Below are 288,358 nucleotides of genomic sequence, written 5' to 3' on the forward strand. Positions count from 1 at the left end.
AGACTCTATGTCCTCTCCTAAAATGACTGTAAATCTACATATTGCTAAAACAGGTCTGTTTTGCTTCTAAGAAGGAAAGAGTCTTTACATTGTGAGATTTGATGCATCTAAGTAAGTAAGCCATGACTTCTAATTTTGACACCTACATAACCCCTGCAGAGAAGGAGGTGCTCTCATTTGTCCCCTGCCGATGCTTATGTTCCTCTGTTAACTGAGAGATGAGAGGTGGGAGAGGGAATAATCTTCCTTTATATTTAGTTCAAAGACATGACTATTCTTCCTTCTCCCTCACCATTTATCCTGATGAACAACTTATTCAAGCAAACTAATTTCCAGTTCTGGAAAAAAATATTTGAGAAAGTATGTAGCGGTTTAAAAACAAAGGGAAAAGCTGTTGTGGAGAGCAGGCAAAATGCCATGTATGTTTGTTGGAAGGAGTAAAGCTTAAGAAGAGAACAGTATTGAACTGAATAAAACAGCCTTGAAAGCCATTCCACTACTGATGTATAAACTGAAAGACGGAGTAAGAGCCAGTTTTATTATCTCAAAAACATGAGCCTTGCATTCAAGTTCTCTGTTTTAATTGCCACCTGTACTGTCAGCCAGCTTAGTGTTCCTCCACAGAAAAGTGTTTGCATTTACCTTCTTGGTTGCATCTGGACCTGAGAGTGCTTATAGACATACAGCCCAACCTCTGCCCACTCTCTCGATAGCAAGCTCCTCGTCAATGCTTGGAATGTGCTCCCAGAGAGGTCTCCAGAAGAACTTTGCACTTGAAAAAGTGCTTAATTTTTAATTATATCCCTCAACTCCCCCCACTTAGCTGATGGAAAAAATGGCCTCTTTGCTGATCTTTGAATCAAGACGGACTTCTTAGCTGCATTTTTGCTGGTATGATGGAAAGAAAAATCTATCTGATTCTAGAAATGGAAATCCAAGCCCTGTATGATTTCTTAAAAATTTAAATATTTGAGTTATATTAAAAAAACCCCAAACTTGAATTGCTTTATTCATTGACATATGTGTGTGCTTAAGCGAAGCGCACACTCTAGTTATCTCACACCCCCCGATGTTTCTCTTGATCTTTGTGAAAGGCAAGAAAGAACTATGTCAGAAAATCATAATTGTCTTCTCTCCCTCATTCATGTTAATATGAATCAGCAATGATTTCGGTGCAACTTTCTGACATATCCAAAGCACAACCAAACCCATTATAAAGCCATATGACAATTGCAAAATAATCACCATATACTAAAATTCCACCAGACTACTGATGTCAATGAAACCCATTGTTGGATTAAAATTTCAATAAGTGTAATATTAGCTTTGGAGTATCAGAGGCGATGCTTCTCAGAAAGTGTAAGCTAGTGTCCACTGTGATGAGTGGTAGTGTTCATATTTTAAATAGCTTTTTGCTGTTTGAGAAAAATACATTCCCCTCCACCCCAAGACTGTTACACACCTTAAAATCTGTACTTATTTTTTGTGAGATCACTATTGTTCATGGCTACTACTTAAAACTCTGTAAATATAGTTGAGGAAGGAAGAGCTTAGTTTTACTAATCTCTATCTTCCTATGGAATTTTTTAGAAAGTGTGGAAATTTGGGACCATTTTAAAATCTATTTAAAATGCTATGTTTAGTAAGGTGCTACATCTACTATGTTATGAAAATGTCTCTAATTATTTTTTGCATAAAAGATAAAGGTATTACCTTGATGGTGTTTTTTCACAGTCATCTTATTAACCAGCATGACATGTTTGGGAAGCTTCTATTTTGTAACCACCAATGTGTATTTGTTGAGAACAGTCATGTCAAACCAAACTAATTTCTATCAGTGACGAGGTAACAGGCCTTTGGATAGGAAAAAATAAACAGATGTATATCTTCAGTAAAGCTTTGTTATTGATTTGCACAGTATTCCCACAAGTAAACTAGATTAATACATTTAAATGTAAATAGTGAAAAAAAATATGAAATTCAGTAGTATAGGTACAAAATAGATGAGTAAACAAAGTAGGATGTTTCAGGGATTTATCCTGGCCAACATACAATTAATTGTTTTCATCAATTACTAAGATAATAAAATTGAAGATACTCCCTTAGTTTTACACTCTTGCGTAACCACAGGAACAACTGTACAGGTAACAGCCCAGTAAAAAATCTAGGAGGCAGTGTGAATCAAAAGCTGGACAGGAGCTAACAGTGTAACACAGTTATCAGAAAGGCAGTGGCAAATGAAATAAAAAAGTTTGAAATTGTGAAATAATTCTAAACATCAGTAACATTCCTACTTGGAATTTGCTGGCAAGTTTTGATTAAGAAGAGAACCAACTCAGCCAAGAAGACCTGAAGTCATAGGAAAACAGGGAAAATTATCACAACATAGAAAAGATGACCAGTAAGGAAAAACAGGTATGAAATTGTTTTAATTAACTGAAAAGGAGATCTAGAAAGAGACATAAGTCTTGAAACGTGTTAAGGCAGCTTGTAAATGGAGAGAACAATTTATGTTCATAATGGACAAGAAGTAATGATCTTAGGCTGCAGCAGAGTGTTAAGCATCAAGAAAATCCTTCTAACTTTAAACACAGAAAAACCTGAATGAATTTTCTGGAAAGCAGTGAATTATCAGCATAGGGAGTTCTAAAGAAGAAACCCGAAAAATATCTCACAGGAAAGCATAGGATCACAGAAGAACCAGATGTCCTCTTTTTTCTGGTGGCTGTGATATGCAAATGTGTGAACATTGGTTATGCTCAGCTCAGGAAGAGTAACTGGGGAAACATTTATTCCAGTTTGTAATGCTTATAACAGAACAATGCCATGGAAAACTCTTGTCCTTACTTGACAGAAACTGTTCTGCTGTTAGAGACGTTGTACGCAAATGTCTTTAATGAAGGTATTGTTCCCAGCTATTGTTGCTTCTGACATTCTGTTTAACATGTCTTTGTCAGGCAGATTGTGGTGGTGATCACTTGCCAGAGTTAGAATATCTCAGGGGTATGCTATTCTTCAAGGCAGCAAGCTGTTAGGCTGGCTTCGCTGATTGTTAAACTGCACTTTATAGTGAGTAATAATAACATAATTTTTTTTTGCTAGTCTTAAATAGTATGAATATTTTTGAGACGTCTTTTATCACCACTCTGAATGCAAACAGACACCCTTACACCTCGTTGGAAGTGAAGTCAAAGAGAAATGTGTAATCTCTGAGTGAAAGAGAGTGTAAAAACTTTTTGTCATTGTTTGATGGTCTTTTTGGTAATTTCCTATGTGTCTGAAATGTTCTGAAGTTCAGTTGTCTGAACAAAGTGACCTGTTCTACTAGGTATGGAGGCTTTTAAACAAATAAAAGTTTCTGTATGCAGGAAGGACCGTCTGTCAGCTTGGCTTATTCTACCATTGAAACTGGGTTGCTGACTTGATATCCTGGACAGAAAATCAGATGTAAAGCAATTTCCTCATATCACTATAGGTCATGTCTGCAGATGCGGTGGGATACCAAAGTCCAAAGGTAATAAAGTGAAAAGTTCCTTCATTTGCTGGAATTACTGCTGTATAGGATGCCACTGAAAAATGGCACACAGTCTTACAGTAGGGCTTCAGTTTTAGACTTGTGAACCTTTTGTTGATCATCTGTGCCACCAAAATAGCAGGTGACCAGATGATTTTGATAGCTGCCTGAACACTAGGACCTACTGAGACTTTTCCTTGGGTTGTTTTTGGAGAACGTACAGCATTTCTTAATTTATTTGTTCAAAGCTGCTCTGGATCACTTGGTTTGTTTCAGATAATCTTCACCCTAGGCGAACTAACAAAGATTTATAAAAGCTGAAACTCCCCAACAGTGTGTGAAAAAGTCTCATAATATGCTGTATATTCATTTCATTGGATCTGTGTTGCCACTCTGTAACTCAGATCCTTGCTTAATTTTGTTTTCACCTTCAATTTTATTGCAAATATTATGCCTGAACATACCTCCCACACCTCTGCAGCAATCTGTTTGATCTATTTGAATGGTTATCTTTTTCAAATATTATCTCAACTCATCAACATGCTTAGAGTGCATGTCTTTTCATAGACAACACTGTGCCATCTGGGTTTTTGTTTGGGTAATAAGTGCCCCTTTCTTTTATTAATCGCACTTCCAAATTTGCTTTTTGATGGCTGACCACTATTCTTTCATCTTTACCTAATTTTAGATTTCTCTATGTAGTGACCCGTTCACTTTTAAAAAAAGCATAACTGAAATAATTTATAAAATATGAGGACAATTCCTTATATTGACTGTTTCCTTGACTAAGAATTTGATTTGAACTGTGTCAGATTGACTCTCTAAATTGATTTATTGATCAAAAAATAAGAAAATAACTAATTTAATCACTGCCTTGGGTGATAGATCTTTCATTTTAAAAGCAGTCTTATAAAATATCAGCATACTTCACGTACAGACTGTTGCTAGTATTAATTTGGAATTGTTTAGAGAAGCAATAGAAACACAAACCAGAGACATCCAAGGTCAGGTATAAACACCCCAAAGCTGTGAGGATATTTAAAATGGTCCATTGTACTGAAAAGTGAATGTTTCAGCATAGATAAGACAGCATTTTCATTTACAGCCATAATATAAAGAAATAATTTTAAAAAGCCCCAAAAGTATGCTGGAAAACAACAGCGTTCCTATCCCTATGACTATAAAAAGCTTTACTTATTAATGCTGACTCACCTTGACCCTCTGTGTTTATCTGTCAGGCAAGGGCCGTGATACACCAGTCCTTCTGGCTGGAGGATCCACTTTAGCCTAATTTCAAGAGCACTTTCTTCTCATATCTTAGCAGAGAGAGATACAGAAGGCAAGTATTTTTCTCTGGCTCCCTGGGTTAGGCCTCTCAGGGGTTAATTTAAGTGTCTATCATCTCAGATGAGAATGTATTTTAATAGTCGAAGAAACTTACAGTATGCTTAAACAATTATACAACCTGTAGAAGATAGTTTGGAAAAATCTTTATTTACAATCTCTCCTGTTCTTAACAGTTTTCTTTAGCTAAGTGGAAAATTGTTTGGAAACTCAATTTTTTGTGTTGTACGATGACAATAGTAATAGATTAAACACCAGCATCATTTATTAATGTTTTCTTACAACTGAATGAACACATAAAAAATCAGCTCGTTTTGTAGGAGGGGAATTGTTCTTTTCCAGGCTGAATTCAGAATAAAACAAACCTTTGCCCAGCCATAACTTTGTCTGATTGCACGTGGGTGACTGAGAGTTCTTACTTTTGGATACACACCACAAGGCTGTCGGCTGCAGAATGCCCTTGTGCACTTATTTATGTGTGTATATATGCACGCATAGTTTGTTCTTCCCTGCCAGTCCCAGTTGGCAGCCCTCATCCCACCTTGCAGAGCTGAGGTAGCAGCTTAAATTATTCTTTGCTGACTCTAGTGTTAGTGATAACATCTCATCAGCGGGTGGAGAAGAGGTTACCTGTTATGGCAAACAGCAGCGTCGGAGTGCTAAAGACCAGTAAAGTTACTGCCAGTCATAGATATGTACTTAGTGAATATAAATCAAACTCTTTTTCCCTGCTGTGGAGTGGTTTTAATGAAGCAAAAGCATTGCAAACGTCTCCCTTTGCCTTGTCATGGAATATATTTATCTTCTCCCTCATTTAAAACGAACAAAACATCTTCATTTCGAGTTAATCTCCAGCTTTCTTCCTTTGGGAATTTATTGTATGTTAAAGATGTTGATTATCTATTTTGAGGTACAACAAACAAAAACGCCTTCTTTCTCTTATGCAGAAAAGCACCGAAATAAGTAATTCTCATTTCACTAATGCTCCACAGCCTTTTTTTTTTTTTTTTTTTTTAATCAAGGATAAGTGAGTGGAGGGGTTTTTTGTTACTGTTGTCCTGTTAGAAAGGAAGTAATGAAAACATAGAAGGGAAAGCAGTTGTCATTATGATTTGTGTTACAAAATTTGATGGTTATAAAATTTATTGAAGAATTCTCTTTCTCAATTTACTGCCTTGGGCACTCTGTCAGAAAATCAGCTTCTGTAGAAGAAATTGAAGGGTGCATTTTATTTTCTGTAGCTCCTAGAAAGTGAGCTTAAAAATGTGGCTATTTAACTGGCTATTTGTGTAAATAACTTCTCAGAAGGAGAGAAGTGAACTTTGGAGAAATATTTTGATATTTTTGTTTGTCTTTGATAATGAAAGCTGGAATCCTTTTCTAAATGGACTTTTACATAGTATAGTCTTCTAATTCTCCCTGTGACTTTTATTTTTTTTAAAAAAAATATGTTACAGGGTCTGTGAATTCATATTAGACAAAAATAGCGTTAAAAACTGAGCAAACCCACAGCCTCCTGTACATCAGGAAAGAGTTTAATCCCTCAGATGAGTACAACTTTACAGTCTTTCCACTTACAAAGGCATATTTAGAGCTTAATGAACATGGCGTGCTAGTTTATATTATGGGATAAGTTTCCAAATAATAACAGAAAATTAGGTTGCTGTTCCCATATGACACTAACAAGCTGCATTGTAGAGAAGGCTCTAGATTTAAGTGGTCATCTAAAATTGAATTTAGATCTGAAAACCTGTGCTCTGGTCCTTATCATCAATTTATCCTGCGCTCTCCATTTTAATTGTTCTGTGATGATCTTTGAAAATACATCTGTAATGAGAATGTCAAATGAACAGAAGTACATGACGTACCAATCCATTGAGGGCACTGAGGACATTGACCTTCTTTATGTAATCCCATGTTCCATTTCAATCAAATATGCTGTCACACCACCCATTAGTTTACAACAGCTTCATGAAAAGTCAGTGCTGACACCCATGACAGACAGACCATCCTGCTGAGTCCACTTACAATGAAACAGGACTTGGGAGTGGGTGAAATCATGAAGTGATAATAAGCATATAATTTCATTTGTTCATAATATATTGATTAGGGAAAAGTGCATCTGTGGCAAGTCAATATGCCTGAATACTGTTGTTCCAGCTGGACAAATGCACTGGGGGTCCACTCATTACTGTAATTACTAAAGCAATGTGTTTTAAAAGAAGACCACAGCTACCACATGAATTTGTATTGGATTTAGCAAATCAGCACCAGTTTGTTACTTCGCAGCATTAGTTTTCCTACGTAAAGCAACCCAAAAAAGTACCATCAGAAAGACTGTCCTAGGTGGTTTGTTCTGTAGAAGCATTTAACTAATAACATAACCTAAAAAAGCTTTAGACATTTGGTTCCTGAAGCAGAAAGAAACACACACAGAGACACAACTACATTTGCCAGGACAGGTATATTCAAGTAGTATGGAATCCTGGTATTAAGGCAAATTAAAATAACCCTATTTTATGTTTTGAAATGTTTCAAGTTTGAATTAGAAGACTTCTCTTGCACCCAGCGTAAACAGAATTGTTGACAGTGCAAGTAACCCTCTTAGAAAAGCTACAGGTGAAGTGGTGGTGGAAACCGAGTATGTTGTGAGGCAGAAAGTTGTTCAGGCTTATGGCATCCTTCTGAACTTTGATCGAGCTACAGATACTTTTGTTGTGAAATAAAAGCCAATGGCTTCAAAATGAATGCAGCTGAGAAAACTAGTTTTGCTGTAGGCTTGCCCTTATGCATTTGGGGCAGTATCAAGAAGAATAATTTCTAACACAAAGCTTTTTTTCAGAGTAAAGTAAGCATGCCACCATACTTTTAAAAATGTCTCACCTCTGTTCATGCTTGGATTCCTATAACCTGCCAAACTCAGCGGTGACATGTTGTATAGTTTGTATTTGGGAAAAAGAGGTAATAGAATATTTCATAATGAAGAAGACAGTTTCCTGGTATAGTGAGCACAATTTTTTCTTCAACTGCAATTTTTTTTTGGTTAATGTTAATTCACAAGCATAAAGAGACATTTCAGCCAGGTTTTTTTTCCCACAGCTAAGAAGGTATTTTTATACATGTTTGAAATAATGAAGTGAATTTTCTCTTCAGGAAATGTTCAGTTATAGGTGGGAAATATAGAGGTGTGTTAAACTCAGAGAAATTTTTATGATAAAGTAGTTTCATACTTTAAACATAGAGATTACAATAAAATAAAGGCACCTATTTAAAATAGCTGCCCTTATGTAGAGACTGGACATTTTTAGTTGAGAATAAGTAGGGCAAAGGTGAAGCTAAAAAACTGTCTTATGTGTCAGTCCCCTTTCTCAAGGAAAGAACATAATTAAGATTTTCATTATTTTTCCCTCTTACTGTATAGAGGTTTATATGTGCATGTATGCCAAAAGAAGGCTGTTTGCATTCTGAAATACACACCTGACTGCTCTGGCCAGCTTCCTATCCACCTTCTCCAGCTCCATCACTTCTCCTTCAGTGTCTCCCTTTCCAGCTGTACCTCTGTGCCCCCCATATTTCTCAGTGCTGGCTAACACATGAAGTCTCCCTTTTTGCTTGTATAGGTGACTTCGGATCAGCTGAGACAAAGAAAGAACTGCTGATAGAGCAAAGAAAAGACAAAAGGCTATCTATGAGAGCAAGTCAGGGACTGGAATAAGTTAAACACAGGAATAAGAAAGGTGTCCTTGGTGTTTTCCACCTGAAATTCAATGTCCAAGCTTAGGCTTGCTTAGTAACTCCAGGGAGTGCCGTGTAAGCTCCTGCACTTAACATAGATTAAAGCTGCTTGACGATATGGGTCATGAGAGATCTCTCAGCAGCTTTGAATGCTTCTGAGAGTGGAGATGGTGAAATGCCAGGCACAGAATGCCTTTGGATTCTCATCACACCCTCCGAAGAGGAGAGCTTGAGCACTTCTATCTGCATCCTTACTCATGCTGATCTTACATAGTGTAACTACATGAATGCCCTTCAGGATGCTCTGAGCTGTCAGTCATACAGAGGAGTATGACCTGTTTCCTCAATGCACAAACGTCTGATACGCTGCACCCAACTGTCCGGGTGCCAGATACAGGTAATTTTACAATAGCAATGCCATGTGAGTTAAAAATCTTCCTTTCTTTTTAGCCAGCAGTGACCACTGGAGACATAGAGACAACTCTTCATGTTTTCACACCATCTGAAAAGACATCAGGAAGGTGACTCTGCTATTTCTTCCCGCTCTTATTCATGTTAATGCAATCTGTGCTGTTACTGCATTTACATTCTGTCAGGGCTAGAATTCCAAACTGAAAGCTGGAATTTTCGAGGAGTCAGATATATCTGCATAGAAAATCAGTTCCTTGCCCAAATGTCTTACTCTTCCTTAGCAAAGTAAGTGTAATACTGAAAGTAAATAGGTAACAGGTAAAATACTGTGGTCTGCAATAAGTAAAATTCTGGTTGTAAAAACTTTATGGTATGAAACTGAGTCATTATGGGGTTTGAGCACAACTGCATATGCTTCATTTTTTTTCTAATGTGAGAAAATATTAACACATATCCCCACACACTCCAGTTACAGCCTTTGATGAAGCGTGCTTACAGCAAACAAGCTTGCAGCATTTGGAAGCCACTTTTGTTCAGCTCTATGCTGTCTTAGTTTTAAAGGTGTCACAGTGTTAAGTGGACTGAATATATGTTTATTCTGTATTTTTTACAATGGTGTCTGCCTCTCAAGATTTATCTGTCATTTGTAATATTACGTGTTAAATTTTTCTTTGGCTCTTGGTGATGAGGAAGATTTTATGAAGAAAATTATTCTTCTGCTTGTGGTTATATAATCCAACTTTGGTTTCTTTTGTCCTGTCTTGTTCTATAGTCAGCATCCTCGCTCCTGCTGGTACAAGCTGTTGTCCCAGCCTGCTCCAGACATTTACTTGGTGCCTCTTGCTGTTTATTCAAGTCCTCCTTTGCTATAATCTCCCTGTGAGTGAGTGCCTACAACTGCTATTAACTTTCCTGCCCTGACAATCTTTCATTTTCTTTCCTTTTATTCCCAAATTTCCATCCTCTTGCTGCAGCAAAATAGAATGTGTTCCTGATGTTACTAATTTCTGTGAGGAGATTTTATAATTTTTATGTGTTTTATTTTATCAGTAAACCCCAACATAGTTGATGCTGTCAGGTGAGGTGACTGAGCTGGCCTAGCACACAGCAGCCATTTGTTTTTCTCTCCTGCATTCCTGTTTTTGCCTCCTGCCATTTTAATCATTCCTATGTTATTTTTTTTGAATCAGCTAATGCTCATTCTTTTCACCTCATGTGAAAAGTCCTTTGCACTTGACATGTTTGATTTGCTCTGCTATTTATTTGACTCTTCAAGCTTCACATCTCCATCTCCATCTCCATCTCCATCTCCATCTCCATCTCCATCTCCATCTCCATATCCATATCCACTGGTTTTATGTGGACTCCTCTTCTTCCCTAACAGCTTTTGCAAATGTGGCCAATTTTGGCCATGTCTTTGGGAGGTGAAGATATCCAGCAGAATTAGGTCTCTACCTTTTCTGTGAAAATAAGCAGCACTGAAAAAGAAGTGTAAGTGTAAAACCACTGTAAGTGGTTTTGTGTATGTTATCATTGGACACTAGAGATGCCATAGTGTAGAGAATTCTTTAGAATCGCCCTGAGGAGATACTTTCAATTGATTGTCACACACCCCCATGTTAAATAAAGGTTAGTCAGTTCACACTTGGTTTGTTTGCAATTTTTATTACTCTAACAGAACACATAATTTGAAATGATTTCACTAACGTATGCCTTTCCTGGTTGCCAGCATGTAAATATGGAACTTATATATAGGTATTGTGCATATATGATTATACATACAGTTTTAAAAACTTGATTTGTTTACTATGGTAAAGTATGTAGGATGTAATCTTTTTGCCATGGAGACTTGTTTACTTGACAGACTTGCACTGATGTCTTTTCTGCATGAACCTGAGAGCTGCCTTTGAGACCCTTTTTGCTTTCTCCTTTCTGGGCTTCAGAAGACAATTTCCCGCTTTCATATAAATAAATCATGCCCATACTTAAGTATTCTGTATTTTTTATTTTTTTTGCCTGCATTTATCATTAGCTTATTTGTTCTTTCAAAAGATTCTGGTTGAACAGAATCTCTCCTCTGTGTTTGTATCTTTCTTGCCAGATGTTATTCTACTAAGACTGTATATGGAAATGCATGAAGCCAAAAATTCTGCAGCAGAAAGGATTGCTGGAATCCTTTAATGTCACTTCAAGGGTAAAATAATGTCACTTCAAGGGTAATGTCTTTCAAGGGCAAAATAAGTTCATAGTGCAGTCTTTAATTGTAGCTATACCATGTCTCATCCCTGGGATTTCCTGGACATGGAGGATAAATGTTGGAAGAGGCAACAGCATTTACTTGGACAGCTCTGCTTCTGATTTCCAAAGCTCTTCCAAAGAGATCTGTAACTCTGAGGGTTTCTGATATGGCAATTCTTAGTTTTACTTTAACCCATCCAGATGCAATTTCCTTTATCATCCATTACTTTCAGTAATGATTTTCTACCGAGAAACCCTAACGCCTGGGATGGGACCACTTTAATTGAGTACAATTGATTGAAATAAAACATGAGTCATCAGTGTAAGGCTGTGCAATGAAAGGGCTGTACAATCCGGGTGTCTTGGAAATGAGACGATAATGGCTGGCAGAAGGTATAATACCTACAAGGGGCAAACTTTATATATGCTATTACACCTTGCTGTTTTTAAATGGTCTGCCTTGTTCATCTTCCTTCTCCTTATCTGTGTAAACACAAAATGAAGATACCTTTTCCACAAGGTTTCCCAGAGACATTTCAGGCAAGAGTGAACAGTTCAAAATAGCACCTGTGGTAACACATTTAATTGTCACTCCCTGCCTCTACCCATCCACATCTCAAACCATCGCCCAGCCACTGTGCTTGCTCTATTAAGTGCTTTGGTGAAAGATAATCCTTCTTTGCCTCAGGTAAGATTGTTTTAGGTGAGATGAAATAGTGGGCACTAGCAATTAGGTATTTCCTGAATTTCTGAATTTCATAAAGATTCTTTCCAACACATGTTAGGATGCTTTCTGAAACCAGAAAATTGATTAAATATGTTCTTCAACATTATCATGCTGGAGATAAAGATAAAAACGTCATTGAGTGTCACTTGCCTTACCCAGCTTTGCTATCATAGGTCAGTACAAATACAGGAGCTACTGTCCCCCATCCTGGACTTGAAACCTGAACATACCTATAGGTAGGTTGTCTTTCTTTGGGAAAGGAAAAAAAAAAGAGTGGAAATTAAAAAAAGGAAATTGGTAGCATCTGATAGTGTGACTTCAGAACCTCCAAGAAGTATGTTCAAAGACTCTTCATTGCATAATACTAATTTTTTGTCACTGTTGACTGCTATGTTTCTTAAAATTGCCTTTTAATAAGTCTACAGGGGTATAAAATCATGTACGTGATTGCATTTCTTATGCAATCTGACGGAGCATGGAGGAAGACATCCAGGTCTATGTTATCTAAGAAAGGAGGAGGAAGGTCTGGTCAGAAGAAAAGAACTAAGAACCCAACAAAAGAACTAACATTTTTTCCTTACAAAATTTGCCGTGAGCAACTTTTAAAGATTTATATAAAATCTAGCTGCAATTTTATAATCCTTTTTTATCCAGATGAGCTGAATCATCACTGCCATAGTACTACAGGAAGAAAAGACTTAATAGCATAGCAAGACTCACAGTTATGATGGCCTCTGAAAACAGTGTACTGTAGCCAGTCAAATTAAAATTCCAAAGCTAAGCTGCCTGTGATGCATACACCTACAATGACTTGGTGAGTAGCATTAACATGCAATACAAGTTTGCCTACTGTATTAGAAGTTCTTTTAACCTGTAAATTTCAGAAAATGTAAAATGAACACAAAGAGAAATGTAAGGTAAACACGTAACTTTACTGTTGAGGAAATCATTCTAAGAATGGTGCAAGTAAGAATAATTTAAAACTACTGTATAGTGCAAAGATTCTTTATCGATAAGAATGAAAGTTTTGGAACATTTCTATCACAGTTTCTAACAAGAGACTAGAAAGAAAATAAATGTAGTGAATCTCTGGAGCAGGAATCTTGCCTTTTAGTAACTCTACTTTTATGGTTGATCTGAAGGGACTGTGATTGTTTCAAGGATGTCCTATAACACCTAGCTTGGTCTCAAACACCTAACAAGAAACAAACCACTTTCTGTTAACAGAGGGCAAAATAGAGGGAATCTATCTGTTTCATAGTGTGCCCTCTGTAGTTAGCATGTGAAAGTTTTCCTGGGCTTCTACAAGTGAAAAATAGCATTTTCTGACAATGATCCACTCTAGTATTCTCTGGTTTTCCAGAAAGACTTAAACTTTGCTTCACGACAAGCTACTGCAATAACAAATACATTGATATTCCATTCAGTGTTCCATATTCCTCCACCAAGTATTATTGTAGAGACCTAACAGCTATGTTGACCCCAATATATCCTTTTTCCCCCAATCAACAGCTAATAGCAGTTAAGTTCTCACTGTTATGACAGACGGCTTCCAGCACTAATGCATTGTCACCCCTAGCAATCCATTTGGACATGAAGTTTCTCCACTGCAAAACTGCTAAAAAGGGCAATTACACTGGGCCAGGCCAGCAGGCTGGAAGGTCACCTGCATGAGACTGACCACAGGTATGTGGTCTATTAAGACCTAAGAATACCTGTTTAGCATTCTTGTACTACAAGAATAAACTAGTTTGTGTTGCAGATCACAGACTGAAGAGTGCTTTCAAGTGCTAAGCAATAATGATATGAGGACTAAATCATAGAATCATAGAATTTTTTGTGTTGGAAGGGACCTTAAAGATCATCTAGTTCCACTCCCCCTGCCATGGGCAGGGACACGTCCAACCTGGCATTAAACACCACCAGGGATGGGGCATCCAGGACTGCCCTGGGCAACCTGAAGGAGGTAAATTGAATGTCACAGATATCCTGAACAAATTTCTGGTTTTGATGGAATATTTTTTGTCCTATGCTGTAATACGCAAGGTCCCTGTTTAGGCATGGACAAAAGTTATACTTGGAGTGCTGTAACAGCGCTAGCCCAGCTGCAGATACAACTTGGTTTGCTCTATTGAAGAATTCCAGAGGGGTGAGGAGAACTCTAAGGTACAGAAAATTCTTCCCTGCACTCCCATTGAGTGTGCTAGGTGTGCTGTGAAGTATTCACACGATGTTGCTAGGTGTTACCTAGAACAGATATTTTGGTTTTGGTGAATTATTTTTCAACATTTCTCCCCTATCTGCCCCCAAAATAGAAAGAGCTCAATCCCAACATGTTTTGTGAAATAATCATGATCAGATCAATGTGACATTATTTCTCAGGAACTGATATGTACAAACAAACATTGGCATTAGTTTAACTGACCTGTTTGAAAGCTGGCTAACATCTGTTACTGTTTGGCAGAGGGGCACAGAATGTACGGATTTTTAAAACCTTGTAAAAAGCTTTCATATTTATGTAATGACTGATATTTCACTGCAATTACTAACCTGATAAAATTCTTCACCGGAGGTAGGAGGATGAGAGAAGTTAAGAGACAGGCACATCTGCTTGTCTTTTGGAGAGCCAACGAACTTCTAAGGGAGATTCAGACTTTGAACTCCTTTCAAGTTTATTTTTGGCCTGAAACCCAGAGAGGATAGTAATGGGCTGAAAAGAAGCACACTGTATTGCAATAAAGTGTATCCCAGAGGAGCCTTTGTGATAGGTCTCTAACCAATTTCACTAGTAACGTGTTTTCCTTGGAAATAAGAATGAGAGAGAACTGGGAGCTGGCTGTCTTCCTAGCAAGTCAATATTGCTATATCTACGACACTTCTAAGCTTCTAATATTTATTGAAGGAGATTTTAAAATATCTCTTCTGACAAATGATTCCATTTGAGTAGTAATAATTAGAATGGAGAAAGACTTTTCAAAACTCTGCTTAGGAGTACCAAGAGCAAGAAGAACATTAAGAAAAATGCAGTTTATTGAATGACAGAAAAGTGATATTTTGGAATGATTGAAGATAACAGTTGTCATGTCAAATGTTGAAGTGACTTATTCAAGAAATTTTTTATTTCTTTACACTTGAGGTATGTTAGTCTTTAAAATGGACATTAAAATTTTCACTGGCTAGATGTTATCCTCAGTAAGTTTTGCAATTTCAATATCTCTATGGGGATGTCTGTGGTTAGTCTCTTCTCCCACATAAAAATTGATACGACAAGAGGAAATGGCCTGAAGTTGCACCAGAGGAGGTTCAGAATAGATATCAGGGAAAATTTCTTCTTTGAAAGGGTTGTCAGCACTAGAGAAGGCTGCCCAGGGAAGTGGTTGAGTCACCAGACCTGGAGGTATTTAAAAGATGGGTACTTGAGGTGCTTAGGGATATGGTTTAGTAGTGGACGAGTATGGTCTTTTCCAACCAAACGATTCTGTCAGAAAGTCTTCCAGTCTGTGAAAACCATAGAAACACGTCTTCCCAACCTTGGTCTAGAAGACCATAAAGCCTCTCTCATGAGATTATCCTAAGAGAATAAATAAATTTTAACTTGAAAAAAGGCAAGGGTTTGAAAATTTTAGCATCATTGACCCAAATTTTTAATATAATAATTCTATGACTGAAAACAGGGAAGTGTTGGAGCCTCTTACAAAATACATTGAACTGAACCCGTTTGCAATGATTTTCCCACTATTTCAGTCCTTTAGTATATTTTTTGGTAGACATGCTATTTAATCTCTCATTCTCTTCCACAGCCAAACTGTTTTGCGAAATAAAAAATAAATGTTTACTGAATATAGCCTGTTGTGTATAACGAAAGAAAAAAAATTAAATGGAATATTGTGAATTCTAAAGCAAAACCAGTTGCTGCTAAAAGTAAAAATAATCTTTTTCAAACACGCCACACATCATTTTAAGTTTAATTAGCAGCAACAACATGAATGCCATCTTGGTGCTTGTCAGAATATTGAACATTTGTTGGCAGATGTCTGGCAATATAACAGTAATTATGAATCTTTCCCTGTTGTATCATTTCCATTCAATTCCCTTTTTTTCTGATATCACACATTTTATAGACTCTTCAGGTATGCTTACGTCCACGGTCCGTGGTGTGTGCAGCATACGCCTCTAAGATGAGGCATTTTCTAGGAAGAAATCTATGCAAGTCTAAAAATAACTCTATGAACATATGTGCTAAAGTACTTTGAGGTAACCTTTGTTTTCTCTCAACTTAATGTAATAAATCAAAACTGTAGAGCCAAGCACACGCTGTTGCAGTTCCTCTCGCAGTCATACATCACTTCTTAGTGCAAGAAGGAAACTGCTGATATGTATATAATATACAATCTGTAGAAAGCTTGTATGACCAGATTTGGAAAAGGAATGTGAAGAACTTACCCTTCAAACTTAGGAAAAGCCCAAAAACATACTAAAAAAGTGAATGGCTGATAGGACAGCAACTTTCTATAGAAATTTTGTACCACAACAAGGGCTTTACACTTACAGATCACCTGCTTGATGATTACTAAATCTTCTTTATCTTGTGGTTTCTGTTAAATGAGATCAAAGCCTATTCACCAGAAGTTTGTCTCAGAGCACCTTGAATAATATATGGACCTCATTCACATTCTTGTGGGTTTTCTTCACAGCCAAATAATTAGTGGTTGGAGCTGCTTTTATCATCTGAGAACTAAAAAATATTGGTACATAGATGAAGAAACATTGCTCTGTTTAGGCATGCCATGTGTGCTCTGTTCATGCTGATTAAATTTGCTTAGGCATTTAAAATATAAAACCAAATTGCTCGTGGAAAAGAAACTAAGCTTGTGACTTAAAAAAACCCCCAGCTATTGTACTTAACAGTGAATAGCTATGGATGCCAAGGAAAAGCTGTTGCTGATTGTCCTGATGGAAGGATGGCGAAAGAGACTAGGAAGCTGATACTAGTACTAATGGTACAGAAAAGTGTCACACAGGCAAAAGGAGGGACATTGCATGAAAGTTTAATACACACACAAAACTGACAAAGGCAATATCCAAGCCTTCAAAGCTCTCCAAATCCTTTATTTTCTTTATCCAAAGTACAACACCCCACCCAGTCTTGGTGCTGATTTTTAGTAAGACCTGGTCAGCAAGAAAATCACTAAGTATAATAACAAAGGGGTTTTAGGTTTATCGCTTACTTTGAAAAGAAGAGTTATTTGAAGGGAGGTGAGAGTGGAGTACCCTGGTGCAGCCTCTTTGACATTACTGGTGCTGATCACAGATGAAGAAGACAAGCCGTCTCTATTGGAAGTGCCAAGATTGGCAGATTTTTTCATGTCCTATTAGAAGGTCACAACATGGTGGGGTGATGTATTGCATACAACTGCCATATGGCGACACTTGACAGTGCTGCTGTAATTAGAAATAACACCTGAACACCATAAGATTACTGTAGGTTTCAGGAATATGTGCTTTTCAGTCTATCTCATTTGTAATTTCCCCATCACCTTTAATCTACTGACTACTTTCATCGATAGAGGACAAGCTACACTTTTTCTACAACATATATTCTGCAGTAAATCACTAGAAATACTCAAATACAAAATATAGAAGGTGAAAAACATAACACGTCTCTTTTAACACAGACAGTAATCCCCTTACTATAAATGCTGTCAAGAATAGCAATAGACAAGGTATTCTACTTGAGTATTTAATCCCTTTCAAGATAACTTTTTTAAGTTAGACTTAAATGCAGTGTGTAAAATGTTACTGCTATAATTGTGCTTTTGTTGTCTGTGAATTATTCAGATCTGAATATCTGGCATGTGTAGCCTGCAGTTCACAGAAGAATCTTATCTAACTACTCTGACAGTCATCATTGAAGCTTTAAGAAACTATAATGTGCTCAAGTACCGTAACCCAACTGATTATTAGCTCTCTGAGCTAACACAGCTCAGAGAGAAATATTGATACCGTAAAGATCATTAAGAATAAGGTGGTTATGTGTTATGAAGAAAGAGGTGCTTGCAAACTATAATTACATCCAGTGAAGTAGATTATGGCAAAAGCCATAATACTGGAGTATGCTTTCAGTGATAGTTCTCTTAGCTTAAGATGAAACATGCTTCTTTTGAACACTTAAAATGACATGCACGTATAAAAAACAACTAACTGATCAACAAACAATCCTTTAAGAATTAGATAAAAATGCCTAGAGGCTGCACAAAATAATTAAAAGAGTTTAGTGATCCAAGACTTGAGTTGGCACAAGAAAGAACAATTGAGTGGAAACAGAAGTGAGATGATGCAGGCTAGGACTGTATCACTCAGCTCGGCAGTGTGTTTCAGCTTTCCTGTCTTGTTCGCCTTTTGCTTGCTTGTCATTGTCCTCATTACAGGAATAATCTATAACTGCCTGTGTTTTGTAGTACATGATGGAAGCATGAGAACATTTTGGTTAGTCGGCAGGAGACAAAATTTCATCCTCAGAGAGGTGGAGAGACTCCAAATGTAAAATGTAGGTTGTTTGAACTGCATTCAGTAGTCCACTAAAGATATTATCTGTACACAAACCTTGTTTCCACTGCATCCTTAGCCTATTGCAAGATATTTTCCTCTTCATTATATATACTGTATATATGCATTATGTATACTTCATTATGTATACTGTATATAGGTAGTGGATTCAACTACCTGATTTCTATTTCTCAGATGTCACCACACACAAATCTCTCCATACATGTAGGCGCAGCTTTCTTACAAGGTTCTAATTTCTCAGTACCTGAGCTTTTCAGGATAATTACACAAGGCAGCAAAAGGGGAAGAGGATATGACAAAACCGTTCCAGAGTGTTTTGTCATTCAGATACTAGCTTGGACATGTTTTCTGGGTTCTCCTCATTGTGCTATGGTGCTCCATCCACTGTGCATTTATAGTTCTTGTAGTGATTTTGTGGGGTGATTCTCTTCATAACTGGACGCAGATCTTCAGGAACAGGTTAAAGGTAAGTAAAATTATCAGAGGCGTATACAGTAATTGCTTCACACTTCAGGAAGCTTAAGAGGAGTGGCAGACACTTAAATGAGAATCTTCTAATCCAGTATTGCCTATGATAGTGAGAGATGAAAGGAAAAGGAGGTTAAAATAGAAAATTCATTTTGAAAGGCACTCAAAAATGCTTCAGTAGACAGTGTTATTACAAACCACTATTACAAGACATTTGCTAGGGATGCATGAGTGAGACAGAAGCAATCTTGGAGCTGAAGTATTCCTTTTGGTGGCATCTACTACTTGAAAAAATATTGGACAATATTTGGATGTGAAAAATTTGCAAGGAAACATGGAAATATAACAATATAATAAAACTGTAGTAAGGGAGTGGCAAGAGGGAGAGTACTAAAAAGTAACAGAGAGAATACTAAAGGGGCAACAGAGAGATTACTAAAGGCAGGAAAGGTCAAAGAGAAGACACAGTGTTCTTTTGTTGAACTTTATAAGCCTTTTGAGAGACATGACAGTAATGCATAACTTAAATGTTACTTCCTTGACTTGTTATCATCTTACAAACTATGTGGTATTAAAAAGGTGCCAACGTCTAGACGTGTTGAACCTTGTTGAATACCCCTGTTTTATTTCAAAGTTTCTTGTCACTGTGTAGCTCCACATATTGATAGCAACACTCATAACAGTACTTTCTTTCTAGGAGTGTACTTTTTTCATCTGTCTGCTTTTGCCTTTATGCATTTTGCATTATCCCACTAGTACGAAAGAAACAAGGGTTTCTTGTGAAAATGAATGTTCAATTGTATGTAAGTGAAGATCACATAGGTGTGGTTTAGAATGCAAATGACTTCAATAATGCAGTGCATGATAACCTCTAAGGACTGGTGTACTGGAGGCTGAGAGCAGGAGAGAATACTAACAGGAGCCAGAAGAAGAGCAGAGGATGGAGACTTGTGTCAGGAAGTGTAGATTCTCTTCTGAACCATGAAATGTGCACAAGTTTTCTGCAGCATCAAAGAGTCCATAAAGCGTAACCTGAGAGTAACACTGTGCAATGTGTTCACGTGAGGCTGAAAAAAAGGCTCTTCAGTGGTAGCTTTATAACTTTAATGAACTCTGTCTTCATTTGCAAAAGAAAAAAACCTTTCAGTTTGACATGACACAAATGTTATGTCCACATTTTTTGCACTGCAGCTAGTACTCATATAAGTTTCTGTACATGCTTTTCCTTTCCAACTCCATCAAAATAATAAACCTCATGAAAAAGAATGCTGTCAACTTATGAATTATGTGTTATTAAGAAAAAAATCCCAATGTCTAGATATATTGTCCCTTGTTAAATACCCTGGTTTTATCTCAAGGTTTCTTATCATTGCGTAGCTCTCCAATTTTTTTTCTCTTATCCATATATTGATAATGACTCTCATGACATTATTTTCCTTTCAGGTCTGTCCAATTTTATTGTTTGTCTGCTTTTGCCTTTTTTTTTTTTTTTTTTTGCTGTGCCACTTGCTCTGCGGCAGTTTGGGTGTTGCTAGCATTCAAAACTACCCTCAGGAAATGTGCAAATTCCCTGGAGAGCAGAAGAAAGATTTTACATCCACTCCTTCCTGTAGTTCAGTAACGTAACAAGGTCACAGCTTCAACCTTGAGTGTCACCTGGATCTCAGTGCTAGGGGCTGATGCACTTTTCAGGTGGTTCACGTAATTCTTGAGCACTTGAATGGCTTGTGCAAACTGGTAGAGAACCAGGCTGTTAGCGCTAGTGGCCAGCCAGTCGCTCAATAAAACACAGGATGCACATTGGTACCAAGGTGGGATGAGAGCAAGATGGTGTATTAAGTGCTTAGAAAAGTTTGAGGGTCAGTATGGGCTGTTAGAGGGGAGCTGGCCCATGACTCAGGGCACCTCATGCCTACCTCTGGGTTCATCGCTGATCTGCTGGGTATCCATCACTGGCAAGCTGCTTTTCCTGCCAGTGCTGCTGCTTCTTTGGTAATTTATGTACCCCCTCTAGTAAAACGGCAGCTTTTGTGGGTATGGATTGTCACAGACTATGCATACACAGTTCATTTATGCCTTGCTGGCAGGTCCTGCCCTGCTGCTGGCTGTCACAAATCCAGGAGACTTTTTAAATGTCAAAACCTTTTGTAACTCCCCAGCAGAATGTTTTGCTGTAGCCATTCCTGTTTCACAGCTTCTGCCTGCTTCTTACCATTCCCTGAATTTATCAGCTCTGCGGCCTTTGTTTTCGAACACATACAAAATTCCCTCACAATTTTTTGCTTTAGTGTTTCTCACCTGCTTTTCCTTGCTCCTCTCTTCTTGGGGAAGTGATCACCTCCCCAGAGGCTTATTACTGTGCTTGCTACCTACTCCTGTGGCTCCTCTTTGGAAGGATTATCACAATTGACTAGAAGCCTTTGAGTGAGGAATAAACTTAAATTGACAGCCAAAGACCAACCAGACTATAAAGTCCTTTACATTTGTGACAGAGGCTTGTCCACACCCCAGTGACAAAACCTGCTGTGTGGGGAAAGGAGCCATCGAGTCTGAGTCAGGATAATTTGATGGAAGTTGATCCAGCTGTTAATGGGCTTCCTTGAGGAAACTTAATTTGGGGGATGTTTGCTTCCTTCACTTGTGAAATGGAGTGTGGTGTGAAATGAAGTAGACAGAAAACAGGGAGGAAAATAAGAAGAAAGTAGGAAAGGATTTCAGCTCCAGCTGGGCAGGCTGTTTTGATTTCACTTTGAATTATCTCTCTCTCTTTTTCTTTTTTTTTCATCTTCTCCTTAGGTTGTCTCCACTTTTCAGAAGCAGATTTATTCTAATCTTGAATTATTTGTAGTTTAAGTATATTTTACTTATCGTCAACTGCAGAAGTCCATAGAAGGCAAAAATAAATAAATGTGTTTTAAGTTCACTGTGTAAATGCTGGGATGGGGACTATCTAATTTTGAGCAAGAATGAACAAGTTTTGAAATTTTGCTGAACTGGAAGTCTGAAAATAATTGTCTTTTGCATAGATGTGCAGTGTTTTGCTTTTAGGCTTTAAACACTTGATTTTAAAATGAAGGGAAAGGAACTGTTGAAACAGCAAGAAACTTGTCTTAACAGCACAGCTATATGCTTGATACAGCACTGGAGTCTCAGAATTCCTGTCTTTCTTGCTGCAAACTGTAGCTCAGAGATTTTACCTGAAGTGGAGTACCTCAGGAAATTTTAGTTTTCAGTTATAATGACATTTATTAGCTATTCAAGTGACTGCTCTCTCCATTTCATGCTTAATACTTCCTTAGAGAGCTCAGGACAAAGGTGAGAGGGGTGAAGTTTTTTATTGTTGTTTTTATGGGTCTGCCCAGGGTGGAATCTGATTCTCCCCTTAACTAATCAAATACTCTGCTGTGACAGTTCAGGCTTCTTAGGGAACTGCACCTGATGACAACAGTGTTGTATAAATAGACGAGCAGAAAAGCATCTGCAGGTTAGAAATTTTTGTTCCTATCCTTACAGCACATTGCTTCAGAAGTGAAAGGCAAGGAAAGAAAAAGGGAAAATATGAAATACACCCGAAGTATTAGAAATCTGTCTGAAAATTGTTTTTGAGAATCGTGATAATGTCTATTATGGCAGCATGTTGACTATATATGTAGAGGTTGATTGCATAGTATAAGGCCTTAATTGGCAGCAATTTGAGTGAACTGTTGTATGTAGAGCTAACAGGTACAAAAATATCCCTCCACAGACAATGGTTTAATACAACTTCTTGGGTCTCCTCAAAACGTTGCTGCTTTTAGAGTGAGCTGGTTATGACTCCTGTAAAAGCAGAAAAGTGCACGCTCCTGCTTGGACCAGAAGATAATAGAAAAATGGTATCTGTGGTGCACAGGCTGGCTTTGCTCACAGGGTGAATGCATCCTTCCTTGACCTTCAAACATTCAGCTAATTGAAAGCACTTGCAGAAAGAAAACGGTCTTTTCACAATAGATCAAGCAAGGATGGTAAGTATTTTGCAGTCATTCCGTAGTAGTTACTAATGGAAATATAACAGCTCCAAAAAGTTTTTTGAACTATTTGGATAGAAAAAGCATAACAAAGAAGGATCCATGCATTTATTGAGGTAGTATCAGTAAAGTACACATTATTAATATACCTGAGCTAAAGTGGTCCAAAGCTAGAATTTCTGTTCTACGGGAAACCTGGGGTGGTGATATTTGTGCTGTATCTGAAGTTAACAGCAGATTTCTGGAAAGTCTTTTGAAGCCTTTTCTTGTTTAGTTATTTGAAATGAAAGTATTTACTAATGTACACATGACATAGTTTCTGAAACTATAAAACTGAGTTTTCAAAGTCCTTGACACTAGGAATTAAGGTTTAGGGTTCCAGATTTCCAGTGCTCATTCAGTTCGGCATCACAAAGGTGAAAACCTGTGGTATTCTGAACAGCAGGGGCTGCCCTAAAAGCAGACTTGAAAAGACGAAAGACTAATTGTCTGGAACTGTCTATATTTTGTTAAACATCAATGGCAACTTAGATATTTTAGAAGGCATTTCAGGTTCAATAACTGAAAATTTTCCAGTTAAATCTGTTTCACGTGAAAATACCCTGTGAGCTGTACTCAGAATTATTTTGTAGCTTCTGAATTCGTCAGAACTTCACATTTTATATGTGTATAAAAGGCATTTCCAAAAAACACTTTAACATAGGTTTAATACAAGGGCACGGTGCTGGTTCAAGGTTAATATATGTCTTATAGGTATATGAAAATACTAAACTCAAATAAAAAAGAAAATAAAATACAGAAAATAGGTTATAAATAGGATTTTCCTAAAATGAAATGGAAGGTGAACACCAGAAAAATGTTTTTTTTTTCTTATGATAACTACTACTAGGCAGTAGCACAATTCAAGTGAAAAAAGAGTAATTAGTATGGATGCCCATGAAACATTCTGTCTCACATTTAGGTCGTTTACAGTGTGATGGTGATATTTATATGGCAAAGCTTGAGAACTTGTTTAACAAAACAGAATGAGGACCCAAGATCAAGAAAACTGTGAACTGGGGTGGTAGAAGCCTTTTTGAGTAGTTGCACTTTGTTGTATCCTGAACCACTAGGCAACTTAAGGCAGGTCCTGGTTTTCTGGCATCATTTTCCAGTCATTAGCTGAAAACAAGATCTTTGGAGTTTTCATCTGTTTGATTTTTGTTACTGATGCTAACCAGAGACTTAGCATCAGTAAGTTTTAGGGCTAATTCAGCCCTAAATCCTAAGTCCTTAACTTCATCTTGTGTTGCAGATAACTCTTTTATCCATCCCAGCTTCAAGATGAGGCCTCCAGATTGCTGTTGAACCTTATAGTTAGTAGGCTCTTGCAATCCTCTCCCTTGCAGTTAATCTCTGGCTTTGGTTGTTGTTTTCCAGGTTTTTATTATTAAATGTTTCCCGGTTGGCAATGAATCATCATGTGCTACTTTGTTCTGCTTTCCACTGTTCTGAGGGCTTGTTTATTTATTAATAGGAACAATAACAAACAGTAATGCAGGTTTTTTTCTTAGTCATTATTTGCAAAGCACATTATTCCAGGCTACCTTGCACCTGTGTCATAAATTAAGTCTGTAACAGACATTTAACATACATACAATGACTAATAAAATTAGTACTTGCTTGGCAAGAGTTTAAAAACAACATATTTACACTATGTGTGTATCAGCAGCTTTAACATTTGTCTGAAGTTCTGAATAGGACAACGAAATTCTTTTAACTCTCACTTAAGCCATTTATTTTACTCTGATATTACTCACACAACAGAATTTACAGAAGATAAAACATAACAAGATCAGAATCAGTACAGCTATCTCTGAAGAGAGGAAAAAAGGTCATTTCTATGTCACCACATTCTCGTTTAAATCAAACAACAGCAGGACAGTAGAAAGTGAAGATGGATTCACATCAATATTAAGAATTAAGAGTTCACAGAGGTACTCAGGCCGGCTGAAAGTCATAGCCTGGCTGGAGAACTACAAGAAAACTATATTTAAGGAAAAAAAAGTTTGTTTTCTACCACTGATGTTTATGGCTGCAAAAAAATTAAATGTTCTGCAGAACTCAGCTTAGAGCTAGCAAGAGACTCTAGAAATATTGGGAACTTGTCATAAACTCTCTAGGCTAGGTTTGGATATGGCTGGAAAGTTCAATGCTGTTATTACCTGAGAACAGGGAACCATTTAATTGTGGGAAACTCACTTCCCAAATATAGTTTGAAGAACAAATGCCATTAACAGTGGTAGGCAAAAAGCATGCTGGAGAGATGGCAGCTGGCAGATTTATTCACCAAATGGTCTCTGAAGGAACAATAGGAAGGTCCTGTATCAGATCTATTTTAGACTTATAGCAGGGGCATTGCAGAAGGTAACCTTAGACCAACTGACCACATGTAGAGAGTTTAAATTAAATGGAAAGTAAAAGTCTGAAAGGACATGCATATTTTGGTCTGAAGTTAGTTGAAACTAAGTTGCCTAAGGGTAAGAATACAGAGGAGGTTTTGCTTTTCTTCAAATAAAAAAAGTAATAAAATATCCAGACTCCATATTCCTAGAAATCGGACAACTTCTTTTTTAGGGACAGGCTGCAGCATTGACATAGTTTATTCACATAAGAAATTGTGACTATGTTAACCTATTGACCATCATCTGGCAAAATGGATACACAGTGAATTATCAAATTGTATTAACTATATTGAATTTATTCAAATTGTAAGTATGAAGGTTGGCTGTCAATAACTATAAAGGACCTCATAGATGCTGCTTTGGGGGAGAGAAGGGGACCTGTTCCCATTCCCAAAGCTGCCAGCTTTTCCCTTATGCAAGTGGGTGCCTCAGTGGGTATTACCTCATATGAAGCTTATGCTCAGAGGCAGCATTGGACACTGGACATATCCTTTCCTTTCTTTCCAGTTTCCTTAATTTTGATGACAGTGTTTCCTAAGCTATAGTTTGTTTGTGGTTTCAGATAGGGCTGGAGGTCTTCCTATTCCTGTTTGAATGATGAATGGGGGAAAAGGTGTAGGAGAAGTGAAAGCACAGGATGCAAGATGTTTTTCAAGGACTTGACTGCCTTTGCTTAGAAGGCTGACTGTAGAAGCAGTGAGGCTTGGCCAGCTGTATTTGCAGAATAAGCAGATGTACAGTGTATTGCTAGGACACATTGCCTGTTGTGCTGCCTCTGAAAATACCTGACTGAGGCAAAGCTTTTCCTCAGAGGTACTAAAATGCATGGGTATTGTCCAGATATGATTTTTATGTATGATAGGAGGTTAAGGAAAAGGGCTGCTCTGCTGATCTTGCTAACTAGGTCTTGCAGGTGTGATACAAAGCTTACACAAGTCCTTCAGAGGCTACAGTATTTTCCACCTTGCACTCATGAAAAGGATAATTAATTATCAAACTGGCTGGCGTAATTCAAACACCTGCTCTCAAAAACTTAACAAGCACTCTTACAGAAACTGCTATGCTATATTACTCAGACTACACACAACCCTCCCGTAAGTCTTTTTTAGGTAACCTATTTTTGTACAAAAGCACGGTGCTGAGGATCTTTTAGTGTTAGTGCTTGGAAACAAAGTCTGCTCTCCTGGGGCTTCGTTCCCTGCCCCAGCTGCACGCTGCTCCCCTGCCGCAGGGCAGCGGGCAGGTGGGGAGGCCACTCCTGCCCAGTGCCACCAGGCTAGGCAGACTGGTCCATGCCCAGGCAGCCAGGTGCTCCTCTCCTGACTCCCAAGCTGCTGAGGAGCACTATATAAATTTTGCATGCAAATTTTTCTCCTTCTTGTGCTACTCTCTGTTTTGTTAGGCTGAAAGCTTTCTGAACTTCATATTATCCGCATATACTGTGGTGAATACAACAGACCCTGAACTCTTTTAAGCACTCCAGTTTCTACTGTGATGCGAATAATTGCTAAAGTAGGCTCCATAGGATGCCATTTATTTTCCAATACAGTTTTCTTATTGAAGTGAAGGGCGACCAGTGCTTCAAAAGACTGTGTGCTTTGGCTCTCGTGAGGATATTACAAAATGACCCTGAGAGTGTTTACAATTTTCCTGGTTTATTTTTTTTTCTTAATAAGTACTTTTACAGACACAAGCATTTGACAACAGCTAGCTGCTGAAACTCTCTGTTCTTACCAACAGTTCAAAGAATACTTATGTTTACATATTGGTTTGCTTCAGACATAGGCAGTTTCCTGCCTTGGATGGTTTATACCTGTTATATCGCCACTGTTTATTAAGATAATTTTGTCGCAAAAGAGATTATTAAAGGATATTAAAGAAACGTACAATGTTTCATGAAAGGCTAATTGCCTGTTGTTAGAGAGGTGGTGAATAAGGAAGATGTGTTTTTCTCTGATATAGTAGAAGTGATGGTAGTTTTTAGTACACTTTATATATACATTCATCAGAGATTCTATGACACAATCTGTAGTAAAAGCTGGTAACTTTCTATAGGGAAAAATAAATGGGTGATCATACTTTTATAAATCCACAATAGTGTTTGACAAGCATGACCCAGTAACATGTTAAAATTCTATTATGAGACAGAGTAGCATTCAGAGAAGCTGTGTTGCTTTTTTTTTTCCCCTGATGTATCTTAGATTTCATTGCAAACAAAGGTACAGAAAAAGGCTTTGCCCTTTGCTTTAGGAAAACAATTTCAGACTGATGTGAGTGAGAAGTATAACTCATATAATATTTCCTAGTAAGGATGTGAGCTGTAATTCTGTCTTACTCCGATGTAGGGATGAAAAAAATATATCCAGCAACACTAGATATATGTATTAAGTTATGATATTGTGAAAGGAAACTCGGGTAGAAAATGATTGACAATCTTGGCTTTTAAGACGGCTTAATTAGTCTGTAAATTTACTGCCTATTGAGGCTTGTGGTTCCAGTTTGTCTCATGGTGTTGTTGGTTTTGTCCTCTGTCTGACTGCAGAGCCAAAAAGAAACCGGTGCATGGGATTTCTCAAGAAGAAAAAATTTTCTGTGTGGATTTGAAGTGACTACACAGTTATCTTGTGTTTTATTAGGGCAAGCAAAGGCAGAAGTAGTACTTTAATTGCACAGAGAGATCAGAGGTAGAATATAATAAAGATAAGGAGTATAAGATATATGCATAAGATATATGCATAGACATATGTATATATGTATATATGTATATATGTATATATGTATATATGTATATATTCACCCTCTTTTATATATATATGTATATAAAATTGCTCACTACATAGGAAATGTGAAATTTAAATGCAGATAAGATGGACTTCTTACACATCTGAAAATTTGTGCTGACTGTCCTAGATCCTTAGGGTCTGTGGCCTGTTAAATGTGCAAGTTTGTCAGTCTTTAATTAAAAAAAAAATACTTCCTTATCTTTGCATGTTGCTCTGAGAAATCTTCTGCCACTTTTTGATTCACTAAATACATGCCCTGTTGTTTTGGTAGGTGCAAGGATTCATCTGTGCAAACTCTAGTTTTGCCTGTTTCTGAGGATTTTCTTTGTAATGCCTGAGTGTCCTTAGTGCAGCAGTTCCTACGTCTGTGATTTATGGCAGCGTTAAGTAACTCTTTTGCACTACTCTGGCCCTTATCTTTGGAGGAAAATCAAGTGTAATAAGTCAGAGGCAAGTAAAAATAAAATGAATTGAAATAGTTCCCTGAAACTTCTAGGGACCCTTTCAGAGTATTTTGAATACTTGAAGTTGATAACATCTAGGACAAAAAAACCTGGAAAACTGAGGAAACTTTCCTCATAAGTTAGTGCAAGCATATGTCCCAATAGAGATTAATTCTGTTGACATTTTATCGTATGGTTAGGTATATACTAGTCAGTTGCTAATGTAATATATCATTTTTACAATTTGGTGTCATTGAAGATCTTTATCATTCTTTCTACATGACCTCTCGGCTTAATGTTGGGCTATTTCTTGGTTGTGTATAAGAACTTTGGATTTATCAAGGCATAAATTAACAGGTTCCTGAAGAGCTTCCACAAAAGAATGCATTCAAGTGTTAACCTTTTGTACATAAATGCAGAGACTTAAAGCATACCATGAAGATATCAAGTTAATATACTAAATCTTAAACATTAAAAGACCTTGAAGGAGAATGATACTGCTTTTCCTCTTGCACAGCTTTAATGGTTCTGAGTTCTCACTGAAATGAGAACTCTTCCAACTCTTAACTTTCATTAACTTGGTTCTTTGAGAGCTTTCTGAACTCTGGAAGACTTCTGGTATCAAGATAGACATGAAATAAAATTTTCTTTTCATCAGCCCGTTTCTCCAAATAAAAGGATCAGATGTATGGTGGTCCTTTGTGTTTTTGAAGCAGGAAATTTCTGTTCCTTGTCATTGTTGCCACTCACTGTGCATGGTAGGAGAAATACAAGGGCCCTGGAAAGAGAAAATTGTGAAGTACAGAGGAGGTCAGTGTTTGGTCTGGGAATGATGAAATAATTTTTACATTCATCTCAGAAACAGTAAGGCTGATTTATCTGTGACATCATGTAACAAACTTAGAGTTGTTTTTCTTATTAGAATTTGACTGCTTAATCTATTTGCATATACTGAGGGACACGGGCTAAGGTTTCTTGTGATAGTTTGTCTGATTTTCTGAATTAAGACTGAATACCATATAGGCTTCTGGAATTGGTGACTGCTGTGCAGCTTTCTCTTGCTGAGCTGAGGGACAGAGCCAGCAAATGAAGCACCAGCTTTTCCCTTTTTCTCATTGCTCACTCCATTGCTGCCCAAATGTGCAGCTACAGGCTTATTATTTTAATGTGAAGTTTATCTGTTAGAAGCATTTTCCCAGAAAACGGGAATGTGACTGTGCACTTTCTGTGGTAGGCCCAGCAGCACTAAATATCTACAATGTGTCCCACTGAGAGAAGTATTGGTACAAGTGCTTTAAGTAAGGGAAGAAAATACAGATACGGCTGACAACAGTCTACTTCATCCCAAAACTTCCCACAGAATTTTTTTACAAGCTACCAGGTGAGGCTGTTTACAAACTGTGTCACAAAATTGTCTCATAAAGTAAAACAGTTTGAAATCTCATAGTCTCATCTGCATAGTTAGCAGCTGAACTAATTAGAAAATCAATTCTTTGTCATTGATAACCAGCAGATGTGTCAAAGTGCCATGGAAGGTGATGGAGCAGGTAGTCTTGGGTGCAATCTCACAGCGCATAGAGGGCAACCAGGTGATCAGGCCCACTCAGCATGGGTTTGTGAAAGGCAGGTCCTGCCAAACTAACCTCATCACCTTCTAAGACAAGGTGACTCACTTGATGGATGAGGGAAAGGCTATGGATGTAGTGTACCTGGACTTTAGTAAAGCCTTTGACACAGTATCTCACAGTATTCTATTTCAGAAACTGGCTGCCACCAGCCTGGACAGGCGCACCCTCTGCTGGGTGAAAAACTGACTGGATGGCCAGACCCAAAGAGTTGTGGTAAATGGAGCTAAAACTAGTCCTGTTCAATATCTTTATCAACGACCTGGATGAGGGGATCAAATGCATCCTTAGCAAGTTTGTAGATGACATTAAGCTGGGAGGAAGTGTCAATCTCCTTGAGGGTATAGAGGCATCTGAACAGGCTGGATCTATGGGCTGAGGCCAATGGAACAACGTTTAACAAGGCCAAGTGCAGAGTCCTGCACTGGGGACAAAAAAACCTGTGCAGTGCTACAGGATTGGTGAAGAGTGGCTTGAAAGCTGCCTGTGAGAGAAAGACCTGGAAATGCTGGTCAACAGCTGACTGAACAGGAGCCAGCACTGTGCCCAGGTGGCCAAGAAGGCCAACAGCATCCTGGCTTGTATTGGAAACGGTGTAGCCAGCAGGACCAGGAAAGTGATTCTGCCCCTGTACTCAGCAATGGTGAGGCTGATCCTTGAATACTGTGTTCACTTTTGGACCTCTCACTACAAAAAAGACACTGAGGTCCTGGAGTGTGTCCAGAGAAGAGCAATGAAGGTGGTGCAGGGGCTGGAGAACAAGTCTTATGAGGACTGAGAGAACTGGGGTTGTTTAGCCTGGAGAAGAGGAAGCTGAGGGGAGATATTATTGCTCTCTACAGTTACCTAAAAGGAGGTTGTAGAGACATGAGTGTTGGTATCTTCTCCCAAGTGATAGGTGATAGGACAAGAGGGAATGGTGTAAAGCTGTGTCAGGGAAATTTTAGATTGGACATTAGGAAAAAATTCTTCACAGAAAGGGTTATCAGGCATTGGCACAGGCTGTTCAGGGAGGTGGTTTAGTGACCATCCATGAAGGTGTTTAAAAAGTGGGTAGATTAGGTGCTTGGGGACATGATTTAGTAGTGGACAGGTGCGGTTGGAGTTGATATCTAGGGTCTTTTCCAACCTAATTATTCTATGATTCTAAGTAAGGTTATTCGAAGAGCTTGTTATAACAGAAAAAAGGATGAGTATTTGCAAAAAAATATTTGTGATAAACTGTTTCTTAAATTGAATCTAGTAGTTATCATGAACACAACACAAATACATGTCTTAAAAATATGTCTGAAAGTATAAGAGTAGAAAACAGGAGAAAATTAATGGGATATTCTATTTTTGAGTGTTTATTTCCATTTTCCAATGCTTTTTTTCCCATTGTCAATGAAGGCAACTGCAGCATTGTGAGAAGGTAATAGTGCATGAGGTATTTGTTAAAGACTGGTGGTTTTCCACCTGAATCTTAACACAGTCCAAATCTTCTGTCTGGCTGCATGACTGAGCTCAGTAACCAGTTAGTTCATTAGTGGCAGTCTGAAAAGACTGTTTATGGGGAAATGACCTGGAAATGAGGAAACACATGTTCGAGTTTGATGGTGTTATAAAGGACATAGAAAAGAGAATGGGTGAGAAAAAGAGAGGGGAAATAAGTAAATAGAATGAGACAACCATTACAGTATAGAAGGAAATAATAGTAATTAAAAATGCAAGAAAAGAAGAAAATTAATTAATGATTAATGGCAGCCAGCATGGCTTCACCAGCTGCAAGTCCTGCCTGACCACATTGGTGGCTTTCTATGACAGGGTAACTGCAGCAGTGGACATGGGAAACCGACGGATGTGATCTATCTAGACTTCTGTAAAGCCTTTGACACAGTCTCACACAGCATTCTTCTCTATAAATTGAAGAGATATGGATTTGATGGGTGAATGATAAGGTGGATAAGAAATGGTCATGTTGGTCATATTGGATGGTCGTATTCAAAGAGTAGTGGTCAATGGCTCAAAGTCCAGATGGAGATCTGTGACAAGTGGTGTCCCTCAGGGATCCATACTGGGACAAGTGCTGTTCAATATCTTTATCGGTGATATTGATAGTGAGATTGAGTGTACCCTCAGCAAGTTTGCAGATGACACTAAGCTAAGTGGTGTAGTTGCCACACTGGAAGGATAGGATGTCATCCAGAGGGACCTGGACAGACCGGAGAAGTGATTCTCTGAGAACCTCATGAAATTCAACAAGGCCAGGTGTAAGGTCCTGCACCTGGGTCGGGGCAATCCTGTTTTCAGTACACAATGGGGGTGATGTGCTTGAAAGCAGCCCTGCAGAGAAGGACTTGGGGGTGCTGGTCCATGGGAAGCTTGACATGAGCCAGCAATATGTGCTTGCAGCCCAGAAGGCTGAACGTATCCTAGGCTGCAGCAAAGGAAGCAGACTTCATCTGGAATACTGTGTCCAATTCTGGAATCTTCAACATACGAAGGATATGGAACAGTTGGAACAGGTCCAGAGGAGGGCTACAAAGATGATCAGAGGTCTGGAGCACCTTCCCTGTGAGGACAGGCTGAGATAGTTGGGGTTGTTCAGCCTGGAGAAGAGAAGGCTCAGAGGAGATTTTATAGCAACCTTCCAGTATCTGAAGGGTGCCTAGAGGAAAGCTGGAGAGGGGCTATTTTGAAAGGCTTGCAAGGCTTGCGGTGATAGAACCAGGGGGAATGAGTAAAAACTGGAGAGAGCAGATTTAGACTGGACATTAGGAAGAATTTCTTCACCATGAGAGTGGTGAGACACTGGAACAAGTTGCCCAGGGACGTTGTGGCTGCCCCATCCCTGGAGGTGTTCAAGGCCAGGTTGGATGGGGCATTTGGCAGCCTGATCTAGTGGGAGGTAGCCTTGCCCATGGCAGGGAGGTTGGAGCTAGATGATCTTCAAGGTCCCTTCCAACGCTAACTATTCTACGATTCTACGATTCTATGATTCTATGATTCTATGACTCTATGAAAATGCAGCAAATTTAGGAAGTAAATTGATGCAGAATTAGTCAGGAAGAACAATCCTTAGACAAAAAAAGAATTTTACTTTTTTTTATTTTTCTAAAACTTTGCATGAAGATGAATACAGTAAATTGTCTGAGTTGGACTCCTGAATGTTCAAGTGTGTGATGCTTGCACTGATGTTCATCATAAGCACCTTTTGAGGGAAACACTTGAATATTACTGTGGTTGTTGCTTTAAATCCAGAAATCCTCCATGGCTTCACTGAGTATAGAACTAATCTGCTCACAGTAATTCTGCTTGAAAATTATTGTTCCATTCCAAAATGTATTTGTCTTGCCATTTGTTCCTATGAATTATCATTTTACCTTCAAAACTGAAATTTGTTGCGTTGTTTGCAAGGTATTTCCCAGTAAAAACTTCTTGGGTGGTTCTTTCCCTGAGGCTTTCATAATATAATGATGTCAGGGAGTTTAAAATAGACCCAAGCTACAAATCCAGATTTCTGTTTTGCTGACCTTCCTCTTTGCTTATTTAGTTTTGTCCTGGAACGAACTCTCGTCCTGTCCTAAGTTCATGGAACCCTCTCCTGGAAGGCGGTATGCTCATCTGTGTGATGCCCATCTTACAGACTCTGCAATCCAGGTAATGGCCATGTGTGTTCTTCAAAACCATAGGTAATACAAATTGCATAGTGCTTGGCAACGTTGTGTAGGATGTATTGGACTCTTGCAGAAACAAGGAACTACTTAGAACGGATATCCTTGTACAATTTCTTCTCAATTACTGCACATGCACTTTCTATTTGAGAATTAAATGTAAAACAATAAAGCTATGATTATTTATTTGAAGTGGCTATTCTTTTATCCACTGAGTCTTTTTACACTTTTATGTAAAACCAACACAAAAATACCAGAACAAAAAATTCAGTTTTAATCTTAAGACACCAGCATTTGTACTGGAAAAGGAAAAACAATGCAGAAATTTTAAATTATATAAATAATCCTTTATGTGTTGCTTATGAAATGAGAGAGTAAACACTGCTCCCAATTTATATGTGGAATGGAAATTATTAAATGATATAGGGAATGGTTAGTAACCTAATGGTAAAGGAATGGTATGTTTGTGCAGACACAGTCAATGGCTGGGATGCGAAGAGCTGCGTTAGCATCTGTATTTAGCTAATGCAATAGCCCTGGGACAGATTACCTTGTGTGGCATGAAGAAGGTAACAGGGAAGCATCAGGATTTATGATTTATGTATGGCTGAGCTGCGTGTGCCTGTGTATTCCAAGGAACAAGCATCTGCACTTTGTGATGAGGAGAGATGTACGGCTATACAGCATGCTGGAGAGCTGCTGAGGTGAGGCAGTGCTGTATCATTACTGAGCGTCTGGCTGCTCTGCCAGGATGAAGTTCTGCCCCACCTTATGAAACTCCAGACTTCTTGCAAGTGGGGCACTGCCAGGGTGTGCCTGTCGAGGATGGGGACGGAGGGTGTGTGGGCAGGCTCCTCCAGCCCTGTCCTCCTGCCCTGTGAGGCAGCGCGGTGGACGATGACAGATTACTAAAGAGGAGACAGGATTGTTTGCCAAAATACCGTAGACCTATATTTGATATTCGCTTTCCAATTCCTGGGATATGTCTTATTTAATCAACTTTTCTCTATTTAACCTTAAATTAAGCAAAAAAATTGAACAGAGGGGAAATAGAAACTCTCTATATAAACACTTATGTCGAGACACTGACAAAATTCAGGCAGCTCAAAATGAGAGCTGACACTCTGCCTTTAATTTATACCAGTGGGAAAAATGATGTGGAAAGATGTAAGTCAGGCACAGACTATCAGCTGGGATTTGTGTTCCTGCACACATCCAAATGATAACAATAAACTTAGTCTTTGAAATTTTCAGAAAAAAACCCCTTATAAGGATATTAAACATAAATCTCTGCTCTAAAAAAAAATTATTTTAGTAACAATCATCATTTTGCATTAATTATTTAATGTAACAATTTACTTCTCCATTTTAAAACGTTTATTTTGGATTTTAAACTTTTGTTTAGAAAGCTTGCTAAAGAACATGCAAATGTAATGCATGCTGTGCATCTTTAAATGCATTAATAAAAATTCCACTGCAAAGTAGTAGTTCTGGTTGCACTGTAGCCATGTAAGTTCTTAACAAATTAAATGCCTCAAACTCCTTCAAGTTTTCTTTAGGCATTAAATTACACTGTGGATTAAAAAATGTGCAAACATATAGTATTTTCTTTCTGGCTAAAGGGCAAAGCTATTTTTTATGTACCTAAGTAAAAATCATCAAATAAAAATTTAAAACTTTTTCTTTTGTCTCTGATTAAACCATCACCATTTTCTCCTTTAATATTCCTCAGTTTACTCAATGGTTTCCATCCCTCTTAATATTCTTGTCCAGATATAAAATCCCAAACACAGATGTGTAGTAAAATGTTGACTTGATCTAATTAATAACACTTCAATAATAAGACACAAGCAAAGGATACTTAGTGTTATAACAATTTACGTATTAAGTAGTGATAGCTGACTTAGTGTAGGATACAATATTCCAGCTGTTTTATTTTTTTTAAATAAAAGAATACCTTAATTTATTTGTATTCCACTGGCAAGAATACATTCATTGCAAATTGCATGCACATAAAAGGGAATCCACTTGTAAACTACATAATATCTTAACAATAAATAGTATTTGATCTAATTAATACATGATGATAGTGCATTTCTTGTTAAAACTGCAAGCCTTTTACCAAAATGAAAACAAATTCTTATTCTCCTTATAAATACTTTAAATAATTTTTAAGTACATGTTTCATACCAAGTATATAAAAATAGCATTTTTAGATAAATTAAGAGGTTTCCTTTACATGACAGATAACGTGCAACAACTAACCACTCTATACCAACTCTATTTGGTTGATTGTCTAGATGACATGCAGCTACAATTGTCCCTTCGCTTTCACAGAACTGACAAACAGACCAGCAGGACCCACGATCACCTGAAGCAAACAGTGCCATAGATATTGTTTGGGAACAACAGTCAGACACTCAGGGAAAACCTTTGCTTCAAGGAACAAAAGCCACCCATGACAGTTCTTTTGTCCTAGACTTCCAGCTGCTCTGACCCTCGGGGTCTTTGGACTATCACAGAAGTCTGCCAAACAGACCAGTAGGTTATATCTGTATACAAAATGCTTTTCAACATGCTTCTAGAATCTAGAAATCTTTTTTTCTTATAGTATGAGCTGGCAATTACTTCTCCTACTTTCCATAAATCTAAATTTTCATGTTTGTAAGTCTCCACAATTGCCAGAGAAAAGGTGAAATAAAAAGTCACTCAGTATTCTCTAAATCTAAAACTGGCAGCTGCGAAACATTCTTTGAGTACCACTTCACTGTTTCTCATTATACGTCTATGGCTTGGTAATCTTTATCTTTAACATCCCTTGTGCTTGTCACAATGTCTGTTGGGAAATCTGGGGTCTGTGCAGAAACTTCTTCGGCTTTTCCTTCCAAGTCCCATGATCCTGGCAGATTCTCAAGGCTGAGTGAGCTGATTGCTCCTTGGCTAAAGCTACCTTCCTCAGATCTGCTAGGGAGCACGAGGTGCAATGATGTCTCTGATGAAGAGCATACTGAAGAAGAAAGAGTTGCTGAAATAGACTGAAGTGGAGTCAAGGTAGTGTCTGAGTGGGGAGAGGTGCACGTTAAAAACTGCAAATTGCCTTTCTGAATTACCTGATACTGGGAGGGGGAATTGTGAAGACCTGGTGTATAATAAAATTCACTGTCCATAGAATTTTGGAGATTGGGTTCAATTCTTTGGGGACTGCTGCCAACAGAGGACAGGTCTGTATTCCAGATGTCACATATTGTGTTGCCACGGCAAAGTTGTGCTTTTGTGCAAGTAAAATTCCCAGCTTGCATGTGTGTGCAAGGTTGGTGCGTAGTCCAAGCCATTCGAGACTGAAGACTATCCAGGGTAGGACTTCGAGATATGCCATGCACAGCACAGAACCCTGAAGGCTTCTGAGGTGTAAGCAGGTTCTCCAGAAGGTGCATCATGTTCTTCATATCCTTACTTAATTGTGAGACTTCTTGAGTTAAAGTTGAAACCTGTTAGGGCAGGGCAAAATACCTCAGTATTTATTTACACAAGCATGCCTGAAATACACACATGCATACCTCTTTTCCTTCTAACAATAACAGCTTTGATCTATGGCACAGTATCTTTACTTTAAAGAAATTTACTCTACTAATATGTGTGAGAAATAGTCCATCCATCTACCTCACCACAGCTACATGTTACACTTCCATAGACATACTACAATAATTAAAGCGACTCAATAAAAATGTATGATGGAAACACCATAAGCATAATCCACCTGATTTTAAATGATACTTTGTATATAAAGAATAATCTTAGGGTCTTAGCTGATTTCCTCTGGCAATATGATATCAATATCTTCTTGATTAAACATTAAATATCTTAATTCATAAACCTTTTCCTCACAGCCAATTTTATATTGATGAATGATATAAAAATGAGGTTTTCCAAAATCTTGTTCAGGAATACACTGCTGTCTTAGTAGGAAAATAAAAGAAATCCACATATGAAGTTGTCAAATGCAAATAGTGGTTATGTGAAAATCCAGTGGATGACTACTGAAAACAAACAACAAAAGAAGAGAAAAGGAACTGGAAACTCTAAAACCCAATTGCTACCTTTAAATGTTTAAACAGTGTAAAGGCCTGTGAAGCAGTTTGCTTCCATGTAGTTAATGTTTATGTATGTCATATAATGCTGAGAGTGATAGTAATTCATAGCATAGATTGGGGTGTGTGTAAAAGGAAGAATCATATTTTCTCTAAGAAAATGCTGAAACCACTGATAGCATCCAATTACATGAACTACATGAACACTTAAACCTCCCTAAAATCACTTGTTTGAGTGGGCATCAGATTGAGAGAGTCTGAATTTGTATTTTAAAGTAAATTGATATGTGACCATCAGTGGGGACATTCATTAGGACATTATAAGGCAGTTTGAGAAATGAAAACCCTAACTCAAAATACTTTTTATGTGACCAACTCACCATTTCAAATGTGTTTGTCTTTCCTTTTAAATTCCTAAGGAAAAGTTTGTAGGAAGTTAAACCCAGTCAACTATACTATTTTTAATAAAGAGAAATGAACATATCAAAAGGTAGAAATTAACTTTGTCACAATGATAGCTAATCAACTTTAGGTCAAATCATTTTCATTACTGTTAAAATAGAGTTTCTCATTCTGATACTAGGGAAAGTACTCTGTAGAAACGAGACATGATAGCCTGTTTATCTTCAGAAAGATAAACAATCTGTTAAAAAGAAAAAAAGGCCAATATAGGTGGCCTTTCTTTACCCTAAAGTAAAGACACCACCAATCAGGTGCCCTACACAAATTAATTTTCATGTAATCAAAAATGCAGTTTTCATTATTCTGATGTAATAGTTCCAAAGAAATCTATTGAAAAGCCTGAAAAAGATGTTTCAGGCTGAGTTTGACTGTGTTATGATCTTACATGGGGCATAACTACAGACAAAAGAGCAGTAAAGAAATTCCGAGTTAGAATTCCAATTACAGCTTTCTTTAAATTCCTTTCTCTAAACTAAGAGTTACAAGCCATCATATTGTTCAGTAGTTATGTAAGAATCTGATACTCCTGTAGGGAAAATGTGTAAAGGGAGGAGTTTTTTTCAGTGGGACACTACAGTATCTTTCTCTCCACCTCTCTTTGTGCCTTGTTACTTAAGTCACAGTAGAGAGAAAATAAGCATAAGATCTTTTTCTGTCATCTGTGATTAAGCTTTGAATGCCTGGTACCTCATTTGAACTACAGTTAATGCAGGGGATTAAAATATGTTAGGAAAGTAATTTGTGAACAGGCTTCCTGTGGGATCCGAGTAGCCAGAGGAGGTTCTTAGTACTGTTGGACTGTAAGCAAACACACTGTGAGATTTCTGAGCAACTGAACCATGCAAGAACTTCTGTTCTGCATTAGGAACTGAGAGATGGCAGTGCAGAATCTCCAAAAGCTTCATTGAGAAGAAATGGGGAAAGACAACCAAACTCATGGCTATGTAGATTCAGTGGTCATCCATTCTTTTAGGAGCATCACTGGCCCCTACACCTAGCAGACAAAGAAACATTGTTTCCTGTGCTTAATTTCTCAAATTGTGTCCATTTTACAGGGCTTTGTGCAGTGGCATAGATAGGAAGATCAGTACTATCTTATGAGTATATACCTTACACAAAATATGAATGTTGTGTGCAAATATAATAGAATCCTAGCGTCATAGAATCATAGAATGGGCAGGGACACCTCAATAGATCAGGGTGCCCAAGGAATGCATAAATGTCTACAACAAAAAAAAAAATCTTGTTTCCTTTGGTCCATGTTTTTCTCTTCCCCTTCTGATTATTGAAAGGTTTTCTAGAAGTTTAATTACTCTCTAACATGTTTCTTTTGCCACTTCATTGAGACAATGCAGCAAAAATCAATACTTGTAGCAGTTCCTGATTTCTGTTAATTACAACTTGCTCTAGTGCTCAGATGCTGTTTTTGATATACAATCTATCTTCTCATAAGCTCACTGTCACACAATCATAGCAACCAATCTGATAAACCAGCCTTTGATGTATGCTTTAATAGTTTCCAGTAGTACAATAGTTTTAAGATCCAAAGATTTTATGACAAACTTCATCAGAAATTGACCACAATTTAATGAGCTCTATTTGGACCAATACTGCTTGACACATAGGCAAAACAAATATATGATTTCTGGAGCATTTAAAACCTTCTCTGGATTTTACAAACTCTTAATGTTACTGCATGAAACCTCCAGTATCTGTACTATTATTAATTACCATCCATCTCTATCTTATTATACTTATATACTTATACACTATACTATTAGTTTTACTATCAATTCTATAATGTTTTTGCTATCCATTTTGCACACTGCAGAGATCCCTGAGCAGATGCAAATAAGCAGGTGTAACAGGGGACAATTTTATCAATAATGTTAAGAGTTTCATAGTGCTCCAGAAAGTGCAAAAGAACAGAGATTAAAAGCAAGAGAAAATTTAAGTCTATGAAAAAAAAAAAAGTTGAAAACAGTACAGTTTCCTCCTGAGTGAAAGGACTTACTCTTTGCATGCTGACAAGACTATTCTCTCCTCAAGAGTTCAGTGATTATTGCTAGGCAATAATGTTAGTTGTACAAATGGCTCCTGCTGTGCTAGGCAGAAAGCTTTAAAACGATCTGTGAGATCCCAAATATACTTGAAATACTGCCTTAGCAGTTTCTAGGACTTAAACTAAGGTGTTTCCTGATATAGAAACTAGATTTTATACAGATTTAGCTTGAATTAGAAAGAAGTGCACTTCAGACTGGTAAAAAGCAGTGTGCTGGTACCTTTTTAGCAGATTCTGACATAAAGAATATCTTTCAAAACAGAGAAGAAAATAAAATCCTGTGCAGCTAATTGAGTTCAGATTAAATATATAAGATTTCATGTGATGCCTCAATTTCAACAAAATCAATCCAGAAATCTGGTAGGCTGCGAAATTGACTTTATCATGCTGGAGTAGAAGAAAATTTGCTGGTTTCTTTGCTAGCCAGCTCTTGGGTAATTCCAGGGCAACCGATCCGGACATTTCAAACTATTATTTTTAGAAGCCTATTGTGATCTGTTTTTATTTAATGTTTATTTTTAATGGCTAAGTGGAATTCATGATCAATTCTAAATATCACTAATATAAAATCCAACAAAGATAAATGTTGAGTACTACATCTGAAAAGAACATGTCAGAGGCATGAATATTAGTATAATACTCTGCCTATGAAGAGTATTATAGAAAAATGTCTGTGGATTTTTGCTGTATCACACTTCTTAGGCATTAATCATGCTCCTAGTATATATCAACATCATTTTTTTTATTGGACACAAGAAAAGGGTTCTCTTCACTACTAATTATTTAGATTGGGGTAGCTTGAAATCATGTACTTTGTCAGGAACTTAAAATATCTAATCAAAGACAGTTCAAAAGAAAATGCTACCAATGAAGAGTTTTAGAAAATGTGACGGGCAAAGAAAGACAAAAGGAATTTGGTTTAATTACGGTTGCTGGAACAATATGTTTTAATCTTATTTTAGAAGGAGAATGGCAATCAACTTTTTCTTAAGTCTCCTAGGCAAGAGAGAAAAAAACAGTGAACTTCCTTACTAAGAGGGATTCACATCTAGACATTGGGAAAATATTTCTTTTCAGTACAATAAAGTTTGGAAATGCCTGTTAGAAAGTTTGCTGGCTAATCACCATCATTTGTCACAGTAGTAATATTTTTTATTTAAATCTGATCAGCATTTCATGCCCAGTTGATTTTTACACTGCATGGCTTCCTTTTGATTCGTTTCTTTGTCTCAGGTGCCTTTCTATCAAGAAAAACTGCAAGAGAAACAGCATATAGGATCTATGCCATGTATGCACTGTGTGTCCTGCTTAGAAAAATTAACCTAAGCTGTAGAGCATCAGCCATTTTTCTTTTTTTTTTAATTTATTTTCATCTGCCAATAGCTGTTAAGCTAACATTAAAAGAAAGAAACAACTAGCTGGAAAGACTACTCTACAATCATGAAGGTCACAAAAGCAGAGAGAGAGAGACAAAACAACAACTAGGTAGGAGTTCTTTGGAAATCTGAATGTCATTGCTAGGAGGAAAACACTTTTTTACAAATCTCAGTAGCCAAGAAAGTAATAAGTAGTTTTCATCATCAATGATTATCCTTAGTTCACTTTTTGCCACATTTTTCTTGAGTGAAGGATGTTTTCTAAAGCAAAATATTTGGATAGCCTTGATGCAAAGTAATTTCTCTTGTGTGAAAGTATAGTTATGAACTCGTTACAAGGAACATGTTTTGAATGCCCTGTAAATCAGGGCAGTCCTTTATACGAGTTATCAAGCTCCAAATTTAACTTCAACAGTATAACCACTGTGTAAAATTGAAGAGCCAATTAACTTTACCAAATTTTCTTGTTGGCACTGATAATAAAATGACCATTTCCATCATGTGCGTGCATTTTTTGCACTAAGGAATATGTTTTGTTTAAAAACAAAGTATGATTTTTTCCTGTCCTGAGAGGAGAATGAAACTGATTTTTGGCAGCTGCATGTAAAATAGATTTTAAAATAATCTACTTGTAATTTCTTCAGGCGATTTATAAAATAAACATATTTATTTAGTATTTCTCTTTTTGTAGATGAAAGTGAAATTTCCCCATGAATGAATTTTCTCTGTTCTGAATAAGTGCCAAATGCTTAGACTATTTTAAGCACTTGTGTCTAAAAAACCTAAAATTAAAATAGTGGAATTTCCACTAAGTGCTTCAAAATACAGCTGAATAGAAGGCAATTTTCTAGTACAAAACCTGACCTTATTCATATTTCCTCATGTTTGTTTGTTTTTCATTTGAATGTGAGAAATATGAGTACTCTTCATTATACTGTTTTAGTACTGTAGTTGTTTGGTCTACTGATGTGGTGAAGTATGAAATCAGGCCCCAAATTCAGATGTTGAAAGAGACTGCATTGGACCTAGGTCACATACAGGGAAAATAGGGGATATCACAAAGAAATCTGAGTTTTTCTGTTTGCACTGCGCAAAATATCCTGTATATTTTAGCATGAAATACCTGTGTATTTGAAGGGAGAACATGCATATGTGCATTCTCCAAATTATGGGAGAAAAGTTATGTCTAAAATTTTCTTTGGTTTTAATTGGTCTATGTTTTATATAGTTCAGATTTGCATTTTGCACAATGATTCAAAGTTGACATACTTCCATGCTCTTTCCATACAATTACATTCAAATGATAGAGAACTGAAAAACTAGTAATTTATGGATGATGGGATAGTGATAGGCAGGTGCTTTAATCTAGATTTATGGCCATCTATATATCTCCGAAAATCTTAGTGGATTTCTGTTCTCACTTCTAGTGTCCTTATTAGTTGTGTAAGGTTGCACCAGATAAATGCTGCCTCTGAAAAAAGCGCTTAGTGTTTAGATACACTCAACAGATAAGTCTTTGCTGACAAATGCTTTGGTAAGCCCAGGCTGGGTGTACAGATGTCTGCAAAGGAAGCACGCATACTTGTAAGGCAGAAAACCTACTCCTAAATTCTTGTTACGACTAGTTTGGAGCAGGTCTTTGAATCAAGCTTTCCCCAGCTCAGAAAATTTGCCACACCATTGAGTATTCAGTCACTTAGTCTTCAAACACTTGCTTAAATAATTGCATCTTTACAAGAGCAAGAACCTGAACCTTAAGTCTCTTGCCTGCCACATACTGAGCATAATGAAAATATGGTGAAACTATACTGTAATTAAATTGAACTATAATGAAAGTCACACCTTTCTTATTCAGTGATTATTTCGACTAAGTGGAATAGGCAAGTAGGGTAGAAGTTACGTAGTCCTCTTCCACTTAACCTTGCAATACTGAACCAGAGGCAAATTCCCTTTTATCAGCTTGCATCTCATTCAGGCTCAAAATGAGAAGTGAGTTTAGGCGAGGAAATGATAAGCTGGGTAACTGACTGAACTGACAAACCATGGAGCTACAGAATAGGAATTTGCATTGTGTTCTAGTTTTTCTCACACTGTTTAGTAAATCGGCAGTGCTGACTTTGGAGAAAAACCTACTTAGAGGAAGTCTCTGCATCCATTAGTCCTAAAGTTTCCTAAAGTTAATGGGTAACAAACTCTGAGAAGTTAAATCAAGGCTCTGTCATCTGTTAGTCCCATTCTTAGGCGAATGAACTTTCCTTTAGATTATGCAGTGAACGTCGTATGCCTAAAATACTCCAAGACCTCCACTGGATTTCTAAGCTGGATATACATTGCTTTGTAGATTTATCTCTGGGGTAACTTTTTTTTGCTTTACTTTCCTTTGCTAACAGTGGATTCACATATTGTATGTCTGAATGGGAGGATGCATGTCTTTGTTACCCCAATGAAGAGCTGAAATGTTTTTAAGCTAACTAGTGAACTGTTGTAATACAATTGCCTTTCATGAAAGCAGATCTTTTTTTCATTTATTAATTGACTTCTGATCTCCACTGAAAAATTTATTAATGGTAGTGTTTGCTGCTGTTGGCTACTTCTGACCTATTTTTCTCATATTTTCCTTTTCAGGAGGAGGATGTGTGTCATAACAGAGAAGTTAGTTTCTAACTCTGCTAGTATTTTAACTACTGCCAGCACTCTGCTGCAGCATCAGTCATGATCTTCCATTAATGCTCATCGTCAACTGATGGATGCACTGAGTCTGTAAGTGTTGTTCAATATTTAATGTAACAACAAAAAATCCAAGGAACAGCTAGTGCATTCCAGCAAGGCTGCTCATAGACTCATTTGAGTATCAAGTCAGTAATGTCAGTTCAGAAACTCTAGGCTGAGTATGTTTGAATACATGTAGAATATGCAATTAAGCAGCCTTACAGACACACAGTTTTTTCAATGTAAATTTTGATCCATGGGAGAACTTGGAGGACATTCATCTGTCTCTGGAATTTGAGTCCAAAAATCTAAACCTACACCAGCTTAGAACTTCTCCTTATGTGTTTTTTTTGTTTGGTTGGTTTTTTTATGTCCCAGTCCTATATTTGTCTTATTTGTCCTATTATATTTGTATTGTACGCCCATGCATTGTCACACTGAATTGAGAATTCTCATGTATATAAATGTTACTATGTTTAAGACTCTTTCTTGGTCAGAATGCAGAATTTTGTTTTCTTTGCTAGAGCATTTCTTAGGTGGGAAACAAAATATGAACTTGGAAAATAGAGAATATTCCTTCTAATTACTGAAAGACAACAGCAATCTTCACCTTAAGCATGTCTACAGTCATGAACATCTATTCTATGTAATGTACTCTGTACAGTCTGGCATAAATTAATCTTAGAGATACTGCAAATTTGAATATAAATGTTCCCTAAGGTTCCTGTACTAAATCTAGTGTGTTTTCCAGGGAGTAGGGTTTCTATAATCATTTATGTAAACTTGTGTAACTCTATAATCTTCTTGAAGTTCTATGAGGTTCTGTAATCAGAGAAAGGTATCTTCCTCTGCTACAACTAAACAGTAAGGGCAACTATATTCAGACACTTTTTCAATATTATTGAGTTAGTTGTAGCTTTAGTTGTGCTGTTATTAATGTTGCTTTATCAATAACCGGGCTAGATGTAAATAAATACAGGTGTTGCAAAAGGTGTCTAAATCTACCAAAACCTTGTTTGGCTCCCATTTTTAGTACTTAGCACTCCATGTTGGTGCAGTCCCCTGTCAGTTATGCAGTTTGCAAACAAATTCTGTCTCACACACGAAGAGCAAAACTGCAGAAACTGATGGTACTCTTTTTAAATCTCCAGAGATTACTTACAAGACTCATACTACCTGCTGAATGGACAAAAACTATAGACAAACCCACTTCTGTCACACTAGTATGGAAAGAAGAGAGGAAGCTGCTGGTGATGACTTCATTATGTCTGACAACCTAATAATTGAATTGATTAATAAAGAATCAGTGATTCAAATCCATCTCTGTGATAGGGGAGATTGCAGAAATATTGGGAGGTAAGCACCTCTTATTTTAAGTGAAATCTCATAGGTGAAAAAATGTGAAAAAATGCACTGATCTCTGCTTCCCAATTTTAAAATAAAAGAGTGAACCATATTCAGAAAAACCAAACATTTTTATCTGGATTTTGGATTCTGTTTCTTTGTATGGAAACTTCAGTGTTTTACTGAATGCAGTCTTATTTTCTTTTTTATGTTAGTGTGAGCAAGCACATTTCATAACGGTTTTTTTGCAGATAGTGTTAGCAAGGAAAACTGAAGATTGTGTATGGAGGGACATAACCTTCACCATGGATTATTTTCCTTCTTCAGTTTGACATACTCCTCTGCTCCAAGATTTATTTATTGTTTTTCACTGGAAGAGCAATGACAAGTCCAGAACTATTGCAGTTGAAATGTTTGGTTAATCCACAAGATGCCTGCCTTAGCACATCTACTACCATGATGTATTTTCCAATTACCTTTTGCAGATAACCACATAATGCATCTTCATATTTTAAAACAAAATACTTGTCCTCTTCAAAGTCAAAAAGGGTGAATCAGTGTGACTCGTCTGTTTCAAATTTATTGCACAGGAAATAAAATTTTCTGTCATGATTTTCTGTCAGTGTTGTCACTGAGTTCTTTGACCAAGCCTTATAAAAAAGTGAAGTCAATAGGGCATGAGATTTTTGTCTGAGCTCTACGGTTTGACATGTAAATGAGGTTACGCATTCTTAGTGACTAGCTAATCATGTGTGCAGTGTTAGCTTTGGACATTTAAGTTAACTGACCAAGTTAACCTGCCCCAGGATAAAAGAGGGTCGCAAAGTGTCCCAGATTCAGCTGGAATAGAATTATTTTTCTTCCTAGTGTATGGTATAGTGCTACATTTTAGATCTAGTGTGAGAATAATGTTTATTAACAATAATAATCCCTATTAAGATAATTATTTTCTCTTCCTTTGGTGTCCTATTAAACTGTGTCAGCCCATGAATTTTACCTTTTTCTTGATTCTTCCTGAGGGGATATTGAGTGAGCAGCTATATACCTTGCAGCCAATCAATTATTCATGGCTTGAGAAAAAGAGAGTTTAATAGAACAGCAATGGAAGATTAATAAAAATAACAATAACAAAAACAACCACAACAACAACAGAATATACAAAACAAGTGCTGCACAATACAATTGCTCACCACTCAGTGGCTGATGCCCAGCCTGTCCCCAAGCAGCAATCTCTCCCACCTTGCCCAACCAACTCCCCACTTCATATACTGATTATGACATTATGTGGTAGGGAATATCTCATTGACCAGCTTGGGTCAGCTGCCTGGCTGTGCTTCCTCTCAGCTGGCACAGCATGGGAAACAGAAAAGTCTTTGAATTAGTATACACACTACTTAGCTACCTCTAAAAATACCAGTGTGATAGTATCATTCTCATACTAAATCCAAAACATAGCAGTGCGTCAACTACTAGGAAGAAAACTAATTTTGTCCCATGTGAAAACAGGAAACAAGCCCAATACTTCATATATGGAAATGAAAAAAACCCCTAGATTAAGTGTACACGACATAGAAGGAAAAATAAAACAAAACTTGACATTTCTGGTAACCAAAGAGATCAGGAGAAAGGAGGTTAAACTGCTGGGTTGGACTTATTTAAATGTTTCCTCATGTGGAATCACAATAGATTGTTTCTAGTCTCTTCATGCTGAAAGATAGAGTATGCTGGGAATAGATTTTACCCTTACAGCAGAACTGTGAAGTTAAAGTCTGAGGTTTTCATCTTGTTTGCCGAAATACTGCAGTGCCTGGATGAATGAAGCAGTTCAGAAAGAGAACATCTAATCTTTAGTGTCAGATTAACAGTTAATTGACAGATTGACATGTTTGAAGTTATTAGAAAGGAAGAATAGAAAGTACCACTGAACAATATTGGCTCTGTGTGTTCCTCAAGTCATATTGCTTGAATAAGAATGGATAAACTTCTGTTTCATTCTGAATGGGCACAGGTGAAGTGATAGGAAACATTCGATGTGAATTGGAACATGACTGGATTTGCTTTTCTTTCAAGCAAATTCTCCAAAAGCATAGCATTCACCAAAACAAGAAAAGTTGGAGAAAGGGTCTTGGGGAAATGAGAAGAAAGAGAGGAATAGAAGCATGTACAAAAGAGGATGAATCCTAATAAAATCAGGTACACTAACTATGCTAACCTCACTTTCATATTTGCTCTTTAATCTGGGAAAGAGTTAAAAGCCCCAATCTGCCCTAGATGTAGGAAGCCCATCCAGTTTTTTGAACTCATCACACCTTTATCCTATTCCCAATTTTTTTGAGCTTTCTCCAACATTCCTTCAAGCAACTTTAGCATCCTCCAACCCTCACAAAAGCTCGTTACCTCGTCATTAAGCTTGCTGATCTGCTGTTTGGTCTCTTCTGCTTTGATAACAAGCACAGCAGCACCAATTTCTGCCTCTGAAAATAATTCAAACACACGTAAATGAAAGAAGTATAATAACTTGGAAACAGCAATGGTATTCTTGCACTTTTCTGATGCTTTAAATTTAAAAATAGTGTGCACTTGGATCAAATAAAAATAAAATCTTGTGTTTAATGTTCAGCATGTAAGGTGTAAGGGAAGTGTGGTAATAATTTTCATAGTGCTCTCTTCAGTCTGAACCTGAAAGGACTGAAAATTATCACCCTGGAGCGAACCATGTGACATCTCAGCTATTTTTAAAAATCGTAGATACATTTAAGCTTCTCTTATTACTTTTCTGTTTGGCTTTAAGAAGAACAAAATTTGTCCTAAAAGCCACTGTGCAAAAGATATATAACTATATGAGAACTGTTTATTTGTAAAAGAGAGAATGCTGGAAACAGTCTGCAATAGTTGTGTTACTTCAGCATTAGTCCTCTGGTCTTCCTGTCTCTCTCTCTCTTCCCCTCCCGCTTCCCATATTAATGTTCTTTATTGCCTTGTGGTGCTATTTTATCAACCTTTTCAGACTGTAGGTCATTTAAGGCTTGCTAAAACTTAAACTAAAACTATTCCATATTTCCACTCTATTACTTTCAAAAATCTAGTTACTTCCATATTCTTCCACTTTTGTAAATATCTTCAACAAAAAGTGAAAGCCAAATATGCATATGGCTCTTTATTAACTGTTTTTTTAATTTTTTTTTTTTATTTGGTATTAGACTGTTTTTATCTTGAATTTTGCACTAGTGTTTAGTACTTTCCATGCCCAAAGATTTGGAGACATGAGGTTCCTGGCTGATCATAAAATACTGCTGGTAAAATATAATGCATGATAATAAAGTACACTTCAAAAACTGTTTTATCATGACTGTCTGTTAGCAGGAAAATAACAAATGGCCTCTGGTAGTCTGTTCTACTTTTTGACAGTATCAATTGTGGTACTGAAATAATATCAACTGTACGTATATATGTTAAATCTATTTATGCCACTTCTGAGAATCGAAGAAACAGGGGAACAAAAGGAGTTATGAAAAATCTTTTCTCTAAAGCATGATTTTCCCAGGCAAAACTCACCTCCAATTGTAGGAGATAACCTGGTTTCCTGCCTGAGCTGATCAGAGCTGAAGTCAAAGGTTTGGTTTTCCTCATTATGGTTTCTATCTTCAATCCCATCAACAATTCTATTGAGAAAAATTGGAGAGATGGAACAGTTTCATAAACAGTTTCATAAACACCACACTCATAATTACATTGTCAAAATTACTCCTAAAGGGGACATTTTTAAGCAATGGTAAATTTGCACGAAATAAAGCTTAGAGAAAGGTGAACACTACTATATTGGTATAACTTCCTGTGAGTTGCTAAAGATTAAACTTACTATTAGAGGAAGGAATGTGAGGCTAAACATAATTAACTGAAGTTCTCTAATTTTCATGATTTCTGCAGTATAATCTGGGCCCCAACACAACATTTATTGTATATAGTTTGCTTTTCATAGCTAGAGTAGTCTGTTGCCATTCTACACACAAATTAATGTGCTTGATTATGCTCTTGTGAGTTTTAACCTTAGGCAGAGTCTAAGCCTGAACATAATATATTTATGAAAGCACCTCTGTAAACTAAAGTCAAAATTGTTGTTGTCATGCAAATAGCTATTCTCAAATTCAGTTAAAACTAACTAGTTCAGGCTGCGTAATCTTATTGGCTACAGGAAGATGTGTAGACCCACCTGCAACGTCCCCATTACAATAGTATCGGTGTTGGATCTAACTACTAGAAAAGGCATTTTTTCATTTGTTACTGCTCATGCATTGAAGTGGACCTCTGATTTGCAGTGTCAAGAAATGCGAAGAAAATAAAATGAAGCATTTTATGCAATACACAAGCACTGCATACAAAGTATAGAGAACTTGTATCACATTGAGTAATTAAAACATATTATTAAAATAAATAATTATGAATACTTTTTATTCTCATTTATAATGAATTGTTCTATAAAGAGAATCGTATCAGAGTCAATGAAAGTCATGAAGAAAACTACAATTAACAGATGTGGAGCATCAATTTCTTGTTTTGTCCAGGCACAAGATTAAGAATCTGTCTTACAGTATGCAGATGAGTTAAATACTAATCTGGAAGGGCTAAAGCAGATAGTTCTCCACCTCTCAGTCAATCGTGATAACTTTGTGATGATGGAAATTAGACTTTCCATCTAATAGAGTTATTCTTAAGCAAACCTCTTGACTGGAAATGTTTGTAGAAAAGAACAGACATCATGGAGATATATGGAAAACATCTTGCTTGAAAGATCCATGTAACACAGAGCTCTGTGCATATGCCATGCATTCTTGTTCTTCTTGGCTCTTCACATGGGTTTAGGGCTCTCTGTCATGTTTGACTGTTCATTATGCCAGATGGATGTTACTGGGCTTCATTCTAGTGTTAACCAGCCTCTGGGAGGACATGAGACTCAAATGTGATTCTTGAGTTCCTCTAGGCTGTACTGTTATCTGCACCTGAAAACCTGAATAATTACTTAGCTTGAAATTTGCTATAAAACCTATTTAATGTCATCCAGCCTCACTGCTTCAAAAAGCAATTTTAAACACCAGTATCCCTTTTGTAGAGATTTCTAATTACATAAAAAGCTAACATTTTAACTGCCTTTAAAGCACACAGGGGAAAACCTACTCAGATGTGCCTTGAAATTTATAGACACTATATTCTTTAAAGTGTTTAAAGATTCAGAGTAAAAAGAAAGCATATTAGCAAAAGTAGCTAGTTGTGGAGAGCCAAAAGACAGCCTTCTATGTGGGAAATATGTAACTGGCAAGGTGCTTATTCTTATACAAGGAACTGGCTATGAGGCAGCATAATTCAGTGAGTTGCATACACAAGGGGAAAAAAAGTAATTGGCAAAACTCCCCCCTCTCTGAATTTGCCCTGAATTTTGTCCTGATGACAGATACCTCCAACCCTAGAAGTCAAAAAGTCAAAAAAAATATTAATACATGACCTCTTCTACCCCGTCAATCGGGATGGAGTGCACTCATCCATGTAGGTCTGAAGAGCTTCAAATACATAAATGCCTCCTTCAAGGACTGTCTTTATTATCACTTACACTTTCTTCCTTTTCATGCTTTTCTACTTCAGCAGCAGTACCCAAAAAGTGATTGGGAAGACTGTAACTGTATCCTAGAAGTTAGGATGCTGACTTCTACTGTTTGCACCAAGAACTATTTAAATATTTTACCTAGTCTCTGTGCTTTATTGTCTTCACTGTGGTGTACAAGGAAAGAATCTGAAGCACCAGTTAAGAGTTCTGTTTGGCCTACTCTACGGAACATCCGTGCTAGAAAAGGTTTCTTAAGCAGACAATATATATTCTTTTGAAATTTGTGGTTATACATCCTACAACTACACTGACTGGACATTCCAGCCAGAGTCTTACACTGCTGTCCAACAGCAAACAAAAGTGAGGCTCTTAATTAAGGTCTTATTTTCTCTGTAGTACCTACTAAGAAAAGTTTAAGTTCTTTTTAAAGTACTTTTAACTGGACAGTTAGAATGTTCGAATAATATAAACTCATTCTTCGAAATAATATGAAAGTGTTTTGGCTGGTAAACAAAGTCTGAAAAACACATATGCCTTGGGCCAATTTTCCAGCCTATTAAAAGATTATTCTGCAGTTATAAAATTGTTAATGGAAATAGGAAATAACGATATATGTAACAATGCTTGCTTTACATTTGCTCTTACAGCCTTGGGTGCCGGTGTCTGGCTGCTTATGTTCAGAACAATAATGAGCAAGATTACATTTCAAAAGAAAATATGAAAGGTAGCTTTTCCCTGAATTACCACTTTTTATGCAAATGATAATGACCCTTACTCATAGCTGACCTGAACCAAATTCATATGAGATCAATGAAAGAAATGAGAAAATATCCACTATGCATTTCAGTTTTGCTAGTGTAGAAGCTGGTTTTCCACACATTATCTTCCCCTGTACTATGAAAACAGAAACCAGTTTGTACCCTGCTTCTATATGAAATGTAACCGTACTGATCAAATGTATGTTGAGAGGGAAAGGTTTCTGTATAGTCTTCTATGACCTTTTTTATGATTGCTTCATCAAATGACTTGATAAAACCAAACAAATATTTGTTGAACTGTGGTTATTCTATTTTTGCAATAACAAGCTGCTGAAACAACCACTCTGCCTCTAGTGAATAAAGGAATTACTTGATTATGTAAAGTTCTTCAAATTATAGAAGCCAAAACTTGAACTAGAAGATCAACTGCTGCAGCAACTTGTATGTGAAAAAGTGATAGTGATTTCCCTAAAGAACTGATCCCAAAATTCTTGGTTAACGGTTAATTTTTATGTTACAGCAATTTAGAAATAAGATACATAAACCACTTTACAAGTAATATTAAAGCAAAAAATTAAAATATTTCAAATTATACTAATGATAACAAAATAAACTATTTTATGACCCTCTTATGTCAAAAGTCAAAGCCAAACAGATTTTCTCAACTCTGTATTTACTCTCTACTTAACTTACATGATCAAGTTTCCATTCTCTAATTTAAAACAGCCTCTAAATATTTTCTAAAACTGCTATAGTTTTTCATTACAGTTCTCTACTCCAGTAATTTTTGAATTTGTACAGCTATGCTGTATTATGATCTCTTTGCTTTCTAAATTGCTTTCACTCTGATGGACTCAGGGCTTAGTTTCACAGTGCTATTGTGGGAATACGTGTTATTATAGATGGACAAAATGATACCATAGGCCAGGCTATTCAAATAGTAATTTTTGTAAATGCTCAATACTTTCCCTTTTTAACTGCTAGAAATACATTATTTCACAATAATGTCCTAAAGTCATAATATCCTAACAATCATGTGTGTAACACGTCCTACAATAAGAGGAATTATCCTTCTCTGTGGGATGAACAATGTATCAACTATTAAAGAAAAAGAAATTTTTTACAGTGTTACATTCATGATATTTTTAATAGGATTTAATGTCAGAGAAAAAAATAACCTTTCATAGATATTACCTTGGGCTCAGGTCAGGTGGACCATTGGTGGTCAGTGTTGAAAGGTGTAACTTAAGGTTTTTCTCCTTCCTTCTGGAGTAGTAATGGAGCTCTGTTTCGTGTTTGGTTCTTGTGGGGTTTGAACTGCAAGCACGAATTGGTGAATGAAAGGGAACGGTTCCTGAGGCCAACTGCTTCAAGTTTCTCCCTAGGTGGCTTTTATTGCTTCCAGCCTTCTTCTGCTGAGAGCAAGTTGTGCTTCTTGTATGGATTGGGGAAAGAGTGCTGTTCTCTTCTTCTCCCATCTCATCCTCATCTTCATCTTCCACAATGGAAGGGACTCTCTTCTTTATATTTCCATTTCCCTTAAGCTCTGTCTGAAACAGCAGATAATACATACTAGTGTAAAATTCAGAGCCTGATCTTGGAACCAAGGCAATGTAGAGGCAACATATGAGGTCCAACACAAAAAATCTGAGACCATGCCTGAAACTCTCTTTATTTAACAAATAAAGAAAATCAACTACAATCACCTTCAAAATAGTTCCCTTCCAAGTTGACACATTGCTGCATACAATGTTACCAATATTCAAAGCAAATCTGCAGACCATTTTCTGAAAGGCTGTTGAGGATCTCCATAGCTTTTACTTTCACATCTAGTAGCGAAAAAATGGGTTCCTTTGAGCACTGGTTGATCTTTGGGGAAAGGGAGCCAGGTCTGGTGAATAGGGTGGCTGCTCAAGCACAGAGATATAGTTATTAGCTAAAAACTGCTTCACAGACATAACGTAAGCTGGCACACACCAACATTTTCAAACTGAGGGAAAGAAAACATCTATATTTGGACATGCATCCACTTGTAATGAGTGAAGAGATTCAGCTGAGCCTTATCCCTCTGTGACAGGTTAGAACATGTCCTATAACCATCTCTTTGTCTCTCCTCTCCCACTCTTGGTTCCTGAGCTATAGGGTTATTCTCAGGTTATTTTTTGTGTTGGACTTCATAGACCTGGGTTCTGTACTGTATGTCATTATTAAAGCACAGTTTAAGAGAGCAATGTATTGTTTGTTATAATTTCATGGTAACAAAATACACTGATCATGAGTGTTGACATATGCCAACATGAAGCTCATGTCAGGATCAGGCCATAACTTAAAAATAGTTCCATTTATTCCTGTGGAACAGTTTACAGTATTTACTGATTGGAGGTGAATGGACTAAGGAAAAATCAGGTTCCAGGTCAAATTAACAAACTCCACATATCTCAGTGAAGATTACAGCCAACTGTAACTTCATGGTCTCAGAAAAGGTTGCTATTCTTTTTTCTTTCAGACTACTTCACTTGATTAATGCATTGTTAACTCTAGATAGAAAACCTCAGATGAGCTTGTATAGTCAAATTTCCCAGATTCAGGACAAGTACGGTTGGTTGGGTGGAAATGCAGATTTGGGGAAATCATCCAATTATTTTAAGCCCCTGGTAGTATCTGTCTGAACGTTTTGCAGCACGGGTTCAATTTCGCTCTGTGCCACAGCACATTTCCATTGAGTGAATGCTTTTCTCTTAATATACATTGACAGATTAGTGAACTAAGTCCTTTCCAACTGAGATATATGAAAAGGTAAGAATTTAAACAATGACAAAAGACCCATCTATGTAAAATACAATAGCCTTGTGGTCAACCATCATAGCCATCTGATGGCTCTCGATGACTAAACTGTACAGGACCTGGCACTGGTGCAACCTATACTCTACAGAGAACAAGCATTACTCATATTCAAAACTTTGGCTTGGGTAACCATGTGTTTAAAATGCAGGTATAATTATATATCCAAACCCAGTACATCGAAGAAAGAATCATAAGTTGTTACTCATAAAATGAACAGCAGCAGACTTATATGCAGGATGCTATTTAAAGTCTCACTCTGAAACTGTGGAAATCAACTGGAATTTTTTGTGCTTTGCTCTGGCCTTAACTGTGTGCATGTTTCAAAGTCAAACTTGCCATATTTAAGATGTGACTAACGTACCTGAGACAGGGTAGTCTTGTTTGATAATTTTGATATTACCTGAAACGAAACAAAACAAAACAAAAAAGTAGCAAAGATGTGCATCTGCAGTGTATGGGTTTCCAAGAGCATACAAACATCTAAATCAAACCTTTTATGTTGGTAGAAGAAAATAATGATAAAACAGCTGTATTAAATGAAATGGTCGCATAGCACTGAACTAAGGACACTCCTTGGAAACAGACGCTGTAAGAAAAAAAATTGTTTCATTTTTGTTAAAAATAAACATTTTACTTTAATAAAAGTTTGAATCAACACTCCAAACCTGTGAATGAATGTAGATGGATGAATGTATACCCAGTGGGTTTCAGTGCTGATTTGGTGGAATTCCATGCAGGAACAGTGCTCTGCTTTGGCTCTACCTCTCTGCAGCTTTACCTACTGTGCCAGCCTGGTCCTTATCTATAAATTATGTTAACTGTAGGACTTTTGAGTTTGCAATTTTCAAATGCAGTGAGGGGGCTGAAGCAGTTAGGACCAATAAAATCCTGAGGGAGATACATGCCTAAGAGTTTTTCAAGGCCATGTCATATTCCCTTCTTGGATACAACAGAAACCATAATAAAAGGAAGAAGAAATATCATGTAAGTTTGATGCACGACTACTACTAATAAAGTCCGCTGTAACTGCTGAATAATATCTATTGTTAACATTCCTTTTTCTGTTTGAATGTCCAAAGCTTGACCACCGGCAAGTCTCTGACAGCCTACAAGCTGTATTTATAGGAACATTGTAGTCTGCCAGGTAGAATTTTAAGAAGCGATTTTCAGCTTTCCTAAACCCACGTGTCAAGATGAAAAGTGTGTAACTCATCAGTTTTACATTTGTAGCATCTGTTTATTTCTCTCCAAACTCAGGTAGAAGAAGCCTTTCTGGAAGTCTTTGGGTATTCCCAGTTTGTTTGATAAGTGTCTTCAGAGCTCCTAAATACATGTTTTAGGCATAGTTTTGGCAAAAATAATTGTGTTTTTATCTATCTATCTATCTATCTATCTATCTATCTATCTATCTTAAGTTGTCAAGTTTTTTTCAGGTTAACCTGTAAACTGTTATGCAGTTACTCATCAAAGTGAGGGTACTAGGAATGGTATAATATACGAATGCAAAATAATTAGTTTCCTAAGCAGATATCCTACCCCAACAACAGCCAAAGCAGTCACAGGTGTATCAATAAATTTAGTAATAACACTTCAATAACTGCCAAACAGAACAACCATAGTAATTAGGCTATGCAAATAACTGCTGTGTTCTTCCTGAGTTATATAAAGTGCTAGATGATATTAATAGAGCGCGAGATTTCAGATACTACTATCTCCCAGCTTGCATTGTAATCCATATCAATTGAAGAAACACCATCTCCTTCAAGATTCAGGAGAGCAAGAAAATGGAAATGTACTAAAATAGTAAAATCAGAACTAGGAAGTACTAATGGCCCATTTTACACATATGTTTAAGAAGACTGATATACAACAGTAGCCAGAATTTGGGGCATCAGTTTGCTTGGGTTTTAGGCCCAGGTGCAGTATGAATGCTAAATAGCAGCCTTAATTAAAATTCCAAACCAATTCCAAACATTTTCAGCTTCACAAAAAAGATTTTAGCAATTATGAATTTGCCTGCTGAAGCTCTAGAAGTGATGTTTGTAATGAGGGTGAAAATTTTTCTTCACTTTTTTTTTTTTCTCCTGAGTATATGTGTTAATCTTAACTGTGCATCTTGAAAACAAAGACAAATAAATCATTATATGAGTGTCCCCTGGATGTCCTGATAGTCTTTCCCACAGCTCTGCTGTGGTCTTTCAGCTGGTCTGTGCTTTCAGCTCTGTGGCCAGTTGACAGCACTGTCCTCTGGCTGCAGGAACTCTGCTGTCCATCAGCCCAGCAGCCACCACCACCCACTGATCCTTCTCTGCCCTCAGTGCTACCCTTCCCCATCCCTGCAGCAGGGAGAAACTGCCTGCAGAGGAAAAAGAGCTAGTAGCATCACTTTGCTGCCTTATGATCTTACCAAGAGAAAAGTAAAGGTTTTTTTTTAAAGGCAAATTGCTTTTTTTTGCAGGAAGGAGGATTGTCCTCAGGAGGAAGGATAGCATAAAAGGATGAGTATGAACATGGAGTATGTGACGTGAGAAACTACTCATCAGACTTTCTTCTGTTTTCCCAAACTGGTCTCTTTAACCCACTGGGGACAATTTCAGCCTGGATAAATTGATGTTTTTTTATAAACTCTGGACCCATAAGCTCTCTTTTCCATAGCACAGAACCCATAGCAGAGAGTGTTGCAATTGCTCTGTACTAATGGACTGAAGCTATATTGCTTGTAACACTGAACACCATATCTTGTACACATAATACAGGAGCATGGGCTTCATGGCTTGGTAACTGAAAATTGGCGAAAGAAACTACAATTAATCTGTGACCAGGAAGAATTCTTAAGAGTTTAATTTTTAAGCCTCCTCCAGCAAATTCCTTCTCTCTGTCTCCCTACAAAAATACCACTCTCAAAGAGAAAAGGAAAGACGAATATAAAGATGGATAAAGCCGAATGGCAGTAAATTTAAAGACCTCACAGTGCATGTAGATTTCTCTCTGTAAAAATGTAGTATCAGAGCAAACAATTATAAGGTGCTGTACTAGTTTCTGATTTGCTAAAATCTTTTATTTAGGGCAAAACACCGTTGTAATCTTCTATAAAGTGCTTTTTTACTTCTTATGCAAAAAGAAAGAGGATGCAGAACAGATCACATGTTAGTCTTTTTAAAAGAAATACAACTCTTAAAGCATAAGGGCTGCTGAAAGAAACACACAGGTATTTTGCCCGTTATGTGTTAGGAAAAAAAGAGATTTAAGCTAGCATGAGTTATATGAAATACTGCCAAAGAGTCTAATTAAATTTTTAATTTCAGCCCTGGTGTCTTTTTGTGTGTCATGAAACCAGCTATTAAATTTAACTTTACAAGACAAAAGAATATTAGATCATGTACCAAAAGCAGACTCATACCAACTTCTTCCCTCAAATCTATAATCTTGGAATTGTTTAATAAGTTAATATATAGAGCTTAAAAATTATGTAATTTTTATCACTGCTTATTACATGAACAAAAAGAACATTTTCCCCTTCTGAAGACACTGGTGATTTACTGTCAAAAGTCAGTGATCTGAAGAATTCTCAAGAGTCAAGAGACAGTAGTCTTTAATAGAAGAATCCCTGCCAGGTATCGTGGCCAAAAGAAGTAATTAGCTATACAATAATTCAAGATGAATTCCAGTGATAAAACCCTAAAAAGAAAAAATACAGAGATGCAGCCAGACTCAGGGTTAATACATTATGTGTCCAGATAAGGAAATTTATATTTGAATCCAAAAGAACGTTATCAGCTTTTACTGGCATGATTCCTGTTGCCCTCATGAGAAATAGGAACAAAAATAGAAACATAATTTCGCTGATTTGCTTGTAAGTCTTGGGTCCTAAAACATATGAATAATTCTTTGTATCTAAGGAGTCAAAAGGTTAAAATACACTTTCAGGAAAGGATTTGAAATTAAACTAGAATATTAATGTTCTTAGTCAGCATTTGAAAACAGGAAAAATGCATTTAGGAGCACTGGCAGTGTGGGGGAAAATAACAACACATACCATATGTTTATTCTTTGCAAATTTACTGTATGGTAATGGAAAAAATACAAGTACATAACAAGGGATTACTGTAGCACTGCAAAGCTGAATGCCTCACATGTTCAGGCCTCTGTTTTTCATAATCAGGAAGTTTTTCAATGAAATGTCACAAATCCTTTAAACCATAAAGGACAACCACTCACAAAGAATTTCTCAGGTTACATATAGTTGTTTTATATCTACATTTACTGAACAATTTATTGCTGCTTCCCTTTTTTCCTTTTTTTCTTCTTTTATTTTTATTATCTTTTTCTTTTTCTTTTAAAATTTTTCTATAGTTCATTTTCTCAGGTTTATTCTTATCTCTTGTCTTTGCTTAATGAACAGATAAACAAAAGGTATTTTGGGGAAGCTGATGCTTTCAGCATTCTATGATCCTACTTATCGTACAGAGTACATTGAATTAGCTGCAAAAGTTGAGCAACAGATTTGTCACCAGTATTTTATTTTGTCCTAGGTGACCAATAACTGTGAATTGCCATGAGCTCTGCAATCTTCTGTTAAGTCATTATCCTTGATCATTGCTATCTTTTGAATAAATTATTGAAGACTGTTGAATTAGGACAAGTGTTCAATAACTGACTGATGGTGGTTAGCTTTGGATAATTTTTTTTTGCACATGAATACAAATTTCTCACATGAGCTTCTATATTTAGTATTAAATGTTCAATTTTCATATATTTCTCTAAAACCTGGATCATAGTTTCTCTGCTCTTCTTGGCAAAAAAAAATTTCAATTATACTTTGATTATTTCACTAATAATACAGGATCTATTGCATTTCATGTTAAAATACATCAGAGAAACAAAAACAAACCTCCGTGTCACTTGCCCTGAAGCAAAATTGAATACATGATAAATTTGGATATATTCTTCTTCTACACTCTTACTGCCCTCTACCCCCAAAACAGGATAAGAAAATAGTACCAGACTACTCTGAACATAGCAAACATCTTTCATAGCAGACCTGTGTCAATAAAAAATAAAAAAAAATATGTAAGGAAGAAACTGTCCATGAGGTCAAAAGGAGACAAAAGGAGGAATTGTTAAAATAGCCAATAGACCTTGCACTCGCCCTGGCAGGTTGTATTTTTGTAAAAGCTTCGAGATTACTGCAGACAAAAGATACAGGAGAGAAAACTTAAATATTCCTATGGTTTGATTACAGTTGTGTAAAGATTTATATAATATCAAGAGAAATTAAAATGAATGCTAACATCTTTCAGAACAAAAAGAATTTATATGCTTAATTCTGTGGAACTCTAAGATTTCGCACAGACTCATAAATATTTGCAGGAATGGACCTATGGACTGATATCCAATTAGACTCCTCAGCTGGAGGCTGTAGATACCGTGGAAAAGTTGGGTTTAATTTTATAGTGTTGGGTTTAATTTTATAGTGTTAGCTTTAACTTTAAATGAAACTTCATGCTACTTTTTATGTAAATATGTTTATTTAACTTCAGAGAGGCTCTTGAAAAGAAAAGAGAAGGACAATGAAGTGGATCTTGAAAGATGTTCTCTCAGTGAATTCTATTACTTGCCACTTGCCTATTTCTAAGCATCCCCAATGCTGCCCAATGGTTTTGCTAGAACTGAGAAGCCAGGTTGAGGGATGAGTGTTAATAATAAGCGAATCCCTGAGGACAGCAATGTATCTGAGGAGAATTTTTAAGAAAGTCCTGCTTTGACTTTCAGAGTAAACCAAAGGAAATCTTGGGGACAGGCATAATCTGTTTCCATACTTTAAAATCTGTGTTTCTTTGGGGTTTTTTTTTCCTCAGAAAAATTTATTCCAAATAATGAATATGTTGCTTTCTGGGTGGTAACTTGATCAGTAGATTAACCTCTAGTCAATTCTCCTGGAAGGGAAAAATGTGCAACTTGAGTACACATCTTGTCCCTAGACATATTCAGAGTTAAAACCTTGGGGAAGACAGCAGATATACAGTAACTGTGAAAGCGATTCACATGATTTCACCTCAGGGCAAGAAGTAATGTCCTGGCAGGTGAAAACATCAGCAGAATATATAACCTTGTTAAGTAAGAGAGCCATTACGATTTCCCTCCCTGGAGATGCAATTTATGTTTTCTACTTATGCATAATACAGAAAAGCTTAGCATACAGCTTTTTGGAGCTCTTGGTGGCTTTGTTGCCCAAGAAATTCTGTGTAGGTTGGAAACTATAACAACATGGATACACAATAAGTGAATAAAATTGCTTCAGTCTTTGAAGTACTGTGATATAAAATTGCACCCAGTGTAGGAGAAATCTAATATGTGTTTTGCTAAAGGAATGAACACGGTGTGATTATCAATGAAGACTGTCCCTGAACACTTACTATATATGCAGTACTATATTGTAGATACAGTATATTTGAATATTCTACATGTATATATTTGTTACCACAGTCAAAGTAATTATTTATCACAGCATTGAGCAAGTGACATTTGTGTCTTAGGTAACTGTATTTTCAGCAGAACTCTAGTTACACTTGTGTAGGCAAGTTCTGTAGCTTTGGTTTTATTGAGTTAAAGTACAGAGGGTTAAAAAGTATGCTGATATATTTGTTTCTATAACAGTAAAGCCTTTGACTACTTTTGTACATAAACAAGATTTGATTTTCATTTTTATATGATTTCCTAACTTTGAGCAGAGGGGTGAGTGTAGATTTTCAGAGATCTCTTCCAAGCTCAGGTATTCTACTATTCTACGATGTTTTAAAAGTTTGCACTAAAAATGTTACCAGTTCAATAAAATTGAGAACAAATATTTGTATCCATGTCAATTGTCCATTTGACAGCAAGTTGCACTGATTACAGACAGTTTGCTCAAAAACTACATTATATGTAATTTCTCATATTTCAGCATGCATCCTGGGGTTATAATGACTCTGCAAATGATACAAGAACTTTACCATATAAACTTGTCTGACATGCTCATTACATCTCAAGGTAGCCTGAGCCTTCAGATCTAGTGTTCTTATAGAAGAAATTATGGTGTTATCATTTTCTTCACAAATTAATCTTACATTACACACAATAATAAAAGGATAGGTTACTATAAGAATACTTCTAAATATGAAGCCATTATTTTTTTCCACTCCTATACCAGTGAAAAATAAAAACAATTATGAAAAAAAGAAATTCACCCTCTAAATTCATATTCTTTTAAAGCTGAGAAGGTTAAGATGTATTAGATTATTTTTATTTTCCATTTTTTCCAATCTAGAGACTTGGATATGATGTTAATATTGTAAAAGTTACATTATCATGTTTCCTAAGGCAGAGTGAAGCATATTGGAAAAAGTTATCATCTAGCAGTCCTGTGTAATTAAAACAGAAATATGGTTAGATTCCAAGGCAATATCCTCTGAAAGCAAGGAGGTTCTGCCGGCTAAAATTCTGTTTGACAGTGTTTTATGTGGTCTAAAAACATCAATAAGCTGCTTTGCTAGCCTGGATATTTTTTGGTTTTTTTCAACATGTAACCCTCTGGTTTAAGCTTTACAATCTGATGCAGAATGCCATAATCCCAGAGAGTGAAATGAATGAGTATGGAGAATATTCAAAAGCTAACATTAGAAGTAAAATTTTGTCACTTATTTAAACATATTAATTCTAGTTACAGTGGAGGTTGGGCTTCAGTTGCTTTAGGTGATTTACTCACTTCTCTGTTTCACGTATTGTCATAATGTTCGTACAGAAACACTAGAATTGTCACTGACTCATTTCTTGTTTGCAGAATTTATACGTACTGTGCCACAGACAATAAACACCAGTGAGTTACACCTGCAGTAATAGTACACAATCTTCTGCCAAATGAGCTGTTGACAAAGGTGGATGCTTGACTGCTTGTAAGTGTTTAAAAATGACAGATTTTCCTCAAAGTTATTCAACCACACTCTAAATGTCAAAGTAGGGCTTTTTAACTTTAACCTAAGGTAAGCCACTTCTTTTTACACAGCTTCTGGGTAATGTGGCAAAACTCTCTTCTCTGTTAAAAAGGTAATTGGAATTATTTTGGAAATATTCTATGGAAATTACTTATTATGAAAAATATTTTTCAACCTATGGTTGTCCTGCAGTGCACAGGATGATCTTTGATCTAGGCTAGGGTGTAGGAATTATGACTAAGTGTAGCCAGAGTTGGGTTGGAAATTAATTTTTTCAATGCATAGGTTTTATTATAAACACATAGATAATAATCAAGGAATAGGATGTTTTTTCATTATGAAAGATAAAACCATCAGTAAGTAACAATGTGACTGAAGTTTCTATCAGATTTTCTTATCTTAAAATACTTGGGAAAATTAAAAGCCACTTTATAAAATAATGACTATTTTTTCCTCAATATCTATAGAATTACAAATAGGATAACCTTGGTTTGTTTGTTTAAAAAAAATACTATTTATTATGCAGATAATAAAGACACATTAAAAAAATCAGAAATATCATGCTACTTCCATTGTTGATTCATAATAGATAATCAAATTTTTAACAGATAAAATTCCTTTTGAGTTACTACTTCATTGAAAAGCAGCATTCATAAATTCAACACAACTTTATTAAAATATCTAGAAAAAGCATGACTGAAGGGGCAAGAATGAATGCATGTAAAATACATAATCTCATAGCTAGACAATGGCTAGGCAGACCTTCAGCTGAATTTTGTGTTTATATGCGAAGTGTTTTTTGCTATCCTTTTTTCCGCCTACAGGAGCAATATCTCCAGTTGACATAAGAAAGGTATAAATAAACCAATTAAAATGAAAATAGGGTGAAATTGCATACACGATCTTAAAAAATTTAATTAATCCTTAGCTGGAATGAATGAGAAAACTTAGTATGTTTAGGTTAGAATTTGTAGACTTTTTTCTTCCCAAGCTGTGCCCCCAGTTTTATGCTCCAGAACTTAATACTGTTTTCACCTTTATGAACAATTGGTTTGGCAAGTTACCAGGTTTCCCAGTAGAAAATGAGCAGCATCCCATATAATTTCTTTGATATTGCTGACAGCAACTTCAGTGTTATCATATTAAAATATCCTCACAACTCGACCATTAAAACGTAATAAATTCTAAACACCAGCCTATCCAAAGAGTAAGAATTACATCCCATTTTGTCAGACAATGTCTTTCAGGGGGAAATAAATTTTTTTTATTGGTTCTTAGTTGCCTTTTAAAATTTACTTGTCAATTTATTTATTCTATTATCAAGAAGCCTGGCTAAGTTACAGTAAGACTCGGTGTTCCCAACTGGAGGAAGAATCTACCGCTTTTCTTGGGCAATCTTTATTGTTGTTTCATTTACACTGTGGATACACTGAAGGAAGCACTCATTCCTCCTGCTTCAGAGACTGAGTACTGTCATCTTAAAGAGAGCATCTTCTCCTCAACTCGGGGGTAGGGGGAAAGGGAGCTGTTGTAAGAGGCACAACACTACTTTTATGGCTACAAAAGGAAAAGTAGGTTCTTATTAATTATGAGTCCTATCTGCAAAGACATATTTTTGAATCTTCAGGAATATAATCTATTTTTGAAAATGGCACACATTCAATGTTCCACTGAATGAAAGATTGTGCCTGTGTGGGTCTTATCTTCCTCTAGGACTTAATTACAGCTTAGGGGATGCCATACATGTCGTGGAGCCTCTAGTTCTTTGTATCAGTATGGCTATACCCGGTCTTTGGGTTTCTTTTATGAATAACAATGTCTACACTGTAGACACTTCTGCATAGACACAAGAAATAAGCAGAAAAAATAGACTGTTACCAAGCCCACAAAAGTATTGTGCAAACATTTACCTATTCTGAGGTTCTCATAGTTTTATACAGAGTTATGAACATCTGCTACTGCTTTCTCAAATAGCATGTTTGGGGGAGGGGGCTGGTCGATAGCACAATAATTTCCAGTTTCTCTCATATAATTGTATTATATGTTGTAAGAATCTTCTTACGAGCGCTTATCTTTATCAAATCAGATACCTGACTCTCTCACTAGCTGCTATATAGGCAATCTGTAATATATAATGCAAAACTATATGCGTGGGATGAGCAGGGTATCAAAATCTGTTTAACTTAGCAAACTATTTCACATATGACATCATAGTCACATACCTAGAAAATCTGGTTGAAACACCTGAATGGCTGAATTGTTTTAATGTCACAACTCCAGCTACCAAACAAATCAGTTTTTTCAAATTGTCCTGGAATAATTTACAAAAACATTTACAAGTTTCTTGAGAAAAATTCAGCAAAGAAAGTGAAGGACAGAAAATATATGTAACCAACACAAAGACTTTTTCCTGATTAGCATCTTACTATGATGAGAATATATAAAAAGATAGCACAATAGCACTGCTAGTATGCTTGCATACATATTGATCGTTGTAATCATAAATTACTTAATGATTGCTGGCTTTAGCGCTATCATGAGGAGCCAGTGAAAACTCTGTCTTACTTGTTTTGTGTTTTTCTGTTTCTCTGTTACTCATTAGAGGTTGAAATAGTTACGTGATTGCCAGATCCTACAGCTAAAATCTCCTGAGCTTTTCTTTCAAGATGGCTTAAACAATGTTTTCAATCTTTATTTAACCAGACAGCTACAATTTATACTTGTTACTGGAAACCTGCTTACAACTCCTTCTTGTTTTATTGAAAAGTAACAGGGCTATGGAAGTCCTGGAGCTTCTTCCACCCTTACAACTTAATTGGACTTTTAATGCAGACAGAGCATATAATTATATACACTCTCAGACTTGCAAATGAACCAAGAAAACACATTTAAAATGTTTTCCTAGAGATTTCCTTGTGGGTAGTGTAGCTACACAATCTAGTGCTAAGTATCCAACTTTGAGACTGCAGAATCAGGAAACTCTCACAATAACTTCTGGCCCGTTTTGGTCCACTTACTTTTAATTCAGTTCAAATCTCTTATTCAGTCTTGCGTGCGAAGAACAATTCAAACAGCATAAGGAAGGGGATAATGGATCACCAGGACTGCATCATTCTGCAGCCTCAGCTTTTTAATGCTTTCTGAAAGTGTTAGGAAATCTGCAACCTATGGCACTTTGGTGGACACGGCTATTACCATCTGTAGTTCACCTGACCCCAAACCAAAAAGCACTTGGCTAGTCACAGTGGGGAAGTTCATGCTATTTAACCCTGCAGTTCACCTGAGTTAATACTGTTACTGATCTATTTTCAAAAGCATTAGATTCACATTCAGTAGCAAATTTGCAGTCATTTAAAACATCCAAGGAAAGAGAGACAAACTGACTTATTCAAAGGAATCGGTTTACTGTCTAACTGTGGAAAATCTCTTCAAGACCCAAAGTGTCAGAAAACTGCAGAAGTTGTAGACACATGAGAAAGTAAAATATCTGTTAAGGATTGAGAGTGCAAGATCCCATGTCCCAGCTGCCAAATTTTCCCATAGTACCATTCCCAAGAAAAAAAATTATGTTAAAAAAAAGTCATCATATTTCTGTATCCACAAATTATACTTCTCAGAACCTACTTATTCATTCGTGAGAATAAACAGCCCAATAAACAATTTCTGAATGCAAGTTATATTAATGATGACAAGATATTTTCTAGCTGTGAGAAACTGATTCTTTTTGGCTGCCTTAAATCACGGCTGAGACTTTAGCAGAAGCAGTGTCCTTTAACACTTTATCTCACTCTCACAAGCAGCCCAGCTGTGCTGCAGTCTTGCTGGTAGGGAGAGCAGGGGCAGAATGGTACCTTGGACTCCAGAGCTTCCTAAGACCCCCCCCTAACTCAGATCCAGAACATTCCTAGAAGAAGCACTGTGCAGCCCCAGCAAAACCCTGTGAATAATACTCTGGAAGAGAAGCCAGTGGCAGCAGTATGCCCACCATCCTAGGAGAGAGAAGAAGAGGAATGGAGCACGGGTGGTGTTCTTGGACATCTTTTCCTTTCTCTTTCTCCTTTCCCTCTTTCTTTTTTCTTAATGCAGATACAGCAAGCCAACGCCAATTTTGTCCCAAAGAATGCCTGTCCAAATAAATCCCTTTTTGTATCAATTGTTTGGTGTTGTTTTGCCTTCATTTTAGTGTGTGACTTTCTAAACTAAAAAATGATAAACTGTGATCTATGAAATGAATGTACCCTAGACTGTCCAGGATGGGCCATGACACTGGCTGCAGCAGAGAAAGCGAGTGATTGACCAGGTAGATTTTCTACTACCATAGGTATCTTCCCACATTTGGTGAGCCCTCTTTTTGTGGTGGCGCAATTTCTGACCACCTTATTCCTGCTCTTTATCCTTATTGATGAGCAAAATGTTTGGATCAGAAATGAGATGCACATGACTGAGGTTAGTTCTGCAAGAGAAATACTAGTGGGCATACTTAACCTGAGAATACAGAAGAAAGTGACAGAATGATCATCTGTCTTGAGTTCTCTGTATGTGCTTGTGGCACTGGATGCTACTCAGTGTCAAGAACTCTTTTTTTTCATTATCTCTTTAGTTTTAGTATAATGAGTTATACCATGGAAATACAGTGTGTATCCACAAATTCTGCAAATATTTTCCTTTTTAAAACAGAAAAAACCCCTTTGATATGTCCTGCGTTTGTTTAAATCCCATCTTCCACAAAGAGTGTGAGCTGTCACCTTCGAAGCCAGGGTAGGCTTGCTCTCAGCAGAGAGTCTGTATATCACCCAGCTGACTCTAATTTGGAATAGATTTTATTAAAGCTGAAACTGTATGCAAATGATATGGTGATCCCCAGATTTGTCAGCATACAGAAAACATGAAGCAATATATAGTGGGGGTTCGTCAAGGTCAATAACAATATCAAAGAGGAGAATGCAATTAACTTCAAACCATATTTTTACATGGAGTTATATTCCTTTTCAGATTAACTGTTCCTCCCCAAGGAAAATGTGTTATACAAACTAATCTTCAAGCTCTTAGAACAGTTGCGTACTCTCTCAGCTGCTGTCTTCAGCAGCAGGAAGTTTGGGGACATTTCAAGAGGCAAACAAATGAGATGCCCTGATTATTTTCCTCTCTACAAATTTGCATTTGTATGTTTACACCTTTCTACCGCAACAGTTTAAAGAGCATTTCTGTGGAAACACCTGTGCCAATGTATACCTAGTAAGAAGCTTACATAGAAAAATCTACCTATACATTGCATTCATTAGTGCTTGAGCTGAAAAAGGACTTTAGCCTACTCATCTCTCATGCATTAGAGCAATTTTGTCAACCTAGTGGTTCCTCAGGCCAGCAATGCTCTCCCTGGTTGACTACTGCAGTGTAGAACTCAACGTGACCTTCTGCACGGAAACATGTGTGAGGGGGCCTGAGCAGGGAAGACGTAGTGCTGGAGTGACATGCACACTGGGCACCAATTGACACTTTTCTTCACAAACCAGCCAAGCAACAGGCCACTCTTCATAACAGTGAGTGTCTGCGTCTGCTGCGTGGAAGATAACAGCTACACAATGTGAGGAGTTTTGTAGCTGTGTAGCAGTTTGTGCTGCCTGTCCAGACAGATAACCTTTTTTGTCCTTTACACTTCCTGAGGATTACACTCATCCCCTGTATTGATATTATCCCTGTCCACAGTCATGTGTTATCGCCCTTCTCCCTATGTGTAAGGAGAAGCGTAATACAAAGCCAAACGCCTGAACTGTTAAGGACCAAACGGAAAGTTCAGCTGTTGCTATGTTAGTATGCTCACATGGTTAAGTCAGAAAAGGAAAGCTGCCATAAAATATTTTCATTATTAAGACTGAATCTAAATATTTGCTATATAATATGAGTGAAAGTACTTCAGTAAGCATGTACTGAAGTCTTTCAGCAGTGCTTTATCTGGGATTTCTTGTTATTTCACATTAAATTGCTCATTTAAATGGAAAAACACATTTTAGTTGCAGTGCAAATAGAATCAACTGGTTCTCATTTTGAATACGTGTGGCGACATTCTAAACTAAGAAGTGATAAACTGTGATCTGTTAAATTAATGTACATTAGTCTGGCACGTGAGCTTCTAGAAAAAGTATAGTTAAATGCCTTTATTTGGACACACGCTTTACATGAATTTGAATTGTTTTTAAACATAAGTAAAAATGATAAAACATTAAGGATGTTCTTTCATAGACAATGTTTGCTATGAAAAAAACAGAAGCAGACAACATTTGCTGTTTATGATCCAATCAACTGAAAAATGATTCATGTAGGTAATAACTGAATTATCACACAAATGGAATGAGCGATCCTTTTAATGCAATATGTATATTATTTCCTTACTGTGACAACCTTGTGCAAGTATGAGAAACATCTTAAAGATAAAAATAGCTGCAGAGGACTTAGAGGATACTTACATCACTTTCATGACCTTCTCTCAGATTGTATGTGAGATCATGCTGTAAGTCTTCAACAAACTTGTGAGCATATTCTGGGTAAAGGTCGAGCACTTCAAAGAGACCTTTGAGGATAATGCATTGGAGGTCACAGTATGTTAGAGCTTTAACATCTGCATTTGTTTTGATAACTTGATCCCTAATTGATAGGTTTGCTCCAATTAAATCTCCTTTACCTAAAAGAAAATATGAAATTAATAATCTTCAAAGCATGGATTCTTCTTTTTTTTTGTATCATAAATCTGTTTAACATAATTGCTACATCTTAAATCCCATTGCTACTACCACACTGTTTAACTAATAACATTCTAAAGGACCTTTGTCTAAAAGCTGGTTCTTATTTTCATTTTGCAGGTGCAAACTTATACGCAATTAGTTGGTGGTACAAAGACTAATTTTCAGATACGTAACTACCTGATTTAAGGGAGTAATCAAGTAAATATGTATTAATTTAGGATTTCTACTGGTAATTAATAGCAGGTGTTGTTTGTGTATCAAAAAGTGAACATTAAGTTTCTAGCTTGGGTTATTTTTTATTTTTTTTAAAGAGATGTTAAGATAGCATTTTAAGAATGACTCAAAATTAAGTATAGATCATCAGGAAAGAATGTACAATCTATGATAACTACGGCTGCATAGCTATGCTTCCTAATGTATCTTGGTTGCATAGACTATTAATAGACGTGTAGCTCAATGGTACTTCTGTGAAGAAAAAAGAATGAATTCTTAAGCCATTATATTGTCATTTAGGGGCAAAACTGGCTTAGAATAATGGATGTATTAAAAACCACAACTGACCATATATTGAAGTGCATAAAAGTTAAAAAAAAAATAAATAAATTCCATAAACATCTGACCTGAAGAATAAAGTCTGAAGAATAATCATTGAACCAGGGGTCTCCCTAAAAAAATTAATGCAGATTGTCTTTGTTTAAACTTGGACAATGTGATGGAGAGCAATCTTGGCAAGTTTATGGGCAATACAAAATTGGGGGGAAAGGTTGATATGCTGAAGGCCAAAGCCACCATCCAGGGGAGCCTCAATGAATGAGAAAAGGGCTAATAGATATCTCATGAATTTCAGCAAAACCAAATACCAAGTCCTGCACCCAGGATTAAAAAACCTCTGTGCAGCAGTATGGACAGGGGACCATCCAGCTGGAAAACAGCCCTGCAGGAAAAGACCCAGGGATCCTTGTGGACTACAAGTTGAACATGAGCCAACAGGTGACCTTGCACCAAAGAAGGCCAAGAACATCCTGGGCAGTTGTAGCAAGAGTGTAGCCAGCATGTCCGTGAAAGTGACTCTTCTCTAATGTCATCTGACAGACAACATCTGGAGTACTGTGTCTGATTTTGGGCTTTCCAGTACAAGGCAGAATATTGACATAATAGAGTGAGTCCAAAAAAGGCCACCAGGGGAACTGGAGAACATAATGTACAAGAAGAGTCTGAAAAAAATGGGTATTTCTCTGCCTTAAAAAGAAAAGAGATTATTGCTGTCTTCAATAGCCTAAGGGAGAAGTGTAGAGAAGACAGAACTAAACTCCTCTTCAGGACACACAGTGTGGCAAGATGTTTTGGGCACAAGTTGTAAAAAAGAAATTGTGGTTAGGAATCAGGATATGAAAGTCATCGTGAGGCTGGTCAAACAGTTGGACAGGCTGACCAGCGAGTCTATGGAATCACCATCCTTGGAGATGTTCAAAACTTGCCTGGACATTGGCCTGTGTGAGCTGAGCTAATTTGGCCCTGCTTTAAGCAGGTTTAGAGGTAAGTGGGTGGCTGCAAGAGGTCCCTTCCAGTCTGTGAAGACTGTAAGGTCTGAAAATCTGCCATGATTCCAGCTGGATAATAAACAGGAAATGGTGCACGTGAAAAGTAAGTTGAACTAAACTGCCAGCCAGCCCTAAAGCTGCTTGAATAAGCTACTTTTGTACTTTAAAACACTACTGGTAATTTTTTCCTTTTACATGGACCTTGTAAAACTTTCTCAAAAATACTTATCATAAACCCAGCATGAGGAGGGATTTTCTTTTATGCAAAGAATATACATACATTAACGTTACTTTGAAGTCCCTAAAATTGCTTCTAGTACAAATGAAAACTAGTACTAGCTCAGGTGATGTAGAAAAGATAAATCTGATAGATGGCAATGACATTTTTCATTGCTCATCACGTGAAATAATGCTTACATAACTAAGTATAGAAGCTAAGCAATAATTCACTTTTACTTTTTACTGTAAATATCAACAATTCTTTAGATTTCTTTAATTATATTAAGCAGAGGACTGGCAATGTTTATCTGTTGCTGGCTGTGTAAATAGGGACAAGAAAAAATATTTCAGGTATAACAAAACTGATCTTTAAACATCCTAATTAGAAACTTTTTAGGCACGCAAACAGTACCAGTATCAAAAATGCATTAAAAAATATGAAAAAATATTAGAGTTGTGTTTGATTGTAGTTACAGTGTTTGATAAATAATGTCAGCCTGGAAGACGTTACAACTGATCTGGTAATCATATCAAATCCAATAATTTTATGTTTCTTTTCAAATGAAAACAATACTTGAAATTCTGTAGGTAGTAAGCTAAAGTTTTGTGTAGAATTACTGAAGCAGTGATATGACTCTGCCTTGAATATCAACATTTTTTACATAAATAGAATCACATAAGTTATTCTTAGCAGCCCTTTCTTTTTATTGGAGAACAAACTTACTTATAAATGTTTATGCGGATACATCTATTTGTTAATATATCTGGGACATGCAGTCAAAGTTATGATTTTATTCTCTTTATGGATATCTTTTAAATGACCTATGGGTAATATTTTTTAATAAATCTAAGATGTATGCTCAAACAGTTGTCATTAAAAATATTTTCCTATGAAATCATTTTAGCCATCATTATTAGATTTCAAATAATAGTCTCAAGAGGAACCAAACAGCTGTATTTAGTCAGGGCATTTCATTGTATTGTTGCTGTATTGCTTGTTAGTGAGAATGGTTCAGTAAACAAATCCTAATCCACTAGAATTAGAATGATGACAGAATTATAAAACAGTGATCTGGGAGCTGTAACACAGCATTGTTGGGAAAAAAACTGCTCTCTTGGATTTATATCAAATCAGTAATACAGTTTCTCGTAGGGACATACAGGTTTGGTGCATTCACCTTCTGCTGTTGTTAATTACATTTAAATGATGAAGCTCCTATTCACTCTAACAAAACAATATTTCATTGTATTATGTTTATGGTTTTGCATTATGATTTCATTAACTTCTCTCAAAAATCCACTAATCTCTTTCTTAATGTTTTCATTGTCAACATTACAAAATGATGCTTTCATTTACATTTTCAGAGGTGCCTGAAAATGGAATCATTAATGAAATCATAGCTCCAATGGGAGCAGCTCTTGATCTCTTGCTATATTTAAGCTCATGTTTTTTTCTAAGCCGTATTTTATAGTTTTGATTTATGTGATCCAATAAAATCAAGGCATTCTAAAACTTACTAATTACGAATAAGGGATGGAGTGATGTGGACAGTCAATCTAATGGAATTAGATTGTTATGAAACAAACAAGACATGTATCACATTTAAATTCTAAAAAAAATCTAAAAAAAGACCAGTCAAATGCATGTTTCTACAATAAAGGAGATTCAATTACAGAAGACTAGGATCTTGCATGATCAACAGTCTAGTGCAATCCCACAAAACAAGAAGGAAAGGAAAAAAGGAAATTTTCTTTTAAACTCTGCTTTATAAGAATAACGAAAGTTAGTAGAATGAAGAATACATTTAAATCTGAAGAGGTATTAAAATTGTGATAAAATAATCCTTTGCACTTTGAGTAAAATTTTCTATTTCATTTTATCAAAACAATTTGTAAACATTAAGTCAGACAAGACTGACCATCCTTAAGCTGAAGATAGAGGGAATCTCTTCAGTAGGCATTAGGTTGAGGCCAATCACTAAAATTTACAGATAGAGATTCTTAACCCTAGATAAGGCAATGCAATCATCTAACAAACAACGACTACACAAACTTTCTTAGAACAGAACTTCTGGCATTTCTCTGTTCTAATATACCCAGATGACTGCTGGCAGCATCAATTAGGTTGAAGAAGTAACTCTTCAGGGAGCAGAGCCAACAATGCTCATTTTTCATCACATGACTGTCCTGTGATAGGTGTTCATATGCATTCATCAAAAAATGAGAGTAGGATCACATTGCTTGCTTTAAAAATTGCTGCAAATTTTATCTAATGCTAGAAAATATCTCCTTAAATGCAAAGGAGAGAGAATAAGTAAAACAACAAAATCAAGATAGAAGTGAAATATTGCACAGCTAACACTCTAGCAATTGAAAGCTCCTTAGGGAAAACAATAAGTAAGTTCAAACTGTAGAAATTAGGGATGTCCATAGGTACGATTAGCAGACTAAAACAGAACTGAGTCTTTCTCATCAGACTACAAGGATGGTTTCAAGCCACCAGTTGGTAGTGAAAGACTTCCAACACCGAAGGACCATTCTTTCACTTTGAAGCTATGATTATGAGCATACCAAGAATTGCCAGCACCGTACTGTCCTTCAGAACTTCCATGGAACCTGAGCACACAAAGTAGATCGCTTGGAGGGCATCTCCCTGCCGGAGGAGGTATTCTCCAGGAGCACAGAAGGAGGTTTTGATATGCAGAGACAGAGACCTGAGGCAACCACGGCTGGCACACTCAAAAAGAGAGAGCTGCAAAATCTCCTTATTCAAGTGCATGGTGATGTCTGAACGCAGCTCATCTGGGAAGTCTTTTAAAAGCTGTCCAAAAAAGAGAAAAAGGAGAGAAAAAGTGTAAAATTGTGTTTCCTCTCCTGCAGAAGGCATTTGATGTAGTAGCACTGCACATGTCATACTGATACAAAGAACCCCCCTTGATTTTTCTTATCCCCTTGGTAAGACTTGCTTGCTATGTCTTAATAAATCTTTATGCTGATAAACACTGATTAATTCCAGGGAAAACACGAATTAAAATATGCATTCATAAAAAAACAAGAAAAGGTATTCGACAACACTATGTGTGAGAATTCCCCCTAATGCACTACTTAACCTTGTCCAAGGCTGTTCAAGTATGTACTGTTGTGTACAGTGGTGCATACAATGAAAACAGCAAAAATGAACTTAGTTTAGAATTTTTATTTTAAATGCTTGTATAAAATTCATCAATAAGGCTATATTGCTACTTCTATGGTAAAAACACTGGAAGAGGAGTAACTGAAAAACCTCTGTGCAGCAAACTTCTAAGGGTTTTTTGCTTGTTTGTTTGTTTTTAGTGATGAAATTGGACACAGAAGGGGAGCTGCAAAAGGAATGGAGACAAGGTGCATGTTCACTGGAAGAATGTAGGGAAACTAAAAGACCATGATGTCTTCTTATATTCACTTGGTCTTAATTTTAGGCAAATTCACAGTGTAGCCTGGCCAAATTTAATGATATCTATATACATTTTACAGAAGACCTGCTGCAGGATGGCAAAATTGAGAGAAACATCTTTATTCTCAGAGATATTCTTCTAAGAATAACATGTTAACTCCTCAAGTAATCAAAAGTTTCAGGTGGGGCTTTTAATTTTTAAGTCGTTACAAGGGTCTGTCCCATCGATGCAAAGTATGCTGCATGGCTACAGGCACAGCTCTGGGCCATGCCAGCTGCAAGCCCACAAGCATAGTTTTCTTTGCAGTTTGAGGGGATATGTCATCAGAGCAATACAGTCAACCAACACTTGACCAAGTGGTCTTATGCAAGGCAGTTTGTAGATGGGAGGCAGAAGGTGAAGTATTGATGGCATTTCCAGAGGCTGCTGTTGTAATAAAGCAGTCACTCGTTTTTGGTGTAACTAAAGGTTCAGAAGCCAAAGGTGATCCTTAATAAAATCTAGGAAAGCTTTGACATCTAAATGGGTTTTGTATCTTTGTAAATCTTACTAGGCTCCTTCTGTTGCTAGGATGTTTTTTGTGTTGTGCACACCACATAAAGAATTTATCAGGAAGAAAATGTTTTTAAATCCAAATCTTTGTGCTTATTTCCATAGTATCTTTAGAGGCTACTGAATTTTTTAATGGCATATATAAGAAGGACTCTAAAGGGAATAGTTCATTCAGATCATAGAATAGTTTGGGTTGGAAAGAACCAGGAAGATCATCTAGTTCCAATCCCCCTGCCATGGGCAAGGACATCTCACTAGATTAGGCTGCCCAGGGCCCCATCCAACCTGGCCTTGAACACCTCCAGGGATAGGGCATCCACAACTTCCCTGGGCAAACTGTGCCTGTGTCTCACCACTCTCATGGTGAAGAAATTCTTCCTAATGTCCAGTCTAAGTCTGCCCCTCTCCAGTTTGTACCTGTTCCCTCTGGTCCTATCCCCACAAGCCTTTATGAATAGCCCCTCTCCAGCTCTCCCATAGGCCCACTTCAGGTACTGGAAGGTCGTTATAAGACCTCCTCCGAGCCTTCTCTTTTCCAGGATGAACAGGAAAGCCTCCAAAAAAGAACAGGAAAGCCTCTTTTTTTTTTTTTTTCTGCTGAAACACTCCAGCAGAAAGAAGAAATTATTCCTCTTGGAGTACAGTAATACAGAACCGGTGTAAGTAATTTAAGACAAACAAGAAAAGATGAAACCTGAAATCTGTCCTTTGATTTCACACTTATGTTACGTTCTGGAATATTGAAAAATATTGGGAAATGAATAATAAAATTCAGGCCAAACCACTTGTTTACAGTACTGCAAAGAATAAAAGAAACTGAAGGATGAAGGAAAGGGCAGTAAAAATTTCCTCCTTTAGAAAATAGCTAAAAAAGCATAGCAGATTTTTTTTGTTTGATGAAAGGCAAAACTGCTCACTGGGGTGTTTTTACAGGTATAATCCAAAAAGTTTCTGATGAATGCCTGTTCAGCATTTCAGAATTATGGAGGACTTATAATTTTCAATATATGATAGGATGTTCTAATGCAGATTTTTTCAAAAGCATACCTTCTTTCTGAGATAACCCAGCTTATTTTTGGGCATGTTCTTTTTTATATGTAACTTCAAACAAAATACAGTATCACAAATTAAAAATTATTCCTCCTCCCTCACTCTAAGTCTATAGGCAAAATCATCAAACACACAATCTCCCTCTTTTGTTTACCTCATTGGAATCAATTCCATTATTGACAGACCACGTGGTTTGGAAATATTCAAGCATCCTTTGCTTTAGCTGCTGTGGCAGGTGATGGACCCTTATAAAGTCCTTCAGATCCTTGGTTCTTGTGTGATAAAGGGACCATCTGGAGTACATCCGCTGAATTATGGCAGTCACATTGCCAAACACCAAGGCATGCATCAGAGCTAGAGAGGACAGAAATTATGTGCATTGTGGAGTGACTTCTTGATCATTAAAATGTAACACAGAAAATAAACAGAATCTTCATAGAAAACCAGTTTCTTGTTTGACAAATACAGTAAAGTTTTTGAATACAAGACTCCATGAGTAATACATAGTAGTATTCATATGATTATTCATTTCCAATTTTTGCATCACTACCAGCCACTTTCACGGGACAGTATAGAACCACATCTGATGCTATCTAATCAAGGTACTGAGCAAAAGAATTCCTAAGTCAAGTGAAGTTTATAACTTAGCTAAAAAGGAAACATATGGACATGTGTACTCAGGTATGCTGGTTAATCAGTATTAAAACTAGACTTGAATGGTCAGTTAACAACTACATAGAATGTAATAGATTTAAGAGACCTCACATAAATAAAACCAATTACTAATTGTGACCAAGTGCAGTAGAATGAAATTGCAAACAACATCTAGAGATGTACCATAGGCTAAGGGATAAGATGTTGAAAACAAAGGCGAAAACCTGTTGCAAAGCAAAAGTACTTGTTTAAAAAAGATACATTAAAACTGACAATCTGATTTCTTATGTTGCTTGAGGAGGTCAAATATGGTGTAAAATTGTTTATCAGAAAGTTCTGACATCCTGAAGCTTGTCTGCAATTAGAGACTGGCTTGGGAATAAAAAGACCAGAAGGAAAATTGAAGAAATGCTTACAGATGCAGGTTGTCTGCATTTTTCTGTGCAGAAATGTGCTTGCTGATTATCAGTAGGAAAAATCACTGCCAGATTGTTTGTCATGTGGTATTGATCCGAGGTATATAATATACACATTTACAAATTGTTTATTGAAAAACTATTAGAAAGCTTGATTATTACTCTCAAGGGACATCTGTCTTTATAGTGCTTGAAAGAAAGCAAGACTTGTCAGAGTGGCAAAGGAATTGGTTTATAAACAAGATAAAGAAGATGTTGACCTTGTATGGCAAGTTATGGAAGTCCAGTGTGAGTGAGCAGAGACAAGGGGGAACAGGAAGAGGAAAGGATGAATTTTGGTGGCTAATAACAATTTTACATGGTAGAAACAGGTAGAAAACTCTTTAGTTTGGATTGTTGAAAATGTTTACAGGCTGAGGAAAACACAAAGGAGAATAGAAAGAAAATCTATGTCTTTATTACAAAGGAACTGCAGAAAAACAGAGAAAACATTTCAGTGTGATGTAGTTTCACAATACAGTATGCATTCTTGTAGAGGTGATCCAATGATATGATCAAGTGAATACAAGCCCATCAGTAAAAGAAAATGAATGAAAAACAGGGCAGAAAGAAAACGATCAGATATAAATATTAGGAAGAAAAGTAAGCATAACTGTAAATTTATTTCTAAGAATATTCTTTTGGTGTTGCTTCTGATGGCTAAGTTACTAATGTCAGAAGCTTGGGCAACAAAATGTGAGGGACTGGTATAATGCTGGATACAGGATATTATAATAAAAATATGGCAGCCAGGGCTGAAACAGTTCAGCCAGCTCTAGCTAATTAGGCCAGAGAAATAGTGTAGATCCTTCAATGATGTGAAAATCAGTTTAAAAAGGGAGAAAGGATAACACATTAGGTGATGTATGGATGCATATGCAAAAATAACGTGTCTCCCAACAGGCTCCAAGGTTAGGAGCTGAGCAGTGTAGAGACCTCTGTGATGTTATTGTAGGCACAAACACCATCAAGAATATTACTATTATGGGATAACCTGTCTTCGCATATGTGCATTAGAAGATCACTGCTACTGATGATGACAAGGTATTCCTAGCTGTGATAAACCTTATGTTTCTTTATCGAATTCTCACAGACTCACCCTACTTTCTGTATGAAATCTTTTAATCCATTCTCTAAACCTAAGAAGGACAAGTTAAAATCTTCTGGGATTAGTATTTCATAAAGTGGCCTTGATTTTAATGGATATTCTAAATTATATTTCTGTTGCTTAGGAAACAGAGGAACACCTCTGATCCCAGAAAGGACTGGAGCTCTTGGAATGGGTCTCTGGTCTAGAAATACAAAGCTGCACATTCTTTGCTCAAAGAACATGGAAAATACAAGACAGCATGTGACATGGTCATCTGCAGGAGGACAAATCTGATTAATATTTTACAGATGATTGGTATCCTAGGAATCCTGGTTAAATTTTAATAGTTAACTTTTCTTTCCAAATTTAAGAAGAAATACTGCATAGAGTAAGATATAGTTTATGTTCTCAATATTACTTGTCTTAAAGTGTAATTCCAAATTCATGCAAACAAAAAATTAGTACCATGAGGCACATAAAAATCAAACAAGAATATCATAAGATATTTATCTATTAGATTAACACGATATTATATTTCTTGGCTTCAACTTTCTTTAAGGTTGGAGTAAATTCATTTCATTATTTAATTTTAATTTACATCAATGTTTCTCAAGGCATCATTTTCCACTAGGGAATACTAATATTCAATATTAGCCAAAATTATACATCAAGACATGTTTTAAGAAATGAAAACATATTCTGCCCTAAAGTATACAGACGAATAATTTATTTCTAATGGTATTTTGAGGCATGCTTGCCACCCTGTGCTTCCTTGCTCTGCCAATTTTCTTCATGTTTCCTTGCTCTGCTGATTTTCTTAAATAGCATCTAAAACACAACTTCTCAAGAAAATACCTACAAAACAGCCTGCTCTGCTTTCTTACCTTATCTTGTTCAATGGACCTTCCCAGGTGCACATCATTCTTCTACCTGCTTGCCTATGAGTAACTTCATCTTTCAGTTTTCAGTTCCCTCTTACTATGTTCAGTTGACTAGTTCTCCATAATTTATTCAGTGCACAAGTATATTAGTTCTACTGCTCGATAATATAAGAAATAAAAAAGAAATTGCTGTAACTGGACTAAATAAAAGTATAAGATACTTTTATATTCCACTCTATTAAGTTTGTGAAAGCTCTGCCATATCAAAGTGAATTAAATATTCATCATTGCCTTACACAGGATATCTCTTGATTTCTTCACCAAAATGAAAACTCCTTCCTTCACTCCAATAGATTTAGGTATTGAAAAGCCTAGGGCACAGAGTATTTTGAAACTATAGTTTTACACTGCCAGCAAAAACAATTAATGAGGTACTTGTGTTTTTGTGACATTGTCAAAATCAAAATGTTATAATCCTTGGAAGATTCATCATGTTATTGTCACTCATTTTGGGGACTGGGAAAAAAGACAATAATTCATTAAGCACTTTTTTTCCCACTTGATACTGCAAATATTTATATTATTATATTGATTGTGTTCCTGGCTTTCAAGTGTCAAGTTGTCAATTTAGTTTTGGCCAGGAAATTTTATGCTGCAAAGCTGACAATCAGTGCCTTACTGACTAGGCTTGGAGAAATGCCTACTGGTATTTCTGGAACAATCAGTCAAGCTGGAAAAACAATGAGGGAAGCAGTATTCTAGCTGTTAGTTGCTTTTATCCTTCACAGCCACTGGTATATCTTTGAGCTTTATGATGTGCACATTATGAAATAGCCCAATTAACATTTTGAGCAAGAAGATGAATGTAAAGAGAGAGCTGCAGGTACTTTTTCCACTGGACTGATCTTACCAGGCTCTGCTGGTATCACCAGCTTAATGGTTTTGCCTGGGGGCATCAGCAGGAAGGTGAGTATAAATGAGCAGGTGGCTTTCATAACTTTATAACTAGGTAATTAATGTAAGTAAAAATACTACTTAGAGCTCCAAATATTACTAAAACATTGCATTTTGATTCTAATCTCAAGTAGTGTTGTGGTAAAATTTATGTAGTGGTAATTAAACTGCTTTTAATTTATGATAGAGTCACCTACATCTCATCAAACAGTCCTCCTGCCTCTGTCCTGTCTCTGTTACCTTGTCTTTGGGCTGGTCCTTCAGATGAGGATACACACCAGCTCATGGACAGATTCACTGGTGGGCGCCTCCCCTTGCTAACATTCCCAGGGCTGCTGTGCAGACTGAATCGGAGCTGAACCTGCACCTATAAACTGTCTGACTAGAAAATTGCCTGGCACGTAATCACAATGCAGGCACTCCCCTGCGACACGGCTGGGCCACGCTCGCTGACAATAATATGAACTGGAGTTTTACTGAGCAATATCTGTCTTTTGTTCCCATAAATTATCAAAAAGTTGGAAATATATCTACTTAAGAAAGTTTGTCTAGTCTAAAATGAAAAAGGTTACTTTCTTCTTTTGCTATTTTAAATTATATGTTCTGGGTTTTTTTTTTGTTGTTATGGGGTTTTTTTGGATTTTTTTGTTTGTTTTTTTTTAAGAGACTTAGCAAAATTTCAGCTTGTTCCTACCCCAAAAGCGTGCTTAGCATTTTTACATACCCCCAATCAGCATTGTGCAAATGGAGAAGATCTTTTCAGCGTCAGTATTGGCTGAAACGTTTCCAAACCCAACACTGGTGAGGCTGCTGAGGGTGAAATATAGGGCAGCTATATAGGCACTTCTGATCGATGGGCCTCCTAGTGTATTATTCTCATAGTAAGGAGACTCAATACGTTTTCCTAGCTCATGAAGCCAACCTGAAAAACAAAGCATGAAAAGAACTATTAAGGAATTCTGACACCATGAACGATACATATTGTGTAAAACAAAATAATTCTAAAAAGCCATTTATTTAGAAGACACTGCATTTTTCACGCAATTCTAAGAATAAAAATAGAACATTAAACAGTAGGAATTTATACAGCCCATAAAGGGTTTTGTCTCTGGATGATTTAATTTTATTTATGTTTAGTTATGATAAGAACTGTATTTCTGTATGGAAATCATGTATTTTTTAATTGCATAGTACTGTCTAATTAGATAATTCATAAAATCCATTAAGGCACTGAATTGAAAAAAAAAATCATCACCTAATAACACTCCAGCAAGAACGCAACATTTGTTTGATTCTTTCCATTCATCAATACCTGGAAAGCATTTTGAGATGCTAAGACTAAAGTGTTATAATAATAATTACATATTTAGAGCTTTTTACATGTTATTTTTTACAGTAGAAAAAATTCAAACAACTAAACATAACTTAGAAATGAGAATCAATTTTCAAAAGATGCTTCAATAAGCATTTTCTAGATAGTTCGTTTAATCTTTCCTTTCGTGTGGCTAAACGAGTCTATCTGTATTAGAGAAAGCAGAATTAGCTACTGCCTCACAAGTATTTAAAACCCAACAATAAACCAACAAAAGACCCCAAAGCAACAAACCAGGAAAATATATGCAATTGCTCTTATGGAAAAGGATAACAAACAACTTCAATGGATTGCATAAAAACAGTATTTCACAAAAACTGAGATAGAAAATAAAAGATTAAAATCAATTCATGCATCCTGTTTTGCTTGTTAAGATGTTCACTTGAGAGAGTGAGAAACTTTCCTGGATACTCAGGGAGAACTTCCTAAACAAAATACTCTTGGCAGGCAGTGGTTTAGTTTAGAAAAATTGTTTGGGGTTGTGTCTGATGTAAGCTAAGACCTGACAGACTGAATTTCGGATGACTCCAAATATGAACTAGGCGAAATCCCTAGTACAGAATATCTGCAGAAGTGGAGGGTGGATTTGAAATATCTGTCTCAGCATTTCCAAGTTGGGGAAAAAGTCTGTGAGAATTCACCAGCTTATTGAGCCGTGGCTACTACCATCCTCAGATCCACATTCTCTTGCATGCTATCTTACAGGGAAAACCAAGCCAGAAGAGCTGGGTAATAACAACATAAAGCCTGTTCTCTCTCTGTGTATTACTGATTCTCTGAGATTACAGTACATTTCCCCAACAGTATTATGCCCCTTTGTACAGCAAATTTAATTCCTATACTCATGTTAGGGAATGTAATCCCACATACTATATAATAAAGAATAAAAATCTAGAAGAATCCCTGGCAGAGAGTAGATAGAATTTAAAAGATTCTATCCAAACCTAATGTAAAGAAATACAATCATAATATTCAATGTCAGCTTTTGAAAGTATTCTCGTGCATATGAAGAACTGCAAAACGGAAAAAAAATTAAATAAGTTATTTTAAATAACTGCAACCGATATGTGAATACTGAAATAATGCCTTTTCAGAGAAAATATCTTCCCTGGAAGTGCTCTAAAAGACATCAATTCTAGGCCTCCATATTCCCTCCCATTTTTTGCTTTTATTATCTAATTGAATTTCACACACTGTTCCTGGTGTTTATTTGATTGCAAGTTTCTCCATGTCAGTTTCAGCTATCAAAAAAAAAAAAAAAAATGAGTTCATCTATTGCAACTTTATGCAAAACATTACAGGAATCACTTTCTGACAAAAACATTTTTCATTGTTATCCAGAAAAGGTAGATGACTCCTTTTGTTGATAGATAGATGTATGTAAACTGGTTTCTCCTTCACAGCACACTTTATGTGCAAGGTTATCAAGACAAAAACCCAACTCTACTGAGACATCATTGCTCCTAAAGGATGCAGTACTACTAGTAGAGGAAAGGTGCAAAAATAAATGCATATATTGTATCCAACAGTAGAAGTTCCTATAATATTTCTAATATAATTCTACTACTGAACAACCAAATACAGTATTAGTATTTTACAGTTGTGAACAAGCACTTCTAGCCAGGACACATGTATTTGAGATGGTTTCAGCACTCTGTGCCCAGTTCTGTTCCTTAACTGAGGGTGAGACAAATGATCTTGATCAGTAAGATGAATGGCTTATCACTGAGCTACAACAAAAGTGGTTAGCATTTATTAGCAAGTGTTAAAAAAATGTCCACTATATAAAGAAAAGCTACTAGGTAATTTTCTTTAAAGACAGCTCATGAGATTAGAAAGAGAAAATGTATATCTGGAAGTGAAAACCCAATAATATATTTCTGTGATTTGTAGATAAAGACGTGTTGACAGCTTCTTGTTTCTATTTTGGCCTTTAGAGATGGTTCTAATCAGGACTTTCTGAAGAAGTTATGTAGGATGAGATTTCAGCCAAAGTGTACAAAATACTGCAAGATGTTCCAGATCAATTGTACTTCTCATACTTTTATTGATAACACTATATTTTTTTCCATTTGGTGGTAGAGACATGATATTGTTGGCTGTAAATACTTTCATTAACCAATGGAATTAGTTGTGAGATTATGTGACTGAGTGATGCTTTTTGTTATTTCTCTTTCTGTAGGTAACAACTCCCAGCACATTCTTTAGCAAACTTGAGTAATTAGTTTTTGCCCTCAGGAAGAAGAGAAAGATAAATGTATCTTGTAGTTGGAGGGAGCTTCCCAGAGTTCAGTATTATGAATGTTGTCTGGTTCTGAATTAGCTTTATCTAGATATATCTTTGTGACTTTGAAAACATTTTTAAGCACCGGTTAGCATAATTAAGAGGAAGATTGTTTGAAGGGAAAAACAGCACTTACATCAAGTCAGTAGAATCAAGTCAGTAGAAAAGTCAGTAGGAATTGGATATCTAGCTCCATTAGGCTACTTTGAAAATTGCTGGAAGAACCTGTATTAAGTTTCATTTACCTGTGACCGGGAAGTGCTCAAGTATCGGCAGAAACACAAATAAGCATTTAAGCATCCATAGACGATATACTTTATAACTGGATGTAAAACACATTATCTCATTTACTGGACATTGAGAAACTTCCCTCATCTTGGTGCTTACGCTTCATTGAGTAGGTACATCACTCTATAATTTGCTGATTCATTCTATCCTACTAAGAATTTCCTGATATGCCACACACTTATCCTGTCCGGTGATTGATTTAAACAACATTGAAAATAGCTGCATTATCGAATGCATTAATTACCTACAGAATTTATATTACGAAACAGAGATAATCTTTTTTCCAGATAAAAAGGAGACCAAAACTGTTTGGTTGATTCTGACTATTGTGTCAAGAAATGCAAACAGGAATGGTTGAGGAGTACCTCTTAGAGAATGTCTGAATGCCTGAATGCAGGAAAGGTTTCCCAGTAGACCAGTGGTGATGAAACCAAAAGAGAGAGACTAAGGTCCACTTTCTCTCAACTGTAGTTCCAGATTAAATTCAGAGTTTTTAGATATTCCTAGGGGCAATATTAAGGTAGAAAAGTCTATCTACTCTTGCATCATCATCCTTTTGTGTTTAAACAGTATATGAACCTCATTCAGGACTAGACCATACTTGACTCATTCACCCTACCGAGGAAAGATAGTAAACAATGTTATGCTGATAGGGAAAGAAAATATGCAATAAGTAATGCTAGGGTAAAGTAAAGGACACTATCAAGTATGGGTTATTTTTAAGGGCTATCTTCCAGGCTGAGTTATGTTTTTCTGGCTCATCTGAAAAACTCTGGAGCTCTAAATGAAAACAGAAAAATGGCAGTGGCTTTATTAGATGTCATACCTTCTTTATACACTCCAAAACCTAAAGCTGTGGTTTATGAGATAGCAAACAATACAAAAACATTCAAAACAAAAAAAATAAAACCTCTAGAAGTACTGGAGAACAAAAGACAAAAAGTATAAATAAGTCAACAAACACTGAAAAATTATAATAGAAGATGTCCTGAACTGGAGTATATAAAGCCTTCTGATGTAAATAGGCTATAATTTTTAACAAAGAAACTTATGTTTTATGCCTACTAATGTGTTTTACAGTGAACAGTTTAGGGTCATTAAAGAAAAGATAAAAACTATACAAAAGAAATTAGATCCTTCATCTCTGGAACGTTTTTTTAAATGAAAATCACCATGTACCCTGAGAACTATATTTGCACTGACAGTCCCTGGTCAGTGCTGATAGCTCATCATTTCAGATCTAGAGTCAGCTAGGAGCTATAGGTTTGCATGGGAAATCGCACCACCACTTCATTACTTAGCTGCACACTCAAGTCTGCAGAAGTTCATCTAATATTTCAATTTTGAATAGGCAAAAATTTTTGCAAAGTTCCCACTGATCTCAGCAGAGCCAAGATTTTAGCCTACCTGTCTACTCTGTTTCCTTGAAATATTAAACTTCAAAAAATAAATCTCAGGGCAAGTCAGTTGCTAAGATAGAATACGCAAGCGAATTCTCTTCCTTTTAGATAAAAGCATTTGTGATTATAGTCTCTTTGGACTGGACTTCACACATCTGAGTCACTTCCATCAATTGTCCATGTCATTTCTTCAGAATGTGTTTCTTCATGTTGTAGTTAGAAATTATTTGAGGAGGGGAGACTAGAACCAATATTTTATTTGAAAAAATATTATATTGTCATTTTATATAACAGTATAACAAATATATTCTATCTTATCAAACCCTAATTAAAATTCATTAGACATTAAAACATTTGCTTTGCTTTTAAGATTGCTTCCAATTTTCCACAGATAGTCTCTAGCTGTTTCTGGCTAATACAATGCATTCAAAATTTAGGGGTATATAAGAAGATCAAATCACTTTACTTCCTTTAGCATGCATGACTCTGCATTATTGAGTAATCATTGCCTCTGTTCTCATGGTGATTGCTCGTTTAAGGTATTCAAGTTCTTCTAAAGATCCTCAAAGTCTTTTAAATCCCTGTCTAGTCAAAATGTTATCCTTCCATTATCATTTATATTTATTTATTTATTAACATTATAATCATTATTATCCTTTCATTGTCACAGAAACTAATCATTTGTTTACAGGTTTGATCTACAATGGAATTTCACCTATCACATTAGGAGATGTTCACGGGTACCAGAACAGATGGTTTAAGGATTAAAGACGCCAGACATGATTGGAGGTATCACACTTTCAACCAATGTTTCTGGAGGCCTGTATACATGGCAGGGGTTATTGCATCAGGTGACAAGGAGAACATGAAAAAGGCTTTTCTTTCACACAGATTAGAAAAATTATGTACTAAAAATACAAAAATGCACTATCTTGAAGGTGTCATACAGCTGCAGGTTCTAGAAGCATGAAAACAACCCCATCATGTGTACCCGAATGGCATAAGTGCATAATGGTAAAACAGGTCATAAGTTTATGCTCTTTTCAAAATGAAAATAATAAATAAATATTGTAGGAATAAGAGGAAATCTGAGGTGCATCTACACGGTGTTTCAACAAGTACAGGCTCTTAAGGAACAGCTCTGGCCTAGAGACTATATTTTTAGAATCAGCCATCATTCAAATAAGTAAAAGTTAAGTGGCAGTTTGTAAAATTTAGACTAGAAAGACTTCAATATCAGTACAACAGATCAATGCACAGAGGAGGTATCTACCCTCCACAGTTCATATCATCAACTTTCTATTTTCTTCATGATGAACTAATGAATATTTTAAAATAACATTTTAATATTTTTCAAAATTTTTCTTTGTCTGCGTCATAATATTTGGTACCTTTTTGGTGCATTCATTGCACCAGCTTATCCAGATAATGACGAGTTAACCATGTTAACATTGTACAGGCTGATTATACTTAACCTTTGGGCTCTGTGGGCTTTGAAGTGCCAACAGAAGTGAGGCACATGGATATTACCAAGGTAGAAACTACAGAATGTTTTCTACAGATACGTTTAAAAGTTTATATAAGTTTGCTTGATGATCAGCCACATTATAGACAATAAAACCCACCAAAAATCCCTTTAATATATAATAAAATAAGAGAAAAATGATCCCTTTTCTATCAGTACTCTACACCTTTTTCTATTAAGTAGATAAAATCTTTAGAGAGGAAAAAGATTTCATGCTTTGGATCTGAGATGTTCATCACTTTAAAGGCTAATGCATAAACCAAAATAAAGCCTACATTCATGTAAGTGCTATATAGATATCGTTTACACCTCCGTGTGAAATCGTTAAAATCATATTTTGGGGAGCTTGCAAACAAAAGCCATAACAAGAAATGTAATATTTTGAAATTAGAAGAAAAATAGTTGAGAGTTTCCAAACTAGGCCATGACAATGCCCTTCTCAGAAATAAAGCTTGACAAGATGACATCCAAAATCATACACGAATATTCGTGAGTGGCAAATTTCAGGATGTTTCCAAATTAATGTGTGAAGTAAGAAATGGACATGAGCCAAGATATAAGGCACAAACCTGCTCAGATCTAGGGCATATCTTTCCATCTAGTTAATTTCTTTATTATGGATCAAATAAAAAAGAAATCAGGATGTGAACATAAGTCAGATGAAATTGTAATCCTCTGCTAGACTTTTAGAACTTTACCACTGATTTTCGAGCATCTGTAACATCATTCAGAGAAAGTATGAACTTGGACATAGTGCAGTCGGAAAAGAAAAAAACCCTGAAGGTCCATGCTCAGTGAAGCTTGCACACTCAAGATGCACCAGCTTCTGTAATTGAAGGCATGTAAGCAAAGTTGTTACCTTCATATCAGGTTCCTTTTTAGTGCTTGCCTTAAATGATGGAGTGGTCTTTGAAGACATTTTGGTATTCCTCTTGGACTGTGGTCTAGAGGAAACTATATCTTTCTCTAGATCTTCAGGGAACGATTTAACTATCTAGAGACATCTAAATGTTTTAAGGGCTTCTAAAACCTATGGAGTTTTCCAAACTAATTGCAAACTCCCTTTTTTTGAGTGTTTTTAGAGATAAGCTTAAACTTTCCTAGGTCTACTAAAAGTTAATTTAATTTGAAAAGTGACATCCCATGTAATTCTTTTGTAAGGCTGACTAATACCTTTTGTAAATTATTTGTTTGTTGTATTTCTCATTCAATAGGATGAGACTTAGGATTTATCATAAAAATAATTACATTTTGTAGAGCTGTAACTCACGTAACTTGACAAAGTTATAACAAGATATTGACCCATTGTGCTCTCTGAAAATGAAGTTTTGACACAATAAAAATTTAATGAACCAAGTAGTTTCAGGGAGAAGTGCTCAATCAAAGGATTAAAAGAAGAAAAAAATCTAAGAACTAATTTAATGTTGCTGATAACAAGAACACAGCTGAGCTCACAGAAGGTCTGAGAACTTGACAATTAAGCTTTAATTATCTGACAAAATTCAACTTTAAATTGCAAGTATCACTGCTTAGAATAAGAAAGTAAAATTTCATTATTCTCATGGTAAAACTGATGCACCCTTGGAGACACTGAAAAAGATCCTTCCTGGGCAGCATTGAATTTCTTGTCATCAGCAAGTTATGGTCTGTTAAATAATTTATATTTTCATTTTGGAATGCCATAAATACAAGGAGAGATACTTTTTATCCTATGGGAATCTTGTAATCCCCCACAATGAAGGCACTATAAGTGCATGGATTATAATGTGATTTCTAAAGTCTCTCTGGTTGACCACTCCTGGGCTCATTCATGCCTTTTAAGTGGTAGTGCAATAGGCCTGATATGAAATATTTGTATTATTAGTATTTTACTAGAAAACAATGATACTTGGGTTAGTCACAAGTAAAAACAGGGTGGAATTCTGCAGCTCTTCCACCTAAAGAAAAACAAACACTCCACAAAACACAGTATATATGAAACACTGACAGCCTCACATATTTCAAGCCCTAGTTTCTATCCAGAACCTAACTATGTTCATGCATTATACATTAGTATTTCTAGATAAAGTACTATCTTTTGTCTGCAAAGTAAGGTTTTGCTCTTCCACTTTTTCTTCTACTGGGCTGGGCAATTCCTTGAGGACCAACCCAGACACAGTTTAGCTATCAGAGCCCCAAAGATTTCTTAGGATGCTAAATAGTTTATTAGCCACCTAAATTTCTCCTTTACCATGTGCCACAAAACTCTCTTTCCTGAGAAGATATAATATTTTATGCATACATTTACTATACATTCTGGTGAGAGTGGAAAGAAGGGAGTGGTATGGGGGAAGATGTGTCCCTTTGAGTGGAGCTCCGAGACAGTCTTCAAAAAGTTAGCTGGTGTTCTGTACCACCATAGAGGTTATTACTGGAGGATTTTTCCTCCAGGACTATTTGCCATGTGGAGTGGGAAGTGGATGGCCATATTTGTCCTGTTGGATTGCATGGCTGACTGCATGACTTGTCTCTCTTACCCCTATGCTGTGATATTACCTTACTCCCACATAAGGCTGCAGATAGCATCTCGGGAACACACAACTGGTATTCTGTAGATATCTAAGCAAATCAGGCAGTGACACAGTTCTTTTTTTTCAGATTGATGTGGAAGCCTCCACTATACCTTTGAAACTGCCATAGAATAACCAGATTCCTCTTGCTGTACACCTAGGTTTCTTTCAAGGTAGAGACAAGATTATATTGCATATAAGAGCTATGTATAGGAGTTTTAAGAGCTAACTCAGCAGATCTGCAAGGAACATATTCCTATTGATATTTTATAATTCTTTATACAGTTATACTTACTGTTGCGTAGAAGATCCACTGAATATGGTTAAGTAAACCTGCATTCCTTCAAAACTAGGTCATAAATTCTTTCACTCTCATTTATCAAGAAGTAAGTAAATTTAGAAAAGTAATGTACCAGAAACTCCTCCTCTCTGGTAAGAATGTACAGCTCTTCTCAACAGTAATTTATCAGATGGCTATATTTGGATATGTGGGAGATTTAAAGCTTTCTTGCTTTTGCAAGTCAGCAGTTTTTTCTCTTCTCCACTTCTCTGAAAGGATGAGTACTTTCAATATCATCTTTCCATGACTGTGACAGTCAGTACATAAAAATCAAGTATATACAGAAATATATTTCAATTTTCTTTTTACTAGGAGGAATCTAATAAACAGCTCCAACATCATTAATTTATTTGTAGTGAACAGAAATGCATTCTATTTTTATTTTAATTATTCCTGTAAGTCCCCCAAAAACTCCAGGATATTTTTAGGGTTCTTAAACTAAAGTAAATTAATAATATATGTGAAATAGCTGCTTTTATTGTAATATCATATAATGTTAATTTAATGTTTAGAGTAGAGGTAAAGCATACAAGTCTAAACATACAGCTAATTCAAGAAATAAAATTGCAAGCATTTGATTAGAATCATATAACTAATTTGTAGACCACCTTTTAAGGAGATGGTCATATTGTCATTTCAAAGAGTCTCAGCATTTTTACATTACTGTTCCCTAGGCAAACTGGTTGCTATGATCCATTTCCAGGCTCTCAAATGCCTTGCAGCTAAGCTTGGAATTAGAAACTGTGCTTCTAGTCCTTTCAGCACAAAGAGTGCATCTATCTATGCCCTCTTTGCTTCCCTGTGCTCCATCAGTCTGTACCCATCTGTTAGAGCTTTTCTTATCTTATATTTAGAGTGTAATAACCTTGTGGACAAGAGCAGCCTTTTTATCCTGTGTTAATTCAGCAACAGAGACAAGGAGGTCTTGATCTATAACTAGGATCCCAGGTGCTGTTGCAATAAAATTAACGGTAATGACTTTTTTTTTATGCTGTCCGCTAAAGTGTTAGAAACCTGCTTTGCAATTTTATGCATTTGGAGCCCAAATCGTGCCAAAAAGGGTGTGCATTACAACAGGTAATACATTCCTGTATTTTTTAAATTACATCAAAATAAAACATTTATTGTCAAAATATACACAAAGAATCCCAGAAAAAAAAGACTTTGAAGAATGAAAGTTGTAAGGGTGCTAGTAAAATTTTGGGTCTGTATATATGCAATGTGGCATAATCCAACTACCTAACTGCTGTCACAGTTGGTAAATTAATCTCTCCCCTGCCCTGATGTTATCACCCACTCAGGTCTCACCATCAGAGAACTCAGGCTACAGTCTTTCAGTACATTTTCCCACAGCAATTTCTTGGTCCCAGCACTGAGTATATTAATAGTCGGGTTCAGAATCTGCAAACAGATTCTCCTGGGAGCAACCACAGTGGTAATCAATACCTTAAAATCTCAGTAGAATAAAATATTACTTATCAGAAACAGCAAGGTATCAATGACTATATATTTTACAAAAGTAGTGAAATATGCTACATATATTTTCATACTGCCCATTCAACCACCAGCTATCTGCAAGAGTGGGGTTATTTATTTCTAGACTCCTCTGTAAGAGTCCTTTCTTCTTCTTAAAACTGAGTAATGCAAGAGATGTTCCCTGGTCGTTGATGCCCTCTCTGCTCCAGCGGTTTCCCCTACTCCAGCAACCAAAACAATCTTCTGCAGCTTCTACCTGTTCAAATGCAGTCTCCTAACTTGGTAAAACACAGACATATACCTCAGCACTGAAGCTATTTCCTTTAGTAGTTCTAATTACAAATGAAACACTAATTGCAGATTTGCAACACCACCATGATAGTTTTCACCTGCCTAATCTGCCTAATGACACAGGGGATGGTATGACAGTATGGAGTTTGGTTCAGGTCAGTATAGACTGCTGCAGTCTACGTGATATCCATTCCTCCTTGTCTTCTGTACTAATAACATTCATGCTATATAAATAAGAGCTAACTATGCTAACCCTCGTTATGATGCTCTCCTGGCTTGCTCCATAGATTCCTCAATATAGTCTAAATCTATTCCTTTGCGTTCTAACCACTGTGTGGTTCTCTGTACCAGAACACTGCCCCAATCAGGCATCCATACAATAAACAGTATTAACATTTTGCTTTGTCTTAATTTTCCAGACCTTGGAGCTATAACCCAAATAGTCTTTTAAAAGTATATGACATTATCATTTTTTACCTAAAGCTATCTTAGATCTGGCAATTAAATATACTTTTAAATAATTATTTATAAATATTTTTACAGAATGTAGCTTGTGTGTAAAACTTTATAGAACGCAGAATGCCATGACATACTCTCATAACTCCACACTTTTTTTCGTTGTTGTTGAAAGTGGTTACTGGTTAGCTTTGAGCACTGTCAACTGAAAGTACAAGAGAAGCCTGAATATTTTCCAAGGTATGTGAAAATGAAGAAAGTCTGGAAAGAAAAGTCTTGAATAATTTCTTCATTTTTATATGGAAATGTTTTTCTATTCTGGTAGCTAGGAAAGCGTTATTTTATCAAGCACCTGCTCTTTTAAAGGGTAGGAAAAAGGATAAATAAATAGAAAATAGGAATATACACAAAGGACATCTCTGGATCAAAAATGCAAGGCGTGCTTGTGCTATAGAAGAAAAGCAAAGCTGGTTTAGTCATTATGGGATGCCTGTGGAATACAATGTGGCATTGTAACACCCTAGGATATGTACATGCATGATGTGGCTGAAAAAGGCAGTCCAATCAAATATTGAAGCAGCAGCTGAAAAGATTTCAAAATATATAGCAAAAGCTTGGCAGGTTTCGACTGGAATGAGACATCGTAATCTGAATAGCCAGGCTGTGAACTTTGAAACCAGTAGTACCTTCTGAGAAATCCCAACAAAGCTTCCTATTACATGATACTGTAATAGACACAAATGTTTTAGCAAACTGGTACAAAGCCCTCCAAGGAGGGTAGTGTAACCCTAGAACAAGCTGCTCAGAGAGATGAAGGCACGGAATGTGGGTGGAACAAGCTGTTTCTGACCATCCAGTTTAGTGCTGGTGATAGGCCTATTTTAGCTAGCTAGCTGCCTGGAAACTCCAGAGGTTGTCTCCAGGCAGCATTTCAATAATTCAAAGTATAGCACTAAGAGTTAAAGAATCTGATGTAATATCTAATGACTGAAGAAGGATTTTATGCATAATATTTGCAGCTTTTCCTAAATTATACTCTATGTTATTTCTGTTACGGAAGCCACGTAGAAAGGTCACAAAGTTAATTTATCTCTTGGGACCATTCCCTCTTATAGGGTGTACATTGAACAGATGTTTCCTCCAATATGTGGCACTGAGAAATTCTATTATGACTGCAGAAACTGGTCCAGATACAGCTTTTCCACTGAGATAAAAACTGTCTTGTGAAATTAACGAACAGTATGTACGTAATCTGCAGTTAAACGCAGTGGGTCACTTTCAACTTTGTCATATCTCAGGACCTTCAGACCTTCATTCACGCACCAGATTTTTGCTTTTCACTTAAAAATTGTCAACTTTTTTTGTCCTAGATTCAAAACCTTGGAAATATATTAATAACTACATAAAACCCTCATACTCCGTTTATTAAAGTACTTTCATCCCTACTTTTTTTCTGGGCTGCAATCCAACAGGATTTCTCTGTTCTGGGGTATTTTGTGACTGCTAAAATGGTTTAGTCAGAAGGCACAATATGATGAGTAAAGGAAAGTATAGTTTAATCAAGGAATGGAGCCTGTAGAAAAGAACAGCAGGGAAGAATGACGGAATAAAACCTTCTAAGGCTCAAAGCAGCCGAAATAGAAATTAATATTAAACTAAACACAAGGGAAATATTTCAGTTCAGTTCAACAAACAATGCTTTGGTTTGGCACAGCTCCATCACAGAAATAGTGGTTTGGGTTTTCAAATGCAAAATTGATGGAATTCAATCAATTAATTTCTATGGATATTTTAAAATGTAAATTTTTATTTTAAATCCTGATGGAGTTTGAAATGAGGGATATTATAAAGAAAATCTTTCATAGAAAGTATGTCTTACACATAAAACAGGGAGAAAAGTATGGCCAGATTTCCAGGTAAGCCTTTGCAAGTTCTTCTTTTGTATGTGTTGATGTTTACCATGTGCAAGCAGGTCTCCACACATGCTTCTAGCACATGCCAGCATGTTCCAGCAGCTGTAGGTGACTTCAGCTGTGTACATAACCTCCCTGTTGTAGTAGTTACATTTTTCTGTGTCTATTCTAACAGACTGACAAGTGAGTGAAAAATTATGTGCCTTTTCTTGTATTGTACTAAAAGATGTGCATAACTATGATTATCTACAAACAGGATTTCCTGTTAAAAACAATAGATGCACTTTCGCTCCCTAATTAAATTAATTCAAAGGTGTAACCCCATCTGATTTAAAAAAAAAAAGTTTTCTTTTATAATTACTTCACACTACAAGCTTCTCCAAGCTTCTCCTTATACATAGTATTTTACATCAAAATTATTTTAACCATTCAGGTATGGTGTCCAGCAGACTTTAAAGAAATATTTTGTGGCTTTAAAATGAATAAGTACATTATTCACTATATTTTTTTCACGTTTTTAATGGATTTATCTATTTTCATTCTTACAAGTATAGAAAAAGTGAACCTCAAACATTAATTAATGGAAAATGTACACATTGTGTGTACGATAAAAGTGTTACCTTTACTAAGGAGTAAAAATAAAAAGGTTTCAAAAACCACTGAAAATATTTGAAAGCCTTCTAGTGCAAAATATTTTCCCGGGGTTTAAAGTTTCTGTTTCAACTCCCTTAAAATACTTCATCACTGTGAAATGCTTCAGTACTGTGGTACATCCTCAAAGGATATACAATGTAATAAGTGCTGTTTGTAATTATTTGTGAGATGAGTGCTTTGAAATGTCCCACAGATTTAAAGTAATCATCTTGCTTTGGTTGTCTAATTCATTTCTATTTATTATTTGTGTATGATAGTCCAGGGGCAAATTGTTTCATGTAAGTGCTGCAGGAAATAACCCAAACTAGTTGGCTGAGTCTCCCAGATACTAATGGTCCAAAATACTTCACAAGACTGATAACCAGCAACCATTTCCTCTATATATTTATTAGAAGTGAATTTTCAGCTCGACACAGAAAATAGGCAGTGGAGTACACAGGCATATATATTCCATATAACAAGGTACCATCATTACAGATACCCCAGGACAACAGAGTATTATAGTTTATTTCACTAAATTGAAGATGTCAGCACTCATGCATGACACAACTATATTTTTTAAATTAATTTTCTTTAGGTTGCCTTTGAAAAGCCAGAAAGGACCATAGTTCCAAAGTAATAGGCTCGTTCTTACTAATGACAAAAAATTAAGAAATCCAATAACTAAAACCGTAATAAAGAAGACTGAAAGAGAGATTAAAATCAAACAATCAGGTACAGAGATGACAGATTGAAATGAACAATTGATCACGGCTAGTGTATGGTGTCCGGTGCAATTTAGTCAGCATGAAGTACTTTCCTCCCCATCTAGGATTCATAAATCTACACATGCCATTTCCAACCTGATGAATGTGTATGTTTGAATCTGTGAAACTAGACCAATATTTTATAGCAGAACACAACTTTCTTTGCTAAGAGCCTTGGAAATTTGCATACTCTTTCTGAAGAGGATCCACTTAGTTATATCAGTGCAAGAAAACAAACTGAACTTCTGTTCCCACTCTCAACAGATGTGACCAAAACAGACCAGGGAGTGCTGGGGACCTGGGCTGAACTTTGGCACCTGCCTGGCAGTGCAGGGGGCAGGTTCCAGCTGCAGTCATTCCCAAGCATCCAGGTGTAGTTCATTATCGCTAGGTCTTAATAAGCTGAACATTTGTTGAAATTAATAGAAGTTGTTTTGTCACAGGTCTAGATTCAAACTCCAACAGGTATGTCTGGAATACAGAAGCAGGTACACATACCTGCATATGCCAAACGCTCACATCACCTGGGTCTAAAACGTGATCATTCCTTAGCACTATAGTTTTACGCAACACATTCTATTAGCTGGTTTATCTGACAGCCCCAGTACCCAGAGATGTGATCACACAAAATCTCAGTTTCCATAATTTTTGAAAAGCTCCTGATTGGGAATGTTGCAAAGGATAGGCTGAAAATAAGAATCTCGGAGCTGTCAAAAGTAAATTGACAATTACACATTTTTAAAATATCATTCTTTTTTAAACTTTTTTTTGTTCTGGTTTTTTTTTTCAGTGTTTGGGTTTGCTAAAAACTGCTTATGTCACATTCAAAACCAATTTTTTTTTTCTCTAACAGGGGGAAACATTGTATAGAGACAGAGGTGGAACGATCTGGGACCACAAATAGTTAATGATACTGATTTTTCCAATATGATTTCTACTGTTACTTACTCTGTGTTTATGCTAGGTCCAACAGCACCAGAAACTTGTATTAGTTCACTAAAATATATTATTTGAAGAACTAGAAGATAGGTGTGCCTAAAAATAATTTTTCTTCTGAAAAGAAGATAGCCTGAGTTTTAACATGAATCAATGTTTCAATGCCACAGCCCTACTGTCAGCATTTTCTGTTGGTTCCACTCAAGTGCTCTGCACCTCATTCTGCACCTAAATCTGCTACCCATTACCCTGAGAGCTAATTCAGGGTATAAATCCTTCACTGGAGTCAGGCATGAAACCCCCTTTAAAGGCTCTGACTGCAAGAGTGTGATAAAGTGTAAGGGTGAAGTTTTACATTGCAGAGTACATGAAAGTACGGTGTTTCAGTCATGACTGAGTTCTTATTTTCAGAAGTGCTGTAAATTATAAAAATAATAGAAAACAAATAAAAACTTTAGATAAGAGTGGAGGTATTTGGTTGAAATAAAGATTTAAATAGCTGAATAATACGATTCACAGACCTGATTTTTATGCTGTTCCTAAAGTAAACACATAAACCTCTCTACAGAATCTGTTTTATTTTATATTTAAATTTTGCTTTGATAATGACCCCTCCATATTCAGAATGTTGTGTTACTGTAAATGGACTAATAAAAAGTTGCAGCTGAATTTCTCGTGGAAGGAATTTTTTTTTTCAAAATATTTTCACAAATTGTACCTGACAGCTTTCACTATCTAAGCTACCTGCACCCTGACTCTCAGCCTTCTCCTAACTTCTTCACTATGCTCAGGACAGCTGAGTTTCAACAACTCATATGGCTGTCACAGAATGAATACCTTAGCAATACGAAACTTCTGCAATATTACGTTTTCTATAGAGATACATCAAAAAGTCATTTCTCGTATTTGGTGAGAACTTGAAGGGGAATAGCTCAGTGTATACTAATCCAAACCAGCAGACAACAAACAAAGACCTTATGCCTAAATCTGATACCAGTTAAATCTAAAGAAAAGAGAGCCAATGTCAATGAAGCAATAGGGTGATAGGATCAGCCAGGGACCTCAACACACAGTCTAGCCAATACTCCATGTCAGCCAACGGAAATTAATCTCATTTTTACAGGTTGCTAAAAATCATGTAATGTGTCAGGGAAATATCTGTTTCACCAATGAAAACAAGTGAGGGGAATAGTGTAGAATATAACAGAGAGAGATCTGAAAAAGCTAGAAGAGAAAAAGCAGGACAAGGAGCTAGTAACGACCAGCCCAGGAGTCATGTTTTTGTCAGATCTTAGAGTCAAGTTGCTGCACATGGATTGAACAACTATTTCCTGAGATGGGAGGAATTGTTGAGGTATAGGTTTCTAGCACCTGAAAACGGTTGCATGTCTTCCAAACACCTTATGTAGTTGGTTAAAATATCTATACTAGAGCTAAGCAAGAGATACATACTGTAACATTATACTACTCTCTCAAATAGCTCGATGCCACCTTGACATGACAGTTGATGAATAATATTCCTAGACATAACCTCATTCTCATTTTACAATTACATGGTTAAATTTGTGAATATAATCATGTTTTTAAATTATTTATAATGAGAATATTGTCTAAAGACAGACAAAAAAATGAAATAAAGTCTTACAAATAGACTGAGCAAGAACAAAGCAAATACACTTTTTGGTTATGGGTATTTTCATAGGGAGAACTTAATCACTCCCGTTGCCCCAATCCAAATGCAAATTAAGCACCTCATCTGTGTAAATTAGCCAGAGAAATAGATGCAAAGAGGCAAATGTTACTCCTGCTAAAGTCAGTGTTGTGAGATCTGGGCTATGGTGCATATCTGATAGCACAGCAAGGTCCAAAACATTAGTTTAACAGTAATACAGATTGAAAGCATTTGCTTTAAATGTTTGCAAAACATTGGCTTTTAAGTCTATGTTGGAGGTTTTTTGAGGAAGCACTAAGTGGAGTAAGGAGGTTGCTAAAGGCTTTTTTCTCCCTCTGCCTCTTCCCTCCTGAAATAGAAGCAAACATAAAAGGCAAAGAAATCTTTTCATTCTTGGCATGTTTTTTTCTTTCTTACAACAAACCCATCCCTATATTTCAGCTGTTGTCTGCTTTGCACCACACATACCCACTCTACTAGTTCCTCAGGCAAACTCCATCTGAAACACTTACTGAAGAATAAAAAGCACACTTTCCAAGCGGGAGATATATTCGTAGAGTCACAGAATCATAGAACTATAGAATAGTTTATGTTGGGAGTTACCTTAAAGATCACCTATTTTTAACCCCCCTGCCATGGGAAGAGAGACTTCCCGCTAGATCAGGCTGCCCAAAGCCCCATCCAGCCTGGCCCTGAGCACCTCCAGGGACGGAACATCCAAAACTTCCCTGGCAACATGTTCTAATGCCTCACCACCCTTACTGTGAAGAAATTCCTCCTTATGCCTAGTTTAAATTCTCTTTAATAAAAAAAAAATACACAAATTCTATTTTTGTGTTGTATTTTTCTAATACTTTCAGTTCAAAAGACTCTTAGTGCCTCTAATGAATGTTTCATATGTACTATTAATGGAAATTTGAGTCACCAGTTTTGATATTAATGTAATAAAATTAAAAGTTTAAACAAAAAAAAAAACGTAAATACAAGAATAAGGATCATACTCTACTGCTTTTCCTGCAGTAAGAAATCTTTTTTACATGCTTTCCAAAACTGCACAAAAGTTTCCAGTTAAGGCCTTTATAGAGGAGGACAAGAATATTCTCAGTGTCTTACAATAACACATTTACTTTACTCCAAAGCAAGATTTCTCCTGTGTGACTATTTGTTTGTGATTATTTTCACCAGATCTAATTCTACTTTGCCTAACCGCTCATGCCCAAAATCAACACCTATAGTTCTCCGCTCAATATGTAGCCTATATGGATGTTGTGAGGTGTATCAGACTGGCCATTTGAAGTTTTCTTGAGGTGAAAAGAAAGACTAGATAAATACAATCAGCCGTCTGTTACCAATGTGGCAAAAATTGTAGCACAGAGGGGGCCAAGACTTCATTGTGTTTCACTAGCGAGTAGTCTGCATGTGGGGAGCAATAGGATTTGCACTGACTGAAGAAACTGCATCACTTTCTTTTTCTGCTTGTACACGTGACATATAGGCTTAAACAGAAATTTTATCAGTGCTGAAGTGGGCTTCATGCTCGGTATTCAGAGTTTTCTTTTTTTTGTTGTAAAAGCAATTTCTAATGCTTCAATATTTTAAAACCGTTTTGCTAAAAAAAAAACAACAACAAACAAACAAAACCCCCCAAAGCCATGAAATATTTAACTTAGTGCTAAAGACAACTTTAGAAATAACCATACTGACAGATACTAAACTAATATCCGCATAAGCTTCACAGGAGTCATTGCAGTATTTTTATTATATGTTTATAACATCTAAATATTTTAGAGACTCTGCATGGAGGTTGTAGAACAGCTTTCTAGACAAAAATGCACAACACATTTTTAGAAAAAAAATAAAGTAAAATTGGGCCGTAAACTCAATAAAAAAGCCCTTTGGCCAAGTAAGAGGCTAAAGTACACACTACTAAGAAGTGCCTTGGTCCATTCAGTGGGGAGGTGTGCTGCCTTCTGCTGTCCAGGGAAGGTTGCCGAGTCTCACATTGAGACAAGACAGTGGTGAGAGGTTGTTAAGTAAGTTTCTGCTTAGGAACTCTGCTGGAAGATGATTAGTGCATGATAACCCAGATGCAACACTCTTCACAGACACACCAATGGGACATCTGTGAAATGACAGTTTCAGTTAAACTGGGATTCGTTCTAATGAGGTTGTTGAAATATTTGCTTATTATTGTCCTTGCCCAAGACAGGACAAAACTGAGGGGTGAAAGTTAATGTTTTTGTAACAATAAATGCCAGGAGCCACAGGCAATATGAGGAGAATGTTTTGCATGAAGCCACCACTCAGGGAAAAGGGAGAGGGATAGGTTGCATAGGAAGAACAACCAGAGCTCCTTCTGGGGAGTAAGGGTGGAGCCGATCCTCATCATTGAGACTATGATGAATGCTTTAAAATTAGCTATCCTTCATGCCCTACGTAAGATGACATTGTGTCTTCATGTGTCTTCTAGCCCACCAGAGAGTTCATTTTATTTTCCCCTTTATTATTATTATTATCAAAGTTATTATAATTGTTATTATTATTGTTGCTATCTGGATTAGTTTTTCCATTAGCAGCATTTGATCAATTTGTGCACAGTGGACTTCCTCTGTGTATTCTCCCCTACAGCTGCAGTCTTTTCTTTGAGAGGTTTGCACTCTATGAGGAGTTCAGCAGCAGGTCACAGACCTGACTTACAAAGGGAAACAGAAATAAACAACCGACTAGAAGAAAAAGAAGACTCCACAAAGCTTTCAGTAACCTATGGACAAACAAGAGAGAGGTATTCATTGGATTTTATTTCTTCTTTTCCTCTTCCTGACCCAGAATACTCACCACATATTAGGTCAGGTACCTTTAAGATACTTGTCATTTTTCTTCAGACTTATCATTATTGGATGATATTTAGATAGATGGTAATGAAGTTAAGAGAGAGAAAGAAATTAAAGGACATAAGAATAAGGCATGATGCAGTTTGGATACATGTCACTGGCCTTTGGTCACAAATGTTTGCATCATTCCCTCCACCAAATACTTTTTCTCTTGGTAAACTGTGCATGACCATTAGATACTCTTTGTTCATGAAAGAGATGTGCATTCTCTTCCTCTCACAGATCTCTAGCTTACATGTTCTGAAATATTCATGTGCTTTTTAATTGTCTCTTTAGTATCTAACATCAGAAATAAAACTAACAGGGCTTCCCTCTTACAGTTTATTCTATCACTGGCCTCTGCCTCAGTGAGCACATAATAGATTTAGGCAGAAAGTAAATATAAGTAGAATTAAAAAGATAGAACACAAGGAATTGGAAGGAAAAGGGTTAAAGAAGGATGCTTGATATTGATATGACATCTAGGAAAGACAGTAAAAGAAATGTGACTCTACAGTAAAGCCAGAATGACCTGTATGGGAAGATGTGGAGTATCAGCTGTTTCACCAGTTGTTGCACGAGCTGTTGCACACCTTCAACAGTGCACAAATACATGGTGATGCCAAGCTTCTAAACAAAGCATATTGTTTCTCCTTTGTACCATTGTACATAGATACAAAGCTTAGAAATAAAAATAAACCTTGAACAACAAACAAAAATCTTATAATCTTAAGAGGCAATCTGGAACACTCAATGAGATCAGAAGGAAGGCTAGGGTAGAAACTAATCACCGGAACAGAACTGGGCGTTCCAAAACCATCTCTCCACTGATAAACATCTTGTCTGCTGTGCAAGACAGCAAAGATTGCAAACCAGCGAAACAATATTTCCAAAGGGAGTTTTTAATTTGAAGGCATTTTGGAGCCTCTCTCTTTCAATGTATAGCAAGGAATAATCAACACACTCGTGGGAATGGCTCTGTCAAAGAATTTGCCTAATTTGCAAAACCAGGATGAATTTTCTCATCTACTGTTCTACACTGTGTATCCAGCCCTTTCCTATCCAGAACACCAATTTTCCAAACATCAAATCACTCTGAAAAAATCTAGCTATTCTCTACTTTTCCCATTTTCTTTTCATTTTAACTCTCTTTTTCTGTTTGACCTGCTATTAAGAGGACCTATCTCTTCCTTTTGTCTACAAACGGCTCTAAATAATTGTATAAGATTAAACAAAAAAGGAAATACTGAGAAATTTATACATGTTGGTTTAGATATTTATATGCATGTATATGCATGTATACAGAAGTGTGCATATATCTATATATATGGTGGTGGAAAATAGGACTCACCTATGTCCCAGGTAAGAGGGTTATTCTGTTCCATCTCCCTTTTCCCTATGACATACCAAATGCAGGCCATCCAGTGAGCAAGCAAGGCAAACATGGACATGAGAAGCGTGAGAACAATTGTGCTGTGCTGGGAGTAACGATCCAGCTTCTGAAGGAGACGCAAGAGACGTAGCAACCGCACTGTCTTTAGAAGGTGGACAAGGGAAACCTAGGAGAACAGTGAGAGAAAAGAGCTTGTTACTAGTTGACTTCTATCATACAGTTTCCTTCTTCAGTTGAACAGAAACTGTCTCCTAAATATCTATGAATTTTTGCAGAGTATTCATTCAGTTGTTTAGTTTTATACCATCTTTGAACTAAATCTTAAGACAGCAGAGAACAGCAAAAGAGGAGGTTAAAAAGAAAAGGCGTTTACTATTGCTGTGTACATTCATATTTACTATTTCTGATTGAAACCAAACAAACTTGAAATATTGGGAGACCTTGTCTTGTTTTCATGCAAACAGTAGGCCTAATGTATGAGATGAAACCAGATTAATAATTAAGACTGGAAGAAGTCACAACAGACATTTTACAGAATGGAGAAAGAGAGAAGTGAGTGAAGACTCAGATTTGTTCTTTGGATTTAAACGGGTGCTCAGGGGCCTGGGCACATTTTACTGCTCTATGCTAAGCTAGAGTCTGTTAAAACTTCTAATATTACTTCTTAAATTCATTAGCTAAAATATTATAGCCTTTAAAGTGTGAATGGCAAAAGCAGCACCTAATCTGCTCAGCACCCTTTATGACTTTATGAAATAGATAGGCTCTGGCCCAAGAGAAGGTGCAGCAATGCACAAAGCAAGGGGTCTCTGTATGATTTTATCCCCTCCAGAACATACTCTGACCTACATCCACACAAGATTATGCACAGCTCCCAGTTCTGTATGGAATATACTTGGTTCATGTTTCAGCTGTTTCATATAATTATCAAACAATATGCAGATTAGAATGTCAGAATTTTTTTATTTAATATTTTGGAGATTAAACAGGCATAATTTTCATTAACAGTAAGCTTCCCTGACCCCCTCGCCCAACCCCCTTTCATTAAAGAGACATTAGGATGGATGCCTGCTAGGTACCTGGCTGATGCAGGATACACACATCAGTTAGAAAAATAACATCACACTTACATTTCTTCTCACAGCCCCCCCAGAGCACAGCAACGAGCTCTCCAAAAAGGAAGTTTAAAAGCACAGCTCAATCAACATCCTTTTGGTTTTGCATATCCAGAATCACCTGAAGCTAAGCCTTTCTGTTTCTGTTACCAAAACTGGTAATCTGAAATTTTAATTTTATATGTATACGTTCACTAAAAGTTAGGTCCAACTTGACTGACAAATTCAGTAACGTAAGTTGTTTTAGATTTATTCTCTAAGACTTAATAATTCATTGATTGCAATGCAGAAATTAGGCTGGTGTGAAACCCATAGAAGGAAAATGATAAATCTATGAACATCCTTTTTTTTTTTTGCTACTACAGTTTTGATTGTGCTTAAGTAATTCTCCCACAAACTTCTTCATATGGCATTTATTGCTCATTATGTCATTTTTTTTTTCTCAAGAATCTTTACAGTCTTTCCTCATGTACAGAGCAAGGGTAAAAAGAAAATCAACAAAAACATAACACTTTTTAAAAATACTTTGAAGTTCATTGCTGTCAGAAACAAGGTCTGGCATCAGATCACACAAAAAATTACATGGTCTTCTTTTCTTGCATTTCTTTTATCCATCCATCTTACGTCATCTACAATAAGTCAATGAAATTAGTTATGTCTGTGGGCTTAAGCAAAAGAATAACTGTAAGCCTGGCAGAGAAAGCTGAAAAATACTCGAAGGAATTGACATGTTTATATTAATACAATCGTATAACCATTAAAATGCAAAAAAAGTCTCTCTTTCAGTGGTAATTCATTTCCCAAAGTCTCCCTTACTTTTCTCTCATCAGCTTATTTGAACCAATCATTGTTAAGTTGCACTTAACATAAAGGGATTCCTTTTCCTGACTGACTCTTCAAGGTGTTGTGGTAATAAACTGTTAAAATATGTATAATGATTTTATATGTGTTATGACCTTCACATTGGAGCCTTGATCTTTACATAGGTGCCTGTGTTATACCGCTTCACAACCAGATAATGATTTTCAAAGGATTGTTACAATAATAACTTTGTCCTGACAGTTACACTTGTAACTGAATTCTGAACATTTTTATTAAGTTACAGAACACTGATGGATATAAAACCAGTGAACCACATGACATGAGATGGAAATGTGTTTTATTTTAAGGCCTAAAGACTGCCTCAATTTAAATAATTTCTGCATAAATTTAAGCACATATGTAATTGACCATATGTAATCGCACTGAATTTACTTATTTGTCATGCCAAATGCTCTTCTTGTGTTGTGTCCAGTCTGTTACTGGAAGACCTGAAACACTGTCAAGCAGCTTTCTTTTCTATGTCACAAACTTGGAAAGATAAAATGAAGAGTCAGCACTCATACTATTGCCTGCATAGATTTTGCTTTGCCCACAAATATAAAACCATCTAAATTTTCCATTTGGTTAATCGTTTTTGACTAGCTGTATTAGATTTTTTCTGTCAAAATGACAGAGAAAGAATTTTATCTAAAACTAACACAAACTCAATCATAGCCTAGTACTGAGAAATAAAGTTGCTGCAAACTAGTGATGAAATTCTCTGCTTGGAAGACTCGTCTCCTACAGCAAAAGGAATTAATAAGTCATTTATAAGGAATTAATAAGGGATTAATAAGGAATTAATAAGGAAACATGAGACATTTTAATAAATGACTAGTGACAGGGATATTTTATCTTTTTTGTCTGTTAGTTGGCTTTCTCAAAAAATGATACTCTTGCTCTAGAACCACCAATAGTTACTGAGAGGAGCAAATCTGGTCATTATAACTAGAACTTAACGGACTATTTATAACTTCGGCAGCATTTCACACCACATTTTCACCGATTAAGGGACTATTTAAGCCAGATAAATACAAAGATGGAAGGAGCTGGGGTCTTACAAGCACGCAAAATTGGAAAGGAACGCATCTGAGGTCTCAGACCCCTAAAGAGTCACCCATTCAGTGGTAGAGCAGAAGCCCTGTAAGGTGTAAAGTCATTAGAGGTATCTCATAGTTTCACTTTTTTCCTTTTGAAATGTCTCCCATGACAGCGAGAGACTCCACAGCTTTTTCACACACTGACTCCACAAATCTCCAACTGGAAGATGACATTTATGTGCCATACATACATAGGTATGTATGGCACTATACCTATAACTTGCAGAATTTTAGAGCATCCCTAAAGGTTTGGCCTTTGTGCCGGGGCCTGAACAGCAAAGGAATTAGATGCTCCCTCATGCCCCTTCTCACCGTTCTGTTGAGGCAACATCTGAGAGTCGATGGAGTGAAAATCTGAGAACAGACATGAGGAAATGGCTTATTAAATCATAAAGTCTGAAAACAATGGAATGCGATTAACAACACCCCCCATTCTTGAAAATGTTGGTAATCATTGTTATTTCGAGGATTATATTAATAGTTTCCAAGTCTTGCCATGATAGGAAATATGATATAGTAAGGCACTGTGTTCCCATTGGGGAATCATATAGAGAGCAAATTGACTAAGTTTGCTGGGATGAACACAGGGTGCAGACTCCCATATTCTGGACTCACTTTCCATGGCCAGAGAAAACAGAGGTTTGGCCCTTCACTCTGGACCATGTAGTGGTCTTTATCTTCTAGCAGCTACCTACCAAAGCTGGGCCAATGCAAATGCAGGAAGCAGACTGGACCTTGCAAACACTTTCACTGAGCATGCTTGGAGCATGCAGGAAGCTATGCCTGTCAGTCAGTGTTAATAATGAAATCAGTGTGGCTATACATCATTTATTACTTGTGGCTTAGTGTTAGGACTTAATTGATCAATTATCTCATTAAAGATCCACTGCTAACAGAGGGACATTTCAAAGTCCCTGAATATTCTTAGTCAATGTATTAGTGAGCTTATTAAGGAAAATAAGTTTAAAAGTACAATAAACAGAAGACGTGTATTAATCATACTATGGAAGTATTTTCAATACTGTAAAATTTTAACTGTAAAAATAATTATTGGATAATACTCTCTTTTCCAGAAATCAGTATGAAAGCATATCAGTCTTCCCATTTAAAAAAAAAAAATCCCCTCCAAAAAAAACTCAAAAAAAAGAGAAAATATATATATTTTTAAAATTTCCTACTTGAAGAAGATGACACCTGGCTCATCCAATAAAAAATTGTTAATGCAAATTAAAGCAACACAGTTATGTTGGCTGTTTGGTTTTAATTTAAGGGATAAATTGAGATAGCAGTGTATTTAAATAGATCAGCCACTGGCTATAAGAAAAACAATGATTGAAGAATGTGGAGCCATTAACTGTCTGTTTTCAAAAGCTACTGCACTAACATCTGATTGACAGTTCTTAGCGTGACAAATGGAGTGAACAGAGATCATCAAAGTAAATGGAACAAAATAAAACCAAAGAGGACACCTTACACAGGATGTTTTTTGTCTTGTGTTTTCCTATGTTGTTTTTTTTTTCTGATATGTGTATGTTCTGTCATCTGTTTACTTGTCTGTATACTTACATTTAAAAAATATGAGGTTGAGTGCATCTGTTTACAAAAGGTCAAAATTCTGAGAATGAAAAAGTGGACTTCTTCAAAGCCTAAGTTTCTTATGTGAAAAATGCACAAAATTGACAAGCCTCTGTCCACATTTATTGCCAAAATTAAACTTTCTGATTTGGAGGTGGAGAGGGTGATTGGGTTTTCTTTTAGTCTGTTTGTTAAGGGTTTTTTTTGCTAAGTAAATTCTTATTCTATCAAATCTAATAGGGCTATCAGAAGAAAAACTTTTGTCTTAGCATAAGTAAACCAATACAAATATAACCCATCATGATTGTGACATCACCAAACTGTAGACCAACACATTTTTTGAAATAGTTCAAGCATTTTGGCTTTATATTCTGAAAAAGGCTAGTTGAAACCAATGCCAAAGTTAATGACAATTCTAAGTAATAGATACTGGAACACAAAAATTGGTGATCATGCTGTAATTTTTGCAATAGAATACAGAGGTAAGTAAAAAGAAGATTCCTGGCTGAGAGAAGAATGCAGACCATACTGACCATAGCAATGATTTACTATACCACATTAACAATTTATGAGTCTTGAAAAATTAATTGAACTTATTCAGTATAAGCGAGCAAAAACCATAGACACATGTATTTGAGTACAGTAAGGAAAAAATGAAGCTAACGCAGGTGCAACTATTTACCAAGCAAGGATAACCAAATTAGATAAAGATGATACATATATGTCTTTCATGATAATGTATGGCAAATTTGACACCTAATCTTGTCATATTTTTAATTAACATGTGCAATGTAATTGTATTCTTTCCTCCATCATCCAATGTGAAAATACAACACAAAGCTGAAAAAGATACCAAGAGTCAGTTTCATTCAGTTTTAGTCTTCAGATCTGGGGTGGGAAAAAAAGCCAAAAAAACCCTTCTGAAATAACCAAAAAAGATAATTTTGTACTTACCACAGTGACGTTGAAAGCATAAAGAAGATCAAAAGGAAGTGCAGCAATTAAATCAATGATAAACCAGGTAGTCACATAGTGGATACAAATAGATCTTGCTTCAAATATAACTTGGCCAGACTTGCTGACATATGTTGTTCGGAAATTTAAAATAATATCTGCTTGACAAAGAATGAACAGAGTCAGAGAGAGAGATTTCTTGATTCCTGGGAATAGCACCAGGAATCCATCATAACACTGTCCTCCTTATGCATGGCAAAAAGTAGATGAAGAATCTAATACAGAAATAAATGAAATACAGTCATAGGGGATCCACATACATAGAGTTAGACAAATCAATGCACAAACCTGAGTTTGTAAGGAGCAAAAAGAATGTTACAAACCTTTAATATTCACTGATTCAAAAGGAACTTGAATTTTAAAAAAACAACCAAAACCCAAAATAACCCCATGAGCTTTTTAAAGGGTACCAAATATCGTTATAGTATTATTTTAAATGAAAAATGAGGATATGATTGATATGCAATAAAACATACTTAAGTCTCTGTAGGATTAAAAAAAAATCATTAATTACTTCATTTAAAAGTTATAACTGAAACTTTCTTTTAGTAAATAACTGTTCAGCGCAGAGAATAAATGTCATGTTCAAGGATAGCCACTTGTTAATCAATCGAAAAGTGCTGAATCTGCTTGAAATAAAATGTCTTTTGGGCTATGATGGAGACATGAATTACTTGGTAGCTTGTGCATTTTGCTTGTTCCTAACATTCCAGGATGATCAGCTTTCAATATGAGATATACTTTTGACATGTCTTGCCAAAACACATTATCACTTAAAGAAAAGCTCAGGTCTTGACAACAGAGTCTCAATTATTTTCATGTCCTACAAGACAAAGACTATAATCTGCCCCCGAGCTATGCACCCAGTTTCTGCCAACATTAGTGAGAACTACTTGTATAACTTTTACAATGTCAGAAAGGAGTGCAGCCAGCCATCAAAGCTGGTGTTTTACAGAAAGATAATTAGCCCACTGCCTTGCAAATTCTAATGTCTCATGTTGAAGACTTTCTCATAAAAGAGAAAGAAGTGATACCAAGTGTTAGGAAGACATTTGCAGTGTGATTGACTTTTTTTCTTATTTAAAATAATATCTGAAGAGTGATGGCACTGGCAGCCTGAAAGCCAGTGGACTCGGACATTAAGCCTGAAAGTTTAATGTTCAAGTCATGAGAGACAGCTTTCTAGATGTTAGTCCAGTGTGTAATAGACTTGTCAACGGTGTTATTTGTATTCTAGGTAGCCTATTATTATGAGTTACAAAAAGGGAATTGCCTTCTTTTTGCCCTCTGTGGAAACAATTGGCAACAAAGGCAGCACTCATTCCTTCCTATCTGCTAGATGATGCATAGGAAGATTTGCCTTCAGCTGCCTCCTCTGCACACTGCTCTTGCAGCGAGGTTACAGCAGCAGCTGCAGGGGACTGGCTTTACACCATACACAGCACAGAGTGTACAGATATTTGGGAATTGTTTGCTGCCCAAACAGTTGTTTCTTATAGCCTCTGAGGAAATGGAGGCAGAAATGCTAAATTGAAGCACCTGCAAGCGAAAGACAGCCACCAGTAGGGTGAAGGTATAGGAAGATGATCTGTCTTGCAAATGCAAATAAACACAGAACAATGGTATTTCATAGTTTCAATCTATTCAAGGGATTTGTTTTCTCTTTGGATGCAGATATTTCCTTTCCACATGGCTGGCTTTTTTTTTTTTTTCTTTTTTTTCTTTGTGTGTGTGTGTGTGCTATGAAACCTGCTCCAAATCAGCACATTCCAGGAAAAAAAGAAAGGTTTGAAGTCCTAAAAATTAAGCGTATCTCAACTTCTTTGTCTTCATAATTAAAACAAAATGAACACTAGTAGTACTAGTATTGTAACTTGGTTTTGATCCTAATCAAGTTAGAACTAAAAAGAGGGCAGCAGTACGACTAGTAGATTCATCTGCTTTTGATTTTAATGGTGGTTTCTAGGTCCTGAGAACTCTTCTTCCTGCTATACACACTAGACTGAACACCTAATTTCTGATATAGTTTTTATCTGGCATTTTTCATTCAGTTTATGAGAAAAGTCTGCAAAGACCAGCATGCACGAACAAAAGGCTCCCCTCAGACAGCAAAATCAGAGGAGAGACTTCTCAGAACATGACACACAAAGCATTGCTACCACTAGAGCCATAACAACATTAGTGGGTGAGCTTTGTCCCATTTGTAAGACCCAGGCAACAAAATGCAAAAAATGAGAATGAAAAGGTTTTATTGCCCACGACTTATGTGAAAATCAAAAAATTTAAAACCAAGACCTTATGTTTATGTAGAACGTGTACACTGAAAATGGAATAAGTAAACATTTGTGCAACTTTCTTTTAATAAGCCACATATTATTGCATAGTGGTTCTTGTTTTTTTCCCCTTTCCTGTTTTTTTTCCCATTTAGCAAGAACATTGTTTATCACTTGTTTTCTCTCTTTTTTCTATTGTTATTTTTGTTTTCTCTGCCATTACTTCCAAATTAAAAAAGGCTTTGGAAATGACACCTTTCAATAATGTTGTTAACATAATGAGAACAACCAACGCACACACTTAGAGTAAAGGAGATCATTGTGAAGCAGAACAAGACAAAAACCTTCTGCCTCGATTCCCCTTAACTCAGTAAATCAACTTGATATAAACCAATCTAACATGTTACAAAAGCTCATGGAAAATGCGTACTCATTGAGAGGGCATGGACTGCTGTTGGTCTATATTAAAGCAATTTTTCATTTCCAAAATTTTATTTTTGAATCTCTACTAAAAGGATATTAAAAATGGAAAGAATTTGACTCTCACCATACCAGGACAGGATTGGAGAGTGGTACCTACAGGACTTAAATGCTTATGTCTAGCACTATCTACATTTGTACCAGCCAGATCCACTATTTTATAACTACTTTTTCATGTCCTATGAACACAGATACTCATAATAGACCAGGGACACAGTTAATACAGAAATTACTCTTGAAGTTCTACATCAGAGTCTACACTATTTTTCTTGCAAAGGAGCTTGAAAATTAACTACATCCACCTTTTAACTTAACCCAGTTGCTTACACTTAATGTTAAATGGAGTAGCTGATGCACAGAAAAATTACTAACTTTTATCCAGGTTTGAGCAGGGGGTCTCTTATGGTCACTCACTATCCATGACAACCTTTCCATCTTAAGAACAGCAATATCAAACTTTCCTTTAGCATATTTGTAGGATTTTTCTTTAACATTTGCTGTGATGTTCTGCTTAGATATTGTGATGATGGAAGCTATGAAGAATTGGAGCTAAAACTCTCTTCATTTCTGGAAACAAGGTATGAGAATGTTTGTCTAAAGCTGTGCCAAATGTTGGTACAAAGTGTTAAAAAATTTTACCACTTTATTGAATTCTACTCAGATTTGCACATTTTCCGAATTTATCTTATGTTAGATTATGCTCTAAACCACAAAAGGATCTGATGACATCCATAGATGCTATAAAACAGTTGTGTTTCATTATATATGCCTGAGTTTTTTTCATCTTAACTGAAACAAAAACAAGCAAGCTTTAAAGTTGCATCTCCCTAGAGTTTTTCTTAAAGTTTTTATAACATAATCAGAGAAGCACTTCTATGATAGATCAGCTTCTATAAAATATTAATTATATTTTCATTTAACATGTAGTCAGACAAATGAATACTTGATCATATACTTGGTTTCCATATGCATATTCTATATCCTTAAAGAAAGTATAATTCTATTGGGTACTTTTATAGTTTTATAACTGTAAAGAAACAGGTAATACCTCCGGTTCTAGAACATTTTGGTATTTTGTGTACTATTTTCAAGTTCTTCAATGTGCACTGTAGAAAATATTTTTCTGCTGTATTTCGTCTTATATTTCAATTTTATGTGTGTTAGACTTTGCCAGAGAAACACAGGCACAAACAACGGAGATGGTTTTTTTTGCAAGGACAACTTATGCTCACAAAAAGAAAGGTAGTTACTGAAAAAATATTATCTAGTCATATTACATAGGATTATAAACACAGCATCGTAAATGCCTAGAATTTCAGAAGTATAATGGTTGTTCAACATGCTGAGTTATAAAAATCCCTAACAGTTTCAAAAAAACAATTACGCCTAACATGAGATTAGATGTTCTGTGGTAATTTGGATAAATTAGTGTTTCAATCTATTTTAATGTGGGAAAAATTATTTTTTACTAAATATCAGTTACTGTTTGTATCTGGAAAACATCATCCTACCATACATACACTGACAGTGAAAATGTGACATAATCTAAGGTACGCACATGGAAGTGTAAAATAAAGTTTTTTGAAGAACCCAATTGCTTTAGCAATATATATTTTTGGAACAAACTGTAAGCGTGAGTTAACATTGAGGATGTTAATGAAAAACAACAAGACCTTCCTAATTAAAAAAAAAACAAAGCAAAAACATTACAATATTTTTACAAAATAACCCAGAAAATGTAACTGAAATGCAGAAAAGATCAGCAACTAGTAAAATTACAACTTTGAAATTGTGAACAAAACATAATTTATTTTAAAATACTAACAAAACCAAAGACAGGTACAGAATATTGAGGTTTAATTGGCTCTTATTTTCTAAAAAGAAGAAAACTAAAACTGATTTTGGAATGAAATAGGAAGATGCTGCAGATGGTACAGAGCTTATCATATAACAAAGGATGCATTAGACATTTCAAGGGGATTTTTGAAAGCAGAGTCCCACCTAATATTCTAAGTGGAACTTGCTGAGACCCACTTTCTGAATCACTAGTATTAACTCTTCATAAAATATCAGCAAACTGGAACAATGCCAAGGAAATTGGATTTGTCTCAATAATTTTAATAATTCAGGGGAAAGAAACCCACAGGAAAAATTATGGATCACAAAACAATGGATTTGCACAGGAAAAGCAGATAATTCTAGGATATACATTAAATGTGTAGTAATAACAAGACGTTTTATTAAAGTATACCTAATACCATAAGTTCATGGAGAATTTGACATCAACACACTATCTTTTGCTAAGAAAATTATGTCCGTTACAGCTATCAAACTAATTGATTTCTGCAGAACTCTTAGATGTGCTCAAGTTATTTCATCCCGTATCATCGTAATTTGAAGGTCTGCATTAACCAGAATATGAGACACACAAACCAAAAACTGAATCTGGCTTTATGCTTGGTTTCATAATGTTGTTTCTATGGGTTTGTTTATAAACAAAATCAATTGTAGAGGATTCATCTTAGCTAATTAAGTTCACAGTGATACAATGGTTTTCAAGAAAGAAGATGGATGACTCTGTTTTGGCACAGTGTTCATAATTCAATTTTTTTTAAGATTTAGTGCAAAGACTTAACTCAAAGTGACCCAGACACATGTCTGAGGCTGCCTGGATCCATGGATTGAGGTCTTGAAGGTTATAATTGGTTCATGCTTTAAGAACTACTGCTTTCATTCAACAAAATCTTCAGGCTGAACAGATGACATAAGTAAAATTGGAGACAGAAAAATCTTTGGTTAGATCACCAAGTAGTCTGAGCTGGCCCTACATTCTTAAAGCTACAAAAATATTCTGCCGTTTTCAGTAATACAATTAAGATGTGGAAGTAGCATGATTTCATATGATTAATAATGAGCAGGGGGATGAGTTCAGTTCAACAGGTGCTTAGTTAGTTACTAACTAGTTAGTTGGTTACTATTCACACTGGCAGATCAGCATGGTAGCCGGTCACATACATAACTGCTTCATTTAGTTTGGATTGATATACGTAAGATAGAAAGATAAGTTTATTTACATCACCAGTATTTTGAAACTTCTCATCCTCATATGTCTCAGAAACCTCCAGTGTGTAGTTACGAAAGTTAGAAGAAGGATTTACTTATTACACATTAGCATTTGTGAAGAAACTGAACCTTTAACAGCAGAGGAGATAAACACTTACTTTAAATTCCCCTAAGCCATCCAGTACACCAAAGCCTTATCAATGTGCATTTGGAATTGACTGTTCAAGATTGAAGAGGTTAGAGTGTTTTTTCTGCACCGGACTCCTTTCTACCTTCTTATCAAAGCAATTTAGGACAACAGCCCCAGATAACATTTATATACAAAAAAGTGAAGAGGAAATGGTAAGTTCTTCTTTCTGCATCTGACTCATTAAATAAAAATCCAGAGGGAGGCAGGTGAGTGTGATTCATCTTTTATTTCTTGACAGCTTTCTGAGCTAGACTTCAATGTAAACAGTTTCTTCATCTACACAACCTTATTTACAGCTTAACTGTTGTACTAAAGCACTTACTGAAAAAGCTGTTAAAGAAAGAAAGCCGAAACAGAACTTCTGAGGCAAAAAACTTCTAAAAGCACTACAAAATCTTTATGCAAATTTAGAAATGTCCATTTATATCCTGAGAGATTTTGTTATTTTCAGGAATTACATATCACACAATCCTTTAGGGAATGTAGTTTAAAAAGTGGAGGATTAACCTTTTTATTTTGCTTTTACAAAATAAATATTTTCTTATTATTAAGACTTCAAGCAACTGGATTGGTAAGCAAATTAAGGCAAGAAGGAGTAGTTAATCATCAATGAACTGTTCAATAATCTGTTCGGAAAGTATCTATGGAGGGTAGATGTTAGAAAGTGTTTGTGAATCTTATTGTGTACTTGCTTCAACCTACTAATGACTCAAAAGAACAATTTGAAATTCAACATAAGCAAAATGATGTAAATCTTTGGAGGTTTCAGACAACTCCATAACATCAAAACTAGTGGTTTTATTTAGAGCTGAATTTGTGCTCCCAATGCCCTGAGATGTTGACTTTAAGCATTTTCTACAGCAAGAAGGGCAATAATTCTACAGATTACATCTATAAATTAGGCAAGAGGGACATTTAATCTCTGAGTTGATTCCAAAGCATACATGAAGTGACTTTAATGCGTTTGGACAATTAGTGGGCTAAAAGTTTTCTCACAGAGGTATGTTTTTATATATTATCTTAAGTACGCTCTAATAACAACCTTCAGCCTCTGCAAGCTTCATATTTAAAGCTACACTTGTGTTCTGGTTTGAGCTAAAGCAGAACTAATTTTCTAATTCTTTCTCTAAGCTTCTTCTAAGCAATTTTATTTTCTGAAAGTTAACATGTTTTTCAGACAGTGTCCAGCTTATGCTTGTTCCTACAGAAACCAAGGCCATCCTCGAGTAGATGGAATGCTGTAAGCCAAAAGGGTGAAAAAGTCTTGCACCTGCGGGGATGAGCAGACAGGACAGGTGACCCCAAACTGACCAACAGAGTATTCCATTCCATATGCATCATACTTAGTACAAAGCTCAGGGGTCACAGTGGTCGAACTCTGTTCTTTGGTGGCTGATGTCCAGTGAGGACCTCGTCCATCTGTCTGTTCCTGCTCCTGACGTGTATTCCTGAATCTAGTTCCTGAAATAATCTCCCTCTGCATCTGAATCCAGTTCAGGACTTTCCTTGTGCCTACTCTGTGGTGGTGACATACAGTCATCATGATGTTTGGTTTTGTATATATTTTATTAAAGTCTTATTCATATTATTTTTGTTTATATTAGTATTATTTCATTAAAGCCATTTTAGTTTCTAACCCACAAGTCTCTCTCCCTTGTTTTCCTTTCCCCTCTTCCTGTGAGGACAGGGGGATCTGGGACTACAACTGTCCTGTGCTTAGCTGCTGACTGAGCCAGGGGATGTGGGGCTAAACCTTGATAATTTGATATATTTGTTTCAGATTGGAACAAGAAATACATTCTCTTTTTAGTTTCAGCAATTCTGATAACACAAACAGCAACCAACAAATCAATAATAAGCATTATCACTACAGAAAAAGATCTCAAGATAACTCACTGTGTCTATTTTCTAAGTAAGCTGGCAAAAACATTTCAAATCATCTTGCAAGCTATAATATGCAGATCATGCTATGTGGTCAGAAAGGAAGAATAGAGGATGTAAACATTGTCTCTAACATGAACAATGTCATTAAAAAGTTACCTAAGAGTACAGCAGAAGTACCAGCAGATAGCATCAAATTGATTGACTCAATATATTCTATTGAGACATCTATAACACTATCTTTACATTATAATACTTGACACAGAGAGGAACGAAAGGGTGAAGCTCCTCTATGCTTGTCTTCATAAGGAAAAAAGCTGGGTTCTTATTTTGAGTTAGATAATTCAATTTCAGTTAAAATTAGACAGTAAAAGGTCTGACTTCATGCGAGTTAAAGCTAAAGATAAAATCTAGACTATCCCATTGACTTTAAGAAAGGCTTTTATGTCGTGTGTAAACTACAAAGTGCCTTTTTTCCACGGATTTTTACCTTGTTTTAGCATAGATACACCTGTTTTGTTAACAAACACACATGTATTTTAAACAATCCTTGGACTGTGTTGCAGACTTTTGCTCCTTCCCTGCTTACTGCTGTGGAGGTGAGCCTGTGAGCTTACCAGAAAAACTGTATGTCAGTCTACAAAGCAGCAAGTAATTCTCCTGCTGTCAAACAAGGTGAACTTCACCTGGAAGCAGAGAGAACCCGAGCTCTCCAATTTCAACTGGTTTGGAACAAGCAATCATATCTTCTTACCCCATGGGCCTGATGCAGTCCCTTTCAGCCCAGCTCTTTCTTCTCTCTGGCTTGCAGAGTGACCACCTTCCCCTACCCAACCTTCACAAGGCAAATCGAAAGCTGCTAAGTGCCAAGTCCCAGAGGTGTATATAGAGAACATAAACAGTGACTGACAAATCTCATAAGACCACTTACATAATTTTGATATAATCAACTTCAGACTTATACCTTAACTCTGATTTACCTTCTAGTTGAATGCTGTGGATAACTACCTCAATCCCATGGATTTTTTCAGCCTACTACTGTTAAGATATGGGCACACATCCCTATTTAACAAAGCAAAATTCTTGTAAGAAATGTGATACCTCAAAAACTTAGATGAAATTACACTGTAAAGTTAAAGAAAATTAATTTGTACAAAAATGAATATCATATTTTTCAGCTATGAAACTGTTCATGTTAAAGTGTGTTCATCTGTATGCAGTTGCAGTTCCTAATTTATTATATATTTTTCTCCAATTAACCCTTTACACAGTAGCCACAGCAGTAAGCATCAGAAGATTGAGACTAACAATACCCTAATGTCATCCAGGTTTGCAATTATCATGGCTACATGCTTTAGTGATATTTTCATTCAAGATTTCTGAAGCCAATGCCATCATCTAACTGAAAAGTTTTAGCTTATTCCTTTCCTTATTTGCGTGTTCTAATAGGTTTTACTCACCTGTTGGTGATCATTTTGTTTTTCATAAGCTTCCAGTGTGAAAACCTGCTCTCTAGCAATGCTCAGTTCCCATGAAAAGATAACTTATTTCGTGGTTGGGCATAAATGGGCTGAGAAATCTGAGCAAGCCCATAGCATTTTGGAACTGTCAGATGACCTCTCTTGAATTAAAGTTCAGTAGTACATATTGAATTCTTTACCAAGCCATCCCTTTCCAGATTTCTGTCATGCTCACATTCCCACACAGACACATTTGGTCAGTGAATGGTATGAAAATGTCAATTTAAACTGGTGCTCAACCAAAAGAGAAAAAAGATTATACTAAAAAATGGGAGTTCTGCTAATTGCATAATGCAGGTTGCCAACCTAAATGACATAAAAAGTGATAACCATAAACTGATATTCAACAAAATATCCTATTAATCCTTAAGATGTTTTCTAGAATACTAATCCTTTTCCAATGTTGAAAGCACAATACATGTTTTGTATAATCTTAATCCCTGTTAAAAGATAATCTAGAGGTAAAAATTTATCTGATGACCAACTGAACCAGGATTATTTTACCTGAAGTAATTGATTTTCTTGTGCCAACATTTTATTTTTTCTCTTTGGTGTTGAGTTTTTTTAAATAAATTCTGCTTAGATTAGGTATATGATCAAGATATAGCAGAATAACAGTTTAGGATTAGTCAGATAATTCCATAACTGCCCATCGTGCACTTAGAAGGTGGCAGTAAATGTTAGGTAACGTAATTTGGTTTACTTTAATTTTACTGTAAAATAAATGAAGCTGAAAAATACTGAACTTTTGGGGCAAGTAGTATACATATAAGCACTAACCAGGTGTTGTGGTGTGAGGTAAATTAGAGTCAGCTTTGTGACTAACTCAGTTGCTCTAAGTAACTTCCTTCTCTGAAAGTTAACTACATGTTTTTGAGACACTGTTCTCCTCCCAGAGTGATAACACAGGGCTTTGGTATGGAAAAAGTCCAATGCTTATACCTATCCCTGTAGTAACCAAGGCTCTCCTTGAGCTGATGAAGAAGGACGCACCTGTGAGGAGGGCAAATAGCACAGGTGATCCTAAACTGATCAACAGAATATTCCATCCCATATACATCATACTTGGTATAAAACTAAGAGCTAACAAGGGTCTCACCCTCTTTAGTGATGGCTGATGTCCAGCAAGGACCTCATGTATCTGATTTCTCCTGATCCTGGATCCAGTTCCTGAGTCCAGCTCCCTCCTAGCTGTGGACCCATTGCCTTGCGTCTGCTCTACAGCATTTATGGTGACCTATAGTCATAAAGGCGTGGAGTGGGATCTCATATATTTGTATGTATTTTATTACTTTCTTCTCCTTCTCCTTCTTCTCCTTCTCCTTCTCTGTTATTATTATTACTGTTGTTGTCATTATTATTATTTCATTAAAGCTGCAGTTTTTGTTTCCACCCTGAAAGACTTTTTCTTCTCCTTTCCCTCTCTCCTTTCCCTCTCTCCTTTCCTTCTTTCCTTTCCCTCTCTCCTTTTCCTGGGGATGAGGGAGAAGTAAGTCCAACTGCATGGTTTTAGCTGCCGAAATTTAGCCGGGCCAGGGTTAAACCATGAGGGACTGAGTGATGCATCTTTTCCTATTAGACTATAATAATTCAATCCTGTGCTCGACATGTTTTAGATACACTAAATAGATGCTTTATATATATAAACTCCATTGATTTTCAGAATAGACAGTTTCCTACACCATTACCCTCTCCTAGATGTTATGACTGGCTCTTCTCTTACCCCTTTTATTTTTTTAAACTTTCTTTCAGTGATTTTGATAGTTTTTAGTTAGCTATACTTTCCTTAAGGTCCAAGCTCTTTGATCTATTGGATTATCTGAGCCAATGTTATTTAATTTTGTATGGATAATTAGAATTTGTCGAGAGAGCTTTTAGGAAAGATTCCAAGAAATGTTAGTGCTATATTGCTTGAAGAACAGTTTATCTGTGTCTATATAAACTCTTACTTTATCTGTTCTACTGCTGCTGTAAACCTAGATATTCCTAGTAAATCTGATTTTTCAACTCAGTATGTCCCCTCAAAACGTCTGCTACCACAATTAGTTTATTTTCTTTTATATGTTGACATGATAAGGTGGGGGACAATAGTGTTTTTAAGTAGGAAGGGGAAATAAGGCTTACTTTACAGCTATTACTTAGGAATCTGGGCTACTATGAAGTCAAATAAAGTTTAAAACAAAAAAAAATCCAAGGGATTAAATAATAAAACCCTTAAATGTAGGTAAGTTATATAATAAATTTGTAATATATAATAAAATATGTAATATAGAACAAAATAATAAATCTTTATAACATCCTGTTGCAGCTGCTGAAGAAAAAGCCATTATTTCTTTTTTAAGAAAGATATAAAAAATGCTGAGCAAATACTAAGTAACAATCAGTATAAAGTACAGAAAATTTGATATGAAAACCTAGACTTGTTTGGGAAAGAGAAAGGAATCACTGGTAGGAAGGATTAAGGAAGACTGCAGTTTTAGATGTATTAGGAAAGAAACACTGATCTGCAACTTCTGTTACTTTGCGCTAGTGGCATCTAGTTATGACTGAAGCTATTAATAATCTTGTAGAAAAATAGACGTACTCAATAATACAACTCATCTAATTTTGGAGTGGAGTAGCAAAGTATGGTTGTATTACATCAGGTAATAAATTACAATCTAGTGCATCCTAACTAAGGTTCAATGGGCTGTGACATTTTAAACTAGTAGTACAAAACACTTGGAAAGATATCATTTCTACGGGTGGATTAAAAAAATGCAAAAAAGCAATCTGTCATTTATGAACTATAGATGACAGGAGTTGTGGATTCTCCTTTCTCTGAGGTCTCTGAGCAAGAGTTGATGTCTTTCAGGAAAACATGCTTCAGCCAAACACAATTTGTTGGAATTTATATTAATAACTCTATTAAATACACATTTTAAATAGAAAATCTGGCCATCAAGTATACCTCCTGTTCCTATTTTTCTTTGGGTGCAACCCCAAGTAATGTTTTCACCTGGCCAATATTCTCCAGGGTATAAAGGAAACAGCTTGCTTTGCATGAGCAGTCACAGAGGTTGGAAATCTCATTTCAGTGGTTCAGATAAATAATGGAAACATAGTTTAAAGCTATAAATTCTTAAAATCCTCTGCACAGGGATCTTGCATTCATGTAATATGATCAGCCTCAGAAAGAAAAGACTCTTCTAATGTTGAATGAACTCTCCTTGGCCCTTCTTGTGTTCTTGTTATATTTGTAGAAGGATTTTTTATTGTCTTTCACAGAATGGGCCAATCTAAGATGTAATTGGTCTTTAGCCCTTCTGATTTTATCCCTACATGATCTCACTTCCTCTCTGTAGTCCTCTCGAGATGCCTGCACCTTCTTCCAAAGTTCATATATTTTCCTCTTTTTCTTGGTTTCCACCTAGAGCTCTCTGCTCAGCCAGGCTGGTTTTTGTCCCTGCTGTCTCATTTTTCTGGCACGTGGGGATGGCTTGCTCTTGTGCCACCAGGATTTCCTTCTTAAGGAGCATCCAGCCCTAGTGAATGGAACTTTATCAACTAGCCTTCTGAACAGACAAAAGTCTGACCTCCTTAAGTCCAAGGTGGCCATTCTACTGACATATTCCCCCCCCACCTTACTTCTCCTAGAACTGAGAATTCCGTCTCTCATAATTGCCATGACCCAGGTGACCTCCAACTGTCACATCTCCTGCAAGTCCTTCCCTGTTCACGAACAAAAGGTCCAGAGGGGCATCTTCCCTAGTTGGCTCACTCGTCAGTTGTGTTCGAAAGTTGTCTTCCGCACACTCCAGAAATCTCCTAGACTGTTTCCTCTCCATTGTATTATACTTCTAGCAGACATCTAGTAAGTTGAAGTCTCCGACAAGGGCAGGACTATTGATCGTGAGACTTCTCCAAGTTGCTGATAGAATAACTTGTCAACCTACTCATCCTGGCTGGGCGGTCTATAGCAGAATCCCACTATGATATCTGCCTTATTAGGCGTACATCTGATTTTCACTCACAGACTTTGAACCCTACTACCACCATGAATGAGTTTGAGGCTGCCAAAACTCTCTCTAACATACAAGGCTACCCCACTGCCTCTCCCTCCTCGCCTACCCTGCTTGAAGATTGTGCAGCCTCCAGTTGTGTGAGTCATCCCACCATGTTTCCTTCATGTCAGTTATATCATAGTCCTCTTGCCTTACAATAATTTCTAGTTCCTCTCGTTTATTGCCCATGCTGCATGCATTTGTGTAGATGCACTTCAGCTGGGCTGTTGATGCTGCTACACTCCTGAGGGGAATAGTCTTAATTCCTAAGCAACTACTCACAGGTGTAATGGATTATAGCAGAAGTGATTCCCAAAATCCATCTGTAACTGGTAGACTTATTTTGTCTTCCTTACTATTGTTCATACAGTGGAATGTAGTGGGATATTGAAGACGTACACCAATGGAAACTGTTTTACTTGGATAAATTGTCCATTAATATAAAAAATTGAAATCTGAAGGCATTAGTGCTTTGAATAGCTACTGTGATAACAAAAATCACTCCCTCTAGGAGTACAATTTGGTTAATGTTAATGCACTAGCATGGTATGCTCTACCAAACACTATAATTAGTTTGCTGTACCTATTACTGAGGGCATGCTGGGACAGAGAACACCCAGCACATCCACATTAAAACACGGGTTTTAATTGCAACTCTTTACTGTGCTGAGAGGCCATGAATTCAATTCCCCAAATCATGAAACTGAACAAAAGACCACAAACTCCAAAAGTGAAAAGTCACATTCTTTTATGTGTTTCCTAGATTTTCAGCCTTTTAAGTTCACCACTTCTTAATTAACGGGGTGTTAAACAGGGATTAGCTGATCTCATTTCTGCAGAAGCTGATACACCAGAAAAGCATCATATACTGTAAGCTTCAAAATGACATTACAAACACTGGAAAGATTTTATTTTTTTTATAACCTATGTACTACCTTTTAATAACAGACTCAATCCATGAACATATTGAGTAAATAAAATATAGTATATTGACTTTTCTACAAAGGAAGACACAGACTTTAGGGTCTTGAACGAAAAGCAAAGAACTAAAAATATTTCTGAAAAATGAACTGCAACTGAAAAAATGTTATTATCTGTTTCACATACACATTTCTCTTTACACAAATGCTGGAGACACCAACTAAAAGATCAAAAAGTAAAACATTCAGTGCCAATTACTTTGTGTACTTAATAATTTTTGACCAGTGCCAAGGGGAAATCTGAAATATTTTACTCAGAAATTACCTCCTGCAGCTTGGCAACAATTCCCATGAATTGGACATTATCCATAAAACATAAAAAAGTATGAAAAAGACCTCATGCAATAGTAAACTATTAAGCACCTAAGTATTTTCTTGGAAATTACCTAGATAGTTAATTAAAAGACTTTAATCCTATTGAAAAATAGAGTATTGTTTCATCATTGTGTTATAGGATAGTAAACAAATGTTGCCTTATTGTAGTGTGCAAATCAGTCATACTTTGTATAACAAAGTGGTTTTAACCTTGTATACCAATTGAAAGAAAATATGGAAGAGTAAAAATTACTTACAAAATTATTACTACACCGTTTCCCTATGTGTGAACTGACTTCAGTGCTTAAGTGCTCAGAAGCCTGTCACTCTGACATTAGAAGTCTCATGAGAAATAGGAAGTAGGAACAAAAAATAATGTGTCTCAGTAGATTTGCTTAGGAGAGCTGAGAAGTGGAACAATGACTATTTGCCAGAAGCACAGATGCAGAATATCTTGTCCCATCTATAAGCTACCTACAGAGCTCTCCCCAGAATAGTAAGGAAGTACATATGATAAATGCTGCGTATTTCAGCCTGTACTCATGAGGTTCTCATCATCTTACACGTGCTTTTAAAAGGACTTTATCCTGTATAATCCACTTGATTTATTTTAGGTATTCCTTCACAAAACCATATTTTAGAAAGTAGTCTGTTTGGTCCGTTAAGTACTTCTTTCTTGGATTTTAAGCTTAACTTTGATGGTACGTGGCACAATACCTAAGGATGCCTTCTTGTAACCAGTTCACTAGGAGTTTAAGTCCATGTCATTCATTCTGGCTTCAGGAAAAGCAGGAATGCTCAGATAAACAGTTTTCTTGTCTTAACTGCAAGGCATCTCCCAACTTCAGGAGTAGTAAGCAATATTTTTGGGCAGTGATTTCTTAAAACTTTCCTTAGATGTCCACGCAAACGTTTCATTTTATGAGAAATTGGATAACCATATTTAGCAAAGACATCACACCTCAGCAAAAGAAGAGAAAGAGTGAGCAGAGACAATACAAGTCAAATTTTCAGGATGACTCCATTATTATAACATTCATCTTATCTACCTGACGATACAGAAATGTTACCATGTAAATCATAGAATCACCAGGTTGGAAAGGACCCACTGGACCACTTCTAAATTCTTGTGGTTTATGCTTGTCTCCTTTTTGTCCAGGTGGATGGTTTTGTGCATGGTGAGAGCAACTTGTGTGCAGAATAGTATCTATCCTTCTTACAAGGGTATGTAAAGGAAGTTTATTTGAAAACTTTCTAACAATATAGTGGTCTTGCCAACTTTAGTTTGGCACTTAGAGTGAGACTCTTTAGAAATTTTATTACTGCTTTTCAACATAAATGTTTTGTACTTTTTATTCACATTACTGGGTAATCCATAGCCAATGAACAATTTATTATCGCATTGCCTTCCTAATATTAGGTATATTAATGACACTCCTCATGTTTGTTTCATATGTATTCACAGATGAGGCCATTTAATGCTCAAATTCCCAGAAATAAGTTCAAACCACTCCCTTGGTGCGTACCTGATTTTTAGCAAACTATGTTCTGAAAGCACACTTTCTAAAACTTATTTCAAACCACCATAACTTACTTTCTGAATGTCTAAATCCTCTTAGATATGAGGTCATCTAGAAAGTGAGATTGTTTTACATGACCCGTGTACTTGCAAAGATGTGAAATGATATTCATTATAATAAGGAAAAAGAACATGAGAGAAAAAAGTAGATAAATCTTCTAATTTAAAATAAATAAAACTAATAAAATCTATAGCATTTAATACTCTCTCATCTGATTCCAACAGATTTTGTTTAACCTCTATTATTTTCAATACAATAATATGCACACTTTAATGACAATGTAAGTAATATGAATGAGGATATGAATTTCTGTTGGGTTTGTACTATATTTTAAAGCATCTACATATTAAAGATCTGATGCTCAAGGGCTTTGTATGATTTGATAAAATTTTGGAAAGATTTTGAGTAATTTAAATGTGTGATAGACACTAATATGCCAATAAATTTTACAGTATAAAGTAACACAAATCACAGCTTTAGGGCTCTAAACATGGTGCTTTTAAAAGCTGAAATTGCTGATAAAATGTTTTGTTAAATAGTATTTAAGAAGAGAGAGAAATACACATACAAAGAGAAGCGGTCTTAGTAACCATGATTTTCTCTTTTGAAATTGCAATCTATAGATAAAGTCTTCAGACAAGCGCGTGCATAAGGAGAGTGGGGGAAAGGATAGGTATGTTGTTATTTTATTTTCACAGGTAGGCAAAAGACTGCTTTGCAGAAAATTATTTAAAATCGCTCTTGTCAGTACATTTATAAATGGTATATTTTTATAGCTATAATTAGTATCCAGGGTTCTCCACCTTCCACTAGAAACTGAACAATCCACAAATAGAAAACTAAAATTAAAAGTTAAACATCATTTGTTTTTATAGCTCTTCTCTCTATAGTTGTTTCTGGACATCTTAGGAGACAAAACACTCGGACTCATCCAGCAAATAATGTTGCCTGAAAGCCTATATGTATTCCTTCTGAACTATCATGTTGACCTCAGCTCCTGTTGAAGACATCCTATTCAGATATTCTTGTGAGTTTGAGCATTAAGCAATAAAGTATCAATAACTTTTCTGGTAATGTTACTTTCTTCAAATATGGTGTTCAATAAAGTTTTAAAAATGGGAGGGGAGGAGGAAGAAAATATCTGAAAACTAGAAGGAAATAGTTGCAAAAAGAAAAGCACAATACTGAAGAAATTTTGGAAGGGCAAAAGTTATGCAATCAGGCATTCTTTTTAATAAAATGAAATTAACTAGGACAAAGGCCCTGCAGATTTTCTCTCCAGAAGTGAAAATTTTACAAATAATATTGAAAGGTAACCAAGATTCATTATGTTCCATAGAAATATTGAAACATTAGCCATCTAGACATACCTATCTACAAATGAAGGACCCAGCTACCATATAAGCAAATTAAGGGGTGGATACTTCGAAGTAGATAATACAATAAAGCAGGTAATTTCATTCACCACTTTCTAAGATAATTTTTTATGTGTTTGTTTAAATACAGTAATGTTGAAAAGTTTTTCAATCCAACTCTTTATGATTTTGAGATATGTAAACCAGTCAAAAATGTAAAACTAAACTGATTTTAAACTATCATTGGACAAAGGAAGCAAAAGATTTGTTTACAGGGGAATGTTAGTGAAAGTTTGCACACGTTGCAGAGGAAAAGGGATCTGAAAGTGCACTCAAACATCACTCAAATTATTAAAGCACTATCATATAAAGGAAGCATCAAGCGAAAAATAATTTTAACTTGACTTGAGAAGGCCTAATTATGTTCCCTCTCCAACCTCTTCCCCAAAGACATCACAAAATGAGTTATTTTTATTGTTTATCTTCCATTTATGTTTCAGAAAACTCTAAAGGCTAAAGCAGCTAGCCCTCTGGCTAGATGTGCTTTTTTTCTCATAAATGTTTTAATCCAGATCAACACTTCTACTTATAAGCACCCCAAGTCAGGAGAACACTTCCATATGTATTTTTATCATGCTTAAGCTTTTGCTGAATCACAAACTGGATAAGCCTAAGGGATTGTTTTTAGCCCCTAGATTTATTGAAACCCCCTGCTTAAAGGAAACCCTAAACCTCTACCCTATTATTTTCCTTCAACTGATGAGCAGACAACTCTCCCTTTTCCATCATGTCTTTACTCCCTTCAATAACATAGCTAGAAAGGAAGACCTTGTTAAGTCCAAATAAGAGTTTATGAAAGTTGTGTGTTTCAAAGGAATGTTATTCTGTGTTCTGAGAAATACAAATAAAATGAAAGCAGATAGATTTTTCTCCAGTCCACGATTACAGAGTTGTAATATATCAATCTGTGATTACAGAGCTGTGATACATTTGAAGGCTCCATCTCAGAGATCTCCCCAATGACTTTCTGAGGCAGCAGTATCATAAAAAGAATTTTACGTGAGAATTCTCATTGACTTTTCTCAAAGCACATAGATCATCCATGAAATATGTGCTTGTCAAAGCCACAGTGCAAAAATGCCCTGAAACTTATGTTTAAATTTATGCATGCTGTCAATCTTATTACTTTCAATTTAGTTACACGTGTTCTGAGACATATTCATTCAATATTTTAACAGACAAGACCATTGAGAGGTGAGTATAAACCCACTATTTTCTCTAAATTCACTACAGAAAATATTCCATAAAACTTTCACCAAAGTCACAAATTTTAAAACAGATACTAACTTTAGAAATAATTATTTTGGAACAGATTGAACCATTATTGAAACTGTGTGGGAGGAATACTAGTATGCTACAATACAATGTTCGTGGTTACAGGAACATAACTAAGAAAAGAAGTTTTTTTCTAGTACTTTATACATTTTTCTTAGAAGGTATTTATTTACAATCATAGTCTATTTTTCTGGATGATAGGCTTAAAAGTTTAACTAGAAGATATGAAATAAAATTTATGGAGAATCTTTGTTCTTGTTTTACCTAGCTGCTCTATCAATCATGAGGATATCCTTGCTTTTGACTTACTGAGTAAGAAGTCTGTATTTCCAGCAAAGGATGTAAACAGAAAAGTAGCACTGAGTAGTACACCATCAGTCTTGTTTCAAATGAATACTACTGCACATAAATCAGTTAGATACATATTATGGTCTCTTGCACTCATATTATAATAAACACATTTGTAACACAAATAAATTATCAACACTGGTGTGGGATGACACAATTATCAAACTTGATAAAAATTATCAAACTTGTCTTAAACTTGAGTTTAATGATTTTACAAAGATGCCCAGGTAGATCAAGTGGAATTGCTTCATTTTATATTCCTAAAAATAGAATGTGGAGTCATTTATGACTGACTAGAGTCATAGCCTTGCTCTTTTTACACATGACCAAAGAAGATCCTCCATGGTCTGCGCTGCAGAACCTAGGTTTCTTAGCTTGCATTAACATGAAAGAGTACACCAAGATCTAACAGTGATGAAAAAAGGGGAAAATTAGACCTTGAACATAATTTCAAATCAATGTAGAAAGGAGGAAACACAAATATTTATAGATCATCACATCTGATTCTTCCATTAGCCACATCACCTACTAGACTTACTGTCTACAGTAAAGCTGTCAGGGAAATGGAATAAAATTTTAAAAATTTTGTAAGAAAAGGTTTTGTTAAACTAAAGATATTCTGAGCTGTTTCTTAGTGTTTCAAAAATTTCAGTCTTCTTTAGTTCATCTAGAGTAGATCATAAATTTGCTTTTAATGTATGGGTTAAGCTACATTTTTAAGGAGAAATTAGAGAAAAGTAAAGTAGAAAAGAATTTCAAATCTGAAGATGATTTAATTATTTCACTAAGTTTCTTTCTTTCTTAGAATCCATCCTAAGCCTTTGATGATTTATGATATACATGCTCAGCTTTGCTTGTTTCTTTAAAATCATACCTTCTCCATCTGTGTATTATTGACAGACTTGAGCTACAGCTTGTCCATGTGGCAGAACTCAGTTTTGTAATAGAAACTCGGGGAAAAATCTGTGTGACACTAGTCAGGGATTCTTTTTTATACTCACTTACTTTTGTAAGGTAATACAAAAAAAGAAATTCCTGGCCTACAAGGCCACTATTTAAAAACTAGGGAACAGACCAGATGACAAATTACCAATATAGCATCTTGATAGTGTACATTTGCATTATTGCAATATGAGTTTTAACCTTACAGCATTAGATTCTAAAATCTTGTGATTTTCAGCTTGTGGTCCATGGGTATTCTAAGTTATCTGCTGAAAGCAGTTAAAAAAAAAAGAACAGCAATATAGTAATTATGGGGCACATTCCTACATTGGGAATGTTTCAGGCTACCACAGAGTAAAAAATGGTTTTCAACATTTCTTAGTGTAAAAGGTACTTTTTGAGTAACCATAGGACTACCTGAATCAATTTAAAGTAGAAAAGAAAATAAAAAAAAATTGATCTAAAATACTGATAAAATTTCAAACTGCACAGCTAAAATTGATTTTCTCTAAAATCATGCAAACAATGATGATTTTCTCTTCTACATTGTATATTCTGCGGAAACCTTAAATGTCAATAAGAAGACCCCAAACAATCCCCAAACATGTCTTACCGATGATAAAAAGAATTTCCACTGCTATGTCACTGACAGTTGTGCTTCGAGTTGTAGACAGCTCATCATGGCCAATAAAGCAAACATTGTAAGGTACAGTCACAGCAACATAAAACGTTGCCAGTAAAATAAGCCAGTCCCAGCCAGCTTTAAAAGTGCTAAAATGCAACAGTATGAATTTGGATTTTTTTGCATCTGAGACTTTGTATTCTGGAAATGCTGGTTTATCTACAAAAACGTTCTGAAAAAGAGAGAAAAAAATTAAATTGGACAAAACGATAATTTTATGATGCAGACAGATTTCTTCCATATTATTTTTTTAAGCAATAAAATATATGACACTCTCTGAGAACTGATGCTAATTTTTTTTTTTCATTTAATCCTCAAACTTATTTAGATAGATGGTTCCATTGATGGAATGACTTCTGTGAATGTTGGGGCAGGAAGAAGATTAATAAGGAACAGATAAAATAGAATGAGAAGGTGCCTAAATCTAGCAAACTATTTCTTCCTCTCTTGTGTGAATTCTGATTGCAGAGCAACATTTTCCTGCTGGACAGATAGGCTAAATATGAGGACTTAGTACTGCAAATAGGAATAAACATATAGAAAGGAGTAGATGGTGTGGAAGAAAAAAACCATCCTTCCTGTACATATTATAACTAACTTTAGCCTGGTTATGTGGTCTGAACAGTTATAAGTACCTGGAGCACCTCTTCTGATTTAGTTTCATCTGAGGGAATTCAGTTTCTGTGCCCAAACCAGATACGAACCAAGGCATAATTAGTAGGAATAACTATTTTGATTCTCTTTAAAATTGCACTCCTGATCTAAACCAAAATACTGATGTAGAACCACCATAATACATCTCCAGAACTGAATGCCTTGTCTATTAGACTATATCTAGGTTTGGAAGGTGTCTCAAGTCTCTGTCATCTAACCAGCAAAGATCTTTTCAACGAAGACTTCAGGCTCATGAACCAGTTTTATAAATTCTTATCTTCCATCCTTCAGAGTTTTAACAAAGCACCTAACATCCTGAAAAGTAGCATGTGCTGTGTGAACTATCTTGTATTATTTGCTAACTAAATTCTTGCTCCCTTATCATTGTGTCCCTGAGTTATGCTGTTCCAGTAATGAAGGGCCTTACAAAACAACATGTGTATTCAGCAAGCTAAGATTACTTCTGATCTTGAAGTTATTCGCTATGAATACAAAAAGACAACGGTTGCGTGACTGCAAACTTAATTACATTTGCCTTGTCTGTCACAGCTTTTTTCTTTGTGTGTTTCTTTTGAAATACTGATGTCTTTGTCTTCTTCATCTTTGTTGTCTTTCATGAAACTTGTGAGCTGAATTCTCACTTTTGTTAGCATCAACTTGTTTTTAATCACAGAGAAGAAAATGTTCCTCTTATGACTTCCAAGTCAAAGATCTAAAAATCTATGCACTGATAACAAATATTTTAAACTAGCATTAGATCCTCTGTACTTGGATTTTGACAGTACAGGAAAGTCACCAAAAGCTACTTTTAAAATCATGTTCCTAAAAATTATTACTGTGCTATGAAAATACTATTGGAAGACCTGGCCATATTTTGCAGACTTTTTTTTTGCCCTTTTCCCACATTCAATACTTTAAAATATTTTTATCTGTTAAATATTTTTTTAAACATTTACCATTTTTAAACACTTAACATTTACATTCAATAGAAGTGACTGTATGTAGTTCAAGCCATACACCAGCTACGTATTTTCATGACAATAATCTATACCAACTTTTTTTTTTTGCTTCTAATTTCTAATGTAATAATGTCTAGGAGGATGCATGTGCTCTGCTGCTTTATTTTGATAACCAATAAAAGGAACATGTCGAATGGCATATCATGATTTCTACCCTTCAGCTATTTTTTCAACTGTCTGTCTTTCGTCCTCCCTCCACCCATAAAAAATATGCCCTTTTCTTCTTGTGGCTCTGCCAAAGATTCTAGCTCTGTGATGCTGATAACATACAAACAAGAAACTAAATGCTGTTTGGAAATTTTAAGAAAAAAACATTTCTTTCTGCTACCCCTCCTTCTAATAACTAGTGGCTCTCAATTTTGGAACAGGTTCTCAAATATTTATCTAGTAAATTTTACTTGTACATACTGATTTCCTATGCATTTCTAGTTTTTCTCTGCATTAACTTTTCTCCTGGAACAGAGGTCCATAGAGCTGGAGAGTTATTCCTTCTCCTGAACATACTTCTTTAGAAGTCTTTTTGCTGCTATGTTTTTGGTTTTGTATATTGCTTGATTTGGTTTTTGCAATATTCAAAGGGAGTTTTATGAATTTACTGTTGGTTATATTTAATAGGGGAATGCAGAAGTAATTTAAAGAAGTACACATTACTACTTAAATTAGGAAATTTACTCAGAACAAAGTTGGAGACATTCTCATGAAAAGTTGCCTAAATAAAATGTGACCTTCTGGGGCTCACACAGCATAGAGATTTTTATCGAGAGTAATACCTTGAGTTTCTTTTATTTTATGTTTTTTTTTTTTTTTGGCAGATAGTAATTATCAAAAAGAAATAATTGGGAGAGTAAATTTTATAATGCGGCTTTCCTGGGGCTAAATAAATGTCTGTTTACAGTATGGCTAAATGCACTGTCTTGCTATATGAAGTGCAACAAATACCATAATAGATAGAACTGCACTTTACTCCTTTTCTTACTGTAAAATTATGACTAGGACACTTCTTAGGTACCCGCTGACCTTTTAAAGTGCTTTAAAAAAAATGATGGTACAAAGAGTGCATTTTTGAGAAAGACAAAAATGACACCTACATTATTAATTTTTAATTTGTTCTTCTCTCTTCTTTGTAGATGTCCAGAGATATGATAAAAGACAGCTCGACTTCGTCTTCGCGCTGACTCAAAATGTGAGCCTGCTCTTCCTCTTCCTTTCCATTTTTCTGCAGAACAGAAGTGAGAGTCCATTAAATATCAGGAAATACCACTTTAATCTTTCACAGCTGATCTACTCATATTTTAGATTTCACTAGAAATAGGGTTAGATGTAAAGATTATACACAGCTTTTGTTAGTTTTGCTTAATATTTTGCAGTTAAGGAAACAAAATCTCTCTCCTGAAGGGCAAATAAAAATCACTATAAAGCTTTAATTGTCAAATGCTTTTATGCAATTCAGAAACAATTAATTATGACATATTTTATAGATAAGAAAAATATAGTCTTTACTTCTTCAGAAAATGAAATAGTGATTACAGACCAGAGACAATCATGGCTAGGAGTAACACCTTAAAATGTCCTTAAGGTGTTCCTACTCAATCTTTTATTTCAGGGAAAGGAAAAAAAGTTTCTTGTGACGTACTCTTTAAAAACAAAGAATCTGAACTGTACTATGCTTCCATCATGACAAAATATGCTAATTTTCAAGCCTGTTCATTAGCAACATCCAGTTCTTATATTCATGCATATAGATTTCTTTTCCCATTGCATGGTTACTAGCATAGTCACTTGACACATTCTTTGGTGACATGAAATCCATTATGAGTAAAGACTGAATAGTGTTTTGGAAAAGTTTATGGGTTTTGCCTCCATTCAGATGCCCGTATGGTCAATTATGGGATCAAATTTTGTTCTTGCTTACAGCAGTAGATTCAAAGCAACTCCAGTGACTCTGAAAGAATTACAGTGAATTGATACCAATGTAAATGAAAGCAGACATTTTGTGATGTGTCAAGATCAAGAAAAAAGGAATTATGGGAATAAAGGAAGAACCTGTCTATCAAACAGGTTTAATTAAAGTTAATTCAATGCATACAAATTAAGAGGGGGGAGAGAAACCACAGACCAATCAACAGAGACAGAAATTAACAAGCTAAATAGGCATGTCTTGAAACCTGCCTAGGAAAACAAGAAAAAATTGGATTATAGAAGACTGGTCTATTTTTGGCTCTACAACACAAAACCATACATAACTGAAAGTGTAGGAAGCTAAAGTTTCCAAACTTCTCAGTGAAGCATGCTTCATGTAATTCGTGTAAGATCCTCCTCCAGCTGAGGATTTTTTACACATCAGTAAGGAGGAGAAGGGGGAAAAAACAAAAGAGAAAAAAAAATAGGAAGGAAAAAACATGGCACTGCAAAACCAAGATACTTGAAAGCTGAAGGAGGCAGGTGAAGAAATCCCATGCTTCTCCAGCTTTCATTTTTTTTCTTGATAACTCCTAACCTCAGATTTGCCTTTTTGCTGAGCTCTGATCTGAAAGCTGTCCATAACTCCATTTCTTTCCAGAATAATTACTATAGACAGTTGATTTACAGATATTTAGTTAAAGTTGTTTCTCTTTTTGTTTGTATTTATTGACATTCATTTTTTATTTCCTGTCCACTTTTTAAATAAAACCAATTTCCTGTCCACTTTTTAAATAAAACCAAGTTCCTTATAAGTCCTCAGGCTGTAGCGTTTGGTACGGCACTTAGAATCATACTAGTTGCATATTTGCACGGCAAGCAACTTCCATCACATACTGATTCCACTATCTGCAAAAAATTACTTTTAACTCTATGCTAATACTGGAAGTCACTCAACTCCCAGAAACAAAAACACACGGAAAAAAAAGAAAAGTGTGACGTTCATTACGACGTAATGAGGGTATCTTTCTTTTTAAACAGAAGTGGTAAAGATTTTTTTATTGCAGTTATTAGCAGTGAAAAAAATAGGAGTTGACAATGTAGGTAAGATGTCATCAGACAATGCCATCAGTGGAACGTGTGTCAACAGCTTATGACATAAATCAATGAAGGCTTTTTCTGAATTTTCCTACTTTCTGCTCTTTACAGTGCCTTTAGTAAAACAGGTAATCCTGATCCTCAGTAAATTATTTTGTTCACCAGGTATGCCTTTGTATATATGTGATTGTCTGTAACCTTCATTCTTTCTGACATAGTCAGTTTACAGTTCACAATTTTGAAGAAGACAGTTTATTTTTTATAAACACCCAGCTGTTTCATTCTGGTTCTTAAAAAAAAATTAGGTACCTGGCAGACTTGCCTTTGTCTTTCCATTTGGCTGATCTTAGCAAAAGATAGTAAAAGATTGTACAGTTGTAAATCCACTAGAAGCAGATTATCACTTTAAATACAGCTGTTTTATTTTTACCCTGTGATTAAAATCAGAAGGATGTCCCCAAGAACTGTGAGAAATCATTGTTCTAAAATAAAGCTAAGTTTTTTTAGAACTAAGATAAGATTTGTGGCTCTGTCTCCTGGCACTTATGTACACCCTTTTCTGTGTTATAATCCCCTTCCCAAACACCTCTTAGAAAGGATGGTTTGTAATTTGGTCTTAACTCTCCTTTTCTTTGACCAGAAAAGTGGCAATACATCTTTTAAATGCTGTCTTTCTGTGTTGAATTTTCTTTCTGAGATTAGATATAGCAGCACAACCACTATAGATTACAATCTTGGAAGTCTTTTCTAAGAAAAGAATCTTAAAACACCGCCTCTTTGCCAATCTTAACATTAGGCTCATAACAACTTAAGACTTCTTACAATCTTGCAAGGGATGGCTGCAGTAAAAAAAAACACAATTAGACATAAATGTTTCTGAAATGGTTGATTTTCAGTTTGCATTTTTGTAAGAACATGAGTTATCAATCTTTCACTTAAAACTGATGGAAAGTGGAGGCATAACTCTTGTCTTGTCTCTGGAAGAAAAGAATAAATTAATCTATTCCTTAACTATAAATCAGAAAAATAAAACCTGACAACTTCTGGTAACCTCTTATAGGTGTATGTTGCCCTAAGAATGCAAATGAACTGTAAAATCAGTGTTACTGTCCAAATTAAACCCAAATCCATGCCTGCTCTCTTTCAGAGCACAATAGGGTAGTCAAAGTATAACATTGAGTACGATCCAGAATACTTCATAGTTTATGACGTTCTCATTACCCAGATAAAGTATGATACATTTAAATCCTCAAAATGTAAAATAAAATTATTATCCATTAAATGGGAATTAATATTCCTACTGTTCTTTCAGTCATGAAGTTAGGGTGGTGACAAAAGATATCACAAGACCTTCCTGAGGCAGAACCAGACCTGGAAGACAGATGTTCAACATATGGTCAAGGAAGCCAATTCCAGTCTGCCAGCTCCTGGAGATCTCCCTTCACAGGACAGCTGAGAGCCTGACAGGAACTAGCTCATGGCCCAGAAACTCTTCTACAGGCATCGGCAAGCTGCACCTGCATGCCACCTTACTCTTGTACTAGGTCTTCAGCTATGTGTTTGGCTGTAATTACACAGGTATAGCAGCTTCCTTGGAAAGAAAAATAAATCACATACAAGCAGAATCACCATAACCATCTTCTTGTACAGTACACTTAAGCTGTCTACATTGAGTAACACTGAAATAACCCCAAACCATTATGCTCACTCCATAGCAGAGAAACTGTGGAATAAGAGAGACCATGAAGTGCATCTCTTCCCAAATACTTAAATTAGCAAACAGGCTCTGGTCAGAAAGGTTATGCATTACTGATAAAAAGTATCTCAATCTTGGTATTTTCCTTCATTTTTTCACACTAATTTGTATGCCTTTGAAAGAACTACTTTCAGTTTTTACTCGGGTCATGTATTATCACAACAGAACATGCATTAATTAAAACCACTACCTAGATTTTCTTTTGTTGTGATTAAATGTCCAACATGCTCTTGTATGGAATCATGTCCCAGTATGATCACAGATCATTACCATAGAGAGTTTTCTATGCATGTGTTGGTGGACATGAAAGACAAAATTAACATCCAGCATTTCATTGATATTACATAGGAAAATCCAAGAGATTTACCTGTTTTTACCTAAGCAATCATAAAGTTAAAGGATTAATAAAAGCCAACAGCATCTCTCAAATTTAGCCCAGAACACAATATACTGACAATGTGTGAATGAGGTAGAGAGAGGTGAGGGTAGCCTGAAGGTTTATTCCTGGAAGCACATGCACACATGAGTAACTCTATTCACAGCAGGAACCCAATGAGGCAGAGGCTGCAGATATGGACCTCTTTGCAGTATTTCTGCATTTTTTTTTTCGTTCCTTTGAGTATAGAATTCATTCAAAAGATAAGAGGGGAATAGATAAGACTATAACTGTTCTCTGCTTTTTTACATCATCAAAACCGCATTAGTGCTATGCTAATATTATAATGTTATATTCCAGCCTCAACTACTTCATTGCCACTGCTGTGCTGTTTGCTTGCCAGGTAGGGCTGTTAGACTTCAAGTAAGATTTAATCAGACACATTGACTAACCTTTTCAGATATTTTTCTATACAGATGTGACTCTCATGTAATGACATGCACTAAAGCTCATTGACCACATGGATAAAAATAGGAAAGAAGGTATTGATATAGCTATGTTTAAACACTTTGTAAAGAAGAGTTCTGAAGAAAAGTGGTGAGTTGTAGTCAGATGGCTCAGGATATACATGAACAGTCAACCCTACTGTGACTGCCATCTGAAAAAAATATATTTTTATGTTTATTTAATAATGTAATATCTAGTTTTATAAGAAGGTTTGCATAAAATAATGAGATGATGTCTTCTTAGGTATTCTGGGGTCCAGGAGTAAGTATGAGGAATAAATTACTATCTTATTAGTCAGAGAACTGGATAAGCTGGCAGAGTAGCTAAGAACATCTCTCTCTCTCTCTCTCTCTCTCTCTCTCTCTCTCTCTATCTATCTATCTATCTCCCTACCTATTTATTGTTACAAAGCTAAAGTCAATCATGAGATGAAACAACAAGTAATTCCAGCTTCCACCTAAGAAAATTTGTCATAGAAATAATATCCTTCTGAATCTATGAACTGGATTTCCTTTTGGACAGTAAAAAAACCAAAACAAACCACCAAACAAAACAGGAATAAGAGGACAAATGGACTTTCTTCATTGCTAAGAATTATCCAGATACGAACAGACTGGAAGAGATCCATGATGATGGTCCATGTATACACTGAGCACTGTGAAAAAGGGTAGTAATTGAGCTAACACTGTGACTTCACACTACTGCCAGTTGAACTCTTCCCTCCTCAAAACACAGAAGGAGCGGCATATTGACATACCTGCATGATCTCTGCTACTGCTGTATTTTGAAATCAGGCAAATAAATCTACTCCCACTACCTTTCCTGTGCATTTGTCTAGGATGTCATAACCCGGTCACTCAGCCCAACTGCACAGTGAGGTGTTTTTACCTGGGATAGCTGAACTCTTCTTTTTTGATCCTGGGTTCAACAAATCATTTATAAAAGAATTTCTCTATCATTTATTAATCTTACAACTCTGCCTATAAAAGGCTTCCTTTTAGAAGTGCAGTCAAGAGTTTTTTGTCCTTTTAACGCAAGTCTTGAGAAACCCTAGTCACTTGCATCATAAGGTAAGGAAAATCACAGCAGAAAGTGTGATCTTTACATGGACACATGTGAGTAGACTACATACCATAAAATAAATACAATTATGTCTACAGGACACACAATGGCAATTAATCATATCCAGTATAATTAAGACAAAATACATTTCATAGGCAGTCCTCAAAAAGAACCAAAAAAAAAAAAACCAAAAAAAGCCCCAACCAATCAAAAAACCCCAAGTAAAGTCCAAAGGAGAAAATCAGGGTAAAGCACTATGAAAGGATTCTGAATGAACACCAAAAAAAATCTTCAAAAACAAATTGCATAGAAGGCTGGAATGAATTTTCATAAGCTTTTCAAAACCTTTAGCTAACTTTCAGGTATTATTCTCTAGGGGAGAGCACAGCAAGAATTGTCAATAAAAAGAAAACTGATAAAAGTCTGCTTTGGTATTAATGACAGAATGAAAGCACTACCATGGGCAATAGGCTGCAGGAGGTCTGTTTGTTGCATGACACATTCTTTCTGTCAACAAAAACCAAATATCCACAAAACTATTAGCTTTATGGTGGATTCATACTAGCCTCTAGCCACATTTTTATTCTGTTAACTGATTAAATGGTTAAATAAGATGTACTTAATACTCATACCAGCTGGAAAACTGTAAACATTATTACAAAATACTTTTGAAAGGGAACAATTTCACACAGAACCTATAGTATGATTACTATCATTTTAATATTGTGCCTTCTGCCTTTGAATTCTGCTTCAAAGAGGCACAGAAAAGAAGCAGTAGTATACATTACTGTTACAGTCTCATGGATCAGAAAGACCTTTAAACAATCGTATGCTTATGAGATAAGGAATCCTTAACCATATTTTGGGTTGCAGATTCTTCCATCATTAAGAAAAAAGGGTAGAGGGGGAAAGACACATAAAGGCCAGAAGAAAGCTTCTTTCTCTATCTCCATTTTGGTGGTTTGTTGGTAAACTCCCCTGAAAAAATAAATGAACCTTCATTTTTAGCTGCTACTATTTGGACTCATAAAATTCAATATTGAAAAAAAAAATTCCTAATAGGCACAATTTTCTTCAACTGCTTCAAACAGACCAAGATTCAGCAGAACTCTGAAGGTGAATTGTCTTTAAATATTTTCTCATTTATTAATTTTACACACTTCTCTCAGGTTTTACCTAAAAAGTTACAGACTCTCTTATAATGAAGTAAAATGGTCTAGCTAGTGTAAAAATAGTTTATATACCAGCTCGTCACTACACAATTAGAGAGTTGTCTCACACGGGAAAAATTGTCATTTCTGTGTCTATTGATTTAATTGAAGTGAGTGGTCATCTGCAGTTCTTAGAGAAAAAAATGTGTTATTCTTTCAGCTGTTTCTTGATGTGACTTTTATTTCCTGGAAGAGATTGTATTTCTCAGCGTGAATGCTAGTTGATGATTAAGAGATATGTTCTTTCATCATTATGAACAAAACAATAACTGTTACAAAAGAGACAATATTTGAATATTTTTTTGAAACCTAGAGCTTAAAAATTTCCAATTTTTTTATTTTTTTGAGAATTTTTTAATTGACTTCAATAAATGTTAATGTCTGTCCTTCTGTGCAAGGATGTAGTGTTTAAGGACACAATTCACAGAACCTAAAGGTTTTCTTTTTTCTTTTAAAATCATTAGTTTAATCACATACTTCATTTACTGATATTTTACCCTCTAGAATATTTGAGAAAGATTATTTTTTATCTGAGGTGATCATGATTTCACAATCATTGATCTTGTACAAATTAATTAAAAAAATAAGATTTGCACAGAAGTTGATGGTAAGGTATAACCCTACACATTTATCTGAAAATAGGAATATATACACCTGAATAATTTCTGCTTTGTAATGAAAACAAATCTTTTGAAAATGAAGTCTTATTTAATCAATATATTTATCTACAATTCACAACCAGATCAATCAGCTACAAGAATGTTTAGTGTTTAGTCCAACTTGTCCAGAGTTAAAACAGGGGAGAAGAATAGATTTTTAACAAAAAATAGTTTAAAGCATAAGACATATATAAGCTTAAAGACCTATAATTGCAGGTATATGTTTCCTGTAGTCTGTGAAACACTCAGAAAGTATCTCTGATTATCTTCTAATGAATGAGATTTTCAGACTATGACAGTAATTGTTCTTAAACCACAACAGTTTTACAACGTTAATTATACAAGGTAGGATGGATGGTTGGCAGTTTTAAAGCCATCTGTGCACACACACCTGCAATAAATCTTATTTGCTGAGTATTTGTAGGATCTGAGTTATTTTGAGGAGCTACAACATGAAGCACATTCAGTATGTCTGTAATTCCAGATGAATTCTGCAAATTGTCCAAGTACACTTATTTGTGTTTCTGAACACAAACTACATATGCTGTATGTGTTCTAGTCCTCACAATCTCTTATTTAATAAAATTAAGTCACCAGACTGTGTCTAGACCTGTGAAAGATGTTGACGGAGACCAGCTCACAGGGACGCCTAAATCGACAGACGGACTACCGCTCTGGTGGCAAGTAGCGACATTTTATTCTCCAAACGGAGTTTTTATGCTCTTCTGGTTGAGATAACATCGTACTTGTATGCACTGTTTACATACTTTATTATTATTCTTGTCGTGAGAAAGCAAGCTCTACAAGTTCTACAAAACAAGGGTCTACGTGTCTGTCCAGAGTTCACATAACATCCTCAACTAAATCTGCAGGTGTTCCTGGAGTGTATACATTTAGCTTGGGCCCTGGAATGGGGAGAAACCCATTATATCGCCAAGAACCTCTGTGTCCACATCCTCCCTTTCAGGAGGAGCGGCTTTTAATCTCAGCACAGTTTTCTGTTATCGACCCTTTCAGGCCCCACAGAACACTGCTCTCAAGGCCTCTGGCTTCATCATTCTGCTTTTGACCCTTTCAGGCCCTCAGAATGTATAATGGTTCTCCTCAAGATGTCATAGACGTTTCTTCCTTTTCACATTTTTTTTCTGTAGAAATAAGACATTTCTGTACAAAGATTCGTAAACTCCCTACCTCCTCATAAAAAAACTCAAAACCACCTATCACACCCACCCACCACTGAAGAACTCTTCTAATTGGCAATATGCATACTAAACACAGTCTCTCTTTCTTCCATGCTTTCTGTTGTCAGTTTTACACAGCGTAGCTGGAAAACTCTAAAAGGAAAATCTGAAAATATTTTCCACCAAGTCTGCAATCAACCTGGTAGAACAAACAGAAAAGCTCCAAAATGAAAACTGAAACAAAACAAAAAAAACCAAACAACTTTCCCACACATACAGATTATTTGATAACTTGTTTTCTAAAGAAAATCTAGAGCTGACTGCAAGAATTTATCTAGGAACTGGTGAGTCAATGAAAAACAGAAAGGATGACGCTGGGGACTACAGACCCTCCAGCCTCACCTCTGTGCCTGGGAAGATCGTGGAACAGATCCTCCTGGAAACTATGCTGAAGCACATGTAGGACAGGGGAGTGATTTGAAACAGCCAGCATGGCTTCATCAAGGGCAAGTACTTCCTGACCAACCTAGTGGCTTTTTATGATGGAGTGACCACATCAGTTGGCACATGAAAAGCAATGGATGTAATCTATCTGGACTTCTGTAAAGCGTTTGGCACAGTCCTCAACAACGTCCACTCTGTATTGGAGAGATATGGATTTGATGAGTAGACTGTTTGGTGGTTGAAGAATTGGTTGAACAGTTGCATTTACAGAGTGGTCAATGGCTCAATGTCCAGATGGAGATCCGTGACAAGTGGTGTCCCTCAGGGGTCCATACTGGGACCGGTGCTGTTTAATATTTTCGTCAATGATACAGACAACAGGATCAAGTGCACCCTCAGCAAGTTTGCAGATGACACCAAGCTGAGTGGTGCAGTTGTCACACCAGAAGGACGGGATGTCATCCAGAGGGACCTGGACAAGATAGGCCTGTGAGAACCTCATGAGGTTCAACAAGGCCAAGTGGGAGGCTACAAAGATGATCAGAGGTCTGGAGCGCCTCTGCTATGAGGGCAAGCTGAGACGGTAGGGTTTGTTCAGCCTGGAGAAGAGAAGGCTCTGGGGAGACCTTATAGCAATCTTCCCGTACCTGCAGAGGGCATGCAAGAAACCCAGGAGGGACTTTTTACAAGGACATGGAGTGATAGGGCAGGGGAGAATGGCTTTACATTGAAACGGGGAAGATTCAGATTAGACATTAAGAAGTTCTTCAGAATGAAGTTGGTGAGACATTGGAATACGTTGCCCCGGGAAGTTGTGAATGTCCCCTCCCTGGAAGTGTTCAAGGGCAGACTGGATGGGGCCTTCAGCAACCTGATCTAGTGGGAGATCTTCCTGTCATTAGCAGCAGGGTTGGAACTAGATGATCTTTAAGGTCCCTTCCAACCCAAACCATTCTGTTATTCTATGATTCTATTCCATTTGGTTGCTACTGTATATATTCTCTCAGACTCCCGGGAGATACAGTCTGCTCCTCTACGTTTGCTCAAGAATTAAGAGTTTGCTTTTATTTTTCTCATTTTCACTCCAATACACCACAAAGGACACTTTCCTCTCACCTCTAGAACATACCCTGTGCCTTTCTGAGAGCTGCTGGAATGGAACAGTCCCTTGCATTTAAAACTTGCTGAAAAGATAAAGCAGTGGGCATAAATATTGATAATGCTTCAAGACTCAAGCACAACTTATTTGCTTGCATAAGAATGTGGAAAGAGGAAAGAGAGAGCATGTATATACTCACATGTATCTGTGGGAACAGGAATTAGAAAGGCAGCTGTATTTTTGTATCTTAAGTGTTTACACTTGCATGCCCTGACCAGGAGGAAAAGAGTTTCACTTTTCTGAGGGCAGAAGTGGTGCAGATCCTTTCTACTTTGATGGGCAGTCAGGAGCAAAGTCATCCTAGGTAAGGTATAAGTGAGTCATTGCAGAATAAAGGCTTCCCCACTATGTTTTTCCTTTGTACAAGGGAAAAGTTGGGGTAAAATTGCTGATATCCCATGTCCTTCATTGACAGAACTACATGGTGCCCCATGCATCCTGAAACAGTTTTATTTGCTTTGAATACTGTGCATCTAGGTGATTGTACCTCCCCCTCTCAATATCCTGCCTCCTGACAGGTGTCAGGATCTTTAAAATGAAAATTTGTGCCCTAAATATTCACTGCAGTAGCCTGAGCAATCATGAAGTAGCTGAGACAATTAAACAGAGTATATCAAAGTGCACACTGCAGAATTTCTTAGGGGACTTCCTCCCTGCCCCTAACAGACATTTTTCACATAAAAATCTGGAATACAAAATGTTTAGTAGATAGTATTTCACTTCTGCCACACTAAAGAGAACGAGCCCTCCCTCCAACAACAAAATAAATCTGTTTTCTTAGACATTCAGGTAGACCCAAGGATTAATAAGAAGCCAGAAAAAGCTAGATAGCTAAACAGCAACACTGCAGCTTACTCTATTCCATGATGGAAAAGGCTGTAGTCCAGTTTTTAATTCACAGTATCAGTAGGGTAAAAGCATCTTTGCCAACAGGCAAGCCAGCCTGGCAAGGAAGCCTTCAAACTAGGAACAACATGTGGAGAAGACAATGACCAACACGCAAGTGAGGAAGCGAGGAAGTGGTGAGGTGTACTGACAACTGGCTGAACCGCTGGGCTCAGAAGGCTGTGATCTGCAGCAGGAAGCCACTCCACGGTATTATGACTGGGGGATTAATGCTACAAATACTGTTTAGCTTCTTCATTAATGACCTAGAAAATGGGTAAGAGTGCATTCTTAGCAAGTTTGCAGATAATACAATCTGAGAGCAAGGAGTTGTTATGTCAGATGTTTGTGCTGCCTGAAGTTTCAGAGGGGCCCTGACAGGCTGGAGAAAAAAGCCAACAGATGCCTCATTGAGTTAAACAAAGTAAGGTATAAAGTACTGCACCTGAGAGGAATAAACCCATGCACTAGGACAGGCTGGGGCTCAAACAGCTGGCAAGCAGATTGCTGGGCAAAGGCCTGTCCTGATAGATAGCAAACTTTACACGAGCCAGAAATGTGCCCTGGGGGTAAAGAAGGCATTGCAGTCTGCAGTGGGAAGAGTGCTGTCAACAGATTGAGGGAGGTGATCCTTCCTGTCTACTATACCAACAGGACACATCTGCAGTCCCGAGTCCAGATCCAGGCTCCTCCGTGCAAGAGAAACATGGACATATTAGAGCAACTCCAGTAAAGGTCTGTAAAAGTGATTAGGTATTTGAAGCATCTGATGTAGGAGGAGAAGCTGAGAGAGCTGGCACTGCTTGGCCCAGAGCAGAGCAGCTTTGGGGAGGGATCTTATCAATGTTGTTAAATGATCGATGATCTCAGAGATCTTTTCCAACCTGGTGATTCTATGATAAATGCATTATGGGAGAAGGTAAAGAAGACAAAGCCAGAATCTTCTCATTGGTGCCCAGTGGAAGGACAAAGGGCAATGGGCACAAAATATAAATATGTAAAATTTTGTTTAATATATAAGAAAAAGCTGTTTTTCTTTGTGAGCAGCAAAACACTGAAACAAGAGGCTCATAGAAGTTGTGGAGTCTCTATCCTACATGATATTCAGCACATTTCTGGATGTGATCATGGATAACCTGTTCAAGCTGACTATGCTTTGACCGGGGGCGCTGGAGTACACAACCTCCAGAAGTGCCTTCCCACCTCTGCTATCATGGGATTCTGTGATTGCTATCTATTGCACACAGTTTTATAACAATGCTGGAACAAAGTTGAGAAAATTTGTCCTAAGATAATTGTTTTCAAACAAAGAGCCAAAAATTCCCACAAAACAAAAAACAATAAATAGATTAACAATGAAGGCTAAATGGGGCGTCTTGTAATAGCTAAATTCAGCAGGGGAATTTTAGCAGTGATCACAGCAGTAATCTATACTGCTATAATATCTACATCTAGGTAGCCCAAATTATTACAAATTTGCATACAAATTAGAGATTGAAAAGTAGTTACAGACTAATTTAATTCCTTATTTTCCTACCTGTATTCTTGTAATCTCATTAACTTCCAGAATGAGTCCAATATTATTATGGAAAGTTAATATGTAGAAATAAAAAAACCCACAGCCATACAATATTGGAATCCTGATTTGGACTCTGGTATTTTCAGTTTAATCATTTTTCCCCCAAAAGGACAATGGAACTCTTAACTGGTTTACCAAAATTTAGCTTCTTTTAAACTAGGATACTAGTTTATAATCTTCCACAAAAGTGTTTAAGAAACATTTTCTGAAACAATCACTGTGTGTATAAAATAAACCTTTTCCTGTATATTGGAAAGGAAAGACCATCAACTTGATTAAGAGCCCAAGTTTAGGAAGAAAAGCTGTTGAGTTGCTTTTCATGACAAGAAATTATTGTAGGAATTATTAAGCAGATGGAAAGGGGAGTGTCTTCCTACAATAGACTTACAGGTAGAGGAAATATATTGTTGAAAGTAAATTGCCAATATTGAAAAGTTGAGGTCTTTAGAAACATTACAGTTAAAAGGGGTACAGGGATGGCGGAGGAGGATGGTAAATTAACTTAAAAAAACCCCAAAACAAAATGAACAAATGAAACCATGAGAATTGCTCACAGCCATAGCGGTTCTTAAAGACTGCCAAACTTCTAGACGTATTTTTGTGTTTTTCTTCTATGAAGGTCGTAGGACAAAGCCTGCTCTTCCCATTGTCTTATAGGGCTGAATTCACTATGTATTTTTATACAGAAGAAGTGCAGAAAATAAATCTGTTAAATTTGTATTTAGAATGAGACATGCAAAAGAAATGGCTTCTGTCATTTGGGCTGGGTAAAGAGAAATCAGGTAAAAAAGTGGACTTTTGCAAGGCACATTGCCACAAGGGAGCAATGAATTTGTGTGAACAGATGAGAGAAAACAGATAAGAAAAGTTTTGCAAAAAAATCGAATAGGGTATTGACTCCTGAGTTCTGCAAAAGTAAAAGAACGACCCACAAGAAAAGAGAGGCCATAAAAAGCAGGAGACAAAGCTCAGGAATGTATCATTGTGAAAGTACAAGAAGAATAAGATTTTACAGAAAACAGATGTAATCAAAGGTAGGAAAGACATAAAGAAGAATAAGTGTGGAGAAAAGTTTTGGAGGTACAACCAGCAAAAGTATATTACCATAGACTGCAGGTGGAATGCCACAGGGTCTAGGGTAGAACTAGGAGAAATGGAACACGAAGGAATGTTATCAAATAAGCTTTCTAAGGAGTTTAGATATTAAAAGGAGATGGAATGTAACTGTTAACATTCCATACAAATTATCAAAGTATGTTATTGGCATAAGAGCGAAAAGATAGACTGAAAAACATTAAGACAATATGGGCAGAAAAGTTTTTACACTGAGCATGTTTGTATCTAAGTTCTCCTTCATGTACACAATCTAATTGTAAGAGCTATGACAAAAGGCAGTAGGAAACTGCATGTAGTGGCAATTATCTTATAGCAAGAGCTGGCTTTCAAGTCCAAATTTATGAGTTATTTGATGTTTGAAAGGACAAATTCAGTTATCTTTGAAAAAGCAAAATGATCTTTTTAGAAATATTAACTGTGCAAATAATATCCAACAAACTGTGTCCACCCTTTTGCAAAGGATACTAATCACTAAACATTTTAAAAGTTCTTTAGAACCTTAAATGAAAGTCAAACTCAATTTTCTGTTAATATGAGGTGCATCCTACATGTCTGATAGTGGGTGTGGTGTGAGTAAAGATGATCCAATTACTTGTAGAAGTTAAACATTCTGAAATTTGAGATAATGGACAAGTTGCATAGATTGTACTAGGGAATTATTTTCTGACAGTGATGAGAAGTTAACCACTGGAGGACTACTAAATTACTCTGCATAGGAAGCATTTAAATGCTACTCAAAGAGCTAACATAACATTAAATTTGTTTTTTTATAGCTAGGTAGATTTACACAAAAATAAAATGCTGGAATTGTTTGTAAATACTTTGGATAGGTGGTTAAATCCTTTTTCTTATCCCACTCTAATATATAAAAGAGTGTATTTGACAAAGCTCCACACTAAGTGCTACTTTCTGATGCAAACAAGTATCAGCATAGCATGGCATGGTCACTGGCATGGTTTTAAAATTAGTACAGATTAAATAAGTATAAAATAAGTATAGATTGGCATGATTTCAAAATACGTATAAAGGGAAAGAAAAAACAAGCTTCAGAATTGTGTTTGAAAAGTACGTTGCACAGGAATTCCGAATGTTAATAATCATAAGCTTATAGCAATTGAATTGGCATTTGCTAATGTAATTATACTGCTCTGCATAAGTGCATTCCTCTGTCAGTACACAGTAGGAGGAGTATTAATTTTAAATGTGCAACACCAAACGTAAGTGAAAATCTCATTTACATTTTAATATGAATCAACATAAAAAGCTGAAGATCATTTTGATCCCCCCTGAAATAAGCATACAGCTATAAGATGGCTATCAGATAAACAATAGCAGTCATTTTACAAGTAATCAGTGATACACCTATTTCAAGTCAGCACTGACATACTAGATGTGATTTCTCATGGAGTGCATCCTGAAAATTTGCACTTCTCATGAAGTAAAACATTAGCCTTTAGAATACAGATGTGCTGACAATCTCTTTTCAACGTGGCCCTACATATCATATTGTAATAAACTACTTTCCTAAAATTTTTGCAAGTATAAAGTTTTTTAAGGCTTAAGGAGAAACTAGATAAAATGTGTTTTATGTTTTAACTAGTTTACTTTGAGAAGAAGAGATTGGTTGAAACTGGATGTAAGGAAAACTGCAAAATATGCTCTTGTACTACTTCAAAGACTTTCTTCAGTCTTCCAGCTCAGAAATTCTAAAATATGGTCTATGCAAAAAGTGAAGGATGCAAAATAAACCACTCCATTATTCAGGACTCAAAAAGTAAGAAAAGGTAAAATTATTTGTCCAAATGTACAGAAGTGGCAGCCATTGTTAGCCTAAATATTGATTCAGTAACACAGGGAAGCATAATATTTTCTGGTTTAAAGTACTAAAATGTTGTAAAAAAATGCTGAATTACACTTTGCTCTAGCTGAAATACAATTATTTTATTGAAAAGTTCCTGTTTAAAATCAGAAAAAGTTGAACACTAGCAGTTCCTAATTGTTCCCTCACTGCAAAAACATGTAAGGATAAAAGGAATCCTAAGCCTATATCTGTGTTGTTTCTGAGATATGCTAAGATTAAATGGCTATCGCAGAGTGAAAAAATAAAATAAAATAAAAAAATGAAAAAATAAAATATTATTAAAAAAAAAAAGTAAAATTAAACCCATTGTAGTACCAGATTGGAATATTCAACAGTAATGAAATTTTACAAAGTTAACTTACCTTCTACAGATAAACTTTTTCTAGACAGTTCCTTTGTCACTGAAAAAATGCTAATGAAAATCTTGGTTCAGTATATCTTTACAAAATATAAACCTGGAAGTTCACCGTCTTTGCTACAAAATATGGGTTAATGGTGACCACTTAACCTCCATCCATCCACCTACTCCTCCCATAGCCTTTGCTTTATCTTAGCAGAATTTAGCAAAACTTCACTACACTGTACAGTCAAAATTATTTTATTGCAGCTGCAAGCCATTATCACAACACAATCTTTTTTTCCAAATTCATGAGAGAATCCTTGCATTACTTCCTTTCAGAAGCAAATAAATGGGAAAGTGTATCTTTTATTGGCTATTTCTCAAGGTATAATGAATCTTATAATTTCATGTAATGCAATGAAAATTGGATGATGGAAGAATAGTCATGTTTCTTAGTAGGCAAAATAATTTCTGAAGATATATATTGTGCTTCTAGAGAAACTGGAAAAAATACATTCATTCATCTCTCAGCCATGTTGAAATCAGATTCACATAAGGAATGCCTGAAAACTTCTAGCTTTTCCAAAAGGTACTTCTGAAAATCCAGAAAGTAAATAAATTAAATCAAGGTACATTGAAACAAATCTAATTTTGAGGACAAAATACTCTGTCCTCTGGTTTCCATGTTTACAATATATAGGCCCTAGTACGTAAATTAAATAAATTATGAATTAGTTTTTCAACAGATTATTTATCCTTCCACATCATATATCACTTTCTTCACTGGAAAGCTAGAAGGTCAATATATTGAGAAGTGTACGTGAGAGAGAGAGTTCATTTAGGTGCAACTCAAAAATTTATGTGTTTGCTTTTACTAAAGTGGTGGGAATTCACACAAACCTTCCTTTTTGTCTTCTGCAGCAATCTTCACTTTTGTGTCTGTTATATCTTTGAAAGAGGCCAGAAAGAGTACTACATCTCCTTTTTCATTCTTTATAGGAACAATATCCAGTAGGCACCAGAATGAAGACCCTGCAAGGATAAAGAATGAATTTAATTCACACAGCTGTCTTTTAGTATAGAGAAGGGAAAAAAAAAGTGACCTACTGAATCTATGACTAACGTAATTCTAAAAAAAAAAAAAATCTTATTTAGGAGGTCAGTAGTCAGGCAATCGCAGATGTTCAGCTCATGTAAATCTCTTTGCATCATTGGTTGAAGCTCAGTAATACTGCTTTCTCTAGAAGCAAGGCATTAAATTTAAATGCAAAATTTATCTGTGGGGATCATTAATAGAGTTTAATGAAGCTGCTTACTTCTCTGAAACCATACTTTCCTTTGAAGTCTCAACTGATGTTGCTTATTTTACTGGAATATCTTTCACTTTGTTAACTTGACATCTGAAGCTTTCATATTTACTGTAGAATCATTCTACCTTAATCATCTGACTTGATACTCATTAAAATCTCTTGACAGAAGACCTGATCATTCTAGTAATTCAAAGATATTTAAACTAGTCAGACATCAGACTTAGAATAGGAATAGAATTAACTCCTTGTATCTTACAGATGGTGACATTTATAATACCACATATCACTGTAAAATTAATATTAGCTATTTTCCTTACTGTCTGTAATCCTCATCTTGTAAAGGCTTAGGTTAAACAATACTGCGTTTGATAATATTTTTAATTCATGTCAGCCTTCCTCTCCCACACCTGCTACATAATTATACTGCTTAAAATAAATTGTTATTGTTGTCATTGATTGTGTCACATGTGCTGTTTGCAAGGTATGTTTTTCGATTCCAGTGACATAATTCATAAATTTGCTGTTATTGCAGACCACTCAGAACAGAAGTTAATAAATGCCTATGTGCTGGCAATGAGCTGAATCTATAACAAAGATCTCAGCAAATACCCTAGATCCCAATCCCATCTGTTCTGGGATATTTAGCCCAGTGCCAGGCCTTTGCATTTTTTCAGTTCTTGGCTATCAATACCAACTATCTTCACCCACCATGAGCCCACTAATGTTATGTATAAAACATATAAGTATTGCTACAGCATGACTTTTTATGTTTTAAATAGACACGTTGTTTGGATACATCTTCACACTTCCATAATCATGTTCCTTCCCCAAATAGTATTTTTGGCATACACTTACAAGCACAAGTGTACTGTCATTCATAAAAGAAAAGAAGAATATTTCCCTGGACCACTGCTGCCACAACTGCCTGCTGTCAAATCATCAACTGAGCTTTGGAGGGGTCAGATTAGTCAGTTCCCACTCAATTGTCTGTCTTCTGAGCTCTGCCATCTTGAAAATGAACTGGGCACACTAAGATCACAATTCAGATTTCTAATTTAAATTTTCAACTGGAAGTTCCCTGACTTTCTGTTGAAAGCTGTAGGCAAGCATGTGAGGTGAAACAACAGACTTCCTTTTGAAGGTCCGAAAGTATTCTTCAAAGGAAATTAATTCATCCCTTCCATCCTGGTCAAACTTGCCAAGACACAGACAGGCAGCTCTGAGAGCAATATTAACAGCTCAGTCATCAGGTAATGCTTTTACTTATGGTATTTCAAAAAGGGATAGGAAGAATTTGGAACAGAGGGAAAGAAGACTGGAGAAGGAAAGAAGAATCATGAGAAGAAGCAGACCGGCTTTATATTTGATTTAAATATTCCCATTTTGAGATTGAAGACAGAGCAAGGAAAGAAACCCTTTTAAAAGAAGGTAGAGTGATGTTAGAAGCAAGAAAATTTTACTGTTACTTTTTCTATTTTAATTTTCTGACCTTAATTAATTTTGTACAGATTTGACTCTCTTATCAAAACTTCTGGGAAAAATTACCAATGCTGTTGTTGACAGAAATGTTAGAGGAATATCTTAATAACTCTTAAACTGGCCAAATTCTTTCTTGTAGGGTTACATTCTGCCTGGCTGCATTCTAGCAGCAGTGACAAGAAGTCACTCTCAATTCCTTCTTCTAAACACCAATAGCCACAATGGTCCTTTAAACAGCAGTTGTAATCTCCTCCAGAAATAGCTGCATATTTTACACTTCTCAATTTTTTTCATGTCTTTTCTACACACACATAAATAAGCAATTAAGACTGCTCCTAGAAGAAAGTTGTAGACATCAGTCATGTTCAAACAAACCTAATTCAATTACACTAAGAAGCACACCTGGTAATATTGTCAGAAATGACAGATTTGTAGGTTCCGGGAAATTATTGTAACACGATTTGCCATTAGAAAGAGAGACAAATCCATTTAATGTTTCCTGTTTTAATGCATTTCCTTTATTGTACACTCAAAGTGTATTTGAACTCTTTACAGGTGAACACTGCTCACTGAAATCAGTCCTCATGCTGTCATCATTTGTTATTTGTTGTTTCTCTTTAACCCTGTTTTCTCTCGTTATCTGTCCTCATTCTCCTTCCCCTCTTCTGTAAAAGTGCCTGAAAATATTTTATATATGGATAAAAAATGGGATGCATCTCTAACAAAAATGTGTCCAATATATGCACTGGTTACTTCTCTGCTGAAGAGTTCCAGGCTAAAGATCTGCATGGTGTAGCTGCTGGTCTTTGCATTACTCAAAACTTAATCTTCAGAAGTCCTAAGCTGAGCTTGTTGTTAGTTCTTTGTTTTTCTGCCTTTACTCTGAAATGAGCAAATGAATATGAACTATTCTTCAGGACTAAAGGAGATGGTTGAGGTTGAGTCAAGACTAGGTCAGTATGTGCTTGCACTCTATCAGGAACAGGAGTGTACTATCTTTCACTGTTGAGGAGCATTCCTGGAAAAATATACTGATCCAATGCAATCTGTTACATAGCCTTTACTGAAAGCGGGCATCATATAATTCTGTAAGTCAGAAGAACTTTCTACTCATCAAAAAAAGTGGTGCCCCCTTTTGTTATGATTCTTTTGAGTGTACTCATCTGTGAGACAGAAATTCCTTCCCTGCTTCAAATGGCACATACAAAGGTCTTCTGTATTGTCAAGAGTCCTCTATCAAAGACATTTCTTTTGGAGGTTTGTTTATATATTGCTCCAAGCCAGCACTCTTGAAGAAAGAGTCTAATCATTCTCTTGCATTATGAACTGAAGGTTCAAAATGTATTTTAATGTCCTCAAGGCTTATATAAGCACATCACAGGAAAGGAGAAAAGAGACCAAATGAAGCGTAATCTTATCACAAAGCAATTTGGCTATAGTCCACCTTTTATGTAGACACTAAAAAGTGAGTGCTTTATGGTCACTCTTTCAAATGCCCTTTCTACCTTTCCTTGCTTTGACAGCTAGAAGACTGTCCTCAGACTGAAATCAAAACAAAGGTCAACAGATGAAGGAATTTAAAAGGAAGAATTTATACAAAACCCTTCCATCAGAATGTCAACATCCTTCAGAGGCAAGCATTCCTTTTACCAGAAAATAAAGCCTGCTTAAACAGAGAAACAGATTCAATTAGCCCTATTGATGAACCATGTGCACTTAATGTACAATAATACTCAGTCTTTAGTCATACCCATCCTAGACAACACTCAATAAGATGCTCAGAATGGAAATCTGTGGTGTATATTAGGGTATTGCAGAGGTATTGTAATACAGAAGTGGAATGAGATTATTGATAACCAGTCAATTTAATTCTTTAATAAAATAATTAAACTCTGCATCCATCTTAAAACCTTAATAGAGCTTTTCTGCAGTAAACATTTTCTTAGCCACAAATATTCCTATATTACTCTGAACAAGCGATACTGACAAAAAGTTGTGTTCTCCTTTTGTTATCGGCACCCTGGGAATAGTTTTGTCCAGAAAGACAAGCTTAACTCTTCCTTTCTTTTTGACATGTGCCAACCATCAGTGGTTATACACACTCACAGACCTTTATGTCAAGAAAAGTCCTGCGGAATACCACCCTCCAGACAGAGACTGAACCAGCTTGTATAGCCCCTGCATGACTAAAGGGAAGAAAATAATAAATGAAAAAATTTCTGTGATTCATCTCCACCTCTCTGTGGTGGTAACAAGAGGGATTAAGATGCAGAGCTCCTTCACAAAGCTCTGCATCTGCACTTAACATACCAGACTAACCAAACAAAATGTTTCATAGCCTAAGAAACCAAATACCTCAAGAAAAAATAGAAAGTGTAAATGTTTTGCATATTGCATATACAAGTCTTGTGGCAAAAAATCCAATCACCCTTCAAGTAATAATTATAATGATATATGTGCATGAGAGAGCAGAATTGGGCTCCACAAGACATCATAAATCTGGCACATTGACTTAGTGAACTAATATTTCTTTTAAGCAGATACAAATGAAACCTGTAAAAAATATTATAACACACAACCCTGTTTCTGGGGATTTGTTATGCAAAAAAAAACAAAACCAAAAATATTTTAATGTAAATAACAGTAATAGCTCATCAATAAGGTTGATATTACATCTTCAGCATTACAACATAGTCTCGTTTACAGAGTTACTAGGTGTTAACAAAATAAGCCAGCTGCTGGACACATGATATTGCCAGAGAAGTTTTAGCCTGGTCATTTCCAGTTTTCCACTGCAAAAAGTGTGGACTCCAAGACTGTCAGAACAGCATGCCAAAGATAGGGAAACCAAACTGGATCTTTCATTAGCTTATTCAAAGATCGCCAGCATCACTTATAACATTTGGGTTTGAGTGTTCTGTGGTTTTGACAAGGTCTCAACATTTTGTTGAGGAGAGCAAAGTGTGATGAAGAAAACAAATGCTTCAAAAAAAAATGCTACTGGACTAAACAGAAAAAGAATGGAGCTGGAAGAAAAAGTATAGCTATAATTACAGTACTTTCTGTCTTATAAACATCACATCTATGACAATGATCAATTAACACAGATGATGCAAGGTTTTGCAGCTTTAAGCAAAAAAGCACCTCATTATTCTCCATCATCTCTGCGGAAATCATATATCTGCGTTAACAAAATCTATCTTTTTTTTCCTTGAATTCTGCTACTGTAGATGACAGCATGTGTGCTGTATCCTAGTGACAGTCTTTGGTCTTATTTCAAGGAAACTAACAAGAACACATGTGAACTGTCGAGTAACTGCCTTATACGATCACTGATGGCTGTGATAACATTTTCATAGGAGTAGTAAAGAAGGCTCAAGAAATCGTTTCACAAGTTCTGTATAGCCAAGGAATCATACTCTTCCTACGAGCTTTAACAGTCAATGTAAATCCATTCCAACATGTGTCAAACTAGAGTACAGTGGTATTGTAAGAACTTGGTAGAGGAAAGGTGACAGGCAAGATAGTTTAATAACAAAGTAAAAATGGTACTTCGATATGAATAAGTAGGTAAGTGTTATCCTATGGAACTGATTTAGAAACTTTCATTACAAATATCCCTACATCCCTCTGTATAGACTATGGAGAGCCACATGACATTATTCAAATCTATCTAGAGAATGGGTAACTGCCCCCTCCATGTAGTTCCACCCTTTTTTCTCATGCCCCTATGCTCTGCTCCTGCTGCTTCCAGGTAAGTCAGTGACTCATATACCATTGCGCAGCATGTCACATTTTTTCTGCCACCACTGCCATGCTGGAGAGAGGGAGAGAAGGAAAGGGCACTCTAAGACAAGACACTTTTCTCCTATCCTTGCCTGTCCTGCAAACTGCCAGTGTTAAGCAGAGAGAGTCATAACTCATGATCTCAAAGTCTCCGTTTATTTCTGTGTGGATGCAGACTGTTTTTGATATGGCAATTTCTAGTCCGAGTGTGTGACTTTTCCAACCTTAGTGTTGTTTGCATCTTTTGCATGCAACAGCTGGTACAGTTTGCACCGCACATCTATATGCAAAACAATTTATGCACTCCACAATCTAGATTTCAGCTTTGTTTACTGAAGTTTACTCTCTCCTCTATGTCTCTACTATCCTTTCTACTTAATGAAACTCCACTTCAAAATCCTCTACGCACATTTCAGTTTTCTTTGAGCAAAACAGAGAAGCTAAGCAATGCCTGTTAAAGCCATGTGACACTTATATCCTTATGTGTACTATTTACTTTTTGTCTCCTCTAATTTCCTTTTCTTATCTCCTTAGAGATTAGAAAAGAAAACTGGATTTAAGAAGATAAGTGCTTCCCTGATGCGATACATTTACCATGCTACATTTACAACAATTAAAAAAATACACAGAATTATCTAAAAACTCAGTGAACTCAGTGAACTACAGTCTGTTTAAATGTAAAAGGCTTCAGGACAGATTCATTCATGTTAGCGCTCCATAACTTTCCTTCCACCCCTAAAGATCATTACTCTATAATAATCATAATATTACAAGGCATTCAGTATTTGTTAGTTAACTCCTGTGAAAGTTACCAATTGAGGTAGTCTACTTATTTAATTAAATGTGCGATATCTTTAGTTAAACCGGAAAAAATCCAAGAAGAAAACCAGCAAAAATACTAAAATAATGTTTCTCCAGTATCTTTGTGTGGACTGTTTCAGAAATAGTCAGGCTCAATCTTCCCTGAACAGTTTGATCTCTATTTTCTTCAGCTGAATTCTGCTTTTCATATTACTTTGAGTTGAGCAATCCCCAAACAAGAAAAAATTTTCTTTCTCTTGATTACTCTATTTTTGAAATCTGTTAAAACTGTGTTTACAATCTGTAGTTCTTATTCCTTATGGATTTTCAGAGCTCATAATCCAACATGTCAACACAGCAGTAAATATGATTTCTCATGTATTTATGCCCTTTAGAATAAAAGTAAATTTTCTTGAGCCAGGATCATTTCTCATATACACGTATGCATGCGTGCATATATATTTACATGTATATGAGTGTGTTTATATGAAAAAACATGTACACACACATTTTTTCATTTTTATCAGTTTCTCCCTATAAGCCATCTAATCTTTTGGAAGCTGTGTTTGATATTTTGACATCAGGAGTAGGTGTAGTCCATTGCCATCTAAACTCAGCCATGTTTGTAAATGCCATTACTGTGCTCTTAAGATCACTATTTTATTCTCTTAAAAAGAAACTTCAAAGACGACACAAAATTTCCTGTAAGCAAAACACAGCAACGCCAAAACAGACCACTACAATTCCACTGTTTCAGTTTCAAATAAGAGGTGCTAACAGTATAAACAAAAATATCTTTGTGCAAAATATTTTCATAACCCGAATACTGGTGTCTCTGACAGCAGCAGTCCCTACAAACAGAAGATCTAGAGTCTGCAGAATGGGAGGTCTCCCAGCTCTGGAAGAGGTGTTGGTCACAGTCTCATGCTTATTCACACAGCTTTCTATGGACTTTACATGGAGAAAGAAGAGATTCTGCTGGTGAGTTGTACACTTACTTTGCAAAGCTCTGTTTTAGAAACTGATGTTTTATTTTCTACTGCTTTTTCCACAAGATTAGGTGGTCATAGATGTTTTTTGCTTAAGGAGAATATATTTATCTCTATAGTTCCTGTCTACTATTTTAGTTTTATCTGTTAAAATTAATCAGCAGTTTTAAGCAAGTTAGACGATTTTCTGTTGACCTCATGATTCAAGAACTTTAACTTGCATCTGACACGCTGCTGACTGGCACCTTTCTGGAAGGAAAGTGCTAAAGCTGAGACATGAGAAAGAGTCAAGTCATGAATTGATACCAGCATCTTGTCAGGTTTATGTTTTTTTGTTTTTAAATACACACTGAGGAATTACGTAATACTGTAGAGAGGACTAATCTTTCCAGTTTACCACTTGAATCCACACGAGCACATGTTGTAAATAGACTCAGCCTTCCCACTGAAAATAGTAACCTCGACAGTTAGCAAGTAGTAGATTTTAACCTTTTAATTACTTAACCACTCTATAAAATCAGACTGCTTTTGCAATTTGCTGTCAAAATCACTGAGAGGGTTCAACAGACAGGGCTAAATTTAGTGTCATGCCGCTCTTCCAAAAAACTATGCAGCTAGTGCAAGAAATCATTGCAATTGTCAGCACAGGAGGTAGCAATTAGTCTGCACCATCATCCAGTAAGTGGATTTGTGGATCGTGAGCAAAATAAGGAAGTGTCAGCAGAAAGGATGCTGGTAGTAGTCATCAGGAGAAGAGGTACTTTGATGTTTCTTTAACCAAAGAACAGCCTACCTCATGGTAAAGTACAAACACACAAGTCAGCTTTTAGATAAAGGTTGATTTAAAACATCAAAATAAAAGGTGGCCTATCGGCAGCCTCAGTATGGCTGTAGAATTTTGAATAAATTTGAAGAGAAGAGTGACGGGTGTTGTGTAATACAAACATTCCGCTGCAAAATAAATATCTACATCTCTTACTGAAACCAGATGTGTAAAAAAGTAGCAAAATGGAACACATCTTAATTCTTTTTTTTAAACGCTTATAGGATTGCTAACAGCTATTCCTATTAAGTGCAGCTGGAAGCCAAGGGTACCTATGTGGAAAGACAAATCTGTAAGCATCTGTGAGCAATGAAGGGCCCATGACTTTGTAACAACGCAGCAAGCAGCAGGAAATACTCATATGGATTTATTTACTTATCAGTGTGCTTCTAGGAGAACAAATCTTTTCTCAGTGAATTATGCTTTTAATAAATCATGTTGTTATTGAAAGAAGCTATTAGCCAATATCACCATGAGTGCCTTCAAACAGAACATCAATGCCGTTAGCTAGGAAGCAGCAGTCTTGTTGAAGCCTCATTAAATTACAGCAAAAGACCCCAGATGTTTTAGATCACGTTGCATACAGGAATCTTGCTGCCTTTTTTTGTTTGTTTTCATTTGTGGGGGATTTTTTTGTTTTCTAACTGAAGTTCATCGCCTTGCTTAGTTTGCCCACAGGCTTTTGCTGACCACTTCACCTGAGGGTCTGCAGAACCTAAACCAGGATTCTCCAGAGGAACACAAGTCTGCCCCATCTTCCCCTTACGCTGCAGAAGCTGGAACTGCCTCTAAAACATCTACACACTCCAAGGGTAAAATTACCTTTCATCAGAATCCATGGGTCAATCAAGAGAAGTGTTTGGAGAGAGAAGGACCCCCAAAAATTCCCTCTTCTGTGAAACACAGGAAAAACAAGGACACACCTTCTTTCTACATCCCAAACTATACTGCTTTTTAAGAGAAAGACTTCCCCAAAATCAGTGAAACTTCTCAATGCCTACTGAGCTGTATGGAAGGGGGAAAGAAAAAAAAAAAAAAAAGAAAAATTAAAAAAAAAAAGAAAGAAAATAGGAAAGATAAAAGAAAAAAGAAAAAAAGGCACAAAAAGAATGCTTTAAAATAGATACAAACTATTATTTATGGCTTATGTAATTGCAATGAGATATTACCATCAGTTCATTTTTCAGTGTTGCTTGCTCATTTTATTCCACTTCGCCTGTATTTTGTACTATAATTTAGATAATGTGAGCAAATCAACCACAAAAGCTTTTTAGTTTTCTTATTTTTAGGCCACATTTTTAATACAGATCAGCAGTCAAGAAGCAATGAGGTCAGGTTGCCATGAACTATCCTGCCAAACAATTTGTCAAGGGACTTCCTCGTAATTACATATTGCTAGAAAAATTGATGTCTTAGTATGGAATTTTTTTTTTAATTAGAAAATTCTAACATATGTCTCTTCTCCAACTGCTGGGCTTAATATTTCTGAAATATGGTGGATTTCAGGAGATTCTTAAAGGAAGTAGTCAGTTCACATTAAAAAGGTACTAAATAACTCCCATGTTTCAAAATGCTACAGGATATTTTCTGCAACCATAAAAAGCAGGTTTTTAAACATATAGTTGGGAAAAAAAGGGATACTATTTCTGTAAAGAGCAAAATACTTTTTGTAGAGAAGAAAACCTTTAAGAAAACCTGACCTTCTTTAATTTTAAAGGAAATTAATTTCCTTAAATTTATTTTTAATTAATTAAATTCTTTTAATTTTAAATACAATTAAACCCATCATCTGAAAAAAGCACTCTTTGTTTGTTTAATACAAGTCATGCATTAACTGGTAGTAATGTTAGGAGTACATTTTTTATCCTGTGACCATGTTATGCAAAACTGCAGCCGTGGCAGAGTTTATAGATGATGAGTCATGTTTTTAGGTTTATTTCATTTGCCTGTTCGTGTGAGCACATGTAGATTTCAAACAGCCTTCTGCCTGGTGCCATCCAGTAACTCACTAAGAGGCTCTGAATTTCACCCCTTCTCCACTCGTATTTCACTCCTCTGAAATAATGCATTGGTCCTGACCTTCCAGATGAAGATACAGAATTATTAAAATACATATCCTACACCGATGAGAAGAGCCAAGATACCTTGATTTAATCATACTGACTCTTAAAATTAAAAAAAATAAGAAAATAAATTTATCATGTCTTCCTGACCTTAGAAGTTTCTTACCAAATCTTTAGCGGTTATGACTTACAAGGCACGTGCCTAATCTATACCTTAGAAAGTTCTTAAATCAGTTTACATGTAGAAGAAGATGATGTGCCCCTTGAGGTCCTACAGTCTATCATAGATGAAGCAAACTCTTCTTGCAGCCAAGTCCCAAGGCAACTTGTAAAGTAACTCTCCCCAGTCTTCTTACAGCAGGGATTTTTAATTGCCTAGAAATGCCTGTGCAAACAGCACTGTTGCTTGGGTGCACGGCCATGATGGACACTGCCGTGAAGCCTCTCAAATGTCCAGAAGTCACAAGTGACCACTGCTGATTACACATTGCTTCACACAAATTACATGCACACAGAGAGAGGCCAATTCCTTTCAGTGATACGCTGTAGGACTACTGTAGGTCTTAAGAGGGTGTGTGTAAAAACAGACCCCCTTTTAAAGACTACACACTGATTTTTGAGACATAGGAAATAAGTTTGATGTGGTCATAAGGGAACCAAGATATGACCTTCTTGGCAACTGAAGATGCAGAGCTTAGACTGGACTAAGTCGGTGATTATAGAGCTTATTGAAGTATCCTCTTAGGCTGTAATGGAAAAAGAAAAAATTCCGCACTCTTGCTTATTTGTACTTCAGTTTGTGGGATTGTGAAGACTTTATTAACTGCATGTACTCGCTACTGATAAATTTCTGCAGTGGTTTGGCAGGGAGAAAATAATGTTTTCTCTAAATGTAGCTCCTTAGCATAGTGTCCACCTGCTTTCAGGTTACTCTAAAAACTATATCCATGGGGTGAGTTCTTCCTTCACAACTCAATTCAAAAAGGTTACTTTGCATTTCCATTGTCATAAATGACAACTCAATTTGATGCAGATGTTTTGATGAAAGTGTAGGAATAATAGCAGGAAAAAAATAATTTTAAATATCAGGTCCTAAGCCACCTCATTTAAAAGCTTTCTGAAGAAGGCAATAATCACACGATTCCTTGTGTTTTAGTAGTTACATTTTCTGTTTGTCTTAAAAAAAAAACCTATATAGCTCTGATGGGTAAAAAGTTAGAAATTGAAGAATCAAAATAAATACTGAAAGTATGATGAAAAATATATCTTTCTGAAGCTGCTCTTGCTGTTCTAATGCTTCTCTGTGCTAAAATGGCAGAAAATGGCCTGGTTGAGGAGGTACAGCCAGTTTATCCTTCTCTAAGGGTTCATTAAAATGCTGAAAATACTTTTACTTGCTGCAGTGTCAACTTGGAGCAGTCTAAATCTTTCATGAAATTCCACGTGGGCTGCTGAAGGTGGTTTAGTTACAACAATCATTTAACTAGCAATTCCTTAGCAGAAATGCTTTGTTTATTCTTAAGGTGGTGGTTACATAGCTGTAACCCATACTCAAACTTACTAAATTCAGGTAAAAAACAGTAAGACCTTTAAGTCCTAGACTTGAATCACTACCTGTTCAGAATGAACAATCTACTTTAATCGTATTAAAACAAATAATGAATTTTAAACTGAGTTTAAATCAAATTCACAATACTGAAAAATAAGGCTACTAAAAATTCAACTCATATTTGGTTTTGGTAGTGTGAATTATGAGACACAGATTGAAAAACAATCTATGATTAATAACAGATTGGCATTATCTATGTTTTAGATTAAATCTAGAAGAAGGAAATAAACAACAAATTATTGTGCTCATACATCCATTGGACTGCTAGTTATTTCCTACCATAATGTTGAACTCATGACTAAGCTTTTACGAAGTATGCTGAGGGATTTTTCAGTCTATTCCGTGAGCTATCTCTAGAGCTGAACTGTCCCTGAAGTTATCCTTGAAAGTGCTCATTTGGTCTTGTATATAGCACTAGAAAGCAAGGCTGTACCTCTGAATGGTGGATTAAAGCCAGATACCAAGTTTCAGTAAGACTCCCTGAAGTCCTAATGGAACACTGAAATGCAACCCTGTGACAACTAGACAGCTGCAGTTACTTGTCTTGCACTAACTTATGTTCCTGGCATTACAGTATACACTAGACAACTGACAATTATTTTCAATATTCAGTAAGCCTCAAGGCATTCACACAGTCATTTTAGGGCTGTTATTCCCAAAATTCTTCGAAATTTTTTTCTGCAACAATTATTTTTTTTCTGCTAATGTTGAATAAAAATAACTACCTCAGAAGTTCCATTTTTCTTCAGAAAGAATAAAACCAAACCAGACCAAACCCAAAGCACCTAACTAAAATGGATTATTTACCAAATTTCATGACTGCATCTTGCAGCACCATTGAAAAAACACGATTTGTTTTTTTAGATAATTTTTGGGTTTATTCTATAACAGTTTTATGTTATTTTAATAACTATTTATTTCTATTTTCCAAAGGTACAGTAATACATGAAAATGAAAAATATAATAGGCAGTCTGGGAAATTTATTCATACTCACAAAATGTCTTTGAATGGCTTCCAGTCAAATTATAAACAAGGAGAAGTAGGATGGATTGTGGGAATTCTTTTAGCCTGAACAATTTCTCCTTATCTGTTTATCTGTGGTTCGGCTACTTCACAGATAAGCAAATTGACCTGCAGTATTTCTGCCTGTATTAATCATAACTATTCCAGGTTTGAAGCACCCTTTTATAGTGCAAAGGAATCAGAATCTATCATTCAGGACTGAGAAAGAGAAATGAATATGTTAGTTTTACTTCTTTCATTTACATTCATTGAAATCTCTTCTCACTTTGCCCACGCTCATCCCTATACAATATTGGAGAAAAGCAGTTCTTCTCCTTCCAGATTAACATTAATTTTTTTTTCCTATAGTCAAGCATGATTTACAAATTTGAAACTACTTTATTTGAATAATCTTCCTGAAATGTGAGTTCAAAGAATGATATGTAATCCCTTCAAAGTGCTAAAAAACAAAGCCAGCAATAACCCCTCAAGTCTCTCCAAAAAGACAAGAGGAAGAAGCATTTATCAGCAACTTCAGAATAACTTCAAAATTTCATACTGTAAAAAATAGCAGTCATGAACATAAGCAAATGAAGCAACATGTCCCTTTTCTTGTATAAGTCACGAAAAATGAAGATGCATTTTCCCAACACCATACATCACTGACTGTCTTCTTGTTAATAAATAGTACCATTTGGAAAATACATTTTTTTTAAGTATTTAATGTGAGACTAATACTATTTGAGGGGAAAATGTTTATTGATGAAGACAAATGTAGGATCTACAATGAAAACTTGTGACATAAACTTATACCCAGAAATTCGTGCTATATAGTAAAACAGTAGGTGATACTCAGCAGGCACCTATGGATTCACTGAATCCAAGTGTAGTTGGGCACATACAAAGGCTCCTATAGCACTGAGATGGTTACCATCCTGACAGTATGTCACACTTAGTGTTGCCTGTGTGAAGATCACATCAATGATAGTGTAAATGCCTACAAAATATGTACACTGAAGGAACCTGATATAAATTAAACAAGATGATAAGCCTTTGTCTTGGGGTGCTTTCTTCTTTGGCTCACTCCTCATGACTAGAAAGTTGTTGTTATAAATGTCCTACCTTAGGAATGAAAGCTTTGGTGATGCAAGCTGAAATTTACTGAAGTTTATGGGGTTGCTTAATGCTTGTAAAATATTTTATATGCAATACATATTTAAACATACATTTTACTTACAGTGCTTGGCCATTTCTGGAAAATCATTATTATTGTGTTTATATATAGTGGCAGTGAAGAATAAGTCAGAATCACAGAATAACACAATGATAGGAAGGGACCTCTGCAGATCATCTACTCCACCCACTCTGCTAAAGGAGGTTCACCTACAGCAGGTTGCTAGGGAGCATGTGTACATAGGGTTTGAATATCTCAAGAGAAGGAGACTCCACAGCCTCCCTGGGCAGCCTGTTCCAGTGTTCTGTCACTCTCACAGTAAAGAAGTTTTTCCTTATGTTCAGGCAGAACTTTCCATGTTCCAGTTTGTGGCTGTTGCCCCTTGTCTTGTCTCTGGGCACCACTGAAAAAGAGCTTGGCCTCATGCTTCTGACATCCACCCTTTAGAAACTTACAAGCATTAGTAAGATCCCTTCTCAGTCTTCTGGCTCAACAGACCCAGGTCTCACAGCCTTTCCTCATAAGATAGATGCTCCGCTCCCCTAATCATCTTTGTAGCTCCCCACTGGACCCTCCTCAGTACATCCTTGTCTTTCTTGAGCTGTGAAGTCTATAACTGGACACAATACTCCAGACACAGCCTTAGTAGGACAGAGTATACGGGTATGATAGCCTTCCTTGACCTGCTGGTCACACTCTTCTTAATGTACCCCAAGATACTATTGGCCTTCTTCACCACGAAGGCACATTGCTGACTCATGGTTAACTTGTCCACCAGGATTCCAGGTCCTTCTCCACAGAGCTGCTTTCCAGCAGGTCAACCCCTAACCTGTACTGGTGCAGGACACTATTCCTCCTGAGGTGCATGATTTGTATCCTCCTGAGGTAACTTGATTTGTAAACTTTATTAGGTTCCTCTCTATTCAATTTTCCAGCCTGTCTAGGTCTTGCTGATTGGCAGCACAGCCTTCTAGTGTTATCAGCCACTCCTCCTAGTTTTGCATCAGCAGCAAACCTTCTGAGAATATGCTCTGTCCCTTCATTCAGGTCATTTTTGAGTATGTTGAACAAGATTGGACCCAGTACTACCTGCGGGGATCACCACAAGCTACAGGCTTCCAACTTGACTCTGCTCTGATTATCACAACCCTCTGAGTTCTACCATTCAGCTAGTTCTCAATCCATCTCACTGCCCACTCACCCAATCCACATTTACTAAACTTATCTATGAGGATGTTGTGGGAGACAGTGTCAAAAATCCTGCTGAAACTGAGGTAGACAGCATCCACTACTCTCCTCACATCTGTCCAGCCAGTCATGACACAATAAAAGACTATAAGAATGGTCAAGCACGATTCCCCCTTGGTGAATCCACGTTGACCACTCCTGATAACCTTCTTTTACCTACATCGAGATATCACCCAGGAGTTGTTCCATCATCTTTCCAGAGATGGAGGTGAGGCTTAGCAGTCTGTAGTCTCCTAGGTCCTCTTTCTTGCCCATTTTGAAGACTGGAGTGACATTGGTTCTCCTCCAGTCCTCAGGCACTACTCCTGTTCTTCATCGTCTTTCAAAGATAATGGAAATTCACTTGGAACATCCAAAGTTCTGACCATTTTATTGAAGGGACTGAAAATTTTACATTGTCAAGCTTATGATGAGCATTAATTTTTTAATTACAGTTTCAGCAATAAAGGGTAAAAACTTGAATATAAGAAAAAGTTGAAAATACAGTGTCATACTGAATGCAGTTGACACAGTGTCTCACAAAGCAGTTTACGTCCCTGAATTTCTTCTATACAGCTTTGTAATTTGTTGTATAAAAGCAGTAACACTAAAATAAACATAATGTCAATGTTTACCCAGCTATATTTATTTAAATACATTCTTGTAGGTCTGATTATAGACATAAAAAATCATTAAATAGAAATGTATAATATATATTTTATGTATAGATATTAAGTTTCATTCTTTTGGACTAAAAATATAGGAAAGCAAAACTTACCGTTCTTCTTGTAGAACATGATTTCTCCTTTGAATTCTACCTTTTCCTCCAAGGACTTCTCAATTTGAAGAATCATCTGCTCATTTGTCTCAGTACCAAGTAAAAATTTACAGCTGCAGCTCTTTTGCATGACTTCAGTTCGTGCAAATCCAGCAAGCTCACAGAAGCCATCTGAGCAGTAAACAATAGGGTATCCCTTAGCCACCTGAGCATTTGCAAGGATGAAGTTACTATCTGCAGAAGAACACAAAAGTAAAACACGAATTGCAGTTAGAATTCTACATCATTTGGCATAATACTTCCTTTAGCTTTATAGGAAAGCATAACTGGACATATACTTAAAAGCTAAGTCTCAACTGTCTGCAAACAAGAATGCAATAATTTACAGTAACTGACATGGATGCTAGCACATTAAAACAACCACTTGACTAAAAACTGGTGAAAAACATGGAAGCTTTGGAGACATTTCAAAGGTGCCATTTTATTTCTTTGTCTCAGTCTTTAATAGTAAGGAAGGTTTTTTCCTCTGTGTACAAACCCGGGGGTTAGAGGAGCAGAATGAGGCTCCCATGATCCAAGAGGAGGTGGTTAGAGACTTGCTTGCCCAGCTAGACACCCACAAGTCTATAGGGCCAGATGGGATCCACCCAAGAGTATTGAAGGAGCTGGCGGATGTGCTTTCCAAACACCTTTCCATCATCTTCCAGTAGTCCTGGCTGTTTGAGGAAGTTCCACTGGACTGGAGGACAGCTGATGTTGTGCCCATCTACAAGAAGGGTTGCAGGGAGAATCCAGGGAACTACAGACCTATCAATCTGACCTCAGTGCCAGGAAAAGTCATGGAACGAGTGATCTTGAGTGCTATCATGAAGCACATGCAAGAAAACTGGGTGATCAGGCCCAGTCAACACGGGTTCATGAAAGGCAGGTCTTGCCAAACTACCCTCATCACCTTCTGTGACAAAGTGACTCAACTACTGGATGAGGGAAAGGCTGTGGATGTAGTCTTCTTGGACTTCAGTAAAGCCTTTGACACAGTTTCTCACAGCATTCTGCTTCAGAAACTGTCAGCCTCTGGCCTGGACAGGCGCACACTCTCCTGGGTTGAAAACTGGTTGGATGGCCGGGCCCAGAGAGTGGTGGTAAATGGAATTAACTCCAGCTGGAGGCCAGTTACAAGTGGGGTTCCTCAGGGCTCAGTACTGGGTCCAGCTCTGTTTAATATCTTTATCAATGATCTGGATGAAGGCATTGAGTGCACCTTTAGCAAGTCTGCGGATGACACTAAGCTGGGTGGAAGCGTGGACCTGATGGAGGGTGGGGAGGCTCTGCAAAGGGATCTGAACAGGCTGGACCACTGGGCTGAGACCAATGGCATGAGGTTCAACAAGGCCAAACGCCGAGTCCTGCACTTGGGGCACAACAACCCTATACAATGCTACAGACTAGAAGTCTGGCTAGAAAGCTACCTGAAGGAGAAGGACCTGGGGGTGTTGGTTGACAGCCAACTGAACATGAGCCAGCAGTGTGCCCAGGTGGCCAAGAGTGCCAATGGCATCTTGGCTTGGGTCAGAAACGGCGTGACCAGCAGGTCCAGGGAGGTTATTCTCCCTCTGTAATCAGCACTGGTGAGACTGCACCTTGAGTACTGTGTTCAGTTCTGGGCCCCTCACCAGAAGAAGGATGTTGAGGCTCTGGAGCGTGTCCAGAGAAGAGCAACGAAGCTGGTGAGGGGGCTGGAGAACAAGTCTTATGAGGAGCGGCTGAGAGAGCTGGGGTTGTTTAGCCTGGAGAAGAGGAGGCTGAGGGGAGACCTTATTGCTCTCTACAACTACCTGAAAGGAGGTTATGGAGAGGAGGGAGCTGGCCTTTTCTCCCAAGTGACAGGGGACAGGACAAGAAAGAATGGCCTCAAGTTCCGCCAGGCTGGACATCAGGAAAAAAATTTTCACGGAAAGGGTCACTGGGCACTGGCAGAGGCTGCCCAGGGAGGTGGTTGAGTCACTTTCCCTGGAGGTGTTTAAGGGACGGGTGGATGAGGTACTGAGGGGCATGGTTTAGGGATTGATAGGAATGGTTGGACTCGATGATCCAGTGGGTCTTTTCCAACATAGTGATTCTATGGTTCTATGATTCTGTGATTCTATGATACTGCCATTCAGACTACTCTGCAGTCTGAACAGACACAGCTAGATCTTCAAAAAAGCTAATCCCTCTATGCTCTCAGTAAGATGAAGCAGACCTTTATCAACACTCAAACTAATTTTCTTCATATAATTTTGCAAAGCAATCCTTAAAAGTAGTGTTGAGGGACATTTTGAAGCTACATGGAATTTTTTGTCCTTTGATTTCTCTTTTTTTTTTTTTTTCTGAGGGAATACGTTCTCATTCAAAAAGCACTGTCAGCTGTCTTCCAGAGCCACAGCATTCTTCTTCCATCTGAAACAGGTTCATGAGAGGTTCTCCATAAGTTTTCAGTGTGTATATAATGCAACTATCATATATGATAAATTCAAGAATGGTACATTGACATGCACATTAATTAACAAAAAACAGCGGTCTAATTTGAGATCAAATCTGTGGCAACTCTTACAGCCTCATATCTCATTTCCAAACTTTGCTAAAGGGTCTTTGAAGGTTTTGTGCCTTAGACTCTCATCTTCAGCTTAAGTCTACAGCTCTAACCCTTTCTGGTCTTTTTTTAATTAGTGTGAAGACCCTTTCCAGATAACATATGAATTCTTATACAATTTTTTTTGCCTGTTTCCTTACCTTGAAGTGATAAAAAACAGTTTTGTGGGAGGAATATGTCTACATTTCACATCTAGGGAGGAAAAACTATTTTTTGCCTGTTGCTTATTAAAGAATGTTTACCTTACAGCTTGCTGGCAGGAGCTTAGGAGCAGTCTAGTCCCAAGACAGATACCTCTCATTTTTTAGAATTATGTGCATGTGGATTCATGTGTATGTATTAAGGGAAAATACTATTAACTAACCCAGAATCCCTTGATAAATATTCATAAATTTAACAAGAAAAAATGAACTATTTTAATGGAAAACTCAGGTTGATATGCCTAATCCCCATACAGGGATATATTATTCATGAATAAGGAAGAGAGGGACAGAATTCATAAACTAAAATAGAGAAAAAATAGGTTGCTTCAGCCTCACTGTCACAAGAGTTTTTCACCCATGAAATTCCAAAAATTTCAGCTACATTACACTTTACTTACACAAGGGATAAAATACTATGGCTGATAGTGCTAAGATTTCAGTATTATGAAGACGATGCTGAGGTTTATTAAATGATCAGTTTTCTCTTAGGACTTTGCTTCAGTTGCTCATCTTTTGCATAAATCTAATTAAAGTTTCTCAATAACTGATTGTAATATTAAAACACACTTTTCTCACTTACCAAATAAGTGATTTAAAAATACATTCTGGTTCAGTGCAGTGCTTGACTTAGCCTGTCATTTTTACTTGCCTAGCTAGGGAATAAGTATCATTACCATTCATGCACTGACATGATGCTCCCCCTGTCAACACAAAACTAAATCCCCACACTGCCAAAAGAATTAAAATCATATGGTTGCACTGCAATTTAATGATGGTGTTACAGAGTAAGACCTGCAGGTTGTATATCCCAAATGGATCTGTAACTATCAACTTAATTTGCTCCTGGGTTTCTTGTTGTTTAAGATACAGTTATGTGATATAAATACTTCTATTTTTTTAAGTTCTAATTGTTGTGAATTGTATGAAGCAGAATGTGGAACATCGAAAGGGCAGAAAATATAGAGAGGATGTTCTTGGAGTGCAGGAGTGTTTGCATATCGTTATGAACAGGAATACACTGGAGCTTACGAAGCATATGATTTTATAAAAAATTTAAGATGACCACACTCTGCTGTCATTTATATCACAATAAACCTGGAATACTTTCAGTTACTTTAAAATTCATAACAGAAAAAAAAATACTTCTAAAAGTCCAATGCAATGCCAGCTGGTGTAAGAGGTATTCTTTCCGTTACCATCAGCAGATGCCTGATAAGGCTTTTAAGCCTAATGTTGCTGAACATTTTGAGCACAACACTAAAGCATTAGCTTCAGGAAAATGCAGGCAGAACTATATTTTCTCTTTTTCTTGAGCTTGAAGTTCAAATCAAACGATTAAAGATGCAAACGTAATCCCAAACTAGTAGACTAAGGGAAATGTTTAAATAATTTATTGAAAAAAATTCTCGTAGTGTTTAAGGTTCAAGCAATAAAATTTTGTCCAATAATCATCTGTGTTTCATCAAATTCTTCAGTAATATTTATCAAGTGAAAAATTAATATTTACCTACTACAAAAAGCAAAATTTCTCTATAAACGGGTCTTAAAATATTTGAAGATAGTTCAAAGTTTTATTTCTGTGATTTATTTTCATTACTTGGAATATTTAATATTGCTTGCTACTTCCAGTGCTCATAAAGCATCACAAATTATTTAAAAAAAAAAACAAGAAATGAGGGTGAAATTTGTATTATTCAGGCTTCAGCGTGGCACAAATAACAAAACCAGCATTTAATTCTGTGATCTTCAGTGATAGCTAGCTAGATCTTAAAATGCAAAGAAGGTAGAATGACATTTTATTTAGAATAATTTATTAGAAACCTACAAATTGGGAGACGGCACTTTTGTTTATCTCTGAATTTACAGAAAGAGTGGTGCAATGAGTGATACAAACCAATTGGTCCGTATATTTTGGAATATGTTCACACATAGATTATTACGTTTCCATAATAATAAAGATGATGTATTCTATATTGTTCTTTCAGCAAGTCAGTATGAATATTAAGTATGTTAAATTATTTTATACAGATTTGTTGGACTTCGTGGACAGGAGACAGTACTAGATTACTGGTAGGATGTTTTTCATACATATCTTCTTCTAGACAAAGAACACATCCAAGCTAAATTCAAGATCTTTTGAGAAAGATGTAACCTTGAGTCTTTCGACTGTTTAGGAGTATAAGGCATTTGCAATGACTGAGTAGAACTTCTGCAAATTACATATAACCTGAAAGAACAGATTTTGACAAAACCATGAGTAGCGCTCTTCAGCCCAGCAAATTTTAACTGCTGTAAGTCAAATAGTTCAGTAGTATATTAGTTTTAGATAAAAATACCTTGTCGTATGTTCAAGCCTGCATGTGATGTGTAATCGATGATTTAAAATTTCTTCTTTTAAAGATGGGACAAGTAGCCTAGACATAAAAAATATCCAACGACTTTCACTAAGTTTTCCTTTAGCAGCAAGTCAACAGAGATGGATGAATATGACACAGATATTCCAAGAATATTCGGTACTATTTAAAAGTTGATTTGTTTCAACTGTGCTTGTTTTCCTTTCTGCTCATTTTATACTTTTTCATATGAAAGTTTGAAGGAAGAATATTCAGAGCTTGCATGCCTGCATTTGCTTTGGAAGCAGGACATATTGGAGTGGAGAAGACATCAATCAGCAGAAGACTTGCATAGTTTCCAAAAACTTCTGCCAGTCATGTAGCATAAACTCAAACTCAAATAAATAAGCTGAATCAGAACCACGCTAACTACACCTTCCGTCACAGGCTTACACACCTTTGCCTTTTTTCATTGATTATACTGATACATAAAAATTATAACTTAAGAAACCGAACAAATTTATATCACGTGCCACCTGAATCAGAGAGACAGGTTTGTTAAGCATCCCATGACAGATTTTAGAATTGAGCAAACTAAAAGAAAAAGCTATTATGCAATTCTTTGCTTCATAATTAATGCACACAAATTATCTGACTGTTTGTAATGAGACCATGTAACAATTAAATTCAGCATTCCCTTGATAAATCTTACTGTGATCTTACTTAGTGAAAAATGACAAAAGGTTTTTTGCTTTAATACTGTAGCAATGTTTGCTATAAATCTCATCGTTGTGCTTCCCCAGTTCTTGTAATGTTTATTTTCAATCAAAGTCTAGATGGCTTCTACAAGTCTTCATCTGTATTTATGAATAGAACATCTACCTGATTTCTTGTGCAACTGAGCACAGCCAACCACCATTCAAATTTTAAGTATTAAATTATTTATGCATTAAAAAGGAAGGGAAAAGGAAACCTACAAAAGAAAAAAACTCCCCAGCAAACAAAGAATCTGCATTAATTAAACTAATGATTCTCATAGTTACTCTATCGGACAAAGAACAGTTCATAATTCCTCCAGATGAAAGAATTTACTAGATTTAGGTTTGATTCCACAGTTACATAGGAAACTCGACAAAACTGTTCTCATTCCAGGTTCACATAAATTACTGTTACAGAAAACACGACCACATTAACAGATAAAATTGCCTAACTGAATGATTTAAACAGCACATGAAAATCTTTGTCTTCATGTCAGTGCATTTAGATGCATAGTTTAATTAGAGATTATGCTCACTTACCAATTACTATACATTGAATCTGATACAGAAAAGAATATTCTACAGTGCTTTATAACACTTCTAGATATTAAAGTTCCTCTTGAAAATCTCAGTACAATTAACTGGGTCACTAGTGCAAAGTTAAGATTTATCCAGATCTAGGTGAATCAGAAAGAAATTAAGTTGATAATACTAATACCTTTTCCCACTCTTCACTAAAAATATATATGTATATTCCAGTGAATTTACAGTAGTATAGTAAAAGCTAGAACTATTGCATAATAAGCTACAAGTATGGACTGATGAACAAAGGACCCATCACTGAGAGCTCTATAATTGATTTAATTGGCCAAGTCATTTCAAATAAAAGCTGAGATTACAAAGACATGTATTCATAAAATTAGGTAACAGTTACAAATCCAGAGTACAAAACAATATTTGAAGTACCTAGCTCAATGTACTCAGCACAAGGGTGAGCTACCATAGCTCTCACTTAACCTCCATTGCAAAATTAATTTTGATTATGTAGAAAAGTTCTGAATTCAGCAGCTAATAAATCAACCTTTCACTTTTCATTTAAAATAATAATCTGACAGTGAAAATGCTTTACTGTATACAAAATTTATAGCTACAAAAAGAGGTAAGCAGTAATATGGCTTAGCACAGACAGCTAAACTAAACTAAACTTGGGCATCTGAGTGCTAAATCATCTCCCTGTCTTATTGATAAACACAGATCATAACCCATTTAAGAAGCTCAGTGTTCTTTGATCTCAAACCCAGTTTTCAGTGCCATTAGTACATCGAGTCGATACTAGAAAAATGACTGCAGCTTTTTCATGAGCAATCAAAGTACCTACAAAGCAGGCCAAAACAGCAGACAGTATCAGAGGGAAACAAAATAAAACACAAACCCCAAAATAACCCTCATAGTGAAATGGGCTCCTGGGATCTTAAAGAGGAAAAAAAAAAGTAAAAAACCCACATTTGCCCCTCCATTAGAAATCTCTGTATATTTTCCTGTTCCTTTTCAAGACTCAATCTCATTTACATCTACCTGACCTCTAAAGTATAAAGGGCTGAGAATTACTTTGTTCAAATAGCGGTGACATGTTACTGCTAATTTATCATCACAGAACACCTTGCAAATAAACAATCAGTCCAATTGTAGTGGATGAACCACAATAAAGGAGAGGAACTTTCAGCAGAGATGACTTTGAAGTCCTTCCAAAATTAAACTCCACTAGCAGAAGCAGACATCAATATATTCTCCACAGAAGGAAATACTAACTAGTCTGAGGTAGCAATATTTACCTAGAATTCTTTATATTTACCTAGAATTACACATATTTTATGTGCAACAACAAGGAAATACTTCTTTTTGCCCACTTAACCCACAAAATCAAAGTATTGATTTTGACAAAATTTTATTTTTAAGTAAAAGAATGTTGCGTTCTATTTGATCAGCTTCATTTGTTATTGATCATGCAGTGACTGCCAGCATACAATGTTGATGTAACTAAAAAAGTTATATTGCAGTGCTCAAATATTTCCATGCTAACACGCACTTTTATGTGCATTGAAATGCTGCAAATGTAACAGCACTTGCCTATGGAAAAGATAGAAAAAATAAAGACATTAGCAGTGAAGACACACTGCAATTCATGAGTGATCAGCACTCATTGTATTGTTGTAACAATGTGCAGTGTCGTCCAGAAGTTTCTCAATGGACATTGAAGGTGCTTGTTTACCTGGCAGAACTGAACCCTCTGTCCCAGAGAAGGGAGCTCAGCTGCTGATCAGTTATTTTCTGCTGGTGCCCAATGGAGAGCAGAGTGCACGGATTCCTGCCTCCAAAGGAAGCATGTTTTGCAATTTCTGCAGTAAAATACATGAAAACTTAAAGTCCATCCACCAGGCAGAAGGACCAGTTTTGCAACCCAGGTAGACTTAAATTGCTGGTTTTTTTCCCAAACTGTTCTCTGGTTTTAAAATTCGCCTGGAATGGTAGAAATTGAATTGCTTTAAGTCAAACTAATATATTGAGTTATCATATGCTCAAATAACATAGACCAATGATTTAAGAGCCTGGGATTATGATTTGCTTTCAAGTGTTCAACTGAGAGGTTTGCAGATGAACAGTCTATTTAAAGAGAAACATTTTCAGAGGCAGGAGCCACATCCTTGTCAAACATTTACCGATGTGATGCTGTCCATACTTTCTTTAATCACTTGTCTGAAACAGAAGTGAAAGAAGGAGTTGAAAGCTGTTTTTAAGCACTATGTCACGTGATCACGATTGGTGCTCAGTTTACAGACATACCAGACTTTCAGCATTGTATAATATTTTGTGGTTTTAGCACCCTAAATATGCCTTTAATAAGTATCATGCGTGATGAACTCGTTTATAATACTACTACAGCCCTTTGGATATTTATCCTCAATGTATGTACAGCTACTGATACTGCGATGTATCTGGACAGCCAGATGTTACGGATGCTGCTAATTGGGCTAGTGGAAGAATACAGGAAGTAGATTAATGAACTATTATTCCTGCACACCTGAGGGGAAGAACATAAGCTAGACATTTTGAACACAGTGTGAGATGCCTTTAAAAGGTCATGTTCCTGCCTCTTTGAAATCTAATGCTCCTTTCTTCTTATGAGACTATGTTGATTATAGAGTGGTAGCTTACGGGCTTGGAAAATATCATGATGCCTACTGTATTGGAAACAAGGATCTGGATTTCTTCTCAATGTGAAGATTTGGGATTGAAGAACTATTTACATAGTATTAAGAAAGCTTCATCTTATAACTTGAAATTAGTAGATTCTGTGGAATTTTGTTTCCCCTTTGGAAGTGACCATGGAAAAAACCAGTAGATTCTATATACAAAAAAAATAAATACATAAAGAAAATATTTTTGACACAGAAATATAAAGTGATCTCAGTGCAAAGAAACTGGAAAACCTTCCTGGTCCTTCCCTTTGCTTCTACCATACAAACCCGGTTGAAGATATTTACTGTCCACATGCTGAACACAGGGAACTTTCAGCCACTTTTTGCAAAAAGAATGAAAGAAAACAAATTACAGTCGCAACCTTGGAACTGGCCATGGAAGAAACTGAGAACAGGCTGTGCCTTCTGGATGCTAGTGACTCTTGTGAGGCATGAGTCATAAAGAAATTCTCTCCTGGTTACAGAGGGGCATTCCACACTGCTGTTCCTCACCTCAACAAAATGATCTATCTTCAAAACAGATCCAGACCCAAGTATGGGTTTAGTGTGAAGGCAAAAGGGCAGTAGTCATCCTTCTTTAGCATCATCTGCCTGGTGCAGCACTTGCATTCTACAAAGGGCAATGCAACATCCTCAGCTTTTCACCCATCACCATCACAGATGCATCTGGTCCTATACAGAATATCAAGAGACAGCTTGTGCAGGCAATTTTCATTTCCACGTGCAAGATACCCAAACAACAATATCCATTCCTTTCTCATGTCAAAACCACTGACTGTTCAAATATCACATTGCTTTTATAGTCTCTGAATAAGAAACATTCATCATTTCATACAAGTGCTGTATGACCCTGAAGTTATTAATGAAAACTGCTGAAATCTGCCTTTTATGTATGCTACACATCATTTCTGGACTGTTCACTGTCACTTTAACAATCCTCTATGGCCCCCATGACAATTTCATGCCAGCTTGTGGTGCCTTCTACTGTATTGATTTCTTGCTGTAATTATTATATTTCAATATTAAGGTGCCAGGACTCTATGACTAAAAGCAACCACTTTGATCCTTTGCAGTTTATATGTTCTTCTCTCAGTCCCTGAAATTAAAGGGTAATCTTGAGTTAATTTTAATGGGGAGAAGCCGACTCCCATATGCCGATTCCAGTGAAAAGAGTCTTCTGTAAATGGCAAGATTTTCTGCATGCAGTTTTCTGAGAGAGGCAAACTAATCTAAAAGGATATCGTGGAAAAAGAAGGCCTGTTCAAAGAATATTCTTCTGAGAAATTGACAGAAATTATGTCAGAAATGGTTCAGAAAGTGACGAACAGTGTCAGGGAAATGTAATTTCCAGAGAAAAATAGAGCTCTATACTGCACTATTTACCATAACAAAAAATTACACTGTATATCCCAAACTCACCCCTTCCCAATCAAAGCTCAGTACAGGGTTAGCTGACATTGTATTCTCGAGCAAGATACATAAAAAAAATATTTTGGGGGTGAAAGAGTATGAGAGAGAGGTTACAGGTGAGGATGTATGTTATTGTAATCAAAGGAGAACAAACTAACTTGTGGTGGGTTTGCTAGCTGAGAATGGTCTTGTGAAAAATCCAAAGAAAAATGCTGAAAACTGTAGAAGGGCCAGTGTTGTTTGACAAACAAGCAGAATAATTTTAACAGAAAAGCAAAGCAGATGGTGAAGTAGACAAAGACTATTATTTCTTATTATGAAACTACTACACACCTCCTGAATGATTGGTATAGTGTAGAGCTGGGGGACCTGAGCTTAGATCTACTGATTTATGTAAGATATCCAACTAATCAAGGAAGAAGCTGTTTGGGGAACCTGGAAGACTTGAGATGAACATTGCTGTAAAACTGTCTTCTCTAGAAAAATCTAAATTTTAGCTGAAGAATTGAATATGGTCTGGGAAACTCTGAGCGTCTGGAAATTCCTTGCAGTAAGGACTATGGATATAAATACACAGTAAATTGTCAGGGTTTTGATTAATTTAGAAGAAGGGAAAAAACCCCCAAGTAATTATTTTCTCAGTGAAAGAAAATCACACATATAAAGAAATTGTATCCCCCCCAAATGAACTTCAAAGAACTTAAATAGTGCAGATAAGAGAAGAAACACGCCAAAACCATGAAGGGACTGAAGAGACTTAGTTACTCAAGACCTTTTTTAATCTGGTTCTTTTATTTTATTTCTAGTTCTTTAATGGAAATAGGCTAAGTAGCACAGAAAAACCTTTGGCATTTCAATAACAAATGTTAGTTTAATCCTGCTCTGGAACAAAACCAATTCCCCTTCCCACCCTCTCACCTCCACAATGCTACCTGAATAAAACACATCTTGCCGCAGAAATAGATCCATGTCAGAACAATAGGCCAGTGTTCAGCAATTGACGCATGACCCAAACCTCCAGCATCCCAGGAATATATTATTTATTAACTGTGCTGCAGTGAATCAGTGTCATTAGGGAATCAAGTAACTTTTTTGATAATTTTTTTGTTCAAAACATGCAAATCACGTTTGGGGTTTTGACTAACTGCTCTTACTTGTCCAAAATACTCTCATCTATATAAAAAGAAATATTGTCATAATACTTGGAAGACAATTTCAAGATTAGTTTTGTTCCACAAGAATGCAGCATGAAGATGCTGCAATCAAATTCCAGTGTTGTTATGGGGGAGGGTGGTTTGAAGTTTTGCCTTGTTTCGCCAAAGCTCAATCTAAAGAAAGTGATGAAGAACCTCTTACACAAATAGCAGCAAATATTTGTTTTCCAAGATTTCGTGCAAGAAAGAACACTCTTATTTATTTAGAAATTTTGAAATGAATTGTAGGAAGCCAGATATTTACACCATGGATTTGTTTTCTATCTCATCAAGAAGAAGTGGCACTGAGAAAACATAGAGAAAAAATATTAAAGTCACACCAAAAAAAGTTTTTAGCACAAGCTCAGCAAGATTCTATAAATTATACTTACTGAAAAAAACAAAAGTAGAAGAAAGCTATAAATTACAGCATGATTGTACGGCTACAATTCCTATGTGACCCGATGATATAATTTTGGAAATTCATTGCTGTTCTAGATAACTTAGAGAGACGGTAAGTCAGTTGGAAAATTTAACCAGCAGCACAGTAGACACCAGCAGAAATGCCTTTAGCCGTTTCACAATCTTTTCCAATTAAGGTGGCCATGACACCAAAGGAGTATAAACCCCTTCTTTAGCCTACTGAACCTCAACATCAGAGTCAGGAGCCTCATGTCTACAGGAATGTTGGGAAGTGACTTCTTCCAAGGGATTTCTCAAAATAAGGACCTATGAGAGAATTCAGAACCCTTCTTTATTATGTATATGCACGTAGGCTCTAAACGTTGAGTAAATGCATTTGACCTTATCAGTGTCTTTCCTTCTGCAAATAAAGGGCAAAGAACATTTGTAGGTGAGATACTGTAGAACTAATTCCTTGACTGGAAATTATTCTAAGAAAAGAGAAAAAAGCTGCATTTTTTGTTGGGTATTTTTCTTGGTTTTCTTTTTATTCTAACAAAGTAAGGTGCCTGAAGTAGGAGTCTGGCCTTGTGGAGTAGGAAAATCACTCTGTTTCAGACTGCCTATATATGTAAATTTTAGTAAATAGGGTCATTAATCTTATTGTGCACAACAGCATAAATTAACTTTCTTAAGTTACAATAGTAGTAATTATAACTCTGAAAGACTTGGGTGAAAACTTCACAAACCCTACAATTCCTATTTCAAAATAACAAACAAAATCTGTGAAACCTGGCCTGTTAAAACAAATACTTTCACACAAGCAGAGAAAACATATGGTGTTTATATGGATTTACATCAGAAACAGTAACAAATAGTAACACTGCCTCAGACTTAGTAAGTGATCCTATGGGAATGCTATTTACAGCCCGGTAATCTTTACCTGCACTGTTGAGGCAGTGTTTTCAGAGTCTCTTTCGTATTTTTTTCCCCTTTATTCCTCTCATACTCTTGTTATATTGTTGTTCTCACAGCCTTGAATCTGCAAGCAAGAATAGTAGTGGGCTTTCACAGGAAGAGCCTATCACTGGTCTAAGAACAACTCTTTGATTCCCCTTGTCTCCTTATCTCATTTCCACTTCATACTCATAACCTTTCCCTGCTTCGTAGTTCTGGACTTGAGCCTGCGTAGTGCCTCCTGGTGGTCATAGGCCGGGGCCTTAGGGATGAAGTAAGAAGTCTTCCTCAGGATGAAAAAAAGTTTTTTCCTTGAACTGTGCACAAGTACAGTCTCTTCTGGTTGTTTTCCAGCTTTCTGCATCCCAATGCCCACTTATCAGTAAACTTCTGCTAGCTGTCTCCTTCGTTATCAACTTCCAAGGTTTTCAAGGCAAACAACGCCAAGCTCTAATGAACACTCCCAACCCCACTTGTCTGCTTTCGCTCATCAATAGATTTTAGTTAATTAGAGGGAACTAAACCACTGTGCACAATCAAGTAAATAGTAGTAATTTAAGTTTTCAATAAATATTATCCCATAATAGGTGTATAAACAAGCTTGACAAGTAATGAGTAATTAGTAACAGCTAGTTTATGTACCCCAACTGGTGCTAATGCCATCATTTAATGGGAACAAACAATCAGGTCAGGGAGTGGAAGTGAGTGGGGAGAGGGAAGAGTGGAGAGTGGGAAGTGGGAGAGCTAGAGGAGGTCCTGATAAAAGTGTAAAGTCTTAGGGTAAAACATCTGCCACCTGCTGCCTCCCTGCTACCTGATGCACTGGAGAAATGCCTAGAGCTCTTCTATGGAAACTGTCATTGCTTTTCTCAGCTGGCTCCTTGGGAAAGTGTTCCTTTTCCCTTTGCACTCTTCCTCTCTCTGCTTTGTTGTTTTACCTTTCTCCTAAATCACCTTTTTAGAGTTAATGCATGCCATCATTTGGGCTCCACTACGAAACATCTGTGTATGTAAGTCTGTCTCAATTTTTTCCCATTCCTCATTCTCATTCTGTGCTCTTGCCTATGCATGCTTTTCTAGTCCTTCATACTGTTTATGTTACACAGCTGACCTCAGCAACTAACCCCGCAAAGGAGTGCTCTCTTCTTTTGATAACTACAGTCAAAGCTGTGCCGGACTAGCATGCTAAACCCTGCAGGTAGATGAGAGCAGAACTTCAGTGTAAGGGACGGGGGGAGAGCAACGCGGAGGAGGAGATGGAGAAGACATGGGATATCTTCCTTTAGAGGTCAGAAAAGTATTCAAGAAAAGGGGCTTCTTTTGACAAACATATCAGAACCTGAATGCTGCCATGCTGTTTTCTGTATTAGTACGGACTTCTATGTGGGAGTCACATCAGTGGAAAACTAAGCAGCCACAGCAGGAGCCAAAAAGAATATATGTTTCAGAGAAAAACGACGTCTCTCATCAAGGCAATCATCCAAGCACTGAATAACAAGCCAGTATCTTATGCAGTAATAAATTGAGATTCATTCAGAAGCAGGTTAAGTCTCACATACCTTTTTAGAACACTACCAGCCTTTATCTTTTTTTTTCTTTTGTAAGACTTTTAAATAATTTTTAACCTCAGTTTAGATGGAAATACCCTTCAGAGGGCTTCCTAAGAATGTCACTTGCTTCAGGAAAAGTTGGTTTGCCTTCTCTCTCTAAGTAAAGACAGATAATCCATTGCCTTAATTTCCCATTCTCTTAGCAAAGCCTCAATTTAAGAGACTATGAAGGGGTGAAGAAGGAAAAAAAAAAAAGCCAGAAAAAAGTGGAATTCAGGAAAGACAGTTGCTATAAATATAATAAGTATGCCATTTCTAGAAGATGCTGTGGGATACAACTGTCTGCACGTGTCAGATCATTAACCTCTTTGTTTTGCTTTCTCCCTCTGCTTCATTAAAGAAATTCCAAAGGGGAAATTACATAAACAGTATTTTCTAGATATTATTAAAATATGTTTAGTATCAATACCACTATAAAAGTTAATTTTTTTCAAGACTACTTGAACATTATTTCTCAATGTATAAAATATTCAGTTGATTATAATCCTTTAAAATTAACTGGAATACCGGCATAAGACTAAGTTTTGGGTTTGCAAACTTGTCCAAGAGCAGCGATTTCCCATCTTTCTAGTGTGCCAACTAAGCCACTATATGTCAAAGGATTCTTCAGAAGCAGGAAATATATTCATTATTTCTCTGGAAGTATTACTAAGTACCTTTTAATTAACATTTAAATTTGCTTTAAAATACATTGTTCATATAACTCTGCTTCAGAAGGGCATGAATTAAAAAAAATAGCGAAACAATAAAATATACATATGATGCAACAATTTAATATATCCAAATTTCAAATAGAAGGATTTTCCTTAAGTATTTTTGTGGCTTTATAAAACAAGAAAAACCAAGTGATAATGATAACCTTTTTCTTTTTACCTTTTCATATGACATAATAATGAAAATGTAAAGTACATGGAAGAAATTAATTGAACAAAAAGATAAAGAAAACCATTTCCAAAGCTTTTGTTCTTATCAAGATATAGCCTCGACAGTAGATTAACCAATGTTTTTGCAGCATGCAAGAAAATTAAATGTTTTTGGACCTCTGGAAAGTAATACACTGCTTATGTTTCAGGAATGGATTTTCAATTTGGCCTTTTCTTTCCCACACTTTTCATAAATTTGTAGATTGGTGAAGGATGAAAGGAATTTAAAGGACCAAAATGCTTTAGGCCCTACATTTTCTTTTTCGGAGGCAATCTCAGGAATTTCTTTCAGTTAGAGAGGTCATCCAGGTCCTCTCCTTTAAACAACTGAGAAACTTATTTCTCATCCCTTTACCCACATGTTGTGGCCTCCACTATAGTTCCCAGAAGTATAAGTATTTCTTTGGGCAGTCTGAATACCCAAGAAGGGAGCTTTATGTTGAATTTGATAGTAATTTTCTCTAACCAGACTTAGGAAATGGGAAATAATTAGAGTGGAATAGAAACAAACTTTGCCTCAAACTTGAATTAAACAAGAATCTGAGATTCACATATTTTTGATCTTCAGTCTACTGTAATAAAAGGTTATAGGACACAAAGGTTAGTCACATCGATCCCTGTCTTCACAGCGTTTAACAACTAATCTTCTTCCTGAACAATTTTCTCTTTCATTTAGGCTCTCCCAGAAAAGAATGGGAAGCCTTTTCCACAGTTTGGATTCCTTCAACTTATCTCATTACTATACAACAAAACTCCAATCTACTATCAGCTGTGCATCCACAGTAAAAAACTGAATAACCTACCAATGAACTGTACAAATGTCAGTTTCCACAAGAAATGAAGGAAACTATACAGCATATGTTTATATCTTCTTTTGTAAAGAGAGGCAACAGTAAGAATTTCACTTTACAAATGTATTCACAAATACATTCCTGTACCACATCACCATTTTTTCTGGTTAAAATCCAGCAATGTTCATATTTTTCAATGTATTTTATATGCAATAATCTGAATGTTTAACTACTTTTAATTAGCTTTTACTCAATTTCCTGCTAACATGCCAGACATTATCAGGCACTGCTCTTAGTTATGCTGCTTCACATCCAAAGAAGTGGGAGCTGATGCTAATTAAGACAGTCCTACTCAGCTGGTAAAACTACTGATTAAGTCTTACTTTGCTTTCTGTAATTGAAACCAAATTACAAGGGATAAATAATCCAATCTTTTTTTTTATTTCCAATTCCAGTATGTTTCTAAAAAAGTCTTTAAAAAAGTAAAAATCAATATCTGGCCAAACACTTATGTTTTTATGCGGGCATGTACGTGAGAGTTCTATTGATCATGACATGGTATTTCCATAACTGAGATCTTTCTTTTCCTAAAGGATTTTCTCCCTGCAAAATGACAAGTAAACAGAAAACTGGGTTAATATGCAATATAGAATCCATTTCAAGAATATTATAATTCACAAGAAGCCTGTTTCTCAGTTGTGAGATGGATGTGTCCTATTGATATCTCACTGTATTCAGCACCCCATATCTCAGAATGCAAAATTACTGACAGTTAACTGATGTTGTTAGAGGTGTACTTCCTGGTGCTTTCACCCCAACAACATTCAGGACAGCTTTGGTTTTAAAGCAAAAGGAGGGGCATGCACGCCTTCAGCTTTGGATTTGCATTTTGTATACTTGGTTTCAAATTTTAGGATATTTGCCAGGGAAAAAATCCTAAGGAGGCTTCTCACAAAGGAATCATAGCAAGTCCACTATAGAAGTTCCTTAACTATCAGCTGTGAGAAGACTAAAACTTGAGGTTTTGTAATGGGATTTTATCTCCAAGCCACGGACTTCTTAACTGCAGTCCACTATGACATTTTCAACAACTCCTTTTCTTATGCCACAGTACTTAAATCCTCTCCCTACTGCAGTACTCCTTACTGCCTTACATACATCCTTCAAAATTCCCGCAGTTACTCCTTTTCTCCTACCTGTTTTAGTTTGCTTTCAGTTCTCACATGAAGAGGCAGACTGCATTTTCCTGGACTGCCAAGGTATGTACGCCAATTTGTTTGCTTGGGCAGCAAAAGCAAGACACCTTCCACTCAAAAGACAAAGATAAGCAAAGTGGAAATTTGTCTCAAGTGCTGAGAGCCAAACAAATCGCTTTAAGTATTATATAAGACTTCTGATTGCTTCTTTTGCAAATATATTACACAAATTTACTATTTCTTAAATCATCCAGCAAGTTTTCCAGTTTATTTTTGGAGGAAAGATGAGAGGAACTAACAGAGTACAGTACAACTCAAATCTTGTTTTCTTGGAAGTAGAGAAAAAAGAAATGCTCGCTATGATTATACTAGTTTTAATCCTTCTCAGAACTTTAGGATAATGCAATGGTATTGCATAACGAAAACAGTGAAAGTTAAAATCTCTATAAAAAACTTAGTTTTCTTAGTACAGGTTTAGATCTGATCCAGAGCATGCATGAATTCTTTTTGCTGAAATTTTAAAAACATGATCAGTTTTTGCTAATCTAAAAGGTTTTGGTGTGGTTCATCACTGCAGAGGATTTTCATATGGTATGTGTGCAGCATCTGTACCTTTGCAATTTTACTGGCCCAGATGAGGTATGACTCTCTTCAGAGTACTGGTTTCAATCACTTGTGGTTTTAGGGTGTTTGTTGTTCTTTTTTTGTTGTTTTTTTTACGTTAAAAACATGATTTTTTAACCTAATTACTTTTTTTTTTTTGGAAGCTAATCTTCTTGAAATTAAATACTGCTCTTAATGGTTCAAAGATAGCACATCCATAACCAGAAAGTAATAGCTAAAATAGCTATTACTATTTATAGCTAAAATAGAAACTCTCATGTTTGCTATTGACTAGAGATGTAAATCCTGGTTATGTTCTTTCATAGGATTCATGCAGGAAGAGTGAAAGCACTGGTGCTGAAGTACCTCCTTTTCCCCTTATTATTCATATTTCCACCTCTTTCCCGCCTTATCTTTTTTGCTTTGATTTCAAACTGCTGCAGAAGGTGTCTGTAGACCTATCACCTTATATTGCCTGTCACAATATATATTAAAAAAGGTTATTCTTCTGAGTACCAGAGCAGCAACCCAGGATTAAACTCTACACTTTCCCTTTCCACAATTATTTCCCATGTAACAGATGCTGAGTCTGTCTGAAAATCTGTAATAGAATGGGTTCTAATAAAATCCTGTTCAAGTGCAACCTGTTTGGCTTTTCACAATGGTTCTTTGGGGCCACAAACATGCGCATGAAAATCATAATCTAAAAAGAGAATAAAGGTCAGTTATTACTACTCAAATATACTTTACTAATTAATGTGAAGGTAAGAGGCAAGTGGAATAGGGGTGGGGTAAATCAGGCCAAAAACCTTTCCTGATATGCATCATCATTTCGTCTCCTTGATTCCCTAAGGAAACAAGTTAATAATGAGAAGGAATGTAATTTCAATCAATATATGTTTTCTCCATTTTCAAAAATGGGTTTATCATCTTCACCCTTAGTTATATGCATTTAAAATATCATTTTCCATGCTCTCAGTTACTCTGGTACATCTCCAGGGCAACCTATTTGACAGTACTAAATTTATCTTACTCTAGAAGAGATGGAAATCTGGAAATTTAGATTGAACTTCAGTACTTTTGAGAAGTATTTCAGTTGAACCCAGTACTATTTTTCTTGGCAGCTGACAGATTAAATTCTGATTTCAGTATTATTCATTTGCATCTCGTAGAAAATATTTTTTTGTGCAGACTCAAGGAGAGACAATAATTTTAGGATCACAATCCACCAATTAACCAATTTCATTAAATTATAATATTGTGTATGTAAGTCTGTCTTGTGTGTCTTGTGTCCGTCTGTGTAAAATTATTAAAATAATTTTATTAAATTATAAACAATGAAACAGTAACTGATAACAATTATTTTAGGTTGATGTTAATTTTAGTGTCAGTAAACAGAATTTGCTTCTAAACTTCTAAATTCTCTCTTTTTTAAACTGTTTCATTCCATTTTAGAACAGACGTTACACCATTTATTTTCTTACTATTTTTGGATGGGTTTTGCTGCATTTTTTAAATTCCTTCTCTCTGCAAAGCAATGGTACCAAACAAAAATCAGTTACAAATCTGAAAATATATTACAAGCTTAAACCATGCATTGATAAGTTTGTCATCTGTTTTGGTTTAGAGCAGAAACAATACTATCAAATGGACAAACTGTTTGGTAAATTAATACTTTGAAAATTCATAAACTCTAAAAGAAAAGCAACATCGGTAGCATTTCTAAAAAACATTTTAATAGACTGTTCAAAGGATTTTTCATTGAAAAGACATTAAAAGCAGATAAAAATTGCAACTTCTGCAATTCCATTTATAATACGATTTTTCCAGTCACTCAGGTGCTGAGCATTACCTAAAGTTTAGATTGAAGTATTAGTATCTTCTGAGAGCTCCCCTGCAATTACATACTGAATAAATCTCTTGATTCAATTTCTTAAACATTCCATTTTTCTCTCTCCAACAACTGCAACTAAATCAACATTCTCCCTGACAGCACACCAGAAGTTAAATCAACTCATTCACTCTTACCAAGTAAAAAACCTCTGCAATATTGCATATGTCTGAAAATTACTGACAGCAGAAAAAAACAAAGACACTTTGGAAAGGAAGCCCATATCCTTCATTACTACTGATACAGTCTTTTTACAAGAAAAAAGGTAACAGAAGCTGGATGAGTTTTGTGAGTGATCCATGTCTGGATGAAACTGTTGTCTGAGCTGACTGGCTGACTGTGCTCCAGAATACAAGCTCTATTGCATGAGACTCGTAGTTTAACACTTGGCCCACGGGCCTGATTATTAAAGATTATTTTGCAATTTTTAGCAGCTGTTCTTTCACCAGAAGTTAAATAGAACAGAAATGAAGTACACAGAGCGTTTGTACTCCATCAAAACACAGAAACAATTACAGTAGATATGTGCTTGAGTACCAGTTCTTAGAATGAATTACATCAAAAAAGGCTTCAGACTTCCCCCAGAAAATCACTGGATTCCTCTGGTTTATTATATTGAGGATGGGGGTATAATTTGAATTCTTCTATATTTTTTTTTGCTTTGTAAGGTGGGTGGGAATATTTTTATTTCATACGGGATGCACTGATACTACTTCTTTCCCTCTCATGTTTATTTTACTTTTCTGATTTCTAGAATCTCGCCTTCATCCCTCACTTCCTCTCTATTTTTTCTCATTTACTTTTTTCTGATTGTTTTCTCCAGCTCCATATTGCTGACTCAAGCCATTTTCCACTCCCATATTACAAGTCAGAAGATTACTGAACAAAGATGCAGAGGCATTGCCTGCAACTGAGCTGAAAACCAGAAGACAAAGACTGAAGTCAGTGTTGGTGGACTATATTTGAGCATGGAAATTAAATGCCTGCGACATATTCCTGCAGCCAGTTATATTGTGAATTACAACAGTTTCAGAGGCCAAAGGGCAGATAGCCTTTCTGACAGCAAACCGTGTTATCCCCTAACAAAACAACTGTTTTGTACTATGTGTACAGGACCTGAGGCAGCTTTCCTTACAAATATTTACTCACTCCTCCGTCTTGCAAGTAGATTGTCATCTTGAAGAGATTCATCAAGACTGGGGAAAGCTGAATGAAGTTAATAGCTTTCTTTAAGCTACAGGAAATGAGACACTGTGCTCAACCTCAAGATTAAAAAGAGTAAGTAGAATACCCTTAACTGAAGCTGGGTCAAATGAAAATATGTTCTTACATTTCTTCAAGCACATAGACAGAGCGCTAATTAAGCAGTCATTATGTCACTTACAACTACTTACCAATTATTTCAAAAGATTTGTCAAGTCAGTTAATAATAACTTGTAGGAGTGCAACAATTATCTATATTAAAATGAGTGATATAAGCAGAGTTACCAATAAATTGGCTAAGTCTAATATTGCCCTATATGTATGAAGAAAGGTAGCAGACAGGCAGGACATTCCTGCTCTAAAAGTGACATCTGTTTGTTTCAGATTTAATTCTGTGAATGAGTGAAATTAAGAGTTTTTCAATCAAATAACTATGTATTTCTTATGTGTTCTACCTTGTCTGTTCTGATTTAAAAGCCATACTTATGGAGGGGCTGTATTTATTAAAGTATAGTTTGCAAGTTGTCTCTCTATATACTGTATAGTTCAAGTATATTAAACCATAGAAATATAAACCTGAGTGGCAAGAAGAGGCATATATAAAAGACTCGTGGCAGTGATTGTTGATTATATCTCCAACACTGAACTCAAGACAAGACTTAGACCGGAAATTCATAGACAACGTCCTGTAATCCTGTGGGATGGAACATCCTGAGAACAAAGAGCCATTTTTCTAAGAAATGCTGGTGTCTGGAAACACTGATTTTGCTCCACATAAGAACATCCCACCCCCCTCAGCTGCAAAGCAGAAAGGGAAACTTGCATATGTCTTTGCCCTGATTGTCTTCCTCCTCTTCCCTGATAATTAGAAGCTGAGAAAATGGGACATTTGTCTGGCATGCAGGATTTGATACCAAACAGGTTGAATCTCTAAGTTCCTGAATTATCTGAGTATATATTCAATTTCTCTCTCTTAGTCTTATCTGTTCCGCATGAAAGATAACATTCACTGAGTCAAAGAGAGACTGAGCCACTCACAGTCATCAATATCACAGACTGTTCTGTATTTTGGGTCTGAGTCACCTCTAACTTTTCTGATTTCTCCAGAAATCTTACTTAGAGGCTAATGGACTAACTAAATTGTCTCTGGAAGTTTTCAAAGCCCAGTATTCTTTAAGTCATTGCATACCAATGTCCATCTTTCAATTGGATTTCATTGTGAGTATTGTCCCAGTAGAAACACAGTAATTCAGGATGGTCAACTTGGGCATTTTTCTTTGCTGAAAACCTCTTCTTAGCGGCACCCACATTTTTCTCATTATTTTTGGCTAGATATTTTAATTGGAATGAAACAGTTGTCACTTATGCTTCTGTTAATATATTTTTTCAAAGACTGCACAAGAAGAAGCTCCCTTGTGCATAAAATAATATTATTTTTAATAGAAACAACATTACCATAGTTTGAAACATTCTAATAATTGGAACAAAAGAAAATTTGGGGCTGTATACTTTTTAAATGATATCCTTCTGTGGCATGGCTCCCACTGTAGGCTCATTTTTGTCCTATACAAGTCTGACTATCCAGACTTCTGAAGCACAATGGAATAATTATTAGTAGATTCCAAAAAATTAATTAGCCTGTATTTATACAGTGTTTTGAAAGAGAAAAGCATTACATGCATATTGATGTTACAAGTAATTATGAACGAACCCCATCTTTGTTAAGATCTGAAGTTAATTCCCTGATGTCTGGCATGCAGCATAATTATTTCTACAAAGCTCAAGCTTCTTGAAACATGGACAATAGAAAATGCCACCAAAACCAGATTGGTGTAGTACTGTACTGTTTACATCTTTTAGATGTATTCTTCTAGAGAGAGTCACAGATGAGCATTTCCCCAGACTTAATAAAGACAGGATTTTAGAAAAAGTGAAGGCAAGAGTTAATAATAGACCATGCTTTTTGATCAACTTAACAATGAAGCAGATCTCACAGGTTGCATCTCTATTTAAGGAAAACACAAAACAGAGAACATTCTCTGGCCCAAGGTCAATGGCACAGAATATTTCTTATTTATATAGCTACCATCTATTCATTTAGATCCTACTCCCACAAAAAAACCCCAACAAATCCACAAATATAAGAAAGAAACTCATGAAAAACCTAGGCAACAAATGTCAGGGTAGCCTCATTCTTACTGCCTATTGAAAGCAAGCTTTTCCCCTGTTTTATTCTTTGGCACCACATGTGAAAACCTGAGCTGGTTTAGGTCAAAACCACATTATGACACATAGATTGCACCTTGGCCCTGTTTCAGGAATTTTGACTAAGTCTATGCAGATAAACAAAACAGTCCAATGAAAGGTTCCAATGACAAGCACTAAGTAGTCAACAATAGTCACAAAACCATTGCCAACCCTATTGGTTGTTTGAATCAACAATCATTGATGGCAGCTAGCTAGATGCCTTTCCTTGATGTTAAGATTAGTTCTACACAAACACTGTTCTATGGAATATATTACATCAATACTTAATGTGAAAGGTGAATCTTTTACCTCATTGCCTTGACATTGTCTTATTCTATCACAAAGTTCTAGAACACCTGAAAAATGTTAGAGCTATATTATGAGATTTTAACAGGGAATTTTACAGGGCTATAAATTTATTAAGGTACAAGACTAGGAAAACTGGGGAAACTGCAGAAACAGAAAAAGAAAGAGAAGAATTTTGCTTGCAAAATAAAGACTGAGAAGACACATGGCTTTTGTTTGTGAGAAAGAATGTATAAGCCAGGTGAGTAAGGAAAGATCGGAACTACAAAAATATTTTGTCTTTATTTATGTGGTTATACATTGGAAATTTTATCCTAATTTTCACCAAAAGTCAGGCTCTGGAGGAGCCTCAGCATGTGTAAAGGGACAGAATACCACCTCCTTCACAAATGCAGTTGGAATATTGAGCTGAACAATTTTTCAAAATTACATGATATATTGATGTCTGCAATAGTAACTTACTTTGTCTTGTGACTCAGGGAATTCCTCCTATCTCTAAATTCCTATTTTGTTTTGAAACTGCTGTGAACTAACATCCTGGTCCTACTGAACTAAATGTGATACGAGAGAGAAGTGTTGGCAAGATTGGCCCTAGGATGGGAAAACAGGGATATTTCTAGCTGTCTTAACTGAGTGAGCGTTGCAGGGATCCAGGTGGTACTCTTCTAGTACCTAATTTTGAATGAGACAAATAAAAATTTTTAACTAGAAGGTTGGCCCCAAGCTACCTGTTTTTAATGGAAATTTCTTTGCTAGGATATTTTCAATGAATTATTTCCAAAATCAGTAAAGACTTCCACGTTTTTAAAGATATGTGTAGTATTTTTCCATTTCAGGTTTCTTACCATGTCAGAGAAAGATATTTCTTTCTTGTCCCCAGTTGCCATCAAAACTGTCAAACTTCAAAAATATTTTCTTGGTAGTATTTTAAATTAGTATCTGCTAATATCTGTTCCATTAGTACCTGCCCTAACACCATTAGTTTTAGGAAAATGATGAAAAAGGACTACATCACGTATTACAAGCTTGGAATATATATAGTCTGTAAAAATACATACAGTAACAACATTTACCTGCTTCACTGATGAACCTTATCAAAAGCCTTAGCTTTTAAGACCATGAATATTTAATAAGTCATGTCCACTGTTCCATTTTCATTAATTGCTTAATTCCCATATGTGTAAAGTTGAATCAAGTGTACATTTTAATCTAAAATAGCATTTAGAGGTGATCTGTAAGGAGTGAAATAGTTCCCTGCTACTTGAGTCACATGCTAAGAAAGCCAAGTGCAAAAATTATTTTCACAACTTAGTCTTCAAAAGCTGCATTGTTTTAAAATGATAGATTATCATATTAAGTATATGCTAAAAATAGCTTTGTGAGTTATTTAGAAAAAATAACAGAAAAATTGCAAAGTATGTTTGTGTGTAAAATAAATTTCTGGCCTCTTTAGGAAGGGAGGGAGGGAGGGAGGAAGGGAGGAAGGAAGGGAGGAAGGAAGGAAGGAAGGAAGGAAGGAAGGAAGGAAGGAAGGAAGGAAGGAAGGAAGGAAGGAAGGAAGGAAGGAAGGAAGGAAGGAAGGAAGGAAGGAAGGAATTTTGAGAACTTGCTAGTAGTTTAGGTATGTCAAGACCATTAGGACTGGTTTGAAACTACCAAAAAAAAAAAATCTACCACACTCTTTTAAGAAGTCACTGGAGATCAGGGAAGAGAGACTTAGTCAGTATAACATTTTTAGTTATGGAGAACAGGAAGTACAAGGCAGAGTTTTACTTTAAAGCCTTCAAAGATGAAAAGAGCATAATGCTTATGGAGACTTGAATTTCTATAAAATATTTGATAGGAATGTCTCTGAGCTCTTTCTCCTTTTTAAGTACCCCTTGACAAATGTACCTATTGTACACTTAGAAGCAAGGGCAGGAAGCATGATGAAATCTATTGCAAGAACCAAGAGAGTGATAGCAAATATCTAAAAATTTATTAGTTCCTATATAAATCATTTTCAATTCCTTTCTTATGAAATAAATATTACAAACAGAGAATTCAGGATTCCATATCCTTGCCACCCACATTTCAGTATCTGCTGACATAATTTGTATAGCAGAATCTTTTAAACTACTTTTTTTTTCCCCAATGTATGCCTGAGACAACAGACACTAATGTACCTGAAAGAAAAGGTAGACCACACATATTCACTGTACTTTTAAAAGCGTCCATTTCTCAAACCTTGGTTAAATAGCATGTAAGTAAATGAACTTTATATCTGAACTAGATAGCTGGTCTACCTTTATAGTTGGAAGGGCAATGGTTGTTTCCTGTTCATGATTCAGCTCTTTCAATGTAGGTGTTGAAAATAAGTCAGATGAATTTGAAGTTGTCCATTTCTATCCACTAACCATGAAGAGAGAGGATGGCTCAAAAGCAGGGAGAGCAGTTAGGTAAGAGAAAAAGCAAATTTCATATATTCAAAAAAATAATGGAAAACCAGAGGTCAGCTACCATCTATTAAACCACTTAACTGTTCAAGGAGCTAAACAAAAGTCTACGAAAATCTGGACAATAAACTAAAGTAAGGTTGAAATGGTAGAGAGTTTGGGTTTTTTTCTGCTCCTAAGCTACTTTTTTTCTATAGGATCTCACAATGATTATGTCAGGTAAAATGCTATCACATCATATTTTTAAAGCTAAATATTAATATATAGTATCAATGCCAATACCCAGGCATATAAACCCATTATCCAGAAATGCTTCAAAATTTTTTGTCTCTGAAAGATAATTTAAATCCAAGCCTTTGAAAAGTTAAGCTCATTTTCGTGCCTGCTAGTAAAAAATGTGTGCTTACAGAGCATAAATTTATACATTTTTTCAGTATTCCTGTGTTCCACTATAAAATTAAATGGCAGATGAAACACTTCATGTCTTGAGGTCACGTGTGACTGTGGCCCAGAGAAAGTATTCAAAACAGCCAGGAACTGTACTCCACTGAGGAGCACCAGCTAATATGCATGATCACGCTTGCTGGTTCATACTAATTGCCCCATGTGGTTAAATGCAAGAAGAACGCCTGTCTGCCCTTGACACCCAATTTGTCTCCTCCAGGGGACTCCACACAGACATAGGACACAGCATTGCATTCACAAGGAAGCACATGAGCAATCTACAAACTACAGCTTATTCTTGAGGAAGAACCTGTGGTCTTACCTTGCCCAATACAGTCCCACAGTTCTAAGCACAGTTATTTTCATTAAGTATCTTGCATGACTCATTGCTTATAAACAGGGGCAAAAATTCTGAATGTGGCCTTGAATAAAATGTTTTCTTACAGACAGAATCAGACCTTACAAAGTAAAGGCATCAACTCTATCTATATATGGCTTCATTTCCTATTTACTGAGATTTATCTTGACAAAGTTTTCTGAGAAGAAGTTATTTTAAAAGATGAGCTCGAATGAAGCTAGGACTCATAATTTATAAATAAAAGGATTATTCCCAAATGAAAAAAAAAAAAAAAAAACAACAAAAAAACCTACAACCCAAACATACATATAAGGAGGATGAATACAAGAAACTAGATTGATAGACAGGTTGGAGATGGCAAAGAATATATGAGAATTTGAAAAAAACTCTTTATTCAGTTAGCATTATGTTCTACTAATAACACAAGATCAGGTTTCTACCCCTGCTGCCTGCTATCTCCTAGAAGATGTAAATTCACTCATTAATGAGGACACTGAAAATACTGGTTGAAGAACTTAAAGGTAGTATATAAAACATATGACTTTTATGTTATTACTTATTAATTAATCAAAATACCTTGCAATTTGGAAGATCCTATATGCTTCTTTTAAATTACCATCTTCTCATTCCAAGTTCTGCTACCTAACCATGGATCTCACATTGCAGTCTCTAAGATATTAATAGTTGCTGGAGATTAATGATACGTATTTTCAATGCTCTTTGATACAGTCACAACAATGTTTTTCAGTTACTTCTCAGCTGCCTATTTTCTCATTTACAGTAACAGAATCTATGGCTACAATTATGTCATGCATTGAAGTAACTTTATATCATTACGGCTTTGTAGAGATGTAGCTAATATGCTTAAGCAGCCATTAGAGCCACTCCCACATCTCTGAAAGATGACTTAGAGGTAAAAGATAAAATGAACTCTCTATCTTGCAGTTGGTGCAGGCATCACTTCACAAAAACGAAAAATCATTGACAACTACCTTCTATCAGGCCTAACTCAGCTTCATAGGAACGTGGGAACAGTTTATTATTAGCTGTTGATACAAACTAGGATAACTTAAAAACTATTTAGATCTGTTTAAGGGGTGAAAAAGAGCACTCCAAAACGAATGTCATTACATGAATACGAGAATTGTATCTTTTATTCTTCCAGTCCTTTAACGCATTTGGACAGCAGTTATATATTTAGAAAACTTTTTACCTTGTAACTGTACAATTAAGATAGAAATTAAACATCTATGTGTATGTGGTTTAATGATAGCATATACGTTATTTTTATAAAATAACTATTAAACATATGGCAACTATTCACAAATAATCTGAGTCACTTTTGCTGTTTAATACCTTTCATTTTGAGGTTATCCTCTCCAAATGCCTACTACCTTCTCTCTACCTCCAAAAATCCTCAAACAAAAAACAAAGTCATGCTAAGAAACCCTATGCAATTAAGAAAAAACAAGTAAGCACGAGCCTCATTTTCTCCAGAAAAAACTGTCTACATCGACAAGTCAGATGGGAGGGAGAGCTTGGACGAATCATGCTTTGGAAATGCTAACTCAGAACAGCACTTACCATCCTCTGAAAGTACCTCTCCCTTTCACTAATGACTGACCTTTATACCTTTTAGATATTTGGGTGACAGAAATGGCATCCTAAAATCCTAATGGTTAAGAAAGCTTGCAGTTTGACTAAAATATGGGCAAGTTTGTGGTTTTGCTTTTTTTTAACACAGAACAATAAAAAAGCAAACCCTAAAATAAATAGTGAATGAAAATCTGGAGAATTTGGGATTCATACACAGTTTCCTGGTGACAATTCTTTTGAACTATGAAATCCAGATTAGAAAATTTCAATGAAGTTCCAGTAGGTTATGCTATTACAGTTTGAGATTACAATGAAGAAAAAAACCCTCTCAAATCCTGCTTATTATAAGTTAGTCTTGTTTTAATGTCACCATGTGTCTATATTTATAGGGGGAAAATTAATTCACTGCAAGTCCAAAATTGCTGACAATTCTTGCTGCAATGTAAGAGTATAATACCAACAATAAATTCAGTGGAAGTCTATGTAGAATGAAATACCAGTGTAAGGTATATTACTGTTAAGAATTCAAAGGAAATGAAAGAATATAAAATCCATGTAAAACTCATTACTAGGATTCTGCATACATCTTTATTCTTCTGGTTACATTTCATGAAGCACAGATTTACCATAATCATGAAGAATATACATATACATACCGAGTAGGAACCTACTACCTCACCCATCTGATAGGGGGTTGCACCCTTTTATATCCTATGTTTGATATAGCCTTTGTGTTGTTTATCTATGTAATTTATCAGATCAATGTGATGGGAAAGACTTCAGTGTTAACTGAAAACCATTGAGAAGACATTTTCTAGTTTATAATTGAATAGAAATGCAAGCAGTTTTCAAAAATTAATTTATCTGCAAAAACATTTATAGAAGATCATTACTTGTCTGTGTTTGAATGAAATTCCCCTACTATTTACTTAACATAGAGTCTAAAACTGAATGCAGATTTTGACTGCTACTACCCAGACTTGTTTTCCCCTCTTGACTCACAGGTTCAGCAAATATGAACAGGTTAAATAATGATAGTCCACAAGTTTCCATTCCAGATAGAAAAGGTGCTTGGAGGGAGCATAAAGAAGTGGAAGATTACAGCTATGCAGTATTAATTTGCAGCAGGTGTTGAACAGCTAACATAAACATCTTTTAAACTGTTCTGATTTACATCAAGGCCACAACAACAGCGCGTAAAGAGGCAGGAGGTTGCATATGGCTTTTAATTAGTAATCTCTCCATTTCCAGAACTAAATGACTCTTTTGAAACATAAAAATATGATAAAAATATTAACACCTTGAGGTCTTAAAGACAAGTAGGTGTCGTACTTGGGGCCATGGACTAGTAGAGAACTTAGCAGGGCTGGATCAATAGTTGGAGTTGATGATCTTAAAGGTATTTTCCTAAAGAAATCATAATTTATCTTCCTTAATTCAATGCAAAATGTACTGTACTTGAATATGTCTGAATCTTTCAGCTATGTTTCTACTGTATGTTTATCTTGAATATGTACTTACACTGATGTATTCATTTTTTGTAATTTCTGCTGACGTTAAATGCCAAGGTATTGTGTTTTAGAAAAAAGCAGATCTTTACAGCTCATTGCTCTCTCTTTTCCCCACAAGCACATCACAAATAGGTACACTCTAGGAAACACTTTTGAGATGTTCAATAAAAAGTATTCTACATTCTACAACCGAAAAAGACCCAATCCAAGAGTACATAGGGTCTACTCTGCCCTTGATGAACTTGGTCAAGAGTCACCCAACAGAAGCTGAAGTGTACTATAGCAGCAACAAAGGAAAATAGAGCAACTACACCAGCATCCTGATGTAATGTTCTGATTCATTAACAGTTCATATCTATCTTGAACTCCTTCCCTCTCCATGGAACATCTCTGCTGGCCTAACTGTGGAAACTACTCTTAGGCTTACAGTAGGAAAAATAAAACCTTATGTCTATAGACAGAAATTACTTTGTGATCTACTTCAAACATAAAAGTTTACTTCTAATATTCATATTCTTGAAAACTGACACTGAACTTTATGCCTACAGTTTCATATTCACTCTCTTGAGATAAGGACAGACATATTCACATACGGCACTACTCATTCCTACTCATTCCTCTGTCTTACAAAATGGAGTGTTTCTCTCTCCCTTTGGCTCCAAAATTGCTATTACTCAACTTGACACAGAGGCTTGTCTTCTCACGAGTATGCACTGCCGTAAGTAAATATTCAGCAGTTACACAGGAGTTCCTCAGCTTGAGGAAGAGAAGACTCTGAGGAGACCTAATTGCAGCCTTTCAATACTTAAAGGGGGCTTATAAGAAAGATGGGGAAAAGAACTTTAGCAGGCCCTGTAGCAATAGGAGAAGGTATATCATAGAATCATAGAATCGTAGAATCGTAGAATAGTTTGGGTTGGAAGGGAACTTAAAGATCATCTAGTTCCAACCCCTGCCATAGGCAGGGGCATATCCCACTAGATCAGACAACCCAGCCTAACAGTGTTTATAAACTAAAATAGGAGAGGTTTAGACTAGACATTGGTAAGAATTTTCCTTCACTGAGGGTGGTGAAGAACTGGAACAGGTTGTCCAAACAGGTGATGGATGCCCCGTTCCTAGAAACATTCAAGGTTGGATGGGACTCTGAGCAACCTGATCTAGTTGAAGATGTCCCTGCTGAGTGCAGGGGGGTTGGACTAGATGACCTTCCTTATCCCTTCCAATCCAAACCATTTTATGATTCTATGGAATGTTTTACAGGTAGGTAAGAGGCAGATATCCTTGTTCTCTAAACATTTCTCCACCTTTAAAAGGAGGCAAATCTCACATCACCTGTAATCCACTAATATCCCTTTCTTCTGCATGGCATAATCCCTTAGAGCCACTCCTGTTTTTTTTTTGAAAGAAAAGCATACTCTCAAACACAGGAAATATTTACACAATGTGAAAATTTTTGAAGGGAGCTATCCTCCTTCCCAATATAAAAAGATCTTTCAAGATATCATTTAACAATAAATGTGGCAGTTATGGAGTGTATCAAAGAGTTCACTATCCTTAAACTACAAAGATATTTAAAAAAAACCCATGTGTATGAAAGTGGAACACATAGGATAAAACCTCACAAGTACACCTTATAAAGACTGACTGCCTTTCCAAGACTGTTTATGTCCTTTGTAAAAGTTAAGACTATATAGTTATTTGTATCCGTTTTGTTTGCCATTTGTTAACTAGTCAATGCCCAAAATATAAAAGTTTCAAATGAAAAAGGCATTGCATAGAAGTCATAATGGTGTCATAAATGTTTGCAGATTCAGAAAGGCAGTTATTGAGCATATGGAACTTCTGAAAAAACCTGTTTAAACTAAATCAAGCACAGCCTTGACTGTTGCTCTGCTTGGAACACAAGATCTAGTGATGCCATCACCAACAAATTAACTGGTACCATGATGCAGTCTTTTCCCAAAAATAAAGTTTAGCATGTCTATTCATTTGTTCATAGCTTAGCTGCTAGGATGGGAGAGCATCTTTTCTATCTTAAAGAAATTCCTAAATTTCTTGACTGCTCAGAGGAAATAGGTATCTCTTCTGGGTTTTGTTTTGTGGTTGTTTTGGGGTTGGGGTTTTTTTTTTGGATCTAATAACATGATAGGAGATGATGTAGAAACTCAAGCCTGTCTATTCAGTGTTCCTTGTACCAACATAAATCATTTTTCAAAGCATTACTTTCATGCCTCAGAAGTTCTTCAAGAATCAGCTGATGACATTGATTTAAAGGATGATTTTTATGGATTTATGTTCAACTTCCTTATTTAATCTTATATGCCTCAAGAATGTAGCAGAAATATATGGATACAGTACTTTCTACTAGATAAAATCTAGCAATCCCTGCCTACACACTAACACAGCTGTCTATAACCCCCCCCAAAATCTGACTGAAATGTAAACCAAGTAATTATTTTTAAAAAATCAGAATATGAGACTCTTTTAGGAAGTTGCTGAATCTAATAATTACACTCTAATCTTAAACCTCAAGTATTGTTTTATGGTCAGCATAGGGCTGTTCTGATCTGTACTTTACCAAAGCAGTTTCCAGAGCCAGTTACCTCTCCATACTAGCCAGTGTAAAACCATTCCAGTTGCTGCTCATTTCCTCTACTTATGCCAGGATGCAGAAGCACAGAGCTTAACATTTGAAGAGAAGCAGAGAGTGATTACACTGCCAACAAGAAATTAAATGAAGTTTTAACAAGCTAAATCCTACTTCTAGCAGCAGACACATTTCCCATTTTCTTCGATTGAACTGTGAATATCTGTGTGTTGTCTGGTACTCACATTCATTATATTCGTAATCATACTGCATATACTGTAAATCAAAGAATATATGTAGAGATGTTTACTGGGAGTTCAGAAACTCAAAATCTTGTTTGCATGAGTATATATGACTATCTTACATGTCAGTTTGTTATATGAACAGTTCCATTGTGAAATAATAAAGTTGTATCAACATAAAATTCACATGAAAGTTCAATCAAATCAAAGTAATTTCTAATGTATTTTTCCATTGTTCCTGTTTCATCTTTTGCATCTACATCATCACTGACAGTTTGCTGTTCAGTATAATAAATATATCAGTGGCCCTATTTCTACTTTATTTCAAACCCGTAATTTCAGGACAGGTAGGTCTAGAAGAACCTATGCCCTAAATTTACATTGGTTACAACTCTGAAAAAAATCCATTTGGGATGAAAAGGAGAAGCAATGAAAGGAGGTAATGAAGAAAATGGAAAAAGTCTCAGTTGCTTTCTGTATCAAAATGACTGCATCTACAACATATGAAAAATACTTTTTTCTTTTAAAACAGAGATGTACTCAGTTTTATCCTGAACATATATTTAAGTCTAACGGTCTAAAAAAAAAAGAAAAGAAAAAGCTAAGATTTTTAAACACCATTTAAATTCCTAATAGAGAGAGTTCAGATAGATACATTGCTCTTTTATGGCTTCATACAGCCAGAGTCTTTGCTGTGGTCATACACCCAAATGGTTAAAAGGAAAATTAGTTATTGGCTCACTTATTCTTTTTAAATAAATTTTGACCTCCTTTAAAAAAATTTTTACAAGTTTAGTTCAATATGCCAGGACTGTACTTTTCTCAGAAACTCAATTTCTTAACTACACTCTTGAGTTATTAGTGATCATAGTGACAGGTCACAGATTTATAACCTTCCTGCTCAAAACTGATAATGCCAGAATGAAACATTTTACGTACCTTCCTGTGACATAGAAGCATGATGTGAAAAAGTAATATCATGTTTATAGATTAATATTTATCCATATATCACTCCTCGGACCATAACACTTCAGTTTTAAGCAAAATAGTAAGAAAATGAATACTGTATTCCATCTTTTTTTACCATCACTTCACGTATATCTTGACAGATAATCAGGATGATCATTTTAATTTACACTGAATATGCAAATAGATCTGGCAATAACTACATTTGAAGTGTTCTGTGTTTTAATTAGAGCAGGGAGAAAACCACAACAAATTTGCTTTAATTATTTCCTCAAACTTAAAAATAAATGGGCTATATTCTGCATTCCTCCTTCACTATAACTTGGATTTGCCCCTTGCAATTCACAGTTCTCCTTGGGTAACAGGCAATAATAACTGCACCAAGCAAGTCAGACCACTTAATATATTCCTTCCAAGATATAAAACCTGGCTTACATCATCTCTTGTCTTTGGGATTTAGGGAACGAAATAGATGATAAGAAAGATAGAAGTGCCAGCCCCTTTCCTTCTTTTCCTCACAGTCAGTGATTAAAGACAGAGGATGGAGAGGTTAAGTACTCAGTTGTCCCTTACTATTTCCCTCCAACTACTTGCCTGCCTCTACAGAAGAAAACAAACCAAACTGCCACAGAAGCAGCTACTTTTATTCTTCCAGAATTCTTCTTGGAGTAATGGAGGAGGCCATGATGGGACAAAAGAGAGCACCACAAAAATCTTTTAATACTATTGCCTATCATCATCATTTCTGGCTTAGTGTATATCTGCTCTGCAAACGGGTGACTGAAATGAAAGGAATTATTAACGTGATAAGCTACTAAGCAGAGTCATTACAAGATGATCACCACTAAGTTGTTGCCTTTCTCCACAAATCTGTCTTCACCTGGTAAAACCATGACCTCTTTTCTCAATGAGCATAAAAAGCTCCTGAGTGGTCCTCACCTCTTCATTATGAAGTTCACAGAAGGTAGACTAGGCTCTGTTGGCTGATTTTGCACAAAACCATGTTAAGAACACTAATAAGATCCATTATCCTGGCTCTGCCGTGAAGTTACTGAGCACCCCCAAGAGACTACTAACATTGTAAATCTCCGTGGCTGTTTGTGCAATAATCATTAGACCATGGCTTAAGGGAACAGTTGCAGACTCTGGCCTTGTTGTTATTATTTGTGTAACAAATTCATTTGAAATCATTCTCCAGCAGTTAGCTTACTGGAATTACATGTGAAATACAGACTCTCTTGATAAGAAAAAAAAAGACTTTGTGCCCTTCTACAGAAATGTCATGCGTGTTTCAAGAAATCGTAGCTTATCTCACTCCATGCAGCAGAAGCCCTGAACGTAATCACTGAGAAGCTGTGAATTCCTTAATCACACTGATGAGTGGGTACTTGGGCTTTGCACTGGAACATGGATCAAAATTGCAGATAAGTTAGGGCTGATCTTGATAATTGCTATGCCTGTAAGGAGCCTTCACAAAGTTGCAATCAAGCTCAGGAAGATAAACAACCTGATAGGCCCAAGTGTGGAAATTCTCAAATACTGCATACATGTACAGTGTGATCTAATCACAGATGTTTCACATGCAGTTAAAAAACATAAGACAATAAAAGGTTGTATTTGCTGAACATTGGGTTTAGTGTGAATTGTCCATCCAGACAGTTATCTACATTCTTCTCGCAGTCATCCAGAGAAGTAATGTATCTGTTCGCTAAACTGTAGTTGAACTGGCAATGAGCAGTACCTTGAGATAGCTTCTGTCTCTGCATATTGCTGGGGAAAGTTACACGAAAATGCTTTCAAGAGCTATCTTGAATGCTGAATTAATTAACTATTGCAGGAGGTAGCGTGTGACTCACACCTTCAACTGTTTGGAAAGGAAATGAAAAACATAAACATAATAATTGAAAGCAAACTCCCATAAAAAAAGTCTTATTTTTTAAATGCATCTTGCTTTGAAAAGGGAGATTTTCACTAAATTTTAACTATTAAAAAATGTAGAAAATCACATCAAGATACAGACAGACTAGAAAAGCAAAGCACGTTAAGCTACATTAGCATTTAAAACCTACCCAAATCTACGGCTTTATGACCACTATTAATAATCATAATTGGTAATGAAATTATTAATATAATTATTTTTACCTTCTTCTTCTAAAGATTATATAGTGAAACAGATAAATTACTTTCTATTAAATATGTTTTTGAAATATATTCAAAAATATAATCTAATCGAACTTACAAATTTCATAAATACACATATTCACTTTTTTAAACAAATCTTTGTATTCACATCTACATATGAATAAATAACTATGTAACGTAGACTAATAAAAAACATAATTTTTTTTCTTGTTTGGGGACTCCTTTGTCATTTAGGACTCTAGATCTAAATCTATTTGAAAAACCTGAAGTAGAAAGCAACCCATGTGTTGTCTATTTATCTTCACTTTGAAACAGATTGTTAAACTTCATATAATTACTTGTATTTATGATGATGTGTCTACTGTCTATATAGCCCTCAGAAATGCTAACATAGCACAGAAGGCTGCTTAGTTTATGGCAGGTTGTCTCTGATTTCTATCTGCTATACTGTATTAAAATAGATGAGAGAGTATTAAATACACCAGCAACACTACACAGTGCAGTTGCTCCGGGGATGTTATTTCATCATTACAGAGACATACCACAGTGCAAAAGATAACCATAGAACACAAGTTTTTGGTTTTTTTTGAAAAGGAAAGGATTTTAAACACAAACATAGTTTTACAAGCCTTTTCATAAAATCCTTAAGCAATGTTTTTCAGATCTGCAAAATGTTTTCATGGTCTTGTGGGCCTTTTTGTTTTGTGCTTGGGGTTTTTATCTCTCTGTTTGGGGTATTTTAAATTTATTTCTTTTTATTTTTGTAGGGTTCCCAAATTAAAGAATCCATTTTTTTACACAATCTCATTTCAAATTCTTCATACAAATTCCTTTATACAAAAAGAACTTATGAAAGGTTCATAAATATTTATACAAGTGTTTAAAATGAAGATCCCATCATCAAATTTTTATCTTGGTCAAAGCAATACAAAACCCGAGTAACTCATGAAGAGCAAAGATTATTGAATTAAATAGTATGGAAAAAATAAAAATAATTAAAAAAAAATAGAATCTATATTAGCAGGACTGTATTTTTTAAAAAGTAGATATTTCATCACCACAGGAGTAATATCTAACATTTTCTCATCGAATTAATGAGAAGGAATATCTGTATTACATATTTTCACATTTCCAAAGCCAAAGATAATTAAGTTGAATATTAGTGGAATGCAGGAATATACTACAATATAAGTAGACATAGTAAAGTATGGCAAGTAAACCAGAATCTTGGGTCACAATCAAAGTAGAGAGAGAAGTATCTCATCCCTTAATGCAATGACCTTCCTCCTCCACTCAAGTGGTAACTAAAGGAAAAAAACCACTAGATTTTTACCTACTTTCCCTATAAAGTTTGTACTTAAGTCTTTTCCTGAATCGGGGCTTTGGTAAGCAATTTAAGCACAGGCAACATGATTTGTCATCTGTAAGTTGCCCTCTTTCCCTTGGGATCTGAAATACATAGAGAAACCCATTCTAAATCTCCCTACAGGTGAGTAGGAAGATGTTTGGTGTGACAATAAAGCACAACAAAAAGAAAATCAACTTTGTGAGAGAAGTCAGTTCTGATAATAAGGCCACTTATAAAAGGAACGAAGTTGCTGAACAGGATTTGAAAACCAGCAACTGAGAGTCAGAGTACAGGCAAAGGGTATGTGCTCTGACAAAATAATCAGAGCCCATATTTTTTTTCTAAAAAATGCAGGATTTTACTATGCTTTTCAGTCCGATCAATCCCAGATGAATTTTTCCTGCTTTTATCAAGCATAGCTCTGTCTGGTAGAAAAATATTGCTATATTCCATAACCACATGTACATCTGGGTATTTTTTCACTGCAGTTTTTTGAAACACTTAGAAAGGTAATTTTGCTTTATTGCTGGTTCTCGTTACTCTTTTCAGCACTGAAAAACTCTTAATAAATAGAATATCTTTGTAATGTTTTTTTTCTATCCTATGATTAAGTTAAACAAATACTCTAACTGTCCAGGCAAGTAGAAAATTCATTATGTTGCTCTAATTTCCAAACCTACATCTTACATATCACATATTAAGACACACATGACAATACAGAGGAATGATTGTGTGGTGATAAACAATTAGAGCGCTTGACATCCTGCATATCATTAGAGTGAAAAATATGTCACAAACCCGATTTTCAGCAATAGTATATAAAAAATTAGACATGGCATCATTTGTTGGTAACTGCAGTTGATGGAATATAAACATAATTCAAGCCTCCTCAATGGTATGCATGCTACAAGATATTTAAACTTTTTTTGTTCTTTACAGAAAATAATTTTCTCCACTTTATTTAATTTTAAAACATAATCATATGTGATATTTAGGAAAACTTGACTCACAGGCTTGTGAGAGATTTTCAGCTATGTTTTCTGGGATCTTTTTATGACTATAGAATAACACACCTTTCCAACACCCTTATTCCTTGTTAAAACTTAAAAAATAAAATTAAGACATGAAATGGCAGGTCAACAAGGGGAAGAAAGGCTTTATAAATATGCGACAGTACACGTAGGTTTAATCATAGTAAATGTTACATACAAATAGCAATACACACTAAAAGTAGGCATATGGTCACAGCAACTTACGTGCTTCATTATCTCTGCCTTTTCTTCTATCTTTTTTTCCCTTTCTACAGCACCAGTTCTAGACATCTTGCCTTATTTTCTTCCGCCTGCATTGTTTATGGTAATTTGTCACACACATTTTTGCCTCTGCCTCTAGATTGCATTGTTTTGGATTATATATTGTTTAAAATAAAAAAAGAAACTGGAATATAAACTCAATATATTGAAACTATCAATACATTTTCAGGCAAAACACATTACAGACTACAGAATTTTGGAAACAGATGGAATATTATATTACTGGAAGAGGTAACAAACAAGAGGATTCTTTAAATTAGAAAGTTGTCCATATAAAATATATTTAAGAAATCTAGATAGTTATTGATGAAGAAGTACTCAGGATTCATACTCACAAAGCAAAATGAAAATTAAGTTCTATGATAAATCAATAACAGTAAGAAAAAATTATGCTGCATTTTTAGTCAATATTTGAGCAGAATGATTCTTTATAAATGCTACTTTTTTGAGTTTTGATATGTGTATACAATAACACACCTCAAGAAGTTTGTATAGAATATTGCACAAAGCACTGCTAGCTGCAAGTATGCTCTTCAGAAGCTGGATATATATATTTTTTTGCTTTAAGCTGATTTACTACTAATGCAGATAGATTATGACCTGCTTTTGTTTCTGTATATTAAACTTCTACTGCAACAGTGTGTATTTGTTGCAAAGGTGGGAACGATCTTTACAAATTTTTGTTGCATATTTTTATCAACGTTTCAAAAGGTTACCTTGCAAGTTAAGCATGCTCATTCATGTCACAGCCATGCATTATTTATGAAATGTCTGTATAATTATAGATTATTTATACTCTGATATTTATGGAATGTCCTGATCTGAAAATCTCCAAGGAACAGCAGAATAGCAACACTTAACATGAAAGCCCATTATTAAAAATGGATGGCAAACCAGTTTTCTGGTGTTGAGTGTTAAAAAATGAAAAAAAACCCAAACGACCAAGATACGTTCTCCTACTACCTTGCAAATAGAAATCTAACTTTAAGAGCTTAAAGTCAGGGTTAACCCTGACTTTTCAGGGTTTAATATTTATTCTTCAGGCTGCACACTGGCATAGGAGGTTGTTTAATATTTCTGTCAAAAATAAGCTGCTGCTGAACCCCAGCATCTTGTGGATACTTATGTTTCTGCAGGGGCTTTAAAGGTTACGATTTTAATAAATGTGAATTGCTGAAATTTATCTGCATGAAATAATTCTTTTCTTTACAATTCAAAAGATATTTTTATTGGTAAGATTACATAAATTCTTACTTATATGTAATGTATTTAAAGACCTTTTTGCAAAAATGTGAAAGAAACTAGTAAGATAGTCTTCTAGTGCCACCATTAAAATGAATTATAAAAAAGGTTAAAGAATGGGCTTGGACAAATTCATGTAGCTCAAAAGAAGGGAAGAGGCCAAGCCTCAGCCCATGATGAGTTGGGAGTCAGCAGGGTTGAGTATGCTTCCTTATCAGCAAGTGACCAATTAAGTTTTTCCTAAGCAAGAATAGTGGATATGATAACTGAAGAACAAGCTGGCCCAACAGCCAGCTGAGCCTGTGGAAAGCACGTGGGTGACAGAAGTTGGCAATTGTGATTCTGCCTTTCACTGCCTGTGTACACTGAGCCTCTATGTAAAAGTGGAAGAATGCACTGGACAGTATGAAATAGATGGAAAAAAAAAGGAAATACTTTCAGAAGTCAATGAAAGGAAGAAAAAGGAAAATTAATACTCCAGGGAAAGGTCTTCTAATAGGTCCATCATAACACAATTTCTCTACATCAAGTTGACAACCTTCAGCAAATAAAAGGCTCTGGTCTTCCATCAATTTATTTCACTGATCTATCCTATCTATCCATCACTGACTCCTACAAAGTGAATGTGGAACATTCACATAAAGATTGTAGCTGGCTATATGAGCTAGAGAGAAATAAAACTTATGTCCTGCAGCTTTGTAAGTTTGGTGAAGTAATTACAAGGAAAATAAAAGTCCCTTACGGTGACAAGGTAGTTTGTATATTTTTTTTAATGTTTTCAAAAGTTACTTTCAAAAGAAAGGATAAATCCAATTGGTAAAAATGTACACGAGCACAATAAAAGTATTTGAGGCAAAAAATGGTAAGAGGTAAAAGTAACACCACCAATAAAATTTGCAACGAATGTGGAAATAAATCCTTTCCTACAACCTGATTCTGTTTCATCTCAATTGGCAATGATAACTGGACAACATGTAGCTACAGCAGAAACGATAGGGCTTCTCAAAGCAGAACTGACACCATAACTGAGAAATCAAAAATTTCTGTTTAGCTGAAACTGCATAAACTGTGTCCTCATTATTGCTCTGTGGATGACACAGTAACAACTGGAATTGCACAGCATCACAGTCAGTACTATTTCAGAAATCACTAGAACTTAGCACAGCCTTATTGCTTTGCTAAATAAGGATTGGACTTGAGGCCTATTGACAGTTTTCTAGTATTATGTTGGTGACAACTGGCTACTCACTCCCAGACAGAGTTTTGAAACCAGGGCAAAATATACTACCTTTTTTTTAAGTTTGGGAAGTTTAATTGAAATCTCTGAAAATATTCATTCACAAAAGTAACCAAAACCTCAAAAATTTGTTTCACTTCTGTTCTGTTTAGTAATAGCAGTGCTAATGAGTTTGGGAAAGAAACAATTTCTTAGTAATAAGGAATTACTAAGGAATTAGTAATAAGGAATCTTACCAGCTAACACTTGGTAAGATATTGTACATTTGCAAAATGTTTTAAAAGCATTAATTATTCTTCAGAGCCCCCTTGTAAGTTAGATGTTCATGATGTCTCACTTCAATGACACAAGAAAATTGAATTAGGGAGTTCTGTTAATTATTCAGCCTTATAACAATAACTGTCTCGAGAGCCAGAATGAAGGTATAACTGAGATCATCCAACCTGCTAGACTTTCACTCAAACCTAGAACTACTGGATATCTGAATTTCCCCTCAGATTCATCTTTTTCTCGCATGCAGGCTTCTTTCCTAGGGAGAATTCCAGCATTTCCCATATTTTTCTGCAGTACATATCCCATGAACCTACTTCTGGAGGAGCGGATGGCTGGCAGGACCATGGGACATCCAGAAGTCACAGACAAAGCCTTTACTCATGGGTAGACCATTAATGTCACATGTAGATTCCCACCTTCAAAAACACAAAGTCTCCTGTGCGCATTGCTCTGGACTCACTGGACTCAACTTGATATGCTTCTAGAGTACATTGTGGGCAATCACGCCAATACTTCCTGCCATTCAAGGCCTGGTGAGCACATGCTGGTGAGCACTATGTCTCCATGCTCACTTTGTCTTTCTTGAAGACTGTATACACATGGCAGGTCACCTTAGTTGGTGCAACACTTCCAGGGTGCAAGAAACACACTACAGACACCATAGAAAACTAATACACAGAGGTTTTGTCTAAATTTAAGGCCATATAGAAGAATGACTCAGACCACACCTCAGTCTTTATTGTAAATTCATTAACAAGAGACATGAAGTAAGTTAATTTGAATTTAAGTAATAACGTTACAAAACACAGATACCAAATACTTCCTACGAACCTACTGGCTGTGTATTTTCCCAATAAACAATGAAACACCTGTGCAGCTGCAAGCAATACCAAGAGAGATGAGGATGACATTCCCATGGAAAAAATTTTATCTGAGAAAGATCTTATCTGTGGAGCTACGTTCTCGTCTCTCTTACCTTCTGAAGGGCTGTGCTTGCAAATTCCTGAGAAAGAGTGATGAAAAGCCTGCAGTGACAAGCAAGTGGTATTTCAAACCTGACAGGCCTCATTCTGAAAAGGCATATGCTTTGGTGGATGCTCAGTGCTCCTTCTGTTTTTCTGCAAGAAGAGGTTTCTTTCCTGGTTAATACTATGCAAAGCATTGTTAGAGGACTGCTCTGTTCCACTGTAATCTCCCAAAAGCCTGTGGGACTGCAGAGTAACATGAGGTAAACAGTAAACAACAACCTGATCACTCCTGACCCACTCATGTTTCCTTGTAACCTACAGTGTGCAGCTTCCTATATTCATCTGTCTCTGCATCTATTCTATTTAACTATCTCTGCATTGAAAGACAGTTTCAATACTGAGGTTTTAATTTTCAATTTTGCTTCATTAAGAACTGAATTAAGTTCAGAACTAGTTGAAAATCAGTGTAACCCTGTGAAGTATTGTTCCCAGTTTTAATTTGATCAACAAATTTCAATACATTGCTCTGCAGATGTAAATGTCTGGTGATGATAAATAAAACCAGTAGATTTAAGTTCAGATATCAATACTAACTCAGTTTGTCTGAAACAGCAGGTTGTCTTTGAACTGCATTCAAATGATATCACTGCAGCAGTTAGAACTTGCTGTAATATTTATATAGATATAGATAGATAGAGGGTTTTTTTAAAAAGATCAATATCTAATGACTTAACTTCAAAACTACCTTCTGTATGGCCATTTACTCACAAGGAGAAAAGACCACCCATGCTCCCTTTTATTCCCGTCAAACTTCAGATGTTTATTCCTTACTTCCCTGCTCTAATTATTGGAGAGAAGGACACTTTTCAGATAGTGAAAACACTATCTGGAGCTGCCTGTCCCTTTCCCATGTCTGGCAATTCATTTAGGAAGTGCATTTATAACAAAGACACTGAAATATTTGGTCCTGCAGAAATTTCAAATTTCAATTTCAAATTGATTCCAGTTTTTATACTCATTGGAAAATTACAGGTCAATATTCACAAGAATCAAATTCCTCGTGAAAAATGGTGCATTAGGAGTTATATGTTGCATTCTGATTTATCAAAGATGGATGATTAGGTACAAACTAATTTTGTATCTGTGTTTTGAGAACAGTCAGGAGGGCTTATTCCTTGTTACCCAATTTCCATGTGTGGAAGTTATAAATACAAGGCAAACCAACCCTAGCTCTCCTCGTTTTACACTCTATTAATAAAGCTTTGTCATTCTACAGTCACCAATTCTGAAGGAAAAATTGGAACCTTCATCCTTAAAATATTAACAAGATTTTTGTGGTGCTGATTTTTATGCTGTAAATGTGTGATATAACTACATAGCTATTCCTAACAGTGGATAAAACAATTTTAAAATATTTAATGGTATACAGGGTGGTTCAGTGCATGTGGAAACTACTTTGATAATGTTTTAAATATTGCATAGAACAACAAAGACTGTAGTAAGTGCATGATGTTTTTAAACTGCACGACAGTCAGTGTTACTGTTTTAAGAAGAAATGGTTCTCGTGGGCTTAACTCACCAGAGACTGCATGACTGATTAGAAATATCTTGTAATATGCAGTTCATTGGTCATTATACTAGAAGTTATTTTAATATTTAATGAAAATATAAGCAGGAACCAGACTATGGTCCAATCACTAAATCAGTTAAACTCATACTCAAGTATACATTTAGGCAAAAAGGAAACAATGTTTAGAAATACTAAAGGCATTACATAACTGAATTTATAGTCCAATCATGGTTTATTTATCAGAAAATATGTGCATATAAAGACTGCTACCTCTATCACACACAGGTAAAAATGTCCTCTTCAAACACAGATAGGTTAAATTTATGGATACAAATTTCTCTCCTTTCTCAAGTGTCACAGCTATCCCCAGCTGCTTCATTTGGTGTATTAATATACGATTTAGCTGAAACTGCTTAGAAATGAATGTGGCTAGATAACTGCTTTAAGTGTCATTAATTACTGAACTGATTCAAGCAAATAAATTATTCCAGTTAACTTAGGCAGTAATTTCTATCGATTAAATTAGCTTAAGTTCCATCTGTTTCATGCAGACGCATGGGAAAAAAACTCAAAGCAAAAAATAAAGTGGACTTGCTTTTGACCACTCTATTTCGTACTTTTCATCAGTCTTTTTAAGAGGTGTAATTCTCACAGCGTTATATGAGATTCTTCCATAAAAGCAGAAAAAGAGGTAACTCTCAAACATGATTGGTTCCACTATGTCCAGATGTGAGAGATTTGAGGGGAGCTGTTAAGACATTCTTATCATAAGTTTTATGCAGTTATGAAGAGTACTTACACAGTCCATTTTAATTAAAGTGTATCCAAGAAGCACCAAAGATTAGGAATGCAAGATTCCCTCTACAGTCAAAAGAGAGAAACGCACTTTCCCTTACTCCTTTCTGTAAATAACTTAAAACAGTTAAGAAAAAAAAATAGTGCCAAATTCACCATACTTTTCAGAGCTTCTTTCATCAGGAAAGTGAATGAAGTGAATCATTTAAAGCCTGCTCCCAAATATCCAATTGCCATAAAGCCCATCTTCAGTCCTTATACTCACACTTGTAAGAGGGGTATTGACTGAGAAATTTATTAGCTAAAAGGGAGGAAGACAGTTCTAAGGAAAGCCTCTCGTCTAAAATAGCAAGGGCAACTAGCATATATACTCATAAACAACTATTAGACATCTTCTCATCAATTCAACGTATTCATTTACACTCTGACAGCAATAAACTAATGATTACCAAACTTTTCTTTTAGGATACTGAAGCCAAATACATCTGAATTTGGAAAGCATCAGTACAGAGTCAGTTAAGTATCTCTTTCAGATTGTTATAAAGTGTGGTATTTAAAGTGCTGCGGATTGCCCATGCTTGCTAAATCTCTCAAGAAAGTTTTAATTTGTTTCTCCTTTTTTCTAATAGAACAAACGGAACACAAGTCAATGTGCTTCCTCATCCACATTCGATGCCCCCTCTCCATCTTTTTCTCTCCCAGCACTAAATCATCTGCTTGTTTTCAGCAATGTTTAACAGGGGAGAAGAGGTCTGAAGTGTGCTGAAATTCTATGAGCTTCATAAAACCACCAGGAGAGAAATTATTCATGGCCTGTTTTCACAAAGTTTCAGTGTCAGCCTAACTTTATTGGATTTCAGAAAATTCATGTAGGAGCTAAACTGCAAGAGGTAACAAGGCTTCATCGTTTTTTGTCACACAAAATCTTTGTTCCCTCTTTCATACATTTTCAAAAGCTGAAGAGAGAATTTTGTATCCTATCCTTTAACAAATCTTAAATTTTAGAATTTCAGTTCTTTGTGAAATTAAATAATAAATTTAGGGTTTTTTTAAAAAAAGAATTCTACAAATAAATTTTCTGGATGCGTCTTTGATTTAATATTGCAATCACTGTTTACTGAAAATGACCAGTTCAGGGTTATGGTCTAAAGGATCATCATATTTCTCACCACTAAGTTTATATTCCAGTTATGGAGAAGAACTCAGGCTAGCACTGTAGTTCTCCTGAGACACCTATGAAACCTGTGTATTATTTATGGAAATAAAAATTCTCAGTACTTAAACAGTTAGCCTTGTGAACAAGTAAGCAACTGAATGTCTCTAAACTTTGAGGACAGCTCTCTCCTACTTAGCAAATGGAATTTTCCGACTGATTTGAGCTGAGCCGAGAACTGTCTTGGGAGACAGGCAGGTTGGGCCACTGGTACCTCGTTGGAGTGGAAGGAGTTACAAAAGATACTACCCTGGAGAAACAAATTAATAAGTGCATACAGCTAAAGTGCTAGGAGGTACTGGTTTTGGTGATTTAGAATTCAGGAAGACAAACTGTGACACCTTATATTATTCTGAGTAGTTATATTTTTGTTTTAAATAAACCAAAAACAAATTCAGCTGTTTCTCAGAAAATGGAGTCACTATCGGTAAAGAACACTGTTCATTATTCATGTGCTCCTGATGCTTCACAAAGTATGCTAGAAAATAACAGAGCAATTCTGAAATATATTATGAAATTGGAAACATGTCAATGTAATAAAATACAGAAATTAATTATTGCCATGTTTTTTCTGATGTTAAGCTTGATTGGGTCTCCTCTTTTAGTTCTGGGGTTTCTTTTATTTTTAAAAAAATTGTCATTTTCTTCTTACATTTTTTTCTGAAAGCTGCATTGTTAGAACCTTTTGGAAAGTAGAAGGTATATTTTTACAGGAACAATTTTTTCTTCTGGACATTTAAAACAACATCTACATGAAAAGCTTTTGTCTTGCTGACTTAGCATTAATGTTGTGAAAGATACGCATTGCAAGTTAAGATAGAATGCCTTTTTACAAACATGTTGTTTCATCATACCATAGGTTGTCACAAATCCATTGTCATGAAAAATCCTTTTCATTTCAACAAGGTCTGTGACTGGGAACATTCCAAGATTAGAAAAAGAGAGATATTTTCTTTTTCTAATGCAGGATGAATTTCCATGACCTAGCCTACATAGTTCTTGTTCCTTCTGGTTTATCACTGGTATAGTTTAAGTTGTGTTTATCATTTTCCATTAGCCTGGTCTTGTTAGTATGTATTCTTATGAAAGTGATTTTGGAAATACAAGGTAAGGATGGAAACAATTCTTGTGTACAGTAACCCATCCACATAAAGTAACCATCCTACACAAAGAATTAATGGTGTGAAATCCATCCCTTACATGGCAAGAATGGTATAGGTACAGCACAAGGGTGCCTTTTAGTTGTACAAGTCTCATAACTGCAACTATGGAGTAGTTTCTTTTTTTGGAAATGAGATATATATCCACCATTAATCTAGCTTTTCTATTTATCTTCTGTTGCAATTATCAAATCCTTTACCACCATACACAAGGAACTGAATTAGATGCTGCTGTATATCCTGATTTAGATACTTCAAAAGATCCCAGAAGCATTTTGATCATGACCTTTCTTGAGTAACAAACTACAAAAGGCTTCTGAAAATAATTTTTTTATGCTTAAAACATAATATTATTGCAGAATTGATCCAAAATTTCAAATAACTAAAAACTGAAGAAAAATGTTCCGTTTCAGAACCACAGGAGGTATTTTCTTTCATTTTCTGTAGTAACACTATGTGCTTGATTATAAATGTGAATATGAATTCATTCAGGAAGTTTAGGGAATTTAAAAACAATAACAAACATAGCCCTAAGTGTGGGGTAGCAGTACTGGCAGGAAGAAATAGAAATTCTATGGATACAATTTGTTTTATTTCTGGGGATTTTTTAACCTTCTGGATAATAGAGAGAACAGCTCTTGGCTCTTGCCTCATAATCCTAGCACACAGGTCTAAATATCACAGAGCACAGACCTTTTCCCATCAGTTGCCCTCGTTGTATATGTAGCTGCCAGCTGTGATATTTGATCTGCTAATCACGTGCTAATCTGGCACATGGGTTGCTGGAACAAGTGGCCATTGGTGCTTCCCTGCAGCAGCACAACATGCCATGCAGCTGGACTGAGTCTGGATGGAAAACATTTTCTGTTTTGCATCCTCAGCCTGAGAGATATTCCTTGTCATGTGGTCCAAGATGGCATCATGTTATGTACCGAAGAAGATACTGGTGAGCTCTTCTAACAGCAAAGATCGTTTTTTGTTTTGTTTTGTTTTCATAGTCAAGCTATCAGAATACTTGCTGCAATGCTTTACTGCCGCAAACTTTGCTTGCCAAGTCTGAAAAGCTGTCAGGAATTGCCTACTATTAAGAGCAAACTATTCTATTATTATTATATTTAGTTTATTGTGCCATTCACAAACTCCCCCTGGAAATCACAAATTAACAATGATAAATGAACACCATAGGATTCAAGTGCTACACAAACTGTGACAATAATCTCTGCATTAAAATGGATTAAATAAAATCACTGCAGAGCAGAATGTTAAAGTTTGATAGCTGCTGTTTCTCCAGCTATTAAAATAAGGAAGCCCGTTAGAAAGATTCTTTCTCATTAACTTCACTTTAGAAAAGCTATTTTCATTAGAATAATTGCTATATGTGTTTTAATTAAACATAAGCAATCAATTTTCTGTACTCCTAAGCATCAAAAAAGTTAAAAGACAATATCTTCATGCTGTAAGATTCTCTCCCTACTTATAAGCTTCTCTCCCTTCATTCTTACTCATCTTAGAAAGTTAGCCCAGCATAGAATGGAATAAGTAAAGGCGGCAGAAAATGTATTATAACCTTTAATTGTACATTGGAAGTTTAGTGTTTTTTTCTATGACAGTTCACATAAAACAACATATCAACCACATCGGGCTGGGGGGATAAAAGAACATACTACTGTAATCCCTCAAATAATTCTAGCCTCTTAGCTTTACTTGTAATTATTTCACTCATCTCCCAGAACTCAGCTTATTAAGATATATCTATCACAGTGTAAGCCGTAGAGTATTTATGTTGCTGGGCTTTCTGGCCTTTGTCTTTCTTCCTTTTGGTAGGGAGACCTTGCCTGCAGACTAATCATTAAAGGGTAATGTGTTTTAAAAAGCAGAGTAAGGGCAAAAGGTGAATGAATTACTGTAGTTGCCAATTATTTATTTAGGAGGTTAATAATTCCCTGAACTTGGCCTCCTGTTTTCCTCGAAGAGGCGCTCCTTGTCCTATTCACTTGTCACTCATGAGACTGGCAGTTGGACAGTTTACCTATACTTTACTCCTCACTTAATGATACAGTGCCTGTTTTTCTCAGTCCCCTCCCCTTGCTCACAATTGTTATGTAAATTGGAAGAAGTATTTTCCTTGTCCCATGATTTCTTTGAGTGATCATACCTATTTATATAAAAAGTTCTTACTTGAATAATTTGTTATAGTTTAGGAGAGACTGATACTGCATCAAGTTATGATTATTTATGGATTTGTTTGTTTTAAAAAAACAACAACCCCCCCCAAACCCAAAACCCACACCCAAAAAAGAAATTAATAATGTTGAAATTATTCATCACAAAAGATGTAAACAGGATACCTGCAGCTATTCAAGAAATCATTCCCAGAATACTGGAATACTGTCTTCAGCAGAAAGATTAATACATTAACTATTTCTCATAAGTAAAGCATGCTTTCACCTGCAATTAAAACAGGTTATCACCTCCATATATGTTTCTGTATTTACAAATATGTCTGAAATATAAAGTGTTGAAAAGTCCAGATAAATAAATAATTTCTTTTCTGAAGACAATGCTGGAGTCAAGAGGATGATCATTTCTGATACATAATCACTTTGTTTAGTTAGGACAAAACTAGGGTTTGGGGGATGGCAGAAGAGCAATTCAAATAGCTCTAATCGGCGACAAAGTCTCTGTGCACCTTTTCAGGAGTTACTGCTTCCACTGTCTGCTCTGGTTATTAGTACCAAGTTGCAACAGGAACCAAAGCTCCAGGTCCCCATTTGGATCCTGCTCAGAGCAGTATGAGAACAGCTCAATAATCACCTGTTATATTTGTATAAGAATTTGTATAAGAATTAGTCATAAGACTAATGAGTTAAAAGTCTGCAATAATTTCCACTTGTCCTTCTTGACTCTTGTTGACCATTGCCTCTGCTATGGGGATCAATCAGCTGCTTGGGGAAGCAGCACTGAATTGTTGTAATTCACAGGCCCATGCATGGAGTTAAACTGGGACTGCTCACTGCAAGAATGCAATCTGTAGCAGCTGAGGAGCTGTTTGGTTGGAACCGACCTACCTTAACTGTAGGAGTGGGAACTTCCAAGAGAGGGGCAGGACAGATGGCAAACATGAGAAACACATCAAACTTTCAGATATATTTTAAGCAAGTTTATGAAAATTAAGATCTTGTACTATCCATTCATACACACACAGAAAAAATCCAAACAAACCCCACCTAAACTCAGTTAAAACAAAAAAAACCTAGTTCCATTTATAAAAGTAGTTATTTGTAAAGGAAACTCTTCATAAAAAAGTAAATTAATAGTTAAAAAAAAATCAAACAAGTTGCCCTAGACAATTCTTACTGTTCTTTTTCATCAGGTTAGCTACCTAACTTGCTTTTAGTTGTTTTCTTCTCCCATATCAGCCAGCTAAAAGCTACAATATGATGAAATGAAGACTATTCATCAGTTTTAGTGGCTAAACATTTACAAAGAAGATGGTGAAGACACATTGACCTATGAAACCCAAGACTGCCAGATGGCTTTCCACCAAGTACTAGGTAGGACCACAGGTTATTTATTCTCTGAGAAGAGAGAAGATTGTGCTTTTAATCCTCTTGTGACTGTACTCATTCACAGTAACATTTCCCTGGTCATATTCTGCACTGAAGCAATGCTTCCCACAGTGCTACTGCCATTTAGTTAATTCCAAAGCACTACCTGCTGCTCACTCAGCAATACCATCAGTCAATCACTGTGTCTTTGCAGCTGCTCTCTCCTTGTCTCTTTCTTGGCTAAAGATGACTTGTACATTTTACCATATAGGACTACCACTTCCCTCTGAAAATCAATCATAACCCCGTTCATAGTGTAACTAAAACTTAAAAAAATAATTTTGTACTTAAAGTCACTCATAATCTATTTTTTCTTAAGGTTTTTTATACATCTTAAGGGAGAATAGCCTGCTTTTCCAAAATTCACATGCCACTTACGGCTACTGGCTGTAGACGTGAAAATGAGTTAACAAATGATTGTCTGTAAGTGCTAATGAATTTAAAAACAAAAATCACAGATTCAAATAGGGAAAAATGACAACATCTTATCAGGATGCTGAAGCTATTAGAAATAGTTTAGTACACCTGTAAGTGTGGAAAGGATGAATCCTCCATCTTTTGTCTCATACTGCACTGCAGTGAGTTCATATAACTGAGTTAAGTTAGCCAAAACTACCACCCTTGTCATGAGAAGATTGGATGTAATACAATGCAAGAAGTAATGTCTGTCTAGTTCCAGGTAAGAATTTGTTGGTAACAGATGCATGGAGCACATTTGTGCTCTAACCACTCTCAGATGTAAGCTCTGCAAGGCCAAATCAGCAGAGTAATTCTCCTGACAAATTCTAAGAAGTACGACTAAGAAGTAACTTTGCCACGCTGCATTGTAGCACAGCTCTGTTTAAAACAGCGCTGTTAAAGCCACAATATATTTTAAAAGCACAGACAGTAATATACAGTAATACTTTGAATAGCCTCCAAAATATAGTGTCTAACTGCATTAATTTCTCACATTTTTCTCTTCCGTTCTGTCCAATTATTATAGCACTGAAACATCCATAATGTAGAACTATGTATTTTCCTCTGAAAAACAGTGATCCTGTTAACTTTCCTTATTCTAGGCAAAAGTGTCTATCAACCTCTTCCATTAATATTTATTAAGTATAATTTTCTATTTATTAAGTATAATTTTTTGAATACTTAACACATGGGTTTATAACTGCAGGATTCAAGAGGTGCGTACTTCTTCCCACTGTTCTTGAGGTGGGAAAGTCCAGACTCCTAGCCTCAAAACCTCTCAGCTCAATAAAGAAACAATCCAGTTCAGTAAATTCAATTACACTCTTGTCTCACAAAATTATGCCATATATTCAGAATAAAGACACAGATTATTGCAACTTTTCATTTGGATTATTTAAAAATATCAATATTGCTCATATTATGTGATTATTATTAATTTGTTGAAGTTCTTTTACCTACCAAAGAAGGTGTTTTATCTTCTACAGAACTTGGCCATTCTTACAAAAATATTTTCACCTAAAACAGTGTACTATTCACAGGCATAATGTATGCAAAAATACACTCATCTCATCACAGGAGATATGTGACATTTAGAAAAAAAAAGAATTAAGATATTTGTCTTAGGACAACTGTCTGGTTCTAAAAAATTAAATAAATGACAGAATGACAAGCCCACATTTACAATGCGACAAATAGTCACGTATGATCACAAGCTGTTCAGGGAGATGGAAGGCAAAAAGAAAAGGGCAGCAAAAAAGCTGTAGTAACGAATTTCTTGTCCGTGCAGGCCAGGTGAATCTTTCTGTGTAAATTCAATTTTATTTTCTATAGGTGCAAACTGAAGTAAGAACAAAATAACCCTGACAACTTTCAAACCCTAAAAGTCATAAGACTCACAAGCTGGACTCTTATCAGTTGTAAGTAATGCATAAAGAAAAAATGAAATCATTGCTGGGACACTGGAACCTGTTTTCTCTTCAAAAGGGAATAATTAGTGCTTTGTATAATAACATCTCAAAACTGCTTACGTCCCCTCAAAGGTAACACATTAAAAAACTGACAGTTATTTCCTTTTTTCATCTCTTGCATTAATTTTTCTTTACAATAAAACTAAAAAATGATTGTAAAATTAAAAAGTAAATGTCTTCATTGAAGAAAATGAAAGTCAGGTTTTGTGATATCTGTTTTCCTTCCATTTCTTCTTTTAACACAAGAAAGGTCTTACCCAGACTCAATTCATCAATGCATTTAAACTTTTATTAGTGATCTATTAAGAAAAAAAGCGATAATGTTGTGATGACAAATTTTCTTCATGTTTGTTTTCCTGTTTGTTGGATCTACATGTAATTTTCCCCATTAAAAGTTGTGTTAACTTCTTTAAACTATATGTCAAATACTGTGAATTCTAAAAGAGATAATTTCCTCATATTTCATGCTCTGGTTTTAAGATTTTATAAATTCATATTTCCTGAAAGAAATATGAAAGTTTAAATATTTCTATTTTGTGCTTAGTACTAAGGAAAATCTTTTGTATGAAGTGAATGAAAATTTCTGGAATGTCTTTACTAGAAAAATAGGAAAAATCTATAATAACATGGTAAAAGTTGTACCTGAACATTTCTCACTGAAGTAAAAACTTTAATCACAGTAATAAATTTCATGTTGGTTGCAATGAAAGTAGAGTTAGGCCAAAAACATTTTAAATATGTTTTTTCTCTGTTTTCACTGAAAAATAGAATTTGCACGTTGTCAGTTTGCTACTACAAAATTCTGTGAAAAACCTGAGCGGTAGCAGCAATTGTTTTACTTGTATTTTAAATAAACAAAGTCTCAAAAATGAATCAACTCAGATATAGAATCAGTTGCGTCCTTCATTCCAATTGAGAGGAAACATTTTGGAAGTCTTCTAGGACAGCTCCCTTGGCTATCCTCATTACTGCTTATTTGCTTTCCTCTTTACAAAGAATAAGTGTATTCTTATCAGACTTCACTAACATATATAAAGAAGCAGTGCTACTTTAAGGATAAAGTACAGAAGAATTCTGAATGCTTTTTATATAATCTGATGAAAAACATTAATGAAAAATAATTACACTGGCCATAAACTCTCAAAAATATATTTTGCTATGAAGTGTCTTTTGAAGACCCTGGGATAACTGTCTCAACCTAAGTTTGTCTCAAGGGATCAGAAAACTCTAGCCTGAGCCCTTAGGAGCCACTGGAACTAGAATAAGTGGCTTGTGAGGAGGGAAAAGTAAAATCCTACCAAGCAACCAAACAAAGACCCCAACAACAAACAAAACATTCTTCTTTGAAAAAGGATAAATAATTGCAACATCATGAGATAGTGGACCACATGTCTTAAAACAGATCCTGCATCTAAGGCTAACAGGGAAGATGAGACATTTCGCCATAATGCAATTGTCTTCAGTTGTCCTTGAAATGATTGACAGCCCAGCCTTAATCTTCCGGGATGCTCAGATATTTCCTGTCAAGTTCAATGTTGAATATGTTAGTATTTTAAGAACAGTACCTGTTCCAAAGCCTTTAAATACTATTATCAATTCCAGAAAACAGAAGGAAACATAAGCACTTGGCAAGAGAAACTCCAAAAGAAGACACTTCTTACTGTTGAGGAAGTCTCTCTCCCTCCTGTTGTTTGAGAATGCTTCGTTTGTTTCCATATCCCTCCTCCCTTTCTCTTTTTCTTTCTTTCTTTGTATATTTTCAGGTTGAGTAGGCAGGAAACAGCATTACTTTGGGAGCAGGTTGTCCCTTACTGCTCTTTATTTTCAGTCACTTTAATGCAATGTTAGGTAAGCTAGCTTGTGAAAATGCAGAACTACTGTAGCAATTGCCTGTGTTCACCTTTTCCAGGCTACAGCTGATGTAATACATGCAATTTATTTCTCTTTCAAAAATATATAACATCAAAATAGTACTAACAGTAGTTAATGTTCAGTAAACCCATACTTTTCCTGATTTATTTTAATGTATTCGTGCATATATATTTGCTTATGCTTCTATGTGTTCTTAAAGTAGTGTTTTGTTGTGTTTCTATTGTTCTGTTGCATCCTGAAAGACTGGAAATGTGTATAAAATTGCTAGTTCCATAAACAAAATAAAAACAAGATAAAATAAAAGTTGAATGGATAGATGCAATGATAACAGAAAGGTAAATCTATTTCTAGAGCATATCTATTTACCCACTGAAATTTTATCAGAGAAGAAAATAGTATTATACTTATGGAGAAGAAAAAGAGAGCAGATTTACAGAACACATCTAGTGGGAATCCTGATAATCATCTAAGATTTAGAAATCCTCTAAAGAGTTTCTTCTCTAATCCATTGACAAAGTATACATTCATTCTAATATATGCCACTTCAAATATACAGATTTGTTTTGATCATTGCACTGAATATGAGGTTTCTCAGGTTGACATATAAAATTCTACCCAGAAACAAGAGTGAGGATAACATTCTTGTATTATTCAGAAAAAAACCCAAACACCAAACCAACCCCTTACTTAATGATCCTTTCACAATTAAATTTCAAATATTCATCTTGAATTCAAATACAGTTTATTTCTGAAATGACAGTGTAGGCTACTACTCTCACCTTACATTTATGAGCATTAACCTGGAATCTTAGTTTTAAAAGTGATGTGATTAGTGAGTTACATAACCTTCTGAATGGATGTCCAGCAGGACTGTGATTGTAAATTCATTCTGTCCAGCAAAAAACATGACAATGCCAACTGACAATTTGAATATTCAATATTTTCTCTGGCAATAAAAAACTCTCTGAATATAGCACAGAGTAATAACAAATTTTCATTATTTTAAAGAACAATCCAGTGGCTGGATATTAAAAATGACACCTGTACACCTTTTCCTTGAACTAGATGCTTATGACCATAACTGATGAATTAGTTAAGAAATGCAGTCTTAAGATGCCTCTGAACCCCCCCCCCCCAATTCTGTGCCTTCCAGGCCCAACTTCAGCTCAAGAAAGAGTCAGAAATTAACATAGCTGCTGAAAACAAAGATCATCTAAATGATCTAAACTTTAAATTATGAGGTTGTGCACCCCAAGACTTGTGCTGAAAGAAGAGTAAAAGATTTTTCAAGTAGCTGCTTAATGTAGCTTCTTTCAGCTAAGAGAAACAGCACAACACAGATTCCATCATCTGACCCCTGTTTTATATTCAAAATTGCATTTGCCTTTTTTTAGTAACAGAGCTACAGTGAGCTGCAACCCAGGCCATGTATTACAGAAACAACTATGGAAAGGAAAGCATTTACTTCCTTTGTCCTTTAAGCTGAGAACAACCAACCATTCTTTTTCTTGTGTTGACAGTATATTTTTGCAGTGACAAATATGTGATTTGTCAAAAACAATACATTATTTACTTATCCAAGCATATAAGGAAAACAGCAAAATGAGTCTGCATGACAGAAGACCAACTATATGTGTACCTTTGAAAATGTTCCTCTGTCTGACTAACTTGATCTCTAGCAGAAAGACCTAGTCCACCATCACCGCACCGTTGGTCCTTCAAAGGAAGGATTTGACAGACCACTAGGTTTTCTACTGTGACTGCCTGGAAGCCTGTTTAATGCTGATGAGTGCTTATCATAGCGTCTTTTAACCTCCTTTGGTAACAGGCATTTTTCTTTGAGAGGTGGACTATTTTAATCCTGGATTCTGATCACTACCTTCCTCCCCTTGGAAAGCTCAGCTGTTGTTTCCCTACACCTGACACTACTGCAGTTCCTTGAGCCATTTGGGGAAAAGCAACTGAGTAGCATCAATAGCCAAGAAATGCTTTGCTGCCTTTGAGGTTTTTGTAGTAACCGTATTACAATTAAGCAGTACATTGACTAGTCTAGAGACGATAGGATTCAATCAGAAGAGAGAGAATTTAACAACAAAGTTGAAGAAAGTGTTAGTATGCTGGCTCAACCTAGCAGATCTCACCAGCTTGTTTGAGAGACAGAAATGCAAATTATGGGGGTGGCTGGGAAAGAATTAAAACTATCTGCCCTGGTGATCTGGGAAGCCCAGTGTGTACAAAAGCTTTCAACTCTATACCTAATGCTGATTGTTCAAAAGAGGCAACCTGGTTCTACCCTGATGCCATTAGAAGAACACTGACCCAAAATTTGATGTGCTTAATTCTGTGTGTTCTCAGTAGATATTTTTCAGTCACCCTTCAGAGGCAACTAAAGCAACTGAAAAATTGAATCCATATGAATGTTAAGGACTTAAGAGTTATGCAAGTTGTTCCTTAGGTACAAGGTTCTGTTTGTTAATACTTCGGCAAGTTTTTAATTGGACAACAAATCTGAGCGTAGTTGTTGTTCTACAAGTAGGGAATTAACAGATTAGCACCGTGGATGGTGAGCAAGAAGGAGTTAACTCAGCTTGATCTTCAGATTATATTGGTCATACAAAATTGCTAATAAGGGCGTGAAAGTAGACACTTAATTTGGAAACTGATCATATTTCACAGAAAAAAGAGATAATTGTAGACATTTAACTGTCATTTTATAGTACAACCATACACAAAAATTGTCTTGCTTTTAAAATACAAATTAATGAGGTTATTTAGTGAATGTTTTTTAGCTTTGCTCTCTGAGAAGGTATCACAAATTTGCAGAAACAACCATCTCTGGTGTGGATTTATGTATTTGAAATAATAAATAGTACATACAGATTATGTGGAGTATTTTTTAATAGATATGTATGAAAAAGCAAAAGAACACAATTTTCTACCATGCAGTCATTTCTGAATCCTTCTCATAATCTAAAAAGGGATGAGAAGCAAAAAGATGCAAGTTCCCCATTAAAGGCTTGAAGTGAAGTAACTCACTTCAGACATTTAGTGTTATTATATATGGGGTGTTTCATTATAGTAATATCTTTGAAATATTTTCACACTTAAAAATAATATATTGTCTTGAAAATATGAGAAAAAAATCCCCCAATCAAAAAACCCAAACCTCTACCTACTCATTTGAAACATACATGTGTTTTCTGAAAGAGCAAAAGCCATGCAAACACACTACTAATAAAGGTGGCAAAAAGTGTTTGGATAACCTGATGCTCATCAGGCAGGCAAAAAGAAGCACTTTGAGAAACATTGACATAAACTACAATGTTAGGAACACAACAGATAGTTCAGATTTGTAAGAAGGTAAAGGTATAATAGCGTACAGACAGATCCAAAGGCTCTGTTATGGAAATTCAGATAGGCAAATCCTTAATGCTGTTATTCTGCATATGCAGCACAAGTAAGGGGAACAGCATAGATGATCAGCTCTGGGATCTCCTGCACAGTGAAAAGTCACCCCAACATCAATCTAATTCTTTTTGCTTAGCATATATTCACTAGTTTCATATATAAATAATATGTATATACAACATTCATATAGCAATATAAAATATCTACAAGAATTATGAGCAGCTGAAGTATCTGTCAAGCTGTTGTTTTCTGTCCTTTTTTGAAATACGCATTTTTTTCACACTGTGATTTATAATTGCTAATTAGACATAAATCACTACAATAGCAAAATTAAAAGACTTAGGTGAAAGAATTTTTGAAGAATTCCGTGCAAAGCAAAACATATTTTCTAATATTATCTAGAATCCTTTCTTGCACTGTTGCCCAGATTTAGAATTATCCCTCTTCTGGATTAAAGATGCATTGGTGGATTAGTCTATCACTGATGACAACATAATATATCCTTCCCAGAGGCTTAAAATGAAAGGAAGTCTGTTAACTACAGACTATGCTAAAACAACAACAACAAAAAAAACAAGCAAACCCACCACCCTTTGACATAATCCAATATTTTAACATTTAAATATCATTGTCTATGAGGTCAAAGTGGTTTATGAAACATAGCCTCAGGTTCAGTGCCATGTATCAGTTCTATTCCTTTTACAGACTGTACCACCTATAAACCTAGGAAGACAAGGGATTGGTTGCTGCAAGGATTAGCCACCACTATTACTTCTAACTTTAGCCTCCGAAACAACTTCAGTAATACCATATGGACAATTTAAATGAAGACAAAATGTACTTTAATGTTCCTACTTGATGTTGAGATGTGTATACACATTTGGAAAATTCACATTTCTTTATTTCAAAAAAAGAACTCAGTAAATCAATATTTTTATATTGAAATCGAGCATTTTTAAAGGAAAATAACATGCTGTATCCAAAGCACAAAGGAGATGAAGTATTTCTGAAGATTTTAAACTGAGCTATGATGTGGGTTGGTACACATAACTTTGTTTCAGAAAAACATTAAGTTGACTCATCATTTCACTCTAACACTCTAGAAGAGACTTCGGGTTTTTTATGTTATTCTATAAATTAAGACACATGCCACCAGTTTTCTGTAGAATTGTACCACCTTCCAGAAGTTCTGTTAGTTTTATCAGATGTAAGACTATATAGCTTATAAAAAAAATCTTTCCTTGTGAACTTCTGGGAATATTTCATATGCTGATAATCATACCTGGATGATTTCTCGATTAGGCCTGTTTAATATTAAAGCTAAATTCTGAAACTATAACAAAAAAAAAAATTCACTGCCTGTATTTTCTTGAGATACTTACATACCTAATAGCATACTTTTTCAATTGCATCCCAGGAAAAAGTAGATGAGTTATTACCACTAGAGATTTCAAAATTAAACACTAGGGTCTGTTTCTTCTCATTTAAGAAAACATAGGCACAACTGTCTTCATGAAGGTTAGTAGAATTACTGCTTTAAAAAAGTAGATATATTGGACTATAGAAATCAGCTAAGCAATAAACTTTCCACCACACTTGCCTGTTGGTGTCACTGAGAACATGCAAAAGAGACTTTTCCCTAATTTCTATATAATAATAGACCTGCATGTCATCACTACTGTTGCTTGCTAAATTGTATCTCTGAAGAGCAGTATAGAATTTGTGAAATGTTTGCTTGCAAAGCTTTTGGGCTGTGTGCTCCACCCTTTGAAAGGAAGCCATTGTAAAGGGGGAGGGTCCTGGGCACAAAGCAGGGAAGAATTGCTTTCCTGGTAAATGACAGTATCGGCAACAAAACTCCTATTGGACCTGTATGCTTCAATATGCAGTAGATAGCATACGATTTATGGAAATAAAAGGGTGGAGGATGGAGTGAAAGGAATTTGAGTTCTATAATTGAAGGAATTTAAAGGTACATCTAAGTAGTCTGAAGAAAGATTGCTTTATAATGAAAGTATCAATTACATACAGCCCTGATTCATAACTAGCTATGTATCCTCAGATTAGCAGAGCAGTTGTAATGCAATTCTGTGCTTCTCTGTAATTGATTTCAGTGACCATATAATTTTCTCGATTTTTACAACTTATTGATACAGTAATCTCACTTCAGTTGTCTTGATTTTGCACTAACTGAACCATTGAGAAAATGCCAATAGATACATGATCCAGAAGATATCAAACACACTAGATTGCAACATTTTAAGTGAAGAAACTGCTGGCCGTGTCTGAAATGTGAGCTTGATTTCCTCCGCTTTGGATGTCTGGATTTTTTTAAAAGAAAATTCGAAGGAAGAGAGTTCATTTTGGCCCAAATATGCCCTGTCTCCCCTCCTTTTATATTCCTTAATACACATGAGCCCCATTAAAGAAACAAAACTCAAGATATGTTCAACTCCTAACCTACAACTGTCGGGGAAAAAGAAGACTACCAGTACAGGAGCCAGTTGCACACGTTAAGGCAGCAACTTGCATGAGAAGTCAACGAGCAGTGCCGGTGAGGGCGCGGCTGGAAGCAGAGCCTCGAGTCGCGCGGCCCCTCCGGGACTCGCGTGGAACCGGGCCCCGTCCATGGTGCTGAGCCCCCGTCCATGGTGCTGAGCCCCCGTCCATGGTGCTGAGCCCCCGTCCATGGCGCCGCTCCAAGAGCAAAGCTGCCGCTTGAAGGGCCATTGCTTTCTCCCTCCCTCCCTCTCTCCTTCCATCCACTAACACTCTGCAAGAGCTGCTGCCACTGCTGAACCCGATTTACAGGAATTCAGCTTTTAGCGAGATTTAATAGCGGGGTTGGGGATAATAAAGAAAAAAAGGATCCCCAAACATCCTGTCAAAACCCTACCCAGGCTCTAAAACCTGCCTTTCCCTAGCAGTCTCTCAGCTGCCAGGGGCGCGGAGCGCTAGGGCAAACCCCAGCCCCATCCCAGCGCACAACTTTCCTGCAGAGATCCTGGCGCCACCAGCACCCTGGTTCACCCTGACCCGTCCCTTCCAGAGCCCCCGAGCAAAGGTTCCGGAGGAGGGGGACCCAGCACCCTCCTCACCTGCAAAGCTGTGGAGAAGCCAGGCAGGAGAGAGGGAGAGGCTGGGAGCTCGCTCACTTTCCCCTCCTCGTTGCGAGCTTCTGATACCAAGAAAACCCCCGGAGGGCGGAGGGAAGGGAAAAGGAGGCTCCCACCGTATGCACAGTGTCCCCCGTGCATCCCCTTCTCTGGGAGCCCGGAACCGACACCCGCTGCCCCAGACCAGACTCACGTGTGCCATCAAACCGGGTAGCGATGGTGTCGAGGAAGGTGTTCTGGGGTGCCAGTAATCCTTTCATAACCGGCATTTTTCCAGCGAGGTGCGAGGTTCCCCATCAAAGTTTGCCTACGAGGGTGGTTCGAGAAGAAAGTGAAGAGGGCGCCCGGGGGCAGGGAAAGGAGGAGGCGGAGGGAGGGAGAGAGAGAGGGAGGCAGTGATAGGGAGGAGGAAGATGGGGATGCCGCCGCGCCGCCTCCGGCGCCGGGAGACCCCCGCTAGTCAGCGCCGCCACGACAGAGAGCTCCCCGGCGCCGCGCACAGGTGCGGAGCCACCGCCCAGGGGAGCGGAGCCCCCCGGCTAGGGGCGCCTGCGCCCCTTCTCCTCACCTCCTTCAAAGGAAAGGGGGAGGGGGCTGCCGGCAGAGAGCGGGTGTGAGATGAGGAAGAGCAACCTCTTCTACCTGCGGCTGGAGAGGAGCGGGAGCAGTGCGGGAAACAGCGGTCGCCCTGGGGCTGTCGGCCCCACCTCCCACCCCATCCCCGCCTGCCCCGTCCAGCCATCAGCTCTGGAACATGAGAAGTTTCCCAGGCTTGAAGTATGATAGCTTACATGCACTCCGTTTTGCAAGTAACAACACTGCAGGGTAAAGCCTCGGCTCTTCGCTGAAAGAAGAAACACTACTGGCACACCCCATAGTGAGTGTCCCTGTATGATGTTCATTGGAAAGCGATCCTAGAACATGGAGAACGGTCCATCAGGTGTGTGGTCTCATGAGTTATTTGCATGTTGAGGCTGTTTTGTTTATTTATTTAATAAACAGGTATTTTCAATTTTATTGTGAATATTTCCTAGATAATTTTTAGAAATTCCTCCCTGAAAAAATCCCGGGAGAAGTAAATTACTATTTTGTTTTGCCAACAAAAGAGAGAACCATGACTAAAATCTTTGTCCTGGAGGTCTAACGTGTAAATAAATCAAAGAAGATCAAAAGGAAAGCACATACACACAAGCTGCTCTGATACTGGGATGACTAACTTGCTCAGTCCACTATCGAGGCTCTTAAAATGCTTTGAGATAATTCCCTAAGGCACAGTCTTTTCACTTACTGTAGCAGCAATGGAAAACTTCTTGGTGTTCTTTCAGGACTAAAAGACACTGGAGAAAAGAAGTGTGAATACACTCACTAATCTACAAAGCCACTGCGCGTTACGGAGTGGAAGCCTGTTGTTCTCTTGCTAGTTTACGGTACTGCTATTTTTGTTTCTTTCTGCCCCCATTTATTTCTGCTTCTCCCTTTCTCCAGGTGAACAGACAACTTTGATGCCTATTTCTCAGGATAAGCAGCCCAGAGACAGGCTCCGTGAGGGACAAAAAGGGCCTTTCTTTACAACACATAATTAAAAGGTGGGAGAAAACTCACAAAAAAAAATCCCAAAACTCAAAGCCTTAGCAAATTCTGATGCATAGGTTTTATAGCACAATATAAAGTCTATGCATGGAAACCCCACTTTGGCTTTGAAGAACCCAGTAGTATTTTACCGAGATCATTAATCTGTCCAGTTCTCCCTGTACTGGAACTCTACACAATAGTTGATGCAGTGCTGACAGCTCAGTTTTCAGAAGTGCCATGTGAAAAGGAAGACTGCCCTACAGTGCATATCACTTTGGAAGTTGCCAAGATCTGTTGGAACTATTACTTTCCTAGCTAGCTGATTAACTTCAAACTTACATCAGGCTTTTAACTTCATTGGGGAATAATAATCTTGTCCTTAAAATGCACAATTTTTAATACCGAATGCCAGCAACTGTTAATTTTCTTTTCCAAAATTATTCTCATGTCTTCCAGTTCAGTATAAGCTGAGCCCAAAAATTAATTTATCTTGATGTATGACACATATTTAGGGTTCATATAGGTATTGTGAGCTACAGCATATCCCTACTAGGGAAATTAAGAAAGGATAAAGACAGTTCTGTTACAAAACTTGCAAAATCCAGAAGAGTGTGATTAGGCTTTTACTTCCTTCAAAATGTTCAGTAGTAGAGGTTAAGGTAAGTCTGAACCTTTAGAATCTACCGTGGGACTTGCAAATACTGTAGCATGTGTGCTGTGGTCTTATTCCAGCTTGCACTCTTTTCCACGACCTGCCCCAAATATTATCTAAGTAGGGATACAGTGAAGGAAAAAGGAATGTATTCTCAACCCTACTACAGGCAGTCAGGAGACAATAACTTGTGTATACATTTAAAGATAGAAATATATTTCTCAATTTTGACTAACTGAAAATCATTATAAAAAGGGAAAATAATATTAGTTTTCCAGGAGAGTCAAATTCTTGTCTAGTAACTCTGCCAGCCCATAAGTGGTTAACACTGTACCTGTTAACACACAACACAAAATCTAAGCTGTAAACATTATGCTGTTTTGAGGGCATTATGACATAATGTCTTCAGTAAGTTTAAATAAGTTTAAATGTTTAAATAAGGCCTTAGGACTTAATGCGGAAAAAAACTGAAAAGAAACAAAAAAAACCAGATATACAAATACACACCCTGAAGAAGATGGGCAGGTGCCAGAAAAGTTAGGTGACATGTTTCATGTTGACAATAATGAGCACAAATTACGGTTACTGAACTGTATGCATCACTGGCCAGAAGGTGATGGCAACTTCAGTGAAAGCTTTACCAACAACGAAAACCCATGGGCAATACCAAAATCTTTATAAGCAGAGCATGCTGAAGGCACTTTCAACTATGAGAACTTCAGGAAAGAGGAAGTTTGTTTTGGTTAACAAATACATGGAATCACTGCACACTGCTGTAAAGAGCTATGTATTGTGAACAGTTGGTAACGATCTTTAAAAAGTTATGGTTTTGTTCTATATAGTACAAAACAGCTACCCATTTTTTTCTGAAGTAGAACTATTGAAACCTTTTACAAAATTTATACACACAACAAAAAGCCTTAAACTATATAAGAGAAGCTGAAATGTAGCATTCTATTTTGCACTTGAATTTGGCACATACTACAACTTTTTCCTTACTAGAGTAATCTTCCTTAATAGAGACAGGTACTTAACTTCAGAGAGTTTGTCACAAAACACTGAAGCATTAACCCTAGAGTAGTTCAAAGCAGACAAATTTAACAGGTTGAAACTTCAGTGAGCTGAGAATAAGAAGAACAGGAAAGCAGTGACAGAACAGCTGAGAGTATTTAAGATGGAGGTGAAGGAGCAGCTGCAAATTTGTAGTCAAGTCCTGGAAATTTATTTCTCAAGATTTTAGCAAAATGAAAACTAGGGATTCTGAATACTCTGGAAAAGTTTTTTGCTCCCCATCCCCTTTTTTTTTTTATTAGTGTTTCAGAAAAGGTAAAATACATACCCAGATTATTTTAAACTTGCCTCAGGGAATCAGCTTTCAATTCCTCTGTATTTATTTTAAATTTGAATATCCGGGATAGCTAAACACTCTCTTTAAAAGGTTATATATTTTTTCAAGAAAAACAGGAGTGGAAACCTAACTTCTATTTTTGTCTCTGAGGTAAGTCTCTAGGTAAATTGCCCACTCTCTGTATTCATCTCTTTGTTTACTGTGGAGCATTTTGCTAAATTCAAAATATATAAAAAAACCCACTCACGGAAACACAGTACCAGAGCAGAGAGACTATGGAGTAATAGCCCTACTGCTACACTTCCAGTAGTAATTAAGATCTACATTGCAAATCAAATTTAGTCAGAGGCTAACAGTCTAGAGCAGGAGTATAATATAAGAAAAAAAGGTTTGTTGTTTCAAATTACTCAATTGTGTGTAAAATAAAATCTCAGCCATACGTTTCCTCCTACTTATCCACAGCTGCTTGAACATTCAGTTTTCAGGCACTGTATAGTCTTCTTAGATACTGTTAGCTACCCAGAAATGAGGACTTTGGCAGGGAGCTTTACACTGAACATATGCAAGGAGCAGCATGTTGAAGCATTTTTGGTTGTAATTGCTGAACTCCTCTTTTTCATTTATGATTTAACAAAAAGCTTTTTCCAAGTTTCTTGATTAATATTCCACAGATCTTCAAATTACCTCATAATATAAGGAGTTAGGAGCTATTTATTGCTTTCCTGGCATAAGCGCTTGACCTCAGCTTACCTACCACAATTAAGCAAATGAAAATTTTTAGTGAAAAAAATCAAATTAACAATCAGAAAAGACTGCCTGCAGCTTACTTTCGTACTTGAAATTGCCACCCGCTTATTTGTTTGTTTATCTAGACATACAATGGGAAAAAAAGGGAATTATGAAAGAACCTGAAAATGCTAGGAAAGGGCAAAGAATGGCAACCTGCTGTTCATCTGCCATGAACAGGCTAATTTAGTCTGAAGTAGTGTATTTTAAAAGCATTAACCTAATAAATGACCATTGTGTTTAAAGAAATACTGTCCTCTTTCTTTCTTTGTGCATAAACCAACAACAGAACTTCAACAATAAAGCTGCATAATTGAAGATCTGCCAAGTCAGGGGCAATCTAGGTTGAAGTTTAAATACAAAGATACAGCTGAGAGTATCTAGCTCAAGAAGTGACTAAGTTTCTAGAGATTGAGAAAGCTTGCAAGAAAAAGGGTTACAATACTCACCTTATTAGCCCTACTATTGGCTGCTAGAAATTATATTGTGTTAGACAGGCCCTTGGTCTGATCTAGTAAATGCTGCTCATATGTTGTATGGTTATAGAGGCCTAAATGCAATTACACATCTGCCAGCAGTTCACACTATAAGACCATGTTTTCTGTTGTATAAAGTTTTGCAAATGTGGCAATCTATTTCAGATAGAACATATCCCTGGAATATTCCAGATTTAAAATAAGTAAATAAATATGAAATCAGTCATTTTCAAGATTGAAGCAAGGAGGAAAAGTGCAGCTTGAAAAATCTTGGCAAATAAGAAAGAAACTCACTGGAACATAATGTAAAGGAGGAGTAGAACAAGGGAATGGACTTGGGACAAGATGAGTAATTGGGTTGAAATGCAGGAGAGCAAATGGGAAGTAGTTGTATTAGCAAGGTAAAAACAGAATTCTGTGGGGAATCTGGAAATCCTTGAGGCCTTAGACAGAAAACAGAAGTCAGGAGAAGCACAAACCAAAAAGGTCATTAGGAAATATATGACAGCTGAACTAGACTCAATGGGAATAAGGTATAAGGTGAACTGCAGGAAAGGAAACCCAGTGGGGAAAACACAAGGAACGGGGCAAAAAGTGAGAAGAAAACTGGAGCTGGCTAGGTATAGAGAAAAACATGAGGAAAAGAAAAGATTGCATCATGGATAGTTTGGGGAAGAAAGAGTCAAACCAGTGAAGTATAGAGGAGGGAAGCAGAAGAATCCGTATATGACAGTACTTGGAATGAAGTTAAAGATTCAAACAACACTTTTGCTCTGCTGCTCGCAAACCACTGTGAAACATTTTGGCAAAAGCCTTAACTCCTTTCTGTGCTGGTGCAAGAAAAGGGCTGCAAGTTTACTAATGTTTACAGATGCACCATTCACTAATGTACTGAAAAAATCAATGTGACAGATTCAAAAGTTCTAGTTGTACAGATATTACCAGCATATTTGGCTTTTGGGTGTGTGTTTCCTTTTAAAATATACAGGAAGTAATATGCATCAGGTTTAATTTCATTGTTCCCATTGTCCAACCACATAGAAAGATTATGGTCTGTACAATCTTCATTTACTTTATATATGGTTAGAAAGATCATCATACACTCACAGACTCGGATCTCAAGTGTGCATTAGACTCATAGAAAGAGGAGTTGCTGTCTCATATCTTCTGGAAAGTAGAAGGTGAATCAAAACCTAGAGATAATCTTGTCAAACTGAAAAGGAGTTATTAGTGAATAGACTATATCAGATCTCAAAGTTAATAATGTTATAAAATGTATATTTCTTCCCCGCCTGCCAGTCTGTAAAAGCAAGATCATTAGTTCTTATCTCTAGGGATTGTGTAGATGTTGTTAATGTTTGTCTAACAACCAAGTTTTACAAATAAGTTTGATAAAGCTAGAAACAAATTTGCAGTTGTCATTAGAGAGATGTTTGGATAATGTTTGGATATGTATGGAAGACTTTTCAAAAAACAAGCCGTTAACAAGACTCTGAATTTTTCTGTCATTAATTGAGCACCATCATGTGGTGTTATTTATAGAAAAAATATTTATTAAAGGAAAATATGCAGCTTTATTCATAGAATTATCATACAAAGGTGAATAAGTTATATGTAGTTTGAATGAAGTTGGTTTTCCACTAGAAAACAAAACCAAAACACTCAGCAAACTAAACACAAGCCTTTAGTAATAATAGTAATAATAAACAAACAAATACACTACCCTTCTGGAGATGAAGCTGAAACTTACGGTTAACTGAATTACAAAAAATTTTCTTCTCAAAATCTATATGGATTTGGAAGAAATCAGAGCACTGTAATGACTTATTTAGGTATTTTCTGGACATGAAAGACATCACATGCCTGTTCATATTAATGTCAATGCTGAAGGTAATTTTGATTTTGAAGTAAGTTACTCTGCCAGTTGAAACAGTATCGCTCTTTCAATTCACCTGTTAATGACAAGTATTACTTGTGTTCCCAATTCCTTCCTTTGAAGACTTAGTAAATAGAAGTGTAGATGTTGACAATGTTCTTTATGGTAATATCACAACTTAACTTGTTTATGTTCTGGAGTTTGAAGTTATTTCATTATTAAAAGAAATATCATTCATTACTTTTTATCTGCTTGAATTCAAAGTATATAAAACCAGAATTAATTGCAAGGTAAGATCATTCTCAGTGAAAGCAAAGGAGAATTCATCCTAAAAGGTTAAGGAGTGATATAGTATTTGTATAGGAGCCACAGCAAAATGATTTGACTAAAGACAACTCACAATCACAGCTTTAGGTATGGAATTTGCTCTTAAGCCTTAAGCATGACCTTCCAACACGTAGATGTGAAAAATTGTTGCCCCCAAAGATTCACAGAAGTTAATTAGAACTTATGCTACCGTGCTTCCATGCTGATATCCACTGAACACTGGAAAATAAGCATCTGTGTTTCCTGGTAGTGGAATTTCAGTTTAGTGTGATCACTTTTCAAAGACCGTTATTAAAATACAGCTCAGAAGACAGCAAACATTCCTTCATAGGTACACCCATTTTAAAATTATTAAATTGTATAAGTGGAAAATAATTCCTTCTGCTTCCTACCCAATATTTGGGGGGATACAATTTATATAAGGGTTAAGCTTCCACAGTATCACCAAAATAACCCACATGATTCAGTCATATTCTTCATGACTTACACCAGTGCAACAAAGAGCAGGATGATAACTACCAGATGTTTTTAATTTACTAGTATTTCTTACTTGCAAAACATCTCAGGTAATGCTGAAACTAATAAGCAGTACAGCTATGCTGGTCCCTAGAAGTGTTATGGTAGTAATTCAAATTAAGATTTCAATGGACATTCCTTAAGTAACAAGAAAGCAGTAAATGACAGCAAAATTGGTTTTCTATAAGTCACTGCAAGTCCCAAAAGACTACCAGGATGCAGAAAACTCAAAATGAAACAGAGATTAGTGTTTCACTAGATGTCACCTTCAATTTTGTTTTCAGTGCAACTGCTTTGACAGAAGGTTCATTAATAAAAAGCCTGGGTAGCATTAAAGGATGTTGTTTCTTCTGTGCTCTTGGATTTTTACTACATTTTAAAAAATGAACAATCCCATATTAAGATATAAGGTTAAGAGATGAAACATGTTAGATGGCATGCAGAAACTCCATGCTCATTATGTATATGTATCTCTATGACAAGTGTCATAAAGACACAGAAATTAGTGCTAGGATGACGCATACATTTTTAATAGATATTTAAAATGAATGCATAAATTAGACTTGCCACATAATTTTTCTACAAAAACATCATACTAGAAAGACACAGGTCCAAGTTCTTTGACATCTAGGGGTTTTATGGTGAACATGGATATCACTCCATCACACGGCTTGTTCTGGGCGTGAAGTGAATAGTAAAGAGACATTTTCTCAAAGCTGAAATTACAAAGCTTCACAGAAGTCAACATCAATTTTTGAAGCCAGATAATAAGTTTTACCTTTGGATGCTCTAAACAGGGAAAACTGAGGTTTTCCCATATTATACAGGTATAATCATTGTATTTTGTAGTATCTTTCATGATGTCTAAAGAGTAAATAACTGCACTGTGTTTGTGAAATTCAATTCTTTTAGCAATGTTTTACACAATAAGAATTCAGGTTTAATACTCAATAACAAGTCAAATGTAGCTTCTACTTCAATATATGTTGTATGGGATGTTAATGGACATATACTTTAAAGGCATCCTAGGTTGTTTAATTTTTGCCATAGAAGACTGTAAATACAATCATCGCAGAGATCAAAAAGTGTGTTTGATGCACCATTTAAGCACTGTAAGTGGTGGCTTAAAGACTTCCAGAATGTGTTAAAGAAACAACAAATGTTTTACCAGGACTTAGTTGTGAGTCATCTGTCATCTCTACTGAAAACAAAGGGGGGATTGTTTGTGCCTCCTCCTCTCTCCAATTTCCAGCTTTCAAGCACAGATTGGAATTTATTTTCCATTTTTTTTCCCAACATCATAATCATCATTCCTTATTCAGGGGCCTGTGTATGGGTACAGTGGTACGATTACCAGAAAAAGAAATCCACGAAAAACAGTGATCTATCTGAGTGGCTAGATATTTAAAATTGAGTAATGCAAGTATTTCAACACACAACATAAAAGATTAACTACAGTGTTAGAGAGATACAAACCAGAGCCAACTGCATCTCATACATACAAAAGTGTTCTTTAGTCTTTCAAATTTACAAGCAATGCTACGCATTTTTGTTTCACACACTGGCTCCTTTCGTGCACCCAAACCATAAGTATTTACACACGTACAACTCCCTGCACACTGTAAGTGTGGTATTAAAAAAAAATGTTTATGTGTATATATATGTAGTTTACAAATATAAAGGAGGAGGACAGAGGGAGACAGGTATAAACTAGCTTGCATCCAGACTGTTGTAATAGCTTATTATTGATTAACTGGCCAGGTTGAAAAATTTCAAGACAAAGCACAGAGGGTATTCTATGATGACCTTTCATGTATTTCATTTAACTAATTAAGGCAGTAGTAGACTTGTCAGTACACTGAGCGTGACAACTTCTTGTTGTTGGAGAAATAAAAGAATGAAGAGGAAAGATTGAGGAAAAGTTCTGATTTTAAAATAATTGAAGTGAGTTAGATAATTTCAAGAATCCTTCCATGGACTAAAGTATGTAAAATTGGTAAAGATACTGCAGTATATATATATATATATATATATATATATATATATACGTGCTTTCTGAAAGACAGGAAAAACAGTAGAAACCATTTTCCACAGCTTTTGTATAAAGTTTGTTAACTACAATTCAGGTTATATGACTTTTCTATTATATAAATAATCACCAAATTTTTTCTTTCCACTTCAGTCAATTACATAACAGATTAAAAAAACCCCACAACTTTTGAAGAGCAGTAAATCCTGTTGCTATATTAGAAGTTCTTCGGAAGACAATAGATATACCATAAATAATTAAGGAATAAGAGGATAACCTGATCCACCAAGAGTATAACAGATCAGCCTTAATACTGATTGATCTGCTGTTTAATGTTCTTCAACTCAATTTCTTTCCCATCTTAATGGGTGCACTTTGAGTTATACATTTGTGAAAAGACACTGTGAAGGGATAGAGAGAGAAAAGGAACACTGCAGAAAAAAGTACCAGAGGAAAAAACCCAAACAAACAATCAAAGAATAAGGAATTATTGGCAAAGAAATCCTAAACAGGAAAATGAAAAGGAAAGTTAGATGGAAATATCTAATAGGTGAAAGTTATTATGTCTGGCACAGAAATAAGCTTTAGGCTAATTCTGTGGTGCAACACATGCAATGTCAGCCAAAGGGAGTCTGAGTAGGAAGAGAAGAGATCTAGAGAGAGAGGAGCAGGCAGCACAACAGATCTAAGAGAGTGAACAGCAGGAGATTCAGGCAATGCTTAGTTGTGCAGAGATCGAGGGGGGGGGTGGAGAGGAAAAAAGGAAGGAAGACAGAAAGATAGTAGTACAGTGTTTTTGTTACTGAAACAGAAACAGTTGCAGGAATATGGAATTCAGGATAAAGGAGAGTTTTGTGCTTGAATCACATCCATCTTAGTGTTGTGTGCTTTTCTCCCAGCTAAGCCCCAACAGAGCTGCAACAAAAGGTTATATTTGGACTTGGTTGAAGAAATCAATCTTGAGCTTCAGTCAGCTCTAGAATGGGCTATGCTCGTACATATGACATTTTGAACTCGTAGAATCCCTGTTTTTATTCATATTTTGACCTCTCTCTATTATTTTCAATATCTCCAAGATTTTTGGATTTTAGGGATGTCAGTCCTCTGTTAGTTCACCTTCTGTATAAAACCCATTATATACTTCCATATGTTCCGTCTATAAGTAATGCCTTTGCTCTGATCCTGCAATGGATTCAAGCAACTGAAACATTTGGAATGCACAGCTCTCTGAATAGAAAAATTAGCATAGTATAATAGCCAGGTATAAGGATTAGACAAAGGATCATATTACAGGATTAGGCAAAATATATGTGCAATGGATTTTGTAGGAACTGACCAGCCTTGCAGTAGATGCAGACTCAGAGTTCTATTTATAGTATAATCTTCTACTAGTCAGGTTAAATTAATATCCTGATCCTTTTTGCATATACTAGTTGGCATATTCTTGGTACAAATTTTCAAGACTAACCTTTTATCTAGGATGACATTTGCTGTTACAGTGCAGTTTAAAACTCTGTACAGAATTTTTGTCAGCAATTTTTGTCCCATGAAAAGCTGAAATTGAAATATTAAAACACAGATAATGCAGACATTGTCCTGAGAAGACTCACAGCTTCTTCCAGCCTCATAATAAAGGAGTGCACTAAACCCCATGGACACTTTATAAGCATTTTTTTTGAGGTTTTCTAGCCATTAAAAAGATTTTCTATGTTCCCCTGAAATACAGTTATTTTCCAGGAACCAGCAGGTTACTGTTCTGCTTGGACTAAACACCTCTTCAGATTATTTCAGACCAAACCTTGACTTGTTTCACACTAAGTGACAGAAATTTACGATCACCATATAATTGATCTTGAGTCAAACAACACAAGTGAGAATAATTTTATCTTTAGCAATACAGTGGGATCAAATAAAGTGGAATCAAATAAAGTGGAATCAAATCCAAGGTCAGCTGAAACATGTAGGTTGAAATTCAAGGTTTGAACAGAATTAATATTCACACCTTTCAGTGCTATTTTTCTAGTGAAGTTGACCTACCAGGTTATCCATAGGGAAAAAAAAAAAAAACCTTACAAAAATAAGAACCACTACTTTATTCAGGTGAAGCACTAAATGTGTTATTGTGATGAGCAGGTCTTTATATATATATCCCAAATATCTGATCATCTGTCAGAAGAAGCAAACATTCACAATTAGGTATTGTAAATTTCTGTAACCTTTATCTGCTTTGTTTGAAGTTGAATATGCATGTAAACACATGTAAAAACATGTAGATGCAGTTTATGGTGTGTATTTTATCTGAGCGGTATCAACTTACAATTTCTCTAAGTAAATTTAATATTACTAAAATGTGTTTTCCAAATAAACTTTTAGGTTCCTGTCCAAACACTTGTTTTCTCATTAGAAATTGCAGTCAGACATTTACTAGACAGGTTAACAAAAGTACATTATCTGTGCTCCGTAAATGCCTGGAAAGTTATTTATATAGCTAGAACATCAAAAAACTTAACTGCACTGAGCAGAGAAGAATTACACACCGTAATTTTGTTCTGATATTAAGGAAGTTTGCATTTGTTATATTCTTTCAGCATTTGAAAGAAGCATTTTGCTATTCTTTCTTTCGTATTCAAACATAGCTTGTGGATCATATTTTATGATAAACTGTATGGAGGATGAACATGTAGACAATTTGTAAGGAAGTGACGTGATCATAACTGTTGCAGAGGCCTTGGGGGTTTATTTCAGTTAGAAGAAAAATGTGATTTTTATAACACAGAATGAGTGAATAGTCCACAAAAATGCCCACTGAAAGAGTCCAAAGATTTTACTGATATCATAACTGGAAAACAAGAAAAGTAAGCATTTGGGTATCAACGTGCTGAAGTAGGCTTAGACAAGTAAAATGAGCGTCTAAATGGCTTATCATTGTGGTAGTTGGAGTTCATTTTTTCAGTGTGGACACAAGTCTCCATAAACAGCCATCAATCCTACACTCCCAAGAATCTCAGTGTGAGATCTTCCTCTCCAAATTTTTGTCTTCAAAATCACCTTTACATCTCCACCTGCCCAGCCTTTTTGTGTCAACCTGAGACCAAATGCACTCAATAGTGTTGGGATAAAACAAAAGAGGTCACCTACCTCTGACACAGCATAAGGGAGAAAGACACTTTATCTACCCAGTGAGACCCCCAAGGCAAGAGTGGAGCAGGAGTTGTTGGAGCTAACATCACCCTAGAGTGCTTGGTTGTGACCAGCTGGTTACTTGCTTGAAGGATTCAGCAAGAAGTCATATTTTCTCTTCCCCTGATTCCAGCTACAGAATTAGTTTTGTTCTCTTTGGCAGACAACTTGGTAAAGTTAACACTTTTAATTGATACTGTGATTCTCAGAGAGATTTACTTTAATAAGGTTTGACTGGTCCTGTTGTTCTTCACATTTAATTTCAGAACACCGTATGCATATTCCAAGTTTGGAATATTTGCATATTTGACTACATTTCCAGATGCTGGTGTGAACATCCCATCTTTGTCATAGCTGCTAAGTATTGATATCCTTATCTTGACTGTCCAACCTCATTCAACTTCACACAGTAAGAATTCTAACACCTCTGATCTCTAGACCTTACCCTACTTAAATTTCACGAAACATGATTGCACTTGAACTTTAACATACTTTAAACTAGAACAGAATCCAACATGACATTTCAGATTAAGTATTATGTTTTTATTCTCTTATGAGGAAGAAGAAATGGAATAATTTTTGCAATTTCTTTTTGCTAACCTTTGGAATATTTGTACCTTTATTAAAGCATTTTGTGACTAATAGAAAAGAATTATTAGATGGATTTCGATTCCTCCATATATCCCCATTTATTGACTAAAACAACGTGCAAGGATCAGCTTCAGCCTGTTCAAATTTCAATTAAGTTCAGGTAAAACATTAAGGTCAAGGTACTACCAGTGAAAGAATAAATTTACAAAGGTTTCTAGGTGCTTAAAGAGGAATGTAGGAAACATAAAGGATTTTCAGAAGTGTTTAATTACATCATGTAATTTTACTTCCTGGGGTTCACCTCTTTTTTTTTTCTGGAAAACTCATAGGATGTTTGAGAAGGTGTTCTCAATTTCTCCTTCCCTATGCACAAGAAAAATTATTTACAGCCATCAGATCCTTCATTCTCCTTCTCCTGGATCTTAATATCTCCTCAATTTCCCCACATAATCTTTACCTAATCTTTAATTATCTAGCCCATTTTGACAAAGGTGTGTGAGGTGGGCTGTTCCCAGAGGGCCTTTCAGGACAAGTCTGAAGAAGTCAGCAGGCAGCAGGGATGAGTGATTAGGCACAATAACTTCTCAGCCAACCAGCAGCAAGAACCGAAGGAGGATATAGTCAGACTCTAAAGACTTTGGAAGTCTGGTCCTTGAATCTTATGTGATCTGAACCCTTATTCTCCAATATAACGTCTCTAAAAGAGCAACCTGACCATAAGTAGCACATGATGTGTTTTCAGTGAGAATAAGTTTATTCTTTCCAGAATCTTTCACATGCTTCTTTTTAAAAAAATGAAATTCTGAGAACTATTGATTTAGTCAAACTATTTCCTCGAGTGAAAATACAAGCCAATGACCAACTGAGTGATATCAATTGCGTCTTTCATATACATTTAGATTATAGAAATGAGGTACATAAATTTAAAAACTGATTTCACAGCTAGCGGTGCCTCCTTTTCCACAGCTTAACTGGGCAATATGGTACTCTGAATCTTATAACTAGCAGAAAATTATTCAAATTAGTATTTTCACTGACTGCAGTTTGAACTGCAGGAAAACAGCTTGTATATGCATATTTTGGCCCAAACACTTCAACACAGTGATGTATGTGGCTGTTTCAAGTATTCTGAGTACAACTTGTGCTAAGGTAAGTACATGCTTTTAAAGAAAAAAAAAATAACTTACTTTTTTAAAAAATGAACTTGGAATCAGTGCTCTAATCCTGTAAGCACAAGCTTATGTTCTCCAAAGCTGATCCAGCAAAACAATTAAAACATATACTAATATAGGACTAGTAATATGCTTATACATTAAGCTCTGATTTAGTGAAATACTTTTAGCACTTGCTCAACTGTATTTTGTAAGATAAGCGTACCGAAGTATTAAAATCTCAACACATATTTTTCCAGGACTGTGGTCAATGTTTGCCTTCAGCCATAGCATGACCTGGTTACTTATGTGTTTGACAGCTCCTGAATAGACAAGAGTCCAGCTCTCAGCTGGTGTGACTGCACTCATGCACTGAAGTTACATCAGAGGTCCTAGCCCATGGCTTTGACACAACTACACAACATAAACATTTTGCAAGTTCAGACTGGACCTACATGCTATTGCTGTCACTGCAGGTGTTGTGGACTCACATCGGATGAATGTTTAAAAGTTTAGAATATAGGTTTTGGTTTCTATAGGCTTTCAGAGTTAGAACCAAAACCCCTAAAAATAAGACAAAAAAAGGAAATTTAAAGAAACCATTAAAAATTATTACATTTCTACCCAGAATAATTATGATCCATGCCATTATCTGTAGTTTTTCTGGCTCTGAAAACTAATAATCTTTATCTATACATGGAATTATTTTTTTAGAGGATACATTTTCTCTTAGCAACTTTATTTATATGGTGTTAACCTAACAATCACTTCTCTTTCCTTAAAATTTTGAGGGAGTTGTTGCAGGAGCTGTTATGTAGCAGGAGAACTTGGCAAAAGATAAATGAAATACTTCCAACTATGATCTGAACATAAAATTGTTACTACTACAGTTTCGTTCTCCCTTATATGCTTCAACTTTTGTCTTATAACAATCCATTCTATGTTTCCTTCATTCTTATTCTCACCTCTTACACAGCCTAGGCATATTGAAATTCCCTCACCCAATTCTAACTATATTTTCAATTATTTCCTAATTATATTATGTATGGTAAATTAGTGAGGACTAAACATAAACAGGAAGGCATTATTTCATTTGAGGGGTGCTGTGCAGATTCACCAAACACTGTTTATAATGTTAGCCAGGCTTCATCTGCAATACAGAACAGTCTGTTACTCAGTGTTATTGTTTATCAAATGTGTAAATTATATATTTGAAAGGTAACAGTAATGAAGCAGACTGGAAAACAACAATACTTGAGGTGCCTCGGCCCTATAATCTTACAGCAGGACTTTCCTTTTAGAAATATAAGTACTGAGGTAAAATTATGTGCTATAAAAGTTCTTTCATAAAGCTCTCTCTCCATAGCCTAAATTAACGTAGTTACATAAGTACGTGAACCACATTAAGCATACGAGTTCATTGTAATGAAGTTAAATGCACAATTTATATCAAACTAGTGTTTAAACACCCTTCATGATTTTGTATGTTTTCATTTAACAAGGCTTGAATCTTTAACCACTTATTAACTTATTAAACAGGGCCACTCTCACATGCAAAATCTAAATAATTAACTTAAAGAGAAAAGGTTACACAATAAATGAAATATTTTTGTGTTGAGCACACATATGATGTTGAAGATTACAAAAGCTTCTTCTTTGCATCACAAGGGCCAGATACACAAAAACATTTAAGCATTGAGTGTTCTTCCCTTTCAGCATGATACAATTATCATATTAGAAAGAGAATGAGCAGCTGTTAGGTAAATCTGTCTTGGCACAAATCCATACAAATAAATAGATAATAAAACAAAAAACCAACCAAATAAATAAATAAGATATCTCACCCAGTCCATGTCACCAAGTTTCAAATATCACTTACTAATAATCCTCATTCAAACCTGAGTGAGCAGTGTTATTTCAAAGAATGCTTAGGGTTCCTAAGCAATCTATATTTAGATTCTACTAAAAATTTATTTCCTTTCCCTCTGTCTCAATGGAAAAAAAAAAAAAAAATTAGTAACCTCTTTGGAGGCTCCTAGAGGAGCCTGGAGGACCTTTGTAACTCTATTCAAACTTAGAGAGGTGGTAGTGAAGTATATTACAATTTCACATCAGCTTCAATTTCTGGTCTGATTTCTCTGTCATCTACTCTTTAAGATTTATATCATCCACTACTTCATTCTTCGTCATCACTTAGATCCATCAATAGCTTTTCTACTTTCAAAAGTTTATTTTAGATTCTTTCCATTGAACAGGTCTGAGGTTTTTTTTTAGGTTTGTTTATACCAAAGCAAGTAACCTGACAATTCTGTAATATTGAATGAGATGACTTAAGATCAATATTGACAATGATTTTCCTTCCTTTTAGTGCTTTAAAGGAGCTTTTCAAGCTAATTTTCAGGATTAATTATTTTTGCTTCCCACTGGCACACAGACAGAACACAATGAATATCCAAGAGATCTGAAACCGATCCAGCTTCTAAGAAAAGTCTTTAATAATTTGATTTTGCTCATCTCTCCTGGTTTATAAACATCTGCTTTTAGCCTTGTGAGACAAATTCCAAGCTCAAAATCAACTAGGACTTTCAGTGTATCACACTCACAGGCTTTCAGTATGCAGTACTTGCATCAGAAAGCGCACATATTCCTGTTTACTTCAACCAAATAAAGTCCTTCCTTAATAATACTGCACTTGAGCATTAACACAAGTAGAAATTCTAAGAACATTCTAGACCAAGTGATCACACATGATAGCAAGCCTACAGTTCACTTAATGTTAAAGTAGGACGCCATCTACTGCTTAATACTCTGAATTAAAAATAAGAGGAACCAATTTCCTAATTGCATAAGACAATGTGAGAGCATTCATGACATATTGTAATGCTGTTGCACTAGGTCTGATCTCAGAGTAAATAGCTTCACATCTGTCTTATAAAGGTAAAAATTGGTACTGAATGACTTCTGCTGCTGGAGGAGTGATATTCATAGTTAATTGAAAAAAACACATCTATGCAAAAGGTAAGTATTTTTGTTAAGGAAAGTAGCATTACTGTGTGAATAAATTTAGTTTTTAAATGTGAGTTTGATCCTCAGATCATTGAAGATAGCAGAGGCAGTAATTTGCCTTGGATAAATCCCTATGAACACTGGGCAACTTGATGATGCCTACTTTGATATCTGAAAGCTTGATGCAGTTTTATTTAGGAAAAAAAAAAAGCCTAGGTAGTTTACTTTAAGCTTCAAAACCCAGCTAGCAACGTATCTAGATACATACAAAAAATGTTTGCAACTGTACAAGTATTTTATAACCCTTTACTTTGCCTTCACTCATACAACCTAAAGAAAAAAAAATCCATTATTATTGAAGGAAATGAACAAAAAGGAAACTAGCCTAAAGCAAGCAAGATGTGCTTAAGAAGTTCCTGGCTTCTGCTCCTTCTCAGCTCTCTCGAAGTTTTCAGCCTCCTCTGTTTTCCCAGTAGAATTTGTTAAGTAGTTCCTTGGTAATTCAGATCAGCAAACTCATGTAGATTCAGAGCAATCTTACAAAGTCAGGCTTCTTTTCGCACCTATAAGCCCTCTGATCCGCATTTTATTGTAACAATCAATATCTGCAACAGCACAACAAAGGGGACAAGGATCCCTTAGCACAAGATGTGATGGTGCAGGGATTTCTGAAGACACCTTTGCTGCCAGAGGCAGTACAGAGCGTAATTTGTCAAAGTTCTCCTTTGCTTATGAATTCAAGTGAAACACATATTTCTATCACTCTTTAATTAGACACAATCTCTCCTACTCAGGAAAGAGGCACAGTAATTGGACAAATACTTTATATCTTTTACACAAGATGGAAGATGTGTAGATTGCATTAAGAGTGCATCCCCTCTGCTTCCGTTTGAGATTCTGAGTGTAATACCTCAGCACAGCCTTTGCATATTTCCCAAGAATGATTGTTTATTTTGCTTTATGATTACTGACTTAGAGTATGGAGAGTTAAATTAAGGATTTTGCTAGGATGTTCAGACCATTTTGAAGCTTCCTCTTGCTGGCCTTATTGGTGTGTGTCTGTGCGCGTGCAAACGCGTGTGTGCAGGAAAGTACTTTCCTACTGTACCCAACTAATCTTAAATCAGGTCCATGCCACACCTGTAACAGTTAAAGAACTTCTATTATTTGAATAAAAAAAAAAAAAATGTATACTGAAAGAATGGCTTTAATCCACCTAAAAGTTCCGTCACTCACTGCATGAACTGACTTATTAAGAGATACAGACTGAAATTTAATTAAGCTTCACAACACAAAAACATAGCCAATTTGTCTTGGGTTATTAATAAAGACCTTAAGAAAAGGATGCAAAGCCTCTTTTGGGGGAAACAAGTCATTAAATCACAGCTCTGTTGCAATGACGAGTACATCCTAACCCTTCAATGGCTTGGTCCAGAGAATTCAAGCAATGGCTGTTCTTCCTACACAATACACGATCTGTTTATTAAACATATAATGATGACCTTCCACCTCTCATGTTCTTTAATTACTTTCAAAAAGGTGTAACCAAATATGCGAGGATCAGGTTATGCACTGCAGTATCTGAACATACCACGTCTTGTAAAATCTCCAATTAATACTATGTCTGTAACTTTGAAATTATTAGCTTTCTAATGAATCAAAATACTGTCATCATTAGTCTAGCGTCTAATCACCTACCACACTGAATTCTCAATCCCCAAGTTGTTCAGAGACCTTTTAGTTTCAGTTGCATAATTGCAATAATTAAACTTGATATTCTAGTCCTTTGTAGCGTTGCTTTAGACTGCAGTGGTTTCCTTTGGGGATAAAGCGAGAATACTTTCTTAACTGCAATGCTTACTCAGGACCAGCCTGCTCACTGCTATGTTGGGTGGGATTGTCCATATACGTTTCCTCAGAATCTACCCAAAATGGGACTTCTGATGATATTATCAAGAGAATACCATTACAAGCACATACATAAAGGGACAAGAAGGGACAAGAAGTGATATACAGGAAAACACTGTGTAAAACAGTGTGGAGAAATTCACTGTCCAGCTGTGTGACAGCAAGAATTGGCTGAAAAGACACAATTCTGTGAATATGGGAGTTCAAAAACTTAGGGTAGGCCTTCTGTACTACATACAGTTTTATGGGTTATGTTAAACCAAGGAGTGAGCTTTAGGAGGTTACTAGTAGAAGAATTCTATATATTGACTGCCAGATTGAAAAGTATGAGGAAAAAAAACTAGTAAGAAGCTTAATCACAACTCTAATTACTGAAATTAATAGAAATTATGCACAATGAACTGATGTATTTATTTACAAAGGGCAAGAATGACAAAAACATTTCCAGCAAAGGCTATTTTTTCTGGTCCAGAATTTGATCTTCTGAGGAAAACCCCAAACCTTTGATGTTTTGCCTCATTACCTAAAAAATAAATTTTGTTTGCTCTCTAACACACATTCTTTTTCAGAAAAGGTGATAATTTTAGCTATATTTAGTGCTGGATACTTTCCCTTGTCAAAATGAGGGCCTTTCAACAAAGAAAATATTCCATTAAAAACTTGTCAAAGGACTAAAAGGAGATTTTCAACATTATTGCTTTTCAGAGACAGGCTACTTCCCTGGTATTTATACTTCGAAGGCTTATTTCATAACCTCTTTTGAGAGAAAGCTCAAAAGAATGGGATTCTTTTTTTTTCAGATGGCTATTTATTAATTCCCTTACTGATTTATTTTCTCACACATCCACATTACCCTTTATTTAGCATGATCTTGCATATGTCCTGCAAAAAGAATGGATGACTCCAAACCAGAAATACACAGCTGGACTTAACTTACAGAAACAGCATGCAAACACTCTAAAACTTGATTTGACCCACTTCAGGTGTAAGGTAGCTCTGAGTTAACCCTTCCCAAAAGTAGAGCAAGTGTTTGATTTGGACTAAGCAGGCAGGCAATTGAATTAGTTCTTGCCATATCTTATACTTTGTATGAGTCATTTGATGAATGAGACAAATAAGATTCAAGTCTTATTTATTAATCAAGGATTATAAAGTCTTATTTCACAATGTCAGTGCAAACCTGTAACAGAAAGAAGCTGCTCAATAGAGAATTAGCAGGTCTAACAAATGTTCAAGTGTTCTACTTGGAAAACTGGGGTTACGTATTACAACTCCAAAGTATCAAGTTTCAATTGCACATGCTTAAAAGTTTTTCTTAGATAACCACGAAAAACAGGGAAGCATAAATAATGGGATTAATGAGGTTTAGGAAAAAAGCAACTAGCCAAATATTGGTATTATAACACCGCTATGGGTGTTCTTGCAACCAGAATGAAGACTTTCTGCATCTTTTTTTCCCACTGCTCATACCTCTCTAACGAACAACATTGCAGATTGACCAAACCAGGCTTTCTCCTCGCACTCCAGGGAATCTCTTTCCCCGTCCCGGTGGCTGACGTGGCACCACCCCCACCTAGCGCAGCCCAGCCGCACTGCAGCCGGTTTCTGATCTCCATATACACACAGGTGTACGTCTATACCACGCACATGTACGTACTGTGTGTTCCCCGCAGCTGCTTTGTGACGATAGGAAAGAAATGCTTGAAAATTCAGCCTAATTTGGTCTTTTAAACATCATTTCTAGTAACTTTATCTAGATGACGCCAAGCTGAGTGGTGCAGTTGCCACACCAGAAGGATGGGATGTCATCCAGAGGGACTTAGGCAGGCTGGAGAAGTGGGGCTGTGAGAACCTCATGAGGTTCAACAAGGCCAAGTGCAAGGTACTACACCTGGGTCAGGGCAATCCACAGTTTTCAGTACACAGAATCACAGAATCACTAAGTTGGAAAAGTCCTCTTGAATCATCAAGTCCAACCATTCCTATCAACCACTAAACCATGCCCCTGAGCATCTCATCCACCCATCTTTTAAATACCTCCAGGGATGGTGACTCAACCACCTCCCTGGGCAGCTTCTGCCAGTGCCCAATGATCCATTCTGTGAAAAATTCTTTTCTGATATCCAGTCTGAACCTCCCCTGGCAGAGCTTGAGGCCATTCCCCCTTGTCCTGTCCCCTGTCACTTGGGAGAAAAGGCCAGCTCAGGCAGTTGCAGACAGCAATGAGGTCTCGCCTTAGCCTCCTCTTCTCCAGGCTAAACAACCCCAGTTCCCACAGCTGCTCCTCATAAGACTTGTTCTCCAGCCCCTTCATCAGCTTCATTGCTCTTCTCTGGATGGGGGATGATGTGATTGAGAGCAGCCCTGCAGAGAAGGACTTAGGGGTGCTGGCTGATGAGAAGCTCAATATGAGCTAGCAATGTGTGCTTGCAACCCCGAAGGCCAACCGTATCCTGGGCTGCATCAAAAGAAGTATGGCCAGCAGGTTGAGGGAGGTGATTCTGCCCCTCTGTTTCTCTCTTGTGAGGCCTCATCTGGAGTATCGTGTCCACTTCTGGAATCCTCAACATAAGAAGAATATGGAGTTGTTGGAATATGTTCAGCAGAGGGCTACAAAAATGATCAGAGGTCTGGAGCACCACTGCTATAAGGACAGGCTGAGAGAGCTGGGGTTGTTCAGCCTGGAGAACCAAGCAGACCCTATAGTGACCTTCCAATACCTGAAAGGGGCCTACAAGAAAGGTGCAGAGGGACTATTCATAAAGGTTTGTGTTAATAGGATGAGGGGGAATGAGTATAAACTGGAAAGGCACAGATTTAGGCTTGATATAAGGAAGAATTTCTTCAATGTTAGAATGGTGAGGCACTGGGTTGGAAGTAGATGATCTTTAAAGTCTCTTCCAACCCAAACCATTCTGTGATTCTAGGATGATCTTTAAGGTCTCTTCCAACCCAAACCATTCTATGATTCTAGGATTCCATCTAGCACCTGAAGTGTAGGCATCAGATTATCTTTCTTCTCTTTACTACAAGAAGGATAAAGGAATTGTAAAGGAGGAAAAGAACTGCTTTTAAGGAAGGAGTAATTAGATGAGTGACAAAAGTAAGACAGCAAAACCATCACTCTATACATTACTGTTACTGAGGTCACCAGTCAGACATGACAGAGGAAGAACAATGTAAATGTATTGAACCAGTGAAGTCTGATAATTCACAACAGCAAGGACATAATCTACCCATGAAATGCAACTGCTGCCCAAGTGTTTTTATGTCACAGTACTAAGCAGAGCTTTCTTTTGATCTCTACAAGATACCTTGCAAAACTGGTGGTTCATGTTCCAGAAAGATGAAAACAAGAAAAGACACTGAAAAAATTAGGCAAACAAAGATTTTCCCTTTTTAGAGGTAGCTTAGAAACTTATAGAAAAAAAAAAAAAAAAAGCCTAAACTGTGAATTCTAACATGTTAGATAGCTGTGTGTAGAATCATAGAATCATAGAATCTTAGAGTCATAGAATCACTAGGTTGGAAGGGACCCACTGGATCATCAAGTCCAACCATTCCTATCAATCCCTAAACCATGCCCCTCAGCAACTCATCCACCCGTCCCTTAAATAGCTCCAGGGAAGGTGACTCAACCACATCCATGGGTAGTCTGTTCCAATGCCCAATGACCCTTTCCATGAAAATTTTTTTCCTGATGTCCAGCCTGAACCTCCCCTGGCAGAGCTTGAGGCCATTCCCCCTTGCCCTGTCCCCTGTAGATCTACACAAGTATGAGAAACTAAAGTTTTGAACTCTAGTGAACAAGCCTGCCTCTAAGCATTGCAATCGGCAGCAAAGTCCAGCTGGAGATCAGTTACTAATGACATACCCTAGGGTACTGTGGCCAGTACTCCTGAATCCCTTTATTAATGACAGGGATGATGAGACAGAAGGCGCCATCAGAAAGTTTGCAAATGATACATACTGGGAAGAGAAACTGGTACATGAGATAGTTGTGCTGTAATACAGAGGGACCTCAACATGCTAGAGAGAAAAGGGCTGACAGGAACATCATGAAGTTCAACAAAGAGAAATGCCAAGTCCTGCGTGCAGGGAGAAATAATCCCACACAACATTACACACTAGGGGATGAGGAGGGTGTGGACCAGCACCCAGCAGCTGGAAAGCAGTTCTGCAGTGAACAGACTTATGGTACTGGTGGGCAACAAGCTGACCATGAGCCAGTAATGTGCCTTCATATCATGGATCAACAGTATCCTAGGCTGCATTAGGAAAAGTGTTGCCAGCAGGCTGAAGGAAGTGATTCTTTCCTTCTGCTCAGCACCGTGAGGTCCCGTCTGCACTGCTGGCTCCAGGTCTGGAATCCTTATTACAACAAAGATGAACTTACTCGATCAAGTCCATCAAAGGATTGTAAGCTCAATCAAACTTGAAGCATACAATATGTGAGCAGAGGCTGAGAGAGAGATAATATTGTTCATCCTGGATAAAAGAAAGTTTGAGAGGTGGAGGACGGAGGGGTGGGGTGATGAAATACTGTCAGTGTATAATTACTCAATGAGAGATGAAGAAAATGAAGCCACACTTCTCCCAGTACAAAATGACAGGTCCAGAGGCAACAAGCACAAATTAAAACACATGGAATTCCATCTGAACAGAAGAGATTTATTGGACTTTTTTTTGGCTTAAGGGTGGCCTAACACTGGAACTGGTTTCCCAAAGAGGTTGTAGAGTCTCCATTCTTGGAGATATTAAAAATCCATACACTGTTCTAGAGTAATATGCTTTTGTTGACATTGTTTGAGCAAGGACATTAGATTAAGTGATCTCAGATCACCTCCAACCTAAATTATTCTGGGATACTTGCCAGTTGCAACTGGTATTAGCTACCTCTAAGTTTTGATAACTGAACTAACAAAAAAAGAAGAGTAGCATCACCTGCATTAGGATGCTGACCATGTCTGGTGCTCCTGCACGTGGATTTTTTATTATGGGAGTCTTTGGGAGCCCAAAGAGAAGGTTATGAAAGCCCTGACTAGAGAAAAGGTCCTAGAAGCAAGGGAAGATCCTTGAGATCATAGAATGGCTGGAGACAAGTGCCAGAGGAAATGGTCTTTGAGACCTTGGCTGGTAATATCCAAGGCTGGTAGTTGTAGGCAGCTGCAAAGCACAAAGCAACAAACCTTTCTATAGTTGACCCACCTGGACCTGCAGCCAACTTCCAGATAGGAAGTGGAAGTCAAGACCTAGTGATCATAACTTGGGGGACAGGAAAGGAAGTGTGTGTCTGAGATATTAAGTAGGGTAAAATCTCTGATCTCATTTGTTCTTAATCTCTTTGCATTCGCAACAATGGTTGTAGTGTTCTGTATGAGTGAAGAGTGGCTCATGACTATGTATCTCAATTACTACCATATGGCAAGCCATATCTGTCTGAGAATTAGGAAGGCCTCTGGTACTTTGTGGTCTTTCCAATCTGATGCTTTTACTAAAGTAGCAAATGGAGACCTGGTGCTCTCACACTACAGGTAAACGGATTTGAGGGCAACTCCTTCTATAGGGATGCAGTGACACCTCCCACTAAATCAGGCTGTTCGTGGCCCCATCCAGCCTGGCCTTGAACACTTCCAGGGAGGGGGCATCCACAGCTTCCATGGGCAACTGGTTCCAGTGTCTCACCACCTTCATTGTGATGAATTTCTTCCTAATGTCTAGTCTAAATCTTCCCGCACTCTAATTTATAGCCATTCTCCCTAGTCCTATCACTACATGCCCTTGTAAATAGTCCCTCCCCAGCTTTCTTGTACACCCCCATTGGGTACTGGGAGGCTGCTATAAGATTTCCTCAGAGCCTTCTCTTCTCCAGGCTGAACAACTCCAGATTTCTCAGCCTGTCCTCTGCAGGTGCTCCAGCCCTCTGATCATCTCTGCAGCTATCCTCTGGATATGTTCAAACAGTTTTAGATCCTTCCTACATTGAGGATTCCAGAACCGGACACAATACTCCAGGTAGAGGCTCACAAGAGCAGAAGAAAGGGGCAGAATCACCTCCTTTGACCTGCTGACCATGTTTCTTTTGATGCAGCCCAGGATATAGTTGGCCTTCGGGACTACAAACAGTCATTTACAGCTCATGTCAAGTTTCTCATCAATCAGCACACCAAGTCCTTCTCTGCAGGGCTGCTCTCAACCATATCATCTCCCATCCTATATTGAAACTGTGGATTGCCCCAACCCAGGTGTAAGACCCTGCACTTGTCCTTGTTGAACCTCATGAGGTTCACACAGGACCACTTCTCCAGTCTGTCCAGGTCCCTCTGGATGACATCCCATCCTTCTGGTATAACAACCACACCACTCAGCTTGGTGTCATCTGCAAACTTACTGAGGGTACACTCAATCTCAATGTCTATATTGTTGATGAAGATATTAAACAGCACTGGTCCCAATACGGTTCCCCGAGGGGCACCACTTGTCATGGATATCCATCTGCACATTGAGACGTTGACTACTACTCTCTGAATGAGACCATGCAACCAATACCTTACCCACCGAACAGTCCATCTATCAAAGCCATATGTCTCCAATTTAGAGTGAAGGATGTTGTGGGAGACTGTGTCAAAGGCTTTACAGAAATCCAGATAGATTACATCTGTTGCTTTTCCTGTGTCCACTGATGTGGTTACCCTGTCTTAGAAAGCCACTATGTTGATCAGGCAGTACTTGCCCTTAGTGAAGCCATGTTGGCTGCTTCTAATCAGCTCCTCATCCTCCATATGCTTTAGCATAGCTTCTAGGATGATCTGTTTCATGATCTTCCCAGGCAGAGAGCTGAGGCTGGCAGGTCAGTAGTTCCCAATGTCATCTTTTCTACCTTTTTTAAAAATGGGCACCATGTTACCATTCTCCTGGTCAGAAGGGACTTCTGACTGCCATGACTTTTCAGATATCAGAGAGTGGCTTGGCCACCACATGAGCCAGTTCCGTCAGGACTCTGTGATACATCTCATCAGGTCCCATAGACTTCTATATGTTCAGGTTCTTCAGCTAGTCATGAACCTGATCCTCACCTACAGTGGGAGGCCCAATACCCTTCACAAATCTTCATTTACTGCTTCTATTTCCATTTTGCCTTTACCTAAAATGCTCCCTTATAAGTGTCTCAGTCTCTCCCTCCCTCTCTCTCTCCTCTGCAAGCTACTTTTTTCTCTGTCTAGTAATATGTTTTTATAATATAGGCACACTTGTATGTATTTGCTGCTCCACTGAAGATCTCTGTCTTGGATGCTCTATTGACAGCCCAAACATTTCAAATTTCTCTTCTGTACTTTCTAAATTGACTACAAAACTATTTCTTTGGAAACTGACCCATTTTAAGCATCATGAGACAGGTAGGTACAGAAGTACAGCTCAGCCAACAGCAATTGTCATGTTTATGCAGGAGTCAGAAATAAGATATTATTTATGAATTAATATCTCAGCTTCCAAATGAGGCAAAAATACTATAGAAACACAGCAGCAGGATCCAATTTCTGTTATCTACAGTCTCCTTTCTGTTCTCTCTTTTGTTCCTCTTAATTATTGCGCTTTGTTCAAAATGAGACAGTTTTCTTGTAAGCAATAGTCTTATTTATCTAAGTACTTAGAAAACACTTGGACATTCAGATACGACTCTTTATGCGTGCAAATAAAACATACAACAGATGATAAAGAAAGCAAAAGTTAACACTTTCCTGACTTGCGATAGACTAAACTTTGTGAATCATATTTTCAATTTAATGTTAATGAATGCTGTAAGTAATTACATAGGCTTCACAATTGGGTGGGGGTAATCTGCAGATTTTTGCCTCCTGTAAAATGAACTATTAGTCTTTTGATGTAAAGACTCTGTTCTCAGAAAAAGCTACCTCAAGTCCTGCCAACTGAGAAAAAGTAATATAAATGGTGCTTGAATTTTAGGGGCACAAAATAGGTCTGGCAAACTTAGCCCTGCTAGTTGAGTTGTTACTATGGCTACTTCAGGACTGATTTTAAGCATCAACCTTATGCTTGAGCTCACACTCATCTCATAGTAGTTATTTGGATGTAAGCCCAGACTGTGATGAGGAACAAATCCTGTTTCCACGGTACCCTTTAGCATAGGTCCAAATATGCATTTGTCTACGGTGAAGAGCAGTGGCACAGGAACAGTAGTACTTTCTCAGTCCACATCTCCCATGCCATCTCCAAAATGGCTTGTACACGATTGAGGTAGTAGAAACAATCTTGCCTTGTCTTCTCACTGGAAGCATGTGTCAGCAGGTCCTTCCAAAATCGTGCTCCACAATACATATGCTACCAAGGTCTAGACATCTGTGGGTGCAGATCCCAATGTAAGCCATACTTTTTGTACTCATGCCTTACCAAATGGGCATACTGATTTACCAAAAATTAGTTTCTCAAGAGCAGCCTGAAAAGGCTTTGTGGAAAAACTAGCAAAGAAGGACTTCTGGAAAGTGTACAAAGTACATGCATGAGAGAGTGAAGTACTAATATCTACTTAAATCCAAGGGAAGTTTATGCAATATATACAGTACCACTGCTTATCCTGACATTAGTGGTGATTAGACAAATTACCCCGACACTAGTGATAATGAGTGGGGGGAAGAGCAAGATGAAAATCACACTTGTGCTGGAGCACATTGAAAAGTGTAAAATGAAGTTTTGCACGTCTAAAGGACAAGGGAAAGCTCTAGTGTTGTTTTCCCCTGTTGAAGACTTATCATCCTTCAGCCCTCCTTTTGCTGCTAAAGACATGTGAGACAGTTTTGGCACACTTAAAAATATATATGTATATTGCTAGAAGTCTATGTGTAACTTGCATTCTAAGGAGAGAAAAACACCCTGCTATTGGTGACATATAGCCTGATAGGAATCACATTGTTCATGACCTGAAGACATTCAGAAACAGGTGCAGTGTGAAAATAAATATCTTGTTTCCTCATCATTTCACAGCTAAGATGTAAAGGTAGGTTTCACTGTTATTTTGAAAATACTGGATTTTTTTGTTTAACTTCAGCAACCATGAAGTGTTTCTCCCCTCCCTTCCATCCTGTCTCTGCCAAGCACAGTTTGATTCGTATGAGAGAAATCTGAAACAAAAATTTACATACCACCTGAAATATCTTTTTGAATGGCACCCTGTAGAGCTACAGTGAGAAATTCATCTCTTTAGCTACTACAGTAAAATATATATCCTCCTAAATGCTAATACTTCTATACCTCTATGGCAGAGTGCATGGTTTACTTCAGTGACCATTTCCATCCCAATGAACTATTAACACATGGCATATACACACAGAAGTAGTAGTTGCTACCATGATCATGTCAATATAGGTGTCTTTAAAAGAAATCATACAGGATTATTAATCTTACGCACAAAAAAAAGGCACCCCTCTGCTTCACAATAACAATCAAATCAACCATCTATCACAATAGCCTGCTAAACTGACAAAATTTCATCCTCACTTTTATTTACCTTCATAACATTAAAATATTTAAAGCTGCTGTCTATCTGCCTCCATAATGCAGTATCTGTGCACATGCTCAGCCAGATCCGAAGCTGGTGAAAATCAATCCAAATACACTGAGACAAATGGAGCCTTATGGATCTGCACCAAGCGAGGACAATTGTGGCTTGTGGACACACACTGAGACTCTGCCATCACACTGTGATGACAAGCAAGAAATGTGTACAAGCGCACTGTTAGTCCTATCATTGACTGAAAAGACTTCAGTTACAGAAGGTCAATGAGATCATAAAATAAATGGTTTTGCTTTGTCTGAGATTAACTCTTCTGAAAAATAGACTTTTGATACTTCATCCTATCTCAAAATTAATTCTACTTCATTCTGAAGACCTTTCTAAAGACTGACATAACAACAGCATGTGAGGTGAAGAAGCATAAAGTATTGTAAATAAAAAAAAGGATCACTAACAAGTGTAATTCCCATGTAAAATGCCATCAAAGAATATACTAAGGTTTTAAGTTATATTTAATATCACCTAACACATTTTTAAACATCTCAGCACAAAACATAAATGCAGTCTAAAAATCTTAGAAAAACCCAAATCCCTGCATATTTTCCATAGAGAAGAGACTTGCTGTTGCATTTAAATGTCTGTCTGTATTTTTTTTTTCTTTCATTAAGTGGTAATTCAGCTCTTCATCTTTTCCAATTTTTTTACTTACTTTCAGGCAATTACTGTTGGGGGTGGGATGTTAATGAGTTATACACAGCATGTTTAGGAATGAAATATGCTTTTAGAGTATGAAGTTAAGTTAATGGAAGCATCAACCTGAATAGATGCAAAAGCCAGGCATCTTTGATATCAGTGCTTGATTGATTTTATAAGTCAGGTGTTCATATGAATAAGTAACCCTTACTTAGCTCAAGGAGCATTTTGGCAAGAAATTTGCATTGATGAGCTATAAAAGCAGCCTTTTTATAAGACTCTGCTTTGCACTGTCCCTCATATTTTTGATCTTGTTCAGTTTTACTCTCAAGCAATCTAAATGCTTAACATCACGGAGGATCTATATATTACCATAAAAGCATTTGTACAGCAACTTGTAAAATCTTTACACATTAGGAAGGCTATGAAGCTATTGATGTGAAAAGTTTGACTCTACTTCTAAGAATATTACACTTTATACATAATGTGCTATTCATTGTCTTCTCCAGAGTGTTACAATGAAACACAGCTAATAAGTATTGCCCAAGTATTTTCCAGAGAGTACAGCAGTTTACATTTAAAGTCATCTCACTTTTAAATACTCTTTATCTAAATAGACTCAAGATATTTGGAAATACTATTTTAATATTACAATGCAAAATTATTGTAAGTAACATAATATTTTAAAAGCCTAAAACCTTAGTCTGTCTTACTGAACACATAAGTTCTCAGACTTTTGACCACATCAAAACTAAGTTAGATTTTTGCAACTCACTCCCTTGTCTTTGAGTGTCATTTTCTTCTGATTAGGCTAAATCAGTAATCTGCAAATAAATGAGTGTCTTAGATGAAAGACTCAAAATGGGCTGGAACTTGTTACTCTGTCTCTGTTACTTGGAAGAGACACATGAAGCTGTGCTTTGGTGTGCAGCCCCAGAGACTGAAAGTGAACAGGGAAAAGAGCCAAATTGGATTTTCTTGTAAAACCTTTGCTCTTACAGTGAACAGGAAAGACTGTAGTCTTTACTGAAAATACCTAGCAAATTCTTATTATCCTCCCCCTATATTCCCCGGACCCTTTTGAGGAAGCAATATTATCCAAAAAAATATCATCATGGCCATGCTTTAGAATCATTAGCCAAGATCAGAAAAATTGTGGAAGAAGAAAACAAATAGGTGAGATAAATATATTTGTTAACGACACGTGTATATAGAAACCAGAACAACTTACCCGTGGAGGTTATAGACTTTCTAGCCTTTGAGGTCTTTAATCCAAAATTATCTCAAAAAATAAACTGCAACAAATTAAAAACAAACAAAGGAAAAGACAATGAGCAGAAGAATCATCTAGATATAAGGTCAAGTTAACTCAGTTTATATTCTTTTACAGCTTCAACCTGTTGAAGACTCCGTTGTCTTCCCACTCAATCAGTGGCATCGTTTCACTAAGGTTGTGTTAGACAAGAATCACTTGATAAAATGATAAAGCCTGTGCTAATGTGCAGGTGGCTTCACATTAGTAGAAGAATGCAAATCTGTAATCTATCACAATGTGTGTTATCAAGATAATTTTCTATGCAGCCATCAGGTGTCACTGTATGTAATCAAACACAAGAAAGGAAAATTTAATCTGTCTGTCTCTCACCTTTCAGCTTAAAACTGTGGTTTTCTTTTTTTTTTTTTTTTAAGTAATTTAAGGAATTTCCCTGAGCCCAATAACAGTTCTTGTGAAGTGAAAATCAAGTTTTTTATATAATACCAAAAATGTTTGAATACAGCTGGACTTCTAGCAATGGGGGGTTATATAGCCATGACTGGTTTGTTTGCCAGAGTCAGGGAGAGAAGGCTGATTTTCTAGATTGTGGCTTTGTCTTCGAGCTTATTTATTTTATTTGAGCGTGTGTAATAGTAAATCAGATTTTACAGCACTTCAAAGTAGGGTAGAAGCATCCCAGACACAACAGCCTTAAACAAGAAAATGCTTTTTTCTGACTATTCATGTTTGCATATAAGGCAGACTTCATCCCTAGACTAGGTATCACCAATATATAGAGCTCCACCATTATGCTAAATGTGACTTAATCTGTTTCCTTACAACCAGTATTAACATTTATTTATACACCCTAAGCAATTTAACCTTAGCTTCAGTTAAGTGTATATTGTGAAGTAAGCCCACAACTTCACAGACCTAAACCTGTGACCATGCAACTACAGTTATAACCTATATATAGAAACTGGATAAGGCAAAATGATAAATAAAATTTAATCTAATTCAACATCAGATCATCCAAGACTTTGCAAATAAATACCTAGGATTTCAGCTCTGTCTGCAGCTGTATCATAAAGAGCAGAAAATGACTTTAAGCGCTCATGCCATTTCAGTCCATCGAAGCTCCATCTCGTGAAACAAAGAGAGATTCATCTGCAAGATACATGTTGAAAATACTTTGACTTTTACTTTGGTAATAATACTAATTAGTTCATTGAATTATAATGCTCAGTTCCAAGATATTCTTCTTCTGTTAATGCATCAATCAATAAATGTTACCTCAGAGTTTGAGATAAGCATTGTTCATGCAGTGGTTTTGATATGAAAACTGGCACACCCAGTACCTTAGTTGTTATGCATTTGTAACAGTTCAGGACGAATAAGCATAGTTAGTGGCAGCCAGTATCAGCTCTCTACTTGATAGCAGCCCCATTACACCTCTGTCCTTCTAGTCCACCTCCAGATAATTAATAATGACAAGACTGTTTTCCTTGGCAGCAAAGCAATTTCCAGAAAGGAGCAAACATTCAGCGCCATTGGAAAGTCTGAATTCATCTATATCCTCTGATGCAGGAAAGTCTACACAATATCTGTTCTGTGACTCTAACAAGGGAGAACAAAAGGATAGCTGAGCATTATAAAGAGAGATTGCTTCTCCATCTGCACTGCCTAGCAGCAGCACCTGATGTAGTCTCCAGGGCAGCAACATTGCAACAATTCACCACTACAAACCAGGGTGAGATGCTGGCACATCTGAGTCTAGCAGAGCTTTGACTCCAGCAAGGCTAGAATTCAGCCCAGGTTCTTGTTGCCTCAGGAGACATGAAAGTGTGTTCACAGATATGAAGTACAGACATTTATACTACCACAAGCTGTAGTTTGTATATTTATTTTGAAGGCAGAGTCTTATGGAAACCTATTGGATGCTCATGCATTATTAATTTTCTTCAGCTATAAAAATATAAAATGGAATGTACAATAACATGTTGTTTATTGCTTATGCCTGTGTGATGATCAGAAACTCGGATCTCCTGCCAGACACTTACAAGCAGAACTGTTCCACTTCATGCTGATGACACTGCTCCATCAAACAGCACTAATCAAATTGCTCAGGGCCTTCCAAACAAACTGTTAAACTGCATCATCAAAAAATAGTCAAATGGTACTGCCCATCTTAGTCTTGTACTGACAGTGTGAATTGGAAAGTCTCCAAATATATTACAAAAATATAATAGGTTCTGCAGATTTGTTTCTGAAATTCCAGCTATGTTGCATCACTGTCCTTAAATGAATGGCAGCTGATAGCTATCACAATATTTAGAGGTTTATAAAGAAAAATGTTCCACTTTAAAGGTAGTAATGTGTTAGCAACAGAATTTAGCATGCTTAATACAAAGTTTCCTGCTTATCTAGAAAAGTTGCTGATACTGGTCTACTGGTAACATTAAACATTTCACAGTAATTAAAAAAAAAACCAAACAAACTTCATTCCAAAGAACAAACACATTCTTATTTTCTCAGTTCTGTACCACAGAAAAAAATAGGGTTTGTGCTAACAGAAGATCACCTTTCTACTGTTAATTTTGGGGTTTGTTTCGTTCTCTTTCAAGCAAGCATTTCAATTGATACCATTGATATAGAGGAATAAAGCTGCTCTTATACGCCCATTTCTTACACTGATGGGAAAAGGCAGGCAGGTTTTTAAGTTAGTTGATCATCTTCCTGGTTATAGTTGTCAGTCTTACCTGTGTGTTCTGCTTTGCCTCACAGCTTTAGCAGTGCTTTCAAGCAGAAGAAGAAGGAGCAGCAGGTAGGATGACACCATCGGAGGCAGGCAGCTTTCAGACTCGAAAAAGGCTGTGGCATCATAACCTGTGCTCCAGGAAAATGGGAGGTGTTCAGATTCGGTAGATATCATACGTGTCATCTTTTCAAGGATCACTAATTGCCTTGAAGAACAGGAGAAAATTAAGAGCCTTTTCTGTAATAGAGATTTCCCGTCTGGAGCAAGTGGCAAGGTTTTGTGAGGATGGTATTCTTATTTCATGCAATGGGTGTATCCAGTCTGCACATTCCCTGTTACACTGTTGGCCAAGTCTCTATTAGCCAAGTGTCCTGTGTTTGGAACAGATCTGTGGAACAAAACAGTTGATAATAAACTTCTGACATCAACTCTATACGTGTGTCCTGTGCCTGAACATCTGTTGAGAGTACATGAGATGTGCATTAGGGAGTATAGCTTCACTTTAGTTCCATCTGAAAGGATGAACTATTCCGAAATACAAACAAAAGTGTGGTAATTGAGTGATTCAATGCAAAATCATGCTCCGGATTGGAACAAAATTGCCAGTGTGTTTGTACATTTTGAAAGTGTCTTCATGCTTTAAATTCCTAAATTCTATAAGCACTCAAGAGCCAAACGGATGTCTCAAAAAATGAAAAAAATGCATTCTGTCTTTCAGGTTCACCGGCTGAAAGTTGTCATCATACACATTGCCAGAGAAGAAATCTCAAATTTGAACTTACTTGACCCTATCTAACACTCAGTTCAGAGTTTTGTTTGAATGTGATCAGTAAAACAAAAAAACCCATACCAATATTTAGATGGTAGAGGTGTCTTATATGCTGTAAAATAGTCACAGATGCAACCATTTTTTTCACCTTTTTAGTTATAACCTATTTTCCTGGGTGAAGTTGGTGAATGCTATATAAGAAGAAAAAACAGAGAGATCGAGATAGGTCCTGGCTTACTGTGGGCAGGTGTGTATGCTTTTTTAGGTAGCTTTGCCAAAGTACCTTGATCCCTCATTGCAGAAGTCCAGTTCTAGGGTTAGACATCTCTGAGTAGAGGCTGCCACCTAATCTACTGTGTCATCTTGGTGTGGCTGTGTGAGGAGTGCTGGGAATCATATCCTGATAGCAGATACTCTTACATGGATCATCAGTTTTATCAAATGCAAATTGGTCTTTTCTTTATTTTTTTATTATTTTTATTATTTAGGTATGTTGGAAATAAATGCAATTATAAAAAAAATGGGTGACTGAATGATAGACTGTCAGTAGTTCTTTGACTTCTCAGTTGTGAGATATTACATCTGGGCTAAGCTCTAATTTGGAAACTCCTTTAATGTATCTTTAGTACCTCAGACATTTCTAATGAAGCACAAATAATAATTATCTTTGCTATGATTACTGACAGATTTGGTTTTTGTTTAATGAACTATGCATTTAGGCAGTTTTTATTTGAAAAAAACAACATCAGGCTCAGTATGCTTAGAGGTTAAACAGAAAACTTGAATTTTTCCTTCAGTATCAACATATCGAGAGTTGAGCAGAATCATTGGGAAGCGGGGAAGGAAAAGTGTGTTAATTAATTGCAATATATATTAAAACATGACTCGTTTTGAATTGAGTCACCATTTCTTACCTGGATTCATTTTGAATATTTCTACAAATGCCACAATTTTTCTATGTACAGGCTGAAATGAACGAACTCCCACAGAATGCAATGAGTTTCCATGAGTTTTAGCAAACTTTTTAGTGTCTAGCAAGATAGGGACTAGAATTAGTGTCTGCAAATGTTCTTGATCTCTGTCTTTAGATATGAAATATGAAAGCAAGTAAGAAATACAATAGGATTTCCCATTGTGGAATAATAATTTCCATTTAGCCTAGAGAAGAGGAGACTGAGGGGAGACCTTATGACTATTTACAACTATCCAAAAGGATGTTGTAGAAGGGTGGTTGTTGGTCACTTTTCCTGAGTGATATAGGTAATAGGATGAGAGGGAATGGCCTCAAACTGCACCAGAGGAGATTCAGATTGTCCATTAGGAAAAATTTCTTCACTGAAAGGGTTACGAGGCAGTGGCACAGGCTGCCCAGGGAAGTGGTTGAGTCACCATCCCTGGAGGTATTTAAAAGGTAGGTAGATGAAGTGCTCAGGGATATGATTTAGTAGTGGACAGGTAAGGTTGGGCTTGATGAACTCAAAGGTCTTTTCCAACCTAGCAATTCTATGATTCTGTGATATTTTTTTGGAGGAAATTTGGACAAAACTTTGAAAAATAAAAAAATTTTCTCTTCGCAAAGGCTTCATATGTCCCACAGTACTATTACATGGAACTCCTGTCTCCCACATACAGATATTGTTTTACAGATTGGGTGCAAAGATCTGTTGCTGAACTTACACATTTCTCTGAAGAGCCACAATTCAGCAACACTGTAGGACTACAGTATTGTTTCAAAGGTAATTATATATGGTAAATTTTATTTTCATAATGATTGTTACGTTTTCCTCATTCCTTAATCTTGCTTTAAGAGAAATCACAGTCATTCTCTTCAACAAGTGGGCTACTATACAATGTAATTTAGCTGATACTAAAAGAGCAAAATAATCAAAAAAAAATGCACAAAGAAAATCCAAAACCCTCTCAAATTTTTTTTGCTGTCTGTACATGTTACTTATTAAATACACATATGCAGTTATGCATGTATATCAGCATGTATTCAAGCCAAAGAAAAGTCTAATTTGAAGTTGAAACCATTCTCAGTAAATAATTAAACATCCAGTTTAAGAACATAAGTAATAATGTGTAACAGGCATTATTTCAGAACAGTCAAACAAAAATAATCCAAAAAAGCCCCCTGTATTCATAGTCACAATTCTCTTATGACAATATCACAGGAAAAGGTTGTAATTAATGCAAAAATAAAGCGAACAATCTATTAACATAATCTGAATAAAATCCTTCCACAGTTAAATGCAGACACTAAATGCTAGTATAGTACTTTATTAATTAACAAAGTATTTATCCACTGGGAAATGAGGATAAAAGACTGTACACTTTGTCAGACTGCAGAAAAATGTGTTAGCTCTTCATAAGAAATGCATAAAACTCAAACAAAAGAATGATTATCTCTTTAAACCAATTCCATTTAATCTCAGAAGAAAGAATGAATAAATCTATTCCTTCTTGTTCCTCTGATACTCCACTAAAGTTATGGAGATCACAGTTCCTTATAGATTTCAAAGCTAATGTCAAGATATTCTCTTGAACTGTTAGAAGTACTAGTAAACCACATGGAATTTTAAGTTAGAGGGTTTTGTTAAGAGGAGGAATAGCTTTATAAATGCATTACTTTAAATGGAGCTGGGCTTTAGGCAAATGAAAGACATAGTGCATTCTAAAGAGTCTTTGTCACACAGCATAGCCATCCTGGTCAGACATCTTTATGCAGTATATCCTTGTCCTAATTACACTGTCAGAATGGCTTCCTTTTGCCATGTGCTCTGGAATTCTTGCTTTTTCTTCACTTAAATTTTTCAAATGTTACATTTTTAGATAATCGTATTTTAACTAACCGTAAATATTTTCTTATCTGTTTTCTGTAAAAAAAATCGCCAGGCCTCCCAAACTACAAAGGATTTACAAATTGAGAAAAAAAACCACAAATGAACAACCTACTAAAAAATCTTAAGAGAAAGGATTTTACATAAACACAGGAAGTTAGAATAGCAATGGTAAAAGACTGTTGCTCAGTGGGAGACTGTGGCCGTTAGAACCTCGTAAATACATGGACTAAGCTATTCTAAAATTACTAGTGAATGATTAACAAGTTTCCAGCATGGCTTCTTTCCAATGCAACCAATTTCCAAAGTGAAATGTTTTGAGTCCCATTAGATTTTCTGTTATTGATTCTGGACCTGATCATCAAGACTATTCTTAGCGACTTTGCGAAGTCTCATATCAGTTTCCATCCTCTAATCCAAGTGAGAGGATTTGAGCCTTGCAAAAAAAGATTTCTCTGAAAAGCTGAAAGTCTCTTCCTTGCTCAAGGTCCTGCATTGTCCCAGGAATAAGGAAAGGAATAGGTTGAAATTCATTCCTGTGCAGATAGCCACTGCATCATTCCTTCTTAAAGCCTTTCATTTATATTATGATATCTTGCATTTCCATACATTACATTATTTTAATAAGAAATGTCTGACATTTACCACTCAATCATTTTTTGGAAAAAAAAAAATATATTTTTTTAAAACTTATGCAAAATTTTCTCAACTCGTCTAAAATCTGCCAAACATTTATTTGGAAAAGATATTAATATTTTCTGTTAGAATTTCTAGTTTTGATCCTTCGCTTTCGCAGATCATTTTTGGATTCATGTCTCAGCTAGACTGAGTTTCCTTTAATATAATGAAACATCACAAGATTACATTGCAAAATGCAAAATTTGCTCACAGAATACATACTTCAGGGGATAACTTCATAATCAATTTATGTTCTTTAAAATGTAAAAGTAGTTTTGGTGTTAGAGATCATTCCATCCTGAATGGACACTGTGAGAAAACTTATTCCTTTCTCTAGGTCAGGTCTTTCTACTTGATGGGGCACTTTGAATTCCACTTAACATGATAAAGCATTCATAATCAAGAAGCAATTAATCATTTATTTACCATTCATGAAAATGTATTGAGTCTATATTATTATCGTTTCTTCTTTATGAGATACAATTCTAGAAACAAAAGGATGAAAATCAAAAGCATTCAGGTAGGAACAATAAAACTTTCACTACAATGACTAAATGCTGATTTTTCCATTAACATTCCAGAAAACTAACCAAAACTTATTTTTAAAAGAACTCATTGAAAAACTAACGTATAATGCAGTGAACAACTCTAGTAACCTCAAGTTTCTTGAACTGAATGAAGTCTATGAAATTCAAGGTTGTCTGAACTTTTTTCTCTCTTGTATTTATAAACAATGCATATATTGCAAATGATTAATCTAGTACATAATTTTAATTTTTCTACTTTTTGTTCTTCTCTTATTGTTACTATTGTTCTACTTCCCAGAATAAGAAAAAGAAACTTTTCTAAAGCTGCAGAACATCTCTTGCTGAGAACCAGAGCTGGAAGTCAGAAGGTCCTAACTGGTCTCAGTATTTCAACTGTAAATCTTTCTGTAGCAACACCAATAAATTACAAAAGAGACTCTTGGATGTTCAGATCATTATGGAAAGGACGAGGGGATGATTTCCATGGCCCGAAGCATTAATACAGAATGAACTGCTCTGTTTATCAATACGTGTTTTGTGTAGAACACAGCTACAAGCATGTACTGTCTTTCTCCTAATGTCTTTGCAGTTTCAGTATCCTTCTGATGCACTTTTGTTACATCCTTAATGTTACAGGTGCAAAACTGTAATTTCAATCTTGAATGCTGTCGCACATGTTCCTCTAAAAACACTGAAGGCCAAAACACTATGCTGCTAACACAGATTGTGGGTCAACAACATTTTTCTTTGCTTGCTAATGCTTTATTGTCTCTTAGTATACATTGAAATAATAATGGTAATTTATGCAGATATTTTGTATGCATAGCAAATAATGAGAAACACCTGCAGAAATTTCCCTCCTTCTCTGAGTTCAGCAACTAATTATATTTTTAAATAATGGCTACCATTGAACACAATTATCCAAATCACTTTCAGTAATGGAATCTTTTAAAGGTGTTTTTGAAAATTTTCACACAGTTTTTAAACAGTCTTTTTATATATCGGATAGGAGACAAAGAATGTGGTAAGCAGCTCAGTAACCCAAAAATGTTTTGGCAGCTATAAATCAGTCAGTGATTATTTTTTTTCAGTCTTTTGCAGCTAATATTTTGCTGATTTAAAAAAAGGCTAGGATTTCCCCTATACTTTTCCTTCTTGATTAACATTCATGGATGCTATATATTAAAAATCAATGGCAGGAAAAAGTAAAATACCAGGACTCACCAGTTAAAGAGACTGAATTGACAAATGTCTCATTTCCAAAGGAGAGATTTGAAAGCAGAAGCGGGGAAGGAAAATGGTAATGTTATAAATAAGAAATGAGGGGCTAATTTAAGGAGAGTAAAGCAAAGGTCTATGAAGACTAAAGTAACATCCATTCATCTGAGAGATACTCATATCTTCATAACTTACACTTTGAACTTTCTTTCCAACTCTAACTAAGAGACACAGAAGTGTGTTTCTTGGTATATTGTTTATTGCAAGTCAATAAGTGAGAAAAAGAAAAACACATGACAAATACAGTTGGGGCAGCTCCTGGATTTGATTCTCTGTATCCGATTGTAAACTGAAGGAATGGGTTAGTTTTAATTTAGCACCTCTTCCTCCTGTTTTTACTTCCTAGCTTTCCAGAATGATGTAAAAAAGAGGAAAACTGTTTTAAGTACATTTGAAAAAAAAACCACCCCATCTACTTCTAAACAATAAATGGAAATGAAGAATTACCTAAAAACTCTATAGCATTTTCCACCTCATATTCAGATGTCTAGCCAGAAGTTTTCTGTATTTCCCACCACCTGGATAGGCATGTAACTGTAATTGCCTTATTATTCACACCAGATCCACCACTTACCTTCTCAGCAGTGACTTAATACTGAGTTTTGTAACCCCCAAAATGACTGATCAAGATTGACTCAAAGCCAGGACGCCCTGCTACAGAAAAATAAATGTAAGTGTAAAGGCAAAGGTGGTCCAAACAGGACATGGGGACAACCATGTGTAGATAAAGCTGTAGATTTGCTGTTGCCATGTGGTAGAGGTGACTACTATAGAAAAGTCCACCCTATAGACACCATCTCACAGGTCCAAATCTAATTCAAAATGGCTTCAGAAAGCCATCTGTTTTCTAGAGTGCTGACATTGATGATAGGTTCATGCTACTGCTGCACTAGGGGTCTGTGCTTAAGTCTACTTTGCTTCAAGGAGTAGCAGCCAGTCCCTGACTCTATAAAGCACACTTTGAAGTTCCACTTTTGTGACTCCAGCATAACCGGATTTTTGTTTTGTGTTGTAAATACTGCTTACAACAACATTCTAACGAACATGACAAATCTCGCAAAGCACCCAAACTTCTGGCACCTCATAACAAAGCAACATCCCAAAATTGAAACAAATTGGACAAGTTCTGAATTTTAAAACTCATTGGTGTCACTCCAGCTTAGTCACTTGTGCAAGACCATGCCTGCAGAAGGCATGACTGCCCCAGGTTTGTGATAAATCTTTTTCATCTCCTGTTGCTAGTGGAAACAGACATGATGCTCCTGGAGGTGGACAGGGATAACAAAAAATACCATTACAGCCTCAAAGAAGCCTATTTATCTCTAGTATTACAGGTGCATAGTACAGTGAAATGGGACAATTAGAGTTAAAAGGAGGGAAATTAGGATTCAGTTATACATATGATATTTCTGAGTGAAATGAATTGTTATTCTAACTCATTTCCCTGAAGCTCTACATCCTCATCATATAAATGTAGGAACAGATACCTACAGTTCATGTTGTGAAAAAAACCCAAGAATTAGCTTCTAATTTTGAGTTAATCAGAAGAAGGATAAAGCAGTCTGGAGAAGCATTGACACACTTTCTTTCACTCTTTATAGACAAACAGTACAAATTCTTCTTCAAGCCTTTGAACCAATGTCTCCTACCTGTACACAGCTCCATGGCTTGACTTGCAGAATCATGGCTTTTGCACCACTGTTTTCTTATTTTGCACATGCAATAAATGTTTATAACCATTACATGAATTCGGTGATTTCATTATATTAAAAATGTCAAAAGCATTACAGTGACTAATTTTTTAAATTATTTTCATTACTTCAATATTGAAATTGACATTAAAAATAACACCTTTTTTTTGGTGCAAATTTATTACAGTTTGGAAAATGAACAAAATATTTCACAGTATGCCACAACAGAATCCACCCTCACAAGCAGTGTTATATTCATTTTGATAGCTGCATTTGATTTTTAGTAGTTGAAAGTTTTTTGATAAGTATGGAAGATTTCATTGTGCTCATAGTCTGATCATTGTGCTCCAGGTTGAAAGAATATTTAGCACAGGATCTTATCTCTAGCAGTAGTCAGTAACATGAGCCTAAAAAATCTGTAAGACTATGGCAAGCATGCAACGGTACTTCCAAGGATGCCCTTTCAACTTCTGTGAAAACATAACCAAAAATCTGTTTTCTATTTCTTAACTCTTAAGCAGGTCTGGTTTTTGTGTTGTTTTTTAATTATTAGGTTGGTTGGGGGTTTTTTATTGTAACATAGTATCCTAAACTTTTAATTAGCATTTTCATAGTTTTCCATCTGCAGAATCTTTACAAAATATTTTAAGATGGTAAAACGTACTAAAATAACTAGATAAATATTTTTAGGTTTCAAACCTATTTCTAAAAATGTTTATTTTGTCATTTGCAATTCTGAAATCAAGATTATTTTTTGTTGACATGTGCATAACGATGTACCATGATAAATTTGGAATTTAAGGGATAGCGTATCCTAGTTGCCCTGACATAGGTTAAATGCTGAAAATTATATCCAGGAATAATGCCATTTTTTATAATTTCTCTGTCTTTTGTGCATGCATTTGCTAACTGGTTGATTGAACTAAGCTTTCTAAAAGAGAGATAATGCAGAACTTTTGAAACATAGGTCTTTGAGAGTGCAGTTCCTACCTAGTCTTGATTTCTAGAACAAAACAGGAGAATGTTAACTTTCAGATTCCAAATAGATTTTCAGAAGTGCAAGAAGAATTTAGTTAGGACAAGTAGACAGAGAAAATACACCAATTAGTTAACTTCTATGTCATGTAGTATCCTGTGTGGTGTTGTACTGACTGGAGAGGGGTGTAACATGATTTTAGAGAAGTAGTTGGCATGAAAACTGAATAACAACACTTGAAGGAAGACAAAATAGATAAGCTTTTCCTGAAATATAGCAGTAGATATTCAAGGGAGAAGGAAAGTACTGTGGGAACAGAGTTGCCACACCTGGTGCAGAGAATAGGGATTACTTGCCACTTTCAAATCCCAAAAGGGGAGCCAAGCTTTTCTGTCTTGCAAGGGCAAAGAAAAAATCAAGATGTCAAAGACCTGTATTAAGTATAAATTCAAAATATAAGATTGATCGTATTCTCATTTGACCAAGTTACTCATGTTAACTTGTACATTACTGAAATGTAATGCTAAGTTTTTCAGTTAGGATCATGACTGAACAAAATCTTCCGAGTAATACATAATATTATTATAAATTTCCTCATAAATATCTATTCTTACAGTTTAAATACTTTGAAGATAAAAGAAAAAAATAATCTCCTTGCAAAGTGTTGTAGGAAAGACTTTACATTCCCATTTGTATTTGCCACAGATTTTAATAATGATGAGATTTGTTGGGACCATTGCTTCTCCCTTCCATAAGCAAATACCTCGTGTTTGGTAGATGGAGGAATTAAAATGCATTTTTTTAAAAAATGCTCTAAGTCTCCAGATGCATTTCACGAACTGCGGTAGCCCATATTGTCCATGAGAGGGAACTGTTGTTTAACAGTTGAAGATTCATTTCCCCTTTTCTTTCAGTGCAATTTCCCTCTGCTTCTCTGAACCCTGCCAAATGGGATGTTCAGAAAGTAAAAGGACAATCTCGATCGTCATTAGAATGCTATTTTTGAAACCTAAACTGTTTTAACTTTTAATAGGGTGGGTACTAAAAATGGTGCTACTAATGGGATTTGGTGTGCTGTGCAGATGGAAGCAAGTGACAGGCGCCTGATACCAAACCTGAGACATGATAGCAATAGACATCACAAAAAGAACACATTTGCTGCATTCAGTGCTTTCTAAGAAAAAAGAAAACTTCCCAGGGATATATTAATTTTAAAAGATGTTACTGTAAAATAGAGAAAGAAATAAAAAAAAAATAGTTTGGTTCATATCAGATTCCTGCTTGACAAGTCAAAATCATGATCTGCAACTGGCACAATGTAAATATATGCTGTGAAGCATTCTTTTTCACAGTCTCCCAGACCATTGTAACCAGCCAAATTCAGACTACTGCTGCAGAAGATACACAGAGTGGACTCTTGGAGATTACAGTGTCCTGCTGGATGCTACCTGGCCCCTACAGTGCCAGAACTACAAGTTGGAAAAAATATATGCTTCTTTAGGGGATTTTTTGGACCAAAGCAGAAGATGAATATATTCATTCATCTTGACAATCTCCTGATTTATTACAGCGTTAACGTCCATTCCCTGTGTACGAGTTGGCAAATGATCAATAGAATTATCCTTCGTGCAAGCAGCCTCAGATTGACCGTGGCAGCAGGTACAAAAGGCATAATATCATATTAGGATCTGGGATGAATTGACAGCATAAAAGGACTTCAGTTTTACAGACTAGATCAAAAAGCAGTAAGAAGGTTGATAATGAGGCTGAAATTCATGGAAGAAAAGTCTTTTTGTGAAATTTGTTCTGTTAAATATTTTCATTAAATAAGATACACAGAAACTTTAAAATATAAATATATATATATTTTTTACTAACATTGTTAGGAAAATTTGTAGGTAAAAAAAGAGGAAATACAGTTACAGACTCAGTTCTTTGTTGTCTGCCTAACTTTGTGTGAGTTGTCCAGCTGAATGTAATGGGGATTACTCTTTGTGTTATCTTGCCTCTAAAGTTAAGAGAAGCATTGCAGGTTCAAGTCCTGGGGTTTGTGTATTTTCATTTTGCAACTACTTTTCTGGTCCATAAAATGACTCTGAAATAAACTCAGTACCTCTGGAATTATTTAAATATATGTTGATTTAAAATTCCACACATTTCCTGGCCTTAATTTTGCCCTTTGTCTGAAACTAATAGTCATCAAAATTGCAGTTGCTTAACCGCTGTCTTTAAATAAGAAAACATTCCGCATTTGATTAAAAGAGAAACCTCCTCATTAAGAATTTTTTTTAATATTCTATTTTTTATTCCTACATTAAAAAAATGCAATATCTTATAAGTAAAAGAACCTATCACAATTAGGCCCATTCTCAAATTAATTAAATAGCTCTGTCCTCCAAACATTTTGTTCGAAAATGTAAAATCCTTCAACTTAAAATGCTGCGAATTAACATTTATTTTTTTGTATTAAAAAGGCTCAGCTTCTCTCTGTGCTTCAAAACTGACATATTGTGCAATAAACAGCAATCAGCCTAAAGATGCTATATTAAACAAACGAAGTTTTGTTTTGCTAAACTAAGCAAAATTAGTTGAATGCCCTAAGTAATAGTTGCTGGTATTTTTTTGTAAATTATTTCTCCACTTGTTTTTGTGTCTATGCATAAATTAAAAATCTGCTGAAATTTATTATTCATCTGAGATGTAATTAATATGCAAAATTATGCAAATTAAGATGCAATTAGGCTTCAATTCTCTAGTGGAATTTTCCATTATAATTTAATACAAAGTAATAGAGTAATTGGTGTCACGTGTAATTACGGTTACTCACGTGTACTTGCAGACGTGAAAATGGTGTGGTATATGTTAGTTATCCTATGCAAATGCACCGTACAGGCTCTTAACACTTGGGAACTAGGTAAACAAAGATTGTCTTGAAAAAGAAGTGAGCAATAGTGACCCTTCTTTCTTGTCATGTTCTGTCATTTTCAAGAACATGAATAATTGTAATTAATTTTTGCTGTGTTTATTCCTTAGAATTTATAAATAGGTAGCATGGTGCAACACTAGGCTTTCTGGTTTTACTGTCTTCTTTAGGAAATTGTCTTTGGTAAAACAAAAACTGATTATCAAAATGACAAAAATTTTAGGATCAGTGATACACATATCACAAATTTGTCCAAGTTTCTAAAAGAAAATATATTTCCTGTCCCAATGAGGTTCAATTGCCTTATAATTTGCTACTTATTAGTACAGAGTTTTGCACTACAACCTATCATGCAAAATCAGATTCATACAGTTTGGCTGGAAGTAGAACTTACAAACTGTTGTGGACATGAGTACATGTACTGGGTGAGCAAATCGCACTGAACACAAGTTTTCTAAGTGTTAACATCTGCAGGATCAGCCTGTAAGTTCATATGAACTATCAGTATAATTGGCTATCTGTGATACTGCAAAATAACTCATAATGCTTTTTAAGCTATTTTCCTGTCCTGAAGTTTAATTCTTGCCTTGCAATTAGAGAATTTCAGACATAGCAATAAACTGCTCAACCACCCAAGTAATCCAAATTTCATAATTTGCCTGATAAGTACATATCCAGCTGTATCAAACGGATAGATTACTATGCACTTGATTTCAGAAAAGCAATAAATAAATAAGGACGGCGGAAAAATCCTGAACCCAGAACAATGCTTTCTGAATTTTATAGTTACAAAAGAAGAAAGCTGAAAAAATACAGCATGAATTTGTTCTTAGCTCTGACTCGTAACTCATCATTCCCTCACTGCAACATACACCTCTCATTTTGTAACACCCTGACAGCAACACACATAAACCAGTAACATGTGTGCAAAAGAAAGATTCCATGTCAGTTTGGTTTTGTTGTTCTGTTTCGTTTTTTTTTTTTTTTTCTGAATGCGAAGACATTTTGTGCAACTACATTTTTTGTTTTAATGCTATCATATTCTCAAAACCATTTTAGTTCCCCCCCAGGCTGGAACTTTTCCATTGTTCATGTTATAAGTTTAATGTGGATGGATCAATAGGTAGGTAGGTGGGGTGAAGAGAGGGAAATTGGAATGATTTAATATAATGCGTATACAGCTTCAGTGTGCCAAACTGGTCTCCTTCTCTTTCTTTTCATTTTCTTCTACTGCCGCTGGCTAATTATTTAAAGGAAAAGGCATCTATGTGAGAAAATAAAATCTACCATTAGTCTCTTGTGCTGCACCCTTCCCTAGCCCCACCCATTCATCCATATGTAGCTTTTCCATTCACTCCCATAATACCACCAATTACTATGCAGTCAGGACCATTCATATTCATATTCACATCTCACTGTGGACATTTAAGCTACACTCTGAGCAACACTCATACCTTAAACTACACCTATTATACAGCTGTTGTACAATTACTGTAAATGAAGTATACAATATGGGGCTCAGCTTGTATAATAATTTGTAATCAGTGATAGGGTGAGAGGGTTTTGTGTACTTCTGCCCGGCGTACCTTTGGTCTCTTTCTTGTTTCATTCTTCTTTCCCTTCTTCCCCTTGGGCTTGGTTCAATAAAAGTTTATTCTGAGAGATGCAATAAAGAGATTCTCATCTGGGGTAAAATAACTTAGCCCTGCTGCAACTACACCAGTTTATGCCAGATGAGGCAGTCAGCCTGTCTGTCTCAGCACATTGCACTGATCTCTTTTGTGTTGTTCTTTTCTGAAATGGTCTTATGCTTGATTTACACTAGAGATCAGAAAAAAATATGTAACCTACATATGATAAGATAAGATGATCAGAAGAAAGGTCAAAACAGGATCACTACAGGGAACAATACTAAGTAGATTACAGGCCTCTTGTTTAGCTAGTTTTAACTGATTTGGGGATATTTACTGTTCCCTCAGTTAAAAGATTATAGGCTTGATGGATCAATCCTCTGATCCAGTGGCAAATCTCAGGCTGACAACAAAGGAGAGGAAACTCAATAAAATATGATGTATGTAGATCATCTATCTCATTAGTGGGTGAGTTTTCACAACCTTTTCCTTGCAATATTTCCGTACCTGAAATTTTGTCACTTGAACTTGATGAATTCATCACTTAAAAGAGCAAAGCCACAAGCAAAATGCCTTGAAACGGTTTTCCACTGTTTCCACTGCCTGGTCTATGCTCAACATGAACTGTATTTTGTAAAGAAGGTAAAAAGTAGTTTTATAGACACTTTAACACAATTTAATCAATCTCTTCCCGTTCCTATGTCTGCTTACAAATATGCTTTCATAAGAATAAGTTGTGAAGTCTTGATTAGTTCTGCAAATATTCTTCAACAACATGGCAAACAATTTCAGCATCAGTAGATATTTTAAAATTGCAGAACCAATTTAAGACTTCACACTTTATTGCCTTACACACAATGTAACCCTCAGACTCCATCCAATATTTTTCACAAACACCGTATTCTTTGTGTGCAGTCTTTTTGCTGCACTTATCATTACATTGTCATGTCCTCCTGCTACGGTTTTTCTGAAATACTACTCCTATACATTTGTGTAAATTACTCTTGTGACTGTCTTCACAAGACTGTGAATTGACTGTATGTGAACTAGTCACATGTATTCTCCTTAGTAACTGCTCACAGCAACATTGCCTTAAGATACTTAATCTATCTTAGCAGTGTTGTAAAAGTCGTGTCATCTAGCATGCTATGCTGTTAAACAGAATAGCAATACTAACAAAATTTTAATAACATTTTAATAGACAATACTGTTCAATTAGAGCAAGCTTTCTTCTTTTCTCCCTTAAAGCAGAAGGTCACAGTCAATATTTCTGATGCCATCCCATTGGGTAACCATTAACTGTGTTCTCATCATGGTTTTTCAGATGAATAATTGTTGCTTTCCATGCTACTGTTTCTCCCATAGGTGGATTTACTGATACAGAGATATTGTGAGTCATTCCCCCTTCTTGTATGCCGCATTACAGGGAAGAATCTGCATCACTGCCCCTTCATCAACGCGGTGATTTCTATGACAAGATAAAGGATCAAATAGGGTTATTTGCCTGTTGCTGCTGTGGTACTTCTTCACTGATATACTTGAACACTGATTGTCATTCTTATATTCATGCACCGATATCAAATATTTTACTAATTTCTTGTTAACTTGCATGTCTTTGCAGTGAAACGAGTTAGTTCAAAGAGTTGTCAGCAAGACAGAGAATATGGTCACTTATGGTAAACAAGTAAGCATATCATTCAAGCTGTCAAGTGTTCAGAGTAGTCATGTTTGTCAGGTATAGCAAAAGTCATAGTAGGAGAAGAATAAAAAAACACATTCTCAGGTGACCTTGTAGAAGGCAGGTATTCAAAACATGATATGTACCACCACATCTGCTGCAGTTAAGCCATCTCAGACAATTAGAACCTCAAATGCAGATAGACACCAAACTGCCTCTTCTATGCCTGTAGTAGGGTCTCTCTAGCCCAGATGCAAGATACAATTATAGAGAAGCTTTCCTCATTCTGCAGATTAAGAAAGGGCTTCAGAAAAAGAAAACCACTGCTGGTTAAGATAATTCCATCCAAAAGTACCAAAAGAAACATTAACACATAATTTGTATTATGAGCCTTGGGTGAGCTTCTGAAGACCTACAGTTAACCAGTAGAATAAATGTTCTTAAATGGAGATGTGTGTGAGTTCTTATCAAGTAACTTGTCCACTCCGAACTAATTCTCTGTCTTCCTGTGTAAGTACAGAGAGGGAATCGTTTTTAGCTGTTTAGTCTTAGAAAAAAATGTGTAATGCATCATGGCACTTAGAAATGTCATAGTCTGATGAGCAATGGTCTTGGTAGTAGCATTATTTTAAACTTCCTATTTTGGCCTCCCATGAACTGTCTATGGTTCAAGATTAGAGTTATATTGGACTCTGGTGTTGTTTAAAATTTCCCAGATTTTTCTGTGCGTTTTTAGTATGGGAAATACTGAGAAAAAGAGAGAGACACAAAGAGAAGAGATCTCAGCTACCAACAGAACAGTCAGTGACTCACGTTTACAATGCTGAAACAGGATGACAAACAGAAATTCAGGTACAACTCCTAGAATTGTAGAATTGTTTGTTTGGAAAATACCTCTGAGATCATCAAGTACAACAGTACCTGTCCACTACTAAATCATATCCCTGATTACCTCATCTATTATCTTTTGAATACCTCCAAGGATGGACACTCAACCACCTCCCTGGACAGCCTGTTCCAGTGCCTGGTAAACATTTCAGTGAAGAAATTTTATTAACATTTATTATTGATATAGACTGAAATAAGTTTCAAGAGGTAGTACAACAAACATCTGCAGTTTAGATCCACTGGCTTCATAAAGCTCACCTAAAGACTGAAGTTCAAGCTGTGTCTGTTGTCCATCCATAGGAGGTTTAATTTTGATTGGGTGGATACCTCCTCTGTTTTGTTTATTTTTGTTGTTGTTGCAGAACAGGATCATGGAGCAACACCTCTTCTTAGAAGAGAATTCCATCCTTATTAAACTGAAACTTGTATTTCAAGTGAAGAAAGGAGATATATAAAGCAAAAAGAAAACAAACATAAAAACAAAACAAAAAAGCCCCAAACCCCTTACTCAATTTATTGAGAAATTCCTAGTCTGCTTTACATAAGCCGTCTCTTTCCTTTTGCACCCATAACTAAATGGTAAGTAACTTCTATTTGAGCCATCTTGCTCATTTATTCGGCTGAAAATCTTTATTTTACCACATGCTCAAGACTATTACCTCCTCCCCAACTGCTGATCATCACTACTACTCTAACAAAGATGCCATATAACAATTAATTGCTTTGCTTTGTATTACAGCTCATCAACTTGTTGGGAGCTAGGAAAAATGAAATAATGGGGGTCACTTCTGGAAAAATGAGTTTATTTTCATGCCAGCTGCAGAAAATGAGCAAGGCTGGCTTCGTGCCAGTTAAAGGGATGCTGTAAGAGGTTTCCTTCTGTATGCCTGAAACAAAAATGCCTATCTAAAGAGTTATATATGCACATTCATGTACATGTATGCTATCTAAAATATTTATTATTTTGTTACGTACTCTGGATTTCTCATGTCACTTTTTTTTTGCACTCACTTTTTCTCCTTTATTTTTTAAATTTATATTAAAAACTCCATTTCTTGTGCATTTATCCCTCTGAAAATGGTTTACTAATTTAACATAAATACTGTTGCCTTATCAGCTAGCAAGGATTTTACAGCTACATGACCTGGAATATAAATATTACTGAACTATTATAGTTTAGAGTTTACTTAGATTTTTTAGCCTTTTAAAAGCAAGTATGATCACCTGCTTTATCAATTTGTGGAGCATTAAATGATTAAAAGTTTGATACAAGTGGAATGAACCACATAGAAATTTTCAAGCACTCAGCACCTGCGTACCGATATTTTGACTAACGTGTCTTAAATTCCCCAGAAAGCTGAGCTCTATAGACTTAGCAGATTACTTAATGGCAATATATGCTAAGGTACTGCCATAAGTCAGTAGCTGGAAGTAGCTGATGACTGGGCTCAGCATTGAGGAGAGCGGATACAGCCTCTTTCTAGCAGCAACACGTCCTTGAAAATATTTCTTAATTTAGACACAAATATCTGTGTAGCACTTGACTTGGACACTGCACGTAGTAGTGTGCTTAACCTTCAGGTTTCTGCCAAGTGTGAAATATCTGTTTCCTGTCATATCTTCAGGAATTTTGAATCAAGAAAAGAAACCAGGAGAAAAGAAGGAAAACCTTTTTAATATTGGAATATGTGAGCCTTAATAGCAAAGGGAAAAAAAATGGAGTGTAGGTGATAAATAAATGAAACAAGGTGTAAAGAGGTATTAATGTTTTCATTATTTCATGCTATTTCTATTCTGTTGCAACTGATTTCCATAGTAATATAGTTAGTGCAAAATCTGTCTTTGCATATAAGGTCTCCATAGAAAAAGCAAACATGAAAATGGCAATATTTTCAACACTTCTTTTCTTTAATAAAACTAACATTTTCAAATCTGCTTTTATTAAAACACAATAAATATCATCAATTTTTGACATGAAATCTCATTATACACTGTAAATATTTATCACTTTGCAGAAAGAAGATTATACATTAGTTCTATTCATTCAGTTCAAATCTGAGTAAGAATGAATTCATGTTTTATTTTTCTTCATCTATTTAAAAAGGCTCAGTTGCTGGAAGAAAATGAAAGAAATACTTTTTGTTGCTGCTATCAGATAGGCACAGAGAAATATCTCAGAGGTAAGTGTTCTGACACACTGTTCCTTGACCCTCAATTACTCCCTGCAAATGCCATTTATGATTCTCACAAAGTCCCATTGATTTCAAAGGAGTCAGTTCATGAACAGTTCTTTGGAAGGAGAAGATGCTAACCTTTCCGTTTCTAGAATTTGGCTTCAAACACGGACTGTGGGTACAAGGGAGAAAAAAAATCTGATTATTTTATTCTCCTTTTACCTTTGTAATAGAATCACTATTATATTAAACCGTAGAGTTCAGAACACAGAAAAACCTCTGTTCTCACAGTTCAAAACTGGAATAGCAGCGGTGTAACGCAGTAGAATAAGGTGAATAAATATAAAAATTGTGGAAACTTATGTTATCCATGACTGTACTAATGATCACTAGGACTAAACTCAAGTATTTAGAGTGAATGCTTAAGCTTCACATTTCTAACTCATCTAAGTGGCATTTTTTTCTGAAAAAAACCCATTCTTGCTCTTTGAGTTTATGGTTTTACATAGATAACAATACGGACCATATCATGTTGCACAATCTTTGAAAGATTCTGCAATTATCATCATTTAGTTGCACATTTCCTGTCAACCTCACTCAAATCCTTTGAAGAAAGCAATGCTTTTGCTAATCTACATACATTTAAGAACAGAGAAAGTGGGCTTCCTTCCCTTCTTAGGGGCACAGTCTTTGCAAAACAGAACAACTTCATTGCAAGCAAAGAGCTTTTTAAACATGGCCCAAGCAATTTGAAATTCTGCAAAAGAATAATACTTTGATAATTAAACAAGCAAGCAAACAAATAAATGGAATTGAGGAACTTTCAAACACAAATAAGTTCGATAATAAAATGTCTGTAATCAAAAGATGAGTGTCAAAAAGAATTTAATTCTGAATGAAAGCTTGAACTAACACAAAACAGTATTAAGTAGAAATTATTTATGTGGTAGTCATGTGAAAATCAAAAAGAACTATGGATTAATTCAGTCAGAAAGATATCAAGATCTTTTAGCCCATGACTTCATGAGTATTACAGAACTTCTCCAATGAAACGAGGCTGTCCTTTTATAGGGACAGAGAAGACCAAAGGACATTCAACAATGAGTCACGAACTTAAGTCCTCTGCCTGGCTATCCAGTCACATAAATTTGTCAAGATCTGCCTCCAATTTGTTTAGGTCCTCTTTTTCTGTCACCAAAAGTTGATCCTTGGAAGACACATAAACACCAGAGCTATTCCTGTGTTTTAAGAATAAATTGCAATGAGAAAAGAAAGAGCAAAGGATAATTTAAAGGAGCAAGGATTGCAATACTCCCAAACTCCACCTTTGGGCTAATGAGAAAGTGAAAAAATGTCATCATAGTTCACCTCCATTGTCCTTTGTCCTAGCAGCCTTGGTGTCAGCTATACAAAATATGGCTAGACTTTCCTAGACTCAAAAAATCTTTAGAATTTACTTTTTGTGAAATGAGGAAGAAATGCTAAAAGTAATGCGTGAGCAATCTTAATACATGGTTTATCTGCACTGAAGTTTCCATAAAGAAATTTCCTCTTGCAATTCTGGACCACCTAAATGTGCAAAGTCATATAATTTCTATAAATTCTGGTGTTATGCATAAAGCAATGAGTACTAGGCATGAAAGTCAGACTTTTGCAATTCATGTGTCAAACAGTAAGAATGCTGAATATCATCTTTGAATGGTACAGAAAATATGTAAATTCAAGATTTTTTTTATATTCTGATGAGTGTTCCAAAGGCAGAAAACAATTTAACTGAATAAGTAAAGTACAGTTATTTATTGTGCACTATTTAAAACCCAGTACTCGGTGTTTTACTGTATTTAAAAACTATACTCAACTCATGCAGGTAAACAAATCTTTCATTATTATTTGAGTATCTCTTTGAAATGGTGAATTTTTTTGGAATCGTGACTTTCATTTCTAAGCAAGCCTTAGCAATGCAGAAATAAATAAACAATAATTAAAAATAATAATTCAAAAAAAAAACCAACCAAAAATGAGACTATTAGAAGCTCCCAATATAAGTTTGGGGTTTAAAAGACTGATGAATATTTATGTGTAGATGTGTGAGTTTGAATTTTATCTAAACAAGTCTGTCCATCCTTAGTTCTTACAAGCTTGAAGAAAACCCACTTTCATTATTCATATACCTAAACAACTATGTTAACAAGTACTTCTAATTGCCATATGGAACTAGAGCTCTGAGAGAGATATTTATATGAAACAGAAACTGCAGAAAAGGATATTCTCTTCTTTATTAATTTGATGCCAACATTTTGCTAATTAAACCACCACATGTCTCATGTCACTTCCTACGTAGGTCACTGGAAGAGGAGATACATTTGGACAACCCTAAGTATGAATCCCAGGGGAGCATCCCACAAACGCATGGTATTTAAGCTTGCAAGTTTATTAAACAAATCACAGAATATATTCCAGCCTAAATCACAGACGTAGCATGACACAATTAGAAGATTTATTGATTCTTTGGGCTAGAGATCTCACAGCTTGCACTAGGGGTTCTACACCCACCAGAATCAACAGATTTGCTTCATCACAAGTAATCTTTCTAAACTAGAGCAAGGAAGTTTATAAAGTTGAAACTGCCTGACTTCAACTTTGGTTGTTTTCAACTTTGCTTCTATTTTAACCTAACTATAAACTGAACACATTTTGTATTAGTCTCATGTGTCACCACCCCGAATTGTTGGCGAGCAGCCTGCAATACCAGAATCACTATATGAAGCAAAGAATAAAAAATAAAATAAACAATATTTTCTTCAGACTAGCTACCATCTGCCTACATTAGAATTTCTTACCTCTTTATGTAGTCCTTTTCTCAGTGAGCAACAGTGATCAGAATAATGGTCAGGATCCTCCACAAATAAAATGTTCTAAAAAAGTTTGACTATGTCCTCTACTCATATTTCCAATAAAAGATGGTTGATTATGACTGAACTGTATGATTCCCAGGACAAAATCCAGGTATGAAATTGCTGTAAAATAGTCAACTCTAATAAATTCTTGGAAAGGACAAAGTATGTAGATGTTTCTTTTGAAAACCTACATTTTCTTTTCCTTTGTAGCATGTAAAGGTGCCAACATTTGTTTCAACCGAAAATGCACCTTTATTCAATGTTCTATGAAATTCAATGAAGAGGCACAAAGATGGTTAAGGGACTGGAGCACCTCACACATAAATAGGAGCTGAGAATTGAGACTATTTAGCCCAGCAAAGAGGAGATTCAGGATGGATCTTATTAATGTATGTAAATGCTTTAAGGGAAGGTGCAGTCAGGGTGAAGCCAGGCTCTTTTCAATGGTGCTCAGTGACAGGACCAGGGGCAATGGAGACAAAATGCTCCATCTAAACAGCGGGAAACACTTTCTTACTGTGAGGGTGATTAAAGTCTGGAATATTTTTTTCAGAGGTTATGGATTCTCCATCCTTGGAGATATTAAAATGAAAAACATTTAGATGTTGCTACAGCTGTCTGTAACTGGCTCTGCTTGAGCAGGGAGAGTTTGGACTGGATGACCTCCAGAGCCGCCTCTGAGCCTCAAATATTCTGTGACTGCACATTAAAATCTGCCTGTAGTGGAACAACTTGGCTTCCTCAGGCTCCCTTTTTTGATCTAGAGATTCCCTGTCAGTTCTTTGAAGGCAAACGAGTAACAGTATCATCAATTTGTCAGCTGAACCACAAATCTTAAAAGCTCACTCTAATTCTGCATACTGGTGCAAAATTACCTGCTATGGCCTCATCCATACCAGCAGTCCATGAAACACTCCTTATCTCTGACAATAGGCCCGGTCATGGTTTAGCTGAAAGAAACCAATCTCGTCCATCTTTTTTCTCTTTACATTGTTGTTTAAAAGTGAGGCAACTTGAAATGCCTGACTCCCAGGTGTATTTATCTCAGTTTTTGACACCAGTCACCGCAGGATACTAATACAAGGAATAGCATCTTATTTTTAGGCATAAGAGGCTCTTTTGACTTCACCAGGGATGAGGGGATTCTGCTTTGGATGGATCAAGTACTTGTGAGTGTTCTTAACTTTAAGCATACTTATAATACTATTCCTTTCATTGGTGTTCAAAATTAAAAACATACTTAAGTGCATTGCTAAAATAGATTTTAACAGAGAATCTGTGATGGTTGTCCAAAGTAATAATAAAGGAAATTCTGGAAGAGGGGAAGAGGATAGAAAATTTATCATCTTTATTGTACTTTAACTTGACATTTACTTGCTTAAACTGTTCTCTGAAATAATTGTTAAGCCAGTGTTTTTTTGTTTTCAAACAAATAAAGAACATTCACAGTGGAGCATATTTTGCTACCAAAATTTGGTACATATATTTGAAAAAAGAGCCTTAACAGGTCATTTTTTTTAAATTATTGTTTTATTCATTAATTTATTTTTTTTTGACAATGCCAGTCTTCTCAAAATACAAAGTGGCTATCTTCTCAAAATTCACTCGAGCTTTTCCCTTTCAAAGTGTTCAATCTATGCAAAAAATATCTTGCTTTCTCCTGGGAAACTTTTCCTTTTAAGATGTCAAATTGCATGTGAAGGGCTAATTTCCATCGGGAAATTAGTGAGGATCTTTCGTCATCGCAACCTTGGGAGGGAAATATTTTCCTCTCAAATAAGTTGTTGTTGTTGGTTTTGGTTTTTTTTTTAAATCAGGGCTAGCCTCTAGAGCTGTAAGAAACTGCTGGATCTGGGCTGCAAATCATTTGCACTCATCCTAGATTCCACTTTAAAGAAAATCTGCAAAAGTGGTTCGTTCATGTTCTCTGAATATTTGAGAATTCCCTCAGGGCGTTTCTGAGTTTTCACAACACATTTTTATGTGGCAAAATTATCAGCGAGTTTTTTTATGGTATATAGTATATATCATTAAGCTACTTTTGTCACAAAACATTAGTTAAGCCATATGGCAGAAGTCATGTTGTATTTCTTCTATACCCTCAAATACTTAAGACAAAGTGATATATCACCCCAAATCAGAAAGAATGTGGTTTGTTAGAAACAGAAGCTCATTTCAGTATACTTCTCTAATCTGAGCGTGTATAAACAACAAATCATACCATCTTTTAGCTGCTATGTCTAGTTGACTAAACAGTGTTACAAAACTGTCTTTAAAAGTTATTTTGCTGATTGTGTGGGCAATTAAGTTGTGTTACCTTCTCAAATTCAGCTATTCAGCCAAATAGATTTTTAAATTTAAATTTTAATTACATTTTAAATTTTTAAAATCAATACCTCTTGCACTCAATTTGCAGTACAACCTATACAATCTCACCATCTTCCTTCTCTCATATCTCTTCATATTTCCAGAAAAACAACTCCATGCTCTACAATCAAACTAAGACAGATTAATTCACAGCAAGCTCTCTTTCTAGTTCCCCACTAAAATGAATTCACTGTATTCAGGAACAAACACAACACATAACATCTTTGAGAGTTTAAGTACTGGTTAGAATATTAATTTCTACAATGCCTTCAGAGTACATCTAAAAATATCGTTTGAAAATCATAGTTTTCAACAACTAAACTGTATTTGTACAAATATTATGCTGAGTTAGAGGGAAAAAAACAAAGAATTTCTATTCAGCTGGTTGCTTTCACTCACAATGTACTGTTCCAATTTGAATTTTTCACAATTGGTCCACTTATATGTTTTCTGTTACAATGTATGACTACATACAAGTTCCACAATATATGCTTTTCAATTTCCAGCTACTACCTATCATATTTCAAATAAATATGTGACAAAGAAATTGTAAGGTGACTTTTTTTAGCTTCTTTCAGTACAGGATTCACATACTCATGTAAAAAATGACAAAAATATATTTTTTTCCATATTGGTGCCATAAAGCCACAAAGCTTTAAGGTAGTTTCATGATCACCATATATTATGATATTATTGTAATGTTTTCTTATTTAAGTATTTAAAAATATGTTAAATGCGGACATAAACAATCAAAGGATATTCTGTAACATAGTCTCCATCTTTGAGCTTCTAAAACTAGCTAATCGAAAAATGACCTTAGTTTTTAATAGAGGGGGCAATTGAAAATCATTGAACAGACCTACCCCCTAATGATTTTTTTCTCAGACATAATTATAATAATTAGCATTATAAAGTGCTAATTATCTTTGGACACGGAGGACTTAAACACAAGAGACAGAGGTCCACATTAAGTAAAGAGGATTTTGCTTTTTCTGTCACCATTTTTTTCCTTTGTAAAGAGGTAGAGGACACTTAGACCATCAGGCCTCCTTTCCAAATGTTCACATTTTGTCATTGCTACATGACTAAGCTCAATAAAGTAACAAATGTCTTCTTTAAAGCAATGTGTGTTGGTCCAGCAGTTCACATGTCTAATCAATAGATGTGAACTAACCCAAGCATATATTCTCATTTTATTGGATCTTATATTGTCAAGAAGCATTGCAAAGAACTTGGATACATGTCATTATTTTAAAGGGTTACTTCAGTCCTACTCAATCCTAAAGGGATTGGATTAATTTTGTTAGCAAGCAGTATCATTTTCTCATAAGTTCTTCCTGATTGTTGCAGCAGCAGGATGGTTTCAGTCCCCTCAAGAAATAGCAGACTGATGTTTTTAAGGACTGTATTTCCAACTGCATATGTTTGAAAATCAGGAACGAGAACACCATAAGAATGACATAAAAAGTAAAAGATTTGGAGTTATTTTTCTTTACTTCCTACACTGAACCCTACATTTGTCCCTGGCTAAATAATCCTTCTCCTATCCCTCATACTGTAAATCATTGCCTAAAGCATGAATCATTTATCTCTTGCCAAAATCCTCACTCTCCTTTGCTCAACAGGCTATAAATATTGTTTTATCTGGATTTTATCATGCATGCTGGCAGTCCTTCTGAAGTGTGCACTGCAATTTCATTCAGGTATTATGCCCAGTCCTTCATACATCTTCCCCAGATTTCTTTCTGGTGCCTGAAGAGACACTTCGAGGCATACTTTGGTATCTTTCATTCTCCCTTAGAATCTGAGCCTCAGAAGTATCGCGCTAAGAGGGAAAATTCATACTTGTGTATTTCCTACAGATAATTTGCTGTCTCTTAATTATCACAGAAGTATTTAAAAGGTTATTCTTGCTATACACGTGTCTGAGCTGTCTTTACTGATGACTTTCTGTATGACACATATGTAGAATATCTTCTCTTTAAACATAAGCAAGTTGTATGTTGCAAAGAGACTTGCAACCGTTCATAGTATGTGCGGTTCATATAGATTGTTTGGATACTCAAAAGAATACATAGAATGACTGTAAGAGTTTGCTTTTGAAAAATATGTTCTGTTTCTGCTAGAGAACACCTACTATTTTCATAATAAAATCTGGACTACTAGCAAGGTAACCTTCTTCTAGCTAGGCTGCTATGAAACTACCATCTAAACACTAGTTGAAACATTCCCCAACAGTATTCTTCAATTTGTCTAAATTCCTTCAGAAAAGGCAGTTATTTTGTTTCCCTGGCCCTGAACCAATGAACTCAATTTTGTTTGAATGTTAAGTCCTATCTGGACTCAGATGAGGACGTATTTCTCTCTGGGGCTCTGGCTTTGCTTACAATTTTTTATCACAAGTCCTTGGTCAGCAGTGCTCACTTTTGAAGGTAAACTGGATGAGGAGTATAATTAGGAGTTCCTCTAAAATTGTTATAAAAAATATTTTCATACTCTCACACATCAGGACTGACAGAATAGTTTTGCATGCTGTCATGTAGGTCTTCTGGTTTTATTGTCTTTGAAGTTTATAATCTAATCAATCAGCTGTGGTAGCCATTTAAAATCTATTACACTATTATAGGTTTTGATTGAATGACAATGTAAGTATTTTTGTATATATGTTTGTATTTTGAAATTTAAAATTCAGATTTGTTAGAAGCTAGATTTTTTTTTTTCATACACAATCGTTCTGTGATTTTTCTGTGTGAGAAACAGCTTTAGGGAAAATCAATGGAACAGTGAATTGGAGTACAGCCAAATTAAATTTGTCAACAAGATCTACAAAACTTCTACTTAAAATGTATTGCAGTATGCTCAGATTCTCTTTAGCATATGCATCAACTTTAGTTTCCTTATTCTGGATCTGTGCTGAGTTTGCAAAGGAACTGTATAGCATTTATTAGGAATTGGAACACTGATTGCATGCTGGATCAAGGCTTAATATCACCCAGCAGAAGAGAAAAGGCATCTTCTAATAGCAAAAACTCACTTTCTTCATATCTGTGCATTTTTTTTCTCCTAAAGCCTTACTTTTTGTCTTGTTGGGAAGGTTTCTTCCTTTTAATAAAAATACAGAAGTACAAACTTAAGTGTAAGAGGGAATTAAAGTAATATGATATGAATAGAATACATCACACCGAGCATCTCAAACTGTAAACACTCACAGGAATAATGAAAATTAAATATAACGTCATCATGTACTTCCCATATGAACAATCAAGGGAGTCACAATCTAGCTAAACCAGCAAGAGTAAACAGTTTAGTGATGAAAAATTGATATAAAAAGTTCGCTGAAAATATACATATCCTCTGGGCTGTCAAAATCAATTGGTTCATCTCAATCTGGTAAATCTACTTTTAATGATAATGGCAACAACTTTTCCTTTTTATTAAACTTTACATAAATTTATGAGCTTCATTGCTTCAAACCAAACAGAATATATTTGTCTCAGCATCAGGACTTAAAGTTACCGTGTGTCTTAGAAACCTACCTAAAAATTCAAGAATACAATGGAGGTTGAAACACATTTCTGCTAGACTGGAATTATACTTCTTGCATTACACAATTGCTGTTAATTAAAAGGAAGGAAATAAACATATAAAGACTGCAGCACTTTAAGTAGTGTTTTATTTTTCTTAAATAGCTAAAAATAATCATCAAATTTTGTACTTGTGGAAAAATTGCAGTTTGAAATTGTGACTTTTTTAAATTAATGCTTTTTATACTAGATTATATATTTACATATGACCTCTGGTGAATTGGCTGGTACTGTGTCAGTTCAATTCTATAAGCATCAGACTTCTGAGACCTCTGCAGAAGATGCTGAAGCGATATTAGTGGTTATTACCTTCCAAGTATCTGATTTTTTTTTCCCAAGAAAACTACACAAGTACAAACTAAGTGCAGTACTAAATTCTAGACAGTTCACATAATTTTTGTGGTTATTTAGCTTTTAACAGTGGCATTTTGTCTGAACTAGAATTGGAAGTTTATCTCTCTATGAGCAAATAATTTATCACACAAATATATTACACGATTCACCAGCTACGTGTAAGGCTGAAGACATTTCCACACAAACTGCATCATATCCAGCCTGAAAATTTACTCTGATTTCTTTTTTGTATCACCTTTGACCTGTCAAATTTTACAGACTGGCACTTCAAAACTGTTACTGCTTTTCATTTCATATTGTTTCTACACACAAAGCAAGATTACTCTTGTTTCCTTACCATTTCAGTATTTCTAGAAATTACAGAAATTTCTAGAAATACAGAAATATTTCTAGAAATACAGAAATATCGCACAATGTTTATATGTCGTATTATCTTAGGTTAATTTATGAGAACCAGCTTAATGTTTTTCTGCTTCTGTCTTGTTTCCAACCATTAAGTCTAATCCAAATGAACTTAATCTGAAAACTAACTTTCAGAACTGTGCAAAATCTGTTATTTCCATTAATTTATCACTATCTTAATTTTACCAGTTAGAATGTTTTCCTTTGTTTGTTCTAATTTTATCCAGAGGCCTGTTTTATAGCACCCTCCTCTTCTATTCAGCTACATATAATGCACTTTCCCTCTGAATAGACTTCTGACTTTACTTTGTATTTACAATTGATTTCCACTCTTGAGAGGGAAACCCCTTTTTCTTCCTTGCCAGTTGTAAAAATCTTTGCTCTGTTTATGGATATCT

The 288,358-nt window shown here is 36.1% G+C and overlaps 1 protein-coding gene across 5 annotated transcripts; it reads right to left on the bottom strand.

The window, feature by feature from the left end:
* Nucleotides 1-34,694: 34,694 nt before the first annotated feature.
* On the bottom strand, nt 34,695-227,338 carry KCNH8 (potassium voltage-gated channel subfamily H member 8). Of its 5 annotated transcripts, none has more exons than XM_054060446.1 (18): nt 227,293-227,338; nt 226,844-226,957; nt 165,401-165,634; nt 149,259-149,390; nt 132,314-132,441; nt 129,484-129,724; nt 108,506-108,663; nt 106,289-106,330; nt 102,859-103,066; nt 81,460-81,657; nt 76,856-77,055; nt 74,237-74,486; nt 69,630-69,844; nt 55,557-55,595; nt 53,546-53,901; nt 49,553-49,659; nt 48,395-48,471; nt 34,695-37,444 (listed from the first exon to the last, which is right to left on the bottom strand). In XM_054060446.1, the coding sequence occupies exons 2-18, from the start codon at nt 226,917-226,919 to the stop codon at nt 36,734-36,736; spliced, it is 3,372 nt and encodes a 1,123-aa protein (XP_053916421.1). In that variant the 5' UTR covers nt 226,920-226,957; nt 227,293-227,338; the 3' UTR covers nt 34,695-36,733. The 5 variants fall into 5 exon arrangements, with proteins under 5 accessions (XP_053916421.1, XP_053916420.1, XP_053916419.1 ...); XM_054060445.1 differs by lacking the exon at nt 227,293-227,338 and adding an exon at nt 227,219-227,288; XM_054060444.1 differs by lacking the exon at nt 227,293-227,338 and having other exon boundaries at nt 226,844-227,036.
* Nucleotides 227,339-288,358: the final 61,020 nt, after the last annotated feature.

The sequence above is a fragment of the Cuculus canorus genome, chromosome 2 (assembly GCF_017976375.1).
Source record: "Cuculus canorus isolate bCucCan1 chromosome 2, bCucCan1.pri, whole genome shotgun sequence".
NCBI lineage: Eukaryota > Metazoa > Chordata > Aves > Cuculiformes > Cuculidae > Cuculus > Cuculus canorus.

Coding starts and splice junctions, on each gene's coding strand:
- KCNH8 (XM_054060446.1), bottom strand. CDS start 226,919: ATGCCGGTTATGAAAGGATTACTGGCACCCCAGAACACCTTCCTCGAC. Junction 165,635..226,843: donor TACCCGGTTTGATGGCACAC/GTGAGTCTGGTC, acceptor GTTCTTCTGCAG/ATAGTAACTTCATCCTTGCA. Junction 69,845..74,236: donor TACGGTGCTGGCAATTCTTG/GTATGCTCATAA, acceptor ATTTTCTTTTAG/GTAAAGGAGATTTAATTGGA.